Source organism: Ovis aries, chromosome 22 (genome assembly GCF_016772045.2).
Source record: "Ovis aries strain OAR_USU_Benz2616 breed Rambouillet chromosome 22, ARS-UI_Ramb_v3.0, whole genome shotgun sequence".
Taxonomy (NCBI): Eukaryota; Metazoa; Chordata; class Mammalia; order Artiodactyla; family Bovidae; genus Ovis; species Ovis aries.
In genome coordinates this window covers 12,502,967-12,791,324 of record NC_056075.1, presented here as the reverse complement: position 1 = coordinate 12,791,324, position 288,358 = coordinate 12,502,967, and the positions used below count along the sequence as shown (strand labels likewise).

Here is a 288,358-nt window from a genome sequence, read left to right as displayed (position 1 = left end):
CTACTGTTTCTGATAGTGTAAGATGGCTGGAACACTAACTTGGAGATGTGAATTTGGTTGCAGCAAGGGACAGCTGAGTCTGAAACTGTTTCTGAATACAAAGGTTTCAGAGAATTCTGGAATAAACTCCACACCTCATGGAGAGATAATCAAGTGAAAAGATCAAAACACATACCCTAAGGACTGCAGTTTATACCAGAAAAAGTCACAGCACCCAGAGAACTATCTGCTGCTGCTGCTGCTAAGTTGCTTCAGCAGTGTCCGACTCTGTGCGACCCCATAGACGGCAGCCCACCAGGCTCCCCCGTCCCTGGGATTCTCCAGGCAAGAACACTGGAGTGGGTTGTCATTTTCTTCTCCAATGCATGAAAGTGAAAAGTGAAAGTTATGTCGCTCAGTCATGTCTGACTGTTAGCAATCCATAGCCCGCAGCCTACCAGGCTCCTCCGTCCATGGGATTTTCCAGGAGAGACTACTGGAGTGGGGTGCCATTGCCTTCTCCAAGAAAACTGTCTAGGAGGTAGCTTTTTAGCTTGTGAGTGAAGACAAGAATTTTGATGGTAGCTAGAGAAATAATAAAAGGGAACAAAGAGAAATTATACACTCTGTTTATAGACAGATGCTGGGACTCAATAAACTTTCTCTTTGAGTAAACTTGAAATAGAGATTTAAAGTTATAAGTTCAGTTCAGTCACTAAGTCGTGTCTGACTCTTTGCAACCCCATGAACCGCAGCACGCCAGGCCTCCCTGTCCATCACCAACTCCTGGAGTCCACCCAAACCCATATCCATTGAGTCGGTGATGCCATCCAACCATCTCATCCTCTGTCCTCCCCTTCTCCTGCTGCCCTCAATCTTTCCCAGCATCAGGGTCTTTTCAAATGAGTCAGCTCTTCACATCAGATGGCCAAAGTATTGGAGTTTCAGCTTCAACATCAGTCCTTCCAATGAACACCCAGGACTGATCTCCTTTAGGATGGACTGATTGGATCTCCTTGCAGTCCAAGGGACTCTCAAGAGTCTTCTCCAACACCACAGTTCAAAAGCATCAATTCTTCGGCACTCAGCTTTCTTTCTAGTCCAATTCTCACATCCATACATGACCATTGGAAAAATCATAGCCTTGACTAGACGGGCCTTTGTTGGCAAAGTAATGTCTCTGCTTTTGAATATGCTGTCTAGGTTGCTCATAACTTGCCTTCCAAGGAGTAAGTGTGTTTAATTTCATGGCTACAATCACCATCTGCAATGATTTTGGAGCCCAGAAAAATAAAGTCTGACACTGTTTCCACCCTTTCCCCATCTGTTTGCCATGAAGTGATGGGACCAGATGCCATGATCTTCGTTTTCTGAATGTTGAGCTTTAAGCCAACTTTTTCACTCTCCTCTTTCACTTTCATCAAGAGGCTTTTAGTTCTTCTTCACTTTCTGCCATAAGAGTGGTGTCATCTACGTATCTGAGGTTATTGGTATTTCTCCTGGCAATCTTGATTCCAGCTTGCACTTCCTCTGCCCAGCATTTCTCATGATGTACTCTGCATAGAAGTTAAATAAGCAGGGTGACAATATACAGCCTTGACATACTCCTTTTCCTATTTGAAACCAGTCTGTCGTTCCATGTCCAGTTCTAACTGTTGCTTCCTGACCTGCACACAGATTTCTCAAGAGGCAGGTTAGGTGGTCTGGTATTCCCATCTCTTTCAGAATTTTCCACAGTTTATTGTGATTCACACAGTTAAAGGCTTTGGCATAGTCAATAAAGCAGAAATAGATGTTTTTCTGGAACTCTCTTACTTTTTCCATGATCCAGCAGATGTTGGCAATTTGATCTCTGGTTGTCTTCCTTTTATAAAACCAGTTTGAATATCTGGAAGTTCACGGTTCACGTATTGCTGAAGCCTGGCTTGGAGAATTTTGAGTATTACTTTACTAGTGTGTGAGATGAGTGCAATTGTGTGGTAGTTTGAGCATTCTTTGGCATTGCTTTTCTTTGGGATTGGAATGAAAACTGACCTTTTCCAGTCCTGTGGCCACTGCTGAGTTTTCCAAATTTGCTGGCATATTGAGTGCAGCACTTTCACAGCATCATCTTTCAGGATTTGAAATAGCTCCTCTGAAATTCCATCACCTCCACTAGCTTAGTTCATAATGATGCTTTCTAAGGCCCAGTTGACTTCACATTCCAGGATGTCTGGCTCTAGGTGAGTGATCACACCATCGTGATTATCTGGGTCATGAAGATCTTTTTTGTACAGTTCTTCTGTGTATTCTTGCCACCTCTTCTTAATATCCTCTGCTTCTGTTAGGTCCCTACCATTTCTGTCCTTTATTGAGCCCATTTTGCATGAAATGTTCCCTTGGTATCTCTCATTTTCTTGAAGAGATCTCTAGTCTTTCCCATTTTGTTGTTTTCCTCTATTTCTTTGCATTGATTGCTGAGTAAGGCTTTCTTATCTCTCCTTGCTCTTCTTTGGAACTCTGCATTCAAATAGGTATATCTTTCCTTTTCTCCTCTTCTTTTTGCTTTTCATAGCTATTTGTAAGGCCTCCTCAGACAGTCATTCTGCTTTTTTGTATTTCTTTTTCTTGGGGATGGTCTTAAATCCTGTCTCCTATACAATGTCACAAACCTCTGTCCATAGTTCATCAGGCACTCTGTCCATCAGATCTAGTCCCTCAAGTCTATTTTTCACTTCCACTGTATAGTCATATGGGATTTGATTTAGGTCATACCTGAATGGTCTAGTGGTTTTCCCTACTTTCTTCAATTTCAGTCTGAATTTGGCAATAAGGAGTTCATGATCTGAGCTACTGGAGAAGGCAATGGCACCCCACTCCAGTACTTTTTCCTGGAAAATCCCATGGATGGAGGAGCGTGGTCGGCTGCAGTCCATGGGGTCGCTAGAGTTGGACACGACTGAGCGACTTCACTTTCATGCATTGGAGAAGGAAATGGCAACCCACTCCAGTGTTCTTGCCTGGAAAATCCCAGGGACGGGGAAGCCTGGTGGGCTGCTGTCTATGGGGTCACACTGAGTCGAACACGACTGAAGCGACTTAGCAGCAGCAGCAGCAGATCTGAGCTACAGTCAGCTTCTGGTCTTGTTTTAAGTTACAAGTTATACATTTAAAGTTTAACCTTTAAGTATCAGTTTTAAGTTTAAATTTTAAGTTATAAGATCATATTGAAATATTGGAAAGAGTCTATTCAGTTTAGCTCATATCAGTTATTTGTATAATGAAGTTCTTCCATGTTGATACTCCTAATGAGTCAACATACCTCAGTCAAAATGGGTAAAGAAGAGAGTCATTATATAATTCATGTAGAATTCAAGAGAAAGTACAATACATGATAAAAATACTTTTATTGTGATAAAGTATAGTTTCCTCAGTGAAGAGAGTCATGGGTCCTTATGAGCCAAATCTTCATTCAGTGAAGATTTATAATTAAAAAAAAATTGAAGTAATACAAGGAGAAATGTAAAAAATCAGTGTAGAAATAAAGCCTTTAAAATATGATGAGACAACTAACACTTGGCAAGGTGAATTTACTTGCCCAGAATCAGGCAGGGAGAGAATGGCAGAATGAAGCCTAGAACCCAGTTCTGCTGAGCACTGGTCTGTGTTCTTCATCTCCATAAGCTGACTTCCTTCCTTAATGCATGCATGAGTATGCATAAACCTACAAATGAAAACATGTCCCATGCCTAAAGCTGACACTTAGGGAATTTTTGTTGTTTTTATTTGTATTGTTGTTAATTGTATCTGCAGGACTCAAAAAGTTGTGAGAGAAGAAGTTCTGTTGGCTCTGTTTAGAAGCACTAATGTTTCCAAAGGCAAAATAACTTTGGAAGCCTGGAATAACTTAATAAAATTTGACTTTCATAAATCAGTTTTCATTCCTCAAAGCAAGAGCAAATAAATAGCCAAGCAGCAAACACAAAATCATTACAGATGAAAGGGACTGGCATATGGCAACTGCGTTCTCCCTCCCTCCCCTCACTCCTTTCAAACAATTGAGATGATAAAGGAAACTAGGAAGGGAAAACCCTTTAGTTTACTCTCCAAACCCTTGAAATAACACGGTAGTCTGGCAGTCTGTTAGAGACCAGATGCAGAGAGACACACTGTCTCTTCAGCTGTATTCAGAAGGTGCCAAAAGAACAAATAGCTCCGAGTGTGAAACAAAAAAAAATGTTCCTGTCTGAACAAAGTTTTCTCTTCATAGCTGTCTTTGCCCATATAGAATTAACAACTGGAAATCATATAGGTTTCAGTAAAAGAAGGGGAAAGGGAAGGAGGCAGAGGAAGGAGAGGAAAAGAAGAAAAAAGGAAAAGAATCTGGAAAATATTAGAAATGGTCATTGAAAACTTGTGAATGGCATGAAGAAGAATGAAATAGGAATCATTCAATCCCATTATAACCTTGTGGATAACACACAATCATTGAATAAATCGTGGTTCACTGGCATTTCTTTTGAATTTTACTTCCTGGGGAAGAACAAGGAAGAAATGATGATGCTTGTGTTTTAACAGAAAGTAAGAAATCCCAGACATGATGCTCTTTATCCTAGCGTTCACCTTTCTAACCTGTGAGTCCAAGTTTCTCATTATTTCATCAGGATGGGGATAGAGTAGGGGAATTCCCAGGTGGGCCCTAGTGGTAAAGACCTGCCTGCTAATGCAGGAGACCTAAGAGATGTGAGTTCGATCCCTGGGTTGGGAAGATTCCCTGGAGGAGGGCATGGCAACCCATGCTGGTATTCTTGCCTGAAGAATCCCTTGGACAGAGGGGCCTGGCGGGCTTCAGTCCGTAGGATTGCAAAGAGTCAAACATGACTGAAGCGACTTAGGTGCAGGAGCAGAGGATAGAGTAGCAACTGGATTTGCCTAGAGTGGAGAGATCTCAGTGCCACCATCTATCAGATTATGTCAACACATGGTTCTTGTAACTGTTCATGATTTAGGTTGGTAGTTAGAAGTGAATAATCTCATAGACCAAGAGTATATCCTTGTCACTCATAGACCTGAAAATTCCTTGCCTATAGACCTGTTTCAATTCAATTCAATCACTTTAACTGAACAGTTCTTATAAGTAGTCTACTTTTCTTGTTACACTCAGTTCAGTTCAGTTCAGACGCTCAGTCGTGTCCGACTCTTTGCGACCCCATGAATCGCAGCACACCAGGCCTCCCTGTCCATCACTCCTGGAGTTCACTCAGACTCACGTCCATCGAGTCAGTGATCCTATCCAGCCATCTCATCCTCTGTCGTCCCCTTTTCCTCCTGCCCTCAATCCCTCCCAGCATCAGAGTCTCTTCCAATGAGTCAACCCTTCGCATGAGGTGGCCAAAGTACTGGAGTTTCAGCTTTAGCATCATTCCTTCCAAAGAAATCCCAGGGCTGATCTCCTTCAGAATGGACTGGTTGGATCTCCTTGCAGTCCAAGGGACTCTCAAGAGTCTTCTCCAACACCACAGTTCAAAAGCATCTATTCTTCGGTGCTCAGCCTTCTTCACTGTCCAACTCTCACATCCGTACATGACCACAGGAAAAACCATAGCCTTGACTAGATGGACCTTAGTCGGTAAAGTAATGTCTCTGCTTTTGAATATGCTGTCTAGGTTGCTCATAACTTGCCTTCCAAGGAGTAAGTGTGTTTAATTTCATGGCTGCAGTCACCATCTGCAGTGATTTTGGAGCCCAGAAAAATAAAGTCTGACACTGTTTCCACCCTTTCCCCATCTATTTGCCATGAAGTGATGGGACCAGATGCCATGATCTTCGTTTTCTAAATGTTGAGCTTTAAGCCAACTTTTTCACTCTCCTCTTTTAGTTTCATCAAGAGGCTTTTTAGTTCCTCTTCACTTTCTGCCATAAGGGTGGTGTCATCTGCATATATGAGGTTATTGATATTTCTCCTGGCAATCTTGATTCCAGCTTGTGTTTCTTCAGTTCAGCATTTCTCATGATGTACTCTGCATATAAGTTAAATAAGCAGAATGACAATATACAGCCTTGACGTATTCCTTTTCCTATTTGAAACCAGTCTGTTGTTCCATGTCCAGTTCTAACTGTTGCTTCCTGACCTGCACACAGATTTCTCAAGAGGCAGGTTAGGTGGTCTGGTATTCCCATCTCTTTCAGAATTTTCCACAGTTTATTGTGATCCACACAGTCAAAGGCTTTGGCATAGTCAATAAAGCAGAAATAGATGTTTTTCTGGAACTCTCTTGGTTTTTCCATGATCCAGCAGATGTTGGCAATTTGATCTCTGGTTCCTCTGCCTCTTTTAAAACCAGCTTGTACATCTGGAAGTTCACGGTTCACGTATTGCTGAAGCCTAGCTTGGAGAATTTGGAGCATTACTTTACTAGCGTGTGAGATGAGTGCAATTGTGTGGTAGTTTGAGCATTCTTTGGCATTGCCTTTCTTTGGGATTGGAATGAAAACTGACCTTTTCCAGTCCTGTGGCCACTGCTGAGTTTTCCAAATTTGTTGGCATATTGAGTGCAGCACTTTCACCATCATCTTTCAGGATTTGAAACAGCTCCACTGGAATTCCATCACCTCCACTAGCTTTGTTTGTAGTGATGCTTCTAAGGCCCAGTTGACTTCACATTCCAGGATGTCTGGCTCTAGCTGAGTGATCACACCATTGTGATTATCTGGGTCATGAAGATCTTTTTTGTACAGTTCTTCTGTGTATTCTTGCCACCTCTTTTTAATATCTTCTACTTCTGTTAGGTCCATACCATTTCTGTCCTTTATCAAGCCCATCTTTGCATGAAATGTTCCCTTGGTATCTCTAATTTTCTTGGAGAGATCTCTAGTCTCTCCCATTCTGTTGTTTTCCTCTATTTCTTTGCATTGATCACTGAAGAAGGCTTTCTTATGTCTTCTTGCTGTTCTTCGGAACTCTGCATTCAGATGCTTATATCTTTCCTTTTCTCCTTTGCTTTTCGCTTCTCTTCTTTTTACAGCTATTGGTAAGGCCTCCCCAGACAGCCATTTTGCTTTTTTGCATTTCTTTTCCATGGGGATGGTCTTGATCCCTGTCTCCTGTACAATGTCATGAACCTCATTCCATAGCTAATCAGGCACTCTATCAGATCTAGTCCCTTAAATCTATTTCTTACTTCCACTGTATAATCATAAGGGATTTGACTTAGGTCATACCTGAACGGTCTAGTGGTTTTCCCTGCTTTCTTCAATTTGATTCTGAATTTGGCAATAAGGATTTCATGATCTGAGCCACAGTCAGCTCCTGGTCTCGTTTTTGTTGACTGTATAGAGCTTCTCCATCTTTGACTGCAAAGAATATAATCAGTCTGACTTCGATGTTGACCATCTGGTGATGTCCTTGTGTAGAGTCTTCTCTTGTGTTGTTGGAAGAGGGTGTTTGCTATGACCAGTGCATTTTCTTGGCAAAACTCTGTTAGTCTTTGCCCTGCTTCATTCTGCATTCCAAGGCCAAATTTGCCTGTTACTCCAGGAGTTTCTTGACTTCCTACTTTTGCATTCCAGTCCCCTTTAATGAAAAGGACATCTTTTTTTGGGTGTTAGTTCTAAAAGGTTTTGTAGGTCTTCATAGAACCGTTCAACTTCAGCTTCTTCAGCATTACTGGTTGGGGCATAGACTTGGATTACTGTGATATTGAATGGTTTGCCTTGGTTCAAACAGAGATCATTCTGTCACTTTTGAGATTGCATCCAAGTACTGCATTTCAGACTCTTTTGTTGACCATGATGCTACTCCATTTCTTCTAAGGGATTCCTGCCCACAGTAGTAGATATAATGGTCATCTGAGTTAAATTCACCCATTCCAGTCCATTTTAGTTCGCTGATTCCTAGAATGTTGACGTTCACTCTTGCCATCTCTTGTTCGACCACTTCCTATTTGCCTAGATTCATGGACCTGACATTCCAGGTTCCTATGCAATATTGCTCTTTACAGCATAGGACCTTGCTTCTATCACAGTCACATCCACAGCTGGGTACTGTTTTTGCTTTGGCTCCATCCCTTCATTCCTTCTGGAGTTATTTCTCCACTGATCTCCAGTAGCGAGCGTGTTGGGCACCTACTGGCCTGGGGAGTTCCTCTTTCAGTATCCTATCATTTTGCCTTTTCATACGGTTCATGGGGTTCTCAAGGCAAGAATACTGAAGTGGTTTGCCATTCCCTTCTCCAGTCGGCCACATTCTGTCAGACCTCTCCACCATGACCCGCCCGTCTTGGGTTGCCCTGTGGGCATGGCTTGGTTTCATTGAGTTAGACAAGGCTATGGTCCTAGTGTGATTAGATTGACTAGTTTTCTGTGAGTATGGTTTCAGTGTGTCTGCCCTCTGATGCCCTCTTGCAACAAGTACCGTCTTACTTGGGTTTCTCTTACCTTGGGCGTGGGGTATCTCTTCACGGCTGCTCCAGCAAAGTGCAGCCACTGCTCCTTACCTTAGACAAAGGGTATCTCTTCACCACCACCCTTCCTGACCTTCAACATGGGATGGCTCCTCTAGGCCCTCCTGCACCCACGCAGCCACCACTCCTTGGATGTGGCGTTGCTCCTCCCAGCCGCCGCCCCTGGCCTTGGGCATGGGGTGGCTCCTCCTGGCTGCTGCCCCTGACCTCAGATGCAGGGTGGCTCCTCCCGGCCACCCCTGACCTCGGACGTGGGGCAGCTCCTTTCGGCCACTGCCCCTGGCCTCGGATGCAGGGCAGCTACCATATATATTGCTATATGCTAAGTAGTTGAACTCCAACTGTTCACTACTCAGCTACATGGCTGAGTGATCAATCATTGAGTGTCCTATGGAATAATACTAGCAATGAAGTAAAAAAAAAAAAAAAAAGAAATCTATTTTAAGCACAGGTAGATTACCAAGTTAAGAATTAGGAGGGACTAAAAATGCATCCAAATGTGTAAGTTAAACTTGTCCCTATCTACCTACCTACCTACCTATTGTTACCAATGAGCTAAATAGATTTAGAGTATAGTTAGAAATTCATGAGAACAGAGCATTGAGCCCCAGGTGTTTTCAATATGTATGATTCAAGATGCACGAATGGTATGCTGCCTTATTGGTGGTCATTAGATAAGCAGGTTTGTCTAGAGATACGATATGGTGGTTTTGATTCCCATTGAAAGGACTAACATTAGCAGCTTGTTCCTAAAAAAAAAATCCTGTACTTTAGTTGTGTGAATCTGCCTCACGTTATCTTACAGAGAGCAAATGTGGGGAGAGGGGTGACTCAGGCATACAGGAATAGGAGAGAACAGTGACTTCTTAGAAATGAAAAGTTGAAATAAAATCTTTTGAGTCAACAGGGAAGATGCCACAATTGTGTGCATGCACACACACGCAAATCTATATTTAGAGGTATGATTCACAGCCAGGAAGAATAGAGATTTCATATTCATACCTTACAAAAATTCCCCTTTGCCAGTTCCTCGTGGATCAATAAGAGGGAATAGGTGCTTTTTCGTGCTTTGTGATGTTGTAAGTTATACACACATTATTCCTACCAGTCTCTAATAAGTACCAGAATCACAAGATTTTGTCTAAAGTTTGTTTGAAAAGTAACACTGGATTTGCCAGCTCATCACATATTGAATGCAATGGTGAGATTTTACACAGTTCATTGCTATGTCAGAAGTTTCTGATCTTATTGTTTCTAAGATAACTTGGGATAATAATTATAGAAGAACCTTTGTGGCCTGTTTTTCTTGAGTCCACTTGGAATCCCTAGGAAGTAAATTTAAACCTTAAGAGGTCATAGCATGGTCACTTAAGTTGGTCAGGTCACAACCAGAGAGTGCAGTAGGTTCAAGGCCAGTGGAGGCCAGTTGAAGCACTGATTAAGGGGAAATATAAATAAGCTTTCCCAGACTTTTTGCTTCCAGGCCACAGATCAATCACCAATGATGTGCATATTTTCATGGAATGTCTGGATCAGTATATCTCTTAGGGTCGCCCTGTGGTTTCCCCACATTGTCTTAGTCCCCAGCATGCACCACTATGAAACTTATAGGATTATTTTGGGGAGGAAAAAATAATATAAATTACAGGCAGGAAAGAAAAGGTAGGAATATAAGTACTTAATAGAGGTCTAAATAATGGAATCCAGAGGGATGCAAGCAGATCTAGTTTCTCATGATTAGGAACATACTGGCAAAGGACATCTGTAGTGAAGCTTCTAAGTTTGCAGGAGGTAGTAAATTGTTTGAAGGAGTGAAATGTCAACCAACAAAAATAATCATAGCTCACCAGAAAATTATCAGCTGAATGTCAGTGAGAGTGAATGAAAAGTCGTATGTGAGAAAACAGAAGAGTTCATGTTTTGCTTTTGGGGATGGACTCTGAGATATCACATATGCTCAGAGAGGTCCTAAAGTCACTCTGTCCAATGCTTGATGAATGAAATGGATCGCCTTTTTTGGTTGTTGTCTAAAGGAGTACGTCAAGGCTGTATGTTGCCACCCTGCTTGCTTAACTTCTATGCAGAGTACATTATGAGAAGCGCTGGGCTGGAAGAAACACAAGCTGGAATCAAGATTGCCAGGAGAAATATCAATAACCTCAGATACGCAGATGACACCACCCTTATGGCAGAAAGTGAAGAGGAACTAAAAAGCCTCTTGATGAAAGTAAAAGAGGAGAGTGAAAAAGTTGGCTTAAAGCTCAACATTCAGGAAACAAAGATCATGGCATCTGGTCCCATCACTTCATGGGAAATAGATGGGAAACAGTCAAAACAGTGTCAGACTTTATTTTGGGGGCTCCAAAATCACTGCAGATGGTGACTGCAGCCATGAAATTAAAAGATGCTTACTCCTTGGAAGGAAAGTTATGACCAACCTAGATAGCATATTCAAAAGCAGAGACATTACTTTGCCGACTAAGGTCCATTTAGTCAAGGCTATGGTTTTTCCTGTGGTCATGTACGGATGTGAGAGTTGGACTGTGAAGAAGGCTGAGCACCGAAGAACTGATGCTTTTGAACTGTGGTGTTGGAGAAGACTCTTGAGAGTCCCTTGGACTGCAAGGAGATCCAACCAGTCCATTCTGAAGGAGATCAGCCCTGGGATTTCTTTGGAAGGAATGATGCTAAAGCTGAAACTCCAGTACTTTGGCTACCTCATGTGAAGAGTTGACTCATTGGAAAAGACTCTGATGCTGGGAGGGATTGGGACAGGAGGAAAAGGGGACGACAGAGGATGAGATGGCTGGATGGGATCACGGACTCAATGGACATGAGTCTGAGTGAACTCCGGGAGTTGGTGATGGACAGGGAGGCCTGGCGTGCTGTGATTCATGGGGTCGCAAAGAGTCGGACATGACTGAGCAACTGAACTGAACTGAATGTTTGAGAAGCTAGGTTTCCAGGATCTCCCTCAAAGGAAAAAGGAAAACTGGACCTGTTTGGACTTCTTATATTATTGAGCCAGATTTCCCAGTTCCAGCCTAAATTGTCCAATAGGCAGCCTCATGTGGCACACCAAGGCATCCTAGTCTTTTCATTCATTTAACCGTGTAGGATGTGGTTTGCTTGATTATCGCAGTTTGGTGTCTCCAAGAAGTAAACCCTCAGATGGATATTGGCCTCAAGACTTTTTAGGGCATGCCTTTGAACTTATCCCTTGCAGAAGGGAAGGGAAGGAGAGGAAGCCAGATTCGGAAGAGGGAAAAGCTGAGCTGTGATGCAGTCTTAACAGATGTCTCTGCCCACTGTATGGGGAATTATAAAGAGGGAATGAAACTGCAGAGGTGTCATGGGCTGGGCCTTTCTCCCACTGTGTTAATCAGTCATTATATGTGGGGCCTCTTGTGGGGGAGGGTTTCCTTTAGCTGAGCTGTTCCCCCAAGGGGACTGATGGCTGAGGGTGGAATGCCAGAAGCAGTTCCAGTAGCTTGAGTAATTTGTCCTTTATTCCTGAAGAGGGATCTTGGCAGCGCATCCCAGCGTCCCCACTCCTGCCTCCATCCTGACCTCCAGTTCCCATTCCTGATTTATATGGTTGGACAACATGGTTGCTCTGTTTAGTGAGAGACCAGGGCTTAACTGCCAAGTACAAGACAGCTCTTAGGGAAACTGAGATCTGTCATCAGTGATCCTGGCTTCCCTTCCTGGACTCCTTGTTCCCTTGGCCAACACCTCTTCCCCTGCTTGCTCCCCACCTCCTTGCCAGGTGCTCTTCTGTTTACCTGCCCCCCCCCCCCCATGCCTCTACCACACCCACCTTTCCAGTGCAAATAGTTTGATAAATTCATTCACCCAAGCCTGTCAGTGACAGGAACTGGCTTTGCATTTCAATGTAAGGTAGAGTCTTTGGGCGCAGAGTGAAGCCCTGTGGAACTTCAGGCTCTCTTGGATGTCATTGTCTGGGGAGAGGGAAACACATTCCTGAATCATAGGAACAAAGGGGTATTGTGTATGTTTGCGTGTACTCAATCATGTCTGACACTTTGCAACCCCGTGGACTGTGGCCCGCCAGGCTCCTCTGTCCATGGAATTTTCCAGACAAGAATACTGAAGCAGTTTGCCATTTCCTTCTCTGAGTTGGGAATCCTCAATCCCTGAAGTTTAAGCATGGTTCCGGCGAGATCCCACAAGATTTTGAGGCTGGGGCCAGCAAAAGAGAAAAGAAAAATAAGCTTTCCATGGAGGTTCCCACTGCTGGGCATGATTGACAACTGCTGATAAAAGCAAGAGTTGGTTCCCTCAGCGTGGGAACAGCTGCTGCCTAGCAACTTGGGCTCAAGAATCAAAGCAGAGGTTTTCCTACCCTGAACCAAGAATTCATCCCTTGTCAATTCTGATGAGGTTGTTAAAGTGAGTCCAAATGAAGACTGGAGAAGCTAGACCTCTGTTAAAGTGATGGCGGTGAAGGTAGTTTGCATAGAACTAGGGTTAGTGGGTAGCCTTCCTTCCCCTCAGTGGTCCCCACCTCTTCTAGATGCGAGCCTTCCACCTTTTAGTAGCAAGAACCTTTGATAACCTAAAGGAAGATTTAAAATGGAAGAATTTTAGAATATTTTATTGATGCAGTATGACCCTCTGCTGTTTAAGGCATGGAAAATTTCTCAAAGATTTTATGTGTTCTAATAAGCTGTGAACCTGTGTCCAGCTCCATCTGATCCCATCTTATTATTTGAGGGAACTTAATCTCTTCCTGTAATAGTCTGAAGTTTACACCATCAACAATAAGTTTGATATTGTACTCTTAAAAAATCTCAAATTACCTACATTTGACACATCAGTGGGCTATTTCCTAGAAGAAGTATATGGAAAATAAGTGAACTGTTACAGGAGTAGATTTGAAAAAAATGTCTAGCTGAATTCACTTTCATATTGTACCTGTTTATTTTCAACAGACTTCTTCCGTATCAACAGTAATATTTTCTTATGTCCTTCTAGAATGTGAATCCTAAGGAAGCAGAGATTTTTGCTTGTTTTGTTCATAGATATATTCTTGTCCTAGGAACTTCAGGAATCAATAAATGGTTGCAGAATGAAATTAATATTTCTTGTCACTAGTTAGAAGCTCAGAATTCTCAAGCTGCTCTTTGGCTTCTCAGAATATCTTACTTTTGCTCTCATGAAAATATTACTGTCTTTGCTCCAGTCTGTGTTTTTGCTAATGATGACTTAACTAGTAATCCTTTTGGCTTAGTAATGAGAAAGAGTTGACTCAGAGTCATGATTCCCAGAATTAATCCAGTCATTGTTTGGAGAACCTTGAACAAGTCACTTAAATTTTCTAGATCTCTATCAGTTCATCCATAAAAGATGATTTAATAATTCCTTTATCTTGCAAGACATTGAATTGGGGTAATAGCATAACAAATAGTTTATGGTTAAAAGCAAGAACTTCTGGATCTAGACTCAAATCCTAACTTCTTACTTGCTAATTGTATGACCTTAGGCCAGATATTTTTCTTGCCTGGAGAATCCCATGGGCAGAGGAGACTGGTGGGCTACAGTCCATAGGGTCACAAAGAGTTGGATATGACTGAGCAACTAATACACAGGCCAGATATTTAATCATTTTGTGTTTCAGTTTCTTCACATGTACGATAGAAATATTTATAGTACCCCTCTGTTAGAATTATTGTGTACAGATAAAAGTAGTCGATATATACACAAACACTTGAAATAGTGCCTACCACATAGAAGTACTCATAATAAATATTAGGTATTGTTTATTATGCGATGTAAAACAGTTTGGAAAATGTGAATTACTGTACAAATATAAGGTAATTAGATTTCCATTTAAAAGTTACTGATGGCTCATGCTAAAATGAATGACTAATGTTGAAATTTTAGGCCCTCTAATAAGTTAGGATGTGAATGATTTGGCATCTCTCAAATTGCACCTCATAGTTGGTCATGTATTCTGTCTGTTCCCAGGGCTGGCCCGAGTTGTCCATGTAGTAAGGAATTTTCGGTAAATTTAGTCACAACAACTCTGCCTTTTGAGTTCTATCACCTTCTACCTGTGTGATGTTGGATAAATCAAGTAGCTTGTTTGATTCTGAGTTTCTGCATTGTAAAATGGGAATGATAATGCTTTTTCTGAGGGTTAATGAAGGTCCCAGTGAAGAAACTCACTATTCAAATATGAGGCAGTCTTGTCCTTTTGTTTATTCTCCCTGACATTTTGATAGATCATTAGCTCTCCTGCCCTGCAGGAGAATTAGGCTGCTTGATGGTGTGCATCCCTAGCTGTAGCCTCTTACAGACTCAAATGTTTTCATTTTTCTATCCATATTCCTCTATTATGCAAAGTTGAAAACAGACCCTGTAAAACAGGCTCAGTAAGCCACCCAATCTGCAGGTCCCCAGTTCTGATGGACTGTATGGGCCGTGGTGGTAGAGGAGGCCTTATTGGCTAATCATTCAGCCTCAATGGCCCATCTCAGAGCAGTACAGTGCTTGAAAGTGGCCAGGTTCCTCTGATTGGCTTAGTTTTACAAGTTTGATACGTTAAACTCCTTCATGAAATAAAGCATTTACATTCTTCTTATGTTTCATAATTATGAATATTTAAGAATTAGAAAATTGGATGTAGAATATGCAAGAGCTTCCAAGAATGTTTTCATTTTGGGTTTTTTCGTTCAAAGGCTGGCTAGATTCTGCTTTAGGACTATGATAGAATGGCTGGTATTGGATTATTCCTCCTGTGACAGACAGTCACAAAAACTGGAAAAACATGTGAAACAGCCATTGTCAGACATTGGAAACTAGACAATGCAAAGGATGATCCCTGAGAGAAAGTCAATAGGTAAGCCCCACATGGTTGCAGCTTTCTGCCTGGGGTGTTTTTCTAACCATTGTGTGGAGACCTGGAATCTGAGCAGGGAGCAGTAGTCCTGATGGGCTGAAAGCGCAGATCAGAGTTTGGGATTTCTAAAGTGGCTGGAATCTGCAAAATAGGACAGTTGAGAGGAGGAGCTGCACAGAGGAGGAGAGAGTTTGTCCTGAAGCCTTGGCTGAGGACTAGGTCACATATGAGCAATGAAATGATAAATAAGAGATTGCATTTAAATGACAGTGATCTTTTTCTTTTCATAATTTTCTTAGAAGTGAACAGACTTTTTAAAGCAAAATTAATAAGGTTATAAGGGGATTTTACATTTTTAGAAGCAAAAGACATGACAACGTAGCACAAAGGACAAGGGTGAGTAATTAAGTGTAAGCTTATTACACTTATAAAATGGAAAGTGAAAAGTATCAGATGTAAAGTAGGAGGGACAAGGTAGAAGTGCAAAGGTTAGATATGAAGTGTGAAGTTTGGAGAAGTACAATATGACTCTAAACAGAATTTGTTAAGGATGCATGCATATCATTAGCCTGAGGGCAACAACTAAAAATTTAAAATAAAAGGAATATAACTAAGAAGGCAATGGGAAAATAAAATAGATACATAAAAGTAGTCAGTATTTTTTCCTTCCCCAAAGAAGGCGGGAAACAGCAACAGAGGCAAAATGCAGAATGCAGGCGTGTACGCTTAGCTGCTCAGTCGCGTCTGACTCTTTGCGACCCCATGGATTGCAGGCTGCCAAGCTCCTCTGCCCTTGGGATTCTCCGGGCAAGCGTAGCAGAGTGAGTTGCCATTTACTTCTCCAGGTGGTCTTCCCAACCGAGAGACTGAACCCACATCTCCCCGGTCTCCTGCGTTGCAGGCTGACTTTTTACTTGCTGAGCCATCGGCAGATGGAAAACAAATAGCAAGCAGCTGAATTTAAATCCAACTTTATGGATTATTTCAATAAATGTAAATGGACTAAACTCCAATTAAAAGGCAGTAATTTTATATTTGGATAAAAAAGCAAGGCCAGTAGGTGATATCTGTAAGAAACACACTCTGAAAATATGTAGGACAGAAAGAAATATACAACAACAGTGGACGTAGCAAAACTGGCATTACTATGTCACTATCAGATAAATTAGACTTCAAGACAAGTATTAGAAGAGATAAAGAGACATCAAAAAGACACAACAACCTTAATATATACGCGCCTAAATAAAAGAAAAAAAATTATGAGTTAAAAACTGAAAAATGAAAAGGAAAACTCCACAGTCACAGTTGGTGAGTATAGCATCCCTCTTTCAGTAATTGGATGGAGTAAGTGGAAAAAGTCAGTAAAGATACAAAAATCTTAATGACACTATTAATCAAATGTACCTAATTGTCATTTACCAAACACTACACTCCAAAACTACAGAATATTCATTCTACTCAAGTGCACATGGAACATTTACTATAATAGCCATCTGCTCAGCCATAAAGTAAATCTCAAATTTAAAAGGATTGAAATCATATGTATTCTCTGACAACAGTGAGATTAAGTTGGAAATCAATTGTAATATGTTACCTAGAAAATCCCCCAAATATTTGGATCCTGGAATAATGCATCAAAATCACAAGGAAAATTAGAAAATATTTTGAACTTGAAAACATAATTTATCAAAATTTTTGAAACTCAGCCAATGAAAGACTTAAAAGGAAATTCAGAGATTTAGATATCCATATCAGAAAATTAAAATGTTAAAATCAAGATTTGTTTTTAAATTAAGAAGCTAATAACATCAAGTGGGAAGAAGGAAATAATAAAGATAAAAATAGAAATTGATGAAATAGAATACAAGTAATAAAGAAAATTATCAGAGCTAACAGTTGGTTTTGAAAAGCTCACATCCGGACTAAAGCACAGATGAATCTATCAATTGCTACACTCATATAACACATTCCATACAAGCTTTCTAGGAGACCTCAGCAAAACTATTCTCTCATGATCTGCACTCATGCCGATAACATGAGACAAATGAGCAATGTAACAAATAGAAAAAAATCATTCAATAAAGTATACATAACCAGATGAGTCCTGGAAAAGTCAATTTATTTGCATACAACCTTCAGAAATCATCCTAAAAATTACTTAGCTTTTCAACAAAAATACATGCTAAAGGTTTTTGTTTTATGTTTATTTTATCTTTTACCAATTTTTTATTGATGTATAGTTGAGTTACAATGTTGTATTAATTACTGTTGTACAACAAAATGATATATATATTCTTTTCCATTATGGCTTATTATATGATATTGAATATAGTGTTCTATGCTATACAGTAGAACCTTGTTGTTTGCCCATCCTGTATATAAAAGCTTACATCTGCTAACCCCAACCTCCTGCTCCATTTCTCCCCCAGCTCCATCTCCCTGGCAACCACCAAGGATTGCCTATTCTCTGTGTCGCTGTTTCTGTTTCATAGACTGATTTGTGTCATAATTTAGATTCCACATATAAGTGATACGGTGTGTCTTTCTGACTCCACTTAGTACGATAATCTCTAGTTGCATCCATGTTGTGGCAAATGGGATGATTTCGTTCTTTTTTACAGCTGAGTAGTATTCCATTGTACATGTGAACCACTCCTTAACCCATTCATGATGGACATTGAGGTTACTTCTGTGTCTCGACTATTGTGAATAGTGCTTCGATGAACATAGGGAAGCACGTTTATTCTCAGATTATAGTTTTGTCCAGATATATGCCGCAGAGTGGGATTGCTGGATCATACAATAATTTTATTTTTAGTTTCCAGAGGAACCTTGATACTGTTTCCCATAGCAGCTGCACCAACTTCACATTCCCACCAACAGTGTGAATGGGTCTCCTTTTCTCTACACCCTCTCTAACATTTGTTATTTGTAGACTTTTAATGATGGCCGCTCTGACTGACGTGAGGTGGTACCTCATTGTAGTTTTGATTTGCATTTCTCTAATAATGAGCAATGTTGAGCACTTTTTCATGTGATTATTGGCTATCTTTATTTCTTCTTTGGAGAAATATCTATCAAGGTCTTTGCCCATTTTTTGATTGAGTTGTTTGTTTCTGTTGTCGAGTTTTTGTATATTGTGGAAATGATGCCCTTGTCAGTAGCATTATTTACAAATATTTTCTCCCAGTCTGTAGGTTATCTTTTCATTTTGTTTATGCTTTTCTTTGCTATGCAAAAGTTTGTAAGTTTGATTAGGTCACATTTGTTTATCTTTGTTTTTACTTCTCTTGCCTTGGGAGACTGATCTAAGATTTATGTCAGAGAATGTTTTGCCTATGATCTCTTGTAGGAGTTTTATGGTGTCATGTCTCCCCTTCCCCACACCCTGTGTGGCATGTGGGATTTTAGTTCCCCAACCAGAGCTGGAACCTGTGCCCCCTGCATTGGAAGCATGGAGTCATAACCACTTGATCACCAGGGAAGTCACTTTGTGTTATGTCCTATGCTTACATCTTGAAGCCATTTTGAATTTATTTTTATGTATGGTGATCTAACGTCATTGATTCTCATGTGCTGTCTAGCTTTCCCAATGCTTGCTAAAAAGACTATCTTTTTCCTATTGTAGAATCTTGCCTCCTTTGTTGAAGATTGTGTGGGTTTATTTCTGGGTTCTCTATTCTGTTCCATTGACCCATATGTCTGTTTTTGGGCCAATACCAAACTGTTTTGATTACTGTGGTTTTGTAGTATTGAGTCTAGGAGGGTCATGCCTCCTGCTTTGTTTTTCTTCAGGGTGGCTTTGTCCATGCTTGTTGCTGTTCAGTCGCTCACTCGTGTCTGACTCTCTGTGACCCCAGTGGATTTCAGCACACCAGGCTTCCCTGTCCTTCACTATATCCCAGAGTTTGGTCAAACTCACATCCACTGAGGTGATGATGACATCCAACCATCTCATCCTCTGTCATCCCCTTCTCCTCCTGCCCTCAATCTTTCCCAGCATCAGGGTCTTTTCCAATGAGTCTGTTCTTCACATCAGGTGGCCAAAGTGTTGGAGCTTCAGCTTCAACATCAGTCCTTCCAATGAATATTCAGGGTTGATTTCCCTGAGGATTAATTGGTTTGATTTCCTTGCAGTCCAAGGGACTCTCAAGAGTCTTCTCCAACACCACAGTTCAAAAGCACCAATTCTTCAGTGCTCAGCTTTCTTTATAGTCCAACTCTCACATCCATACATGACCACTGGAAAAACCATAGCCTTGACTATACAGAACTTTCTTTGCATCAAGAGATTCTCTAGTTTCTCTGTGCTTACTGCCATTAAGGTGGTGTCATCTGCATATCTGAGATTGTTGATGTTTCTCCCAGCAGTCTTGATTCCAGCTTGTGCTTCATCCAGCCCAGCATTTGTCATGAGATACTGTGCATATAAGTTAAATAATCAGGATGACAATATACAGGCTTGATGTACTCCTTTCCCAATTTTGAACCAGTCCATTGCTCCATGTCTGGTTCTAACTATTGCTTCTTGACCTGCATACAGATTTCTCAGGAAGCAGGTGAGGTAGTTTGGTATTCCCATCTGTTTAAGAATTTTTCATGGTTTGTTGTGATCCACACAAAGGCTTTAGCACAGTCAATGAAGCAGAAGTAGATGTTTTTTTGGAATTCTCTTGCTTTTTTCTAAAAACAGACCCAATGGATCCAACAGATGTTGCCAATTTCATCTCTGGTTCCTCTGCCTTTTCTCAATCCAGCTTGTACACCTGGAATTTCTCAGTTCACATACTGCTGAAGCCTAGATTGAAGGATTTTGAGCATTATCCTGCTAACATGTGAAATGAGTGCAGTTGTGTGGTAGTTGAGAGTTGGGCTATAAAGAAAGCTGAGCACTGAAGAATTGATGCTTTTAAACTGTGGTGTTGGAGAAGACTCTAGAGAGTCCCTTGGACAACAAGGAGATCTGACCAGTCCATCCTAAAGGAAATCAGTCCTGAATATTCATTGGAAGGACTTATGCTGAAGCTGAAACTCCAATACTTTGACCACCTGATGTGAAGAACAGACTCATTGGAAAAGACCCTGATGCTGGGAAAGATTGAGGGCAGGAGGAGAAGGGGATGACAGAGGATGAGATGGTTGGATGGCACCACCAATTCAATGGACATGAGTTTGAGTAAGCTCCAGGAATTGGTGATGGACAGGGAGGCCTGGAGTGCTACAATCTATGGGGTCTGAAAGAGTCGGACACAACCGAGCGACTGAACTGAACTGAACTAAACATTCTTGGGCATTGCCCTTCTTTGGAATTGGAATGAAAATTGACCTTTTCCAGTCCCGTGGCCACTGCTGAGTTTTCCAAATTTGCTGGCATACTGAGTGCAGCACTTTCACAGCATCGTCTGTTAGAATTTGAAATAGCTCAGCCTGAATTCCGTCACCTACTCTAGATTTGTTTGTAGAAATGCTTCCTATGGCCTACTTGTCTTCACACTCCAGGATGTCTGGGTCATTAAGACTTTTTTGTATAGTTCTTCTGTGTATTCTTGCCACCTCTTTTTATCTCTTCTGCTTCTTCTAGGTCCTTGCCATTTCTGTCCTTTATTGAGCCCATCTTTGCATAAAATGTTCCCTTGGTATCTCTCATTTTCTTGAAGGGATCGCTAGTCTTTCCCATTCTGTTGTTTTCCTCTATTTCTTTGCACTGATCACTTAAGGTTTTCTTATCTCTTCTTGCTATTCTTTGGAACTCTGCATTCAGATGGGTATATCTTTCCTTTTCTTCTTTGCCTTTCATGTCTCTTCTTTTCTCAGTTTTGTAAGGCCTCCTCAGACAGCCATTTTGCCTTTTTGCATTTCTTTTTCTTGGGGATTGTTTTGGTCACTGCCTCCTGTACAGTGTTACAAACCTTCATCCATTGTTCTTCCGGTACTCTATATCAGGTTTAATCCCTGAATCTATTCATCACCTCCACTGTATAATCATAAGGGATTTGATTTAGGTCGTACTTGAATAGTGGTTTTCCCTATTTTCTTCAATTTAAGCCAGAATTTTGCAATAAGGAGCTCATGATCTGAGCCACAGTCAGCTCCCAGTTTTGTTTTTGCTGACTGTATAGAGCTTCTCCATCTTCAACTTCGAAGAATAAAATCAACCTGACTTCAGTATTGACCATGTGGTGATGTCCATGTATAGTCTCTTGTGTTGTTGGAAGAGGGTGTTTGCTATGACCAGGGTCTTCTATTGGCAAAACTCTGTTAACCTTTGCTCTGTTTCATTTTGTAATCCAAGGCCAAAATCGCCTGTTACTCCACTTATCTCTTGATTTCCAATCCCCTATGATGAGAAGGACATCTTTTTTTTGGTGTTAGTTCTAGAAGTTCTTTAGGTCTTTGTAGAATGTGTGTGTGTGTGTTAAGTTGCTTCAGTCATGTCCGACTCTTTGTGATGCTGTGGACTGTAGCCCACCAGTCGCCTCTGTCCAGCGGGTTCTCCAGGCAAGATACTGCAGTGGGTTGCCATGCCCTCCTCCAGGGGATCTCCCCAACCTAGGGATTGAACGCATATCTCTTATGTTTCCTGCATTGGCAGGCGTGTTCTTTACCACTAGCGATACCTGGGAAGCCCCCTTCATAGTATACAATGGTTATATTTCCTTTCTTTTACAACTTCTGGTTATCTCTGGCGTTAATTACCCGATTCTTAACTGCTTGTGCTGTGCTGAGTTGTTCCTTTGTGTCTGCCTCTTGTGACCCCGTGGACTGTAGCCCACCAGGCTCTTCTGTCCATGAGGATTCTCCAGGCAAGAATACTGGAGTGGGTTGCCATGCCCTCCATCAGGTCTTAACTGCTTAATTCTCTCTATCAATTGTTAGTGTTTCCCACTTGCTCCGACAGCTTCTTCGTACAATCTCACACATCATAAGACATGAGGTAGTCTCATGCTGGTTTTGTTCTTGTTGTTTTAAAAGGAACCTCTCTTCTGGAGCATCTGTGGTTTGTAGCTCTCACTCTTTAGAGTGTTTCACTCACTGCTGCCATTTTGGGGTTTTCCTTTACCATCAACCAGAGTATTTCTCTGGAGAAGGCAATGGCACCCCCACTCCAGTACTCTTGGCTGGAAAATCCCATGGATGGAGAAGCCTGGTAGGCTGCAGTCCATGGGGTCGCTAAGAGTCAGATATGACTGAGCGACTTCACTTTCACTTTTCACTTCCATGCATTGGAGAAGGAAATGGCAACCCACTCCAGTGTTCTTGCCCGGAGAATCCCAGGGATGGGGGAGCCTGGTGGGCTGCCATCGCACATAGTCGGACACGACTGAAGTGGCTTAGCTGCAGCAGCAGAGGATTTCTCTCACCTCTCCTGTGTGTTTGGTCCTAGGAAATTTCAAATCTTGTATAATCCTCTTCCTTCATTTATTTTGTTGTTTTGACTTTGTAGCTGCTTCCTGAGAAAGAATGTATCATAAGTAAATTAATTTTGTTTATATTTCACCTATCTAAAGTTTTTATTTCATCTTCTTGCTTAGTTGCTTAGCAGGATATAGAATTTTAGGTTGGAAATGATTTTCATTTAAGACTTTTGGATGTATTTCTCTATTGTATTTCAGTCTCCAGTGTTGATGGTGAGAAGCCCCAAACCATTCTAATTCTATATTCTTTGGACACTTTCTTTAGCTCTGTATTGTGAGAATGTCTGTTTTTAAAAAACAATTTTATTGAAGTATGATTGTGCAATGAGCTGCAAAACTGTGAAACTTGAGTTACTACTTCTTACACTCATGACACTATCACAATAAAGAATATAGCTATTTGGGTATATCAGTTTGCAATATGCAGTTTCCTCATGCCCTTGAATAATTTCTTATTTCTGTCTCTCTTTGAAACCCCTCTCCCATGACCCATCCCCAGAAAACCACTTTTCTGCTTCCTATCAGTATAGATTATTTTGCATTTTCTAGAATTTTCTACAAATGGATTAAAATAGTATGTATTAATATTTTTTTTGCTTGGTTTCTTTCACTCAGCATAATTACTTACAGCTACTTATATTCTTATATGTATCAATATTTCATTTTTTATTACTGGTAAGCAATTTATTGTGTACAGCTAATTTATATGGAAATGCAAATGAGCTAGAAATAGTTTTTTTCTCACAGGTTAATAATAAGAAATAACTCTGTAAAAATAAGCAAAAGATTTGGCTACTTCACAAAAGAAGATATATAAATAAGCCAATAAGCACATGAGAAAATGCTTGGCATCTTCCATGATGAGGGAAAAGGAAGTTATAACTATAGTAAGATCCTCTTACAAATGCACGAGGATGACTATTATTAATAAAACTGACAATAGCAAATGGTGAGAACCAAGAGAAACTGGAATTTCATATATTACTGGTGGGAGGGTAAAATGACACAAGCTCTTTGGGAAACACTTTGGCAGTCTTTTATTAAGTTATTCATACACTTACTAGCAATGTTTCTCCTAAGTATTTATCCAAGATAATTGAAAGCATATATCTACCCAGACTTGTATACGTTCATTTGAGCAGCTTTATTCAAACTAGCCAAAATCAGGAAGTAATCCAAATGTTTATAAAAAATGAATGGAGAAACAAATTATGATATATTCATATCACAGAATTCTTTTCAGCAATAAAAAAAGAACAAGCATTGATACATACGAAAACACAGATGAATCTCAAAAACTTAAGCTGATCTAAAGAAGCCAGGAACAAGAGTCTATCCTGTATATTCCATTTATATGAAATTCTAGAGCAAACGTAATTAAGCTCTATTGATAGAAAACAGGTCCTTGGTTGCCTGGGGTAGGATAAAGGGTAAATGATTGCAAAAAGGCATACAGGAAACGTTGGGAGACAATGAAAATGTTCAGTATCTGTCTTGACTGGGATGGAAGTTATAAAAATATATACATTTATCAGATCATGTTGACTTGCATCGTATAATATGGGTGCAGTTTTATGTTATAGAAATATCTTAGTGACTTGACTTAAATGACTTAAAATTGGCGTGTCACCGTATTCTGGGTTGCTGCCATTTGGCATGTCTACTCTTAGACCCACATCACCCAGACATCCAGGCAGAGGGAAAGGGATAGCAATGCGGCAAAGGAAAAGAGAAAAGAAAAGAAAAAACTAAAGTTTATGGCTTCTAAGTGCTTGCCTGTTACCTTAAAAATATGTTTTATAATTTCTGAAAGTTAGAAAATAAATGCTGGATGGTGAAGGGAAAATTTATTCAGGTGAATGTATGAAAACTCAGTCTGGAAATAGAAACTTAGCATTTCATTCTGGCATGTGCCATCACATACAAAGTAATAAATATGTGGATTTTCTAAGAATTAGAAGACATCTAAATGCATTCAACACTAAAACTCTGCTGAATAGAGTTGACTCTTTGATGACTCACCAAGCCTGTCATCCCCAGGCCCAACATTTATAAACATTGTGCTGGCAAAGAGCTCAGAAATTGGTATCAGAGATTAATGTTTCCTGTTTATAGAGTATGAAATACATGGGAATTTAATGCAGTAGGGTTTAAAAGAAGGCTTTTCGAAGTATAAAGGAATGAGTCTAATGTAGGAGACCTCAGGAATGACCGGGGAGAGTGGGGTCAGCAAGGTTTTCATCATCTTTGGTTACTGCTTTTTCCTTCCTAATTTCCTACAGAAGTGGCCTAAAGCTGTTTACCTTAGCTGACAAGTTGAAATAAACAATTTATATTTCCTTGGAAAGACCCAATTTTTTTCTTTCATGATTTTACTTTTTAAAATTTTTATTGGAGAATAGTTGCTTTACAGTGCTGTTACTTTCTGCTGTACAGCAAAGTGAATCAGCTCTATGTATAGGTAATATCCCCTCTTTTTTGGATTTCCTTCCAGTTTAGGTCACCACAGAGCACTAAGTAGAGTTCCCTGTCTTACACAGTAGGTTCTCACTAGTTATCTATTGTATAAGTTTCTTTGCTCAGTCGTGTCCGACTCTTTGCGACCCCATGGACTGTAGCCTATCAGGCTCCTCCGTCCATGGGATTTTCCAGGCAAGAGTGCTGGAGTGGGTTGCCATTACCTTCTCCAGGGGATCTTCCCAACCCAGGAATCGAACCCGGGTCTCCTGCATTTCAGGCAGACGCTTTACCCTCTGAGCCACCAGGGAAGCCCACATCTATTGTATACAAAGTAGTATATACATATGCCAGTCTCAATCTCCCAGTTCATCCCTCTCCCCCATTTCCCCCTTGGTATCCAAATGTTTGTCCTCTCTGTGTCTCTATTTCTGCTTTGCAAACAAGCTCATGTACAGCATTTTTCTAGATTCTGTATGTATGCATTAATATACAATATTTGATTTTCTCTTCTTGACCGACTTCAGTCTGTATGACAATCTCTAGGACCATCCATATCTCTGCAAATGGCACAATTTCATTCCTTTTTATGACTGAATAATATTCCATTGTATACATGTACTAAATCTTCTTTTTTCAGTTCTTGGTTGGTGGATATTTAGGTTGCTTTCTTGTCCTGGCTATTATAAATACTGCTACAGTGAACAATGGGGTGCATGGATCTCTTGCAGTTATTGTTTTTTCCCGGTATATGCCCAGGAGTGGGATCGCTGGGTCATATGACAATTCTATTTTAACTTTTTAAGGACTGTCCATACTGTTCTCCATAGTGACTGTATCTATTTACATTCTCAGCAACTGTGCAGGAGGGTTGTTTTTTCCCACACCCTCTCCAGCATTTATTGTTTCTAGATTTTTTGATGATGGGGATTTGGACCAGTATGAGGTCATATCTCATGGTAGTTTTGATTTGCATTTCTCTAATAATTAGTGATGTTAAGCATCTTTTCATGTGTTTGTTGACCATCTGTACACCTTCTTTGAAGAAATGTCTATTTAACTCTTCAAAAACCCATTTTTTGATTGAGTTGCTTTGTGTGTGTGTATGTGTTGAGCTTCATGAGCTGCTTGTTTATTTTGACAAAGGAGATTAATCTTTTGTCAATTGCTTTATTTGTAAAGATTTTCTCCCATTCTGAGGGTTGTCTTTTCATCCCATTTATGGTTTCCTTTGCCCTGCAAAAGCTTTTAACTTTAATTAGGTCCTATATGTTTATTTTTGTTTTTATTTTCATTACTCTAGGAGGTGGATCAAAACAGATCTTACTGTGATATAGGGTAGTCTGCCTATGTTTTCCTCTAAGAGTTTTGTCTGACCTTACATTTAGGTCTTTAATCCATTTTGAGTTTATTTTTGTATATGGTGTTAGGTGGTCTTCTAATTTCATTCTTTTACATATAGTTGTCCAGTTGTTCCAGCAGTCTTTTCTCCATTATATATTCTTGAATATTGAAGAGACTGTCTTGAATTGAAGACACTTATTGAAGAGACTCTCTTTTCTCCATTGTATATTCTTGCCTCCTTTGTCATAGGTACATGGATTTATTTCTAGGTGGAAAGAACCAATTATTTAAAGAGGTCTCGGATTTTATCTTGTTACCGCTAAATAAAGGAGGAAATCTTACAAATGAAAAAGAGTTGAGACAAATCAATCAATTGAAATGTATAGACCCTAATTATTTGGACCCTGGTTAGAAAAAGCAAATTGTAAAAGCAAGCAAGGCAATGCCAAAGAATGCTCAAACTACCGCACAATTGCACTCACCTTACATGCTTGTAAAGTAATGCTCAAAATTCTCCAAGTCAGGCTTCAGCAATATGCAAACCATGAATTTCTAGATGTTCAAGCTGGTTTTTAGAAAAGGCAGAGGAACCAGAGATCAAATTGCCAACATCCGCTGGATCATGGAAAAAGCAAGAGAGTTCCAGAAAAACATCTATTTCTGCTTTATTGACTATGCCAAAGTCTTTGACTGTGTGGATCACAATCAACTGTGGAAAATTCTGAAAAAGATAGGAATACCAGACCACCTGACTTGCCTCTTGAGGAACCAGAGATCAAATTGCCAACATCCGCTGGATCATGGAAAAAGCAAGAGAGTTCCAGAAAAACATCTATTTCTGCTTTATTGACTATGCCAAAGTCTTTGACTGTGTGGATCACAATCAACTGTGGAAAATTCTGAAAAAGATAGGAATACCAGACCACCTGACTTGCCTCTTGAGAAACCTATATGCAGGTCAGGAAGCAACAGTTCGAACTGGACATGGAACAACAGACTGGTTCCAAATAGGAAAAGGAGTACGTCAAGGCTGTATATTGCCACCCTGCTTATTTAACTTATATGCAGAGTGCATCATGAGAAACGCTGGGCTGGAAGAAGCACAAGCTGGAATCAAGATTGCCGGGAGAAATATCAATAACCTCAGATATGCAGATGATACCACCCTTATGGCAGAAAGTGAAGAAGAACTAAAGAGCCTCTTGATGAGAGGGAAAGAGGAGAGTGAAAAGGTGGGCTTAAAGCTCAACATTCAGAAAACGAAGATCATGGCATCCGGTCCCATCACTTCATGGCAAACAGATGGGGAAACAGTGGAAACAGTGTCAGACTTTATTTTTGGGGGCTCCAAAATCATCGCAGATGGTGACTGCAGCCATGAAATTAAAAGACACTTGCTCTTTGGAAGGATAGTTATGACCTACCTAGACATATTAAAAAGCAGAGACATTACTTTGCCAACAAAGGTCCATCTATTCAAGGCTATGGTTTTTCCAGTGGTCATGTATGGATATGAGAGTTGGACTGTGAAGAAAGCTGAGTGCCAAAGAATTGATGCTTTTGAACTGTGGTGTTGGAAAAGACTCTTGAGAGTCCCCTGGACTGCAAGGAGATCCAACCAGTCTATCCTAAAGGAAATCAGTCCTGAGTGTTCACTGGAAGGACTGATGTTGAAGCTGAAACTCCAATACTTTAGTCACCTGATGTGAAGAACTGACTCATTTGAAAAGACTCTGATGCTGGGAAGGATTGGGGGCAGAAGGAGAAGGGGATGACAAAGGATGAGATGGTTGGATGGCATCACCGACTCAGTGGACATGAGTTTGAGTAAAGTCTGGGAGTTGGTGATGGACAGGGAGGCCTGGCGTGCTGCAGTCCATGGGCTCGCAATGAGTTGGACATGACTGAGTGAATGAACTGAACTCAAAAGCAAGCAAAAGCTGTGAGACAGTTGGGGAAATGTGGATGCTAACTGGGTATTGAGTGGTATAAAGAAATCATTGTTAACATTTTTTAAGTGTGATGATTTAATTTTGGTTCTGTTTTTAGAGACAGCTTTTATATACATACTGACTTACTTTGGATTAAATGATAAAATTTCTGGCATTTGCCACTAGATAACATAGGTGAAGAGACCTAGACAACTTTGACTTAGTATCAGATTCTTAAAGGGAAATTGCTCATGGAGTTAATTAATATGAGTGAATCTGAAAGTTTACTTTAATGTGATTCTCTGGGTAACAGCTTTGAAGTTTGCTCTTCCAGTGTTTGAAGCATCCTTTTAAAGAAGTCCACAAGAATAGGATCAGGAGACCACATGGTTTTTTGCATTTTAGTTTGGGAATCGTCCTATACCAGCTCCCTTGCCCTCTGTCCGTGACTTTTACAGCTTTCATCTGCCTTGGCTCTCACTGGTTCCCCCCCTTTCTCTGATTCTGACTCTAGACGCAGGGTCTGGTTAAGCCCTGGCACTTCCTTGGCATGCCATTTTCAGTGTGGCCTCTTCATGTTTACATAAACCATGGCCGCAGCCAAGTGGCACCGTGTCCCTTACCTTTGCCAGATTTACGGGTGAAACACTTTGCAAGGGGCTCCCAAAGACCTGTCTGTCTGAGGATGTAGAAGAGTCTTATATAATTAAACAGTTTTCACAACTGATCATCAGACTTGGAAGAGAAAAGTGTTAAATTATGGGTACATTACACTTCCACCAAAGAACTGGATGAGCAATATTACTGATCTCACAGGAAAAAATATCTTGGAAAATGCTAATTAATTTCACTTTCCTCTTACACTTTATATTTCATCAGAAGGCTCTAAATTGTCGTTCTTTAAACCATAGTTTAAGCAATGTGGTATTTTCCAAATTGTGGGTCATTTCCCTTTCATGGGTTATGAAATTAATTTCATGGGCAGCAAAAAGCAGTTTGAATAGTCTAGACTAGTTTAGAATGAAGTGGAATAGAATAAATATGTTAAAGTGAATCACATATAGTACATACATGCTAAGTGACACATAGTAAGTTGCTTCAGTGGTGTCTGACTCTCTCGTGATCCTATGGAACGCAGCCTGCCAGGCTCCTTTGTCCATGGGATTCTCCAGGCAAGAATACTGGAGTGGCTGCCATGCCTTCCTCCAGGGGATCTTCCCAACCCAGGAATCGAACCCACATCCTTTATGTCTCCTGCACTGGCAGGCAGGTTCTTTACCACTAGCGTCATCTGGGAAGCACACATAGCAAGAGAGAATATATTTCTTACCGAATTTTTAGTTTTGCGTGTTTGTATGTGTGTGCTCTGTCACAATGTTGAAAACGATTTCTCAACTGTGGTCATTGTCCCCAAAGCTTGAAAACCCCTACATAATGCATTTGAGCATATGATACATAAATAACAAAAAGACTCAAGGGCAGAAACTAAGAACTCAATGAAAATTTCTTTCCAACCAAAATCCCCATTACTAGTCACTTGACTCAGAGAACTAAAACTTGTCTATGCCAACCAGTCAGAAACTAGGAGTAACCTGGCAGAAGGAACAGAAGTTATTCTTCTTGGGTGGGTGGTTTAGCTTGCTGTTTTTCTGTTGATTTTTTTTAAGGCCCTGTGCATTTGTGTCACCTGGTAACTGCCATTTCTAGACTCAAGCTTGTCTGTCTCTGGCTGCAGCTGGTATGTCAGCTGACAGTAAGAGGAATAGCAAGGTGTGGAGCTTTGCTTGATCTGCTGCAGCCCAAATGAACATCCCTGCGCCACCCCCACTCCTCCCAACGCATGCATCGCCCCTGCCATTTAGGTCATGGTAAGAACAAGGTAAAGAGACATTAGTCCCTAAACCATAGATTCAGCCTGCAGCATCCAAGGCACCGACAAGTCTGGCTATACGCCAAGGCCATATTCGGCCAAGAATGCCCGCCCTTTGAGATCCCAGCAGGCATACTCATACAAATTCTTGTCTATTCTTGCAGCCCTGGGGCAGAGGAAACAGCATCTCACTTGCCAATTTTTTTTATATAAAACTTTCAAGAGGAACTTCATAATGACTATACACCTGAACATTTAAATTCGAATCCTCTACAAGTTTGTGGCACTAACAGCCTGTCATTGTTCTTTGAGAGCCATCATGGAATGAATTTGCATGTTTTTATTCCATGATAGAATACATCCTAATGAGAAACACAACTAATGAAGGGGTGATTCTCCAGACAAAAAGGCACTTGGAAGAGATACTATTCAGTCAAAATATCTCTCTCAGATGATGTGATCCTTTGGAGAATGAAATGTTCAAATTCTGACTGAGGGGTTCAGGAAGAAATGAGTCCTCCGGTCTGAAAAGGGGAGTAGGAAGGGGAGCACAGAGGGGCAGCAATGACAGGGAATGTGGAAATGTCTCTATTGGCTGGTTTCACGGTGTGATCTCGTCCATGTGAAAGAAGCCAGGCCTACCATACTGAAAGCACAAAGGCAGGGCCCTTGGCTTGGCTCCCTGAGCAGCCATCAGTGATTCATCTGGAGGAATAGCTGGGGCTCCCAGCAGAAGGGAGCGGGTGCAGTCACCAGGTTTGCAGGACCACAGAGATCCACAGCTCTAACAGCTCTGACGCAGACCAGGGCCAGGCCAAGCTGGCCTTTCCCAGAGAACAGAGTCTGCTCACGTTCCTGTTCTTGCCTCATTGCAGATTTCAAATAAGGTAACAAAAGTGGCATCTGGAACATTTCCTGGCAAGTAGGCATGTCTCCCTCCCCTCTCCCAGACCTCATTCTCCATTTCTTCTCTCTCAGCTCCTTTCCCACAGTTAGGAGGAGCCTGGCATTGGTGTGAAACTGGCCTGCATTCAAATCCAGCCTCCCCAGTTGTTTGCTATGTGGCTTGAAGAAAATTATTAAACTTGCCTAAGCCTCAGTGTCCTCAGCAAAAAAATGCAGAGAACTCTTGCCTTACAGGGTTGCATGGAGATTGAGAAAATGTGAAATGCTTGGCAAACATTAGTACTCTAAGTCAGGGTTTCTTAACCTCAGCATTTCTGATATTTTGGCCAAAAAATTTGTTGTGGGGATTGTCCTGTGCATTTTAGGATGTTTATGAGCATCCTTGATCTCTGCAAACCAGATGCCAGCGGTACTCCCTCTCTGCTTGACCGGGACTTGCAGTTTACCTGTCTCCACCTCTGTCTCCCTCTCTCTCTGTCTCTCTCAGGAAAATAAAACTGCCTTGTGCTGAGTAGCCCAGGTGGCAAGGAACTAAGGCCTCCCATAAATAACCAGCAACTGAGGCCAGCCTGCAGCCAAGTTAGTGAACTTGGAAGACACTCCCCCCCAGTTGAGTTGCCTGCAGCCCTGGACAGTACCTTGATTGTAACCTTGTGAGTCACACTGAGCTAGATGCACCCAGCTGAGCCACGCCCAGATTCCCACCCTACAGAGATGGTACTAAATACTGTTCTTCGAAGCTGCTAAGATTTTTGACAATTTATCATTCTCACAAACTAAGACAAAGACCAATAATGTATTAAATAATGTATCATATGCTGAACTGGGCAGCAAATGAGTGAGATGGAGTCTCTGCTCACAAAGGGTTTATAATGCAGAGGTGGCCCACAGAGGCAGATCCTAAGGTTTCTATGGCTTTCCTTTTCTTTCCTTCTCTTTTTCTTTTCCTTTTCCTGTCCACATTTGCATCCATGACATTAGTCTATCCCACAGGTATCACATGGTTGACCTTAATGTTTAGTTCTTGAACTTATTCAAACATCTTAGAATTAATTCTCTCTTTACCTCTTTGGAGGGTTGGCATTTACCCTTTAAAACTGTATTAAAACCACAATGAGATATCAAATGGCAATTATCAAAAAGACAGGAAGTAAAAAATACTGGCAAGGATGTAAAAGAAAGGGAACTGTTGTGTGCTGTTGGTGAAAATGTAACTTGGTACAACCACTATGGAAAACAGTATGGAGGTTCCTAAAAAATAGAACTACCCCGTGATCCAGTATTTCACTTCTGAGTATTACACTGAAGAAGAGAAAACACTAAATAAAAAAGATAACTCATATACCTCCACATTTTGGAAGGGCAAGAGCAGAACTCACCTTAGAGATGGCTGAAACCAGGACTAGAGCATCATCAGTCATCACTCTGGTTGTCTCTCATCTCAGCCTCTGCAAGTGGGCTCCATCCTTCCATGCTGAGTCCACTGTGAGTCAGGAGCTGTGACCACCAGGAGCTCCCAGCTCTGAGCCTTGCAGCTTTGTGACCAGAGAGGAAAGGGGCATCATTCTTCTGGCTTGAAAATTCCCAGAGAATGTTTCTGACTGGTTTAATCTGCTGATCAATCACTCTAGCCAGGGGCATGAGGTATTTGAATAAACTCATCTGGACTCATATGCTCAAACTGTTGCTAGAAAAAAGTGTGTGTTACTAGAAAAAGCAGAGAAAAGGGGCAGATGGGCAGCCAAGAACAAAAGGCATCTATCAGTTTAAAAAAAAATCCAGGAATGATCATAAGATGCATATTATTCTCCAATTTGTTTTAATCAGTAAACTATATATTGTGGACTTCTTTCCATATCAATATATATTATGATCAGTTTACTAGACCATACATACTCAATTGAACAGAAATGTGAAACTGTTTTCATTTTCTCTCCTATGATTTATTTTAATCATACTCCACAGAATCTCCCTTTCTGACCCTTCAGTTCAGTTCAGTCACTCAGTCGTGTCCAACTCTTTGTGACCCTATGGACTGCAGCACGCCAGATGTCCCTGTCCATCACCAACTCCTGGAGCTTACTCAAACTCGTGTTCATTGTGTCGGTGATTCCATCCAACCATCCTCTGTTGTCCCCTTCTCCTCCCACCTTCAGTCTTTCCCAGCATCAGGGTCTTTTCCAATAAGTCTGTTCTTCACATCAGGTGGCCAAAGTATTGCAGCTTCAGCTTCAGCATCAGTCCTTCCAATGAATATTCAGGGTTGATTTCCCTTAGGATTGACTGGTTGGATCTCCTTGCAGTCCAAGGGACTCTCAAGAGTCTTCTCCAACACCACAGTTTGAAAAAATCAGTTTCTCAGCATTCAGCCTTCCTTATGGTCCAACTCTCACATCCAAACATGACTACTGGAAAAACCATAGCTTTGATTAGATGGACCTTTGTCAGCAAAGTAGTGTCTCTGCTTTTTAATTTGCTGTCTAGGTTGGTCATAGCTTTCCTTCTAAGGAGCAAGCCTCTTTTAATTTCATGGCTGTAGTCACTGTCTGCAGAGATTTTGGAGCCCAAGAAAATAAAGTCTGTCACTGTTTCCATTGCTTCCCATCTATTTGCCACGAAGTGATGGGACTGGATGCCATGAACCCAGTTTTTTGAATGTTGAGTTTAAGCCAGCTTTTCCACTCTCCTCTTTCACTTTCATCAAGAAGCTCTTTAGTTCGTCTTCACTTTCTGCCATAATGGTGGTGTCATCTGCATATCTGAGGTTATTGATATTTCTCCCAGCTTGTGCTTCATCCAGCCCAGCATTTCACATGATGGACTCTGCATATAAGTTAAATAAGTCGGGTGACAACATATAGCCCTGTCTTACTCCTTCCCCAATTTGGAACCAGTCTGTTGTTCCATGTCCAGTTCTAATTGTTGCTTCTTGATCTGCATACAAGCTTCTCAGGAGGCAGATAAGGTGGTCTGGCATTCCCATCTCCTTAAGAATTTCCCACAGTCTGCTGAAATCCACACAGTCAAAGTCTTTGGCACAGTCAGTAAAGCAGAGGTAAATGGTTTTCTGGACTGCTCTTGCTTTTTTTGTGATCCAACAAATGTTGGCAATTTGGTCTCTGGTTGTGCCTTTTCTAAATCTAGCTTGAATTCTGGAACTTCTCAGTTCACCTACTGTTGAAGCCTCACTTGGAGAATTTTGAGCATTGCTTTGCTAGCATGTGAGATGAGTGCAATTGTGTGGTAGTTTGAACATTCTTTGGCATTGCCTTTCTTTGGAATTGGAATGAAAGCTGACCTTTCCCAGTCCTGTGGCCACTGCTGAGTTTTCCAAGTTTGCTGGCATATTGAGTGCAGCACTTTCACAGCATCATCTTTTAGGATTTGAAATAGCTCAACTGGAATTCCATCACCTCCACTAGCTTTGTTCGAGGTGATGCTTCTTAAGGCCCGCTTGACTTCACACCCCAGGATATCTGGGTCTAGGTGAGTGATCACACCATAGTGGTTATCTGGGTTAGTGGTTATTCTGACCCTTAGTCTTAGCAAAACTCATAGCTTTCTGGTCACTTCTTAAATTATTAAAATGGCTTGTCCTGTCAAGAGTTGTTTAAACCTAAATCTCATATCCAGTTTAATATTCATTCTGTCCCTCAAACCTGCCAGTGTGGCGCGGGCTTCCATCAAGCAATTTGGAGCGAAGAAGGGAGTGGGTTGCTGTTTCACTTTTCTGTTCTCTTTTATGGTTGCAATGTGAAGTGAATTCTATGCATCTTAGTTTTTGATTGAATAACAGAGACAAGTGTGTCCTATTCACGTTAGTTTTTGATTGAATTTGAATCCCCCCCAATTCATATGCTGAAGCTCTAACCCCTGATACATCAGAATGTGACTGTATTTGGAGATAAGGCCTTAAAAAAGAGGTGATTAAGCTGAATGAGGCCATTAGGTTGGCCCATATCCAATCTGACTGGTGTCCTTATAAGAAGAAAAAATTTGAATATACCGACACCAAGAGCTCCCATGCACAGAGGGACAGCCTTGTAAAATCAGGAAAACCAACCTTGTGGTTGAGGTGTTGTGATGGTGCTTATTGTACTCTAAAGGCTGCCTTTCGTGGGACGCATGTTCATGGGCACACATGTGTGGCTTCTTAAGGGGTGATCACAGAAAGTTCTCAGGACGCAGTTCTTTGGCATGGTAAATATGCTTTTTCCAATTCCCTTTGATGCCCACCCAGGACAGTTTACTCTACAGCCTCTTGTTTGCAAGGAGTCTCCCTCCTGGTGACCAGTTCACTCAGGGAGGGACCAGCAGGGTGTCCGGAGCCTGGCTATGTTCTAGGGCCATTCAGTCTCAGGAAGCCGGCATAGCCTTGTCACACCCAAGCGTGGGTGGGCAGACTGCTCCATCCCTACATCATCTTTGCCCAGATGTCTGTTTCCTTTTATTCCCTGCTCAAGCAGACATCTCAGAGGACATCTGAACAGTTCCACCGTATAAGCAGGTATCTGAGCAGGAAGACCTCCTTTCTTACTGAACTTCTAATCTTTGCATGTTTCCTCTTACTTAATTCTTTTGAGAGAGTCTCCCTCCTGAGGAAAGAAAGGGAAACCATAACCCACCCCACTAAGTTAACATCTCAAGACTAAAAATTCTCCTTGAACTTTGTTTCCTAAATCTGTACATGTATAGTTTGGAGGGAATTATACACTAATAGCTGGGTAGCTGAGCCAATTCAGCTGTTTCTTACCTGTCCTGTAGAGGCACCTGGCCCCCAGCTGCTGTAGGCTCCCTTTAGAATATGGGTTATTTATCTCCGCAATCTCTAGTCAATTCTGAGACAATCTTGGTAGAAGTCAGTTTACTTGAAACCTATTTTAATGACTTACAGAATATGAAAACAATGTCATTTAACTATTCCTCTTCAGGTAAACATTTGGATAAGATCCAGGTTCTTGCTATTGCTTCGATGAACACACTATTTGGGAGAACATCTGAGTGTTTGTATGTATGTGCATATGCCTGGGTGTTTCACAGGCTAAATTCCCCGCTTTATAACTGCTGAGTCAAAATAGATGGAAATAACTAAAAAAGTTATTCTGTGCATTATCATAAACTTTTTCAGTTCAGTATAATCACTCAGTCCTGTCAGACTCTTTGCAACCCCATGGACTGCAGGCTTCCCTGTCCATCACCAACTCCCAGAGCTTACTCAGACTCATGCCCATTGAGTCAGTGATGCCATCCAACCATCTCATCTTCTGTCATCCCCTTCTCCTCCTGCCCTCAATCTTTCCCAGCATCAGGGTATTTTCTAATGAGTCAGTTCTTTGCATCATGTGGCCAATGTATTCGAATTTCAGCTTCAGCATCAGTCCTTCCAATGAGTATGAAATATCATAAACTTTTTGCATTATCACAAAGTAAAGACTTCTTAATGTTGGTGTAGAGTCCTATGAATTTTAATACATATCTAGGTTCTTGAAGTCACCACTACAATCAGGATACAGATCTGTCCATCACCCCAAACACTTTGTCATGCTGTCTCTCTCTTTTGCAATCTTCCTCCCACCCCTGACCCCTGATAACAACTCATTTGTTCCAGAATAATTTTAAATGGTAATAATCTTCTACTTGTTCAGTTTGATTGGTTGGCAAAGTAATGAGTGCTCTGTCATCAACAGGTTCAAGACATTAGTAGCTAGGTCTGCTAGCTAAGATCATGTTTCCATGTAATTAATTCTAATGAGGAGAGAAACTATTTAACTTTTTTCAAACACATTTAAATAGAATCATTTTTAAAATACTCTGGGCCTCAAGAAAGGTAAGCCTTATTAGCATAGAATGTTCTATCATTATATGTAATTCCATGTGTTTTTAGAAATGTTTATGAACTAAATCATAGATTATAAGATAAGTACAATTTAAATAAGAATAATATATATATTTCCCAACTGAAGACCTAGAATATTACAGTACCTTTAAGCATCACTACGAACAAAGTTAGTGGAGGTGATGGCATTCCAGTTGAGCTATTTCAAATCCTGAAAGATGATGCTGTGAAAGTGCTGCACTCAATATGCCAGCAAATTTGGAAAACTCAGCAGTGGCCACAGGACTAGAAAAGGTCAGTTTTCATTCTAATTCCAAAGAAAGGCAATGCCAAGGAATGCTCAAACTACCGCACAATTGCACTCATCTCACACACTAGTAAACTAATGCTCAAAATTCTCCAAGTCAGGCTTCAGCAATACGTGAACCGTGAACTCCCTGATGTTCAAGCTGGTTTTAGAAAAGGCAGAGGAACCAGAGATCAAATTGCCAACATCTGCTGGATTATGGAAAAAGTAAGAGTTCTAGAAAAACATCTATTTCTGCTTTATTGACTATGCCAAAGCCTTTGACTGTGTGGATCACAATAAACTGTGGAAAATTCTGAAAGAGATGGGAATACCAGACCATCTGACCTGCCTCTTGAGAAATCTGTATGCAGGCCAGGAAGCAACAGTTAGAACTGGACATGGAACAACAGACTGGTTCCACATAGGAAAAGCAGTACGTCAAGGCTGTATATTGTCACCCTGCTTATTTAACTTCTATGCAGAGTACATCATGAGAAACACTGGGCTGGAGGAAGCACAAGCTGGAATCAAGATTGCCAGGAGAAATCTCAATAACCTCAGATATGCAGATGACACCACCCTTATGGCAGAAAGTGAAGAGGAACTAAAAAGCCTCTTGATGAAAGTGAAAGAGGAGAGTGAAAAAGTTGGCTTAAAGCTCAGCATTCAGAAAAGTAAGATCATGGCATCCGGTCCCATCACTTCATGGGAAATAGATGGGAAACAGTGGAAACAGTGTCAGACCTTATGTTTTTGGGCTCCAAAATCACTGCAGATGGTGACTGCAGCCATGAAATTAAAAGACGCTTACTCCTTGCAAGAAAAGTTATAACCAACCTAGATAACATATTCAAAAGCAGAGACTTTACTCTGCCGACTAAGGTCCGTTTAGTCAAGGCTATGGTTTTTTCAGTAGTCATGTGTGGATGTGAGAGTTGGACTGTGAAGAAGGCTGAGTGCCGAAGAATTGATGCTTTTGAACTGTGGTGTTGGAGAAGACTCTTGAGAGTCCCTTGGACTGCAAGGAGATCCAACCAGTCCATTCTTAAGGAGCTCAACCCTGGGATTTCTTTGGAGGAAATGATGCTAAAGCTGAAACTCCAGTACTTTGGATACCTCATGGGAAGAGTTGACTCATTGGAAAAGACTTTGATGCTGGGAGGGATTGGGGGCAGGAGGAGAAGGGGACGACAGAGGATGAGATGGCTGGATGGGATCACTGACTCGATGGACGTGAGTCTGAGTGAACTCCACGAGTTGGTGATGGACAGGGAGGCCTGGCGTGCTGCAGTCCATGGGGTTGTAAAGAGTTGGACACAACTGAGAGACTGAACTGAACTGAACTGAACTTTAAACACAATGCCTTGTGTTTCTACCCATTAAGGCATTCTTCTTTTCTAGGGCTGAGGGTGGCCCTTCAAACCAAAATTGTTTGAATATTGTTTAAGTATTATTTTGGAAGGGGGATAGAATTTTTCTCTTTATATTGACAACTGAAATTACATTGCGGTAAATAGAATGATGGCTTCCCAAAGATGTTTACAACCTAACCTCTGGGACATGTGACAAAAGGGTCTTTGCAGGTGTGATTAACGTAAGACCAGAGATGGGGAGATGATCCTGGTCTATTCAAGGAAGGGTCCAATGTAATCACAAAAGGTCCTGGTAAGAAGTCAGGAGGGTCAATGTCAGGAAAGGAAATGTCATGATGGAAACAGAGGTTGGAGTGATAGAAGGAGGGGCTCATGAGCTAAGAAATGCAGGAGCCTATAGAAACTAGAAAAGTCATGAAGATAAGTTGTTGTTAAGTCAGTAAATTTGTGGTAATTTGTTACAGCAGTTATAGGAAAGTAATACACTATGTTTTTAAAAATTTTTATCAAATGCTCTAAATATAATATGATACCTAAATGTTTTTATTTAATACAATTTCAAACTTTCCCCAAAATCCAAAGAATAGTCTAAGAAACATCTGTATTCCCTTTATCTGGACTCAGCAATTGTTAATATTTTGTTCCATTTGTTTTATTATTTGCTCTGACTTTCTATATTTTAACCATTTGAAAGCACCTTGCAGATATTATGACCCTGTCCCCAAACATTCTATAACATGTGTTTCCTAAAAGCAGGGACTTCTCTTACGTAATCATGCAACAATGATCAAAATCACAAGCTGTAACTTTGATGTAATCAAAGTTGGGCTTCCCTGGTGGCTCAGATGGTAAAGCATCTGCCTACAATGTGGGAGACCAGGGTTCGATCCCTGGGTCAGGAAGATCCCCTGGCGAAGGAAATGGCAACCCACTCCAGTACTCATGCCTGGAAAATCCCACGGACGGAGGAGCCTGGTCGGCTATAGTCCACTGGGTCGTGAAGAGTCGGGCACGACTGAGCGACTTCACTTTTGATGCAATACTTTAACCTAAAATTCGTATTTAAATTTCCCCAGTGGTCCCAGTAATGCTTTTTGTCGTCACTTCCCCCAGTCTAGGATCCAATCTAGGGGCATACATTGCATTTAGTTGCCAGGTCTCTTTAGCTTCTTGGAACCTGGAACAGTTGGTTCATCTTCCCTTGTGTTTCTTGTTTTGACAATCGTGGAGTCAGGCTTCCCAGGTGGCTCGGTTGAAAGAATCCAGCTGTCAGTGCAGGAGACACAGGAGATGTGGGTTCAATGCCTGAGTCAGGAAGATCCCCTGGAGTAGGAAATGGCAACCCACTCCAGTATCCTTGCCTAAAATACTCCATAGACAGAGGAGCCTGACGGGCTACAGTCCATGGGGTCGCAAAGAGGTGGACACAACTGAGCAACTAAGCACAAATGCACAGGCTAGGTATCTTTTAGGATTTCTTCTTTCTTTTACTTTTTCTCACATTTCCTCATGATTTATTTCAGATTATGCATTTTCAGCAGGAATACCAGAGGTGTGATGTGGTTGTCCTTCTCTGTGTCTCACATCAGGCACATAAAAGTCACCTTGTTCCGTGGTCAGCAGTGTTAATCATCTGGGCAGTTTCTATGTCCCTGCTATGTAATTAATAAGTAATTTGTGGGCAAGTACTTTGAGATTACCATCTCAACCAAAAAAAAAAAACTGTAGCATTGACTCTAGCCTTCCCTGTTTCTAATTTTTAACTCCCTTCTCCAGACATTGAGAAACCTGACTTCCATGTCTAATATGATATTCCATGATCTAATATGATATTCAAATAGGCTCAGCTATTTAAATGGTCTTTAGTGTCACTATTTTTCATTGCTTACAATTCATAGCCATTCACTATCTCTAAAAATAGAGAAAATTTATGTGCTTACAATTGCAAAATCTTATTCAAATTATGTTTAAAGTTTTCTTTTCTTTTCTTTTTTTTTTTGGACTTTCATGTTACCAAAACATTTCCCACTTTTCTATGTTATTTTCATTTTTATCTTGTGATCATTCCAGTGGAGGAAGAGATGTCTTATTGGAATATATATAAATAATTTATAATTTAGATGATAAACCATTCTTTAGTGTCAGACTTTCAGCTGACCTATAGGTATAGGTATGAAAGATCTTGGCATCGTTGGCATAGCTATGGTTATTCAAGTTCCAGAGAATACCATGAAACAGCCAACATAGGTGGGCCTCTTGGGTGGTAAATGTTTCTCTTTTTTCCGCATGAGGGCACTTATGACTCTCGTGGGAAACCTGAGTTACTGATACAGACTTCAGGTGGGTTCTAGGGATGTCTAAATGACTCAGTGATCACTGCCTCAGGAAGATAACTGACCTGTACTTCCTTCTAATACAAGGTCAGGTTGGGCCAGCCTTAGGAAGACTTTTTTCTAAAGGATTATCTAAACTTGTGGGTAGTTTTCCATTTCTTGGAAATGAGAAATTTAAAATCAGAACCCATATTTGGTAAACTAGCTTGACTTACTCAAAGCCAGAAGAGTCAGGGAAGAGATGGTCATGATAAAAATCAGACTGACGAAGAGTCCCACGGTCCCTCTACCGTGGGAAGAATGGTAACGCTTCGAGCATACTGTGGAGGAGAGGAGAGCCAGGGGGCACTATCAGTGCACCGCGAACCCAAGCGACCTTAGACAAGATTCATAAAGGCATCTGACATGCATTCCCAGGAAAGAGCACATGGGCTTGGCACCAAACACAACTTTGATCTGACTCTCGGTTTATGGAATGACTTTCAGTAATTTGTTTATTGAGTGGCTCTAAGTTCTTCAAGCTTTTTAAGGTTTAGTTTCCTTCTATTCAATAGGGATTGTAAAGCTGCTTATATTACATGGTTGTTGCACAGATTTATTAATGTATGCTAAGCTCAGTTAACGTCAGCTAGTAGTAAGTTTACAAAGTCTATCCACTATAGAGTTTAATTTGTCAATTCTTAGTGTTGTGAGTATCCAGGGGAAGGGTCAAAATGATCACTTTTTAATTGGCAAGCTAGTCTCTAATAAAACAACAGGATCTCGTCTTGCAACCACCTGGGTGGGGTGGATGTGTGAACTCCGGAGCAGTGATGATGGTACAGATGAAGGAAACTCATCACCCCTATGTAGTACCATGTACTTACGGTGATGTTATATACTGCGTGGACATAGACCAGAACACAGTGAGCAGCCTACAATGGCATGACCATGTGTGTATAAACCACAGGTCTTTCTCTGGCAATAGTTGGTAGAACTACCACATCTCCAATATGTCATGGCATGGGGAAATGTTTAGGAGATAATGCTAAGAGAAGAAAAGCAGGCTGACTGGCTGAGTCCCATAATCACTATCAGTAATTAGGAGGCACATAAGTTTGAGTCAGAAACCCTGTCTACCCCCCCGTACACTGGAGCCTGTGGGCATGGGCCTGTGGTCTTCGTGTGTGTCCAGCACGCAAGATCTGGGCATGTTTCTTGCTTTTGACTGTGGTGGTCAAGTGTGCTCCCAGCTTGGTTTCTGCCATATGCTCTCAACACGGACTTCCTTAGTGTCTATTAGTAGCCACTGTAGGCTCCAGAAGCCCCATGCTCCAGGTGCTGACTCTAGGATATCAGATGTGTTCTCAGGTCATCTGGGATTTGCCCTTCCTCCAGGGGACATCCAGGGACAGTAAGTTTTATTCTCCCTGTGGAAGGAAACTTCTCAATCAATAGGATCACCTTGGGTCTCATCCAGCATGGGTCCCCATCACCAGACCAAGGAATGGACACATTCTAGAACTTTATTGGCATCTAGAGCCCAGGAACTGATCTCAGCATGCCTCCCTTGGCTTCGTGCTACCTGCATTTTGACTTCTCAGCCAAATCGGTTACATAAAGAGGATTCAGCTCTAGCCCACTTCTGAGTAACAGACATTATCATCCACGCTTGGCAAAAATGAGAGCGTGAAATGTGAGTCAGTTGTTTTATTCTACTTCCTAGTGGAGAGAGACAGTTTCTAATCCCATGTGAATCGAGTCATTCAGGAAGAAACCCTGTCCCAGAGAATTATTCAGATGTGATGGCGGTGGCTCTTAATCAGCCACAGGTTGACTCGGAGTGGGGGACCTGACACAGCAAGATTGCTGCAGCATGCCTGCTCGTGGCCATCACCCCAGACTGGCCTCTTGCTCATCTCCAACACGGGTACTTCTCCCTTTAGCAAATGATCACCATTATCATCACCACCTATTTAAGTGTGGCATGATCAGGTTTTGATGTTACATCCATCCCACCCCAACACACAGGCTGTCTTCTGAGGAAGTGGGTTCCAACCACCAGGAAGGCATGTTCTTTGCTGGACGCTGAGATGCAGCCAGTGAGCAAGACTGGAGGGAGACTCAGAAGCGGAGCTAAGTTGCTCACCATGATGGGGTTCTGGGGTAGAGGAGGGGGAAATTAAAAGCTCCAGGGGGACATCCAGGAAGAACAGACATAAGACAGCCAGGTCTAGAACTGCTTCAGCAAAGGGTGAGGAAAAATCCAGGTTGGAGATCAGATACCTGCTAAGACAATTTAGAGTATTTCACTGAGGTGTGTAATAATGGAAACCAAACTCCTTCCTCTATCCCCCATGCAGAATGTTAGTCAGCACCTATGTTCATTGGTGATTTTGGTGTAAGGCAGAGTGTCTATTTATTGGAGAGAAGAGAGATGCTATGTCTTGCATCAGGGTTAGCAGGAGATCAACAGAAAGGTAGCTCACAGGATCAGCCACATTGAAGTTACTAGTGTAATCACAGTATTTATTTAATACCTATACCTACCCCCCATCTCCCCACCTAATCCACAAACTGCATGAGGATAGGAATTGTGCCTCTTATTAGCATGTCCCCGGTCCCTGGCACAATGTTGGCACATAATGTTATTGTTATTCCATCACTCAGGTGTGTCCAACTCTTTGCAGTCCCATGGACTGTAGCACACCAGGCTTTTCTGTCCTTTATTGTCTCCCAGATTTTGCTCAAATTCACGTCCATTGATTCCGTGATGCTATCTAATCATTTCATCCTCTGCCCCCGCCCCCTTCTCCTCCTGCCTTCAATCTCTGCCAGCATCAGGGTTTTTTCCAAAGAGTTGACTGTTCCCATCAGGTGGCCAAAGTATTGGACCTTTAGCAACAGTCCTTCCCATGAATTTTCAGGGTTGATTTCCTTTAGGATTGACTGGCTTGATCTTGCTATCCAAGGGATTGTCAAGCGTCTTCTCCAGCACCACAATTGGAAAGCATCAATTCTTTGGTGCTCAATCTTTGTGGTCCAACTCTCACATCTGCACACGACTACTGGAAAAACCATAGCTTTCACTATATGGAACTTTGTTGGCAAAGTGATGTCTCTGCTTTTTAGTACGCTGTCTAGATTTGTCATAGCTTTCCTTCCAAGGAGTAAACATTTTCTAATTTCATGGTTGCAGTCACCATCTGCAGTGATTTTGGAGCCCGAGAAAATAAAATTTGTGAGTGTCCAAATATATGTTGGATGGATACACAAATAAATGACTTGACTTGGTGGCTCCATACAACTTCTGGTTCCCAGATGAACAGCAATCTAAAAGACAGTATTTGTTTGTCCCTTTGCCAAGAGTCTGAAGGACACAAGAGAAGGCTGATGATCTGGAGGGTGATGGGTCCAGCAGCAGTAGCAGCAGCTTTTAGGGTATTCTTTTTAAAAAGACATTCTTTGGCTCTAACAACATTGTACTATTGGCTGACAACAGAGCTGGAAACAATGATACTCCATATGCATGAAATAATACAGGACATGAAGTTCCCCCACTTTATTTGCAGTGGAGAAAGCCAGTCTGATTTCACTACGCATTAAAGTCACAACAGTGCTATGGGATTTTACATGCTGATTTATAAGGAAAAAGAAAGAAAAGCTCTGTGTGAAGAATTACAAACGTTCTTTCCCTGTTTACCCTCTGGGTACCTTGATTGCAAAAAGGAATTGAACTCTCCATTGTACTCAAACATGATACTTAGAAATATGAAGTATATGTAGTTGAAATAACCTTCAATGTTTTCCCTTAGGCTAAAATGAAACTTCGGAGAAGGCAATGGCAACCCACTCCAGTACTCTTGCCTGGAAAATACCATGGACGGAGGAGCCTGGTGGGCTGCCGTCTATGGGGTCACACAGAGTCGGACATGACTGAAGTGATTTAGCAGCAGCAGCAAAATGAAACTTATTAAATTGAGAAGGAAAGTGTCCCAGGCCTGCAGTGTGTTACTAGAAGAGGGTGGTATTCTGAATTAGAAGATGTAGGTTGAAGGCCCAGCTCAACCCTTCACCAGCTCTGTGAGCTTGGAGCAGTGAAATGAATGAAAGCTCAGGGTTTCAGTTTACTCATCTGTAAAATAAGAATATTACTATGATGTGTGTGCATGTATGTGACATTTTGGTGAAATTGTTTTAATGTAGCTGCCTTGGCTTAGCCATTCTCATGTGACCTAAAAAATAACAAATCCTTCACCCTTTCAGTTCTGTTCAGTCACTCTGCCATGTCCGACTCTTTGCCACCCCATGGAATGCAGCACGCCAGGCCTCCCTGGCCATCACCAACTCCTGGAGTTTACTCAAACTCATGTCCATTGAGTCGGTGATGCCATCCAACCATCTCATCCTCTGTCGTCCCCTTCTCCTCCTGCCTTCAATCTTTCCCAGCATCGGGGTCTTTTCAAATGAGTCAGTTCTTGGCCTCAGGTGGCCAGAGTATTGGAGTTTCAACCTCAACATCAGTCCTTCCAATGAATATTCAGGACTGATTTCCTTTAGGATGGACTGGTTGGACCTTTACCAGTCTTTAAAAAAATTTAAAGCAACATATAAGAATCGTTATTCCATTCCTCTGTCCCACTCTAAGCCTGGCCTTAAAAAAATTTAAAGCAACATATACATGAGAATCCTTATTCCATTCCTGTGTCCCACTCTAAGCCTGGCCCAGAGTGGAAAGTTAGGTGGCAAAGACGAATTAATAGCCAGTGACAGTTACTATATGTAGAACTTGATAATTAAGGAGGGAAAAAGATAACCATTGCTGGAAAAAAAAATGCTATTTATTACAAAAAACAACCAGAGTGGTGGCATAATTTGTGTTGGGATAGGTATTTTGTTTAGGGAAATATATAGCAGGTCACTTTGGGAGTGGGCTTGGTCTGAAAGGTGGGAGAAACAGATACACAGAGAGAGAAGGCTGAATTTCTCAGCAAAATAAATGAAGGAAAGTGTGGGGTTTCTCAGGGGCAAACTAGCAGAGTGAAGGCAAACGGCTCAGGTCAGTGAAAGAAGGCAGAAGTGAGGGGAGAGACCCAAGGTGATGGCGAGGTCAGTCCTGAGAAGGCGCGCCTGTGACAGGGAGGGACAGTGCGGTCTCGGGTTGTTCCAGCGCTTCTTAGGCCTCTCGCCTAAGTTCTCAGTTTCAGAGAGCAATTAATAAAAGGTACAATTTTAACTCAATAAAACCAGCCACACCTGACATGTGGGAAGATGAAAACAAAGAGCTATAAATGCATCCCTAATTAACAATGTTTCTTCCCATTTGCAGTTTTGCTACTGTGTGTCTAGGTATGACTTCATTTATCCTTATTTGGGACACTGTACTTCATAATTCTGAGGTCTTACGTCTTTAACTCTGAAAAACCTTCTCACATTTGATCTTTTTCATATTCCCTCTCGTATCTCGATTCTTCCGCTTGGTCTTTCTGGAACTCCTCTTCGGCACTGTTGAGCTTTAGCTGAGATTGTGTGTTTCCAGAAAGCAGGAATGGTTGAGAAACCCCCTCAATTCTTTTGTGTTCTGGAAAAGCTGACGTCAAAGGACCAATCTGCCCTTGTATCCTCTGCTATAAAACCCATTTCTTTCCTTCCTTATGGGCTCCCAAAAGACTCTCCATGATTCTCTTCTTGACTTGACTCGGTAGGATCCCAAGTCCCCTTCTTTTTCACAGAGACAGGCCTCATCAATGAACACTCATCTATTGTGATAGCCTGTTTAACATTGTCTCCTTAATATTTTGGTTCACTTTTTCTTTGATACATTAAAACATATAGGATTAACCTTCTTATTCATTTCTCCATATTTCTATTCCTATTTCCTACCTTCGCCCTCTTTATCCCTCTGTGCTGCATTGCATATAATTGGCTAACATCTATACACCAGTTCACTAATTCTCTTCTCAGTGCCTATCTAATAAACAGGTTTCCATTTCTAAAAGTTCTAATTTCTCTCTCTCCCTCTCTGCCTGTTTCCGCCCCCCCACCCCACATCCTATCATGTTCTTTCATTATTATGTAATTATTTTCAACATACTTTTTTATTGGTCACATTGTGCTCCATGTGGGATCTTAGTTCCCTGACCAGAAATCAAACCCATGCCCTCTGCTTTGGAAGACAGAGTCTTAAGCACTGGACCACTAGGGAAGTCCCAGCATACTTCTGTTGTAGTCTTATGAATGGCTCTTCTTTCTTCAGTCCTTAAAAATGCTGCTTCTCCTGATGGTTGCCTCTGCCAGTTCGCCCTCACAGCAGATCACTTCCTTGTATAGTGTATGATGTTCTCATTGTGACATTATCTCAGTGTCTTTTCTTCCCCCAGAGTGGTGATTGCTGTGGGCTCTGAATTGTAGAAGTATTCTTACAAAACTATTTTGAGTTTGCTTCTGCTTCAGTCCTAGTGGAAGAAAGTGAAAGTGTTAGTCGTTGAGTCATGCCTAACTCTTTGTGACTCCATGGACTGTAGCCTGCCAGGCTCCTATGTTCATTGAATTCTTCAGGCAAGAATACTGGAGTGGGTGGCCATTCCAAGGGATCTTCTCTCCCCAGGGATCAAACCCAGATCTCCTGCACTGCAGGCAGACTCTTTAGTGTCTGAGCCACCAGGGAAGCCCTCAATTGTAGCAGTTTCACTAATGTTAGCATTAGTTTATCACGTTGGTTTCTTGTAGTATAAGGATAGCTAAATGTTGAGCCTTATATCCTTATGTTGTACAGCTTTGATTTTTCGTGAGTTATGTACAGTTTTTCCACCCAGACCTCTGATTACTTTCAGGATCTGTTGGAAGACTACTGGGTGGGGACTTTTCTACCCCATATTCATGGATGGGGAAGCTTTTCAAAATTCTCAGCCTTTTTGGCTAGAGGCCTCTTCATGTGATCTTCGTATATACATAGGTTTTTTAAATGATCTCTCAATAAAAACAAACAAAACTCAATCTGTTACTATCAGGCTTAATTTGTCAATAGTCTGTGGATCTCTATACAATTTCCACATTTCTCCTGTTACCATAATATGGGAATGTGTCATGCAGATAAACCTTAATTTCCAGTACTGATCGCCAGTATAATCACTGTTCTGTTAACTGAGTTTTGGGAGATGTTGACCCAGTTAGAGATATCGGCGCTGACACCAAACTCAAATTTTCTAAGGGTAAACAGTGGAGGAAGAACCTCCATAGGGGGAAGAAATTTTGAACTTTATAATTAAAGTCCCAAGTAGTTCCCCTTCCGTTTGTTAATTTCTACTGCTACTACCATGTTGGCTGTGCAGACACACACCCTTCACTTAAGGCAGGGAAGAAAAACAATCGGGGACAAAAAGAGGCAAGGAATGAAGTTATTACAAGAAGACATGGGACTTCCCTGGTGGTCCAGTGGCTAAGACTCTATGCTCCCAGTGCAGGGGGCCTGGGTTCAATCCCTAGTCAGGGAACTAGATCCCACTTTAAGTAAAGTACATCTCAAATACTGAATGGGTTATAATTATAGTAAATGATTATTACTCATTTATCTGTAATTCAAATATAGCTGAGAATTCTGGGTTTTTGTTTTGCAAATCTTGCAAAACTACCCAATAAACAATGCAAGTTCTGGCACTGCAAGAAACAGGAAAGCCTTCCCCGCTGTGGTATTGCGGGCCTTTGGTAAGGTTCTTAGAGCAGGCCTCAGTTACTAGTTGAAGTCATGATGAAAGTAAGAGAGTCACTGATTGCAAACTGGAGTGCAGGTGAGTTTCTGGTGATGAGGAAGAGGAGGAATACTGTGAACCAGAGAGAAGGAGAGAGAGAATTATGTGGGAAGTTTCAGTTCTATTTTTAAATTTTCTGTGCTACTCAGTTATCTTACAAGTATGTATTCCTTTGAAAAAGAATTAAAATTAAAACTAATTTTTTTTAAAAATTGAAAGTTTGTATTAAAGTAATATATGCAAAAAGTACACTAGTTATTGGTTTGTAGCTCAGTTCAGTTCAGTCGCTCAGTCAAGTCCAACTCTTTGCGACTGCATGTATTGCAGCCCGCCAGGCCTCCCTGTCCATCACCAACTACCGGAGTTCACTCAGACTCACGTCCGCCAAGTCGGTGATGCCATCCAGCCATCTTATCCTCTGTCGTCCCCTTCTCCTCCTGCCCCCAATCCCTCCCAGCATCACAGTCTTTTCCAGTGAGTCAACTCTTCACATGAGGTGTCCAAAGTATTGGAGTCTCAAAAAAAAAAAAAGAGTATTGGAGTCTCAGGTTCAGCATCAGTCCTTCCAAAGAACACTCAGGACTGATCTCCTTTAGAATGGACTGATTGGATCTCCTTGCAGTCCAAGGGACTCTCAAGAGTCTTCTTCAACACCACAGTTCAAAAGCATCAATTCTTCGGCGCTCAGTCTTCTTCACAGTCCAACTCTTACATCCATATATGACCACTGGAAAACCATAGCCTTGACTAGACGGACTTTTGTTGGCAAAGTAATGTCTCTGCTTTTTAATAGACTATCTAGGTTGGTCATTACTTTCTATATTCTCACAAATGAATTTTTGAGTTTATGTGAATTAAAACTATGTTAATGTTTTTACCAGGTTCAAAATGGAGCAGCTAGACTTTGAAAGCCTCTTATTTCTCCCACCTTTCCAAGAATCCTTACTTCCTCCTAGAGACCTAGGTGCCTCCCCAGTTCCCAGGATTTTGCTCATCTAACTCACTGAAGTATTTGCTTTTGGGCCATTTTATGTCAATTCTCAAATGCTAGTTTGAATCGTGATCTATTTTGATACAGAGGTGTGCCCCGTCTTTTCAGTTTTACCACAGGCTCCTTGCTGTAAAAGCCATTTGTGTTCATCTTTACACCTCCACTCCCTAGCATTGTGCTCAATAGTTCAATGAGTTTTAAATGATAATGGTGATGACTGGCATTGATGGATAGTATATAGAATTATCTCCTCAGGTAGCTCTTGAATAGCCCAAGTTTGATTTGAGCTGAGTCAGAGAGAATTTTCCCTTAGTTTCTTTGAGCCCTAGGATTGTTTCTGTCCTAATAGGACATGGGGGCAAAGCCATGGGTTTGGCTGTCTGTATAATAATTCCTCCATGTGTTTCCAATGCCAGTCTCCTATATTCCCCAGCCTCTTGTGGGAAAATTGTTTCTGATGGAGTAATAAGGCAATTTCAAAACACTTGAGGCTCATTTAGAAAGCATTGTATCCAGAGAACCAAAAGCTGTCGACCAGTTGAACCTTAGGATAATGCTGGTTACAGACCTGTTGTTTGATTGTCAAAGATGTTATTGTTGCCTTTAAGACTTAAGCAGAAAATGAATACAGTTGGAAACAATTCTAGTTGGCTTTCTCACCACAGCATCTTGTTCCTTTGAAAGATAAACAGCCCTAGGAAAAATGCATTAAAAATTTTCATCTTAAAATTTTCAAGAGGATTCTTCAGTTCTATTTTCATACAAACTCACTCAAAGTTTTATTCTACATTTAACATTTCAGATCCTATATGTGAATTGGCATAAAGACTATCAGGAATTGGGTTATCTCCATACTCCTTAGTTACTTTGGATTATTAATTGAGATCAGGGGTTTACCCTAACCCTGATTATATATTAATAAAGTATCTTCACAGCATAGAATTTGGAAGAAACTCAGGGATAGGCCATTTTCAGCACAGCAGCACGGAGACTATTTTGCTGTCGTTCATAACCCATTTGATGATTCCTGGACGGGAGCAATTTTCTTTCACAGAGCTACTTGTCTTGGCATACGTCTCTAATCAGATTTATTTTATAAATCTAGGAGATCTTTACTTCTAGTGATAAAAAAGAACGTTTTCCATAGAGTTCTACTGTTGGTTAAACTCTTCAACTCCTGTTGAAACCAAATAGATTTTCTGTAGAAAAATTGACAGAAGTTTTATTTGTTTGAATCTTTTCAAGAGCAGCAATTCTTCCTACATATTCTCACAACCTCAGGAGTCAGGCTGCTTGGATCCAAGTACACCTCTGAAACTTAGCAGGTCCATGTCCTTCTGGTGAGCTACTTAATATCTTTTGTTTCCTCCTCTATTAAACAGGGATTATAACAGAACCAACTTCATAGAGATGTGATGAGGATTAAAGGAAATAATGAAAGTAAAGTACTTAGCACTTTGCATGGCACTTAACCCAGTAAAGGCCCAATAGATGGAGCTGTTGCTTTCACCGTATTTGGCTTCTTGTTCAAATCCATGGAGTTTTTAAAAATTTCAGAGAAATTCTACAGTTACAGAGAACTGTTATCAAATCCATTAAACCTCTGCCCTCAGAAACACTCATATTCCTGTTAAAGCCTTACTCTTTCACCAAGTAATTTGCAGTTGTTTCTTCTCACTGGTATCCCACAAATCAGATCATCCCCTTCTGCATTTCTGACAACCAAATATGGCAAAACTCAGACAGAAAACTGGAAAGAGGACGTAAAAGGGAATGATACCAAAATAAACTAAATACCCTTTGTCCCATTTCCAAGTATTTCTGGCAACTCAAGACTAGTGTTAATACCGTTGAACTGAGTGTGTTCAGAGGTACTGGGAAATGCTTATTTTCACAATGAGTTGAAATTTTCATACACATTAAACACTATGACTTTAGGGTGAGCTGTTGGTACTCTCCCAAGATTAGCCTTTGTGTTAAAAGAGGCTAAGAAGTTATTATAAAAGCTTTTTTATCTAGGTCGATTCCAGGCAACAACCTGGGGGTGTATAAAAGTGTTCTGAGTCAGAGAGCAGAGAGCAAGTCTTTGTATGGCCACAGAAGTTAAATGTGCCAACTGATCATCGTTAATAATAACTGATAAGCACCCCTGGGAAATTATCCCAAACAAATAGGTGACAGGGCTTATGTCGTGTGGCCCAGCAGGCACGTGAGGCCTGTCAAGTCCTAGGGCAATTGTCCTAGATGAGGGAACCGGCGGTTCAACTGCAGCTCTTGATAGTCATGTTTCTCAAGCACTGAGCAGCGTTGTCCATGTTGTCCTATCATATAAAATGTTGAGAATTCAGTGGATTTGGTGGCTGTGACCACTGAAAACTTCTGGATTTATTGTTAGGAGGCAAATCAAAATGTGCAACAAATGGTATCCACAAATGGGCGGTGAGCAGCATGCGCCACTGGCCTTGCTGGCCCTGGGTGATTTAGCTCTCAGTGAGTTTGAGAGACCTGAGTATCACCCAGGGCCAGCAAGGCCTTTTTCTTGATTCCAGCTTGAGCTTCATCCAGCCTGGCATTTGGCATGATGTGCTCTGCATATAAATTAGATAAACAGGGTGACAATATACAGCCTTGACATACTCCTTTCCCAATTGTGAACCAGTCAATGTCCCATGTCCAATATTAACCTCTGCTTCTTGACCTGCATACAGGTTTCCCAGGAAACAGGAAAAGTAGTCTGGCATTCGCATCTCTTTAAGAATTTTCCACAGTTTGTTGTGATCCACACAGTCAAAGGCTTTAGCATAAGGCAGTGAAGCAGAAGTAGATGTTTTTCTGGAATTCCCTTGCATTTTCTATGATCGAGTGGATGTTGGCAATTTGATCTCTGATTGCTCTACCTTTCCTAAATCCAGCTTGAACATCTAGGAGTTCTCAGTTCATGTACTGTTGAAGCCTGGCTTGGAGAATTTTGAGTATGACCTTGCTAGGGGGTGAGATGAGTGCAACAGAGACATTTCATGAGTACCAGTAAGGCGTAGCAGAGCTGGATTTTAAGCCCACAGCCTTCTGATTGTCTTCTCATTCTCTTTCTACTCTGGAGTGGTTTCTAAACAATTTTTAGGGGCAACACTTTTTTTTTTGTATGAAATGTTTGAGGTCAAATATGTGAAACAGAAAAAAGAGGAGACATTCTGGTTGTGATGTGTGGGTGTGGGGGGTGGCTCTGAGAGCTACACTCATGTCACCCCCTGCCCCACACAGCTCCATTCTCTGTGGTAACCTCTTGGGGTGACTTTTCAGAGCACAGTTTGCACAGCATGGCCTCTCTGGATGGCTCAGAGAGCTCTGTGACAAGGTTGCTCAAGCCGGGGTGCTGCCAAGACGTGGGTTACCATTCTCAGTTGTCAGTCCCAGGGGCAGACCCCGGGAGCTGCCCCCGAGCAGGAGTCATTCCTGGGAACTGGATCCCTGTCTCATGCGCTCTTTGCCTTGGGTTGCCCTGGTCCTGGCCTGCCAGGCTGGCAGACAGATCTGTGATGACAGCTCAGCTCTATTTGGACTGTCCCTCAGGCCAGGCTGGGCCAGTCCTTCCCAAACAAGGGGAGTGCTGAGGAGATGGACAGAAAAGGACAGGAAGGAAGGGCATGGACTCAGGAAGCCTCCTCCTCAGCTGCACGTGGACGGGACAGGTTTCTGTCAGGAAGGGAAACAAAACAAGGAAAAACAAAGGGTCACGTGCACTGCTTTCCTTTTGTGCAACTGAAAGGTCTAATTTACAAATCCTGCAAGCCCTCCTGATTGGGGAAATTTGGCCATATGGAAAGGTTTCCTACCGTTGCCTTGGCTGGAGAGAATATTTGTAAGTTTGGACCAATTGTTGGAGATTAGTCATGGGGATGTTATATGGGGTGAAGTCAGCATGGTGGCCCTATATGGGGGCATCACAAGATTTTCTGTGGATGTTTTTTCCCTTCATTTCCTTTTAGAGGAGAATGATTTCTGAGCCTTTCTAGTAACAGAGTCTTCATTTAGTAACTAAGAAACATCACTTTCTAGAAGCCTCTAGTCGTTATCCTTCTGACTCTCCTTTTAGAGAGGTTTTGCATCTCTTACCTTAATTAATTAGAGACCACTTCCTTTTCAGAAGTTGTTTGTGATTTTTAATATTCATTTTGTTGGATTCTCCATGCATGAACTCTGGATGTTTTTATTTATGTACTGACACACTCACTGAGAAGTGATCCATTTATATGTCCTTGTGTATGCTTGGTCTGAAAATGGGCAGGGGTCTCAACTGGCCCCTTCAGGAATACAGAATAAAAATTCAAGGATTTTCTATAGTATTAATCCACAGAGGCAATTGAACTAGTTCTTATTAATGTGTAATAAGTCATACCCCAAATTTAGGAGTTTAAAATAGCTTTTCATTTTGCTCATGAGTTTGTGAGTCATTTAGAAACAGTTCCAGCAGATCCTCACTGAGGTTTTTCACGTGATGTTTTCAAATGTCCACTGGGGCTGAGATTGTCCAAAGCACAACTGGGCTGGATGTCCAGGGTGACTAACACGCCTGGCTGGAAGCTGATGCTGCCTGTTGACTGAAAACCCAGCTGGGACCGACCAGAAGCCTTTGTGTGTCCCAGGTAGTCAGACTTATGTGTAGGCAGGTGCAGACTTCCCACAGCGAGCCTCCTAAGAGAACCAGGTGGAGGCAGCATGGCTTTCTCTGATTTAGCCTCTGAAGGTACACTATGTCATTTCTGCTGCGTTCTGTTGGTTATAGTTAAGACACTCAGATAGACCCAGGTTCAAGGGAAAGGGACACAGACCACATGCCTTAATGAGAAGAGTGTCAAGGAATTTTCATTTGCTGTACACACTCTCCAGAATGACCAAGCCCAAAGAGAATTAGACTACTGTTCTCCTTCACTGATTTTCAAATCTGAAAAGATGATGCTGTTAAAGTGCTGCACTCAATATGCCAGCAAATTTGGAAAACTCAGCAGTGGCCACAGGACTGGGAAAGGTCAGTTTTTATCCCAATTCCAAAGAAAGGCAATGCCAAAGAATGTTCAAACTACCATACAGTTGCACTCATTTCACATGCTAGTTAGATTATGCTCAAGATCCTTCAACCTAGGCTCTAGCAGTATGTGAACCAAAAACTTTCAAATGTACAAAGAGATTTAGAAAAGGCAGAGGAACCAGAGATGAAATTGCCAACATATGCTGGATCATAGAAAAAGCAAGGGAATTCCAGAAAATAATCTACTTCTGCTTCATGGACTACATTAAAGCCTTTGACTGTGTGGATCACAACAAACTGTGGAAAATTCTTAAAGAGATGGGAATACCAGACTACTTTACCTGTTTCCTGAGAAATCTGTATGCAGGACAAGAAGCAACAGTTGGAACTAGGCATGGAACACTGGACTGATTAAAAACTGGGAAAGGAGTATGTCAAGGCTGTATATTCTCATCCTGCTTATTTAACTTACATGCAGAGTAAATCATACAAAGTGCTGGACTGGATGACTCACAAGCTGGAATTAAGATTTCTGGGAGAAATATCAACAACCTCAGGCAGATGATACCACTTTAATGGCAGAAAATGAAGAGGAACTAAAGAGTCTTTTGATGAAGGTGAAAAAGAGCCTTTTGATGAAGGTGAAAGAGGAGAGTGAAAAAGCTGGCTTAAAACTCAACATTCAAGACACTACAGTCATGCATCTGGCCCCATCGCTTCATGGCAAATAGATGGGGAAACAATGAAAACAGTGTCAGATTTCATTTTCTTGGGCTCCAAAATCAACGGGGATCGCAGCCATGAAATTAAAAGACGCTTGCTCCTTGGAAGAAAAGCTACGACAAACCCAGACAGTGTATTAAAAAGGAGAGACATCACTTTGCTGACAAAGGTCTGTATAGTCACAGTTATGGTTTTTCTAGCAGTCATGTAAGGATGCGAGACTTGTACCATAAAGAAGGCTGAGTGCCAATGAATTAATGCTTTCAAACTGTGGTGCTGGAGAAGGCTCTTGAGAGTTCCTTGTACTGCATGGAGATCAAACCAGTGAATCCTAAAGGAAATCAACCCTGAATATTCACTGGCAGGTCTGATGCTGAAGTTGAAGGTCCAATGCTTTGACTACCTGATGTGAAGAGCCGACTCATTGGAAACGATCCTAATGCTGGGAAATATTGAAGGCGGGAGGAGAAGGGGATGACAGAGGATGAGATGCTTGGATGGCATCACTGACTCAATGGACATGAGTTTGAGCAAACTCGGGAGATGGCGAAGGACAGGGAAGCCTGGCATGCTGCGTCCATGGGGTCACCAAGAGTCAGACACGGCTTAGTGACTGATCAACAAATACTGAATTTTCTCTATTTTCCTTTCTCTGTCTTACGCGAAGGAAAGAAATTTTATATAGTTTTTCCTTTTTACCTTTAAATTGTCAGTTTGCAGAGATCTCTGTGGTTTATTCATTTATTCTTCCTTCACTTAATACACGTTTCTTATGCGCTTGGTGCTACACTGGAAGCTAGGACTGCAGAGGGGGCCCTGCCCTCATGGAACTCATGACACGGCAAAACAGGAAAGAGATTTTTAGTGATTCTGCAGCTGTGTGCAACTTGCGATAGTAATGACTATACTAGTGGTAAGAACAGTGTTATGGGAATTAAGAGGCAGCTGTTACTTCTGAGGCCAGAGGAAGAATGAAGGAGAGGCAGAGTTTAAGGAGCCTCATTGGGGCCAATCATTCCCGCAGATTCAGGGCTGGACCTTACAGGCATCTGGCTCAGAATCAGGTATTTGGGGTGGAGGAAGAAAAATGTAGATAAGAGATTCATTCTGGAATTTTAAACTTTCGGCTCTCTGCCAGAGCTCTACCTGGGAGGCAGCAGATGTTGAGAGGCACTATTTGACAAGAAAAGTAAGATTCAAAGTCTAGTCATTGAGACCCTGTGGACTGTAGCCCTGAAGAGAAACAGGCTCCTCTGCTTATGGGATGCTCCAGGCAAGAATACTGGAGCTGGTTGCCATGCCCCTCTTCAGGGTATCTTCCCAAGCCAGGGATCGAACTTGTGTCTCTTCTGCCTCCTGCATTGGCAGGGAATTTCTTGACCACTAGCACCACCTTGGAAGCCTGAATGAAATGACAAATGATGTCATACAAAGAAAAATCTGGCTTCTCCATGTCTGTTTCCACTCCATGTAACCAGTGAGATGTCCTAAGGCAATGCTGTCCAAGCTCCTGAGTGAGCATGTCGCCTTTCATTCATCCATTTTCAGCATTTACTGAGCACCTATCATGTGCCAGAAGCATGCTAACCACAGGGCTGAATTGGTGAACGTAGCACACGGCATCAACCTTGTTTTTGGAACCATGGTTCTATTTTGGTCAAATGTGCTAAATTTGTGTAAAGGGAGTTGATCAGCATTCAACTCAAAACCAAATAGGAGTATTTATTTTTAAAAAGGAATTCAACTGAGTTTAAATAACATCATAACATGTCACACCCAGGCATGGTGAGAATTAGACCACCAGAACCGCATGGTGAGTCCTGGGATGCTTGTGATGATGCTGGGATCACCACGACTTCCCAGTCCCTTGGGATCCGGTGTGTCTTGCCTGTTGGTGTGGCAGGTTGGCAGGTTGGAATGTTGGCTTTGAATAAACAGTATAAAGTTCAGAAGGCTCAGTGGTGCACCAGCACGAATCTTTCTTCCAGGGGTCATGGAGGAAACTCAATTAGCATTAGTGGAACACTGAAGAAGACAAGATCATTTTTAAAACAAAAATTAGCTGGGACTGTTCATAATGAACAGAACTTCCTGTCATGTTTTATAAATGTGGGAAATCTCAGTGAACAAAGAAACCCTCAATGTTACACTCCCCTTTGTACCTCAGAGGTGACCTTGGGGGCCAGGAGGCAAGGGAGGTCCTCCCAGGAAGCAAACCCAGGGACCTAGATTGGCTGGGTTGTGTGAACGGCTCAGGCAGTTCCTGTCCTGTGGGAAATACTGTGTACTGGGGGCCAGTGGTGACAGTCACCTTCCTGGGCGGGAATTTTGTGGGATTCATCTTGCTTCTTTGTGATGAGACTTTGGGTTGTTTTCACTTGCGGAGGGGCTGTGTGTGCATTTTGTGGAAGTATGAGCATGTTTTGAACAATGAGTGGAACATTGGGGCATGCTTGGATGTGGGAAAGCAAAAGAGGAAGCCTTGGATGGTGACAGCTGGGCAGCTGTGAGCCCCACGATCCTTCTCTTCCTCTCCAGAAGAGTCGTTGTTTTGTTTTAAGGTGACTCAGGCAAGGGGCTTCTGCTTCTAATTTTAGGAATAAACACTGTTGTTATGTGCGAAGTATGGTAATCCCATTCCTTTCACTCTGGGTTGGCTTCACCAATGGGTCTGAGTTTAATTCTGGCTGATGAGGAGTGTGAGGTTCTGAGGAAGGGAGAGGAGTTGAGAGCATGAAAGAGCTTCTTTTGCAGCCGTGAATATGAATGTGAGAATGTGAAAGTCACTCGGTCAAATCTGACTCTTTGAGACCCCACGGGGTATAGCCTGCCAAGCTCCTCAGTCCATGGGATTTTTCCAGCAAGAATACTGGAGTGGATTGCCATTCCCTTCTCCAGGGGAACTTGGGTCTCCTGCATTGCAGGCAGATTCTTCACTGTCTGCGCCACCAGACAGTGGCGCAGCTTCCTCTTTTGCAGCTGGAAGCTGTTATTTCTTCATTCGTCTCTTGGAATGACCTCAGTCACGTAGTATCTGTAGGGTGCCCTCCTGTGGACAGTCTGATACAGAAAGAACCTAGGTCCATGTTGTTGTCATTGGACCAGTTTAACAGAGCTCCATACTTCTTGTGATGGAAAATAAGAAATTCTTATTTGTTAAACCAGTTGGTAACTGGAGTTAGTAATGATTTGCATTCTAATTCCCATGGAGCTTAAAGAAGGAAACCTACAGGTGTTGATGGAAATTATATTCAGAATCTGTATCTCAGCCTGGGCAGAAAAGGTCTGACAGAAGAGCCCTGTGGATAAATCACTGTTTGCCTGCTTGGTAAAAATTAAAAGGATGGTGTTGTTTTCCAGAAATTATGATACAAATTGAAGTACAGGGTTATTTGTCTTTTGAGTCAAGACTATCTGCTGAAATAAACAATATGCTGTCTGATTAGGATTTTTGGAAGGGTCACTTTTGAGAAGAGCTGTGCCCTGATTTTCTTTCAAAAGCTCTCAGTTCTGAACAAGGAACTATTGTTTTTTCTCCCTTGTAAGAGGGAAGCAGCCTGGGTGTCCTCCCTCGAGCTGAACAGTATAATAATCTCAGCGAAACTCCCAGCATCAGAAGAGGAATTTCTCTCTTCTGCAAAGGTCCAGGCAGTTTGCCTGAATTATATCTTTCGGCATCAGGATCTATAGATGATCAGGAAACCAGACAGCCCCTTCTGCTGGGTCCTTAGTATTGAGTTCCAGCCTAACTTTACTTCAGTGAAAGTAAGATTTAAAATACAAAGCTGTGGATACAATGAGAAGGAACCACAGCCATATGCAGTAGTGTGGACATGTCTCACAAATGAGGAAAAAAGCCAGACACAAGAGAGTGCTGTAGGATGCCTTCAAGTATAAAACGAAGCAAAACTAATCTCTGATGTCAGAAGTCAAAAGAGTGCCTGCCCTGAGGCAGGGGATATGCCCCTGGCAGAGGGGGCATGAAGCGGCTGCGGGAGATGTTTTCATTCTATTTTTCAAATTTTAAATTTTATTGAAATACAGCTGATTTACAATGTCGTGTTAATTTTTCATAGTTATATACATATATATTCTCTTTCATATGATTTCCTGTTATGGTTTATCACAGGATATTGAAAGATATCTCCTTCTTGATCTGGGTGTTGGTTACACCCATGTATGTATTTTCTGAAAAGTCATGATTTACATGGGCTTCCCTTGTAGCTCAGTCGGTAAAGAATCTGCCTGCAGTGCAGGAGACCTGGGTTCAATTCCTGGGTTGGGAAGATCCCCTGGAGAAGGAAATGGCAACCCACTCCAGTATCCTTGGCCTGGAAAATCTCATGGACAGAGGAGCCTGGTGGGCTGCAGTCCATGGGGTCCCAGAGTTGGGGGTGACTGAGTGACTAACACACATATAACACACATGATTTATTAGTGTTTGGATTTGTATGTGTGTTACAATTCAATCCAAGTTTTGCTAAAATAAAATTAAAAAATTACAAAACTGACCCTTGGAGGATATCTACTGAAATTCACATGTTTAAGCAAGGCGCAAGGCACCAGAAAATGAGAAGTTAGAGCAATTGCTTTATTTCTCTTGTGTATTTATTTTAACCACCTGAAAGCTGTTCAAACACCTGTTCTGGTCAGGGCTCTGGTTACAAGTGACAGACCAGAATTCCAAGTAGTTCATCTCAATCGGGAATGGGGTTGAGTGACAAAATTTAAGGAAATATCTTTTAGAAAAACCAAGCCTGGGAAAGAGCAGGGAGGCACACGTGTCTCACGTGTGGGTGAATGCTCAAGGCACTTAGCTGTGTCTGACTCTTTGCGACACCATGGAATGTAGCTCGCCAGGCTCCTCTGTCCCTGGGATTTCCCAGGCAAGAATACTGGAGTGGGTTGCCATTTCCCTCTCCCGGGGATCTTCTCCACCCAGGGATCTAACCCGCATCGTCTACACAGGCAGGCAGTCTTCACCATGGAGTCACCCGGGAAGCCCCACAGGGGTCTCAGGAATAACCTGGTTCTCAAAGAGCATGAGGACCCTCTGTCTGTCCTCTGCCGCCCTGTTGACGTGTTGTCGGCTCTCTTCTCTTTCCTTACAGGAAAGGAAGGCCAGAAACATGCCTTCACTTTGTTCTGTGTCCGTTCAGCTTTAGTCACCAGGGGGAGACTCTCAGTGTGAAATTTTAAAACTCTCAAGCAGCAAAGTCCATAAGACCCCCTTGGGACAAGTTAACTATGGTTAGGCTCATGGGTCATGTAAGAAACAAAGTTATATGTATATATCCAATTCCATGAGAAACACAGGTAAGATGGGTGACAGTTTCTAGAAAAACAAGTGTAGTTGAGTGTTGGGCAGACAATCCTATACGTCTTCACAGTAACCACTAGGCTATTGTTTTCATAGGAAAGCGGAGTTTCTATCAAGAAGAACTAAGAAATATAGAATTAGTTATTGAATATTCAAATAGCATTGTATGTTTGCAAATGTTTTCCTTTCTTTCCTGCAACTTTGCTGGAGAGGCTAGCACAGGCTGGATGTGGTTGTGATTTTCTTGCTGGTATTGCTGGATTTTTAGGATTACCAGGCATCAGAGTCTCTCCTATGTGTCAAAAGTGGAGACAGAGTGGACGTGACGCATGATCCCTGAAGAATGGCTGCAAACAGTGTCCTGGGAGATCATTCAGCCAGCATTTCTGAGGCATTGTCTGTGCAGGTGGTGAAGGAATGAATATTCAAGACCCAGATTTTTCCTCCGGTTTCTTCCTCATCTAACTAGAAGCTGTTTGAAGTCTGCCACCATCTCAACCTACTTATACAAACCCTAACATTTAAGAACAGTTGCTTGTCTCAGAATTAGCTAGGAAATGTTTCCCCAGCTCTCCAGTACACCCTCTGCATGTTAAAATATCCCATGCAGGCATGTCATTCCAAAGATCGGGGGTCACACAGACGTGGCTATAAGTCCTGGCTCCGCGCCGGCTGTCACTAGCAATGAATTCACTGCTGCTAAACCTGTTTCCTTGTATTCAAAATGGGAATAATAGTAGGACCTGCATCAGAAGTTGTTTTGAGGATTACGTATGAGAACCAAGTAAGATTAAGAGGATTGAGACTGCCTGCACTTGGCCAGGCACATAGAAAGTGCTCAATTGATATTCGCTATTTAGGATCTAGGGTTTGTGTATAGCTAGCACTTTGTTTGGAATTGAAGAAGAGAAACTGAGGGAGAGAAAGCAAAATCAAGACAATCCCTTTCAGCTTTTGGAAAGCATTGGCAGAATACATTTTCTATAATCTATTATCTAGGATAGACAATATAATGAGTATAGAGGGTTGGGTATAAAGAGTATCATTTTCTCAGGATAAATTACAGTAGATTACTTCCAAGGATTTTTTAAATCATTGTAATTTATATGAGGTCTTATATATTTGTCCCTAGAGATGACATTCTTTCTAAGACTGCCTCCTATATATATATAAAACTAAAAAAACTAATTAAATGTTGAAATATTTATATCTAGAGCCCACTTGCAGAGAAGGCAATGGCACCCCACTCCAGTACTCTTGCCTGGAAAATCCATGGACAGAGGAGCCTGGTGGGCTGCAGTCCATGGGGTTGCTAAGAGTTGGACACGACTGAGCGACTTCACTTTCACCTTTCACTTTCAAGCACTGGAGAAGGAAATGGCAACCCACTCCAGTGTTCTTGCCTGGAGAATCCCAGGGACTGGGGAGCCTGGTGGGCTGCCGTCTATGGGGTCGCACAGATCAGACACGACTGAAGCGACTTAGCAGCAGCAGCAGCATCAAGCAATCTTAGTTTTACTATAAACCTGTGTTTCTCTGAAGCCCGGGATCCTGCCAGCTTGTTTGTGTATGTGCTGTGTCTGTTAGATCACACACTCCTTAGGGCAGGGCTGAGGCTTATCTGCCCTTCCAATGGGCTCAGCAATAGCCTGATGCCTCAGTAAACACTTGTGCAATAAATGTTTGCTGAACTGAATGTGTGTGTGTGTGTGTGACGTTTAATGATCCTTGGTTCATTGGTTCCCTCAAGAACCCAGCAGCTCTGCAGAAAGACGTGGTGGGCAAACAAAGGCAGCATCACCCAAGCTCTTCCACCTCAAGCCACACAGATGTCTACACCTTCAACCCACCACAGGAACCTGGCACTTCTTTTTATGGGCTCACCTGGTGGATGGAGGTGATGGTAATGGTGGAAGGGGGACTCGTGGAGATGAGCCCACCAAGAGTTCTGGGTGTCCTTAACTTGAGCCTCGATCATGCATTCGAATCCCCTCGAGGGTCTGGTAAAACACAGATTCCTGGGCCCAACTCAGTAGGCCTGGGCCTGGGAATGTGCACTTCTAGCAAGTTTCCAGGTGGTGCTGTTGTTGCTGGACCAGGACCACATTTCGAGCACTACGGGGTTCCTAGAGCTCTGCTTCTCAGGCCTGGCTTCACGTGGAACCCCCTGGAAGCACTAGCAGAGGCAGTTAAATCTGAATCTCTGGGCAGTAGGTCCCAGACTACATTTCAGCCCTCTGGGTGATTCCAGTGTATGTCCAACGTTCATTGCCATCAACCAAAGCAAATGGAAAAGTCAGGGGTTGAAACTGGGACTTGGAAAAGACTTAGACCTATGGTGTATAAACCAAAATTCCACATAATCAGCGCGCGTGTTTGTGCACGCTCAGTTGTGTCCGACTTTTGCCATTCCACGGACTGTAGCCCCTCAGGCTCCTCTGTCCATGGATTTTCCAGGCAAGAATGCTGGAATGGGTTGCCATTTCCTCCTGCAGGGGATCTTCCCTGACCCAGGGCTCGAACCCACATCTCCTGTGGCTCCTGCACTGGCAGGTGGGTTCCTCACCACTGAGCCTCCTGGGAAGCCCCTTGTGATCAGTACTGACTCTCAGATAGCAGAAGAAGCCCCACAGCTCTGTGGGGACTCGGGTTTGAAAGCCAGGGAATTGTTCAGCTAGGCAGCTTCCAAAATATGCTGGGCATGTTCAGCTGTGGAGGAAGCTACAGATGAAGACGCTTGGGCATAATTGGGGAACTCCTGTGTCGGCTGCGGTTACCACTGACCAGCAGTGGAGACGGAGCTCTGGCTGGGCCCTGGGTGTGTCCTCCAGACTCTTCTGAAGCAGGGATAGCCTGAACGCAGAGACCTGAAAGTATTGGCCTGGCGTCCTGTGAAATCCCTGCAGAAAATGGTTTTCTAGATGCAGTCTGAAAATGTAGCAATGCTGTTTTTGTTAAGTTTTTTTTTTTTCCTCTTTTCCTGTTGTTAATTTTCCAAACATACGTTTTTGATGAAAATGTGTCTCCTGTTGATTAATAGCCTGCATTTAGGGAGTACTTACATTTGTTGAGGTACTTTTCATGCATTAATTAGCTCTTCTAACAGCCTGAGAATTAGGTACTCTTATTATTCCAGTTTTACAGGAAATCAAAGCACCGACCAGTTAAGGCATGTGCCCAAGATCACCTGTTTAGCAAGTAGCAAAACCCAGATTCCAATGCAGATTCTGGCTCCAGAAGCTTTTAGCATTCCAGTAGTTCTCACAGTGGCATGGCCTGGGGATCCCTGGGGTCTTAGAGACCCCTTCAGGGAGTCTATGAGACCAAAACTATTTCATAATAAGACTAAGATGATAGTACACTTCAGTCTCTCTTTTTTTTCCACAGAGGAATTTTCTGGAGAATATCCAATGGGTGATGAGATCATGGGTACTTCTATATTCTCGTGTTCTAAATTTTCCTGTATTTAAGTTTCTAATATGATAAATATTGATAGGTACAACCCACATAAACAAAAGACCTTGGCGTTCTCAATACTTTTAAGTGTTGTCATCGGGTCCTGAGGGTAAGAAGTTTGAGAACTGGTACTACCTCTGCGATGAATGACATTGTAGGCAGGAAGTGCTTACCTGGAGGGGCTTTGGATACCTTCCAGCCCAGCTCCATCATTTTACAGATTTCATGTGGCTTGCCAAGAGGTCACACAAGAGGCAACAAGAACTAGCACTGGGCCAGTTTCTATACTTTCTGAATCTGTTAAAAGAGAAACTGAGGCATATTAAAAAATTAAGGGTTTCTTTGAGCAAATGCTTTGAATCAGGCAACATCCAATCTAGCAGACAGAAAGGAGCTCCATGGAGCTGTTAAAAAATGAAAGAATTCCATATGAAGAAGGGAGCAGGAAGAAGGAAATTACAGTAGGCAAAAAAAGTGGGTCGTTATCTCAAGGTTACTTTCTTTTAGTGGGTGGCAGGGGTCTGTTAGACAGGTTACCTAACTAGTGCTGATCTGGTGAAGTCCCGATTGACTGGTCTAAGAATCCATTTCTGGGAGAGCCAGAACTATAGTGAAGTCTCAGTTTGATGTGGAGCTTAGCACAAGTGACTCCATTTTGTGAACAGTGCCAACCGATGGGCTTGCCACAAGGAGCCTATGCTGGTCCTTTCCCACAGATGTTCCCAGAGAGTGCTTGGCACCCCGCTTCTGCTTTCCGAGCACATTCTCACATTGAAGCTGACCCCCTGGCAGTTTTGGAATCATCGCCCTCATGTTCACTGTGCTCACACGGAGCTCTTCTTTAACTGTTCTTTTCTCAGAACATTTCAAGTGGAATAAACACACATCAGTCAGCGTGGAGTAGCGATCAGCAATCAGCTCCCTATTCATTCCAGCTGGTGACCCAGGGGCGCCTGGTGCCCTGAGAAGGCAGCCGTGGGACAGGGACACTGAGTGGGAGGCCTGGCTGCATGATTACCTGCAGCAAACAGCCTGCCAGAGTTCTTCCTTCTGAGGATGCAGATCCCTGAGAGATCACTGGGATGAGGGTTCTCCTTTCCAAAGCAGAGAAGGCTGGCAGTTAAAGCGGGAAGGAGAAGGTGGAGGTGCTTACTTATCTTGGGTGCGGTTAATAAGAAGAATTTTGGAATGCTCCTGTAAGCTGTAAACACCTCATTCTTGCACGCCCCACCGCTAAAGGTGGGGAGTGGCATCATCTTCACTCTGAAGGTCCATCTACTTCCTCCCAACCTACCCCGCCTCCCCCAAAGGCAACAGAACTATTGCGGGATGATGGCACCCCCTGGAGGCCAGTATGGGGAACTGTGGTCTTGACAACCACCTCTTACCCTCATCTTCCGGGGACTAGTGCCCAGATCAGATCCCTTGCCTGGTCTGTGTCTTCCTGAATACATCACACACGTACACATGCTTGTTCATATATGGGTGCACATCAATCACTAAGCACCCAGAGGCATGCATACCTCTTCTTAATCCCTTAAATCATCTCAACTCTCAACCAGTTATCTCAGGGGAAAACATAATTTCTTTTCCCTCTATGCATTCCATTTGTGTTGCCCAAATTTAAGTCTAATCACATCTGACAAGACTCTCAGAGATGTTAGTGAAGTCGCTCTACCGAGAAAAAGAAATGCCACTGGCTTTGAAGTGAAACTGAGTGCAGATGAGAAGATCCTACGGGTCTTGATCTGGGTGCCAGACTCCACCTCAGCAGAGAGGACTGAGGATTTCCCCGGCCGTGGGACCTGACGTGCTGGAGTGGGGACAATATGGCAAAAGCTAGGACAATTGACTTCCCTACTCTCAGCACTGAGGGGGGTCCAGGGCAGGTGTTCTCCTGGTGGCTTTCTCCTTCGCGTGATCAGGAGGATTAGAAGAGCTCTGAGAGGCGAAAGGGCAGATAAGTAGCTCTTACTGGCATTTGGGAGGCACTGATCCTCTCACAGACAGTTCAGTTCATTTCAGTTCAGTTGCTCAGTCGTGTCCGACTCTTTGCGACCCCATGAATTGCAGCATGCCAGGCCTCCCTGTCCATCACCAGCTCCCAGAGTTCACTCAAACTCATGTCCATCGAGTCAGTGATGCCATCCAGCCATCTCATTCTCGGTCGTCCCCTTCTCCTCCTGCTCCAAATCCCTCTGAGCATCAGAGTCTTTTCCAATGAGTCAGCTCTTTCATGAGGTGGCCAAGTACTGGAGTTTCAGCTTTAGCATCATTCCTTCCAGAGAACACCCAGGACTCATCTCCTTTAGGATGGACTGGTTGGATCTCCTTGCAGTCCAAGGGACTCTCAAGAGTCTTCTCCAACACCACAGTTCAAAAGCATCAGTTCTTCAGTGCTCAGCTTTCTTCACAGTCCAACTCTCACATCCATACATGACTACTGGAAAAACCATAGTTTTGACTAGACAGACCTTTGTCGGCAAAGTGATGTCTCTGCTTTTTAATATGCTGTCTAGGCTTGTCATAGCTTTTCTTCCAAGGAGCAAGCGTCTTTGAATTTCTGCAGTCACCATCAGGAGGGATTTTGGAGCCCAAGAAAATAAAGTCTCTCACTCTTTCCATGGCTTCCTCATCTATTTGCCATGAAGTGATGAAACCGGATGACAGCTTTTTCACTCTCCTCTCTCACCGTTATCAAGAGGCTCTTTAGTTCCTTTTCCTTTCTGCCATAATGGTGGTGTTATCTGCATATCTGAGGTTGTTGATATTTCTCCCAGCAATCTTGATTCCAACTTGTGCTTCACCCAGCCTGGCATTTCACCTGATGTACTCTGCCTATAAGTTAAATAAGCAGGCTGACAATATACAGCCTTGAAGTACGTTTCCAATTTGCACCAGTGCATTGTTCCATATCCGGTTCTAACTGTTGCTTCTTGACCTGCAGTAGTAGATGTTTTCTGGAATTCTCTTGCCTTTTCTATGATCCAATGGATGTTGACAATTTGATCTCTGGTTCCTCTGCCTTTTCTAAATCCAGCTTGTGCATGTGGACGTTCTCAGTTCACATACTGTTGAAGTTTAGCTTGAAGGATTTTGAGAATTACCTTGCTAACATGTGAAATGAATGCAATTGTCTGGTAGTTTGAACCTTGTTTGGCACTGCCCTTCTTGGGATTGGAATGAAAACTGACCTTTGTGGCTACAGCTGAGTTTTCCAAATTTGCTGGCATATTGAGCACAGCACTTTCACAGCATCATCTTTTAGGATTTGACACAGCTCAGCCGGAATTCCATCACCTCCACTAACTTTGTTCATAATAATGCTTCCTAAGGCCCAGTTGACTTCACACTCCAGGATGTCTGGCTCTAGGTGAGTTACCACACCATCATGGTTATTGGGTTATTGGGTTATTAAAACCTTTTTTGTATAGTTCTGTGTATTTTTGCCACCACTTCTTAATATCTTCTGCTTCTGTTAGGTCCTTGTCTTATTTCTGTCCTTTATTGAGCCCATCTTTGCATAAAATGTTCTCTTGGTATCTCTCATTTTCTTGAAGAGATCTCTGATCTTTCCCATTCTGTTTTTTTCCTGTTTCTTTGCATTGTTCTCTTTGCTTCTTACCTCTCCTTGCTATTCTTTGGAGCTCTGCTTTCAGATGAGTGTATTTTTTCCTTCTTCCTTTGCCTTTCACTTCTCTTCTTTTCTCAGCCATCTGTAAGGCCTCCCCAGACAGCCGGTTTGCCCTGTTATGTTTCTTTTTCTTGGTGATGGTTTTGGTCACCATCAATGTACTGAGTTAGATTTCACGCTTGTTTAGCACTGATTCCACGTTTTAAAATTCCTTAAATAACATAACAGCAATCTAGAATTTTTGCCACAGAAACATCAGTTTTCATTTATATATGTTTTATGTAATTTATTATTACCTGAAACAGCTGGTGCTTCTCATAAGAGCTAAAAAGTAATGAAAAGTAATGGCTATCTTTTTTAAAAGAGTGAGATATAGTTGACACAGAACATAATAGTTTCAAGTGTACAAGATAATGACTCCATATCTGTGTGTATTCTGAAATGATCACTATAATAAGTCTGATTAACACGCATCATTACATGTTGTTATAAATTTTTTGCATAACAAAAAATTGTGAAATTTGATGGGATGAGAAAAGTAATGAGAACTTTTAAGATCTACACTCTCAGCAATTTTCAAATTGCTAAGATTTGAAATTTTCCAATACAGCAAGTTTACGAATTTTCAAATACAGCACAGTGTTAGTAGTCATCATGCTGTGCATTACTTCCCCAGGAATTTTAACTTTTGTAACTGGAAGTTTGTACCTTGTGGCCACTTTCACATATTTTTCCCATTCCCAACTCCCCGTGTCTGGCAACAGCCAATCTCTTCTCTGCATCTATGAGCTCCAGGTGTTATTGGTTTTGTTCGTTTTTATAGTTTCCGCATATAAGTTAAAGCGTGCAGTATTTCTTTTTTCTGTCTGGTGTATTTCATTAGCATAATGTCCTCAAGATCAATGTATGCTGTTGCAAGTAGCAAGCTTTCCTTCATTTTATAAGTGAGTAATATTTCATTGTGTGGGCTTCCAAGGTGGCATTAGTGGTAAAGAGTCCGCCTGACAGTGTAGGAGCAGAGAAGGCGATGGGACCCCACTCCAGTGCTCTTGCCTGGAAAGTCCCATGGATGGAAGAGCCTGGGGGGCTGCAGTCCATGGGGTCACGAAGCGTCGGACACGACTGAGCGATTTCACTTTCACTTTTCACTTTCATGCATTGGAGACGGAAATGGCAACCCACTCCAGTGTTCTTGCCTGGAGAATCCCAGGGATGGGGGAGCCTGGTGGGCTGCCGTCTATGGGGTCGCACAGAGTCAGACACGACTGAAGCGACTTAGCAGCAGCAGCAGCAGCCAATTCAGGAGATGTAAGAGATGGGGGTTTGATCCGTGGCTTGGGAAGATCCCCTGGGGGAGTGGCACCCCACTCTGATCTTCTTGCCTGGAAAATTCAAGTGTTTTTTTGTGGTTCCTTATAAATTTTATGATTATTTGTTCTAGTTCTCTGGGAAAAATGGGGGTATTTTTATAGGAATTGTATAAAATCTATAGATTGCTTTGGGTACTATGGATATTTTATTTTATTTTATTTTTTATTTTTATTTTTACTTTATTTTACTTTACAATGCTGTATTGGTTTTGCCATACATTGACATGAATCCACCACGGGTGTACATGCGTTCCCAAACATGAACCCCCCTCCCACCTCCTTCCCCATAACATCCCTCTGGGTCATCCCCGTGCACCAGCCCCAAGCATGCTGTATCCTGCATTGGACATAGACTGGCGATTCGATTCTTACATGATAGTATACATGTTTCAATGCCATTCTCCCAAATCATTTTTAAAAGTAATGATTCTTCAGTCCAAGAACACAAAATATTTTCCCATTTCTTTGTATGATTTACAGATTCCTTCATCAGTGTTTTATAGATTATGGAGGATAAGTCTTTCACCTCCTTGATTAAGTTTATTCATAGGTATTTTATTCTTTTTGATGCAATTGTAAATGGGATTGTTTCCATAATTTCTCTTTCTGATAGTTCGTTGTCAGTGTATAGAAAGGCAACAGATTTCTCTATATTAATCTTTTATCCTGCAAATTTATAGGATTAATTTATTAACTCAGATAGGTGTGTTCTTTTTTTTTGATGGAGACTTTAGGATTTTCTACGTATAGTATCATATTATCTGCAAATAGTGACGATTTTACTTCTTCCCTTTCAATTTGGATGCCTTTTACTTCTTGTCTGATTGGCTAGGACTTCCAATACTATTTTTAAAAGAAGTGGCAAGAGTGGGCATTCTTGTCTTGTTTCTGATCTTATGGGAAAAGCCTTCACCATTTCCCTTTATGTTAGCTCTGAGTTTGTCATAAATGGCCTTTGTTATGTTGAGATATGTTCCCTTTATACCCACTCTGATGAAAGTTTTTATTATGAATGAGTGTTGGATTTTGTCTAATGCTTTTCCCGTATCTGTTAAGACGATCTTTTGATTTTTTTTTTTAATGGCTTCCCTGTGGCTCTGATGGTTGAGAGTCTGCCGCAATGCTAGAGACCCGGGTTCGATCCCTGGGTTGGGATATCCCCTGGAGAAGGAAATGGCAACCCACTCCAGTATTCTTGCCTGGAGACTCCCAACGATGGAAGAGCCTGGTGGGTTACAGCCCATGGGGCTGCAAAGATTCGGACATGACTGGGTGACTAATACATTGATTTTTATCCTTCCTCTTGTTAATGTGGTGTACTACATTGATTTGCAAAAATCAAGCCGTCCTTGTGTCCCTGGAATAAATCCCACTTGATCATTGTGTCTAATCCTTTTTATATATTATTGAATTTGGTTTGCTAATATTTTATTGAGAATTTTTACACCTATCAGATATTTTTTACACCTATCAGAGATATTGGCTTATAGTTTTCTCTTTTTTGTAGTGTCTTTGGCTCTGGTATTAAGGTAATGGCGGCCTTGTAGAATGAATTTGGGAGTGTTTCAACCTCTTCAATTCTGGAATAGTTTGAGAAGGATAGGTATTAGCTCTTTACATGTTTGGTAGAATTTCTCTGTAAAACTGGTTTTGGATTTTTTTTTTGCTGAAACCTTTTTTTTTTAACTACAAATTAAATTTCACTACTAGTGCTCAATAGTTTCAGATTGTCTGTTTGCTCCTGATTCTGTTTTGGAAGGTTGTATTTTTTGAATCACTTGGTAGTTCTGTTTTTAATCTTTTTAGAAGCCTCCATATTATTTTCCGTAGTGGCTACACCAATTTGTATTCTCACCAACATTGTACAAGGGTTCCCTTTTTTCCACATCCTAGTCAACACTTGATATTTCTTGTCATTTTGATAATAGCCATTCTAATAGGTGTGAGGTGATATCTCACTGTGGTTTTGATTTGCATTTTCCTGATAATCAATGATGGTGCTGCTGCTGCTAAGTCGCTTCGGTCGTTCCCGACTCTGTGCGACCCCATAGACGGCAGCCCACCAGGCTCCCCCATCCCTGGGGCTCTCCAGGCAAGAACACTGGAGTGGGTTGCCATTTCCTTCGCCAATGCATGAGAGTGAAAAGTGAAAGGGAAGTTGCTCAGTCATGTCTGACTCTTTGCAACCCCATGGACTGTAGTCTACCAGGCTCCTCCATCCATGGGATTTTCCAGGTAAGAGTACTGGAGTGGGGTGCCATTGCCTTCTCCAATCAGTGATGCTAAGTACTTTTTATATACGCATTTCCTATTTGCCATCTCTACGTCTTCTTTGGAAAACAGCTATTAAGATCCTCTGCCTTTTTTTTTTTTTAAGTTTTTAAATTGGATTATTACTCTTATTGCTATTTTTTTTGCTCTTGAGTTACATGAGCTATTCGTATGCTTTAGATATTAACCGCTTACCAGGCACTGGTTTGCAGGTACTTTCTCCCATTTCGTAGTCTGCCTTTGTATTCTGGGAATGATTTTCCTTGCTATGCAGAAGCTTTCAGTTTGCTGTAGTCCCATCTGTCTGTTTTTCCTTTCATTGCCTTTGTTCTTGCTCTCAAATCCAAAAAATCATCACCAAGATTGATGTCAAGTTGCTTACTATCTGTGTTTTCTTCTATGAGTTTTATGGTTTCAGGTCTTACATTCAAGTCTTTTATCCATTTCAAGATTTTCATCCATTTTGAGCTAATTTTTGTGTATGGTGTAAGGTATTTTCATTCTTTTGCATGTAGCTGTCTAATTTTCCCACCACCATTTATTGAAGAGACTGTCTCTTCACCATCCTTGGCTTATAATTGTCTATTCTTGAATACACAATCCACATTGTATATTCATTGTATATTCTTTATCTTAAATTAACTGACATGTAAGCATGGGTTTATTTCTGTGCTTTCTATTCTGTTCAATTGATCTATGCATCTGTTTTGATGACTATATCTTTGTAATATAGTCTGAAGTCAGAAAGTGTGGTGCCTCCAACCGTCTTCTTAAAATTATTTTGACTATTTGGGAACTTTCATTTTTCCATGAACATTTCAGGATTGTCTATTTCTGTAAAAGAAAAAAAAATGTCAGTGGAATTTTGATAGAAATTGCATCGAATATGTAGATTGGGTTAATTACTACCTTTAACTGAGCACTTTTATGTACTCCTCTGAGTAACATTGCCTTTTCATTATATCCACCTGATTTAAAAAAAACAAAAAGAAAGGAAAGTGAGACTTAGAGAGGCAGGTGAGTTGCCCAAATGGCATGTGGCAGAGAAAGATTTGTACCCAGGTCTCTGTGACCACAAAGCCTGTGTTCTTAACCACAAATACTGGATTTGTTTTGCATATGATCTTCTACCTTATCAAAATACATCACTCAACATTTTTATGAACATCTCCCTCCATTTCAATAATTTTCCACAGTCTGTGATTTATCCCTCTCCAGTTTCTTTCCTGTGACTTTGAATTTTGTTCTCTGATAAAGTTCAAATGCTCCCTTTAAATTTCCCAATCTGCCAGGAGAGATCAGATTCAATCTGCCATCACATCTTGAGCTGATTTTCATGGAGAACCATTGGAGAGAAGCCACAAATGCCCGTCAGCACTCATGGGGAAGGAAATGACTTCCCAAGAAAGATCTCAAGAGACCTGCGGGGTAATGTTAGCCACAGCACTTGGAGAAAACTAGTGATTGTATCTCTTCTGAATTCACTTTTTAGCCCTTTTTGTATTTCCTGATTCTTAAAAGAAATTCAAACAATACAGAAGAGAATGAAGAAAAAAGTGAAAATTTCTCTCTCCACACCTAAAATCATAGGCCTTATTTTATTATCCTGTAAATATTCCAATTAAATTTAATCACACCTTTTTGTACTTCTAAGATGTATTCTTATAAACTTATTTTCTTCTAAAGACTATTTTACTTTCATCTACATTGGATGAGATCACATTCAATGCCACAGAAAAAGACACTGGAAAGAGCAGATTTCTACTTCCTGAGTAAAGACCACAGGTATCAAACAATCAGATATTAAGCTGCAAGTTCTTTAGGCAGTTAGCACTTTATTTCCATTCAGTTCAGTTCAGTTCAGTCGCTCAGTCGTGTCCGACTCTTTGGGACCCCATGAATCGCAGCACGCCAGGCCTCCCTGTCCATCACCAACTCCTAGAGTTCACCCAAACTCATGTCCATCGAGTCGGTGATGCCATCCAGCCATCTCATCCTCTAGCTTCCAGTAATTAAATTAGCAAATTATTCCCTCCCCCTACCTCTTAGTAGGCATCAAACGTGTCTACATTCTTCCGCTAAGAACTGATTGAATATCTTTCTGGTTGACCATGGCCAGACTATGCACCTCTTCAACAGCCTATTTCATTTTTTAATTTTATTTATTGATCTCTTAGTTTTGGCTGTGCTGGGGCCTTGTTGCTGCACATGCTTGGGCTTCTCACTGTGGCAGCTTCTCTTGTTGTGGAGCACGGACTCTAGAGCACACAGTTTTCAGAAATTGTGGTACACGGGCTTAGCTGCCCTGCTACATGTGGAATCTTTCTGGACCAAAGATCAAACCTATGTCTCCTGCATCGACAGATTCTTTTTTTTTTTTTATTAAATTTTTATTTTTACTTTATTTTACTTTACAATACTGTATTGGTTTTGCCATACATTGACATGGATCCACCACGGGTGTACATGCGTTCCCAAATATGAACCCTCCTCCCACCTCCCTCCCCAAAACATCTCTCTGGGTCTGACAGATTCTTAATCGCTAGAGGAGTCCTAACCTGTTGATATGAGAAGGAAAAAATCAAACCCCCAAACTTATAGATTATATAAGGGTAATGTGCAAGAAATAAGCATTCCCAGAACCATTAAGTTTATGTGATAATGGACAAACATACTCCCTTCTTCCCTTCCTCCATTGCCCAAAGGCAGAAAGCCCTAAGTTTGGGGTTCTTTGACTTTGGCTTGACTAGTTTCTCTCTCTGCACCATGGCTTCTCGATTTTAGGACCATGGATATGAAAAGCATATCAATCTTTTTTCATATCAAGCATTGATGTGAAAAGCCCACGTTTCCTTGAGATCATGGATCTCCTTTTCACTGGTATGTGTTGGTTCTGCAGTAATTCAAGAGGGAAGTTAAAAAGAAACCGGGATCACAAAATGTATTTCAGTGTGTATTTTTGCAAATCTTTTCCTAAGCTATAATCTCTTTTACTTTTGTGGTGTTAATTTTCCTAACCAGTTTAAACTATTTGGTGGTTAAACAGCTGTGACCTTTCCACTACTCAGCATGTGACATGACAGCACATTCTTCATTGTTACTCACTGTGTTCCTTTTCAGCTCTGATTTTTTGAATGAATGAACTTCATTTCATTTTCAACGTTTCTCTGAAAATCACCAAGTTTTTGTCATCTGAAGCTTTATCACTTGAACACAGGGCTTCCTATGTGGTGCTAGTGATAAAGAACCTGGACGTGACTGGAGTGACTTAGCACAGCACAGCACTTGAACACTGAGCCTGCCAGGCTTTTCTACCCTCATTAGTAGGGGGTTTTGTGGGTTTTCAACTTATTTGCTATGAGAACCAATGATGTGGGGGGTGTGTGCTCAGCTGCTAAGTCATGTCTGACTCTTTGCGACCCCATGGACTGTGTAGCCAGCCAGGCTCCTCTGTCCATGGGATTTTCAGGCAAGAATACTGGAGTGGGTTGCCATTTCCTCCTCCAGGGGATCTTCCCAACCCAGGGATCAAACCCGGGTCTCCTGCATTGGCAGGTGTGTTCTTTAGCACTGCGCCACCTGGGAAGTCCCACGTGGAGAAGGGGCCAACTTTAATTCAGGGCCTGTGTGCTCAGCCACGTCAGTCGTGTCCAACTCTTTGTGGCCCCTTGGTCTGTGGCTCATCTGGCTCCTCTGTCCATGGGATTCTCCAGGCAAGAATGACATGGATACAGAAAATTTCACATTCCTCAGTACCCAACCTGTTGCCAAGATAAGGACACACAGCAGCAGGAGATGTGGAATACTTCTTTTGTTAATTTTGTTAAAATATCAATTTAAAAATTCATTAAAATATTAAATATTTTTATTATTAAAATATTAAAAATATACATTTAGTACTTACTGTATCAGGCCCTATTCTAGGCACAGGGGATCTGTCAACAAGAAAATATGGACTTACCATGTAAAATTCACATCCTAATGAGGGGGACAGATAGTAACCAAACAAGTAAATATGTTACCTATGTTGTTAGAGTTTTAAAGTTAGAAATATAACATGCTTTTTTTCACAAGTTTAGATAATGTAGAATAGTATAAAGCAAGAAAAGAGATTGCCTTCTCAAGGTCCCGCCAACTCTTTGCTCACAAGTTACCAGTATTACAATTTAATGTGTATTCTTTCAGGGTTTTTTTTTTTTTTTTTAACCATGGTTATACAAACATACGGGCTCCCCAGGTGGCACTAGTGTGAAAGAACCCACCTGCCAATGCAGGAGACATAAGAGACGTGGTATGATCCCGGGGCTGGGAAGATCCCCTAAAGGAGGGCATGGCAACCCACTCCAGTATTCTTGCCTGGAGAATCCCATGGACAGAGGAGCCTGGACGGCTACAGTTCATAGGGTCACAAAGAGGCGGACACGACTGAAGCGACTTAGCATGCATACACCCGTGAAAAAGGATCATACTGTACATACTGTGCTTCAACTTTCCCCTTTTAAATTAAGATATGCAAATCTTCCCATCACAAGATGTAGCTCTATTACACTCTTTTCAGTGTCACGCCTATGGGTTTATTAATCCATTTCTCATTTATATTGTTTCTATGTTCTCACCATTATAAAAATGCTGCAGCAAATCTTCTTTTGTATTATATCACTTGCAGTGATAATATTTCTGTGTGTCATAATTCCTTCAGCTGGGCTGTCTGGAGCAAAGCACTTGCATATTATTAGACCGATTTTTCCGACAGTGAAGTCATTTGGAAGTCACATAGTGAAAAAGGAAGGATTGGTGAAGAGTCATAAAAACAAAATAGCAGAAAAGTAACTCTTGGTGAAGAGTGCGAACTGAGCAAGATGGGAGTATCAGTGACCACAGAATGTAACTAACTATCCAATCTCTTTGTCAGCCCTCTCATGAATTCCCCATGAATCCCACAGTTGGCCAGGTTATCTGATCTGAGCACCAGGAAGTGAGTATCAGGTGGTTCTCATTTGGTGCTTTGTTCTCATCAGACTGTTTTATGGACACCCAATAAGCACTGTCAAATTCAAACCACCCAACGTGTATTGAGTTCTTCCATACATTACATGGGGTTTGTTGCATCCAATCATTCAGTAAATGTTCCTGGAGTACCTGCAATGTGTCAAGCACTGTGCTGGGCCTCTCGTGGGAGGGCTAACCCAGTCATGGAGGTCAGGAAAGATTTCCCTCAAGGGTCTCCTGAGTGGGCAGGGTTAGTCCATTAGGTAATGATGACTAAGTTGAGTAAAGGGTTTCTTGGAGTTACTTACCAGGAGACATAAGCAAAGGCTCAGTAATGGAGAGAAACCAGCAAGGATGAGGGGCAGAAGAAAGCCAAGTGGGTCTGGATGGAATTTGCATATCATGACTGTGATATAGTGATTTGTAATAAGAAACATGTATTTGGCCCTTATCCCCACAAAGCTCCTAAAACTCTTGGAATTTCCTAAGTGATAAATATGATAAAGTTGGTTTGTTGTTTATAACAACCCCCCTTGAATCACACTTGAGTTTATGTTAATGAGGTGACTTGGAAAGCATCTAAGGATGGGAATGGGTCGCCAGGGGAAGCAACCATGTGATTAGGGGGTTGGAACTTTCAGTTTGGTCTGACCTCCAGGGAGAACAGAAGGGCTAGAGGTTGAATTGATCACCAGTGGGCAACAGTTTAATCAACAATGCCTCTACGATGAAACCGCCATAAAAACTATAAAGTGTGAGGTTCAGAGAGCTTCATGTTGGTGCCCTTCTCCTATACTTTGCCCTATACATCTCTTCTATCTGGTTGTTCCTGAGTTTTATCTTTTTATAATAAACTGGCAATCTAGTAAGTAAAATATTTCTCTGAGTCTTGTGTGTTACTCTGGCAAGTTAATCAAACCCAGAAAGGGGGACTGTGGAACCTCCAGTCTATAGCCAGTCAGTCAGAAGCACAGGTGACAACTATCCCCAAATAGATAGTATCAGAGTTTAGCTGAATGGTGGACACCCAGCTGGTGCCACAGAGAACACCACCCACATTGCAAATGGGTGCAGAATTATTAATAACCAAGCATCAGGCAAGATGAGGCTGGAGAGCCCACAGAGCCTAGAACATGAAACTCCTCATAGATCATGTTAAGGATTTTTATTTATCCTAAGAACAATAGGAAGCCTTTAAAAGGCTCTGAGCAAGGGAGGGAAGCAGTGGAAGGCAAGAGGATGTGGTGACATAGTCAGATTTGCAATTTGAAAATACTGTTCTGAAAACAGCATGGAGTGTAGACACAGAGGTGGGAGTGTGGTGAAAGCCTTTGCTGGGGACCAGATAAAAAGGTTTTATAGGCTTCCTGTTAAGAGAACACAGTCGATTAGACTAGGGTGGTGGTACATTAAATGCAGGGCTCATGAAAAGATATTAGGAGGGAGGGAGACAAAGATTAGGAAGAGGATTGTGTCCAGAATGAACCCTAGTTTTTAGATATGATGCATAGATGGTGAACCACTCACTGAGGCTGGGAACACTGGGAAAGACTGTTTGGGGAGGGAGTATCTTAAATTCTGCTTCCAGAATGTTTAGTTTGAGATGTCTTTGAAACAGCTAAGGAGGGCTTCCAAGTGTGTAAGTGGCTATTTGGCTCAGGAGCTCAAGGAAGTGGTGTGGTGTGGAGAGATCAATCTGAATAGATGTGGTCTTTGAAGATCCTCAGAACAGACGTGGTCTTTAAAGCCCAGGTGAGATCTCCCAGGAAAGAGCATGAAGAGGAGAGAGGAGAGATCCCAGGGCCAGATCTGGAGGGCTGTCCACAGTAAAAGAGGCAGCAGAAGAGGGAGGCATTTGCTTGACCTTGACAGTAAATGCCTCCTTAAATCTGCACCCTAAACATTTCACTTGCCTCCATCTAGTCCCTTCCCTGCTGCCCAGAGAGGAAGTCACTCTGGAGTCACATCATGAAAGCCAGGGAATTTTTTTTTCTTAAGAAGTGATGGTCATCGTTGGTGAATTCTGCTAAGGGGACAGACAAGTCGGGCATGGAATAAGCTGTTTGGATTGATCTATCTCCTGTGGGAGAGAGAGTGATGGATGTGCTGAAGTTCACCTCCTGGTCCGTCACTGTTTTGTAGATCCACGCCTCATGCTCTGCTCGCTCTTCACTCTTCCAGACTGAGCAGTCCGGATGGCCTGCACCCCTCTCTCTCGAGCAGTCTCCAGCCAATCTCTCACCTTGGTATTCTACATTTCCTTTTGTGAGAAGGGCTCTTCACTTAATTTGTCACAAAAACACCCCTGCTGCTGTTGAATTTGCTCAGCATTTCTCAGTAGCTGAGAAGTCTGCACTGTGTGTGGTGCTCTCCTTTTCAGAATAACAAATGCCAGGAAGATCACTTTGCATGCACGACCCAGAACAGTGCTAAGCACATAGAAGATGCACAATTATTGCCTATTAGAAGTTATGGTGGCTAAAGGCATAGGTTCTGGAATCTAACAGACTTGGGTTCAAATCCCAGCTCTGATAGTCACTAGCTGTGTGACTTCAAGCAAATTACTTAACCTCTCTGAGCCCCATCTATGAAATGAGGACTGTAGCCAGACCTCATAAGTTTATTATAAGGGAGATAACACATTATGAGAATTAATGAAATAAATGAGGTCCAGGATCCCAGATCATCTGAACCCACTTGGAACACACCTGAGCCCAGAATGGAGACTGACTGGTCAGGATTCTTAGGGAGACAGGGCCTCCCGCAAATCACTGCCCCTGAGCAGAGGCAAAGGAAAGGGTATAGCTGTCTCCTTGCCTGGGCACTCACTTGGGGATGATCTGGGGTGTGTGACTTTAACCAGGTAGCACCCCCTTGTCTAGTGTTCCAGGACAGAGACCATGACCCTCCATGGCCCCTCCCTCCAGCATCCCGTGGCCTGAGAGCCTCAATTCGATGGTGTGTTCCTCTTTCCTAATTCTTGTTCACTCAACTGGGTATTGAATTTTTCAAAAAGTTTCTTATAAAAAACAAAAAAGGGGGAAACATGTCTTGCGTTTTGAGCTTGGTCTCTTAAGTCAGGTCTAGGGCAGGGGTCCCTCTTGCACAAGTCTAGGGGTAGCGGTGGTCCTGCAAGCATTTCTCCACTTAGGTCTGTACCTGAAGGTTCATAGGACAGAAGGCTCACTGCCCATATTATTCACTGAGGTTTCCCTTTTCTCCTTGAGCACCACCACGAGCCAGACCACATAGGGCTGAGCCGCGCAGACTGGCTTGTGTGCTCAGGGAGCTTGCCGCCTGGCTGGGAAGACAGATACTACACACGTAATCACAGTGGAGATGAGGGTCGCAAGAAGCAGGAGGTACAGGGTGAAGTAGGCAAGGCAGGACCAGAGAGAGGAAGCAACTTGCCCAAGGTCGCACAGCTGGGGAGTAGCTGAACTGGGAGTGAGGTGCTCCACGGGTGGACTTCTGGATCTCTGCTCTTTTTCCCGTCATCCTCCACGTAACCGGGAGGCAGTTCTGGGGCTGCCTCAGATGGAAACCTCCGAGATGCTCTTCTATGAGCACATGTTGAACAACCAGACACACTGTCCTTGGGCCATTTCCCTCTTCCTTCTTGATCAGCCCCAATGGGAAAACTTCCCAGGACAATCCCCCCACTTGCCTCCCCGTTCCAGCAGCTGGTCACCCAACTGCTTCCTGGCGGGGAATATGAGGAGCCAAGGCAATAGGTTGCTGGGAGGTTGAACTGACCAGCCCAGAACAGCTGGGCACCTAGTGCATAGGTGGGCAGCTGAGCCCCAGGCATTGTAGGAGCTACAGCGTCTGATGCTTGTTTCACTTACTCTTTCCCCGGCCCTGGCCGGGTCACTCTGCCCTTACTCAGAGAATCAGTGGTGGAATTGGACTCTGGTGGTTCAGACAGGACTTTGCTTGCCTTCTCTTCAGCCTAGTTCCCAAGGGCAGCTGTCTTGGAAGCCTGGGCTGGTGCCAGGGCCTCAGTCCCTCCATCTGGGTTGGATGCTGCAAGGCAGGGTGCAGGCAGGTCTCCATTTCCTGGCAATGTCAGGAGCTGTGTTGTGGCTGGGGGCTGAGTGCCATCTTGCCTCTGGTGACCTGCGAGAGAGCCAAGGAGAGGGAAGGCAGAGAGAGGAGTCCACACAGACTCAGTGATAATAAACTGCCCAGGCTTCTGGTCACCTGGTGAGCTCTCCTTTCATATTTTCCAAGAGAGACTACAGGAGTTAAGGCGGGAGCATTTATGGCATGAGCTGAGCTGTGTGCACCCTTCCTCAAGACGGACAGGTGCAGGGTATTGATCCTTCCACCCAAGTCTAATGGGGATGGGGCCCCAACAGCCTTCAGCAGGAAGGCTTGACATGAGAGAGACTGTGGCTATGACGACACTTAACTGTAGCTGACACAACCAGAAGAATCTAGAGGGCCAAGGTTATGCCTCTCAGCCTGGAGGCATCAGGGCAGGCAGAGGGAGAGAGGAGCTTCTGCGCTGACAAGAATCACAGATGTGTCTTTGACTGTGGGTCACTGTTGCATGGCCTGCAGGGACCCTGTGACGGATCTGCAGTAGGAACATCAGCTGGGAGTGGAAGAGAAATCTCCTGTAGTGAGAGGCTGTGGGCTGTAGCACTGGCATAGAAGGTCAGGGGTACCAGGAACAGCCCACTGAGACAGGCAGGCTCCTGGGGAGGTGAGTGATGGTTGAAGGATTCAGAGGGGACCCTCTGAAGAACCCAGAAAGAGTTCTGGGAAAGGGGGATTTAAACATCCGTCAGGTCCAGACTGCTTGGAGCCAGTGTGCAAGCCGCTCTGCTGCTCTCTGATCTCTCCTTCCCCACTGTGTACCCAAACCAGGGAGAACACATCAGGACAGGAGGACCATTAGCCTCCATTTTTGGAAAGGATGTAACCCTCTACTGGGCCCTGGCTAGGAGAAGGGAAGAAGTATAATCTTGCAATAAGTAGTTATTGATCAATATACTGAACTGGACTTTCTGAGTTCTGAATGGAGATTGTGCCTTGTGATTTAGAGTGTGCTGAGAAAATCCTGGGGTTGCTGATGTTCTCATCCAGGTGTGTTAATTACATCTCATCAGTTCTGTTGGTTTAATGTCACATTCGTTGTTTCCCTGATAGCTCAGTTGGTAGAGAATCCACCTGTAATGTGGGAGGCCTGGGTTCGATCCCTGGGTTGGGAAGATTCCCAGGAGAAGGGGAAGGCTACCCACTCCAGTGTTCTGACCTGGAGAGTCGGACACGACTGAGCGACTTTCACTTTCTGGCTTCCCAAGCGGCGCCGTGGCAGAGTGTACCTGCCAATGCAGGAGACGCAAAGGACGCTGGTTTGATCCCTGGAATGGGAAGATCCCCTGGGGTAGGAAATGGCAACCTGTTCCAGTATTCTTTCCTGGATAATCCATGGACAGAGGAGCCTGGCTGACTACAGCCTATGGGGCTGCAAAGATTCGGACACAACTGAGGGACTCACACTTTCAGTTAATCAGTGGGAGGGCCCTCCCTGGAATCCAAGGCAATATTGCCACGCCCGTGCCAGGACAAGGCTGTGTGAAGGGTAATGGGGAAGGAGCAAGCAAGGACCACCTCTGGGCAGGGGGAGAAGAGCATTTCCAAAGGATAATATCCCTCGTCCTGAGCAGGTGCTGGGGCTGGGCCTCTGGTGGGGAGCGTGGGCCTGGCCAGGCAAGATGTGTGCTCAGCAGAGCAGCCCCTGGCTCCGTGGGAGCCCTGCTTAAAGGTTTTCAGGATACTTTCTCCCATCCAAACACCCTCTCCCTGCTCCTGCTCTCCTCCTGTTTTCATTTTGGGTTTTCTAAGGTAGTGCTGGGAGTTTAGGTGTGGCTGCTCCTCTTAGTTTTGTCTTCCCACCCTCTTGGTCTGAGTTCCCCACCCCCATCTAGAAGTTCACCCATCCTAAAAACTTAGGTTTCGTTAAAGGTAGTCTCACTGTAGCTGGGGTCGGGGTGATGTATGCGAAGAAACCCACTTCTCTCCATCTTGAGGTCTGGCTCCTTGGTCTGGGACCCTGCCGCCTTTTTCACCTGGGCTACTGTGCTAGGATTTTAGCCTGTTCCCTTGTCTATTCTAGCCCCTACCTCTTTACCAGCTATTCTCCACAGAGCTTCCACGGTGGTCATTTAAACGTGTAAACAAGATGATGTCAAGCAATTGTGTAAAACCCTCCCATCATGCTCGGAATTAAAACAGAAGCTTTTAAATAAGACTTGAAAGGATCTATGTGACCTTATCCCTTACTGCTTTCTCCAGAATTCTCTCCTGCCACTTGCCACCTTGTCAGGGGGCCGCAGGGGGCCGGGCAGCACGGGCTCTCCCTTTTTAGTGCTCTCAGGAATACTGTTTCCTTGCCACCCCAGCTCCTCTCTCATCTCCACTTAATGCCATTTTCTTAGAAAGGTCTGGACCTTCCATGCTCTGTCACAGAAGTTATTTTCTTCAGCCCACTTACAGCTTTTATTATCATGTATCTCTCGTCTTTGTTTAATGTGAGTCTCTTTCCCATACTGGCGGCTCAGTTAGCTGTTTGGCTCACCACTTGGATCCCCAGAGGCTCGGGCAGTGCCTGCTATACAGTGGGTCCAGATTTGTCTCATGTTACTAGATTCCACATACAAGATGGCTGTCATTTTGATTTACATTTTGCAAATAATTAGCAATGTTGAGCATCTTTCAGTTCAGTCGCTCAGTCGTGTCTGACTCTTTGCAACCACATGAATCACAGCACGCAAGGCTCCCTGTCCATCACCAACTCCTGGAGTTCATTCAAACTCATGCCCATCGAGTCAGTGATGCCATCCAGCCATCTCACCCTCTGTCATCCCCTTCTCCTCCTGCCCCCAATCCCTCCCAGCATCAGGGTCTTTTCCAATGAGTCAACTCTTTGCATGAGGTGGCCAAAGATTTGGAGTTTCAGCTTCAGCATCAGTCCTTCCAATGAACACACAGGACTGGTCTCCTTTAGGATGGGACTGGTTGGATCTCCTTGCTGTCCAAGGGACTCTCAAGAGTCTTATCCAGCACCATAGTTCAAAAGCGTCAATTTTTCGGTGCTCAGCTTTCTTCACAGTCCAACTCTCACATCCATACATGACCACAGGAAAAACCATAGCCTTGACTAGATGGACGTTTGTTGCCAAAGTAATGTCTCCGCTTTTCAATATACTGTTTAGGTTGGTCATAACTTTCCTTCCAAAGAGTAAGCGTCTTTTAATTACATGGCTGCAGTCACCATCTGCAGTCATTTTGGAGCCCCCAAAAGTAAAATCTGACACTGCTTTGACTATTTCCCCATCCATTTCCCATGAAGTGATGGGACCAGATGCCATGATTTTCGTTTTCTGAATGTTGAGCTTTAAGCCAACTTTTTCACTCTCCTCTTTCACTTTCATCAAGAGGCTTTTTAGCTCCTCTTCACTTTCTGCCATAAGGGTGGTGTCATCTGCAAATCTGAGGTTATTGAGATTTCTCCTGGCAATCTTGATTCCAGTTTGTGCTTCTTCCAGCCCAGTGTTTCTCATGATGTACTCTGCATAGAAGTTAAATAAGCAGGGTGACAATATACAGCCTTGATGTACTCCTTTTCCTATTTGGAACCAGTCTGTTGTTCCATGTCCAGTTCCATCTGTTGCTTCCTGACCTGCATACAGATTTCTCAAGAGGCAGGTTAGGTGGTCTGGTATTCCCATCTCTTTCAGAATTTTCCACAGTTTATTGTGATCCACACAGTCAAAGGCTTTGGCATAGTCAATAAAGCAGAAATAGATGTTTTCTGGAACTCTCTTGCTTTTTCGATGATCCAGCGGATGTTGGCAATTTGATCTCTGGTTCCTCTGCCTTTTCTAAAACCAGCTTGAATATCTGGAAGTTCATGGTTCACATATTGCTGAAGCCTAGCTTGGAGAATTTTGAGCATTACTTTACTGGTGTGTGAGATGAGTGCAATTGTGCAGTAGTTTGAGCATTCTTTGGCATTGCCTTTCTTTGGGATTGGAATGAAAACTGACCTTTTCCAGTCCTGTGACCACTGCTGAGTTTTCCAAATTTGCTGGCATATTGAGTGCAGCACTTTCACAGCATCATCTTTCAGGATTTGAAATAGCTCAACTGGAATTCCATCACCTCCACTAGCTTTGTTCGTAGTGATGCTTTCTAAGGCCCACTTGACTTCACATTCCAGGATGTCTGGCTCTAGACATTCTGTGAGTGATCACACCATCGTGATTATCTGGGTCATGAAGTTCTTCTGTGTATTCTTGCCACCGCTTCTTAATATCTTCTGCTCTGTTAGGTCCATACCATTTCTGTCCTTTATTGAGCCCATCTTTGCATGAAATGTTCCCTTGGTATTTCTCATTTTCTTGAAGAGATCTCTAGTCTTTCCCATTCTGTTGTTTTCCTCTATTTCTTTGCATTGATCACTGAGGAAGGCTTTCTTATCTCTGCTTGCTATTCTTTGGAACTCTGCATTCAGATGCTTATATCTTTCCTTTTCTCCTTTGCTTTTCACAGCTATTTGTAAGGCCTCCCCTGACAGCCATTTTGGTTTTTTGCATTTTTTTTCCATGGGGATGGTCTTGATCCCTGTCTCCTGTACTGTGTCATGAACCTCAGTCCATAGTTCATCAGGCACTCTATCTATCAGATCTAGGCCCTTAAATCTATTTCTGACTTCTACTGTATAATCATAAGGGATTTGATTTAGGTCATACCTGAATGGTCTAGTGGTTTTCTCCACTTTCTTTAATTTAAGTCTGAATTTGGCAATAAGGAGTTCATGATCTGAGCTACAATCAGCTCCTGGTCTTGTTCTTGCTGAGTGTATAGAGCTTCTCCATCTTTGGCTGTAAAGAATATAATCAATCTGATTTCGGTGTTGACCATCTGGTGATGTCCATGTGTAGAGTCTTCTCTTGTGTTGTTGGAAGAGGGTGTTTGCTATGACCAGTGCATTTTCTTGGCAAAACTCTATTAGCATTTGCCCTGCTTCATTCCGCATCCAAGGCCAAATTTGCCTGTTACCCCAGGTGTTTCTTGACTTCGTACTTTTGCATTCCAGTCCCCTATAATGAAAAGGACATCTTTTTGGGTATTAGTTCTAAAAGGTCTTGTAGGTCTTCATAGAACCGTTCAACTTCAGCTTCTTCAGCGTTACTGGTTGGGGCATAGGCTTGGATTACCATAATATTGAATGGTTTGCCTTGGAAACGAACAGAGATCATTCTGTCGTTTTTGAGATTGCATCCAAGTACTGCATTTCGGACTCTTTTGTTGACCACGATGGCTACTCCATTTCTTCTGAGGGATTCCTGCCTGCAGTAGTAGATGTAATGGTCATCTGAGTTAAATTCACCCTTTCCAGTCCATTTTAGTTCTCTGATTCCTAGAATGTTGACGTTCACTCTTGCCATCTCCTGTTTGACCACTTCCAATTTGCCTTGATTCATGGACCTGACATTCCAGGTTCCTATGCAATATTGCTCTTTACAGCATCGGACCTTGCTTCTATCACTAGTCACATTCACAACTGGGTATTGTTTTTGCTTTGGCTCCATCCCTTCATTCTTTCTGGAGTTATTTCTCCATTGATCTCTAGTAGCATATTGGGCACCTACCTACTCGGGGAGTTCCCTTTTCAGTATCCTGTCATTTTGCCTTTTCATACTGTTCATGGGGTTCTCAAGGCAAGAATACTGAAGTGGTTTGCCATTCCCTTCTCCAGAGGACCACATTCTGTCAGACCTCTCCACCATGACCCTCCCCTCTTGGGTGGCCCCACATGGCACGGCTTAGTTTCATTGAGTTAGGTTGAGCATCTTTGCATGTGCCTAAGTGAGCGCCAAAGAATTGATGCTTTTGAACTGTGGTGTTGGAGAACACTCTTGTGAGTCCCTTGGACTGCAAGGAGATCCAACCAGTCCATCGTAAAGAAGATCAGTCCTGGATGTTCATTGGAAGGACTGATGCTGAAGCCGAAACTCCAATACTTTGGCCACCTCATGCAAAGAGTTGACTCATTGGAAAAGACCCTGATGCTGGGAGGGACTGGGGGCAGGAGAAGAAGGGGATGACAGAGGATGAGATGGCTGGATGGCATCACCGACTCGATGGACATGAGTTTGAGTGAACTCCGGGAGTTGGTGATGGACAGGGAGGCCTGATGTGCTGCGATTCATGGGGTCGCAAAGAGTCGGACACGACTGAGCGACTGAACTGAACTGAATGGCCATCTATGTATCTTCTTTGGAGAAATGTCTGTTTAGGTCTTCTGCCCACTTTTCCACTGGGTTGGTATTTTTTTGTTGTTATTTTATGAGCTGTTTGCATATTTTGAAAATTAAGACCTCATCCGTGGCATCATTTGCAACTATTTTCTCCCCACCTGTAGGTTGTCTTTTCATTTTGTTTTTGGTTTCCTTTGCGGTGAAAAAGCTTGTAAGTTTGACCAGGTCCCATGTGTTTGATTGTTCTGATGGTTAAATGGGTGAGAGTCAGAGAAGGGAGATCTTTGTAAAGTACCTGCCACGTGGCAGACCCTCTGCTGCATGGTTTACGTATTCGTACATTCGGTGGGAGTAAGTTTTATGAGTGACCACGTGATTGGACTGGCTCTAGCCAAGCCAGATTTGAGTTACTTGTTGGCATTTTAGCTCCCAGCAAGTCAGGGAGAACACTGGGTAACCTGGGCTGCGATCCGCGGATGATCAGAGGGAGACGACAGGTGGCTACGCTTTGTTCTTTGTTGCTTCTGTTGGCATTGTGGTGACACTTCCTGTGGCCTCTTGTTCCTCCACAAATCTGTGGGGTAGGGACCTTAGAACGCAGTGCCTTCAAAGAGGTGATTAAAGTTGATGAGGTCCTAAGAGTGGGGTCCTAACCCAATATGACTGTTCTCTTTATAAGAAGAAAAATGATACCAGGAGACCTTTGGGGAGTGGCTGGAGACTTATCAGCTTTGCTTCTGCCTTCTGAAACCCAAACTGTTTCACTTCATTGGTTTTATGGGTGGCAGTTACTATGCAAATGTGTTGTGAGGGTTAGGATATACCACAATGACTGTCAACATCCTTCTTGACACTCGTAATGTAATGGAGGACAATAAAACATAATTTCTGTGGCTACAATGAAAGTGCTAAGTGGTACAGAAGTAGGAGAAAGTTCAGCTCAGCCTGCTGGAATTGAGATCTGAGTTGGGTTTGGTAAGAGCAGGGCTTTGGTGGTGGAAGGTGTGGGGTGATCATTCACTGCTTCTTCTTTTGGGGCATGCTTCTCCATTTGATGGTAATCCTGGCACCCAAGTTGCACAGCAGGGGCTTCAGTGTCAAGCAGAATTATTCATGGCTTCCAGCAAAATATTGTCTGCAAATTCCTCAGTTTCCAGACAGACAGGTCTGGCTCCCTACCTTCTGAGGCCCAGCGAGGGTGCAGACTCCTCCATACCTTTTTAAACTGGTGAAAAGATCAGAGCTGAGCCTGTGTTGACAAAGCACTAAAAATGGGGTAAAGTGACCCTTTTCCCAAGTGGAGGCGTGGCAGACTGGTTAGCAGGTCACAGCATGGTTTCCTCTTTCCTTCGGACACGTCTTTTGGCCTTCCCTTCCCTGAGACCTTCCCCTGTTCCGGCCCCTGACCTGGGATAAAAGTGCTAGGGGCTACACTTTGAGCACTTCCTACGCACAGTCCTCACAAATGCTTTCCTATTCTGCACCAGCTCCGAGGAGGGTGACGCTGAACGTAGCGGAAGGAGCTGTGCTCAGAAGCTGCTGCTCTCCTACCCCACTGAATGCCTGGGGCCTCCTGACACCGCTGTGGCATCACCAACCTAAGACAAAGCTTCAGGCACTTTTGTCTTAGGGCAGACATATGGGGCAGAGATATGAATCATTGCAACCTTCTAACTAATGTCTTACTTTGGCCCATCTAGAATTCCCCAGGCAAGGTATTTTAATAATAAAACAAGGCTTTATCTAATGAGCCGAAGAGAGCAGTCTGTTGTTCAAATCACTTGGACTTTTCTTTGGTACTCAATTACTTCTTATCTGGAATTTTTTGAAAAATACGAACTCCCAGGTACTGTTTTTTCTTCCAAAGCTCCAGATGTGTCTGGTGAGCAGCTTTGTTTAAAGACAACTGGACTATGTGACGATCTTTTATCCGGTTGGTTTCACTATTTTTCTATTTCATATTTAGAGCTCTCATTTATTTGTTTTCCAATTTCTTCATCTCTTTTTTGTTGTTCCTTCTCAGGCCTTTATCAAGTATAGTAGAAAAGCTTTTGTTTACATAAATAATAATAGGTGGCTCAGATGGTTAAGAATCTGCCTGCAGTGAGGGAGACCGGGTTTGATCCCTGGGTCGGGAAATCCCCTGGAGAAGGAAATGGCTACCCACTCCAGGTTTCTTGTTTGGATAATTCCTTGGACAGCGCGGAGCATGGTGGGCTACGAAGACTGGGACACGACTGAGTGACTAACATTTTTTAATATAAATAGTATGTACATTACATGTTTTAGAAAATTTATGAATTTTTTGCCTAACTAAAAAACTTAGACATTTTGATTACACTTGACTATGCAGAGAATGCTAGATTTCTAATTTATACTCACTCAAAACTTTAATATAGTTCCATTTATTTTAGTATTATTGCTAAACAGTAGTAATCTAACCTAGTATTACTGCTAAAGTCTAGAAAACTTACCTTTGTGATTAAAAAAATATTGAATGAGGCTTGAAACTTCTAATCCAATTCTGAGTATATAAAGAAACATGTTGTTAAAAAAAAAGACAAGAAATTAACATGTGATAACTGCAAATTTTGTTCAAAGTTCACAAAACTTTATGCTAGCGTCCATTATTTGTTTTCATACCTTATTCAAGATTCCACATTGTATTTAGTTGCATTGAGCAGCTTTAACTGCAACAAATTCTGATGAATTCTCTTTTCATTTTTATTGTTTACAAATATTTTCTAATATACCTCGTATGGCCCCTATAGTGGACACTTAATTTCCAAATACACGGGGTTTTTTAAGTATCTTTGATATTAACTTCTCATTTAAATGTTTTCTTCTCTGTAGTGACCCTGTTTTTTTTTTTTCAGTCTTTTAACTTTACTAAGGCTTTCAATGGCTAAGTCAAAGACCTCTTGGTAAATGTCACACTGCACTTGAAAATATGTGGGTTGTTTTCAAATATCTTTTGGTATTGATTTCTAACATAATTCCACAGTGATGAGAACAGACTCTGTATGATTTCAATACCTTCAGACCATGAAAGTTCTGCACCTTATTTTATGTCCTTGGATATGTTCCAGTGTCTCCTGGTCTGTAGTTTATGGGAACTTGAATAGAATTTGCATACTACTGTTGTGTGAAAATTGTAGTATTATTCGAGGGCCAGTCTGCCATCTCTAAAGTAAACATTTCCCAAAGATTTTTTATCTCAAATATTCAACAAATGTTCATAAAATTTGCTACAGTAATACTTGCTGCTGCTACTGCTGCTAAGTCGCTTCAGTCGTGGCCGACTCTATGGGACCCCATAGACGGCAGCCCACCAGGCTCCCCATTCCCTGGGATTCTCCAGGCAAGAACACTGGAGTGGGTTGCCCTTTCCTTCTCCAATGCATGAAAGTGAAAAGTGAAAGTGAAGTCGCTCAGTCGTGTCCAACTCTTAGCGACTCCATGGACTGCAGCCCACCAGGCTCCTCTGTCCATGGGATTTTCCAGGCAAGGGCACTGGAGTGGGGTGCCATTGCCTTCTCCGACAATAATACTTCATGGAAACTTTTACATGAAGGTTATGATCTGCAACTACTGATATCAAGGATGACAGACAACAAATTATGCAATCAAGTTTTTAATAACAAAGATACTATTTTTAACATGGTCAAATATACTTGGCTAAGTCCAGATTTTAAAAAACAAAAGTATCTAGCCCAACAGTACAACCATACAGCTTTGTACAGAACATTCCATAGATCAACAGAAAATACATTTGAGCACAAAAATAAAAAATATTTAAAGAGAATCTCTAAGCAGCATTTTATTTCTGCAAAACAGACATATAGTACTGATTAAATATCTACAAGTGCTTTCCCTTTACAAAAATACATATATTCTTAATAGACTAAGTCATTAACAATGACCTGGTAATCTTTCACTTCAATTTGAATGATTCATAAGCTAAATCTTACAACCACAAAAAGGTTTTTATTTGTATTAAGATGTTACCACTTTTGACAAAAAGAAAGCTTAAAATATCTCATATTTCAAAGGAAAATTAGCAACAGAACTGTACAATATAGTCTATGATGGTTTAATTTAATGTGAGGGCTACTCTGTTAAGAACTGGTGCTTGCTGCTGTGCTGCCAGAAGCAGGAAGTGCAGAACACTGGTGCTCCCCCCACAAGCTCTTGTCGCCGACCACAGCTTCATAAGGACACTTGGGCCCCTATCCCCATTCAAAAAAATACAGCAAAAGAAAACTGCCCCCGAACAACGTTAGGCTGACCCCATTCCATTTCTAATGTGCAGAGCGCCTGCTGTGCTGGACTGATGTGGAGCCCACATACACATCATCTATCCACCATCTCTGCACTGCCCAGAAACACTTAATCTTCAGTTTACACTAGATTCGTTTCTTATTCCATGAAGCTCTGAAAAATGGAAGAAGACTGGACCCAGTATTTAATGTTTCACTTGATTCTAAAGACAATTAAAATTAAAACACATTTCTGAATAATGTCTCAAGTTCTGAATCCTAGAAAAAGGGGCATAGCAAGTATACAGACACATTTTAAATTATTTTTGTTTACTTTCATAACTTTCTAAAAAGGAAGTGCTCAAGCATTTTAATTGTATTTGAAAAGAGAGTCAGGATAGCAAATAAACACACTACTTGTGAAAACTGTATTACAGTAGGAAGAGAATCACTTTTAAGTTATTGGGAAAATGCTACTGCTTTAAGAAAAAACTATGAAAACCCTGTGATGTATAAGTATTTTTAAAGAACTTTCAATCTGAACTTTTTTCAACAAAATACTACTGAACTAAGTGTATCAAGTAAATCCAGAATTAGTTGGTTATTTTGTGCTTTCAGAGGGTTTGAGTTTTAGCATGTTTTTCAATTTTTATAAACCAGATCTGTCAGACAGGTTATATTCCTTATTGTAGGGACAGGGGTGTATCTTAAAATGACAGCATTTCATATTTTTATGTTTCCAACCCATAAAATTAAAGCTATGGCAAACTCTTTTTTTGTAATGCCCACAACAGTATCTACATCTCACTGGTATAAAGTAGAGGCTGCTGGAAAAGTCCTGTGGTACACCAGAGTATGTAATGAGTACATCCATCTTTACCCTGGCCCAGGAGGTTTACCTAGTGGCCTGTCAGGAAGACATCATTAGTGTGGGCCCACAGCACGGGCTCCCCAGAACATCGGCGTGAGGTCAGGCCTTAACCTGATGTACATGCTCTTCATCTGGGGCCCGAATTTGGCTGTATGGTTAAATTCTAAAAACAAAATAACTGCTGAGAAACAAGACAAAGAGTTACTTAAAACAAAAAAAAGAAAACACCCCACAGGCCTTTGGGAAACTTTTTGTTTTTGGATACAGAAAAAGAGAATGTACTGTTTTCTACACAAGCAAGCATGTCAGCACTTTTAGCAAAGTCTGTCTTTAATAAAATTTCTCATACTACTAAGAACCCAGGAACTAAATAAGCATAATTTTAGTCCATATCGCCTCCATGGGATAAAAATCTTCTCAAATTAGAATTTAAAATCTCAATTTCAATTTTCTCTCCAAACTATGTATTTCTCCCATTTTTCATCCAGAGGGAGGCTACTGGTTGTGTTAATCTAATTTTCACCTTTGAGAATTTCCTCAGATCTGTCAGATGGTGCTAGAAAAACAAGAAACATGGCTGAAAGGAAGTATGTTCTGATTATTGCAAGAAAAACCTGCATTTGATTGATCTTACCATGAAAATTAAGTTTAAAGTCTTTCTTTGGTGATATTTTAGCAACTACTCAAGGTTATTGCCTAATTATATAAAAGTAAATTGCAGTCTAAAAATTTCCAACCTCCAAACAGTTAAAACTGTCTCTCTAACATGGTTATTAACACTAAAATGTCTTTGGTGATATCTATTTTCTTATGAAAATCTTTCAAAAAGAGATTACTCTAACTTACAAGAGCCTATTTAGATATAAAACCATTGATAAGAGACAGGGACAGAAAACTCAAAACTTAAGCAGTAACTCTAAAACAGAAATGCACTTCAGCAATGAGGCACTTTCTCTTAAATAGTTCAATAAAGCTAAACAGTTCACAATATTATAAACATACTTTTTTCCCCCTTAAAGAATCATTTTAATTTAGGTTACATATAGTTGAGCAAACTCATTACATTTATAAAATGTAGCATATTAATATGGGACAGACTTTTAATGAATAGAGAAATAATATATTTTTCTAAAAGCATCACCCAAGGTACCTGGACCCCAGACTGAATGACCTAATATCACCTCATCAGTGAACCTTTTTTTTTTTTTTTAGAAATACTTATAAGCATTTTGTTAACCTGGAGTAAGGGCCATATTTGGATTTTTCTATTAACTAATGTGATTACTTCAGTTAAACTGATGTCTTGTAACGCACAGGACTTCTTTAGATCCAAGGTCCCTTGACCCTTGGACATCTATGATATCTAAAGCAGAAATAACTGATTACAAACTCTTTTGTGGAAATAAAGTTCTTTCAGTTTGCTGCTTAAGAAATAAGAGACTAAAGAAAAACTTAGTTTTATTCTCCAATTTTGAAGATTCAGATGATTATTCATATAGGCTATTTGTATAAAGAATAAATTTTATTAGCACCCCAAGTTTGTAAAACTGACCACCTGTGTATTTTTGCCTGTGTATTTTTTCTATATCTGGTTTCTTACAAATTTCACAACCTGACTCGGGATAATTAACTAGGGATTAGTGTATTACTAGACATGAAAGTAGTCCCATACTTAAAAACCATAGTTGAATATATGAAGAAGTCTGTGGCTCAAACAGTAACACCACATTATTCAGGACCATCATAAAGTGTGTACCTTTCCCCATATAACAGATGCGCTTCTTTATGCAAGGGTTTTCACATGTTTTGGCACATATTCCACTGCATTTCAATAAAAACGTTAATACAGTAACATTAAATAAAGGAATTCTATATAAAACTATTCTCAATTCCATAATTACTTCCTATATATTTCCTTGGAAAATAGAGACATTACATAAGATGAGGCAACAGGCCAAATTGAAAGAGATCATGTATATAAAACTCATTTAAGGCTGTAAGTTTTGGCTGGGGACCCAAAAACATCCAGGTCTCATTTGTGGTTTTTAAAATGCACTCTCAATTCATTTTGAGTTAATTAAAAATTAACTTCCATAAGTCATCACTGACCTAGATGTGACTAATTTATAAGAAATCTACAAATGCCTTAGAGATGTCAGGGAACTGGATTTCACAGCACAGCAAAATAATTTCTGTAGCTGGAGAATAAATTCAGTTTTTGGTTTAGTGTAATGGTCTGTTCCAACCATTTTTTAAGAGTTAACAAAAATCTGCCTTTTAAATTCTGTTTGTGAGCCCTTCCAAGCACAAACACAATTTAACAAAATGAAATTTTAAAAAATATTGCCATGACCTTTTCCACACAAGTCAGGCCAAAAACAACAGAAAACTTTAGACTTTTTGACTTGAAACAAAGATATACGGAAAAGATAATTATGATGTTTCAGCCTTTTATATTGTCAAATGCATGAAGATTTAGCTGTATTTTGTGTTTCTTAGAGTCATACACTTTTATTTCTAAGAAGCATTCTGAGATTTAGAAGGCATCAGCTTCTGACACATTTTACTGGAAAATGCAGTATAAAAGCTATGTGTGTAACACACAGATTGTGCTCATGTCGGATTTCTAAAACCAGTATTTTTCCTAACTGTTAAGATTATTTCCTAAGTTTCAGAGGTTAACCTTGTTTCAAAGCAATTAGTCAAACTTAATTTCCAAAGTTTATATGAAACAGTGTAGCTTTTAAGAGGTTTAAAATGAAGTTCTTCATATAATTTAAGGTAACAAGACTTTTGTTGACTTGCAGACTCATCTCAAAAGGAATGGAAGACTTAACAAAACTGCAAAACCAAGGACATTATATAGCTCTGACCTTAAAGAACTTATTTATAAAACAATAATCCCAGTCCCCCCTAATTACTACAGGATCTAAAGTGAAATATCGTCAAACCATTAATTCTGGTTAGCATATTTATCTATGACACAGTATTTGTTCTAGTTTATGCATATGGTTTGGAAATGTGACAGGTTATTAACAGTTTTAACCTACAATTGCTTTGAGATTTTTGAAATCCATAAAATAGCTAATGTTATCTGCTCTAAAAACCCTAGTATTTAAAATCATCATAACTTTCTGCATGCCACACTGACACACACCTAAGGCCAACTGAAAAAGGGAAACGATGTACTTGTTAGATTAAGAACCACAATATCATGATGCACGCAGTAACGTGGGCTACACAGCGGCAATGACGTCTCATGAAGCAGCACCCACTCATCATAAGGCATTATGAAAGAGTAACCTCACTGAAACATGGGTTTTGTTAGAAGTGAATGTGATCAGCTGCCAACATTTCAAATGGTTATGAATTTCACTTCACTCTCCAAGGAGTCACGTACATTTTCTGGAAGGCGAACAGGTCCTCCTTGTGCGACTGGTAGGCTACACAGACAGATGACCCCAAATGCCTACAGTCATAATGTGCTCTAATGTACAGAACAATTGGAATTCTTCCCAAAAGGACTTGCACACTCAAGAGTGAACTATTTTGCACACAAAAAGCTTACCGCAAACAGGACAGTGGGTCAAGGCCATTTCTCTAAATATATTTCCCCATACAAAATAATTTCAAGAGATAATAATTATGAGTTCCTTGTATAGTACTCTAAACAAGAATGAATCAAATAGTAAGTATGTGAAAACTGCAACACCACAAAGATTGAGCCATATTACTAGTGTAATCAAACATTAGAACAGTCTTGGAACAGGCAAGCAAAATATTCAGAAGGCTAGGTCACGGCCGCACACCTACTGATTCCAACCATGACTTGTATTGTACACTGGGAGACGGCACAGATACCTTATGCAGATGGTTCAGTAGCAGAATGGCACTTGGTTTGCTCTTAATAGAAACAACATAAATGCAACTGACAAGTTAGAGACAGACAGTGGCCTTATTCGCATGCTGACGATCTGGCTGAGTCCCTCTAGTCCACACACCTTTCGCTGTGCAGTCTGTCGATGAGTAACACATAGTGCGGGGTTCATCAGTGGGGTCTGGGCCCCTTGGTCTAACCGAAATCAATTCTTGGTCGATACTGCAACACCATGGGGTATGACTATAAAATAAAAACAGATGATGAATAAGACTGTGTTGATACAAAAACAATACAGATTATACATAAAAGACTTTAAAAAATGTGCAGTTATAGTTTACAACAGTTCTTGGGAATAGTGATTATGACAGTTAAGACTAATTATCATTATATTTTTAAACTATTATGTTCTACAGACAGTCAACTTTTCCATAATTTGCAACAAAGGTCAAGTTCGAAAGATTGTGGATGTCATAGTGGTTGTATGTGTGAAGAGTACTACTGTTAGTACTTAGGGCAAGCCAGGGTTAGTGAGGACAGAACGCTCTCGCTGCTGGGGGGCATTCACTCATTTTCCTGTGGCGCTGTACAAGACCAGCCTGCAGGCTGGACTCCATCAGAGCTGTTCTCTGTGTGAGTCCACTGAATCACAAATTAACAGACCTTCTGCTGTGACGGTAAAGAATATGCCAGCAATGCGGGAGACCTGGGTTTGATCCCTGGGTTGGGAAGATCCTCTGGAGAAGAGAACGGCTACCCACTCCAGTATTCTTGCCTGGAGAATCCCATGGACAGAGGAGCCTGGTGGGCTGTAGTCCACGGGGTCACGAAGAGTTGGACATGACTGAGCGACGGACACACACACACGCTATGAATCTAGGAAGCTGGGTACTGCTTACAAATCACACATTTTAAGTAAGTTTGACACTTTTTCATTTTTAGCATTTAAAATTTAATGGTCCTTTAAAAAATGCTGAAAAACAAGTCACTAACTGTAAGAGGAAACATTTAGGTTACTGCCTCCTTTCAACAATCGATCCTACTAAATATTTGGACTTGACTATCATGAAACTGAGTGGCTCAGACTATCCTTCAGCTTGCTCCACACAGGGAAGGTATCAACATGTGCCCCAGAGAGGAGACAGCTTTCTGTGGGAAAAGCCACAACACCACTTTCGTGTCTTTTTTGCCCTCTGTTTTGCAAAATGTAGAATTCAAACATCACAAAGTCAGAAAGGGTCTGAAGAACCGATGGTTTTTCCTTTTCTGAAAGCTATGGACTTCCCTTTTTAAAATGAAATTTCCAGGAGCTACTTTTATGGAACCAAGAAAGGCTGAGATGGACACTGGCTTTTTTCCCCCTTGTCTCCTTGTAGGTGAATGCAAACATCCTGTGAGAAAACAGTTTCCTTTCCTATAGATGAAAGGGGTGGACTGAGATTCTATGGTCTAAATCTATTTTGGTTAAACTCTGCTTACTTGCTTTTATGTTACACTTTATTCTGTCCCCTCTGAATCAGAATATCTGTGAGTGGACACTGAAATCTATTTTAGAAAACTCCCTGGGTTTTCTGAAATTCAGCCAGATGTAGAGACTGCTACCTAGAATCTTACTACCCTAACCTGACTTCTTCCCATTCTACCCAACTCTTCCCACAGCTTGTCTCTCACTACAATAACCTTTCTAGCTTTGCTTTCCATTCCTGACTGTTAAACCTGTACACTTTCTGCAAATAAGTCACTCATTCAAAAATCCATTATTATGTGTAAAAGAATTCATTGCCAATCCTACTAGGATGAAGGAAAAGAGGGAAGTAAAATGGCTTGGTCATCAGTGGTTGGAATTTTTTTGGTTTTTGTTTGTATTTATGCAAATATTCCTTATTTATGGTATTTTTACATGTACTTTTTAAAATGTGTGTGACATCTGCCATGTATTTTTCAGCATTAGCAGTCAACTTGATTTGTCTTTTTTTTTTTTCCTTTTACATGTAAACACATTGAGAAAGTTCATCTTTACTCTGAGACTGGTTATTTAGCTATGTTTTCTTCTTGATCTTTGATGGTCTCATTTTTAGTGTGCACCATTTTAACCATGAGAAACACATATAATGTGAGGTATGGGCTGAACTCCCCACCATCCCCCCACCATTAACAGTCTCAGAACAGTTATCGGAAAACAAACCCTACAAGATCACATCCCTCCCCAACATCCACGCTCCAGGTTTCCCAATTCCCCGGCCAACTGCTGTCTCTGCTCCAGGCCCCTTGGCCACCTTGCAGCCCTTAAACCACCAGACATGACCTTGCCTCTATATCTCTGTCCATCCTCAGCCTGAAAGGCTCTACCCCAGAGAGACACACAGCTATTACTCCCACTTCTTTTTGGTCAAAAATCACCACCTCAAAGTGGTCTTCTCTTAGCTATCTCATCTAAAATATTCTATTTATCTACTTCAATCTGTTACCATCATTAGAGTATAGGCTCCATGAAGGAAACATTTTTTTCACTTTTACTTCTGTGTTCCCAGGGCCTACAAGATTACCCAATGCATAACTAAGTGCTCAGTAAACATTTGCTAATGACACTTGGTACCTGCCATTAATCTGAAATACTCTTTATAGATTCGTACACACTAGAGAGAGTTCCTGAGCTCTGCTTTTTATCCATGTGTCTATGTTTAAGTCAGTACCCGATTTTAATTATTTCAGCTTTAAAATACATTTCAGTGTGTGGCCGTGCATACGCCCTGTGATTACTCACTTAAAAATGTGACTGACCAGAAGTGCCAAATTATATTTCCTGATGAACTAGAGAATGACTGACTTTGTCAAGCTAAACAAGAATCTGGTAACAAAAAAAAAATGTTTGAAATTATATTAAACTTCATAATTATAGGAAGAACTGACCACTATATTCAAATTTGTTGTGTACGATGTACTGTGACTATATATGAGAACGTCTTTAATCTTCGGGAACATATATGCTCAAGTACTTTGTGGTCAGTTGTCATGATATGGGCAAGTTAATTTCAAATGGCTCCATAAAGAAACAAGAGATATATTTATAAAAAGATTAATAAGATAAGGAGAGGAAAAGAGGAAGAAAGGGAAAGAAGGGGCAAAAAAGGTAGCAAAACGTTAACTGATAAATGTAAAAGTTAAGGATATTTCTTTGTGTTATGTCAACTTCTTTGTCTTGAAAAATTTTCAAAATAAGTTTGTAGGAAAAATGTGAATCTTACCCAATGCCCTTTTAGTATCTACTGACATTTATTTTACTTAATATATATAATTCCTCCCCCCAGCATTAAGCTATTCTTTGATTTCTGATAAAAATACTGTCTGGTCTTGGTTTATTCTTCTTCTAGCATATTATTTTAGTACATTTATATATTATTTATCATCTTTGTTATGTTCAAAATGAGACTTGATATTGTGTTCTAATTGGAGGTTCTCTATCAGTTTTTGCCTTCATGATTATGTTACATCTGAAAAATGAATTTGGTAAAATTCCATCTTTTTCAATTACTTAAAATTAACAACTTAGGATGGGAAAGATCTATTTCCTGAAAATTTGAGAGAATGTGTCCATTCAAAGTAGTTTTATATTTAGGTATCCTTTGAAGAAGTAACTCTTTAATACTGTTCTAAGTCTTTCATTACTTGTGATTTACATTTTCTTGGGTGAATGTTGGTTCACTAGAATTTTTCCTACAGGACGATTCCACCAAATTTTCACAAAATTAAAGATTTAATCATATAAAGCTACACATATAATATTTTCTTATAATAAAACAGTGATAATTTTTTCCTTGAAATTTTCTAGTTGATTTTTGGCTAAAGATGCTTCCTATTAATTACAAGTTCAACTTGCAGACCAGACTATACTCCATAATAAAGTGCTGCAGAAAAAAAGGTAAATGTGTGTGGATTTTTGAAAACTTGGTCTTACTCTAGTTTCCTAAAACGTTAGATCAGAGTTTAATAATACCTTTATTTCTCAGGAAACAAACGGACATCAGTGCCGAGAATAAAAGCAAAAAGCCATATATGTACGAGTTATAACTGAAGGCCAGGAACACCACAATTCATCCCCAAATCAGCTGTGAAGTTAAAATCAGCTACAGCATCTACACACATTTCAACAGTTCAGTTAAATTATTCACTCACCCCTCACCCTCAGTTACATAAGGATAAGGATTGCTTTTTTTTCCTCTAAATGATTTTCTCTTGGCCTTTATAATTGCTAAATCTGCTTACTCCATTACTAAACACACATACACCCAGGACTTAACCAGTGTGTATTAAGAAACACACATTTTAATGAGTGTGGGGATTTGCACTATCACAGAACTGACAACGAGACTGAGGGAAATTCTAGATAAATTGCTAATTTAACACTTTTGATTTGAAATGGTTCTTTCAATAGTTAACATATATTTATCTGTCCTAACCCTAAAATAGCAGCATCAGAGGTGAATTTGCTAGTTAGAGTTGTATATAATTATAATTCTCCCTTCTTGGCGCCAAGAAAATAATGAAGACTAATTAAAAATCTATATTTTTAAATAAATACTATGACTAAAACATGGATTAAGGCTGAGCCTAGCTCATCTCTGTACTCAACAGTAATCCTTACTATATCACACACTTCGTCTTTTCTGTTTTCCAAATTTTTAAGATGCAGTTTTATTAGATAAACTTTCCTCAGAGGCATGTTCACTTTCTCAGTGCATTATTATATCCGCTCAGTATCACTCTGTGCTAAGAGGTAGCTCACTACAGTCCTTAGGGCAGGTTCAGTAAGCAAGCTCACATCTGCGTTTAGCTATTGCTGTTATTTAGCCTTACCTAATCTGGCATTTTTTTCTTTCACTTGTGGGGGAATAAACAATGAAATTAAAAAAAAACCCACACACAAATAAGTGCTAAGTACAGAGCAGAGATTCAATATGGAGCAGAGATTTCTTGCAGGCTGAAGCTGGTAGTTATTAAAACTGACAGATGCATAAATAATGGCTTTAACATTTATAACTTAATTTTTAGTTTGATAAAATTAAATAGATAATTCAAGAGAACTAAAATAAGTGGAAACTTTGGGGACATAAGTTGAAAAGATGAAGTTTTGTAGCTCAAATAGGGCTGAGTTTCGCCAAGTGACGTGTCTGGGACCTTGCGTCTGGGGTGAAAGCAGTCACCTCTGTGGTGGGCAGGCATCGTTAGGGTCATATGTACAGTCGTGAGTGCCTCTTACCTGATACAAAGGGCCATCCTGAGGGCAGACTTGCGAAGCTGAGCAGTTCAGACACCGAAACTGCGGAGGAGATGAACTCATCAGATAAGAGGCATCCACAACTGGATACATATTTAAAATATTCTAATGTCAAACATGAGGCAACATGATTAATTTTAAGTAAACACTTTCCAAAAGATGGCAGTTGTTTTTGGAAAAAGACTTTAATAACTTAAGTGACTGGTAAATTTTAACATGAAATAATTTTAGTCTCTAAATATGAATTTTGTTAACATTCTGTAAATATTTACCAAAATGGTGACCTATCTTATCCATCTCTTCTTCAAATACTAAATTCATGAGAAAACCCTTGCCTTCTCAATCCAGGAGAGGCGCCTTCTTTCTTCCATCTTTGCCTGTGATTAATGTCTCTTAGATCTCTTCTTCAACCACTGCTTAAGAGCCTCAGAGCTCTGCAAGGGGGCAGGGAACTTGCCTCAGCCTGTAGGGGATCCATTTTCTGCTTAAGATTAGGTTCTTTATGTTCCTCACATTAGACTCTTGGTCTCCATAACTATTTTAATAGCATTTGACTGTGAGCTCCCTGAGTCTGATCTCATTCATAGCTGCAATCTTAACAGCTAAGGGGCAGAACTGGCACACAGCAGCCACTCAATAAAAGCTTTATGAGTAAACCAAAGAATGAATATGTTTTTAAACTAGTGAATAGATTCAATTCTAAATCCACTGTCTTTTAACAGTTTGTGTGTGTGTTAGTCGGTCAGTTGTGTCTGACTCTTTGCGACTGCCCATCAGGCTCCTCTGTCCATGGGATTTTCCAGGCAAGGATACTGGAATGTGGGTTGCCCTTTCCTCCTCCAGGGGATCTTTCCCACCCAGGGATTGAACCTGGGTCTCCTGCATGCAGGCAGATGCTTTAACCATCTGAGCAACTAGCCATTCATATTTTAAAAGTCATTGCCAAATCTTGATTTTTCAATATTATGTTGAATACTTAATAAGCATAAATATTTGAACTATAATGGAATTATGAAATATAAAACATACACTTTAAAATTTTACATATATGAATTCAACATTGCAGACTCTTCAAAATGAAAATATAGATAACAATATTTCCTCTAGAAGTTAGTGTCTGAATTTCTGGACAGGGCTCATCCACACTATTAAGACACGCCCTGCACTGCTCTCCTTGACAACCTTCCTCCCCTCTTCTGGCCCGTCAGGCTTTGCCTAACTATGCAAACAAGTCCCAGACAGGATTTAACAAGGAAGGAGTTGGGTGGAAAGAGGTAAGAATCACTAAGTGGTGTTTTTTTCTCATTAATCTATTTGGTATCAGTTGTGGTGTTGGAGAAGACTCTTGAGAGTCCCTTGGACTGCAGGGAGGTCCAACCAGTCCATTCTGAAGGAGATCAGTCCTGGGATTTCTTTGGAAGGAATGATGCTGAACTGAAGCTCCAGTACTTTGGCCACCTCATGCAAAGAGTTGACTCATTGGAAAAGACTCTGATGCTGGGAGGGACTGGGGGCAGGAGGAGAAGGGGACGACAGAGGATGAGGTGGCTGGATGGCATCACTGACTCGATGGACGTGAGTCTGAGTGAACTCCGGGAATTGGTGATGGACAGGGAGGCCTGGCATGCTGCAGATTCATGGGGTCGCAAAGAGTCGGACACGACTGAGCGACTGAACTGAACTGAATGCAAAGAAAGCACAGCAAGACAAACATGGTGGAATAACTTTAGGCAGGGACTGGCAGCGGCTGCTCGAAGCCATAAACGCAACCGGGGTTATCTGGGAAAGGGGGAGTCCTGAGAGTAGGTACTCAACCTACCCAAGGACAGGGAGGCAGGAAGAACGTGAGTTCACGGGGAAAGCTGAGGCTGAAGAGACAGATATGGAGAGTAAGCTTGCAGGCATGAGATCAACGTAGGAGTATAGAATTATAATAATAATGAAAGCAAACATACGTGAGTTAATAATACAGCATTTATTATGTCAGGCACCCCTGCTAAGTACCTTATTAAACAATATTTCATCAGTTCTTACTAAAACTTTGTTAAGATCGGTATTATTACTCCAAGTTTAAGGATCAAAAGACTGAGGCAAACTATGCAGCGCGATGCAACTGGGAGGAAACAGCTGCAACAAACATGACGAAGAGGGATATCCGATACGAAGGAACTCCTAGAGGTCAGCAGGAAACACACAAACCTCATGGCGGAGAAAGAGGGGGCAGTGGATTTGGAAAGAAACTTCACACCAGAAACACGAAAGTGAAAATATGCAGTGCTCGCGAGGGTGTCAGAAAGTGGGCACTCACACGTTACTGGTGTTATTATAAACTGCGAAAACCTTTTTAGAGAACAACTTATCAGTATCTATCAAAATTTAAAACATGCACATTCTGCTGTAAATCCACACCTGGAATTTAGCCAACGAATATGCTTCCACATGTGCAAAAAGATGTATGTACTGGAATACAGCATGTCTGTAATGGCAATCTGAAAAATGTCTACCAAATGAGTACTAGTCAAATTATGCTATAGCTGCACAAATGGAATACCAAAAACTTGTTACAAAGAATTACTTTGAAATTTACTGATTCTCCACAAGGCGTATCAGCACATGAGAGAAAGAAGCTGCAAAGCAATACACATGATCCCATTTGTTTTAGAAAATGTGATGAAAACACTGCATGGACATGTTAAGCAGAATACATGTATTAGTACAGATGTGGAAACCACAGAGGAAACCAACGGTCATCCATCACGTCTCCTAAAATCTTATTACTCAAGTGTTAGTCGCTCTCAGTTGTGTCTGACTCTGTATGACCCTATGGACTGTAGCCCACCAGGCTCCTCCGTCCATGGAATTTTCCAGGCAAGAATACTGGAGTGGGTAGCCAGTCCCTTCTCCAGGGGAATCTTCCCAACCCAGGGATCGAACCCGGATCTCCCACATCGCAGGTAGATTCTTTACTCTCTGAGCCACCAGGGAAGCCTGAAAGATGTGTCAGAAGTGGGACACACTTCCGAAAGGACGGTCCAAAGATGAGATGCACAGGCATCCCCTGGGAGCTTTTAGAAATGCAGAAGTTTTGTCTTCACTCTGGAACTACTGAATCAGAATCTGTATTTTACCAAGATCCCCAGGTGTTTTGTGATTTGCATCCAAGTTTGAGAAGCAACAGTTTTAAAAAAGTCCATGTTCTCCCACTAATAAGCAAAAGAGGAACACTGATCTTGAGGCACAAATATTGTTATGAACTGAAAAATTTCTAGGACTTAGCTAAGTCTGACCAGATATGCAATTCCTAAAGATAAAAGTCTTTCAAAAATGCAACATGATGAAGACAAGGATCCAGAAAGAGCAGAGAAGACAGCAAACAGGCTGAGCCTGAAGTGGACTGGCCCCAGGACAAAGGTGGTGAGTGGCCCAGACGCCATGTGGCACAAGCAGAAACGTCCTGCTCTTGAGGAGTGGAGGCAAATCGGCTGCCAGAGATTCCGCCAGGAGTCTAGCAAGAGAACATGGGGAAGAGGTGATGTGAATATGGGGTCACCTTGCCAAAGGTCCAGAAGGTCAGAGGTGGTGTCCAGCATGCAAAGGGAAGAAACTACAGGCTTTACTCAAAAGAGGACTACAGAACTTTAGAGAGCACCCCACAGCACCAAACTGAATAAAGGACCGCAAGTGCCAGCCCAATCAGCCTAGTTTAATCCACTGCCAGTCACAATCCCATTCGCAAGCTTGCCCAAATAAATGGGGAAAACTAGCCAATACAATGAATAAGAATAAAGAGCTTGACCTAACAAATACTGATAGACATCATAAAGTAACATACAAGGCCCAACTAGTTTCCTTAATTTGAACTTTATTTAAATATATCCCAAAGAAAATGGACAACTGAAGAGTTTTAGGTAGAGATGTCATGTGATCAGATTTTTATAAATAAAGCTATAATGTGAAATGCTAGGGTAGGATAAGTCCTGCTCAGAAGGACAAATCAATGTCCAGAAACATAAATGGATATCACATCTGCATGTGTACACGTGTGTCTAGACACACATGCAGAGACAATGGTGAGATCTCAAAACAATGAGGCGCAAATTGTGAATCATTCAATAAATCGTATTTCTGTCAAAAAAATTTCTTAGAATAAATCGAGAGTCTTAGCCTCACTGTAGATGTGTGTGTAAATGAACAAATCCTGGGTAGATTAAATGTTTAATAGAAAAAAGTACAAGAAGTGAAAGAACCATAAATTGGTCAATAGTTTAGGAAATAACACCAATCCCAGCCCAAGACAGAGCCAGTTAGCAATGCCAGTAGGTAATGCGAGCTTTTCAGACAATCTGGTGTCTTGCTGGCAGTGAAGGGCAGAGATGGGAAGCGATAAATATGCTGGAAGGGGCTTAATCAAGCAAAAAATTGTTTTATTGCTAATTTGTACATTTACCCCAACTGCCAGAATTTATCAATAATTAACTGGAACATGAGCAAAATTTAAAAATTAACAGAAAACGAATGGGGAACAGAACAAAATGACCTTTAGGCTGTATCTGCATAACTATTGCCTTATAAAACGCACAACTTTCATTCAATTTACTCTTTAAGCAAATACTGAGTATCTATACGAGGCACTGCTTTAGGTGCTGGAGACTCAGAGTGAACAAATCATCACCCTGCCCTCAGATTACAGCTGCCTTGGGAACAAACAATAAACATACCAAGAGGCATACTATGGAAAACGGTGAGGCAAGGAAGGGGATTAAGAGTGTCAGACTGGGCCCACTGAAAAGGTGACGCAGAGGCACAGTTCTCTGAAGGGGTAAAGGGAACAAAGTAGGCAGGTACGTGGGGAAGCACGGGCAAGCCTGGCATGTTAGAGAAACGAAACACAGAGGCCGCTGAAGCCAGAGGGTAGGAGCAAAGGGAGAAGTGGAAGACGGAGGGAAACCTGGGTGGGGCCCGCCCTGGTGCAGGTCCTCAGAAGGGCTGCAGCTGGCACCCAAATGCCATTAGATGCTCCTGGAGAATTTCGAGCATGGAAACATGTTGTTCTTTGCTGCTGTGCTAGGTGAAGATGGAAGGAGGCGTGGGTGGAAGCCAGAGGAGAAGCCTGGAGCCCGGCAAGAGACTTTTACAGAAATTCCGGAGGAGAGTGGTGGTGGCTCGGACCAGAATGAGGACCTGCTAAGATGCAACTGGATTTGTATTTTGATGGCAGAGTTCAAAGAGTTTGCTAAGGATGGAGAAACTAATCAGGACAGACTTCAGGAATTTTGGTCTGAAACCAGAAAAATGAACTACTAATCTTAGAGCTGCTGAGACTGAAGCTGAGGGAGAAACAGGTTTAAAGGAGAGCAAACAAAAACCAGAGTTGTCATGCTAAAACAAATGGAACGGGCTACTTACTGCTGTACCAAATATCAAGTGTGGTATTTTTTTTTCCTATTTGTTGATTTAGTTTTTACCTGAAAAGAAATCTTAGGATACTAAAACCATTTTTTGGAACCAATTTTTAATAAAATATGCCTTACACAAGCAGGGGATTTAAACTAGTCAGAAATGTGTAATCAGATGCATACTTGTAGTGAAGACTGAATAGACTTTATTAATGACAATTTCTATGAATTAGCTCTTTCGGGCTCTGCCATCTGAATAACTGGCAGTGTGGGTGACCTTTGGGAAGGGACCTCGAGAAGGATGACTGAGTGCCAGGAGAGGTCCTGCCATGGATAACTAGTTACATCTCTCTAACCTGAAGGCAAACCTATTCATAACGATGACTTCAAGCACTGACACACACTGAAGTGTCCCATGATCAAAGAGAGCTAAAATTACACCAATATGGTACTGCTGTTGTGTGTAATATCACAATATACAGGCCCCAGGAGGGCTGGGCAGGAGAGGACCGACTACTCTTGCAATCTGCACTGGGTCCCTGGAACATTTCGGTTGGAAAGAATTAATGAGGGTGATGTATGCACAACCATTTGAAAATATATAAAATGTCATAGAAAGGCAAGCATTAATTTACCAAATGCAAAGACAATTAGGAAAAAAATAAAAAGGAGCCCTAGGGAGGTTTCGTGAGTTCCTCAAGGCGCACAACCAGTTGGTGGCGGGACTAGAACGTGATTTATTCCTCCTGGTCACGAGAACTTAGCCTCACAAAGAAGGCGTCAGCATCCCAGTGGGATGCAAACTGAAAAAAGTTCTGCTTAAGAAGTTACATGCTTCATTTATTATTGTGTCATACCAAGACAGTTCTTCTGGAGAAAACACAGCTCCACAAATGTTTACAGTCAATATATTTTTGAACCACTGTAATTGTGTGAGGCTACAGTTCTTAATTTTGTGTTTTTATAATTACTACTGTATTTCTTACTGCTACAAATTAGCCTTGCAATTCCTACCCCTTCAGATTTCCCTCCTATCGACATAACATATAACTCAGGTAAGACACACTAGAACGTTCACATTAACCCTAATCAAAGATATATTTCAAAATACCAACTCCTTTGGGGTTAAAAAAAAATGTTCTTAGGTTTCCTCTTTTAATCATTTCTCTCATATTTCCTGGGGCCTCAGGCACAATAATCTAAATCTGGTATCAGAAACCACTGCAAACTCACTTACCCTTCAGTCCAATCTTATATTTTCAGTGTAAAGAAGGTACCTGAAAAAAAAGAGTATCTCGATTCTACCCTACTTGTCCTCTCTACCACAAACAAAAATATCTGCACCATTAAACATACTAGTCAGGGCAGAACTTAGAAGTTTCCATATTTTATTGGGGTTCAAAAAAAAATTTAAGTGCCATCTCCTCCACTCTAAGAGTTCTGCACATATTCAGATCAGTGTTTTAAACTCACCTTAAACATAACAAAACCACATTTAACACAGACCTTAGTCTTGGGATCAGCTATCATGCAGTCACTGAGGAACCAGTTTCTTCTCTTTCCCTAGTGTTTTTTTTTTAAAGTGTCTCAGTAACTATTAAATTTGATTAACACAATGATAAAAAACTAATTATAGACATAGGAAATATAAAAGCAGGTTACGTTTTCGCCTCTTAGTCGCCATCTGGTCATGTAGATGAACTCCATAGTATGATCCTTCCCCATAATTTCACCATTGCACAGCACATCCAACTTTAAAAAGAATAGTTACAGATCCATTAACGTAAGTAACTCTCAATTCATAAGAGTTTTACACATTTTTTTCAAAGTTCAAATAAGATTCAAATAGTCATATCAAAATAGAAGTAGTATCCATTGTTTGAAAAGAACACTGGATCTTTCTATTAAAAACAAAGGCTCACCTTGTAAGTAGTAACAATTCATACATAAGTAGCACAAGCCACTGTCTGTCTTGCCCCATACCTCCACCTCCAGTTCAGCACACAGTTCTGAAATGCACTGTGAGCTTTCTTAGCCTCTGCAGCCTCTGAGGTTTTAGACTTACTCCTGTGATTGCCTCTTACTGACTGAGAAGAAACTGGGAACCTCACAGTTCCTCCTGTCACGTTTACCTTATGAATCACTCTCTCATGTGCAGGAGCTGCTTTCACCAGTTTGCATCTGCAGAGGGAAAGTGAATGGCTGTGGACACGTGGTCTGGGGGGCCTTCGAGGCACTCAAGCGGACAGAACAGTAAGGACCAGACCACAAGCCTGAATCTCCCAGGGCTCTCCCTTCCCGCTTTGCTTGGTTGGCGACCTGCATAATTTTGGGTTGGCTAAAAAGTTCAAGTTTTTCAACTTTTTAAGGGTTTTAAAGAATTATTTAAACAGAAACTGGAGTTTTGAACTTTATGTATCAAATGAGTGTAATCCCAGCTGCACTAGGTAGGTGCTAAATTATATCAATTTTTTGATGACTTACGGTGACATAAATGGGTCCGCATTAATGTTTTCCAGAAACCACGTTATTTTTAAAAGAGCAGGCAGGTAATTCTGTTTTCTTTGTCTTGACTATAAGATCCATAAGCAAAGAGGTAAAGGGGTTTACTTCGGCTGCAGTTACAATCAGGTACACAGTTTCTGTTATTGTCATTTGAAAACCAAACAAACCATCCTGCCCGAATTACCAATGCTGTTATAGAAGCTTCAGCTGTTAGGTACTTCATTAAATTACTGGCCTGCTTGTAGGGCAGCGAAATAACAGGGGGAAGAGTAACTACTACTAAAATCATGCATAATGTTCTTAGCGTTGGGATAGAAAAAAAGCTGTCTGTGGAGTCAGTCTCTTCCCCTTCCATCTTTTTCTATAAAGAAGTGTAGTAAGGGCCAGCAGTAGGACTGCAGGAGAGTAACAGTTCTCTCAGCCCTAATAACTTCCTGAAAGCTAGAAAATAACTCGGTGAGTCACACCTGAAAGTAAGGAAATAAAACTGCAAGTGGTATTCTGTAAGAAGAGAATAAAGAGCAAAACCAAATTATAAAGTTTCATTTTCCATTTCACTGTGGTTATATCTATAAGTTGTTTTTATCTTTTACTTTTTATCAAGCACATATGGCTTTGGTTAATGTTCACAATTTTTTCCCCAATGTAAAAGTTGCTATCTCTGGAAATTTGTTTTACATTTGTAGGACCAAACATATAAGAATTAAACCTTAACCCATAAATTAATTAGTTACTTGTAAGACATTTTAAAATAAATTCAGGTTCAGAGGTTTCCTCAAGATTACAGACTTAATACCTGGCAATGCCTGTGTTTAAATCTTATTTTGTTTCTGCTATGATTGTTCATATGAATACTATTGTATATAAGCTTGAAAAAACTATGTTGCCTTTGATGCCTTTGTTTATACAGGAATCTAGCCTTGGTCTTAAAGGTCTTTTAGGTGCTACCCCACTCCAGTACTCTCGCCTGGAGAATCCCATGGACAGAGGAGCCTGGTGGGCTGCAGTCCATGTGGTGGCTGAGGGTCAGACATGACTGAGCAACTTCCCTTTCACTTTTCACTTTCATGCATTGGAGAAGGAAATGGCAACCCACTCCAGTGTTCTTGCCTGGAGAATCCCAGGGACTGGGGAACCTGGTGGGCTGCCGTCTATGGGGTCGCACAGAGTTGGACACGACTGAAGCGACTTAGCAGCAGTGGAACTCAGAAGGGAGGAAGAGGAAATTAATACAAGTTGCAAGACTGCCATTTGCGTGCGTGAGAAATGGTAGCCATGTTCCCTCATCATGTCACAGCCACAGCTTTAGGATGGAAAACATCCTTGAAACACTGCACACATTACAAACTGTGCTGTGCTCAACATTAGGGCAACTGACCTCTCTTGTACAGAAACTAGGATGTTACATTTATGTAGACAAAGTATGCTGGCGTTACCTAGGGCTAAACAATGTATCACTTTTGCATAGGACAGAACTAAATGAATACCAATTACAAAATCCCTTTTCATAAAACAACAATGCTTTACATTCTGAAAAAGAAGTCTTTAAAGAATGCTAAAATGCACTGAAAAGGTCTCAGACTGAAAAAAAGAACATACCATAAAGCATGCAGGCATTAAAAAAAAAAACATCCATTTTAGCTGGGGTATTTATTTCAAGAATACTTAATGGTAAATATCTCCTCTAATTATAAAATGTTAAATTTATAAGTATCATGTTCTAGTCAGGACATTAAATTCAAAAATACAGATTACACAAATAGACTATTACATCCAAACACTAAAATTTTAACATGAAAATAACCAAAGTTTCCACAAAATTAAATGTATTCTTTTTACTTTCTTTTGTTAGAATTCTCCTTCAGATTAGAATTATCAAAATAATCAAGATTAGATTATTAACTTACCTCATAAGAACTTGGAAGTTTTAGTTTTAAACTTAGAAATTTTTTAATAGTTCCCACAGTTACACGTGTAGAACACCGAATGAATTTCTTCATTAAACCCTAAAGGAAATAAAGATTATTAACGAAAATATTTCACTATGCTTTGGTTTCCTCATTTCCTTAGCAGCACGAATCCACTCATTAAACTTAAACATCAATAAAATATAAGTACCACTCTAGAATGAACACCACAAATGAGGTGGTAGACATGATGCACCTGACCCAATTTGTGAAAGAAAATTATATCCCCTAATCTTAAAAGTTATCAATATTAAAACAAAAACAAAACCAAGCAATTGGATCTTTAAAAGATATAAAGTGTTACTGCTACTTATGCTTAGGAAATTAGGTCAACAATTTGGAAATGTTCCTTAATTCATGAAGTCAGAAAGTGGACCTATCCAGTCAAAATATATTTCCCAGCAAAGACCAACAGAAACGAATCTATTTACAAATAACACCTGATCACAATTCAGATGGTAAAGTATCCATTTCGAAGAAAGCAGAAGCTAAAAGCCACATCTAAAGCAAGAGGCACCTGACTCATTTCGAATGAGAAGACTGATGTTCCAGACAGCGCGAGAACAGTGACAGACGCACGCGGACGTTCTGATGTCTGCTCACACCAGCGCAGCCTCACCAAGGTTTCCAGACAGCTTGGGCAGACTTGTTAGCATGTTTCATAGGCCCCAGTTGAGTCAGAGAATACTGTGAGGGCACTAGAAGACCCTTTAAGTGTATTGTCATCTGCAGGGAAGTCTAATGATAAAAGAACCTGTAGAAATGACCTGGTGTCATCATGCATAATCTTTTCAAAATTACTAGTGAGTATAGAGACCTCAGAAGAGTAAAGGTTTTAAAACTAGGCAGGCAATGGCACCCCACTCCAGCACTCTTGCCTGGAAAATCCCATGGACGGCGGAGCCTGGTGGGCTGCCATCTATGGGGTCGCGCGAGTCGGACACGACTGAAGCGACTTAGCAGAAGTAGTAGTAGTAAAAGCTTGTTTTGGGAATTTTTAATCCAATAAGGTCTGACATCAATTGCTAACGAAATTCCAGCCTGGATTATTTAATAGTCGATGTGTAAGCACTTTGGAAATAAAAATATAACAACTATGCATTCTCTCCATAGAAATGTTATATTTACACCACATTTGCTGCTTTTCCTATATATGGGCTATACTTTGTTTCCATCTCACAATTTTTTGTTGAAAACTGAACATTTTAATGTGGTAACACTGGAAATCAAATTCCTGCCTGCTCCTCAGGGATTCCTGTCATTATTTAATGACTTTTTAAAACTAATTCTGCAAAGTCTGTATTCTTTACAGCATGTATGGTCAGCTAACAACTGAACAGAGGTTTCCCTGGAAGCAGTCAGTTTCCCAGTCTTTGCTGAAGGACTCTGTGTGAGTTTGGGGGCACACCTCTAACACTTAACCAAGCTGTTGACAACTCTACCTTGGTCTTCACTTCTGGCTTAACGTCTGCGGAAGGTGAGAGTTTAGGGCCTCTGAAGGTCTTTTCTGAGCATCTACACAATCCTGTGTATATATGTGTCCTTCTAGATTCCCATGAATATTTTTGAGCTTCTCAAAACTGCTATACATCTTGACATCTGTAGACATCTCACTCTCTAGTTTTTCCTTTTAGGCTTTTTGGTTAAGTCTACTTTTTGCCCCAAATGTTATTTATAATTCAGGCAGTCATGCAGTCACAACAACGTTTGTCTTTAGTTTCCTCCTCCTGCTCCTCCCTAGTCCATGGAGAAGGTTTTATCCGTTAGGCAAGCTTCAAGTCAGGTCTAATATAGACAACCTCTTAAGTACAGTATTCTAGGATCCATCAGACAAATTATAATTATTTGGAAATTAGGCTTTGAAAGAGATCCACCTCCCTTCTGTCCTTTGGTGCTTGAGAAGCTGCAGTAGGATGGTGGGCTGTGATTTTTACCAGGCTGTTTCAGAGCTGAGAGTAGAGGATGGGACTAAGGCAAGTTAAAATTATTCTTACCAAGAGTCAGACATTTTTTTGCTCCATTGGTTTCTGCAAGGGTTTTAGCCTTTGGTTAACTATCAGATTTCTGAAAAAGTTGATTATGAAAACTTTCGCCAGCTTTTTCACTGATTTTACGCAGGAGCAACTTTTTGAAGGTCCTTATTCTAACAGTTTCACTGAGTTCTTGCTCCTGACTTTGACGTTTGAACTGCAGTAGGTATACTATATAAACAATACATACTGAGAACCTCATCCTATTACAGAGGAATGAGACAGTTGAGAAGGCTATAAAGGAACCTAGGAGTAATTTTTCTGCCTTTATGCAATATATAATCCAGTTTCAAGGATAAGACACATGCCAAAAAAGATAAAAGGCAGTATTAGTGCCTGGTACCTTTAGAACACAAATACTGATTTCATCAATAGCAAAGTAAGCCCTAATTGAGTAATACATGCAAGCCAATTTCAGAAGGGATTCACCAAGGTGGGGGAAAAAAATCACAAAAATAGAAGTCTCTTGAATCTTGACAGAAGTCTTGGACAGTGGTGAGAAGAGAGAAGAACATGCCAAAATGGAAGGATTGTTCAAAGTCTTAGGGGTTTTAAATATTCTTAATATAACCCTTTATATACTCTGGATGCAAATTCTTTGTCAGATACATGGGTGCCAAAATTTATGCTGGTGCTCAGAGATAAATGACAAGAATCATATTTTGATGATTCACTGCCAGGAATTATGGAAAATAAACTTACAAACACAGGGGTTTTAATGAAAGACCTTGAATGCTAACACAAGGAGTCAAGACTTGATTCTAGAAGGTGGCACACTACGGCCACGGCCCTCAAGCCAAACTCGGCTGTCCGTCTGTTCTCACAAGTGACGTCTAGTGGGACACAGCCAGGGCGGTTTGTCCACTGTCATCTGTGGCTGCTTTAGTGCTAAAATAAGTCAGTTGAGCAGTTGCAACAAAGCCCATATAGCCCACAGAACCTAAAATACTTACTACTTGACCCTGATAGTGGCTATAACTGCTTGCACACACTAAGGCTGCAGCCTCAGCCCTGGATAACAAAAGAAATCAAGAATACAGGAAACACTTCAGACTACTTTTAAAAATCTAGATATAATGTCAGCAGCACTTCTTAGACTGAGGGAAATTTTGCAGGACTTATGACTTGTTGAAGGCAAGGGAGAGAAGGTCAGAAATGTAAGAATTTGAATTTCTACGACTGGTTAAAAGATGGTAGTGACAAGGGAAACTGCATGTTTGGAGAAAAGTTAGGTGAAAGTACAGTATAGTGAATTTGTCTTTTAATATGTGAAGTTTTATGTATTAGTGAAACTCCTAGTTAGGATACTAAAAGTAGTTGGAGATATAATACTTCAACTTGGGAGTGATGACAGGTTTGGAAAGGGGGATTTAAAAATTTCTTTGCAGAGTTGGAAGTCACAAAAAGTAGAAGTGACCTCCTAGGATGACTACAGAGAAAGAATAACTGAGTGGGGCCGAGATATTAGCCTACACTCACACATACCAAGCAGAAGACAGGAAGAAGTCAAGTCACTAGAGACAGTATAGGAGTGGCCGGAGGGAAAGGGTGAGACTCAGGAAAGCACAGCGCAAGTCAGCACAAGCCAAGTCAAGTCAGTACCCAGTACAAGCCAAGCTGTAAAAGTTGTTTTAAGGAAGGCACAAGAATGAAGAAAAATCTATAAAGGAAAGAGGGAAAAGATAAAAGCTCAACTGGAATGGTGAGGTGTCGAAGATGCCAAACAGTATCAAGGCAGGGGATCGTTAATTTTTCAGATGAATCTGAAATTCAATGACTTATAACTTTCATACTAGAAATCCTGCAGAGAAGTAGACTTCTCATTTATTTATGAAGAGATACTCCACCTTTTGATTGACTCAATTTTCACTACAAGGTAATAACTGTATATATTAGAGAGCTAAAGGATGAGCATAATCTCCATTAAGAAGAACCTCCCCCAAAGGGGATTACAGAAATGACTGAGAATAAGAGAGAAATGTAAGGTCATTAAAAATTCTTATGCAAAGAAGGCTGACAAACAGGGAAGGGTGCTGCAGCAGAGCACGAGATGCCAACAGACAGGCCTTGAAGGGTGGAACGGGGGCCACTGCTCTAACCCCTGCTGTGCTCTTTTACATGTCTTGTCCAACCAATCTCTCTATCATCTTATTTTACTATACCTGTTTGCATTAGTAAGACCTAACCAAAAATCCCTGAGTGAAAAAACTTACTATTTACATCTTTGCTCATGTCCATGCTGCTGCTGCTGCTGCTAAGTCGCTTCGGTCGTGTCCGACTCTGTGTGACCCCACAGACGGCAGCCCACCAGGCTCCCCCGTCCCTGGGATTCTCCAGGCAAGAACACTGGAGTGGGTTGCCATTTCCATCTCCAATGCATGAAAGTGAAAAGTGAAAGTGAAGTCGACTCTTAGCGACCCCATGGACTGCAGCCCACCAGGCTCCTCCGTCCATGGGATAGTCGATAATATTCACTGAATCACTATGCTAATACGTATTTCTTTTTGCAAGATGCTGGGAAAACTTAATCAGCATTGAGGAATTCAACTTACTGGCTTACAGATCACACAGAGGAAGTTAAGGAAAAGTTCACAGGTACTTTATGACATCCATCTAAACCAACTACACTGTTCTTAAAATGTATTAGCCATGACGTGGATATCTTTTGAGTTGCAAATAAAAATAGAGAAACAAAAGAGAAAACGAAAAGAGAATGAATAAAAGGGTTGAAGGTGCTGTGTGTCATGAAATGACTCGAGTCTGAGTTGGTGACTACACTTAAAAAGGGAAAAACAGTGTATGTATATAAACTCCCAACAAAGGTATAAAAGGAGATGGAAGGAGAAATAGAGGTGTGATTCTCCATATTGGCCACTAGGTGGTGGCATTGACCCAGGACGGTTCAGTTTTGAGGGTTAGACATCAGGAAGGCGCCTGAAGTAAGTAAGCAACTGCTTGGCAATTTGCAGGCAAGGAAGTATCAGAAAGGGACGTTCTATTTATGTTAATGAAAACTTTGAAAGCAAACATTCTGAGACACTAGGAAAATTTATTAACAAGTTATAGAAGATTTACTATAAAATGATTATTAAAAAAATAACAAGTTGTCCACTCACCTTTACTACGTTGTCCCCTGATTGTCCATTATTTCGTAAACAATCTAGACATATAGCAATTTGTGGGTCACTTCTGTGATAGTCTTTATCATCTTGGTTTTCATCACCTTCTTCATCTGCTTTAGGTTTGTCAGCTTTTGACATATCATCTGTATAATTTAAACAAACCCAGGTTAGATATAACTCAGTTGATTTTATAGTTAAGCAACAATACACCAACCATGAGAACAAAGATCAAATTTAAAAAACATTTCTTAACAGTTCTTGATGAAGAAGAACCGAAAATTTTAGTACCTTTAAAATGTTCCAAGCAACTCAATAATGGAAATATTTAAAAAAAAAAACCATTAAGTGACTCATTAGCATAGCTTACAAATTCTGGACTCAACGGGATATCCAAATGAAAGATTTAGGACTAACTATATTTGGTCACAAAATGACTGCCATTAGTGATTAGACCACTTAGAAATTGACAGGATATAAAAATACTTCCACCCTCAAGAAGAAAATGGCAACCCACTCCAGTAATCCTGCCTGTAAATTCCATGGACAGAGGAGCCTGGCGGACTATAGTCCAGGGGGTCACAAAGAGTCAGACACAACTTAGTCACTAAACAACACAACAATATATATTTGATAAATTAATAATTTTGAACATACATTGTTTAAAGAAATGTATAAAATGTTTTTTTTTAACTACATCGTTTAAACAGTTCAGTCAACGTATGTAATTAGAATTTCAAGTCTGTATAAACATAATAAAGTGTTTTTGATCAAAGAAAAAAATGCTTCCAAATTCTACATTTATTCAAAGTTTAAAACTAAGTAAACTAAATATTTAGTAAAACTGAAATATTTAAGTTCAGAATTAATTAGCTAGTGAAATACTGAGTAGAATGAATCAGCTTTGTTAACATGCATGTAACTAACATATTAAAACACCATCAAAGAAACCTGAGAACATTTCACATTATAATCAGATGTATTTAACCTATGAAATGCCAGCAGGCTACATATAATGCACATATATTTAATGATCTGTTTGTTTATTGAGAGCCTTTAATTCTGTTAGATGAAGCCTGAGGGAACAACACTGAAACTATGAGGTCATCCTCACTCTTACAGTGTCAGGGTATAGAAGGTGGTACAGGCAAGTAAAGAAAACAGACGGAGAAGCTGATAGACTGTGATGTAAGAGGTAAGACGGGCCAAGTGGGCACATATAACAGAGGGGGTAAGAAACCCAAATTCTGTGGTGAAGCGAAGATTCAGGGGCGATTTCCAGATAAAATGTAAGCTGAAACTTGAAAGAGCGAGCCAGTCAAGCATTACAGTATAGAAAAGCCCAGGAAAAAAACACAGACCAGTTAGATTAAAAAAAAGAGATGAGTTAGCTCCTCTGTACCGACTGTGGAAAAGCATCCCAGATGTGCTGCACAGGGGAGGTGGGTGATCTCTCCTGCCTTTTTATATGGAAATTACCTAGAAAGGAACTGCCTTCTATGGACCAAGCTCCAGCTCCAAGAAAAGGTCCAAATCCTCTACCCAATTTCAGACCAAATATGATAAAACTATTTTTAAAAGACAAAAATATGGGGGAAAGGAGAGAAACACAACTCAGGCTGTGGTCCTTCACTAGTCCCTCTGTGAGCCGCAGTCATGGGCTAACCTGACCAAACAGCTTCTGATGACAAGCCCTGGCTCCTACTGTCTTGAAAACATAGTTAAAAACTGGAGCATTCAGTCAATTTTACCTATATTTTCTACTATGGCACTACTGTATAAATTGCAGTTTACATCTGGGTAAAATAAGCCTTTAATTAAGTCTTTTTTTGCCAGGCTTGGCTTCTTTGCCCATTTCAGTGTTTTAATTATAGATTAAAAATAATCCCTTGCTACTTTATTCCATTCAAAATTATTCTCAAACTTTCCCTGCTTTAGGAAGCCAGTCCTGCACAGTTCAGATGAACTAAAAAAAAAAAAACCTCTGATCCCCATTTTTTATATGAAGAGAGAAAGCCATTTCAAATATACGTATGTAATTGACAATCCTATGAATCTTATGGGAAAACCAAAGGTGGAAAACTGAGCGCTATAGAAGAATGGGCCTACAAAAACACATGCAATCCTTGAAAAATTTCAGTGGTATTCAGGCCATCCTGAAACAAATCTCATATTAAATGACAAAATGAAAGGACACTTCTTCCTTATAATTTCATATATGTTGTACTTTTTTTCCTTTTATGTGAATTATATACATACTAAAAGCCTTTTCTTCTCTACCCAGTAATGTCTGCCAGTTTCCTTAATTATTAAAAATTACTCACTGCTGAATCTCCTGGGACCTAAAAGGCAAATCTGAACACTTAACATACGTGAGGGGGAAAGTTCCCAGAAACACCTAGAAATATTTTTCAAATCTCAGAATATATAAATTTGTATTATTGGAACTTTACCTATGAAAAGTTCATTCCAGATTATCAGAGCATAGCAAGATCCTCTGATCTATATGGCTTTCAGCTACATTCAAGTCCCTTCTCCTATTAAATATACAAAATAAAATAAATACAACCATAACCCCCTCACTGTTCAGCTGCAGGCTATGGCTATTTCTTCAGTTTCCTGTACCTCTTTAGCTAATTCTGCTATAATCAGTGGTCACTTTTCTGTCTTATCTCCTTTTTCTCTTCCCAGTTTCCTCCATTTCCAATTACCTTCAATTGGACTGATCCAGATTTTACATGCATTTACACAAAATCTCATGATTCTATATTAAAAGTTCAGAATCACAGAAAAGTTCATAATATAAAGGGGTACACAATATTATTATACAGGAGAAATTTGAGCTTGGAGAGAGAGATGAGTTCACCACAGCTACAAAAAGCTAAGAAATTCCAACAGATAGAAGTAAAAAAAATAAGTCACCTTGTCCATTTTCTTGAGGCTTATTTTTCTTCCAAAATTCAGACTCACGCTCAAGTTCTTCTAATTTAAAAGAAAAAAAGTATAAAAATAATAGAAACAATCACGAAATCATTAACAAAAATGGTGATTTTACAAAACAAAAAATCTGCAAGAATTCAAAGAGTAACTTACGTTCTCGTAGTCCAGGAACCAACTTAAATATAATTTCCTCTAGTGTGTTATCCAACCTTCCAAAGAGGGAAAAAGAGAATATACTAACAATAAATACATTAAAATCCAGTATGTAAATGTTTAAGATTTGCATCTCACATATATTACAACATATAGAACATATGGTTTTAGCACAAGCACCATACCCAACTACTCTGTAGGTGGAACACATTTATTTCCAGCCTGTCCCAGTAGTAGACAGATTATAAAAATGGTCCCGTCTCCCGTTCTCTCTATAATCTACCCACTCTGAACAGGACTGTGATTAAGCGAGGGGGTCTTTTCCCCCACCCTGAGAATATGGGCCAGCCTTGAAACATACTTGGGCCAAAGAATGTGGCGCAAGTGACACCGCTGAGCTCTGAGCCCAAGCCTGAGGCATTTCATGTGCTTTGGCGCACTTTCTTGGAACCCTGCCACCATACGAACAAGTCTGGAGGATGAGACACCACGTCCCACAGAGCCAAGCTGCCCTGGTAAGGCCATCTCAGACCAGTCCATGGGCAGCCCAACCCAACAGGACAGAACCCAGCCAGGATCAGCAGAGCAGTGACCCACCAGCCTCTAACTGCAGCCACCTAAGTGAGCCCAGCCAAGACCAGCAGGCCCACCTGGATCTGCGAACCACACAGAACCGCAAGGAATCAAAACTGCTTTTAGTGTTGTTTTCAGCATGGAATTTAGGTGTGGTCTGTTATACCCCAATAGCTGATCCAGCCACTTTCAAAATCTCTACGACAACTCTGGTAGAGAAAGAAAATCCCCATTCTGAGAAAGTGAGACCATTTTCCCTAATAAAAACCCTAATACTGGGGACTTCCCTTGTGGTCCAGGGGTTAGGACTCCACCCTTCCACTGCAGGGGTGCACGTTCAATCCCTGGTTGGGGAAGTAAGATCCCGCAAGCCAAACATCAGCGTGGCCAGAATAAAAGCCCACTGTCTTGCCATTGCTCCTGTCTCCTTTCCCTCCTGGATCTGAGCAACCCCTCCTTTCCGAGGCTTCACTTCTCATCCCGCCCTCCTGCTTCTGCAGCATCCTTCCCTCTCGTCTCCTTCTGCTCAACTGCAGTACTCTTCCTTAAAGCACACACGAACACTTTCCTCACATCTAAACCCCCCCTCCCAACCCTGGCTTAACCTATCATCTTCTCAAGCCGTTGCTGCTGCTGCTAAGTCGCTTCAGTTGTGTCTGACTTTGTGCGACCCCACAGACGGCAGCCCACCAGGCTCCACTAAGTCGCTTCAGTTGTGTCCTACTCTCTGCGACCCCACAGACGGCAGCCCACCAGGCTCCGCCGTCCCTGGGATTCTCCAGGCAAGAACACTGGCGTGGGTTGCCATTTCCTTCTCCAGTGCATGAAAGTGAAGCTGCTCAGCTGTGTCCAACTCTTAGCGACCCTAAGGGCTACAGCCCACCAGGCTCCTCCGTCCATGGGATTTTCCAGGCAAGAGTACTGGAGTGGGGTGCCACTGCCTTCTCAAGCCGTTAGCAGATTCTCAACCTCTTCTTCCAACTGGAAAACTTTGAAAGCATAACCAACATTATTTCTGTCGTATATTTTTTGCTTCTCTTACTTGACAGACTTTCCCAAATCATCAATAACTTCCATTATTGAATAGATTTTAAAAGAAATTTTAGAGTTAAAATTTAAAAAATTTTAATTACTTTTAAAGCCATTTTTCTCCTCATGCTCTGCAGCAGTTTGTCAATGCTGCCTGGAGATGCCTCTTTGAAAATTTCCTTTCTCGATGTTTCTTTTTTCTTATCGACTTTCTTTGTTCCCTAGATATTTTTCTTTTTCCAACTACTTCCACCTCCGAGGATTCTCCTTTGCTCTGCTCTCTGACCTCTTCTACATACTTCCTTTCCTGAGGATCTCATCCACTTTTGTGACTTCAAAACTAACATACGGGCAGAGCACACACACACACACGCACGCACGCACGCACGCACGCACGCACGCACGCACGCACGCACACTCTCTCTCTCTCTCTTTCTCTCTCTGTGAAGCTCAAGTTCCATATTTCCAACAGACGCCGAATATCTCAAGCTCCTCCTTTCTGTTCATCTATGTCAAGATTATGTCTTCTCCTTCAACAAAATATCTCTGAAAACCTGCCTTACTTTCTTAAAGTTAAATGCAGAAATGATACCGTATCACTCCCAAATAGGCTCAAAATGCAAGCATTATCTTCACCTAGCTGTCTCTCTTGCTTCACATGTTTACTCATCCAGCCCCCTTCTCGGTATTTCTCCCACCCAGTCTTTTCACACTTCCCATCCTTCTGTTCCCTCAGTTAGCACCCTACTTAGAGGACAGCCCAGAGACATTCTCTTTATCCTTGACATGTTCATAACGAATTTTCCTTAGGCACTAATCTGATCATTACTTGCCTGCCCAAGAACTAATTTCTTCCCAACACCCGGCTTAAGGTGTTCTTATAACTTGAGTCCAACCTACAAATTGCAGGTGGTGCTGCTGTCTGGTCACTCTTCTCTAGCCAGCTGGCCTGGTCAGTCATCCCTAGGGATGCCTGGCCTTTTCCAACCTGTTTTTCTGCCTCACGCTCTTCATCCTGGCTCAAATACTCTTTTCCCAGTGCTACTCTCCAGCCGAACCAATGTCACCTTATTCTTCAGGACACACATACTAACTCATTCAGTTTTCCCAGTCTATTTAACAGCTGCAGTATTTAAAAGAAGTATTATTTCTCTAAATATTTGTTCTATCAACAAAATACATATATTAACACAAAAGTAACAAATCAAACTTCCCTCAACCTTAAATGCTATATTAAAATATCACATTCTCTTGCCCCACCCTTTCTATTCCTGATTCCTACAACCTCAGGTACAACCACTTTCAAATCCAAGCTGTTTCTATTAGTATTTACTTTCATATTTCTATATATATTATAGATAGATAGAGAAAAAACAAAGCCATTCCTATTTTGCTGTGTAGATTTCTCTCACCTCCTTCTGTGGGAGATAAGGCTTTAGCTCTCTTGACATCATCCCGCCATGCCCCTGTCCTCCCAACGTGCACTCTCTCCTAACTCTCCTCTTCCTGATAGTCTTACTGCCATTTTTGTGTTTAACAGTGAACGTTTACACGATTATGACTATATACATATTCACAGTGTACTCTGATTAAAGACATCCCCTCGTTCAGCTTTTTTCTTTCCCTGGAGTATAGTAACTATTTACTTTTCTTCAATTTCTACATTCCCATTCGCCAATTCTCTAACATAATCTCTTCTTACTATGTACAAACAAGGGCTTCCCTGATAGCTCAGCTGGTAAAGAATCTGCCTGCAATGCAGGAGCCCCTGGTTCGATTCCTGGGTCGGGAAGATACTCTGGAGAAGGGATAGGCTCAGTTCAATCACTCAGTTGTGTCCGACTCTTTGCAACCCCATGGACTGCAGCACGCCAGGCCTCCCTGTCCTCTTCCATCACTGGAATTTACGCAAACTCATGTCCATTGAGTCTGTGCTGCCATCCAACCGTCTCATCCTCTGTCATCTCCTTCTCCTCCTGCCTTTAATCTTTCCCAGCATCAGAGTCTTTTCAAATGAGCCAGCTCTTCACAGCAGGTGGCCAAAGTATTGGAGTTTCAACTTCAACATCAGTCCTTCCAATGAACATTCAGGACTGATTTCCTTTAGGATGGACTGGTTGAATCTTACCCACTTCAGTATTCCTGGACTTCCCCTGTGGCTCAGCTGGTAAAGAATCAGCCTGTAATGCGGGAGGACCTGGGTTCGATGCCTGGGTTGGAAAGATTCTCTGGAGAAAGGAATGGCTACCCACTCCAGTATTCTGGCCTGGAGAGCTCCATGGGCTGTATAGTCCATGGAGTCTCAAAGAGTCAGAAAGGACTGAGTGACTTTCACTCACTCACTCACTCACTCACTCATGTACAAACAGATCAGGAATCAACCAGTTTCATTTCTGTCCCTGTAATATGCGTCATTCCTCACCAATTTCATGTGCTCTCTGCCCTGCTCATCCGGTTTAGAATTTACTTCTCAGTCAAGTCATCATTAAAGCCACACCTTCCATGTTCCTTTGATTCCCTTGTCCCCACCTCACCTGCTCAAATTATTTGGTACAACTACAACGCTAGTTAAACCCAACTCTCTGTTAACTTGTGCTGGTAGCCATTGGGCTGGAAAAAAAACCACAACCACACCCCTTCAAATTCATAACTACAACCCAGATGTGCCTTTAAGATTTCCAGGACTCACAGTACACTTCCCCAGTTCACGTAGTCTCTTACTTTCCTGCACAACACATTTTTCCCTCTCCAACATTTTCTGCTCAGTGAGACACGAACGTCTACAGAATCTGAGCACCGCATCGCCCTGTGGCAACTGCACGCACGTGCATGCTGCCCCCCACCTGCTGCTGCAGAGGGTCTGCCGATGCTTCCACATGAAGCCAGTCTCTTCAGCTGACGCTGCCCCCCACCTGCTGCTGCAGAGGGTCTGCCGATGCTTCCACATGAAGCCAGTCTCTTCAGCTGACGCTGCCCCCCCACCTGCTGCTGCAGAGGGTCTGCTGATGCTTCCACATGAAGCCAGTCTCTTCGGCTGCTACACTCCACACCCTCGGCCCTCCCAAGAACACTGCTTCAGCAATGTCCCCTCTCCCCCACTCTCCTATTATTGTCTCTTTGCTTTCTTGGATTATTCCTTTCAAACATGTCAGTATTGCTCCCACATTACAAAATAAAAGCCTTCTTGACTGTACTTCTTTGAGCAGTGACCACCCCATATCTTTGCCCCCATTAGTGGCAAAACCTGAAAGAAAGCTGTTGATGCTCACTGTTTCTAACTCTTGTGCCTCCCCTTCTCTCCTGAAACAGTCCAGTTAGGTTTCGCCTCACGGTTCCACTGAAAGTGCTTCTGTCAAGGCTGCTGACCTCCAGTTGTTAAATCCAACTGCCAACTCTCGGTCTTCACCTTACAACATCACAGTCCAGCACGCCCGCATCTTTGCTTGGCTTCTGGGCCACACACTCTGGAAGCTTCCCTCTCCTATACTGACTGTGCCTTTTCAGTATCCTTTGCTGGTTACGCCCCCTCTTCCTGATCTGTCAACTTCAGAATGTTCCAGGGACCCAGCCTCGGTCCTCCATACTTCTCTCTGCACTCACGCCCTTACGTACTCCTGTCTTGTCCCACGGTTTTAAATACTGTCTGCACACTGAAGACCACCAGATTTTTAACCCCAGCGAGACCTCTCTCAAGTCAAGAATTGTATATTCACCAGCCAACTTCCCTCTTCTCTGAAATGATTAACAGACTCAACATGTCCAAATCCAAACTCCCCATCTGTGAAGTGAAAGTTGCTCAGTCCTATACAGTCCATGGAATTCTCCAGGCCAGAATGCTGGAATGGGTAGCCTTTCCCTTCTCCAGGGGATCTTCCCAACCCAGGGATTGAACCCAGGTCTCCCCCACTGCAAGGGGATTCTTTACCAACTGAGCCACCAGGGAGCCTAAATCCCAGATCTGCCAGCCCCAAACCTGCTCTCTCCTTACTTAGCCTTCCTTATCTCACCCTCTAGCTGCTTAGGTCAGAGACAGGCCCCATCTCCGAGCTCCTGGCCCCTGCCATGCGGCTCCTCAGACGAGCCGCAGGTGCCCCCCTGACCTGGAACAGGCCCACTTCCCCCAGATCTGCGCGCGGCTGTTCCCTCAGAGACAGCGATCCTGGGCTCCGACCCCACCTTCTCACTGAGGCCTATCCCCACCAGTGTATTTAGAACTAGCATCTGCCCGCCCTTCACCGCCTCCCTTCCTCCCGCCATGTCCCTCACTTGCAGCACTTCTCAGAGTTGCTGATTCAGAGGGTCTGAGGGGGGCCCCAAAACCGTCATTTCTATTAAGATAGTAACGGTGTGGGGACCAAACTTTGAAAGCCAATGGAGCAGACATTTACTTATAGACAAATTACTCCGACTATAGACACTAAAATAGAAAAAAAGTCAAAGATATAAGACCTGAAAATCCAGATTTACAGAATGATGGCAAACACTACACAGAGATGGGTTCACGAGGGCTCTTTACTATGGTAGGAACCGTGGGGAGAAACATGGGTTCAGTGGTTTGTGGCGGGAAGTGGCATTTTGAGTTACTCAGGCAATGTAGTGCCACTCCTATAAACTTCCATTTACAATCTTGAAAAGGGTTTGGTTTGGATTAGGACCTTATAGAGCACTTCTAACTTTAAAAATATATGACCATACTTCTTTATATTATTACTATTTATTTGGTATAATGATTATACCATTAAGAAAAGGGTACTCATTTTAAAAATTCTTTTTGGTTTTACATAAATGTACACTTGTAGAATCGGAGAAGGCAATGGCACCCCACTCCAGTACTCTTGCCTGGAAAATCCCATGGGCAGAGGAGCCTGGTCGGCTGCAGTCCATGGGGTCGTTGAGAGTCAGACACGACTGAACGACTTCACCTTCACTTTTCACTTTCATGCATTGGAGACGGAAATGGCAACCCACTCCAGTGTTCTTGCCTGGAGAATCCCAGGGACGGGGGAGCCTGGTGGGCTGCCGTCTATGGGGTTGCACAGAGTCAGACACGACTGAAGCGACTTAGCAGCAGCACACTTGTAGAATATACGATAGATCTTTAAAAATTAAGAGTCCCACGACTAGCATCCCTATTAGTCCTGCCCTCTTTCCACTACCATGAAGCTCAACAAATACAGAGTACTGTGTAGAGTAATAGAATGCTAAAAATAACTGCGACTAAAGCCTCCCTGAGATCCTGAGATAACGTTGTAATTTCTAATTTGGAAATATATTTCTTAGATATTCAATATGTACAGCCTTATTTTTCATTTCTTCTTAATAAAATAAATTGAAATAAAATGCTTTAAAACAAAAATCAAAGCCTACATTAACTGAGTCAAGGCACCAGCAAGTATTATGATGCATAATAAGAATTATTAAGAGCTTATATAATGATTTAAGTTAGAGGAACTAAAAATATATTGACATACCTCAACATTTCTAATGGGTTTGTCTCATGAACCTGGTTGCCACACCTTGGACAATCATTGCTATCTTCAAAGTGCTGGACAATACAAGTCTTGCAGACTGAGAAGAAACAAGATGTTAGATTAAAATACATCACTTGAACTTAGTATAACTAGACAGTCCCTATAAATCATCTACTACACATAAAATGCTATTAATCAAACTTTATAAAACCTTAAAATGATAACACTATTTTAAAAAACACCTGAAATAAAGCCTACTGCCACAATATAAAAATTAACTATTTTGATTATTGTTATTCTTAAATATATTCACAAGCCAAACAATTTATTCATAGTATGTAAAAAAGTTGATGCATTTACATACAACAATAGATTTTCTCATTTAAAGAAGTAGAACAAGGAACAGTAAAGGCTGGTAAATCTGAATTTATTTCTTTTGCTAAAAGTTTACTTGAATACAATATAAATAGTACTTAATAATATTTGAGAGTTCTCAACATGCCTGGATTAGTTTTTATGGGCAGGGTGCTCCTGGGACAAACCAGGAGTTTCAATAGAACTTCTGGCCCGTGCAGAGTATGATACGTCCGTGCTCACAGGACCATAATCCCAAGGGCCATGAAGTATAGCCAGTGACATCCAGCTGGTGCAAATGCACAAGAGGTAAGCCAAAAGAACCACCGAGGATTAATTAATTAAGATGTTAAATAAAGCTTATTATAAATAAAGACAACAGACGTACCATTTGTGGCTTTTGGGGCACGAGTCTATATAGCCAACCCCTCCTCCAAACAATACTAATCTTTCTGGTTATGACTGTCTCCCACCTTTTCCCTAAGCTTCTTATTTACCAACTTTCTTGCCCAAAAACCTCAGACATAAACAGCAGCTGAACTGTAAAAAATTTTCAGCCCAATTCCCTATCCCAATGCCCCCTCTTCCATTTTATTACCCTATGTAATCTGAAATTTTCACCTGTACAGATCAGCTCCCCCTTTTACGACTTCATTACACACTATTTTTCTCCCCTCTGCAAGCCCTGGACTATCTAAAAGCAGTGAAAATTTATCTATACGATTGACCTAGAATAAACACCAGGATTCCTACCACTGAGATTAGGTCTGAAAATTCAAACTTATCACAGACACTGGTCAGAGAAACAATGGTCAGGGTAGACTTCTCCTAGGAAACTAATTTTAAAATTATCAGTACATACAGTATTTCCTTTCACTTATTTATTCATTGATTCAATAGCCAGCTTCCCTGGTGGCTGAGAAGGTAGAATCTGCCTGTAATGCAGGAGACCTGGGTTCGATCCCTGAGTCAGGAAGATCCCCTGGAGAAGGAAATGGCAACCCAGTGCAGTATTCTTGCCAGAAAACGCCATGGATGGAGAAGCCTGGTGGGCTACAGTCCATGGGGTCGCAAAGAGTTGGACAGGACTGAGAGACTAACACTTTTTCACTTTTCACTTGCAACAGCCAAGCATGATACTAGGAGCTGGGGGACGCAGGGATAAACAAAGTTCATACTCTTATGGACCTTATATTCTATTTGGGAAGTCAAAGAATTTTAGTTAGTAATAAGTGATATCTACAAAACAGACAAAAAACTGTAGCGAGAGAGAGTGCTGGAGGCTGGGGGCTATTTTAGTTAAGAGTGATCAGGGTAGGACTTCTTCCTGAGAAGATGACATCTGAGCAGATATTTTTGCTGGATGAGTACACCTGGGCGCCCTACTCTCTACATCTTTTTACCGTTACATACAGCTATTGGGGTAACACTCCTCTACTACATTTCTCCCCAAATCTGGGTGAAAAACAGCAGTACAAAACCCTAAAAAAAAAAAAAGCTTAGATGTGAGTATTTCTTTTCTCCAAACTTCCTGGCCTCCAAAACATTCTGAATGTCTTTTTAAAAAGTTAATGTTTGGGAAGGAAGGGCTACCTTGCTAATCAATACTGAGCAGAGGCGGGAAAAGCTGAATTCTTTAGCAGACTGCTGGTATTTGCTGTTTTCCCAGGGACACCAGATAAATCTCTAAAATGTGGGAAAGAAGGCAAATAGGACAGATAAGAGGCAAGAATGAAGGGTATTGGGAAGCCTGATCCTGTCCTGAACTTCAGCTCCCGCCCTGGAACTCTGATGGTTATGGTTCAAAAGGTTTATCATTCTCAGGAATTCCTGGTTGTCTCTCGCCCTTGGCCAACAGAGAGACACGTGACATACCCAGAGCAAGTGCTCGTGTGGGTCAGCTAGAAGGCTAAGGGCAGCAGCCTGTCTTCCCAGGGACAAAGATACTAATCCAGGTTGATGCAGAAAGAAATGTCAGGCTCATTTGTCCAGAGGTGCACACAGTTTCAAGAATAAGGCTGCTTGAGGCCAAGGCAGCCTCAAGGTGCTCAGGGATGGGACCAGTAATCTGTATTCCAGATCTGGACTGATAGCCACTAACAGAATGTGGCTCCTGAGCACTTGAAATGTTGCTAGTTCAAGTTGAGATGTGCTCTAAGTATAAATTACACACCAGATCTCAAAGACTGACAATGAAAAGAATAATCCTATTAATAATTTTCATATTAACATGTCGGAGTGATAATATTTTAGACACACCAGGTTAAATAAAATATATTAAAACTAATTTCATTTCTTTATTTAATGTGGCTACTAGAAAACTTAAAATTACATCGGTAGCTCACATTTTATTTCTACTGTGCAGAACAGAGGGAGTAGAAAGCCCCATTAGGAGGCAACTTTATTTCTCACACAAATGTGTGAGATACAGTATCTTATTCTACTTTTGCAGATAAAGGAGAAGAGGTTCTCACAGCCAGGTGACCTGCCTTCCCTGATGAATGGCAGCTCAGAGACTTGAATCCAGTTTTTCTGATACAGGATCACAAATTTTGTCAGATTAAAAACATTTTTTTTTAACAAAGGAAAAGAATGTAATGTAGAAATACAACTCCAAAAACATCTTCAGCTTCTCTGCTAAATCCGACTACCAACTAAACATGACGATAAGCCATCCCATCAGTGCAGTTCAGTTGCGTCTGACTCTTTGTGACCTCATGAATGGCAGCACGCCAGGCCTCCCTGTCCATCACCAACTCCCGGAGTTCACCCAAACTCATGTCTATCGAGTTGGTGATGCCATCCAGCCATCTCATCCTCTGTCGTCCCCTTCTCCTCCTGCCCCCAATCCCTCCCAGCATCAGAGTCTTTTTCCAATGAGTCAACCCTTCGCATGAGGTGGCCAAAGTACTGGAGTTTCAGTTTTAGCATCAGTCCTTCCAAAGAACACCCAGGACTGATCTCCTTTAGGATGGACTGGTTGGATCTCCTTGCAGTCAAAGGGACTCTTAAGAGTCCTCTTCAACACCACAGTTCAAAAGCATCAATTCTTCGGAACTCAGCTTTCTTCACAGTCCAACTCTCAGATCCATACATGACCATTGGATAAACCATAGGCTTGACTAGATGGACCTTTGTTGGCAAAATAACATCTCTGCTTTTTAATATGCTGTCTAGGTTGGTCATAACTTTCCTTCCAAGGAGTAAGCATCTTTTAATTTCATGGCTGTAATCACCATCTTCAGTCATTTTGGAGCCCCCCAAAACAAAGTCTGATACTGTTTCCCCATCTATTTCCCAAGAAGTGATGGGACCAGATGCCATGATCTTAGTTTTCTGAATGTTGATCTTTAAGCCAACTTTCTCACTCTCCTCTTTCACTTTCATCAAGAGGCTTTTAATTCCTCTTCACTTTCTGCCGTAAGGGTGGTATCATCTGCATATCTGAGGTTATTGATATTTCTCCCGGCAATCTTGATTCCAGCTTGTGCTATGAAATTAAGCCATCCCATAGGATGTAGGAATTAACCTTACTACATAAAGTATTACATTAAAAGAATTAAATATTTTTTCATAGGCTAAGGCCCATAATTATTTTTAATTAAAAATTTTTCCCAAACAGTTTACGAGAAAAATGTAAGATGCTAAAATATTTTTATTCTAGTTTTCTTTTTTGTTCAGATGTTTTGGGTGGATGTCATCATTTTCATCAAAATCATCAATGCTTAAAAGGTTTATGCAACAGGCACCTTCTTATGCTTTTGAATTGTGCTGGAGAAGACTTGAGAATCCCCTGGACTGCAAGAAGAAAACCAGTCAATCCTAAAGGAAATCAGCCCTGAATATTCCTTGGAAGGACTGTTGCTGAAGCTCCAACACTTTGGCCACCTGATGCGAAGAGCTGAGTCACTGGAAAAGGCTCTAAGGCTGGGAAAGATTGAAGGTGAAAGGAGAAGGGAGTGGCAGAGGATGAGATGGTCAGATAGCATCACTGACTCAATGGACATGAATTTGAGCAAACTCCAGGAGACAAAGCAGGACAGAGGAGCCTCGCCCGCTACACAGTCTCTGGGGTAGCAAAGAGATAGACACGACTTAGGGATTGAACAATAACAAGCTATACTCTCAAGTGCCTCAACATATAGTTGACATAATTTAATATTCATTACAACCCTATTAATTAGGTAATACTATCAGGCCTCTTACAGATGAAGAAATTGAATAGAGAACTTCAGAAATTTGCCAAAAATCATGGAGTCCATAAGTGGTGAAAGCCAGGACTTGAATCAAGAGCCCATTTTCTTACTCAATGCATGCCTATATGCTACATTTTCTTCTAATTTTATATCTACAGGTCTAAAGAATACAGAAAAAGAAAGCCTGATCCCTTAATTTGGGAGTCTTAAATATGTCCAAAAGGAGAATTCAAACTCCTTCAGTATCTTATATAGTCCTTAAAAGAAAATCCCAAGAAACTCTAGAAATACATCTTCCATACTCTTTTAAAAGCTGTTAATAAAGCACAACCTTACACAAATTAGAACCTGAGAAAATCCAGGCCAGAAGTTCAGTGAAACTGAAAAAAGTAAAATGAGAATTTGTTTTCGCTCAGATGCTTTAAAAAAATCACTATAAAACTGACCTTTGATTCCTAGTTTATACTAGCTGAAAAACATTTTTGAAATATCTTTAACATTTAATACTAAGCTAATTGCTCAACTGCTATACTGGTTAACTCAGGTGGTTCAAGAATAATGTTTATAAAGGTCCCAGTCTGCTGTTAAGGCTGTGTGTGGAGACCAAATAAAGTCTTCACCCTCAGCAGCCACTCTAAAGAGACATGCTGGAGCAAGCAGAAACACCTGGTCAGAAAGGGAATTAGGCTCACCAAAGATATCCCCAGTTGGAAAAACACTTAAATGGCAACAAGTGCTAGCGTTTACTGAACACTAACCAAATAGAAGGTTCTGAGCTCGGGACTTTGTATGGATTACAGTATGGAGCTACCATCCCCCTCCGGCAAAGGAGAAATGCAGTACTGGAGAGCCTGAGCAGGCTGCCCACATGTGCCCAGCTGTGCAACAGACAGGGCATCTATCCCCAGCCTGGATGTCCAGCTCAAGGCCTAAAATCCAAACCACTCCGCTACACATCTTAAAGCCAATACCATTTGGTCCCAGGCATCAAGATTTCATATTTTTAACTGATCTTTATATTTAGCTCATCAGAACCATCATTAAACTTCTGCCAAAGCTTACTAAGTGAAATTGTTCCTTTTGCCGTGCCTTAGATTTAAACTAGGTTGTTAAACAAATTGACAAAGAGTCATGTGTCATCTGAAGCAGTAGTTTTCAAATTTTGATGGGCACCACAATCACCAGTGAATTTTTTTTTTTTTTTTAAAGAACAGATTCATAGGCCTCATCCCAGAGCAATTAAATCAAAATCTCTGGGATTGGCACCAGGACTCCAACTCTGCAAAGCTCTCTTACTGAGGCAGCCAGAAGACAACTGGGAAATCCTGGCCACCAAATACTTACTGGTGAATGCCTCAGTGAGGCTGCCCAGTCCAGGAGCTGGCCGTCTGCCAAGTCATAACCAGAAGGCACTGTGTTATTCACCATCAGGAAATCATTTTGACAGAAGACAAAACATAACCACAAGAATATGGGATTACTGTGTTGTTCCCCTGGAGGGCAGGTTTACATGAGAAGCCCAGATAGTACAGCACGTGGTTCTAGCAGGTAAAAGACAGTCTTGAGGCAGACAGCTCAATCTGAATCCCAGTTCTGCCATTAGGCAAATTACTCTGTGTGTCTCTGTACAGGGGGATAACAAGGATATCTATCTCACGTGGCTCTTATGAGGATTAAATGAGCTAATATACATAAAATGTGTAAACGAGTAACTGGTAACTTCTATTTACTAAATGTGAGCTATCACTATAAATCAGCTTGCCCGATGAGCATAAAAGTCCTAACAAAAAGGTATCAGCAATCGAATATTGAACGGCATCAGACCATGATTAGTTTGACACATCTATCTTAAGTAACAGATGATCTTGCTAATGGAACTTGAAATGTCGATCATGTACTGGTATTAACCGTCTGCAGCCATATTTACCCTAGAGATAGTCTCGCAACTCAAGTATCAAATTGATGACACACCGCGTCACCTACATGGGAACTGCCTATCTTTGCACATATGACACTTCTTTTTCTGGGGCTGAGGATACAAGACTGATCAACACTTTGATACTCCTTCCTTAATACGTTTAACACAACTCCAGCACAGCCTCCTGGGTGCAGGAGAAACCTTGTTGTGTCTCTTCCTGATCGCTTTCCATATACTTGCTCAGAAGCACGATTTCTAAGTTGACTCCAATAGTTCAACTATTAAAAGGCTCTTCCACATTTTAATTTTCAAATTCTTGAGGGGGGCAGGTTCGTCACAACAGGTACAAGGCCCACTAGCTGTTGCTATCTCACATGTATGCCCCACCCACATCTCTCACAGAAAACTAGCTTCCTAGCTTTGATGACAGCGAAAGGGAAAGCGGCTCAGTAGTGTCTGACTCTTTGCGACCCCATGGGCTAGACAGTCCATGGAATTCTCCAGGCCAGAATACTGGAGTGGGTAGCCTTTCCCTTCTCCAGGGGATCTTCCCAACCCAGGGATCGAACCCAGGTCTCTCGCTTTGTGGGCAGATTCTTTACCAGCTGAGCCGCAAGGGAAGCCCCGATGACACGGTGATCTACAGCAATTTCTCTTTTTGAGCACCACTTCTGATACCATGGATAACAAAACAGTAACAGTCTTTTCTCTCATGTCCTTGGTCATGTCATTCATTAGTAATCCTGTTTATCAAAAGTGATCAAATGCTGACTTTGTTAAAATCATCTGAATGTGTTGGTTTTAACTCTCAACAAAGGAGTAGACTTTTTCTTACTTCCTGAAGCACATCACTATCTTTATATGCCCTTCTTGATAACACTCATTTGACACAGTTTGCCTTTGAAAAATTTGTATTTTATCTGCTAACAGTTTGTAAGTAAACTGTGATCATCGGCAAAGAGAAGAGGCATCAGCTTGCTGCTTGATACATATTTACACATAAAACTGATATTATTTTTAAAGATTTCCAGAACAGTTGTAATTTGCTTCCATGAGACAGGATCTCCTAGTTTTACTCATAAAAGGACCTAATGAACATCTTTATTTCTCTTACACAGCACAGTTCTTTCAAAGGCCTACATGAGTTACAATTTCACAGAGAACACGAAGGACAGCATTACTACCGAGGAGACTGCTTTATTCTTGCTTTGCCAGGACAGAAGGACAGACAGCAAGGCCTGCTGAGCCAGGTTAGGAGAGTCTTGGGGCTTCAGCACAGTAGGTGAATCCAAGACCAAGCAGGCCAGGAGACCACAAACTCCAGGAAGGCTTTCTACAGACAGACTTAAGGAGTCAAGTGGGACTCCAGGGTGAGGCCCACCATGCCCTCATTGCCCTCCTCATCGGTATGAATTCCACGGCCGACCAGAATAATCACTTTCACACGCAGACTCTGGACAGCTCCGCTCTCCTACAACTCTTCTTTTGTCATACTTAATCAGGTAAACTGTCAACCTGGGCTATATCCAACTCTACACACCGCTCTACAGGATTACCGCTGAACACTGCGGGAGAAAAACATGCACCACGCTGACTGGTCCTCACCTTAAATTCTTGATCATGACCCTCAAAAGCGGGTCCTTCATCTGCCAGGTGGTCACACTCAACACCCTAATTCCATATGCTCTTCACCAATATTTATAGCTCAGTTGGTAAAGAATCTGCCTGCAGTACAGGAGATCCCAGTTCAATTCCTGGGTTGGGAAGATGTGCTGGAGAAGGGATAGGCTACCCACTTCAGTATTCTTGGGCTTCCCTGGTGGCTCAGCTGGTAAAGAATCCTCCTGCAATGCAGGAGCCCTAGGTTCGATCCCTGGGTTGGGAAGATTCCCTGGAGAAGGGAAAGCCTACCCACTCCAGTATTCTGGCCTGGAAAATTCCATGGACTATACAGTCCATGGGGTCACAAAGAGTCAGACACGACTGAGTGACTTTCACTTTTCTCCTCCTTGAACCCCCACTTTTACTCCCCCATCACCACTCTACACTGATGACCTCACTTTCTGTTCAACTGAAAACAAAAGGAAAGAAGAAAAAAAAAAAAAGGAAGTAGAATTTATATCACTACACCTACTCACTCACTAACATCTAACCTTTGTGGTTTTGCCTGTTTTCAGAACTTTAATGTGCCAACCTCTGCTCTGCTCACTAGACCCTATTCCAATGGTCTGGGAAGATTATTCCACTGCTTCTCCCTCTCACCTGAGTCAGTCTTTTTCTATCCACTGAAGATTCCCACCAACATTCATACACATTATTTCCCCATCTATTAAAAAAAAAATCAAACTTCTATCGACCTTACTTTTTTCTTCCCTGGTGGCTCAGAGGTTAAAGCATCTGCCTCCAATGCGGAAGACCCGGGTTCGATCCCTGGGTCGGGAAGATCCCCTGGAGAAGGAAAAGGCAACCCACTCCAGTATTCTTGCCTGGAGAATCCCATGGACTGAGGAGCCAGGTGGGCTGCAGTCCACAGGGTCACAAAGAGTCCGACACGACTGAGTGACTTGACTTTACTTACTTTCTGAGTCAACCAGCACCCCATTTCACAGCTACCTATACTCTAATTCCTCTTTTCCCATTCTTTCTCCACCTCTTCCTTACCTTCATTAAGGTGAAAGACTTACATAATCTTTGAACAATTACCCAAACATCTCCGTCCTCTCACACCCAGCCAGCCTTCTGCTCCTGAGGACTGAACGGAAGCTGCTCAGAGAGCTCGTCCGCGTGCCTGCCGCCTCTCCTTGGCTCACTGCGCCCACGCGGCTAGCCTGGCCGCCCTCTGCTCCTGGTGCTGTCTGTGCTCTGCCTCCCAGGGCCCACACTCCGCTCTCCTCCTGCCTCGCTGTCTCCTCTTTTTTGGTTCCAGGGCTTAGCCTTTGGTCATCTTCCCTTCTCTACACTCACTCTCTTGGCACTCTCGCTGATGAGATAGGATCTGAGTTCTGATCCTCTCCAGATTCATCATCCAGCCCCCAGTGGGCTTCGGTCAACTATCTGATGGGCTAACTCCTTTACCTCCTTAAATCTGTTCAACTACCACCTTCTTAATGAGGCCTCCCCTCACAGACTTAAGCGGTCACACCGTCTCACTGCCCACGCAGTTAGCTGCCTGTACCCAGCCTGCACTCCCGTTTCTGCACCACCCATCAGCTGCTAATGTACACTCTGGCTTACTGCCTGCTATGCTGCCTGATGTGTCTCAGGTGCCCAGGCTAGTACTGTGCCTGGAGGAGGAGGTACTCAGTAAATATCTGTGGAACAACTGAGGACGCAAAAGTTAGGACTAGCAAAAGGAGTCATGATTTTAGTACCTGCAAGTGTGCTACAGAGTCAAGTCAGAAATAAACCTATGGTTTCAACTAAAGCAAGGGAAGAGATTCTGAGTTCACTAGTTAATTTTTTTGACAATGAAAATGAGGTAAAGGCTTCCCTAGTGGCTCAGTGGCAAAGAATCTGCCTGCCAATGCAGGAGACACGGGTTTGATCCCTGGTCCGGGAAGATTCTACGTACTGCAGAGCAACTAAGCCAGTGTGCTACAACTACCGAGTCTGTGCCCTGGAGACCACAGGCCGCAGCCGATGATGCCCAAGTGCCTGGAGCCCATGCTCCACAGCAAGAGGAGCCGCTGCAATGAGAAGCTCACGTGTTTCAACCAGAGAGTAGCTCTTGCCCACCACAAGGAGAGAAAAGCCTGTGCAGCAACAGAGACCCAATACTGCCAACAACAAATAAGTTAGAAACACTGAAATAAATGTGCGGACTCAGCACAAACAGTTCTCTAGAATAAAATGATTTTCTATTAACTGAGTAAACATATGCCAGTGGTTGAGCATTCTTAGAGAGTGTAGCTTTGCTCACTGGTTCTGGAATTTCTGATATATAGTAATACACTAGTCTGGTAAAAACTAACATGCTGTAAACACCAGCAGTTACGATCCACCTTCAGGGCACCCGGACGGAAGCGACCCTTGGCCTCGTCTACACCGGCTGCACTCCTGCTCAGAATCTTTACGTCCAACTTTCGTGCCGCGTGCTTCTACACAGCTGCACACTGACCGCAATTTCTAAGTCTGAATGCTTTGTATCTTTTTCCTCAATCCATCACTGGTACCAATTCCAACTCATCCTGACCTGTATATAACTTATTCTTCCAAACCAGCACAGAAGGCAGGTTCATTTGTTAACCCCTAGTTTTGTCTTTCAGTGTCCACTATGAATCTCTGCTCTACTGTTCATTCTTTACTATCTAACACACAGTTTCAACAGCAAAAAGAGCCATTCATCGGATATGATTCTTAACATTGCTACTAATGATAGATGACACCTAGACGGTTTAAGGCCTATAATTATTGTTTCCTATTTAAAAAGAATCATCAAAATGAACACTGCAATCACCTTCATGAATGACTAGTTGCTGCCAAAATACTGTTTGAAACATGTAACATCAATGTTACTGGTGACTTCATCTCTACTACAACCCTAGACCACTGTATTTGCACTTACTGAAACTTTTAAGTACAACTTCTATTTAGGCCTTTGATTATTACTCTAAAAACAAGTCTTGACGCAAAATCCAATTGTACACAGACCATAGTATTGGGGAGTTCAATTTATATCTCTACATTTTAAAGACTATCATTCAGAATTATTAATAAATTCAGATCCTGATTGGGTACATAATGACAGGTATGCTGCTGCTGCTAAGTCGCTTCAGCAGTGTCCGACTCTGTGCGACCCCAGAGACGACAGCCCACCAGGCTCCCCCATTCCTGGGATTCTCCAGCAAGAACACTGGAGTGGGTTGCCATTTCTCTGTATACAGTCATGCAAATACAGTTAGAAGAGACTTTCTATATACACTTTAAAAATTCACATGCTGCTTAAAGAAACTATAGAAAATGTAAACTACCAGAAAGAAGAAGAAAATTAGCAAATATCCTAATTTATTATAAAGATGTACCTGGAGTCAGATATTTGGGTCTCAGAACCTAGCTCCAGTACTTATTAGCTGTGTACTTAACCTTTCTGAGTCCTGTTTCTGTGAAAAACACTGGCATAAGAATCTGAAATACTCTTCCCTCAAACCTCTTCATAGCTCACTCCTTCCTATTATTTACAATCTCTGCTCAAACGGTAACTTCCAAGCAAGCCTTTACTCTGTCTTACTTTCTTCACAGCAGGTGTCATACATGGGATCTAAAACTGTATCATTCGCTTGCTTTCTGTCAGTCTCTTCTATTGAGACATAAATTCTAAGAGGACAGACTGCATCTGCCTTGCTTACTGCTGTCTTTCCACCGTCCAGAGTAATGAATGGCACAATGTAGGTGCTAATGAACATTTGCTGACTGATTTAATACCACCTGAACAGAAGGGTCCTTGGGAAGATTACATAAGGTAATGCGTGTAAAAGCCCACGGCACTCAATATGACGTTCAACAAATAACAGCCCCTGTTTCAATTTTATTAGCATTCACTCCAATTACTAAACAATTAAAAGTACAAAGTGCCTACTTCTAGAGATGCTTGTATTCTTAACGTCTGGTCCAAAGTATGCTTTTCAGACTTTAGTGCACCACAGAAGCACCTGAAGGGCTTGTTATCCAGCCCTCTCCCCCAGAGACTCAGATCCAGCAGCTCTATGGGTGGGCCCGAGGACGTTGCACTCCTAACAAATTCCCCAGTGATCATGCTGCTGGTTGGAGACTGCATTTTGAACAGCAAGTGTACGTGGCATAAGGTTTTTAAACATGGAGTATGAACATATCAAGAGTTCTCGGTACTTTAATACTTGCATATTTATGATCCTTGTTCAGAAAACAATAAATGATGGTTGCATTTCAAGTTTACCATCTTATAATTAAATTATTTCTTCACTTTACACATTACTATATAAAATTACCAAGTCCCTTAACAGTCACATCTATATTTAATTATCAATTAACCCTTCTTTACTTAAGTTACAAACTAAGTACAACAACGTTTTTCCAAAGAATTCACCTTAGTTAAGGGATTACTGCCATAATCTCTGAAAGGGCAGAAAGAAGAAAGCTTTCTTTTCCTGTACCACAGAATTCTATGTCTAAAACCTTCCCTTTTTTCGGAGGAAAGAATCGTCAGATGCTTAAAGAGGCCTCGAACCACAAAGGAGTTAAGAACCAATGCACTGTGTTATGCACATTTTAGCTGCTGGAACAAAGCTCCTTTGTTCTTAGTTTAAGTGAAAAGTCTTTCATTTTAAGTCAACAACCTATACAACCAGCAGCAAATACACTGTCAGCAACCTCAAAAAATTTCTCAGGACCCTGGAGCAAGAGACAGAGCGTCTCTTAATTTAGAACCACCAGTCTTGACTCCCCAGTCCTGCTTCTCTCCCTCTTCCATGCCCTAGCCCTACCCACGACCCACAAATCTCCCACCTATATTGTAGAAGACAGCTTTTCAAAATCCAGAATTCCTAACCCCCACTCTCTACATGCCTTTCAAGCTACCGACCACTGCATTTGAATCTTCGAAAGGAAAAGCAGACAATAAAATAATCAACTGACTGACCATTTATTTACTCATGTAAGCTTCTCTTGAGCACTCAAGTGCCAGGTACTAAGGATACACTTAATCTAAACCTACCGTGGGAGAGAGAGACGGCATGTCTGGGAGCAGACGGGCTTTAAAGGATGGGGAACCACCACCCAGGCACACAGGAGATGTTCCAAGCGGAGCAAGCAGTTGGACCACGTGTATGCAAATGTGTGTGTGTTCTGGTGGGGGAGGGCAGAAATCAGCCACAGCTGAAGAGATCTAATTTATCCTGAGGGCAGTAGGGTACCTTAAGGAAATTTTGGGTTGGCTGAAGTGTGAGTGAGGAAGACAGCGAAGCTCTTGTAAATGATCACACTAACACAGGTTAGGAGCAGGCTGCAGGGACTCCGTGAGAAGGAATGATGGCCTGAGCAAAAAGGTCGTGGGGCATCAGACTGAAGGCACAGATCTTTGAGAGATTCCAGAGCGAGACCAGACAGAACTCTGCCCCGTACTGCTGTGCTGTGCTTACTCATTCAGTCGCGTCTGTCTCTTTGCGACCCCATGGACTGCAGCCCACCAGGCTCCTCTGTCCATGGGATTCTCCAGGCAAGAATACTGGATTGGGTTCCCATACCCTCCTCCAGAGGATCTTCCCAACCCAGGGATGGAACCCAGGACTCCTGTATTGCAGGAGGATTCTTTACCATCTGAGCCACCAGGGAAGCCCAAGAATACTGGAGTGGGTAGCCTAGCCCTTCTCCAGCGATGTTCCTGACCCAGGAATTGAACTGGGGTCTCCTGCATTGCTGGCGGATTCTTTACCAGCTGAGCTAGGTGGGGGTAAAGAGAGTTAAGCATGGAGCATATTTCTTGCTTGGACAACTGAATGCTGGCATTCCATCCATTCACTTTCAGGTATGTTAAGTTCTAGGCCACTTCAGGACATCCAAGTAGACATCCAGTGGGATTCTGAAGCTCAGGACTATGCCTGAAATAAAGATTTGGGAGACATCGGCATAGGTAGTTGAGTCTCAGAGGAGTTTCTGTGAGTTTCCACAGAAAAGGAGTAGATAGATCGAAACACACCTGAAGAAATCTCTTCTTAGCTTACGAGCTTGCTTAACAGAGTTTAAGCTCCAAGTTTATTTCATTCATCACTCTACCAGTTAGCAAGTGCCTGACATCTGATTATTTAAAGAACTCAATAATTATTTGAGTGAACAAGTTTATCTCCTTGGATTTCTTGGGTTGTTAAAATCACCTCATGCGTGCATGCTCAGTTGCTCAGATGTGGCCGACTCGTTGTGACCCCATGGACCGTAGCCTGCCAGGCTCCTCTGTCCATGGGATTCTCCAAGCAAGAATACTGGAGTGGGTTGCCATGCCCTCCTCTAGGGGATCTTCCTGACCCAGGGATAGAACCCATGCATCTCCTGCATTGCAGGCAGATTCTTTACCCACTGAACCACCTGGGAAGCCCCAAAATTACCCTATAAACTCACAGAATGTGGACTTAGTTCACTAGCATTAAGTGATCACATTGAAGGGGAAAGTGCATCTGTATTTAAATTTTTTACCTCATTGTAAAATTTGATACCTTTTTATCACATGCCCCTGACCTGCCAAAGAGAGCTGGGTGTTAGCAAGTGAGGTAGGAGTCCACTTAAAGATGAGGCTTTCATAAGCCTCTTCCCCCCCCACCCCCGCACCTCCTTGTCAGGAGCTGGGGACATTCTGTGCTGCCATCTGTCCCCCTTCTCCCCCTTCCTTCCGACGGGCTCACCCCGTTCCTCTGTCCTCCACAGAGCCGAGTGCTAAGGACACCACGGGGTGCCTCAGTCACTCTGCTGTCATCTCGATCCTTGTTTCTACACCCACAGGGCAGCCAGGCACTGTTAGCTCTAGAACTGCTCACTGGGAGAATGGGGGGCGAGGCAGAGAGTGGGGGGGCAATAACCTGATTTGAGCAGGAGAGAGAGTCGAGATGCATGTGTAGAGTAATCTGAAAGAGTAAAGTAACTGCACTTATCTGTATCAAGGGTTTTCAAAAAATGCTCTCTTTAGCTCTCCCTCTGGCTCTCCATCCCGCTGCAGCACCCTGACACACGTCTGCTATCGCATCATTCCGCGTCACTACTGCCGCTGCACTTCCCAGCATCCACACTCGTTTGACACCTTCCTCAATTCGACTCCTGTTCCTTCACTTGACTAGAGAGTTCTGAAGGGACCAGGCCCAAAGTGCGACTTCGCTCACCAATAATAAAGCTTCATTTTCATATTTTAAACTTGAAGATTAAGAACAAAATCCTTCCATTTTATTATGAGTTTTCACAATAAGAATTACTGTTTACCCATTCTTAACTTACAGTATCATAAAACTGTAGACTATGTATAAAGTTAACTTAGTAAGATTTTTTTTTAAGCACCGTAGTCAAGATGGAAACTGTTATGGGGTACTTCAATGTCACACTGGACTTCTCATTTTCCTGCTGTCCCACTGGCCACCTTACTTCTCTATTGTATACTGATTCCAAATTACAATACCACTACACCTGTTCCACCTCAGACCTAAGAAAACCAGGTAACATCAAGACCCAACCAATGATTAAGAAACACTGCTTTGCGGTACTATTGATTTTTATCAGTACAAAGAGGGAGATATTTTGCAAGTGAGAAAGGTTTTGCCTAAAAGCCCCAGTATAAATACAAACCAAAAAATACACAGAAATCCAAGGATCAGAAAGTGCACAAAGTTTAGCACTCTGTAGAATCCTCAGGTCTCCTAAGACACTAAGTTGAGTGCCTGACTCCTCCATCATTTACTGTTCTGTGCTTCTGCGGATGAGAAAGACCACACTTGAGTCTTTAATCACAATTCTGCCATGTTCGTTCTCTCTCAGTAAAGGGATTCACTGACTGCCAAGCAACTTCAGGCTAGAAGGACATAAGCAGTTAAATGGCCATGTATCCCTTTAAACCTTAAATTGCTACTGTAAACATGAACATAACCCTTGCTTATGAACTTACTGTTTAAACTTCTACAATCTTTTGTTTTCCCTTCAAAAAAGGAACATTTAAACCCGGATTTCATTATGTCTCAAAGAAAATGTTCTTTCAGAAGAACAGATATAAAATCTGTAGGTAGAGACGGGAGAATCTGCGCTTTCTCCTCTAAACACTAAACACTCCCAACATCCAATCCACTAAATCTCTTCCTAGAACTGGAGGGTTTTGCTGGAGACACGCAAATAAAAAAAACAATATACTCATAATGTCTAATAGCATCAGAAGAAGTAAAACAAAACAGACTGTGGACCGTGTCTAGGCACCATACTTGGCATAGCGGGAAACTCTGAGACAAAGCCCCTTTCTAGAGCAGCCACACCCAGTAGGTTCTTCCTCCAAAATGCATTCACAGTCGATCCCTCTTCACCGTCTGCATCTCACATCTCATTACCCTAGCTGACGGCCTTATAATCTTTCAGTGGACCTGCAGTGATAGCCTCCTTACTGATTCGTTGCCCCTTGAACTGCCAAGGGCATTCCCACTCCAAGGCTATATACTTGCTTTTCCCTCTGCCTGGAATGTTCTTCCCCTATACCCACAGAGCTCAATCCCTTCAGGTATTCTGTGCAAATGTCATCATATCAAAGAGAGAAATCAACACTAAATAAAACAACCCCAACTCTGCTATCTACAGTCCTACAGTTCTTTGTTCTTGTTCACGGCATACATTTATTACTGGTTTTCCCCTGTCTTGAGAGCAGATATTTTTGATTACCTTGTTCACTGCTCTATCCTCTGTGCTCAGAATGGTGCCTAGCACACAGTAGGTATTCAATAAGTATGTTTGATGATGTTTAACTCATAACTAACTGTTCAAGTGAAATAATGATAAGGGCAACAGTAAGCAAACATTTTAAGACAGTTTATAGTTAACTGGTAATTGAATAGCATGGGCCAGTAATACCAACCGAAAGTATATACATGCCCAGACCCTAGTGAAAGAGTAGAGTGGGAAAAGCTAGCTTAAAACTCAACATTCAGAAATCTAAGATCATGGCATCTGGTCCCATCACTTCATGGCAAATAGATGGGGAAACAGTGGAAACAGGGACAGACTTTATTTTCTTGGGCTTCAAATCACTGCAGATGGTGACTGCAGCCATGAAATTAAAAGATGCTTGCTCCTTGGAAGAAAAGCTATGACCAACCTAGACAACATATTAAAAGGCAGAGACATTTCTTTGCCAACAAAGGTTCATCTAGTCAAGGCTATGTTTTCCAGTCGTCATGTATGGATGTGAGAGTTGGACCATAAACAAAGCTGAGTGCCGAAGAATTGATGCTTTTGAACTGTGATGTTGAAGAAGGCTCTTGAGAGTCCCGTGGACTGCAAGGAGGTCAAACTAGTCAATCCTAAAGGAAATCAGTTCTGAATATTCACTGGAAGGACTGATGCTGAAGCTGAAGCTCCAATACTTTGGCCACCTGATGCAAAGAACTAACTCACTGGAAAAGACCCTGATGCCGGGAAAGATCGAAGGCAGGAGAAGGGAATGACAGAAGATGAGATGGTTGGATGGCATCACTGACTCGATGGACATGAATTTGAGCAGGCTCTGGGAGTTGGTGATGGACAGGGAAACCTGGTGTGCTGCAGTCCATGGGGTTGCAAAGAGTTGGACTAAGCAAATGAACTGACGTGAACGGAGACCTTATCACAGCCCCCACTAAATCTCTTCAGGTGGCATTCTGAAAAAGTCTATGTTAAAACAGCTTCCTAGGTGATTTTATGGTTTTTTAACTGTGGTAAAATATTTATAACATAAAATTTGCCATTTTAACAATTAACAGGTGATTCTATTCTGTAACTCTGTTGAAAACTACTGGCACAATAGTACAAAATTTAAGCAGAGGAAAGAACAGCTGAAGATGGGGATTAAAGAAATGTCCCAGGTTATCTCAGTAGGAGGATGGCCCTTGGAGCTGAATACAGGTCTACTACTTACTAGCTGTGAGACTGGGCAGGTGACTTAGCTCTTAAGCTTCCACACCCACAAATGAAGATAATTTCTATACCCCCGCTCTCCCCATGTCCCCTGCAAACTGCTTCAAGGTTACTGTAAGGTGAACAATGAAATCATGCACCTACAGTATCTACTTCAGTGTATGTAACAGGCACCAAAGAACTTACTGGAATTAATAGAACCAGAACTTACTGGAATTACTTTCGTTGCAATAGGGAAACAAACTTGTATTGGCAAAAACACAAAAAGCAGGTGAAACCCAGACCTATGTGGCTATTAAAATGCCTCTTCTTCTACTGACAGGACTGGTGAAAAATTTGGTAGGGGTTCCAAAGATATGATCATATTAGAACAGTGGGTCTCAAACTTGTGCATGGTTCAAAATTACCTGGAAGTGTGTTAAACACAGATAACTCTGTTTTGGTGATTCTGGGGTGAGGCCTGATAATCTGTATTTCTAACAAGTTCCCAGGTAGTATTGAGGCGGTTGATTATTAGTCAAAGGGTATGAAGTTTAAATCATGTAAGATGAGTAAGTCCTAGAGATCTACTGGACAGGATCATGCCTGCAGTTAACAATACTATGTTGCACACTTTAAAATGTGCTAGGAGCACAGATTTTATGTTGTGTTCTTATCACAATAATAGTAATAATAAACAAGAAGGTGAGAGAAAACTTCTGGAGATAATGGATAAGGTGTGTGGCAGTGATGCAGTAATGGTTTCATGGGTGCATACTTGTCTAACCCCATCAAAGTTATAGACATTAAATATGTGCAGCTTTTTTATTTTTAGATTTCCCTGGTGGTCTTCCTGGGCTTCCGTGATAGCTCAGTTGGTAAAGAACCCACCTGCAATGCAGGAGACCCTGGTCCAATTACTGGGTCAGGAAAATCTGCTGGAGAAGGGATAGGCTACCCCTTCCAGTATTCTTGGGCTTCCCTTGTGGCTCAGCTGGTAAAGAATCCAACTGCAATACAGGAGACCTGGGTTCGATCCCTGGGTTGAGAAGATGCCCTGGAGAAGGGAAAGGCTACCCACTCCAGCATTCTGGCCTAGGGAATTCCATGGACTGTACAGTTCATGTGACTGCAAAGTTGGACATGACTGAGTGACTTTCACTTCACAACTTTTTTATGTCAACCATACCTCAATAAAGTGATTAAAAGAAATGCACAATGAATTAGAGTATGCATATCCTAAAAAAAACTCAGAACATATAAATTCAGTAAAATTTAAAAAAAAAAAACCTAAAATAGTTCATTAAAAAGAAAAACTATAACCAGTAATTTCTTATGATTTTCAGGACATTTTAAAATCAGAAAAAGTCAACTATTACAATTTTTAAAACAAACAAGAAAAAATTTATACCACTAGTATCCCAATGAGAAGTTATGAAAATGAATTCAAAGTTAATTCTTAGACTATTCACTGTTTTAAAAGAAAAATTCTAGAGAAAACAAAAAACCCCAAAATGTGGTGGTTTTAAAAGAACAAATGTAACCGAAAATTTCCAATAGGTAGATAACAAAAAAAAAATACTTACAGGTATGAAGGCATTCCGTCACTGTAGTTGGCTTGATGAGATACCCTTTACAGATATAGCAGGTGATGTAAGGATTGAAATCTTTCACCAAATGTTTCCTTTGGGTAGCCATTCGTGGTTAGCTAGGACTGGCTCTAGTAGTTTAGGCAAAAAAGGGTATTAAGTGGATGGAAGTCGGATCCCAGGAGCTGGTGTGGCGTTCCCAACTGGGTGTCCCGAGGCATGAGAACTAACATCCAGACTTCTCATGAGATCGCTGGTCATCACTCCTTTTGGTGGTTCTGCTTTCCCATATCTTCTTCCACAATAATTTTAAAAAGATGAGAGAAACAGGTGTCAAATTCTTCGTACTGGATTAATACCAGTATATTAGCAGCAAGCATTACATGTTCCAAATTGGGTGAAGAGGTGAACAGAACATTTCCCTCTGTGTGATATTAATTTGTAAACCTGCTATGATTAATTCAGAATAATGACGAATTCATCTGATACTGAGGCCTCAACTATCACTTCTAAACAAATGACACCTGAGACTATTAACTCGGGTTTTGATATCTTTACCTCTCCAGTAATGCATTTTAACTGTCTGCTTGACTGCTCTATTAGGAGTTCCTGCCAACACAAGCTGAAGATTCAAAATTCAAGTCATTATCCTCCCTATCAAAATGCTCCCTATTTCCATTCTGTACTCCACATCAAGCCGTAATCAAATCAAATGGATGCCCTTTTCCATTCCACCCGCAGCAATGCTACTCAAATATTATCTCTCCACCCGCAGTCCAACTTAGATTCTACCAAGTTTTATTCTATTACGTTTGGAGCCCCTTATCAAAGAATGTCAGGGTCTTCTCTTTGCTCTGCAACAGAGAAATGTTTAAATTTCTCAGCTTGTCATAAAAGACCCTCCACAGGCTGATTTTAACACACTGTTCAACAGTCAGGCAAACTGAAAGGATGACTCTCTTCACAGTCCATTCTGCAGGTTCCACGCCCTCTACCCAATGAGTCCTTTTGCTCCTCTGTTGCTGTTTAGTTACTAAGTCATGTCTGACTCTTCTGTGATTTACAATTATCTTCATTCTTAATCTCCTCTATTAGACTGCAAAACCTTAAATACATACCAGTCATATTTAGTAAATGTACAACCTGGGCAATGTTACTTACCTAAGCCTTAGGGTTTTTTAAACTGTAAAATGAAAACAAGAACGCCAGCCTCCTATGGGACTTCCCTAATTGTCCAGTGGCCAAGACTCTGCACTCCCAATGCAGGGGGGCCCAGGTTTCCATCCTCGGTCCCAGAATAAAATCCCATAAGCCACAAGTAAGAGTTCACATCCTGCAACTGACGGTCATGCATGACGCAACTAAGACCTGGCGCAGTCAAATACATAAGTAAAGAAAGAATGCCAGCCTCCTACAGTAGGGACGATGAAATGAGACAACATACACACAGCTAGCACACTATAAAAACTGAACGTCATTAACATTTTTAAAAACTTTTTCCCCCCCAGAAATGTCTAGCATGGCTCGTCCACATGGTTGCTTTAAAAAGTTTTAAATGTTTCTTACAACAAACGTGTCCTCAGAGAACATGAAACATAATATGAGAAAAAGGTGGGGACTTCCTAAGTTAATTCTGTAAACAAAAACCTTCTACTTCAGCTGTTAACACATAGGTTAAGTATAAAGCAACCGAAGAGGTAAAAGGCATCACTCCATCCTTCCATCGGCAGACACTGTACCACTGAGTATGTGCACAGAATAGGTTCTGCAAGTAATCATCGTATCTGCGCAAGGGGTCTGGGTTCTGGTCCTTAGCCCTGTACGATCTTCAGTAAGGCCGTGCCTGGGTCTCGGCTTCCTCCTCTACACACCGGGATTAACGGCCCTGCCTTTCTCACAGGTTTGCCACGAAGCTCCAAAGTCTGAGAAAGTCCTCTGAAAGAGGACATGCACAGTCCCGACCGAGCGAGGCTTTTAGGATTGTAAGCCACAGAGCCCTGTCACCACGGCGGTTAAAGGAAGCCAGCGCGGGCAGGGACTCGGCAGGGGCAGGAGGGAACTTTTCCGCGTCCTGGGCAGAACCCGGTAGCCACTGCCCTGGGCGGTCCGAGCACGAGTCGCCCCGCCCGCCCGGCAGGTGCGCGGGCCCGGGCTCGGCCGACGCGCTGCTCGGGCCGGGCCGGAGCTGCGCCGAGGAGGACGCGCCGCCTCTGTCCGGGTCTGGCGCTCGCCGCCCTCTCCGCCCCCCGAGCGCAGCGCGCGACCTCGAAGCTCCCGGACTCCGGCTGGCCACCCCCACCTCCGCCCCCGAGGGGCTCCCCTGGCTCCCGCGGGGTCGGCCGCGGCAGGTGCCTGGGGGTGCCGCTCCAGCTCTCTGCGCAAACTTGGGCGTGCAGCGCGGGGGCGGCCGGAGTTCCGGCCCCTCTACCGCTCTCCAGCCCCCCGGGTACCTACCCCGCGGCCGCCGCCGCCGCTCCTTGCCTCCAGCGCGCCGGCCTCAGAGGGAAGGAAAGTGAAAGAGAAACAGCGCCCGCCGCGGCCTGGCCGGTCCCCGCGCCCCGTCCGCCCTCCCCCTGCAGGCGGGAGCGCGCCCGCTCCGCGGGGCCACTCGGCTCGGGCCCGATAGGGCGCGGCGGGCCTCCAGGCCCAGGGCCGGTGCCGCCTCCAAGGGCAACTCCACCCCCTTCCAACCGCCGGCGCCGCCGGCCGGCCCCGCCCCCGCCACGCCCCCGCAGGCCACGCCCGCAGGCCCGCGCTCCTCGCAGGTGCCACGGCCGCCCCGCCCGCCCAGGCTCCCGGTAGCTTTGAGCAAATTCCGTCTGTTCTTCCGCCTCACCAACAGCCCCTCCCAGTTGTTTTCATCATAACAATGTCTGGCATATTTTCCCTGGCGGGTTTACAAGCAATGGTCAGTGCTGAGAATGAGTCACCCTGTGAGAAATTGTCTACTCAGCTGCGTCTTTCCCAAACCAGCCCCACGCAGGCCACGATGGGGACCAAGACCTATTGATTTGCACCTTATTTAAGAACCACTAAGGAACCTGGTGGACTTCTCAGGTGGCGCTAGTGGTAAAGAACCCGCCTGCCAATGCAGGAGACAGGGGAGACGTGGATTTGATCCCTGGGTCAGGGACGATCCCCTGGAGGAGGGCAGAGCGACCCATTTCAGCATTTAGAGGAGCCTGGTGGGCTGCAGTCCATGGGGTCGCCAAGAGTGGGACCTTGCTGAAGCGACTTAGCACGCAAGGAACTTGGTACTTGGGGTGGAGTGGGTGTATATCAGGACCACCGACAACTGTAAGCAAGCGGGAGAACCCTAGGGGTGGGGATATAACTGGAAAGGTAGAGTTTTGTTTGCAAGGTTCCAAACAAAAAGATCCAGTTCTCTTTCTAGTGGACCTGAGAACTACAAGAGGCCATTCATTGCAAAAAAAATTTATTCAAAAGCATACTCTAAAGGATTTCTCAAAATCATTCAGCCCTAATATTTTGCATTCCACAAACATAAATTTCTACTAAAACCAGTACTTTGCTAAACATAAATTAGACTTGGTTCTTCCTTGCTTAGAAGACTGGAATCCAGTAATCCTAAAATAGCAGGCAAATCAGTGTTGTCTCCACCAGTAAAACAAAAGTTCAAAAGAACATCCCAAAGGGTATCTGTCAAAGGCAACTTCCAATCTTGCGTGTTAGAAAGAGGAAAATGTACTGCCATAACATACATCATCTTTGCTTCTGAGAAGTGAAAGCACTGATGGCTAAGGAGTTGACAGTACTGGGAGCGGAGAACTAATGCAGAGTATTTCTTTCACCTTAGTAGTAGTAGTAAGTAGTAGTAGTAGTAGTCACCTTACTTACTACCTACCAGAGTGGAGATGGCTCTAGCGGCAAACCAACGAACCCAATGGCTGTTCATCTGGCGGCAGACAGACGTTCAAAGATACATTTCAAGTCAAAAATGCACCGAGTGACAAGACAGCTTTCACAAAATAGCCAATTTATAGTTAAACTAAAGTAGCATGAATGCAACCTTTAAAAATTACCATTTTAATATCATAGCAAGAGCAACAGATTTTCTGAAACAGTTTCCAGTGACCACATTTTCATATTCCTCAGAAGAACCACTTTAGAAAAGTATACACGCCAATTTCCAAGCTGGGATCAACTTCAGTAAGTCCTGGCAATCACAATGAGCAACGAATATACGTCCTGTAAGATGACTTTACAGCTGCTGGACTACTCTGCAGATAGTTCATCCTGAAAACTCATTAAACATATGGATATGTGAAAAGTCACCCTATTTCTAGTGTATTTTTAAAATAGAAGATACTATTGTATACATTGAATACTACAACATATACACTATGACTTGCTATCTTCCTAATTTGCATCTGAATTTATTTTAAATGTATTTTTAAAGACTAGCACTTAATGAAGTCCCGGGAATGTAAGTGTGATTGGTGATCAAGTGTGTTGTTGTTCACAGTAAGTCATGTCCAGCTCTTTGCAACCCCATGGGCAGCACACCAGGTTCTCATGTCCTCCACTCTCTCCCAGAGTTTGTCAAATTCATATCCATTGAGTCGGTGATGCTATCAACACTAAGTGGGGTTAACTGGCATTCGCTGAGGAAATGAATGTGTGGCTGGATAGTAGGATTTATGCTAACAATGGAGACAGGGGTCACAAATGTGCTGTAGAGCAGTACCTGAAGACAGACGTGGAGGTGGGGTTTTCATAATGAAGCTGCAAATGGTGGTCTCGGAAGCAGGAAGAGAATGCCAGCCTTGCAAGGAAATCTGCGCTTTGTGTCTTGAGGCAGTATGGTTTCTAGTGAAGTGTTCAGTAGTTTCTCCTTTCCTCTCTTCAGCTACCACCTCACCTTGCTCATTCAAAGGAAAAAAGAAATGCACACACACACAAAAAGCAAAAACAAAAACTCAAACATTTGTTGGGTAAAAAAAAAAAATAACAAAAAATGGCGAGAGGGAATGTTAAGAAGTGGCCAGTGTCCTGATTCATGTGTAAGTTCTAAGCATTTAAACATAGACTTCTAGCTGCTGTGTTGCTTCTCCTCCCGTCGGACTGCCTTCTAGTAACTCATCTCTTGGTCCTTTGGTTCTGACTGTGGGGACCGCAACAATACAGTCTTCTATACATAGAAGCCTCAGGATAGCTCTGATAACAAACATCAAAAATTAGAGGGACGTTCAAGTAGACAAAGGCCTGGGGACAACTAAATATACAGAACCAAGAAAGAGAAAAGGCAGATAGCTGAGGTCCCCTTATCACTGATCTGCTTGAGCTTTCTCACTTTACAGGTGCAGAAGCCGAGATCCTGAGAAGTGGCAAATTCATCATCACATAGCTGATTTTGGTCACAATCAAAACGAAGGCACATATTATTTACACATCCTAAGAGAACTTCTTAAACCCAAGAATTTAAGAGGGGTTAGGTTAAAAAACCCATTCCAGTACTCCTGCCTGGGAAATCCCATGGACAGAGGAGCCTGGTGGGCTACAGACCATGGGGTCGATAAGAGTCGGACACGACTGAGCGACTTCACTTTCACTTTTCATTTTCATGCACTGGAGAAGGAAATGGCAACCCACTCCAGTGTTCTTGTCCAGAGAATCCCAGGGATGGGGGAGCCTGGTGGGCCGCCGTCTATGGGGTAACACAGAGTCGAACACAACTGAAGCAACTTAGCAGCAGCAGCAGCAGCAGCAGCAGGTTAAAAAAAAAATTAACTTTTAAAAAAAGAAAGAAACTTTATAAATGAAAGGAGGAAGGGAAATAATGAATACAGTGTACTTAGGAGTGAACTGGTCACTGGTGATTTCCCATCAAAGGAGAAAAATCACACAGCAATAACTTGTTTCACTTGATCGCTGATCCAGATTCTTCCGGAAAACCACAAATAACAACTTGGCTCCTGACAACCCTTGGAACTACTTGGGGCTATCTGTATACCTAAGAAATGTTTCCATTACTTTATACTTTTAGGTATAGATTTTTATTTCAGTTCAGGCTGGGCTATGGATGGGCAATTCTGTACTGAAAAGTTCACATTCCTTTCTTGTCTAATAAATATATCATCAGTGAACAGATGTTTAACAGCATAACATTTTAAAAATAAAGTTAGATCTTTGTTTCCCTGAAATATTAAACAAGATGACTTTTCCATTATTACAAATTATTTTATATACCTAAGTATGCTATTTAAGCTTTGAACATAGAATATCTCTGACATAAAACTACCCTCTGTAATCTAACAGTCATCCCACAGAGATTTCAGAAAACATTAAAATTTAAAGTGTCCTATTGGGCCTCAATGTATTTATTTTATGGCCATGGAGATTACAGCTCAAAATCTATGACTGCCTAAAATCAATGATGGAGGAATGGGAACGAACAAAGAAATGAAGGACTTCTCACCACCCTTCACCATCTTTTTCCCTTAATGTACCCCTCCCTTGTAATCAATAACTCTCAAGGACTCTCTCTGCTAGATGTCTCCTGAATCCTTCCACTTAACCTACCCTGGTCCAGATCACCATCATGTCCACCCATCATTACTTCAGTGAACTCTTAAGCGGTCTTCCTACAGCTCTTCTCTGCCAAACCATTCTCCGGAGCACAGCAGAGGACCCTTTCCAACTAAAAATTTGATCATGCTGCTTCCTGACTTAAAAAAATCCCTTGTCCCTAAGATAAAGCCCAAACACCTAATAAGCCCATCCCATAACCTTGTAACTTCTGCAGCCTCTACACTGAACTCCATGCTGCAGCCATAATGAACCTTTTTACCCTCTAGCTAGCTGCTGCTACTGCTGCTAAGTCGCTTCAGTCGTGTCTGACTCTGTGCGACCCCACAGACGGCAGCCCACCAGGCTCCCCCGTCCCTGGGATTCTCCAGGCAAGAACACTGGAGTGGGTGGCCATTTCCTTCTCCAATGCATGAAAGTGAAAAGTGAAAGAGAAGTCGCTCAGTCGTGTCTGACTCTTCGCGACCCCATGGACTGCAGCCCACCAGGCGCCTCTGTCCATGGGATTTTCCAGGCAGGAGTACTGGAGTGGGGTGCCATTGCCTTCTCCGACACTCTAGCTAGGGATGAGCTTTATTCTTTCAAATAAGAATCCTGTCCCAATCCCATCTCAGTCCCCTCCTGATCCTTGCTAAATCTGCCCAACTCTTTACCAGTTGAGCCACAAGAGAAGCATATATATATATATATACTTCATATATATATATATGCTTCATATATATATATATGCTTCACATATATATATATATATATGAGAGAGGGAGAACACACAGCTCGTGCTTATTCTCTCAAGCCCCACGCTACACTGAACTGTACTACCTGGCTGACTTGTCTGAGCCTCCTGCTAGTGCGCAGGCCCTGTGGATCTGTCACTTGACTGTGCATCCCTAGCACAGGGGATGACAAACAGTAATCATTCAAATAAATATTGACTGAAAAACTGGGTAAGTGCACACAAAGACATTCTGTATATTTGTGGGGAGGGAGATTTCTTCTTGAAGGGATCCTTATAAAGGATATGTTTATCACCGCCCTCCAGAACTACTAATTAAAGTCACACCAAGGAGTAGAGAGAGACATACGCACAAGAAACAATTATAGAGTAATACACCTGATTTACTAATAAAGTGTTAAATGAAAGAATCAAATGACAAAATCTCCAGTTGAAAGAGGAAATACCATGGGTGGTCAAAAACTAGCCCTAAATGCTTAAGATTTTGCCAGTTACAAAGACAGTGATAGTAAAGCAAAATACCCAAAACTATGGATATTAACAATAAATGAGAAAGCCAGAGACAAAAAGAGAATAAAGTCAAAATACTAAAAGTGAGTACAGATAAATAGCATTAGGAATAGAGATAAGATCAGTCTGCTAAAGACTGTGCAACTAGCTAAATAAATATTTTAAAGTGCTTTAGATACACTATGCTAAAGAGACAAACCAACCACATTTTTCCCCTTGAGAGGCAGATAAAACTGGCTGTATTTTCTTTACTGTGACGTCAACAGTTGGCTGGAGCAAGTTCTACTTCAACTGGAAGAACAGAGGTTGGAACTATAATAGGTACAGACTGTATGTGAAAACTAGATTTACTCCAATCATCAGGGCTACCATATTTTAAAACATCAGTATAGAATCACAACTGTTACTTTGAAAGGTCAGATTAAATCCCCAAAGATCATAAATGGACAAAGGACCTAAATACAGAAGCATAGAGTATGTCATCAAATTTGAATGTAGATGATTCTAAGTTAGGAGTGATTATGGAAAAGTTAGGGGAAAAATATTCTATCAAGAAAAAAAAAGCATACGAAACTCAACTGGGGCAAATGCAATGTTTAAACTTAGTGACAGAACATGCATACCAGAGAAAAGTAGGCACATGAATCGAAAAACTCCTAACTTTATAGGTAGCTGTGGTTTAGAAAAGGAGACTGCACCCAGAGAGCCTAGCTTTTCGGTAAGGGCAAATCTCGTAACTTCCCTTGGCTTTATTTGCTTCTTACGAAAATTGGGACTAATAGTATCTTAACCACTGGCGCATAGGGAAGATTTTTTTTATACTTGTGCATTGTTATAATGAGCATATATAAGATGAAATAAGTGAGAACATTTTTAATAAATTGTAACCTGTAAAGGACTACAAAAACGTAAAGATTAAGTAGGAACTGTGTGGACCACCAGCAGATGAAGAGTACCTAGTAATTCTGTCCCACTCAACAAAGTCCTGACAGTAAGTGTACCCAAGAATGTTGGTAGAATGAATGAGACACTCCTGGCGGGGCAATGGAACCAGCACACGGAATAAACTCAGGCATGCGGTGGTCAGAAAGCACTCCCTCCTCTGAACTCAATACTCAACACACTCAATATTTCAAAACAAGATGGGGAAACTTGAATATTTCACTGAGCAATTCAAAGTAGTACAAAGAAAACTAGTTCGACAAAAATGGTTAGCAATTTGGGTTAGTTCAACATTGTAGAATGGGTATGTTAAATCTTTATTCACTCCTCTGGAATGAAGGCGTAGCAAAAAATGTTTTCCATTAAAGAGCAAATATTCCAGGCCAGGGTCATAATTAGGCCGTTATGAACCATCTCCAGCTATCGGTTCTCAGCTAACGAGGATTAGTAGGACTCTCAGTCTGCAGGCAGGGAGAACACACAGGAAGGACATGAATCTTTGGTTAAGAGCTAACACTTTAGCAGGGTAACTGTGGTGTTGAAGACTCTTGAGAGTCTCTCGCACTGCAAGGAGATCAAACCATTCAATCCAAACGGAAATCAACCCTGAATATTCATTGGAAGGACTGATGCTGAAGCTGAAGCTCGAATCCTTTGGCCACCTGATGTGAACTGATTCACTGAAAAAGACCCTGATGCTGGGAAAGATTGAAGGTAGAAGGGGGCGACAAAGGATGAGATGGTTGGATGGCATCACCGACTCAGTGGACATGGTTTGAGCAAGCTCTGTGAGATGGTGATGGACAGGGAAGCCTGGTGTGCTGCAGTCCATGAGGTCGCAAAGAGTCGGACACGACTGAGCAACTGACCTGCACTATAACACTGTGACACTCTGCTGGCTGGGAGGCCGGCGAGGCAGCAGGAGTAGGAAAGTGAATCTGAAAGAGGAGGATGTCAAAAAACCAAAGACAACCCTCTTGCCTGAGCTTCACAATTCCATCTTGGACGAAATACAAAAAAACCCCCTTTGAAAACAAAAGGCAAATTAGTCTTCATACTGTATTCAACTACTCAAAGACTTAATGGCTAAGATACTGATTAATTTTTGGACAAGTTTGTGGAAATGTTAAAAGAAAACTGGCCTAAATTAAAGTGGGACAATCGAGGAGTGGATTAGCTATAGTATTAGACAGACATCCTTAACTCATGACCTTCAGGGTGATAAACCCTAGAACAGTCTCAGAGGCTATGATAAGTTGTTCTTGATAGTTCAGCAAGAGAGAGACACTACTTGTCTTCAATGGTTCCTTAGTTTGTCTGTTGAAAGGAGTTCTCCCAGATGACCGGAAAAACTCCTGCCAGTTATCAAACCTTCCCTTGATACCTCCTAAATAAAGAAGCTGAAAAAGGCACCAGTATCAAAGCATCTTTGATCAGACGATGAATGAGAAGAAAAGATGGCTGCAGAGAAAACAGTTAACAGAGCATAACCCCACTTAGGAGCAGGCAATGGCACCCCACTCCAGCACTCTTGCCTGGAAAATCCCATGGACAGAGGGGCCTGGTAGGCTGCAGTCCATGGGGTCGCTAAGAGTCAGACATGACTGAGCGACTTCACTTTCCCTTTTCACTTTCATGCACTGGAGAAGGAAATGGCAACCCACTCCAGTGTTCTTGCCTGGAGAATCCCAGGGACAGAGGAGCCTGGTGGGCTGCCATCTGTGGGGTTGCACAGAGTCGGACACGACTGAAGCGACTTAGCAGCAGCAGCAGCAGCAGCAACCCCACTTAACCAGGACTTTATCATTACTGCTGTATCCCTTGAATCAAATCTAGAACATGATATGGGGCTTCCCTGGCAGTTCAGTGCTTAGACCAGGTTGGTTAAGATTCTTTACTTCCACTGCCAGGGGCATGATTCAATCCCTGATCAAAGTTAAGATCCTGCATGCCATGCTGGGCGGCCAAAAAAAAAAAAAAGTCTAAAACATAACAGACTCTCATTAAGTATTTGTTGAACATGTTGAATGGAGGGAAAGGATGAAGGAATATACAAACAGATAAATGAATTCTGACTTTGCAACCAAACTGCCTGTGTTGAAATTCTGGCACAATCTCATACTAGCTCTATGTTTTAGGAAAAAGAACTGTTTTCGGACTCAATTTCCTCACCACTTAAATGGATATCATAGAAGTATGCAACTCTGAGGAGTTTTTATGAGGATTAATGAGATGATATAAGTAATGCACACTTATGCATTATATATGAGACGATATATATGAGATTATATATGAGATGATGTAAGTAAAGCTAACAAACACTTACTGAATTAACTTTAAGAATTTCCTATCTGGATGAAACAATGAACCATGGGATGTAATTTAAGGCCTGATGACAAACAAATACTTCAAACAAATGCCTTCACACAATTTATTTTCTTTTAGGATGCACACGGAGGCAACAGTTAGTCACCTAAGTTTGCTGCCCAGTGCCCCTCCTCCTCCTGCAAGAATTTTAAAGTAAGATTACTCTCTAAGTGGCAAATGTGTAAAATATGGAAATCAGGGCTTAATTTACTCACCAAGATGAAATTAAGAAACAGGATGTACACAGCAGTATAGAGTTTTATGTAAAACTTCAACAGAGCGACCTGGGCATACTCTCGGATATTAAGTTGATCAGGTTACCCTAAGACAAGCGGTAGTGAATCAGTCAGGAGAAAGGCTAGGATCTTCCAGTTTCTGTAAAGCATAGTTCTTTCAATTAAAAAGTTATGGATAAGCTAGTCACAAAGGACTTCATGGCAATACACCCTTTAACAGTCTCAGAGGCTGTGATAAGTTGCTCTTGATAGTTCAAGAAGAGAAGTAGTCAAATGTAAAGAGACAAAGTACAATAGGGGTTGCCTAAGGCTTGGGGCTGGGTGGATGGGGAGCAATAGGAACAAAAGGTTATTTAATGGGTACAGAATTTCAGTTGGGGATCCCAAGATGGAAAAAGTTTCAGAGATGGACGGTAGTAACGGCAGTACAATAATATGAATGTTTTTAATGCCATGGAACTGTACACTTAAAAAAAGACTGAATGGTAAAATTTGCATTATGTTTATTTTATCATAATGTTTTAAAAGTTCTGGGAAGAAAAATCTTCCTTTTTTAAAAAAGGAAAAAGAAGTCACCAGCAAACAGTAAGACCCTTGACAACTCACTTCATGAGCCATAATCAACGGCTTGCTTCATGACCCATCTATAAAACCACTTTAGACTTGGGATACATCATCTCTAATGGGCCTTGAAGATCTTTAATAATGGTTGTACAATTTGGGAGCATTACCCAGAGCGAACTGCATCTGTAATGGGTCAGGAGGGAACATTTTAGGCCTTGTGGGCCATGTGATTTCTGTCACAACCACATAACTCTGCCCATACAGGGCAAAGGCTGCCAAAGACAGTATGTAAACAAATGGATGTAGCTATCTTCCAATAAAACTTTTCAATAAAGAAAATAAATAGAAACAGGCAGTTAGCCAGATGTAGCCCTTGGGCTACAGTTTGCCAGCTCCTTACCCAAAGAATATCTCTGTGAACATGCATTTTACTGTTGTTGTTTAGACACTAAGTTCTGTCCAACTCTTTTGCAACGCTATGGACTGTAGCCTGCACGGCTCCACGAACAGATAATAGCAATTAAAAAGTCCCCTATATCCCAAGGTTGAAAACTTCTACAGTTTCAATAAGCTTTTGATGACAGTCTCAAACCAAAATGGTTTTAGTGCAACATCTTAAATCAAACTTCCCGCTTTCTATTTTCCAGGAATGCGTAGGATACAGTGGCTACACTACCAGAAGGGAGTCGTCCTCATCACTATTATCATCATTAAACAGCCAGGAGAGTTAGAAACAATCTTTTAATCTTCTTTGTAAAGATTTGCATAATCAGATATTTCTCCTTAGTTACAATGGAGAAAGTTTACCAACAAAGAGAAGAAGGATATTAAACAAAAACATTCTCTCCTGTTTGCCAAAGAGCAGGGCTTAGTCCCTCAACTCTGACTTCAAAGCACCGAATAGTCATGGTGGCATTTAAAGAGAAAGGATTTCCCCATTCTGCCTGGGATTCTAGGGTGCTGACCTAAGAGAAAATATAGGACTTCGAGGGGTAAGCTTTCTGCTTGCATACTGATGGACAGTGCTGCGAGCTGGCCTGACCTGGGGAAGCCATGCTGGAGAGTGTGTGTGCATGTCACCTCCAGCCTCAGTAGCCTGGACCCTGGTCACAGAAGCAGCCCTGAATGGCAGGATGGTGAGCATTCACCTTCCCACCTCCACAGACCTTTGAAAGACAACAGCTGCAAGGAGAGACAGCACGTTTGAAATCAGGATACTGTGTCTATGGGAACTAGATCTGGCCTCACAGCCTAAGGAGAGGAGAGATGCTTCCACTTCTACAGATGCTAAACAGAGAAATTTACACAGCCTGAGTACTGATGATACTCGGCCCCCTGAAGCTTTTCGGACGAGTGTTGCATGTAAATCAAGAAGGATCTGTGAGGGGGGGGAAAGAGTTGCAAAGTACTTTTCACGTAAGTCATTAAGACTGAGCACCATTCACTGCCTACATTGTAGAATTACAAAAGGGGAGGTTTTGACGTTAGATCGTGTGAATGCTGGCATTTTAATTTACCAAATTAAGAACACTGCAAAGTCCAAGGAAGAGATGTAATTACATGTATTTGCTTACGTTTTTAAAAGGTAAATTTTGTCAAGAATTGTTCTTGATTTGAACAACTTACAATGGTGTTTCACTTCTTAAAATTTCAGAGGCTGATACTTATCATGAACACTGACAAGGAAGTTAATTGGAATATGATGATTATAAATTAGCAGATCACCATTTCCTTTACAGTGGAGTTCCTGAACAATTTGTTCTTTAACCCTCTTTACCTGTGAAGTCTGAAGTTTTAAGTGAAGTACTCACTTCTACCAGCAAAAGAAAGAATTTCTGTAATCAGAAACTGAATTTATTAGCACAGGCATGAATACTTGTATGAAGTCTTTATACAAGTTAGTTCACTTCGGAAGTATCCAACAATAAACACTAGTCATTAATAAAACTGGATACATAGAATTTAACTTTTAAAAGTTGATATTTATAATATCCATACTCAACAACAATATGACTATTTCTCACTTTTATACTTTATTCATTAACCTCATTATTTAAATATTCCACATTAAGGGTTAAATATTACATGTTATATATCTGCACAGATTTCTTCTAAATGCCTGCTAAGGGTTGAATTGTATGCCCCAAAAGATACACATAAAAAATACAAATATAAAACTCTCAACTTTTATTTTTTTCTGTGACTGTGACTTAATTTGGAGAAAAGGTCTTTGAAAGTATCACCAAGTACAATGAGGTCATACTAGAGTAGCAGGGCTCTTAATTTAATATGACTCAGTTCAGTTCAATTGCCCAGTTGTGTCCAACTCATTGCGACCCCATGGACTGCAGCACACCAAGCTTCCTTGTCCATCATCAACTCCCGGAGCTTGCTCAAACTCATGCCCATAGAGTCAGTGATGCCATCCAACCATCTCATCCTCTTTCGTCCCCTTTTCCTCCTGCCTTCAATCCTTCCCAGCATCAGGGTCTCTTCAAATGAGTCAGTTCTTCGCATGAGGTGGCCAAAGTACTGGAGTCTCAGCTTCAGCATCAGTTTTTCTAATGAATATTCAGGACTGATTTCCTTTAGGATGGACTGCTTGCACCTCCTTGCAGTCCAAGGGACTCTCAAGAGTCTCCTTCAACACCACAGTTCAAAAGCATCAATTCTTCGGCGCTCAGCTTTCTTTATAGTTCAGCTCTCACATCCACACATGACTACTGGGAAAACCACAGCTTTGACTAGACAAACCTCTGTCAGCAAAGTAATGTCTCTGCTTTTTAATATGCTGTCTAGGTTGGTCATAACTTTTCTTCCAAGGAGCAAGCATCTTAATTTCAAGGCTGCAGTCACCATCTGCAGTGACTGTGGAGCCCAAGGAAATAAAGTCTGTCACTGTTTTCTGTTGTTTCCCCATCGATTTAACATGAAGTCATGGGACCGGATGCTATGGCCTTAGTTTTCTGTATGTTGAATTTTAAGCCAATGTTTTCACTCTCCTTTTATTTTCATCAAGAGGCTTTTTAGTTCTTCTTTGCTTTCTGCCATAAGGGTGGTGTTATCTGCATATCTGAGGTTATTGATATTTCTCCCAGGAATCTTGATTCCAGCTTGTGCTTCATCCAACCGGGCATTTTACATGATGTATTCTGAATATGATAAATTAGCAGATTGACAATATACAACCCTGACGTACTCCTTTCCCAGTTTGGAACCAGTATGTTGCTCCATGTCCAGTTCTAACTGTTGTTTCTTGACCTGCATACAGATTTCTCAGGAGGCAGGTCAGGTGGTCTGGTATGCCCATCTCTTTCAGAATTTTCCACAGTTTATTGTGATCCACACAGTCAGAGGCTCTGGCATAGTCAATAAAGCAGAAGTAGAAATTTTTCTGGAACTCTCTTGCTTTTTCTATGATCCATTGGATGTTGGCAATTTGATCTCTGGTTCCTCTGCCTTTTCTAAATGCAGCTTGAGCATCTGGAAGTTCACAGTTCACATACTATTTAAGCCTGGCTTGGAGAAACGAGCATTACTTTGCTAGCATGTGAGATGAATGCAATTGTGCAGTAGTTTGAACATTCTTTGGCATTGCCTTTCTTTGGGATTGGAATGAAAACTGACATTTTCCAGTCAGAAAAGGTCTTTGAAGGTATCACCAAGTACAATGAGGTCATACTAGAGTAGTGGGGCTTTTAATTTACTAGGACTAGTGTGTCCTTATAAGAAAAGGAGACAGACAGACAGGGAGAGCATCACATGAAGACACAGGTGCACAGAGGGAAGATGGTCATGTGACGAGAGGTGCAGAGACTGGAGCAGTGGCCCCTGAATGGCACGTTTCAGGGGAGGGGAAATTCTCTCCAGGGATGTTTCCACCAGAGGGGACTACAACTCAGCTACCACCGGGTTAAAGAAGTTAAGGACAGTGATCACATTTAAGAGGATGGCTACAGGAAATGAGAGAGAATTTGTTCAGGCACAGACAGAAGGATTTTTAAAGAACCCAGCACTGAGAATCCAGTTGAACTGGATACTGTATTTCTAGTAGCACTGATTTGCAGACAGCCGTGATGGAAAACCAGATGAATGGACTCACCAGAAGGCTAACACGTGTGGAGAAACATGTGGTATATGAATGGAGCTGAGAGAAAGCTAAGGGAAGGCTAGTGAATCCCCATTCATATTATTATTAATGTAATTTCCCAAGTGTATAAGCCAAAATGGTTATTTTAAAACTGGGTTATATTGTACTTAACTCGAGATATTCTTTCTGATCAGTTCAAAGGAATCTGACATAGATTAATACTTACAATATCTGGCATAGAACTAATCTGTACTACATATAGCCACATAGTTACAGAGGTTACTTGATACACATATACATTAACATACATGTATACAGGTGGCTCAGACAGTAAAGAATTTGCCTGCAGTGTGGGAGACCTGGGTTGGATCCCTGGGTTGGGAAGATCCCTTGGAGGAGGTCATGGCAACGCACTCCAGTGTTCTTGCCTGGATGATCCCACAGACAGAGGAGCCTGGCGGGCTACAGTCCACAGGGTTGCAAAGAGGTGGACACGACTGAGCGACTAAGCACAATCACCTACAAATATGCACTCACGCATATGCATGGTATATTTTAAGGACTGCATGAGCTCAGAACTAAGGAGATGTATTTCTTCAAACATTAGAGTCATATTCACTTTTAACTGATTATTGCATGTTTTATTAGACACAAATATCATCAAGACTGATTTGCAACTGGTGGTGTCAGTTAATGTCTTGCATTATATTTGGAGCACTACACCACAGCTACTAGCATTTGTAAACCCTGATCCTGGAAACCCTTTGAATTGCACATAAGAACACTCTCTACCACATATGCTAGTATCTATAATATTTAGAATAAAATATCGTGCTAAACAAGAATGTGTTTTGTAGCGTTCTGCTCTGAAGATGCTGTTTCTTCATGAAGCGTAATGTTCATGCTGTAGGTTTCTTCATACAGTTTCTACCACAAAGACAGGACTCAAGTGCAACTTTTTTTTTTTCATATTTTTACAAAGACAGACCACATCAAGCTTAGGAAAAAAAAAAAAAGCAAACTTCCTACTACATCAATGAATTCATCTTACTTTCAGCTAAATTTTTTATAGTTAAAAGGAAAGCTTCAAGAAAAGGTATGAAACAGAATTGTTGTCATTATATAGGGAGCTGCCTCCCATGATCTTACCCACCCAAAGCATAAAAGCAAACAGAAGTAGCATGCATGAGTTGCTGCAGTTAGACACTACAATTCTTTTTGGGATATTCATAACTATGAATATCCATTTTGATTATTCAGTTCTCTATCTCATCCCTGTCAGTACAGCAGCCTCTAGGTACACAGTATAAAATATTAACCAAGTAGGGAAAAAAAAAAAAAAAGCAAATAAACTTCCAGTTACTTCTGGTCCAATAATTCATTTCCTCTGACCAGCATAAGAGTGTTCTGTGCTGTTATAGGACACTGCCACTTACTCTGACCCAGCCATTCCTGAGTGACTGCCAAGCATGTTCCTTCCTAAAAATCTGTGGAATGGAGATGGGGGTGAAAACAGAATGGCCTCACTTAACACATCATCCTCCATACATTCATATGCCTTCTTGTACGCAAAGGCTAGAATTTGAGTAACACCTTTAAAATCCTATCTCAGGCTCTAGCTAGGCAAAAGGCAACTCCATGAACCCTCCTCAAGTGTCACTCAACCCAAGTCAGCTTTCTAAACCCCTTACTTATCTCCTTGCTCAACAACGAATGATGTAATGAGCGCTCCCAAGTACTCAGCACTGTGCTAACTGCTTTACGATTCTCTTATTTCTCAACAGCAACCCTGTGAGATAAATAAACTCGTGGTCCTCGTTTAACAGATGAAGCCATGGCACACACAGCTTGCATGGCAATCAGGGCCATACAGCACACGATGGACAGAAGCAGGTGCGGAACCCAGCAGGGCTACTGGACAGCCTTCCAGACCACTTGGCTCTGTATAAGCACAGTGCTTCTGGGGCCCAGAACCCAGAGAAGCCTCATCACCCTCATTCCGCTCTCTAACACAGCACCTCTCCTCCACAGCTGGAGCGGACTTCTCACCATCCCGCAAACAAAATGTGAAAACCAGCCCCTAACCCTGGCTTATTTATAGCACTGCCCACCACATGGAAGGCTCTATCTCCTCCTTCTCACCCTCCGGGAAGGCCAACTGCAATTCTACACCTTCTCAAACTATTCCTTTTTCCGGCCTTCTCCCCTCTTTTGAGTGTCTCTGTTCTGAGACCTGCTGGAGCTCAGTGCACCTGAATACTTAAGAGTTCAGGATGAGTACTGATGTTTGGTGTTTATCCGGTCTACCAGGTCAGGCAACAAATATCCTGGAGGCAGCGACACATAGGACCCAGCACATGTCTGTGAGCTGAGCAGATGCTCAATACATGCTGGCGGAATGTATGACAATCTCACAGAATACAGTCGGTGAAACGAACGCGGCACGCTGTCATGAACACTTGGGACATCATCTCAAGATTTCTGGGGTAAAAATAAAGGCGCACATAAAATCCAGAGTATTCCTCAACTGGACAACCTATTTCCCCAGCTGATCACACCAACTAAGCCGGCATTTCTGTGTTTGGATATCACCAGTCTATGCATATGTGAGTGTAAACAGCCAGGGACTGACACTCGAGCAGTGTTCAAACACGGCCCTGGAAACAGAATGAAGCATCCCAATTTGTTGGAACCAAAACGATGTTCTGAAAAGGCTGATAAGACGGCAAATGAAAATAAAATGCAGTCAGCTGCCATTCTTTTCGGCTCTGGTTCATTTATGTAACAAATACTTCCTAGGACCTGCTCTTTAAACACTCTTCAGGGGCACTCTGAAGGATGCCGCCATGGTCTGGCAGAGGTTTTTGTGAAGCACCTCGTCTGTCTGAGAAGTTTTCAGTGTCGGGATGAGCTATTTATTCTTTTACATTTGAATGAGGTGAAACCTGCTCCCTGACTCCCATCGGAATTCAAACACAGTTTTGAGAAGTCAAAAAGATACACAGAGATCTGGGTTAGAATCTGAAGTATTTCTGACTTTCAGTGAATTTTTTTTTTTTTTTTTTTTTTTTTTTACAAGCACAACTCACAGGAGAGAGAAAGGGAGGGACCAAATAGCAGAGAGCAGGTGTGGTCTAATCAGTACCAGGTGTCTAGCACGAGGCAGCGCGGCAGCCTCTCTGCTTTCCACAGGGCCCTGGCACCCAGCCACAGTCATGTCCCTGAGCTCCCTCACAGTGGCCCGCACAGACCGCAGGTTCCGCTGGCCCTGTGCTTCCATGGCAACGAGGAACCTCTGTGGGACCATCCTCTCTTACTGGGCTAAGCCAATTAAACAGCTTGATAGTAGAAATCTTCAGGTGGCATCCTCTAAAAAAGAACACTCTTTAAAGCGTATCTACTTGTTGATGTGGCTCAGCAGTAAAGAATCTGCCTGCCAACGCAAGGGACGAGGGTTCAATCCCTCCATCAGGAAGATCCCCTGAGAAGGTATTGGCAACCCACTCCAGTACTCTTGCCTGGAAAACTCTATGGACAGAGGAGCCTGGTGGGCTACAGTCCACCAGGTCGCAAAAGTCAGACATAACTTAGTGACTAAACAACAAGTTGCCGATGTATCTTTCTAGGAGACTGCCAGATTAGCTTTTAGATACAGTGTGGCTATATTAAACACCCTTCTGTAATACATACATTACTCAGAGGGGGAGAAGGAAATCCCTAGGAACTTCCCACAGTTCAAGGAGCACATGAGTAAGTGCTGTGACCGTGGGGTGAATCATAAGAAAAGGGCACTTTCTGGCTCTTACCTGCTGGAGCAGCAGGCGGATACTGTACAGTAAGGGGAAGAGGACCAAGCACCTCTCAGCAGGGAGGCGAGGGCCAGCCTTCTGGGATAAGGAGGGAAGCTAAGGGAGAGCCCCGGGACAGAGGAAGTCGTAAATCATTCACAGGTCAGAAGGTGCCCAAGCGTTTCTGAAGTCTACTACTATTATCACCTGTGAGATGACTTGTGAGAAACAGCAAAAGGTACAAATGGTAGCGATTCAAATGAACAAAAACAAACACTCATTTTGGAGATCTTCTGAGCTCCCTTAAATGAGCTGGCATGTGCACACTGATTCCACACTCACTCACTACCCCAAGGCTGACTGCTGCTGCTGCTAAGTCGCTTCAGTCGCTTAAGTCTGTGCGACCCCATGGACTACAGCCCACCAGGCTCCTCCGCCCATGGGATTTTCCAGGCAAGAACGCTGGAGCGGGTTGCCATTGCCTTCTCTGAAGGCTGACTGGGACCCGGCTAAACTAGGATGACTGTAACTTGACATCAGCAGGCATCTTAGTTCAGGCTGCTAGAACAAAAGAGTATAAAAGGGGGATGGCTTATAAATGACAGAAACTTATTTCTCACAGCTGTGGAGGTTGGCAGTCCAAGGTCAGGGTGGCACCACACCTGGGTGCTGGTGAGAGCAGAGCCCTCTCTAGTTTGTGGGTGGCCCACCACCACTGTAACCTCACATATGCCAAGAGCCGAACAGAGGCAACAAGCTCACATGAGTCTTTTAAAGGCATAATCATAAGGGACCCAGGGTTCCCTGGTGGCTCAGATGGTAAGTCTGCCTGCAACATGGGAAACCCGGGTCTGATCCCTGAGTTGGGAAGATCCCCTGGAGAAGGCAATGGCACCCCACTCCAGTACTCTTGCCTGGAAAATCCCATGGACGGGGGAGCCTGGTAGGCTGCAGTCCATAGGGTCGCGATCCAGGCTTCCCTGGTGGCTCAGATGGTAAGTCTTCCTGCAACATGGGAAACCCGGGTTTGATCCCTGAGTTGGAAAGATCCCCTGGAGAAGGAAATGGCAGCCCACTCCAGTGTTCTTGCCTGGAGAATCCCAGGGACAGGGGAGCCTGGTGGGCTGCCTTCCATGGGGTTGCACAGAGTCGGACACGACCGAAGCGACTTAGCTGCTGCCGTGTGTGTCAGTCGCTCAGTCATGTCTGACTCTATGCGACCCCATGGACTACAGCCCGCCAGGCTCCTCTGTCCATGGAATTCTCCAGGCAAGAATACTGGAGTGGGTAGCCATTCCCTTCTCCAGGGATCAACCCAGGTCTCCTACGTTACAGGCAGATTCTTGACTGTAGGAGCCGCCAGGGAAGTCCCAGATGGCCACCTTTTAACACCATCATATTGGCAACTGGAGATATGACTTCACCACAGAAATGCTGGAGGACACAAACCTCCAGTGGATAAGATTACACATCCTTTGGTGTGTTATGTGTCCTTTAAGACCACCATACAGGGATTCCCACGCTTGTGAAGTCCACTTCTTCCGCAGGGAAGATCCCATCAATTCTTTTTTTTTTCCCACCCCCGCCGACAACAGTTCTTAATAGGATGAAGAAAGGGAAATACAAAAGCCAGAGGACAGACGGGTAAATGAAATTACATTAGGAAAAAAACTTGCTGATAAAAATGTAAATAGAGTAAACAGGATGATTAAACAGTACAAAATACCACAAACATTTGGAATTTTTATGAATGTAGTGGTCACAGACTGCAGATGGCCAAGGTGCCGACAACCATCTGTCAAGAAACAGCTTTTAATGGGGAAAAGGAAATGATTTGACTTAGAGCTACTAAAGTCTACCAATGACAAGAAGCTCGTAACTCCAACAGAGGGAAAAAGAAAAGAAAAGAAAAAAAAGAACATTTACTTTTGGATGAGGGCAGTTTAAACTAGCTATCTAAGTTCCACCTGACTAATAGAGAACACCAGCGGGGACACCCTCCGCTAGGGCCGACACTACTGCCACGGTCCCAAGAATCAGCTGCAGCCAGCACCCTACAGTGGCAGGGTTTCTAGGGAAATGCACAAATAAGATGAGTGAGTGGAACAGCGCTTTCCTTATCATCCTGACTTCTGGGAGTCAAGTAACAGGGCTGTAGCTCTCCTCTCCTCTCGCTCTGCCTCGCAGAGCTCATGCACTCTTCAGAAGACCGATCTCTTTCATGTTAACAAGGGGAATTTTTCATGGAAATACAGGAAGAGCAAGACAGTTTTAAGTCTTCCAGATCTGCCTACAGATTCCTACGCTTTTGCTCCTGCAGCTTACAGTCCCAGAAGCCATCCAGAAGCCATCAGCATCAGTGCCATGAGGGAGCTTGTGAGGAATGCAGAGTCTGGGGCCTCAGGTGATTTGGACACAATTAAAACTTCAGAAGCACTGTGACTGGACGAAAACTATTTCTGACTCCTGGGATTAGGCATTTCTCCCCACATGCCAGGGATCAGTGTAGTTAAGGCCAAGTCTAGGACGATCTGAGCATCAAAATGAATGATGGTGGGGATTATAATACACTGAATTTAAAGAAAAGCAGCCATGACTCTAAATTTATAACAAACAGATGAATGGGTAAGAGGAAGTTCTTTAAAAAGAAGGCCATTTTACTATTTTTTATTTTTTAATATAATTTTATTTATTTTCTTGGCTGTGCTGGGCCTTTGCTTCGTGGACTTTAGCTGCGGAGAGCAGGGGTGGCTCTTCCTTGCAATGTGTGGCTTCCCATCGTGGTGGCTTCTCTAGGTGCAGAGCACAGACTCTACAGTGTGGCCCACAGGCTTTGCTACTCTGCGGCACGTGGAGCCTTCCTGGGGATCGAACCCTTGTCTCCTGCATGGCAGGCAGATATATATATATTTTTTACTATTGAGCCAGCAGGGAAGCCCAAAAGAAGGCCATAACTATCTAAAGAGCTATTTTATAACTATCTAAAGAATGAAAGAGTTAGAAAATTACCATTTTGCAACCACCAAAATTATAGTGTATTCAGGCAAGAATATCCAGGAATCCTAAAGCCATGAAGTAAATGTTTGTCGGGGTGCTAAGATATTTACACACTGATGCAGTATCCCTCCACATATTACTTATGAATTACAAGAGGAAAATGGCACCTTTACAGAGGAGAACTCTATTGGACACTTCATTAATCGAGTGATCAAACTTATCATCACCAGGAACAGGACCACCTGCCATACGTATCTGCTGCGGTGATGCACGCAGAAGGACATACTAGCACTCACGTGATATTCCTGCCCTTAAATGTACAACCTGACCCTAATTATAAAGATACAAAAATAAGCCCACATTGAGGGACATTTTATAAATCAAATGGCCTGTACTTTTGAAAAATGTTAGTATTAGGAAAGACAAAGAACTGAGAAAGATGAAAGGGGCTTGATAAATGGAATGTGTGATCCCAGACTTTTTCCTGGATTGAGACTTCCTTTTTGCTCTTTTATGGATATTACTGTTGAAAAGGACATTATTGAGATAGGTCTGCATATTAGCTAATGATACTGTAGCAATGTTACTTTTCCTGAATATGGTAACTCTATCTCCTTTTTAGGGAATACAAACTGAAGGACTGAGAGGTGATGGGTCATATCTGCGATTTATTCCTAAATAATTTTTTAGTACTCTTTAAAAGAGGTCTCCAGTACAGACCTCTTAAACAGTGAGGTCTGTAATAGTGTGTGTGTGTGTGTGTGTGTGTGTGTGTGTGTGTGTGTGTGTGTGTGTGTGTGTGTAAATCAAAACAAACAAAAAAAGATGTTCTTTTCTTTATACGGGACTGGAATGCAAAAGTAGGAAGTCAAGAGATACCTCGAGTAAAAGGGAAGTTTGGCCTTGGGTACAGCAGGGCTAACCGATTTTTGCCAAGAGAATGTGTTTGCTGGTCATAGCAAACACCCTCTTCCAACAACACAAGAGAAGACTCTACACATGGACATCACCAGATGGTCAATATCGAAATCAGACTGATTGTATTCTTTGCAGCCAAAGATGGAGAAGCTCTATATGATCAGCAAAAACAATACCAGGAGCTGACTGTGGCTCAGATTATGAACTACTTATTACAAAATTCAGACTTAAATTGAAGACCATTAGACCACTCAGGTATGACCTAAATCAAATCCCTTACAATTATACAGTGGAAGTGACAAATAGATTCAAGGGATTAGATCTGACAGAGTTTCTAAAGAAATATGGACAGAGATTCATAGCACCGTACAGGAGGCAGTGATCAAAACCATCCCCAAGAGAAAGAAATGCAAAAAGCCAAAATGAGTATCCAAGGAGGCGTTACAAATAGCTGAGAAAAGAAGACAAGCTAAAGGCAAAGGAAAAAAGGAAAGATATACCTATTTAAATGCAGAGTTCCAAACAACAGCAAAGAAAGATAAGAAAGCCTTCCTAGGTGATCAATGCAAAGAGGTAGAGAAAAACAATAGAATGGGAAAGACTAGAGATCTCTTCAAGAAAATTAGAGATACTGAGGGAATATTTCACGCAAAGATGGGCACAATAAAGGAAAGGTATGGACCTAAGAAAAGCAGAAGATATTAAGAAAAGGTGGCAAAAATATACAGAAGAACAATACAAAAGATATCTTAATAACCCAGATAACTACTATGGTGTGATCACTCACCTAGAGCCAAACATCCTGGAGTGTGAATTCAAGTGGACCTTAGGAAACATCACTACAGACAAAGCTAGTGGAGGTGACGGAATTCCAGTCGAGCTATTTCAAATCCTGAAATATAATGCTGTGAAAGTGCTACACTCAATATGCCAGCAAATCTGGAAAAATCAGCAGTGGCCACAGGACTGGAAAAGGTCAATTATCATTCCATCCCAAAGAAAGGCAACGCCAAAGAATGCTCAAACTACTGCACAACTGTACTCATCTCACATGCTAGCAAAGTAATGCTCAAAATTCTCCAAGCTAGGCAAGAGCAAGAGAATTCCAGAAAAACATCTACTTCCACTTCACTGATTACACTAAGCCTTTAACTGTGTGGATCACAATAAACTGAAAAATTTTTAGAGATGGGAATACCAGATCACTTTACCTGCCTCCTGAGAAATCTGTATGCAGGTCAGGAAGCAACAGTTAGAATCAGACATAGAATGGACTGGTTCAAAATTGAGAAAGTAGTATGTCAAGGCTGTATATTGTCACCCTGCTTATTTAAATTACATGCAGAGTACATCATACAAAATGCCTGACTGGATAAATAACAAGTTGGAATCAAGACTGCCAGGAAAAATATCAATAACCTCAGATATGCAGATGACACCACCCTTATGGTAGAAAGTGAAGAGGAACTAAAGAGCCTCTTGATGAAGTGAAAGAGGAGAGTGAAAAAGCTGGCTTAAAACTCAACATTCAAAAAACTAAGACTATTGCATCTGGTCCCATCACTTCACAGCAAATAGATGGGGAAACAGTGGAAAGTAACAGACTTATTTTCTTGGGCTCCAAAATCAGTGCAGATGGTGACTGCAGCCATGAAATTAAAAGATGCTTGTTCCTTTGGAGAAAAGCTATGACCGACCTAGACAGCATATTAAAAAGCAGAGACATTCCTTTACCGACAAATGTCCGTATAGTCAAAGCTACACTGAACTGACTGATATATATACCGAGAGAGAGAAAGCAAGTGTGGCCAAATGGTAGCAAGTGGAACATCTAAGTGAAAGTTATATGGGTGTTCACGGAACTATTCTGAAAACTTTTCTGCAGCTTTTGAATCTGTAAAAACAAAAAGTTGGAAATGGAAAAACAGAGCAGATGATCTGAAAGTAATGCAATTAAAAATGACCCTCAACCCACAACTTTCTAGAAAAATTAGAATACCACTACCAGCTGTAGTGGTACCAGCTGTACCTCTTCCACCTAGAGTGGTCTTGAAAGTGAATACAAGCAAGTGACAGGCTGAAAATACTCCTCCTTAAGAGAGTTCTAGGAAAAAGCATTTTCTAGGCTGAAAGCCTCTTCTTTGGAAGTGAATCTCCTAGTTCCATCTACTATGTGCAGGGGCTGTTCTGGACACAGGAAATAGGGGCTGTGGAGCAAGCAAAGAGCTGCTCTCATGGAACATACATTCTCATTGAAGGAGACGGAGAATAAATGTTAGGTAATAGTTAGATGCTGTAAAGCTCAGACGGACAGAGAGGGAGCGCTATTTAAGACAGGTGGTTGTTATATTTCTGATATTTGCTTTATGTGACTTTGTTTCTTTGTTGTCTAACAGTTTATGATGTCTATCTTTGTGAGTTGTACCTTTTATCTTTAAAAATGTTCACCTTTGTTTCATTTAACATAATTTAAAAAAACAGGTGGTTGGATAAATGTCCATTGACAGAGGAATGGATAAAGAAGCTATGGCACATATATACAATGAAATATTACCCAGCCATTAAAAAGAATGAAGTAATGCCATTATTATGGCATCTATAGATGTAGAGATCGTCATACTGAATGAAGTTAAGTCAGACAGAGAAGCAGAAACATTGTATATCATCCTTTAAATGCAGAATCTAAAAAGATACAAATGAACTTATGTACAGAACAGAAACACTCACAGACTGAAAAAACTAGGGTGGGGGCGGGAATGGGGAGAAGGATGGGGAAAGGGATAGTTAAGGAGTTTGGGAGTTGGACACGACTCAGTGACTTCACTTTCAGTTTTCACTTTCATGCATTGGAGAAGGAAATGGCAACCCACTCCAGCATTCTTGCCTGGAGAATCCCAGGGATGGGGGAGCCTGGTGGGCTGCCATCTATGGGGTTGCACAGAGTCGGACACGACTGAAGCGACTGAGCAGCAGCAGCAGCAAGGAGTTTGGGATGGGATATATACACACACTGCTATATTTAGAATGGATAATCAACCTACCATATAGCATAAGAAACTCTGCTCAGTGTTATGTGGCAGCATGGATGGGAGGGGAGTTTGGGGGAGAATGGAACATGCATATGTATGGTGAGTCACTTTGCTGTCCACTTGAAACTATCAGCTACACCCCAATATAAAATAAAAAGCTTAAGATCACCTCAGAAAAAAAAAGCGGGGGCGGGGGGGGGGGCGGTTTCCCTGGTGGTCCAGTGGTTAAGAATCTGCCTTGCAATGCAGGGGACACTGGTTTGATTTCTGGTCCAGGAAGATCCCACATGTTGTGGAGCAACAAAGTCTATTAACCACAGCTACTAAGCCTGAACTATACAGCCTGAGAGCTACAACTACTGAGCCCACGTGCCAGAACCACAGAAGCCTGCATGCCCAGAGCCCATGCTCTGGAGAGAGAAGCCACTGCAACCAGAGAGCAGCCTCAGCTCCCCAAAACTAGAGAAGGCCTGCACAAAGCAATGAAGACCAGCACAGCAGTAAATGGTTAAGAGGATAAACTTAAAAATAACAATAATAAAGCCTGCACAAAGCAATGAAGACCCAGCACAGCAGTAAACAGTTAAGACGATAAATTTTAAAATGACAATAATAAAGTAAAAAATAAAACAGGTGGTTGGAGGGACTTCCCTGGTGGTCCCATGGTTAAGACTCTGTGCTTCCAGTGCAGGGGGCCTGGGTTCAATCCCTGGTTGGGAAACTGAGATCCTACATATTGTAGGATACCGCCACTAAAATAAAATAATAAAAAATAAAACATGTGTTGGAGAAGGACTCTAGTGAGGTGACAGTGAACAGAGGCCTGAATGAGATGATGGAATAAACTGTGCAAATAACTGGGGAGAGCACATACCAGGCAGAGGGCACAGTATGCGCAAAGGTCCTGAGGCAGGATGGCGCCCAAGCTGGCGCCGAGAGAGCAAAAGGGAGACTGGAGGTGGTAAGGTCACGGAGCCCCTCCTAGGCCATCATCCAGACTTTCCTGTTTACTCTGTTAAGCCAACTGCAGCCTCACACCTGTCCATCTTGCACTGGACAGCCAACCACCCAGCCCCTGTAATGAAGGGGCTACCATGAGGAAGCAGCCAAGTGTGCTTGCTCAGTGCCAGGCTTGAGCATGCTTCCCCTTTCTGCCAGCTTTCCATCTAGGTCTTTTCTTCCTCAGATGCCATACTTAGAAACACACTCTGCCGAATTCCTTTCTCTTTCCACTCCCATTTAAATCTCATGCAAAGGTCTCCAGAAAGTTTTCTTTGGGTTGAGAGGTTGCAAAAAGAAAAAAAAAGCCACATCATAGCTGATAAGTTGAAGAGCCATATTTATAACATCCAGTGCTGGTTCTCCCAGAAGCCATAATTCCTTTCCGGAGGTTAAGTTCTGAAGGGGCTGAGTCACCATAAAGCATTAGCATAAAAAGTCTTCAAAAATGCCCAGAAAGTACTTCAGAAAATATTGGCACCTGCCTCTCCATTCTCCTTTAATCAAACCTGTTTTCCTTCAAGTTCTGCCCCAGGGGATCTTCCCAACTGAGGGACTGAACTCAGGTCTCCTGCACTACAGGCAGAGTCTGTACCATCTGAGCCACCAGGGAAGTCGTAAGTTCAGTCTGTTATCCAATTCCGGGGTCCTGTCTAAGACATCCCATCCCTAACAAATAGCTCACTTCTCTAATGCAAGATTTGTCAGAATATTTTATGAGGAGTAAAGAATGAAGAGAAATATACTTCTAAAAATTTCTGTATAAAACCCAGTAACTATTAAAAACACGTTCTCTAAATTTTATCATAACCTAATTTGTAGTTCTAGTTACACTAAATGGAACATTTCTACAATTTTTAATGTCATGTTCCATAAACTCAAACAACTTCAAAAACAGCAAGTTGCACCATCATATTATGAAAACTGTTATGAAAGTGTTACATTAGCTTATACTGACATAACACATTTCAGAAATGTGGGTCTTACTGAAATCATTAGGTTCACAACTAAACAGCCTAAAAAAATCAGGTTTAAAGCATTTGACTACCTACACTTGGTTTTGCTCTTCACAGAATGTCAACATCAAAAGAATAAAAGAGCTGTAAAACATGTATCAATTTTGAAATTATAACAAACAAAGCTGTTAGAGAAAGCAAGAAAACAGTAAGAAAGGAAATTCCCATTAACAGCTAGTTTTTTAGGATATACTGTCAAGGAGTTAAAACATCACTCATAACAATATAAATGGAGCATGTGTCAAAAATTTATTTAAATCATTAATTTAAAACAGCAGGATGATACATCCAGTTCAGTGGAGTATAGGAAAGCCTGAAGTATATATAGTCAATGAAAGAGAATACTGAAAGAAGATTGTTTTTATGTGTGTGTGTGTGTGTGTGTGTGTGTGTGTGTGTAACTGGTTAATATACTGCTGCTGCTGCTAAGTCGCTTCAGTGTGTCTGACTCTGTGCGACCCCATAGACAGCAGCCCACCAGGCTCCGCCATCCCTGGGATTCTCCAGGCAAGAACACTGGAGTGAGTTGCCATTTCCTTCTCCAATGCAGGAAAGTGGAAAGTGAAAGTGAAGTCGCTCCATCGTGTCCGACTCTTAGCGACCCCATGGACTGCAGCCTACCAGGCTCCTCCATCCATGGGATTTTCCAGGCAAGAGTACTGGAGTGGGGTGCCATTGCCTTCTCCAGATTAATATGCTATAGGTCAATAAAACTACAAAATTTCAGGTTTATCTTCATTATCAGACAAAAACTGTTTGCAAGTTATCAATCTACAGTGAACATCTAACTTCACAGAATCTGAGTCCTGATCAATAGTAAATTAATAAGTTCAACAAAGACACAGTTTGCTAGAGACTCCTGTGAGCTGTGACTGGGTATGTCCGCCAGTGCTTCAGCAGAGCACTGAAGAAGGGACATGCAATCTTCACCCTTGTGCCTCACTCCCATGCGTTGGGTATTTTTTTCTTAACACTTTATTATGCAATAGAACCTTGGCTATACAAAATCCTCATGCATGGGTTAGTCTTGATAGCAGCATGGCGCGAGATCTAAGTGTTAATTGCTCAGTCGTGTCTGACTCTTTGCGACCCCATGGATGATAGCCCACCAGGCTCCTCTGTCCATGGGATTCTCCAGGCAAGAATACTGGAGTGGGAGGCCTTTCCCTTCTCTAGGGGATCTTCCTGACCCAGGGATCAAACCTGGGTCTCCTTCACTACAAGCAGACTCGTTATTGTCTAAGCCACCAGGGAAGTGCAGAAACCTAAGTTAGCCCTTAAAATGCTTAGTACCAAGGCGTATGCTGGTGTGTGGTTGGTGAACATCTCACAATCACCAGGGCTTCAAAATCACTCTTTGTTTGTTTGCCTGCTTTTCATATCACTTCGCCTCGCTTCTGTATCAGAAAATTTGATGTCTAATGTTGAGTTGCTTCTAGTCATTTCCACCAACACATTTCTTTACTGTTTATCTTCCTTTAAAAATATCCCCCTTTATGAGTACTAATCACGTCAACCTTTTAACTAAACCAAACACAAACTCTTTCATCATAAATACATCTAAAAGTAGTGAGTCAGAGGCTTATTCATTAATAAGCATCATATTCTATAGCACAAACAGTTAATTCTTCCACCCATCCACCCCTTGTTCCAATATTAAGAAACACATTGAATGTTTATTACTTAAGATCATTGTTACTTAATGTAACAATTCTACTAACTGAAAAACAATTAAGTAACAAGAAGGAACTTTCTAAAGACTTCTTTCTAAGGGGTCAACCTAGTAAAAACTTCTGGCTCTAGATTCCATGACAGTTACAATGTCCCTCATTTAGAGTCTTAATAATTCATAGTAATGACAACTGCGCAACAATATGCCATATACTGTGCTGAAGGCTTCCCCAATTTCATCCTGTTTAACCTTCACAAAAATTCTGTGAACTCGTTTGTATTATTAGCCCCATTTTTCAGATGAATAAACTGAGTCATGAGAATTAAATTATTCCACTTCCGAGCCCTAGGTTAAACCACTCAGCTACATCAATAGAGAAGACAGAAGAATTATAAAAACAGATATATTAACAATAATGACATTTGTATGGTCATTTTTATATGCAGGCATTATTCTAAGCCATGAACATACAGAACTTGTGTATTTCTCACAATAACCCTCTGGAGTATGATTATTATTCCCAATTTACAGAAGAAGAAATTGAGGCAAACAGAGGTTAAGTACTTGTCCAAGGTCACAAGGCTAAGAAGATGCAAGGCTGGAACGCAAACTTGGACAGCCTAGCTTCCAAGTCCAGGACCTTCCCCTGATGCCATACTGCTTCTTTTAACAATTTGAAAAGCACAGCACAAGTAAACAATCCTAACTCTTTAGAACCTCTGAGGTTGGAAATCACCACATTAAAGCACAGACCCGTAACTAAATGTTCATTACTATAATCAGAAGTCATTAAGAACAGATTAAAAGGTTTTCATCCAGCCTTGTTAAGAAGGCAAAAAAGTAACACACTTAAGCAAAATTTCATCCAAGATGAATTTCTAAAAAAATATTTTTCTGGAAAACAAACTCAATACAGAACAAATGAGGTGTTACAGTAGCTTTTAAAATTCTTTCTGTAGAAGCTGTTTTTGTTCTTGCAGCTTTGGGGTTTCTCAGAATTCCCTCAGGGGCTGTGGGTAGAGGGAGAAGGGGAAGAGATAGGACCCCAGTTCCCCACTCCACCTTCAAACAAGCAGCTCTGTTTATATTTTTTACATATTGGGTTTCCCCTTAAACTTTTGCTTTGAGGGGACCGAGGCTCCCATGAGAACCCGGTCTGAGTGGGCGGCCCTTCTCGACTTCAGAAAGCTTTCCCCATCACTTCCCCAGCATCCCAGAAGGTTCATTCACAGCACTTCTCCTCTTGCTTCTAGAATCTCACGCCCTAATCATACTCCCACACGACCTTGCCTCCCCACCCTCCTGTGTCAACTATCATTGAGACCACAGCTCACGTTCACCAAATTCTATATGGCCGGCTCTCAGTTAGATGTTTTCACATCAACTCCTTCACTGACTGTGCTCAACACCTGCGTGACTCAGACTCTACTCTGGCCCTACTGTAGAGAGGAGCCCACTGTCCAGTGCCACAGAGTGACAGAAGTAGGATGGCCCACCTCAAGGGCCCCCCAACTCTCAGCCAGTGTGCTATTCAACCTCTCAGTTCACATTAATTCCTGTTTAAACCTTCCCCGAGACACTGTTCCCGACTCAACCTCCCCCAAACAGAATGCAAAGCCCCCTTCAGAGCAGCTCTGTGCTTGGCACGGGCACACACAGGGCATAGCTCTCAGTGCCCTGTCATCTTCCCATTCTGGGTAGTCTGTGAGGACGGTGAGGCTGTCAAAAGCACAAGGGAGACGGTCCCTCTTGTAGACACATATGTGTGTTTAGCCCTTCTCACAAAGAGGAACTATCTCCCTTGCACTTTGCACAGCCTCACCCTCCTCACCAGACTGCCCAGAATGGGTGTGGGCACAGTGTAGGAAGATGTTCACTACTCATTGTCAAGGGACTGGCTGGTAGGTAGGACCCCTGAGTTCTGGTCACACCTGGGGTGATGCCCTGTGGAAGACAGCATCGTTGTCCCCATCCTTCCTGGTCTGCGAGGCTCCCCTCTCCACTCTGCAGGCTGCCTTGTGGGAGCCTGTGCTTGGACCAGGGTTCTGGGTGCAGGCTGGGCCAGCTCAGGGAGTGAGCTGTGTATGCAGGGCAGCTAATGCCTCCAGGAAACAGCCTTTAGTCAAGGGCAAATCTCCCTGCTTCCTTGGTCTTTGGGGAGGACAATTCCCCAAATTCCCTCAAGGGACTGAGCTCCAGATACCCACAGCAGTTATTCTCTCAAAACTCACCTTTATTGAAGGCTGCTTCTCTGCCCTGTCCCGCTTGCCCACTTCCCTGCTGACATTCCTGGGAGAACCTCTCAGATAAACCGCTTACTCTCAAGTCCTTGTCTTGGGGTCTGTTTCTAGGGAAGCCAGACTGGGATTTCTTCTCCTTTGTGACTCCATTTCTCTACCAGTTAAAACACCAGGACTAGAGAGAGGATCTTGACTGCCTCTTCAGGCTCTAGCATCCTTTGCTTTCAATGATGAAAACATCCAGCTGAAACTGATGATGAGGTTCCCTCTTCACTGAGCCACTGTATCCTATCTTGGAGCCTAGCTCCATAAATGAGGAGGAAGAAGGCAGCACTGCCTGGATGCCATCAGTGAGGTCCCCGTGGCCGCCGTGGGGATGGCCTCAGCTACAGAGATCCTCCTACCCAAGGTGATGCACTTTCCCAAGTGCATCAGGGAAGGTTTAAACAGGAATTAATGTAAACTGAGAGGTCGAATAGCACACTGGCTAAGAGTTGGGGGGCCCTTGAGGTGGGCCATTCAGATTTTCATCATTACGCACTGACTGAGGGGTGCTCGAGCAGAAAAGGCCTGTTCATCTCAGCCCAAGTCAAGCCAACTCTGAAGGCCTACTTTAGCCCCAGCGCTCCTCGGGGGGCTGCTGAGGCTGCCACTGGGCCTGCCTTCTTGTTTCTTTCCCATCCTTCAAAGGGCTGATAAACATCCTGAGTGTTCAGCTCTACTCTGTGGTTGGCTTCCCAGAGGACCCCACCTGTGATGACTTCATTTTACATTTTATTTATTATGTCATGAAAGTCACAGACTCTGGAACTCTGCCTGTGGAAGCAGGCATGTTCCTTTTAATGCTCTAAGGCCAGGAAGTGGTGGAGACAGGAGGAAATATAGCAAAGTTTTTAATAAGATGGGAATGAGGCAGATACAGACCAGCTACGTATGAGATGCAGTTTCGGTTTCTGAAAAAAAGCAAGAAATACATGAAAGGTCAGCGTAGTCAGTGAAACTGAAAGTTGAGAGAACTCAGATGAGGTAGTCTCAGAGGGCAATGAAAGAGAGAAATCTCTCACAGAGAAAGAAAACAAGAACGGCTTTGCCAAGGAGAAGCAGCAGACTAAACACACCAGGCACACCAAGTCAAAAATCATGGGGCAGAAACAATCCATCTGAAAGAGGGCCCTGGACCACACCCAACCCATCAGACATACCATCCCCCGGTGTGACGAAGGCAAACGCCATCCTGGCAACTCCCACCAAGGAAGCTCAGGTAAGATCATGCTCCTGCAGGGGCTGGCGAGATTCCCATGATGCTACCACAGGCAGGGCCTCTGCCGAGACTCTCCCAGTGACACTGAAGGACTGAGACGGCTCTCCAGTGTGAAAGCTGGTGATGCTGCTCTGCCAAAGGTTGTGCCCAACTGGTGGCAGCCGGTCACCTCCTCTGCTTGGCTATGACCTCCTGGAGAGGAAAGGCTAGCAGTGGATAACGACTGTAACTTAAAAGAAGATGGTAAGTAGCAAAGGCACCACTGAGAAGGTGACACCTGGGCAAAGAGATAAGGACTTAGGCTCATGGTCACCAGGAGGAAGGTGGTGACACAGAGAGAAATGAATGAGCAAGAATAAAGCCGATGCCCAAGGAAGAGCAAGGAGGTGAGTGTGGCTGAGAACTGAGGGGGTCTAAGGTCAGGGAGGTGAGGGGCAGATCTGGCAGAGCCTTCTGGGCCTCTGTAAGGATGCTGGCGTCTACCTGGAGAAGGTGGCAAGTCCTGGGAACACAGCTGTGCTGAGTGACATAATCTAACGCTTGCATTTCCCTTCTCTGGACTGACTTCCCTCTGCAGCATTCCCTACCATCTGACAAATTATACATATTCTGTATTTACTGTTTCCACCCATTAGAAAGTAAGCCCCGTGAGGGCAGATGATTTTTGTCTGTTTTTCTCACTGCTGCAGGGTCCCCCAGTGTCTGGCACTTAGTAGATAATATTTTTTGAATGAATGAATGAGTCATCTTGAGAAGAACCTGAAGAACCTTTCTAAATGGCAATGTGAATTCAACAAAGCGTATGTTTCTACTCCCTCCAAAGATATTTAGATTGGCACTGTGAGGCCAAAACAACAAATCATCTTCTCTTTCTTCTAGGCACCTAGGTGCCCAAAGATAGAAATATGTTTCTATTAATAACTTCTAAAAACTGGATGTTTAGATGCAGAAGAAAACCACAGACTCATCGAATCAGCAGTTGGGAGGTTTTATATGTATGGAATTCATTCATGAAACATCCACCAAGACACAATGTCTATGAGATGCTCACTAATGAGGTTTCAAATGAACAGGATTCAGAGCCACTGCCTTTCTGCGACAGGCCTGCCATTCTCAGGGGCAGACAAGAGCAGGGGAAGGGAGGAGGGCATTTACAAAGGACATTAGTGCCTCGCTAGCAGGACAGGGAATCCCCTTTGAAAATCACTGACCCTAGTGCAAAAAAAGCTTGAGATTCCACAGTATTAGGAAATGTGTCCTTTTTATATACAAAAGTTTCCAACATACCAATAGTTTATGGTCTGTAAAGTTTTCTAAAATAAATTCAGGTGTCTTTTTGTAATACTTGTGTTTCCTGATCAATCCACAGACTCAAGGCATAACTGAAATGATCTCTGTGCACAATAGTGAAAAATGGTATAGGACAACATCACTGAAATTTAATTGAATAAAATAGAAATATACTGGAGGGAAGAAGAGGGAGGGAAAGAGGGTGGGGAAACTGCCAGGAGCTGCTGAAGGAGGAGTCAGAAAGGGACCTGTGGTTCTGTTTCCCTCTGGAAGTAAGGCCCCCACCTCCTCCTCACCACCATCAGCCCTTTCATCACAGAATTTAGAACTCCTCTGTGAGCTTACACCAGTCATGTAACCTCACTGAGTCTCCCTATTTCCTTGTAAAAAGGGGGCAAAGGAACTTCCCTGGTGGTCCAGCGGTTAAGACTCTGCCTGCCAACGCGGGGGACACGGGCTCGGGAAGAATCCATGTGCTGCGGAGCAACCAAGTCTGGGCGCCACAGGTCCTGAGCCTGTGCTCTAGAGCCCATGAGCTGCGGCTGCCGGAGCCTGCCCGCCTAGAGCCTGCACTCTGAGACAAGAGAAGCCTCTGCAAGAAGAAGCCCACGCTCCATAATTAGGGGGCAGCCCCTGCTATCCACCGTCAGAGAACGCCTGTGCATAGCAATGAAGACCAAAAATACAATTATAAAAAGGCGGGGGTCACCTTACAAACTCCACCTGCTAGAAGGTAAATAATGTAACACACTCAGCACTTAACACATGCCTGGAGCACGGTGAGCCCTCAACGACCATCAGCAGTCACTGCAATAACACTGCCCTTGAGATTTCATCTTCCAAACATGGCTACACTGACACATACCTTCCACCCGACAGGGCTCCTTGCAGTGTGGTGCGGACATGCCTCCATCAAGCGTTATGACTGTGAACCCTCCTCTTGAATCTGGGCAGGCCTGTGACCAGGTACAAGTGATTCTATGTGACTTCCAAGACTGGTTATAAAAGGTGACACACTTTCCTCTGGCCCCTCCTCTCTTGAGCCATGCTCCTTGGGAGCCCCGGGGGGCCACGTAACAAGTCTGGGACCTTTGATGCCTCCACGCTGGAGAATCCACATGGAGAGGTCACACAGAGAGAAGGATGCATCTGAGGAGCCCAGGTGTCTCAGACCAGGCACCAGTAAGCGAGCAAGCCTTAAGACGATGCCACCCCAGCCTCTAAGCCTTCTGTCCTGATCCTGAATGGAATGGAGACAGGCCACACAGCCAACCAGAATCAAAATTCCTGACCCACAGAAACCACGAGAGGCAACAGATGATTGTTTCATATCAAGTTTGGGGTGGGTCTGTCTGTCTATCAGATGACCAGAGCACTGCCAGTAATGACTCCCCGTTTGCTTCTAACAGAGAAACCACAACATGCTACTCTTTTGTTTAAGAAGGATTCCAGCGGACCACAACGTCATGCCAAGAATAAAACGAATTGGGGAAGCTCCTCGGGGAACTGGGAGACTTGAGGGAAGGGCCGTGTCTCCTCCATCAGTGAACCCCCAAGGCCTCAGCAGCTCCTCACTTAGCAAGTAGCTTAACTGCGTGAGATGAGCCACATGGCACGGAAAAAGTGAACAAGAAGAGGAATTATGAAAACCGTGTATTCAACAAGTACAGACTCCTTCCACCTGGTGCTGGGTATCCTATTGTCAAGCTACCCCCCGTCACCTGCAGGAACCCACACAGAGTCCTGTGATGGACTTCAGACTCCATGAAGCAATCCATGATCAACGGGGGATGGGAGCAAGCGGATGAAAAAAATGAATGAATTACCCCTGCCCCCAGTATGTCCTCCATCAGACAATTCTAGGGCATGTCCCTGGAGGGTCACCTGTGGGATCAAGCCCCAGCTATTCACAGTGGTCACCAAGTTGCTGAACAAATCTTGCCTCCAGTTTCCTTTCTCTCCTATTAATTCTTTCCAGGGGCCAATCCTTTTCTTTGCTATTACTACTCAATATAAACTAATTGTCCCATAAAGCCTTGTCCAGGTTTTGTTACTTAGAGGAACCCAGCTTAAGACTCACTTAAATTTGATTTAGTAAAATATGATTTATGTTCAACAATTTAATAACCCTATATGGCAAGTTATCTTCTAGGAAGTGATAGAAATGATAAGAAAATAATATTGGGCTTTTCTTGCATAATTGTACTTTATGTTGTCCTTTAATTTTTGGCTTTTTTTTTTTTTTTTAAAGAGAGGCGGTATCTAGTATTAGGTGGCACTTTTCTCAAAGGTGTATGGAGTCATTTACTCCTTTCAATTCATGATCATAAATTTCTTATGGGCTTTTAATGCTTCCAAGTAATCCTACTACATATCCCTGGCTTGTTAAACCCCCCAAACCACCTTCTGCATCCTCATTCTCATCTGCTTTCCTATTCCACTAAGAAGATGGGAGCATCAGAAGAGAAGGCCCACACACTCCCACCGCATTCACCCACCCTCCACTTGCAACTCACCGATCTGCTACCAAAGTAGACATCAACTCATGCCCTACAAACACACCATCCTTACTGCCCACCCAAGGACATTTCCTCAGCAATTCTTAGCTCCCATCACCATACAAACATGCCCTTAACGCTACCTCTAAAAAAATAAAAGCAAAGAAAGTTCTCTTGATGCCACTTTCCCTGACAGCTGCCACCCCTTTCCTCTGCTCCCCTTTTCAGGAAGTCTTCATTAGCATCAGCTCGCTCTTCATCTTACCTAGTCCATCAGCTGCATCTCTCACAAACAATCGCTCCCTCTTCCTTGACTTGCTTTCTTCACTTGCCCTCCGGACACCACCCTGTCTTTGCCCCCATCTCCTTGGCTGATCATTCTCAGTACGCTCTGCTGTTTCCTTCTTCCTCACTGATGGGGAATGCCAAGGGTTCAATGCTTTGAGCAGAGACAAAGAGAAGAGAAGAGGACATTCTATTGGTGATCTCCTTCATCCCCGGGCCTTTAAATACCATCTGCACACTTCCAGGCCTCCCTCCCCTCCTCTCCAGATTCAGGTCCAACTGCATTCTCTGTGTATTAGTTTTCTACGGCTGTTGGAACTAACTGTCACAAATCTAGCCTTAGGGCAACACAAGTGTTTTCTGATGGGCCTGCAGGTCAGATATGAGTTTCACTGGGGTAAAATCAGATATTGGCAGGGCTGTGTTCCTTTCTCAAGACTCTTAGGGAAGATCCGTTTGCTTCTTCCAGTTTCTAGAGGCCACCTCCATTCCCTGGCCCACTGCCCCCTTCCTGTCTTCAAAGCCAGCCACACTGAATCTCTCTGATGATCTGATCCTTCCAGAGTCACATCTCCCTCTGGCCATCAAAGGAAAGGTTCTCCACTTTTAAGGACTCATGTGATTAGGCTGGGCCCACTGGATAATCCAGGATAATCTCTCCACCGCTAGGTCCTTAATTTAATCACATTTGCAAAGTCCCTCTTGCTACCCAAGGTGGCATGTTCACAGGATCTGGAGATTAGGATTTGGGCCTATATGGATGCCACTGCTCTGCCTCTCCAAATGGCTATCTAACAGACACAGTCGCTATGTTCAAACTGACTTCCAATTCTCCCCCATCACAAATCTCCTCCACCCACAGCTTTCTACATCTTGGTTGACTGCAACTGCCTCTTTCCAGTTGTTCAGGTCCCAAACGAGAGAATCATCTCTGACTCTTCTCTCTCTCATATCCCACATCTAAATCACGGAAGAGTAGACTTTATCTTCAAAATATATCTAGAATCTGGCCACCTCTCATCACCTCCACTACCACCGGCTGAGGCCACCACCACCTTGCATCAGAATTGCTGTCACTTCCTATTTGGTCTCCAGCTTCTCCCCTATAGTTCATTTTCAGAGCAGTCAACATGATCCTTTTAAAAATTAAGTTGACACATTACTTTCTGATCAAAATGCTCCAAGGACTCCCTAGGTCACTGGGTATAAAAGCCAAAGCCCCTGATAGTCTCCACCGTCCATCCCAGTTGCCTTTCTGACCTCCTCCTCGGCGTCCCTTGCTTTCTCCACTCCAGCCACGCTGGCCACTTGCTGTCCCTCTAACCCTCCAGATGGATTTCACTCAGGGACTTGGCTCTCCTTGTTCTCTCTGCTGGAATACTCTTTCCCTGATACCTAGGGCTATCTTCCTCAGTCCTTGTACCAGTTTTCTATTGCTGCTATGAGCAATTACTACAGAATCAGGGACTTAAAACAACATCCATTTATAATCTCCTAGTTCTGTGGGTCTGAAGTCTGGGTACAGCACGGCCCTGCTGGTCCCCTGCTCAGGTCTCACAAGGCCAAAATCAAGGTATCAGCAGGGCTGCGTTCCTTTTTGAAGGCTCTAGGTATTAGTATAAGCTTCCCTGGTAGCTCAGCTGGTAAAGAATCCACCTGCAATGCAGGAGACCCTGGTTCAATTCCTGGGTTAGGAAGAGCCACTGGAGAAGGGATATACTACCCGATCCAGTGTTAGTATGCTTCCAGGCTCGTTCAGGTTGCTGGCCAGACTCAGGTTCTTGCAGCTGTAGGACGGAGGTCCCGCTTCCCCGCTGGTCGCTGCTCCTCAAGGCTGCTCTCCCTCGTGTTCCCTCTCCACATGGCCCCTCTCCAGCACTGGCAGGCTGTATCTCCCTCCCATTTGAATTGCTCCAGACTCAGCCACATCTCTGTGACTCAGACCACTCGGTCTACTTTTAAGGGCCACCCAGATTACCCAGGATGATCTCTGTATTTTAAGGCCTGTAACTATAATTAAAGCTGGAAAGCCCCTTTGCCATGGAACGCAACCTATTTACAGGTTCCAGGGATTAGAGCATGGACATCCTGGGGGGCTTTCTGTCCACCATGCCTCCTTTCCTGACCATGGCATTCATACTGCAACCCAGCTCTCCACTCCCCGTCACAGTTCATCCCCTTTTCTTGCACAATTTTCTCATTTTTCTATAGCTCTGACCATCTTATAACAAATATTATAACAAATATGTACTATGCTTATTGATTATCATATGTATTCCCCTGCTACAAAATAAACTCCTTTGGGTCAAGGATCTTTCTTTCATTCAATGCCAATCTAAAGACTAGCTAGAAGGTATGGAGTAAGCACTTCTTGGATGAATAAATAAACTTATTCTGTCGCTTAACATTCTCTAACCCCATTTCCACAGATTGCTTTTAGTTTCAACAGTTCAAAAACACATATAAGAACAAAGATCTTGACTGGTGATGAGGAATATGGATAAACATCAAAGGACTGATCTCTTAACATTGCCCCACAGCTGAGGTGAATAGTATCTAACTAACTCAGTTCTCACTAATAAAGACATCAATGTTTGCTGGATAAAAATGTTTGTTATTGCTACAAAAATAACAATGCTTTATTTTTTATGCTTTTATCCAAGTACACGGGCAAACCAAACTGAGTTGTTGAGTTCATCTGGTCTCAATATGCACAGAAAAATAAATGACTAAAATTGTCATAAGTGATTTGTAAAAACCTCCATAAATGCCTTGTGTAGTGGGCAAAAGAAACATACTGGTTTGAGGAAGTACCATGAGAAAGCACTGACACCTACTGATGTTTAGACTACCGACTGCCAGTCAGTCAGTTCAGGGTCAGAAGGATTATGACAAAGCAAGAAAGAAAAAGTATTTCTTTTGAAGACCACGTCATTTTAGAGATCAAATCCAAACTTCACAGAGAAGGCAACTGAGGCTCAGAGAGGGCAAGTGACTTGTCTGATCTCACACAGCTAGTCAGTGATCTGATACTTTGGACATACAGTCTTACAGAATAGGGAAAGTCAAAGTGAAATTTCTGCAGCCTCTCTAGGCATTTAAGATGTTCATTTAAGATGTTCATTTAATGAGCTGATTCTCTGCTTCAAAGGGCTGGATCCAGCACAGATGCTGACAGACGGGGAGACTCTCCCTACCAGCACTATACTCGGCCTGACCAGGTCAAAATGCTACAGAGGGGACAGGCCTAAGGGTATGGCGTGGCCACAGGCCTTGCGACCTCAGAGCAACTGGAGGAGGACCCCTTAGGGCATCACCACACACGGACAGGCTGACGGTGCGAGAAATCAAGGGGCTGCGGAATAAAATGGAACGATACCTCACTAGGTTAACTGCATGCTAATAGAGGAAAATAATTGTTACCTAAGGATCTTGACAAAATCTGGAAGTATTTATATGTATTTTATGCGGACTTGTTGCCAGCAGAAAGGCAAAAAATGAAGCAAAGTATATTTTCAGAGAAGAAGAAATAAGACATGTTTTGAATGGGGTTCTCACACAAACACAAAAGAAGCAAGAACTGATGCAAAATAGCTTCCAAATTTACCAAATCACCACCTTCTGCCTTCTGAATACCTACAACAGAAATGCAAAAGAGCACAATAATTCAGTTCTATATTTAAAACAAGAGGCAAGAGCTATTTGTTTGGTGTTTCTTAAGACAGTCTCTCATTCATTTTTGAGCTTCTGGCAATAAGAACAGAAAAGTCAAGAAATTGGTTGATTAAGGCAATATACACAGAGTGATTTCCTCAATGAGAGCGCATCAATGTTATGAAGGAGAAAATAAGTCTATTTTTGGAGTCACCAATCAACTTTCCTCTCCATGGATACAGGATGTGTTTTATAACTTTCCAGAATCACAGATGATTCAAAATGACCTTGGTAATAATTGAGACTAAATCTCATATTTTATACATGAGGAAACTAAAGCTTAGAGACTTGGGTAGACTCTGACGCCACAGCCCTTTAATGACACATCACAACAGAACTAAGTCCCCTCACTCCTAAGGAAAAATGTAAAACTGTAACCTCCAAAAGAAAGTATCCCTTAATATCTCTCTGGGTTTTATTCATTTGTAAATGACATGAAATTGTTTTGGCAGTTAAGATCTCCATATGTTTCTATATGATTGGGAAAACTTTTTCAAAATTAGAGTCATATAACTCCAACACAACTTGAAAATGTCTCTGTGCTTAATACCGGCCCTTAAGGTTTCAACCTATTTCCTACCAGTCGAGGAGGCCCACCCAAAAGAGAACAGATAAACCCCGTGCACCGTGTGCAGGAGTCTATGACGTCCATTAGCCTGGATATTTAATATTTATACTCTTTGATTTTTCTTTAACTTCCCTCCGTTTTCATGTGGATAAGTATGTATCTATGTAGCGGTTTAGTCATGAAGTTGTGTTCAACTCTTGTGACCCCATGGACTGTAGCCCACCAGGCTCCTCTATCCATGCGACTTTCCAGGCAAGAATACTGGAGTGGGTTGCCATTGCCTTCTCTAGGGGATCTTCCCAACCCAGGGATCAGACTTCAGTCTCCTGCACTGCAGACGGATTCTTTACTGACTAAGCTACCAGGGAAGCCCAAAACATACATATACACACATGCACATATATGTGTATATTTGGAAAGATCTGTCAACTTGGATATGTGGTAGGGGTACGTCAGACTAAAACTTAAAGCAATACAATCGTTCATGTCATGAGCTACTAAGTGGAATTTACTTTCAAACCTCCAATCCAGCAAGAACAGAGTCTCGACACTCTACAGAGAAATCTCGTCAGGATTCATCCAGCATTTATTATATGTGTCCACTATGTGCCAGGTCCTGTGGTATGGAGTGGACATTCAAAGATCACGTCCTTGCCCTCACTAAGTCCACAGTAGAGACGTGTGTGAACAGATGCTTGCTGTGGTGTGGTGGTGCAGTATAGCGGCTGGATGATGGAACAGGGGTGACAGGATGGAGGGAGATGACCAAATATCACAGGGGTAAAGGGATAATGCCTGGAAAGGGGACAAAATTACCAGGACTTTTTAAGGGAAGAGACGTTTTTTCCCAGGCAAAGACAAGGAACTATTTTAGATGGAGGCCTTACCATATGCAGAAGCAAGAGACAAGAGGTGGAATGGCCCGTCAGGATGCAAACTGAAAGGTTCCACCTGCCCCACACCTGTGCCCTCTGTAGCCGATGCCAGCTGGGCTCACTTTACATCTGCCATCACCCACCTCGGGGGCTGTCACGCTGCCCAGAGATCACAGCTTCTGTCCTGGAGCCATCTACTCTTCCCCATCCTAGACCTCTCTTCCATACCTGTATCTTCCTCCAAACCTCTGATATCTTCTCCCCTGTCCTTGAGCTCAGCTAAGGAATGAGAAAAACTACTGTCCAGGGAAGTGACAGGTAACGAGGGTGGAGAAAAGATAGGGCCAAGTCAGAGAGCTCTCAAGACACCCTGGAGATTCGGACTCCATCCTCAGACTCTATCCTCAGCCATAGATTTACTTCCACAAATGAGGACTCTGGCAGAATGGCCGTGAGGAATAAGAGTGCAGGCAGTCCCAGTAAAGAAATTAACACGAATGAGAAGTAAGGAGGGTCTGACCCAAGTCAGGGTCTATGAAGCAGACAAGTTTATGTTAAGGAAATAAAATCAAAACCCTATTTTTGACTGAATGGTCTCAGCCACACAATTATATTTAATGTTAATCCACTGGTTTTAATGCTTGTTGTTTCCCAAGAAATTGTAATTTACATACTTTTACTATAAAGAAGAGTGTCATCTGCTTCTAGGATCATCCTTGTAAGAATAACAAAACAAGTAACATCGGAGCTGAACTAAAGCCTATGATTTTTGAGCAAATCAAGTCATCCATTGCCATTAGCATTGGAAAATCCTGAGAATAACAACTGTTTATTCACCAGGATGGTTACGTCACTCAAGTTTTAGGACAAGTTAAGACAAAGTATAGGAAATTCTCTAAATTTTCCTAAGTATTTGGCAAACGATAAGGACTAGAATTCTGGCTATGTGGAAACTTTGCAAATACATATATTTATAGGTAAATATAAACTTGGGCTTCCCAGGTGGTTTTGTAGTAAAGAATCCACCTGCTAATGTAAGAGATGTGGCTTCAATCCCTAAGTCGGGAAGATCCCCTGGAATCAGAAACGGCAACCCACTCCAGTACTCTTACCTGGGAAATCATGTGGACAGAGAAGCTCGGCAGACTACAGGCCATGGAACTGCAAAGAGTTGGAATGATTTAATGCCTAAGTAACAACAAAACATATGCATAGGAAGTAAATGTACAGCCTTCCCTAGAGAAAACACAGCATCAAAAAGTTTCTAATATAATTTTCCCATGATCTCTTAGTGAAAGGATGTAGAAGACAGAAGGATCCTTTGGGAAGAAAAAAAAAAAAAAGAGAGAGAGAGAGAGACACTAACTTTGTATCTGTTCATCACTTTAAATATTTTTCCTGTTAGGTGACATACGGGTTTTAATGAAAAGGCTATTTTTTTCTTCTTAGGCATGTCCCCTCTGATAGCCACCTTTAGTCATCTGTGTGTGCGTTGTGTGCACACGTGCGCCTAGTCATGTCTGACTCATTGCAACCCCATGGACTGCAGCCCACCAGGCTCCTCTGTCCATAGGGTGTTCCAGGCAAGAATACTGGGGTAGGTCGCCATTTCCTTCTCCAGGGGATCTTCCTGATCCAGGGATCAAACCCACATCTCTTGCATCTTGGATATTGGCAGGTGAATTCTTTAACCCTAGCGCCACCTGGGAAGCCCACAAAGTAGGTGTATTCATGCATAAAGGCTATGGATACTTCCTAAATTGCTATAGAGTCTACACTTGAAGATCTTTACCTGTGAGTCACAGCAAGTGTGCAGAGCTTGAAACCGTGGTTCTTAATCCTATCTGCATGTTAGCGTTACTCAGGAAGTTTAAAATATACGTACACACACATATATACATATATATATCATATCTGGGCCCCACCCTAGACCAATGGTATCAGAAAGCGATATCTATATCTCTGGTATCTATAGAGATAAGCCCTAGAAGCCCCTAGGTGATTCCACAAAGCAATCAGAATTGAGAACCGGTAACCAGAACCTTGTTTCTTTAAGTGCCGTCTGAGAACCGACAGCATCCCCTGGGAGCTTAATGGAAATGCAGAATCTCTGGTCCCACCTGAAAGCAACTGAACTGGAATCTGCAATGAAATGCCATCCAGAGTCATGTGTGTGTGCGCGGTGAAGTGTGAGATGCACTGACCTAGAACAGACTTGCGCTACGTGGGCAAGCTCTGAATAAGGCTGACTGATGGGCTGAATCAATCCCTCACCTTAAAGGTCACACTCTGACCCCAGCGTACAAATGTATTAAATGTAAAGTACTTGCTCAGAAACCAGTCAGGACAGCTCCTTATACCCTGGACATGCTGCGCAAGGCAAGTCCTTCCCTGCATGGTACGGGGCACCAAGTGAAACGGCCACAAGCAGCTCTCTGACATCTGACAAGAGCAGCTGAATCTACAGAGGCAGGGAATGGGGCTGGGGAAAGGTACAAAGGAAAGCAACTATGCCTGTAATTGTTGATAATAAAAAAAAAATTGACAGATTAAAAAGAAGTTCTTCCCTGAGGTCTACACTTTCTCATCCACACAACAAACATTTCTCCTTGAAGGTATACAAAATCTCTTGTGATCAAAGTCTAGTTCAACGAGACCTCTAACCTTGGGAAATTGCATCGTTCTGAAATTCCTTCATCTCTTGCTTGCTAATCTCCTTCTAAGAATTCCCTCACAGAAAACTACAGCATTCTAGGAACTGTTGGTGATCCCAGGTGCTAGTGGTGAACATCTGGTCAACCACAGCTGGGCCCATCAGGGGCCAAACCTAGGGGAGATAAAGAACTTGAAGGCAACCTGAGGATGCTGTGAATTTAGCCACCGGAGGCAATACCAAATGTAAAGAAATAACAAAATGTCATTAAGTTCAATTTACTTGAGCTCTAAAATTACTCCACCAGAAATGCAAGATAAGACCATCAATGTAATTAGTTTCTGTAAAACAAAAGGACACGACACTGGCTTTCTGCACAGCCATTCTCACTACTCAGTCATCCAGATGACCTCTCCCATGTCTCTTCTTTCTGTTCTCCTACTCTTCTGACCCCAAACAGATCCACACTGGTTCAGAACTAAGAGTCAGAGATCAGACTGAAGCAGAAGCAGAGAGAGGAGAGGAAGAAAAGAGAAATATTTAAGCAGCAGATGCAAGGGTATTTAAACTACCTGGCTGGGAGTCAGCCCTCCCTATACATCAGAAGCATCTGGGGCTCTTTGAAAAGTTACGAATCCCCTGGGGCCCACCCAGAGCCAAAGAAGCCAGAATCTCAGGCAGGCGGGAGTCGTCTGAACTTTTTTAAAGCTCCCTCAAATGATTGTGAGACACAGTGATTCCAGAGGACTGGAGTAGGTCCTGAGGGAGGAGTCTAACTTTGAAACAATGTTTCTTAACTTTTAATGCATATTTTTAAAAGCTCGGGATTATGTAAATCATTCTCTAATGTACTTATTAGCACTGGATTACTGTTTTTTCTTACGAGTTTTATGTTTGTCAATATAACTCATGCAAATTACTACCAGGCTTAAAATGAAAACACAGCAGTAACCTCTCTTACATCTCCACGCAACCCCAAACTAACTTGCCAAAGGCAATCTACTCTAAAAATATTCAACTATTTCTTTTGATATTTAATTTTATATTCCTAAACAATATGCTTATACTGATATTTCTCAATTTACTTTTGACTTTCATTCAGTAATTAATAAAATTACCAATGTCTTATTAGACACTAACTTATCCTCTCCCAGACTTCTATGATAGAGTGAAGTCAATATTCTTCCCCAACCTCTTTGGTAGTATGTATCAGTTCAGTTGCTCAGTCATGTCCGACTCTTTGCAACCCCACGAATAGCAGCACACCAGGCCTCCCTGTCCATCATCAATTCCCAGAGTTCACTCAAACTCATGTCCATCGAGTTGGTGATGCCATCCAGCCATCTCATCCTCTGTCGTCCCCTTCTCCTCCTGCCCCCAATCCCTCCCAGCATCAGAGTCTTTTCCAATGAGTCAACTCTTCACATTAAGTGGCCAAAGTTTCAGCTTTAGCATCAGTCCTTCCAATGGTCAGGGTTAATAAGGTATGTGTCTCAGCACATTGCACCAGTCACTATTAAAATACTTCCACACCAGCTGGTAAATGACTTCTCTTAGGCCCTTCCAGGGACCCTCTCCTGGCCCCATTATCCAGCAAACAAAATGCTAACGTCTGATACAGGAGGGAGCTTTTAGAGCAGTTCTCACTCCATATTAGAACCTATGTTCTGATGGGCTACCGGTTACAAAATATTTTGAATGTTTTCCCTAGATGTGGCCATGTGATTAAATTTTTGCCACTGGAATACGAGGGAAAGTGATCTTTGCCACTGGCAGGCTTGAACTTTAAACCTTTGCCCGTCATTGCTCTTTCCCATTCCTGTGAGCTGGAGTGCACACAGGCTGCAATCAAGCACTAACCACTCACACAGGTGAGGACAATGCCTTAGATTCTAAGGCTTAGAGGATAGCAGAGTCACAAGGTGGAAGGAACCTGGGTTCCTGAAGAGCTGCATGGAGCAGAGCCATCAACCATGTGAAATGCTCACCCATGAACTAGCACCCGAAGTAAATATATATCTCACTCTACGTGCTTTTCCTTGTAAGACCGTTGAATTTTTCTGAAGTTTATAATCGCCCTTTACTTCCCCCACTTAATAGGTCTTATGAATCAATAATTTATACCAAATACTCCATAGGAAATGGAAAGTCCCACTGAGGAATATCCCACGCTTGGTCAGATGTACCAGAGCATCTGTTGGTTTTGATTCTGTTTTCGTTTGGACACTGCCTCCTGCTCTGAGTGGGACTGGCTTCTCTCCAGGCCTGCTGCACTACTGCCACCTTGAAATCTCACTGTCATCCTAGAATTCTCCTGTGTTTGACTGTTTCCAGAAGACTGTAGATTATTCTTTCTTCATTGATACCCACATTTTTATATCGATCCATAACTTCCTATAAAAAGATGCACAGAAAATAAACTTTGGAGACATTTCACATGCACAAAATGTCCATATTGTATCTTCCACTTGATAGTTTCTTTGAAATTCTAGACTGAAAATAATTTTCCTCAGAATTCTGAAAGAATGAATCCATTGTTTCTTAGCTGCCATTCCAATTCCCAATTTTTTTGTATGTTATCTGTTCCCCCCACCCCAGACAGGATTTAGCTTATTCCCATTTTCATCAGTATCCTAAAAATCTTCAATGTTATGTCTTATACACACTCACTGTGTGGATCTTTTTTCATTCATTCACTTGGCTATCTTGTGGACTCTTTAAATCTACAAATGTATGTCTTCCAGGTCTGGGAAAATAGCTTGTAATATGTTTTTGGTAATTTCTTCTCTTTTACTTTTCCTTGTAATCTCTCTTTTTAAAAAATTTTTTGCTTATTTTAAATTTTTTATTTTTGTAGTCTCTCTGGAACTCTTATTAATATAACATGTGATCAACTAACTCTATTTTTTACTCCTTTTTATATTCTGCTTTTATTTCTACTTTTTCTTCTGGTTCTTCAAATGATTTTTGCCATCCTATTTTTCATTAAGACCTATCTCTTATTGTCTAATTATTACCTTATAGCCCTGTTCCTATTTCATTAGTTACGGGTGGATTGGTTTTATTTCCATTTTCTTATTTTTTGCATTTCTGTTTCCTCCAGGATTTTTTTTTTTTCTCATTTGTTCTGGTTCCTTCCTTTTCATTGCTGAATGGTTTCTTCAAATGTCTCATATTCACTGACTTTAAATGGCAACCCAATCCAGTATTCTTGCCTGGAAAATTCCATTGACAGAGGAGCCTGGGGGGCTATAGTCCATGTGGTCGCAAAGAACCAGATACAGTTGAGTGTGCACACACACTTTAAAAAAACTACTTCTAAGTTCCATGTTCACAGAAGGAGTGGGGTGGCTGACTAGTAGTGGGCTCACCATAGGAAGATTGGGTAGTAAGTTTTTTTTTTTAAGTTTTCTCATTGTGGGAGAAAATATCAGTATGTGTAGCTTCTTTTTATTTTCGGGTCGTTCATTTTGCCCAGAGAAGAGTCCTTCAATATCCTGCCCAGGTTGGTGATTACCTGATTACCCTAGGATTGGGAATGAGTTAAAAGGTCATACCAGGTCTCACCATTTGGTATGCACAATTTTATTAAATTACTCCATTTTCAGTTGAGCATTTCACCCTTACCTGTTATCCTTAAATCCAGAGCTGCTAATTTTCTCCTTGATTTCTCCAGACAAAATATTCAGGACTTTCTCTTGCTATATGGGGTGGGAGAAGTGAACTGAGAGTCTCGTTCCTTTTAGATTTTCAATCAAGCCCTTATTTCCAGTCCCCTGCCCTGCATCAGAGCCTCTAATTCCAGAGCACTTCTGGAATTCTGGGGAATAAATTGGCCATTTCCTCCTAGTTTCTATTCCCAACCTCCTGAGAATCCCAGGGACGGGGGAGCCTGGTGGGCTGCCGTCTATGGGGTGGCACAGAGTCGGACACAACTGACCCAGCTTAGCAGCAGCACCTTTCTCCACTACACTAAGTCAGCTGCCACAGGTCTGTCTGATTCTCATCCTCCAAAAGTGTGCTGGTGTGTCCCATCTCTCGTTCACCATCACTGCAACTGTGCTTCAAGAGGGGCACATTAACGTATGTTCAATCCACCAAACTGCTGAATCCCAACAACTCAATCCTACAGCCACAGAAACTGCCCCCAAAGATGAGCTTTTCTTTATCAATTTTTGAAACACTCATGGCTTTTCTGTTTTTATAGACACATCTGATTAGCTAAGACACTTTCTCAATTACTGTCATGTTTACCATCATTTTCTGTCTTAATCATAAAAACATAAAAAACAAAACATAATCCTATTCTGGATACCAAAAAATCTTCTGATTTATTGACTCGTTAATTAAGCCTTAAGAGATGGCAGTATTTAGAACACTAGATTATAATGAAAGAAAATACAGGTTGTTTTCATGCAATAAAGCTGTTTTCACTGACTCTTGCCACTTCAGATCTAGCCTACGGTGCCTGAACTGAAAGGTATTTGCCTTGATAATGTTCAAGTATTTCCAAGAAGACCTTTGACTACTGTACAAGTCATCATAATACTGGAGTCTTAGTTATTTCATTTCTAAAAACAGTCAAAGGAGGAATGATCAGAATACTTAAAAAGTAACTGGGCACGTTAAGTTTTCTCACATCCAACGGATTACAACTTTTTGCGTTCCATTCCAAGGACAAAAATCTGACAGCTCTAAACCTGAAGATTATGATCCTTAAGGCTGAAAACTCAGGACTTATCCAAAACACTAAGTTCATAGTTATAATAAATAGCTACCAAGTAAAACACTAACATTACACTTTTGATCTAATTCCACTCAAAGAAGCACATATTTTGGACCTGTCAATGTTTATAACTTCCCTGAAAAGAAAAAGCAAGCACCTAACAAAGAAAAAAGACTCCTGTGCAGGGGTGGGTGGGGAATGAAACTGTCCTATTTCTTGAGCTGGGAGGTAGTTCCATGGATGTTCACTTTTTAAATAATTCATTGAACTAGACATTTGCATTTCAAAATGTTATATATATGTTATCTTTTACAGTAAAAAAAAAAATACCTTTTTAGCAGTTAAAAGAGAAACAGATAAAAAGGCGATTTTTTCGTTTGTCGTAAATGCACTGCTTTAATCACACTTGGCCAGAACTGTTATACACACTGACGTGGCTAAAGGTAGAAAAGTCACCGTGATTCATCTTCAGTGCCTAAACCAGTGCCCCACCAAAATTCAACAGTCATCTCAGTTGTTTTATGTGAAACACTTAACTTTTTAAAAAGTTTTAAACTTCAGAATGTACCTTTTATCCCACACAGTAACATTGATATCTTACATGTGTATGACACTATTTATTTGCAAAGCACTTTCACATCAAATACCTGGGAGACAGAACAGGCATTGTGCTCTCCCATGCTGCAGATGAGGAAGCTGAGGCATGTAATAGCTAATTAGTAGAAGGCAATGGCAACCCACTCCAGTACTCTTGCCTGGAAAATCCCATGTATGGAGGAGCCTGGTAGGCTGCAGTCCATGGAGTCACTAAGAATCAGACACGACTGAGCGACTTCACTTTCACTTTTCACTTTTATGCACTGGAGAAGGAAATGGCAACCCACTCCAGTGTTCTTGCCTGGAGAATCCCAGGGATGGGGTCACACAGAGTCGGACACAACTGAAGTGACTTAGCAGCAAGGTCACTAACAGTGACAGAATCAGGACAAACTCCAAGTGCCATACATCCAATCAAAGGCTCCTTCAACATTTTATGAGGACAAAGAACTTTCCACTTTGAATTCAAAAGCAGGTTATCAAAGGTGGTCTCTGTGATGGTACCAGTGAGTTTCTGGAGATTCCTGAGACAGCAAGGAGAGAACCACTTGGCATGGCTGTGAAATCAACTAACTAAGGACTATGCTCACACCTTCTGAGTCATTTCACTCACTTCTGGTTAACACAAAATGCACCTGCTTCCTCAGAAGCTAGTTTAACTCTAACATAAACACGAAAGTTATGAGTGGTCTATAACCTGGGGTTTCGAGGGGAACAAATGCCTGTCTGATACCCACAGGGTTTCCCAAGGGGGAGGGGCGGGGATAATCCCCATCCACACCTGCCTTCTTCCCGCACCATGCTTTCTCCACGGAGGTGGAGCCGCTTATTTGGTTGGCTTGTGATATTGCGGCTCTGTTTCTCAGTCTACAAATGGATGGCGTTTTCCTATCAGAGAGATCGGGCATGAGAGATTCGGCCTTGTCTCTTTGCCTGAACAGTGAGAGGCAGAAACGGGTGTTTCTGCTCTGCAGCCTCAAACTTTCCATCTAGTAGGCTGTTCCAAAGTCTAGCCTAGTCTAGGGTATACGCAGTTTATAAGACCATTTTGGGCTTCCCACTGAGCTGTGTCCTCCAGCCTAGTTTTCATCAATAATGAAGCAAATTTTTTGGCGATCTGCTGCTTCTCATCTATTTTTTACTTGGTAGGAAAGACGGGGTGCTTTCCACGGGTCCTCCTCAGAGATGCCATCACCTGCCTTTTGGTTAGAAGTGCAGAGACTGTGGACATGACTCCACAGCCCTCCTCTGGGTTTCTGTGCTCACAAACACAGCTGCTCTAGAAGCAATAAGCAAGCAATAAGCAAGCTTCCTTCCTTAGGAGGAAGCATCCTAAGACTTTGTTCAGTGGATACTTTTTTGCTCCTTCTGCCCTGGAGGGCAACACTAATCTGAAATTCAGGGATTCTGATTCTTTGCAGAGAAACTCTGCCACACATATGCTTGTGACCTGGGGTGGGTCTTAGTTTTCCTAGAAAGCCTTTAAAAGATTTTAGCTTCCTCACCTTCTAAATGAAGGAATGACTTCCCACTTTCAAGATGCTTCCAACTTTATGAACTAAAAGCTCCGAAAGGCTTTAATAAATGGATTCCAGAATTTTAAAAACATGTGTGTGTGTGTGTGTGAGTGTGATCTGACACCCTGGCCTCATAGTTCCTGAAGATCAGTGCAATTCTACCTCACGCTTGTGTCATTTCACCATCCTCGGGTTCAGCCACACTCTGAATTCACATCATTGCTCACTGCTGACCTCTCCATCACCAGGAGCTACTGCAAAAGTCCCCCAGGCCCCTCACCACCCAGCCCCGGGCACCCTCCCCCGACACTCCAATCCTCCCTTTCCTTCGCTCTTGCTGAACCAGCCACTACACACTCCACTCTCGCGTCTCCAGCTCCTTCTCCCAGTCCATCAACACTAGCTTCACTCGCCTTCCTCCTCAACCCAGGACCCACATGGAGCCGGCAGTTTCAAGGATACTCACACCATCTCCACTTCCAATTTTCTGAGTATTGCTGGAGAGAAAGCATAAAGACAGGGAAGACTTGTCACATCACAAGGCTAAGGTGGAGGCTTCTTAGCACCTTGTCAGGTCCTCCTCACCACCGCTGGCTCTTGTCTTGCTCAGATCCATTCCAAATCTTTTCCCCTCTCCTCCACCTCCCAGCTTTACCTCTCACTCTCAATATACTCTCAGCCAAGAAACTGGCCTCCTCTGTTTTTTTTTTGCTTTTTTAAAAAAAGAGGAACCAACCCATTTCAGATGCAATCACACTCCCTCCAAGCTTCCAACTTTCTTCTTTCAATGGCAGTTTCTTCTTGCCTTCATTTAATCTTTCCCCCTCCATGTCACGTGTTTTTCCATGAATAACCACCTCTGTCATGGTCAAATGATTTATTATTCAAAAGGGGACTTTGTTTTAGAATAAAAACAGGCATTACTTGTCCAACTCATTGTAATATTTGTCCAAATACTATCCTACCACTGAACCGGGATGACAGATGTCACCTGAGACTGTCTTGGGTAATCTGACACGTGGTCCCCTTCTCCAGCTCCTTTCCCTCCTGCTCCAGGAGCACTAACCACCTTCCTGCTCCCTCTCTTGAGCTTCAGTCTCTTCCTCTCTACTGACAGCCACTCAACGCATGGCACTCTTGGGCTTTTCGTACAGTTTTAAGAGCGTCCACTGGCCCCCTCATCACCTCGAGTCCCTAACCTCTGATGTTCATAGTCCAATTCCAGTTTACACTCAGGTGCCTCTCAGGGCCCTGGCTGGCTCCCGTTTCCACTGCCCAAATGACCCTGACCCTCAAAGGCCACTGACAACAGTCTCACTGACAATCCTAACAACCTTTCCCAAGTATTATCTCAGGGTCTCTACCCTATTGGCCCCTCCAATTTCTCCTTCCTCACCTTTCTTTACCCTAGTTTTCCCTTCTTCTCTTCCAGCTTATCCTCTTGGCATCCTGTTAGCCTCTTTTATCTCCTTTCAAGCCCACAAACATGGTTTTTCTGAGCTCCGTCCTGGCCTTTTATCCTTCTCACTCACACTTGGAAACATTCTCACAGCTTCAGCATCCCCTTTCATAAGGATGGTTGCAATTCCATCTCTGTTTTTAAGAGCCGCCATCCATTTGGACAGTTCCATAGGCACATGGAAATCAACATATCCAAATCCAAACTTCCATTAATTAGGCACATCTTCACTGACTGCTCACACTTACAGATGCTTCACTAGTGGCCTTCTTGATAATTTCATTTCCTGCCATCACCATCCAAAGTCATTTAGCTTCAGCCTGACTCCTCCCTCAAGTCCCTCATCCAACCAGACAACAAATCCCAATGCATTTCCTATTTCTAGAGTTTCTCAGCCACCCACCTGCCCCTATTCTAACTTAGGTTCTCACTGCTTCTCTTCTGTGAACTATTTTACTAGCTTTCAAACTGGGACTAACCATGACGCCTCCAATACAAACTGATGTCATAGAACACAGTTTCATCACATCATTCCCCCACTCAAGCTACTGTTGATAGTTATGCACAGCCTACTAACCAGACTCCTTAGCCCAGCATTCCAAATGCTCACAACACGGTCCTACCTCTGCCACGCAGCCTGCTGTCCCATTCTCCTGCCTCAAGGCTCCTCACCCACCAGCTTGACCACATTCCTCTCCATTCCTGGGTATGCTCATGTAGCCTGTCCTTCAAATCTTAGCATAGGCTGAGCCCTACTTCTCTGCCAGTTGAAACTCTACCAATTCTTTAAAGCCTTGCTCAAGACTCCTTAATTCAAGTTTGCCTTATACAGAGTAAGATGAATGAGAGGCTGAAATATTCAAGTTAACTTTGTATCTAGCATATAGCACATAAAATAATGAAAACGTAGCAAAGATCATCAAAGCTAATTATACCAAATTCTTAGGAAGGCCTAGAAATTAACCATTTTTGCAGTTGCTCTTATTAGAAGGATATATAGATAATTTCAATAAAAACTGTAGGAAGATTATACATTATTTTTCTTTTTTAAATTATGACAGTATGATAACACATTTACAAGATAGTTCCACTATATATTACATTTTTAAAGTAGATAAACTAAGACTTGTAACTGGAGTTTCATTATCAAACTCTCAAAAATAGAATGAATATGCAAAAAAGCAGTAGGATACAGTAGATCTGAAAAGCACTGTGAACCAATTCAACATAATTAAGATTTATACAATTTTGACACATAGGAGGATACAAATTCTGTTCAAGTCCCCATAGACTATAAACTAGGAGACACTAGAACATATCCAGGAACTGTATCTTTTATCAGTTCCTTAAACTATACAGTTAGAGAAGACATTAAGGATCATTTAATTCCCCTCCTCCCAGGCCAATCACCAGTTCTACAGTTGAGAAAACTGAAGCTTTAAGAAGTTAAGTTGTTCTCTTGGTCATATAAATCAGAAGTCAAAATAGAACTTCCCATTTATTAAGGGCCTAGTGTACACAAGGTAATTTACATACATTATCCAGCGGTATTATCCCCATTCAGAAATGAGAACATTCAAAAAGGTTAAGTAACTTGCTACAGAGAGCCCTGCCTGTCAAGGACACAGCTGAGCTTCGGCCTCAACTGTCTGGCTGAGAAGTCCAGGCTTTTCCAATTTTTTTAAATTGGAGGATAATTGTTTTACAATACTGTGTTAGTTTCTTTCGTACATCAACATGGACATATGAGGCATACATATGACCCCTCCCTCTTGAACCTCCCTCACTGTGGCAAAGGCAAGACCTTTACCAGGTGTCCTGAAACAGCCTTCTACTGTTCCTTCAGTGAATAATTATGCCAACTAAGCAAGTGCATACACTTACAAGTTGTAAGCCATCTTACTTGAAATTTTGGAGGCATGAAAATTAAAGAACAGCTTCATTACCATAAAAGCTCTAAGGTTAATTACTGCCAACATTCTGACTTTCTTGTCAAAAACATCTTTAATCTGGAAAAGATACATGTTTTCCTGCTTTCTCAATTCTTAAATCAATTTTTTAACTTAAAATGCATTTGTCCAACCACATTCAACAAGTACGTGTTGATCCCTTGGATCCCAAGGCACAGGGGAGGGTACAAGGTTGAATACGCATCATTTCACTCTAAAAGTTCACCAGTAAGAGGCAGAGAATCCGCTACCACAGGGACCACTCACCCCCAACTATGGGAGCGCTGGCTGACTCGAGGACTTCCAAACAAGAAGTCAAGGTGCTTGATTCTAACCCCAGTCCTGCTCCCTAGGCACATCATCCCACTGTGCTTTAGTTTCCGAAGGCATAAAGGAACTGATAAAAAGGAATAAATTATGCCAACCAACTTTAAGGTCCTTTTAGCTTTAAAATTCTATTATGTCTGAGCTCACTCTTGAGATTACACTACTACGGAAAGGGAACTTCTGGAAGCCCACTCGTCTCTGGCAGTAAATTAGGAAGAACTGGGTTCTGAGAAGATTCCTACAACGTAAAGCTATGCCTGCAAAGTTTGTTATTTATAATCAAAAAGTTTGCTAAAGCTTTTCCTGAAGGGAGGTAGTATGAAGCACGACATTCGACTCCTTCCATTATATCTGACATATTATAGTTTTAATTCTTTACAATCCATTGAAAGTATCCAAATTAAAATATACTTTAACTCCTTCTATCTACTCTCCTATGGAGTTAAGCTATGGACACTGACAACAACAGAGCTGAGGCCCCCGCAGAGAGGGAAATCTTGTATTCAGTTAAATTAAGACACAGTATTAGTGCTACCTCCTAGGGACCATTCCAAAGTATGCTACATTTGAGGTTGGTGTGCAGGCAGTGGGGAGGGAGGAATATAGAAATATCAGTATTTCAAATACCACTGGAAACATATAGTACTGTGGGAACTGACTTTGCCAATCTCCTTTCAATATCCTCTACTTCTCAACCAGCACAAGTAATATTTTTAATCACCCATTAACCTCTACAGTTACACTTTCTCTTGACAAGGCTCCACATGCCTTATCTTTCTTCATACTCGGCATCTTAGGATATACAGCTCAAATCCACCTGTGCTGTAATTTAACACCACAGAGGAGGAAATGAATCAACCAAAAGAAAATTGGAAGAAAAGTTAGAACTGTCCCATCTTAGTGCCTGGCCCACAAAAAGGTTACAGTTAAGTTCAACAGTCAAAGACAGACTCACCAAGAAATCAGGGAAAAGGAATTTATTCATTCGCTAGTCAACAAATCCTGAGTGCCTACTATGCCAGGCACTAGAGTTACAGCAGTAACAAACCCTGCGAAAACTCCGGCCATAGTGTAGTTTACGTTCTAGCGCAGAGGGACAGGACTTATAGAACACCCAAAGAAAATCCTTTCAGATAGTGATTAAGTTCTAGGAAGAAAATAAAATAGGCCTGGGGGTGGTCCCTGAGGTGAGGGGTGAGAGGCCACTTAAGTTAATCAAGAGGGCCTTGCTGGGTAAATGCCATTTGAGTTGAGTTCTAAATGATGAGAAAACTTTACTCAATCTTAAAAGCGTAGGGCGTGGTAGGAATGAGTCAAGTAGATCTTTAAGGGTGGTCACAGTGGTCAAAAGTTCTGAATTAATGGTAAACTAGGTTCCTTGTAGGATTTGGCTTAAAAAAATAAATAAATAAAAGCCCTAAACCTAAGCCTTTAAGTAGAACCCCTCTATTTAGCAACTACTTATTTTTAAGATCCACTGACTTTTAAACTTTCTGCTAATCACCCTGGCGGTACTTAAGTAGAGGCAATTACTAGAAGGATGCCTTCTAGTGAGTCCAAAACCTCACTTGACAGCTTGCAGATTCTAATGAGAGGACTCACACCTGCAGCGAACCGACTCATCAACTCAGCCAGGTGGAATCTCGCAACTCTTCTAAGAAGGGGAATCAAGCCTCGGGAAATCTGGGCAAACTGACACCCCTCCCGGCTAAAGTTCCCCCAAACTGCGGGAGTTGGGGCGGGGGGAAATAAACCCCACCCTTTTGCACACTCTCCCCCCCTGGCCCTCCAGGCGTCACCGCCGCGGAAGGGCCGCGGTCCCTGGGGCAGGGGCACACGGCGAGTACGCGCGGGGTGTACCGCGCATGAATCATCGGCGCCCGGTCCGCGGGGCGATGATTCATTCACCGTCCCGGAGCCCACGGCCACACGTTCCGGGCGTACGGGTACGGCCGCACACGCAGCTTCCTTAATATTAAACAAATGTTTCAAAGGACACACGCCCGGAGCCAGAAATGTGTCGACCCGGGCCAGGCGGCGAGGAGGAAACGGCACGTTTCGGCCGCTGCCCGAGTGTCCCCGGGGTCGGCAGGGGAGCGCCGAGCACGTCCGTCCCCGCGGCCGCCGACCCCCTTCCAGTCCCCGTTCGCCGCCGGCGCGCGGGCAGCACCCGCAGGGGGCGCGGCGGGCGCACAGGTGGGTCCCCGCCGCCCGGCCTCCCGCCCCTCCCCGCCACTCGCGGAAGGCCGGCGCGCCCTCGCCGACGCGCCGCCCGCTCGCCCCTTTCCTCTCCGTGACATCTTATATAATAACCCGAGCGAATCGAAACGGAAGCGGCGCGCGCGGCCGGGGCCCGGTTCCCGGCCGCCGCTGGGTGCCCGCGCCCCGAGCCCCCGGCCCCCGAGCTAGGCGCCGGAGCGCGCGGCTCCGCGGGGAGGGCCAGAGCGCCGCCTCGGCTCGTCCCTCCTCGCAGAAGGCGCTGCCGCTGCCCGGTCCCCGTCAGGAAGCCGCGAGCGTCACAAACTGCGTCAGCTTCTTCAAACACGTCTCACGGGCCCCTCCGGCCGGGGAGCCGCCGCTGGGGCAGCCGGGCCGCGGCCCGGGCTGGCTGGAGCCCCCGCGGGGAGGAGAAAGTTGCTCGGGGCCCGGCCGCGCCGCGCCTCCGGGCCCTCGCCGCGCAGCCCGCCCCGATGGCAGGTTGGGCAACTTGGGACCCCCCGGGCGCGCGGCGGCGCCCCCCCCCGGCCGGCCCGGCCCCCCGGCGCTCGGGCGCCTCCGCCCCCGCCCGGCGGGGCGCGGCGACGCCGGAAACTTCCCCGGGCCGCGCCGCGCGGGGCGGCCGCCCGGGTCCCGGCGCATCGCCCTTACCTCGCTCTCGGGAGGCCACGAGCCGGGCGGGCCGCGCGGGGCGCGTGGAGCGCGAGCGCGCGCGCGTGGGGAGGCAGCCGAGGGCGCCCGCGCCGGCGGGGGCGGGGCGGGGCCGCAGGGCGCGGGCGGGGCGGCGGGGGGGCGGCCGGCGGGCGGGCGCGCGGAGAGCCGAGCCGGCGGCGGCGGCGGCGGGCGCGGGGCGAGCGCGCCGAGGGGGCGGAGGAGTTGCCGTGGGTTTGTTTACGCATTGCTGCCCGGCTCGGGGCACAGCCCGCACTCCCTGATTGGACACAAACTGGGGCACAGCCTCTCGCCGCCGCCCGCCAGGCCTCCTCGAGCAGCCGCCGCGCAGCTCCCGGAGCGCCCGGCCCGGCCCGGCCCGCGGCGGCGTCCGGGCCTGGAGGGGACGAGCCGCGGCCGCGGCCGGGCGTGGGGCCCACACGTGCGGCCGGGGCTCGCAGGCGCCCACCTGTAGGGGCCCGACCTTGGCAAGGAGAAACTCGAAACTTCTGAGGCTGGAGTCATCGTATCATCCAGCCATAGAAGCGTAGAAGGGGGCACTCCCCCCCGCCCCCACCGCCCTCACCCTCATACACAGATGGAAGGCGGAGGACGCTTGCCCTTGATGGAGAGAAGAGCGGCTCAAAGGTTGATATGCCCCTTTGGCGACGGTCAAGCTGAGACTTCCTGTCTGAGCTGTCCCTGGGAGATCGCAGTTCCTTCGCCTGTCCTCAGCTTCTCTGTCGTAAATCTGTCCTCCAGGCAGCATTCAAGTAGCCATCCCAGAATTGACCTTGCCAAAAGACGCTCAAGATCCTCAGATGGCACTTGGAGCCTCAAGTCCCATTTCCTTAGTTTCCGAAGCCTCTATAGCTGGGCCTCCACCTTTCAGCCTCTTTTCCAGTGCCCAACCCTCACCCCCCCCAAACCCTTGTTACAAACCCTCAGATGCCCCTGGCCTTTCACAATTGATTTTGATCTACTCTATGTTCTGCTAGAAAATTCATGGCCCCCTCGACCTGTCCAGCTAGCATCCGCTCAGCTTGTCCACCGTCTATCCCTGTGCAGCCTCCTGACCTCTCTGCAGCCTCCTGACCCCTGTGCAGAATCCTCCTGTGTGGCTGCCATCAGCCTGACTTGAGGGTCAGTCATGTGCCCACTCTGTGCCCCCACTAGGCTGTGGATTCTGAAGAACAGGAACCTGGTTTTATTAATAGCAGAACTCTGGGGATGGGAGAGATGATGCCTGGAGAAAAAAATTAAGCATCTGCAACTCTGCGGGACAACAAAAACTCAGAAGAGTCTGTCAGGAGGGTCTCTTGATAGACCATCCACAAATCTTATCTTGCACAAAGCAAACACTTCCAAAAACCCAGAATGTGCTCCCAATTTGTCTCTGTGTCTCCACCTCACCACACCTTGGCTAGGTGCCCTCTGTACTCATCAGGGCACATAATAACCCTTGGAGGAATAAAACTGAGGTGTTCCTTAAGCTGAGGCTCAAGGTGATCAAAGTGAGTACAGTAAATCATGGAGGAATAGATGTGAATGGCCACAAACCCAGTCGTTTCACAGATAATTCCCTCAGCTCTGGCAGCTGCTGTGGATTTGTCCTTCTCCAGTCAAGCACTGGAGAAGTGGGCCCGGACTCTTCCTAACTCTTGGGATGGCTGGATTTCTTTCTCTCACTAGATGTGCTCTTTTCCCCGAGAAAGCTGTCTTTGAGCTCCAAGGGCGAGTCCAAGTGAAAGTAAAGTCTTTGCCAGGTACTTCAGTCATGTTGGCCTCTTTTCGACTGTATGGGCTGTAGCCCACCAGGCTCCTCTGTCCATGGGATTTTCCAGGCAAGAATACCAAAGTGGGGTGCCATTTCTTCCTCCAGGGGAATGTTCCCGACCCAGGGATCAAACCCGGGTCTCTTACAGTCTCCTGCATTGGCAGGCAGGTTCTTTACCACTAACCCCACCTGGGAACCCCAGGTACTTCAATAGTGATCTTTTAAAGCAGTGCATTAGTTACAAAGGGGCTTCCCAGGTGGCGCTAGTGGTAAAGAACCCATCTGCCAGTGCAGGAGAAGTACAGGACATGGGTTTGATCCCTGGGTGTGGAAGAGCCCCTGGAGGAGGGTGTGGCGACCCACTCCAATATTCTTGCCTGGAGAATCCCATGGACAGAAGGGCCTGGTGAGTTATAGGCCCACAGGGTCGCAAAGAGTTGGACACGACTGAAGCGACTTTGCTAGCAAGCATGCATGCACATTAGTTGCAACGTTGTTGCAAGAACTAGAATTACAAGCAGGAGAAGATGAGGCAACCCCCATATCAGCAATTGCGGAGTGCATCTCCTCCCCTGGGGCTGGAGAGACTAAGGGAGGAAGCTGCCAGGACCATGAAAGGCTTGTCCAGTGGGAGCTGGAGCCATGAAGGAAGTGTAACTACTGCTGGAGATGATTCCCAAGCAGACAGAGGGGAAGAAATCCCTTGAAGGCGGGACAGGACAGGGTCAGAACCTCTCCAATAACAGATCATAACAGTGAAGAGAGAATGGCTCTGAGAGTGCTCCGGACTTGGGTGCCTCAGTTGGTTACCTCTAGCACCCTTCCTGTGGGCACTGGGTTCTGACCCAGGCAGCACAGGCTGTCTTTCCAAGCCCCAGAATTCTTTCTTTCTTTTTCTCTTTGCCCTTTGGCTTCCACGTCTCCTTCTGTCCTCTTCTCTACCGTGACTCCTGTATGCTTCCTTTATTTCACTTACTTCTCTATCTCTGGCTCATAATTTTCTCCTTGTGTCCCCATAAACCTCCTCCTGACCTCTCTATTTCCCACTGAGCCTCTTCCCACCTCTGCCTGCCCTACTCCTTCCTGGGCAGGAGGGTAGCCTTCTTCTGCTTGAAGGAGATGAGCAGGTTCCTCTGTAGGTAATGCAATTGAAAACTATCATATTGTTGCCTCTCTAGACACTATGCTGGATACTTCATCTATGTTATCTCATTTAATCCTTACCTCACACCTACCTGCTGGGCACCACTTAATAGAACTTTGGTGGCATCATAACTGCCCGTCTGAGGAAAGGGTTTTGTGGTGCAAGTCACCAGTGAAACTACTAACGGTCCTCTTACCCTTTCTCATCTTCAAGTGTCTCCCTCCACCCTTTTTTCTCCTTATCCTACATCTTTCCCTTTCAATAACACAGATATTTTTCCTAGATCTCAACCCTCAACAGTTTCATACATCTCCGCTGTAAATCTTCAAAGATTGCAAATGGATATTTGAAGAAGATTGCATTTCAGTTGGCTTTTGAAAGCTGGACAGGATTTCAATAGATGAAGATCGAGGAAGGACATTCTTGGTGGAACAGTGAATGATATGGTCCAACTTGACTTAAACACAAGAGATGGCCATGAAATAAGGTCAGATTTCAGAAACTTGTCTTTAGAGCTCAGTACTCTAAGACCACTCAGATATATCATATAATTCATGTAAGTAGGATCATAACATTCTAAAGCCAGAAAGCAATCTAGACATTGTCTGACCCAACATGTCCATTTTTAAGTGAACTGAACCTTCAAAGACTTAGGTAACTGAAGTAGTTAAACATGGGCATTAGAGTCGACTACCTGTATTCAAATCCCTGCTTTGACAAATGTTAGGTAATATGATCTTGAACTTATCTGTGTTCCTCCTGTTATAAAATAGGAAACTTGACAGAACCTACCTCAGTGGATTGTTGTAAGAATTAAATGTTTTTACAAGTAAAACACATAGTACAGGATCTGTCATATAGTCTGTCTTAAGTAAATATAGGTGAGTATTATAATGTTTTCCTATAGTTATTCACTAGCAAATACCAGAGCCAGAACTGATCCGCCAAGTCTTTTAAGCCGTGGTTGAGGATCCTCTCCGTTGCTAGATGTTACGTCTCAGGGTGCTTGCTGAATGCCATCTGTGGGGCTGTGGTGTTGCCCTAGTCTGCTGTCTGCAGAAGTTCTCAGTTATCTTTCTAGCTCACATTTCTCTACATTTCTACCAGCCTCGGCAATCTCACTGTGCAGTCAGTCCTGTATATGTGAAGTTCCTGGAGAGGAGAGGGACATGAAAATTAGCAAGGGACATATATTTCATAGTCAACAATACAGTTGACAAGTTTTGATATCATCAGATTTTACTAATTTAGGCTTCAAAGGGCCAAAGAGTCATTGAATTAAAGGAGTTGGAGTGATCTTTCTTCAGCCTAGAGACTGTCAAACCTACCAGTTTAAATTTTGGTAGTTCCTTAGGAGAACCCACTGGGATCAAGGAAAAGCCTTCCTTGAATTTGAGTGTCCAATCCTTCAACAAAATTGTAGTAGTAGACAATCTCTTTTGTCCCTCCACCTTTGCTTTCTGAGCCCCTGGTCCCGCTTTTCAAAACTCCCCAGCTCTATGAACTGCATGCTGTCCACTCTCTGGACTGTAAGCATCCTGAAGTGACGCACCACAATTTACTCACCTTTTCATCTCCGGAATGTAGCTTGAGACAACAGGTGTCCACGCATTGTTGAACGGACTGATGTGAGCAATGCCGCACACACCAAGAGGATCCCTTCCGCCGCCGCCTCCAAAACTTTGTCTCCTCAGTTGGTTTGCCTTAGCTGGTTGTCAGCCTGCTACACTAATTCACCAGAGAAAGCATGACAGCAGCTAAATGTGGAATAAATGCTCACTTTATAATACAAACTGCATCCAAAGGGTTTTAATAGTAGAAACCCAGGCAGTATTTATGAGAGTCAGAACAATTTCTGGGGGGCAGCTGGACTTCCCTAACACCTTCATATCACACCACACAAACCGAACCTTATCTCTCCTATAAATAAAGGCTACTTGACTTTGATTGTTACACATTTTAGTTTAGATTTATTAGGTTAATTTGGAGATAGCCTCCATTCTACATATTAATTATCCCACCTAAATCATTTCTTAAAAGGTGCAGCCTTCTTTAATCTTAAGAATGTCAATCATTGTCTCATTTTTCTCTTTTATATCCCAAAGCCAGGCTGATGACCCAATACCTTGAGCACTCACTGACTCTTTAAGCCCTCATATCTTTCTCCACTTCCTAGACTTCATTTACATGCTTCCTCTGGGAAGCTGGAAAGAATCCAAAGGGTTAACTCTAGATCAACTCCTCGTTTTGTAGGAGAGGAACCTGCGGCAGGGAGATGTCAGTGACAGAAGCTTGAATTCCCAGTCATCATTCCACGCTCTGTCCGTCTAAAGGTAGACCACGCATTGCCAGCTGCCTTCCTGACTTCCACCTGTCACCACCATCCTTTGAGCCCCTGAGGATTAAAATGGGTGTGTTTTGACTCTTCTTTTTCTTCAGGCCTCCCCTTCCACATCAGGATATCTCTGACTTGTCTTTCTCGTCTGAGCTGTCCCATGACTCAGGGCTATTACTACAATAGGTTGTTAAATGGTTTCATTGTCTCTCTCCAATTTCCTTCTCTTTTACAGAGTCAACCTAGCAGAACCATCTTAATATAACTCAAGTTTTTTTTTTTAATTAATTTAATTTGAGGATAATTGCTTTACAATATGGGGCTTCCCAGGTGGGGCTGGTGGTAGAGAACCCACCTGCCAGTGCGGGAGGTGTAAGAGAGGCAGGTTCGATCCCTGGGTTGGGAAGATCCCCTGGAGAAGGGCACAGCAACTCACTCCAGTATTCTTGTCAGGAGAATCACGTGGAAAGAGGAGCCTGGTGGGCTATCATCTGTGGGTCACACAGAGTCAGACACGACTGAAGTGATTAAGCATGCATTCACTTTGCTGTATTGCGACGGTTTGGCCATACATCGACATGGATCAGCCACAGGTATACATATGCCCCTGCATCCTGAACCTTCCTCCCACTTTCCTGCCCAGCCTATCCCTCTGGGTTGTCCCAGAGAACCAACTTTGGGTGCCCTGCTTCATGCATCGAGCTTGCACTGGTCATCTATTTCACATGTGGTAATGTACGCATTTCAATGCTCTTCTCTCAAATCATCCCACCCTCGCCTTCTCCTACTGAATCCAAAAGTCTCCTCTTTACATCTGTGTCTTCTTTGCTGCCTGCACGTATGATCATCAGTACTGTCTTTCTAAATTCCATATATATGCATTTTTTAATAGTTATAATAAAATGGTGACATTTTGCCATGTAAAGTCAAATGCAACATGCATTTAGACTATCCATGAAAGACAAGTTTATTACTGTCAAGACTTTCCAGTTCTGAAACCTATACTAGTAACTAGCTGAGCAACCTTAGGTAACTCCTATGAACTCTCATGTCCTCAGTGTGTTAAGTGGTGATATTATCAATACATGTGCCTAACGCATAGGTTTGCTTGAAAATTAGGTGAGATAATAAATGCAGAATGATTAGTAACAATAGTTACTAATGATTAGTAACAATTAGTTGTCATAGGTAATATTTGCTGAGTTCATAATGCCTATGGACCAGGCATTATCCTAAGCTCTTTAAATGAATTGTATCATATTGACCCTTTAACATAGATCCATTATTATTTCTAGATGAGAAAACTAAGGTCCAACAGATTTCAGAAATTTTCCAAAGACTAAAACGCCAAGAAGTGACTGAACCAAGATTCAGAACTGGGCAGTCAAACCTGGACAAACCTGTATACCACAGACTGGTACACAGAAAGCACTTAGTCAATGGTAGTTACTGTTGCTTTTATTACGAGTATTATTACATTAAAGACAGGAGAAATCCTTTCTTCTGCCTTCCTTCCCAGTTTCTTTCAGAAGTTGAGCCTCAGCATCACAGCGGGAATACAGTTTGCTGAGTACCACGTATTTCTGCTTCCCAAAGAGAGGATGGAAGGATGATCAGGGATTCTTGCACTGTTGGGGCCCTGTAATCACCGTGGCCCTCCCCGTCCCTGTAATATTCTTGATAAAATAGGACTCACGCAGGCAATCTCTAGTCCAGGAAGAGTTCCCAGAGACAGGTCAAAGATTTGTTCTCTGATGGTGCTAGAGTTCCTTTAGGGCTTTCTCATGGTTGGGACCAGAACATTCTCTCTGTCTAGCGCTGCTTGTTTTTCCACCTCAGAAGATAATTTAGGGAAGAGAATCTCCCCAGTGGCTTCCCAGCAAATAATTCCTTTGGTCTATATTGTAGTATTTCATTTCCTTCCCTTAGGGTACCGTTTGCATCAAATGGTCCGATTTAAGTCTTCTTCCCTTTGATGACTCTAAAAACAAAACAAGCCCCCTCATTACTGGTTTGGATGTTCCTCCCCAGGCGCTCCCTGCACTCTTCTTTTGCCTACTCAGTTTCTGCTTTGGGTTGACACACCAGGCCTTCCCTGCTCCCTCGCTTTCCTCAAGTGCCACTGCCCCCTGAGCATCTGGCTGTTTATATTTGAACATCTGGTCTTTCTGATTCATAGCATTTGACCTTGGCCTTCCAATAATGGGATTTTCATAGATCCTGGAATCATACAATGTTAAAGCCAGAAGGACTTTTGTAGATACCAGAGGCCATGTGATTCCTTTTACAGTGAAGAATCAAGACTCAGGGAAGCCAAGTGTCGGATGCACAACTACACAGCCTATGATGGGGGAAGCTAGAACCAGACCCAAGACTTGCACTTCGTTTATTTTTTGTGAGTTAGATTATGATGCCTGGAAATAATAATATAAGGAATTTACAAGTGTCTTCTCCCAAAACGTTTAGTTTTTCATATCAGTGGTTTTCCTAATACATTTCCAGGAGCCTCAAAGACTAGGAATTACACGACTGAAAAGAACGCAGCCATAAGGAGACATGAAGGACTTCCCTAGCGGCACAGTGGATACGAATCCACCTGCCAACGCAGAGGACACGGGTTGCATCCCTCGTCTGGGAAGATTCCACGTGCCGCAGAGCAACGAAGGCCCATGCACTGCGGCGATTGGATCCTGCACACTCTTTTAAGGGCCCACAAGCCGTAAGTACTGAGACCACATACCACAACTACCGAGTCCACGTGCTCCAGCTACCGGAGCCTGTGTGCCTAGAGCCTGTGCCCCCCAGCAAGAGAAGCCACTGCAGTGAGAAGCCTGGGCATCGCAGCAAAGAGCAGCCCCCGTTCACTACAACTGGAGAGAGCCCTCATCCAGCAACAAAGACCCAGCCTAGCCCAAAATAAGTAAATATGTAATTTTTAAGAATAACGAAGACATGAGTTACAGAGTTGGGAACCTGTCCCAAAATGATCGTCTTTCTTTTCTAGTGTACTTTGTACAGTGTACACAGCAAATCCTCGACAATGATGATGATGAATGAGGACCAGGTCTCATGTTTCTCTGCTTTCAATGCTTTTTTTTTTTTTTTTTACCATTTTGATCTCTATGTGTGTGTATGTGCTCAATTGCTCAGTTGTGTCTGACCCTTTGCGACCCCCTGGTCTGTAGCCCACAAGGCTCCTCTGTCCAAGGAATTGTCCAGGCAAGAATATTGGAGTGGGTTGCCATTTCCGACTTCAGGGGATCTTCCAGACCCAGGAATTGAACCTGGGTCTCCTGCATTGCAGGCAGATTCTTTACCATCTAGGGAGTATATAGCCCAGCTATTTCTGGGTTTCCAGACTTTTGGAAACCTGACTCATTCAGTTTAGAGTTCTTACGATGAGTGGGTATTCAGTAGCTGCCTTTCAATAGTGATGGTAATAACTTCAAAGGGTTAGAGATCTACCCCCAAGCACACATAGGTATTTTGAAACTTTTCTAAATTTAAGGAAGTGTGTTCTCAAAATAATACCAACTATTGCATAAAAGAAGCATTCTCTGGTCAGGTAGTTTGGAAAATACCGGATGAAACAGAATTAAACTGTTGGGTTGACTTGTTTTGTTTTTACTGGATCTTTAAAGCACGCTGTGAATCCTAAATTCCTAAAGGAGGACGGTAAAATATGTAGAATTTCCCAGACATATTTGACTGTCAAATCGTTTATTCCTTGAACATCTTTTTCATGGGGGGTGATCTAACATGGAACAAACGTTGGGAAATGTTAAATATCCTTTGGGCTTCAGTTAGAGTATACAGTGCTCCATTTGTTCTAAAATTGTTTCAGACATTTGGATACCTTTCCTTCGGGTTTGTTATCTTAGATACAATGACTTAGCCTGTGCTGCTGCTTCTCATATCATTTCAGGACCTGCTGCTGCTAAGTCGCTTCAGTTGTGTCCGACTCTGTACGACCCCAGAGACGGCAGCCCACCAGGCTCCCCCGTCCCTGAGATTCTCCAGGCAAGAACACTGGAGTGGGCTGCCATTTCCTTCTCCAATACATGAAAGTGAAAAGTGAAAGTGAAGTCGCTCAGTTGTGTCCGACTCTTAGCGACCCCATGGACTGCAGCCCACCAGGCTCCTCCATCCATGGGATTTTCCAGGCAGGAGCACTGGAGTGGGGTGCCATTGCCTTCTCCATTTCAGGACCTAGACACTGTTATTTTTCAGCCTGAATTTCTCTAGACAGAGAATCGTAGCTAATTTAACTCTAAATTCATATGTGAGCCTCTCAATTTTCAAGATCGTTTCAACTGTCCTGTTGTAATCTACAGTTTTCAAGGTGCAGGGTCAAAAAGTCAATGATACCTACAGTAATGACAGCCAGCATTTCTGAGTATGCATGATGGGCCACTTACTGTGCTAACAGCTTTACATGTAACAGCCTACCTAACTGTCACCAAAATGCTCTGAGGCAGATTCTTTTTCCATCTTACACTAGAGGAAGCTGAAGTCAGCTTCTGTAACTTAAGTTACTTTTCCCGAGAAGATCCCAGGTAAGGAGGGAACGCTGAGGTTTGAACCTGATTGTGTTCAACTCTTAAGGATTACTGTGCACTGCCCTTCCCATGTTACTTTCTTTTTTTATTGAAGGATAAATGCTTTACAGAATTTTGTTGTTTTCTGTCAAACCTCAACATGAATCAGCCATAGGTATACATATATCCCCTCCCTTTCAAACCTCCCTCCCATCTCCCTCCCCATTCCACCCCTCTATGTTGAGACAGAGCCCCTGTTTGGGTTTCCTGTTACTTCTATTTTTAAATATATATGCTGCCTTTTCAACCAGAATCCTTTAAGAGCAGATACCACATGGTCCAGACCTCAGTACAGTCTTCTGTCTGACAGCTCCTGGCATGCTATAGCCGTTCATCCTTTGGACATAAAGCTTATGCAACTGGCCTAAGCCATTCAACTAGTGAGGTGGGCCTGAGATTTGGAACCTTCCTCCCCCACCCCCAACCCCCTCCCCCACTGCCCCCACATTGCAGGCATTGCATCTCATGAATTTCTCACCAGACCACGCAGGGTGCATCAAGAGAGCTTTCTCCTTCCAGGGCACTCTTGCCAGGCTTTCCAGCATCCCATACAAGTTTGTGCCCCACAGCCTCCAACACATTCATTCTGGTTTTTCCCAAATAGACTCTGGTCCTACACTTGGTGAACTTTTAAATAAATGTACCCTTAAGCCAATTTACCAAGCGAAGCAAGTTATTCTGTGCTGATTTTGTTGGTGGTGTTTGACCCCGGTTGAATTCCTTGGTTGGGAAGATGCCCTGGAGAAGGGATAGGCTACCCACTCCAGTATTGGTGGACTTCCCCTGTGGTTCAGCCGGTAAAGGATCCGCCTGCAATGAGGAAGACCTGGGTTGATCCCTGGGTTGGGAAGCTCCCCTGGAGAAGGGAAAGGCTGCCCACTCTAGTATTCTGGCCTGGAGAATTCCATGGACTCGACTGAGCGACTTTCACTTTCTTTCTCAACCGTTTGGAATCCTTTCCAGACACTGAAATCTTTCAATGTAAAATGCAAACGCCATGCTCCCCAGGGAGCGCGGGGCGTGGTTTGCGGTGAGCCTCCTCCAGGGCCCCCATCCCCCAGGGCCCCCATGCCCCATCCCCACGGCTCCCGTCCCCAGTGGCTCTGTTCCGCGGGAGAGCCGCCCCCCTCTCCTACGCTCGCCATCGAGGATTTCTGACGCCCCACCTTAGAGCAACCGAAATCCCCGCAGCCTGCCGGGCGGTGGATGGCTGGACACTGCCAGGCAAAGGCTTTGGCCCCAGCGTTTCTCTCTGTGGCCTTGGCCTCTGCGGCAGTCAGACCCAGCAGCTGCCCCATCTCAGCCGGCTGGAGCCCATTTTCCTCACACGGGTTTCCTCCGAATTTCATCATGTCAGTTTCAAACAGCGCTGCTGAGAAGCCCGGACGTCACCATACCCGGGCTCTCAAGTGGAGCGAAGCCAGGTTTCCAATGAGAAGGTGAGCTGGCTGGTTGAGCGGCCAGAGTGCAAGCCTGTCGAGTCCACTTCTGGATCAGTCTTGGCGGGACCAAGGTGGGCACACCCTCTCTTGGGTGAAACTTCTCTCCCAAATTTAACGAAAAGGATGGGCCTGTTGAGAGAGGGAGCCAGAACAGTTGGTATGAGGTTGAACATGGTAGACCTAGAAACCCTGCAGGTGGGACAGGCCTGGTTGGTAGAGGGCTTTGGGGGCGCTGAGGCCCCAATCATGTTGCAGATGCCATCTTAGCCAGGTGGAAAAAGGGCAGCAAGGGGAATAAAGTAGCCCATCCTGTCTCTGGGAGAAACGTCCTGCAGTTTGTAGCTATGGAAAGGAAGGACGGTGGGGAATGGGCCATCCCAGGGGGAGTGGTGGGTCCAGGAGAGATTAGTGCTGCACTGAAGAGAGAATTTGCTGAGGAAGCCGTGAACTCCTCCCAGAAGCCCAGAGCAGACACACAGGAGCTGGAGAAACAGTTGCACAAACTATGCAGCCAGGAACACTTTGTGGTCTACAAAGGCTACGTGGGTGATCCCCGGCACACAGATAATGTATGGATGGATACAGAGGCTGTGAACTATCACGATGAAACAGGGGAGGTCATGGATCTTCTGTCCCTGGAAGCTGGCGATGATGCCGAGAAAGTGAGATGGGTGGATATCAATGATAAACTCAAGCTTTATGCCAGCCACTCCCAATTTCTTCAACTTGTGGCTGAGAAACGAGGTGCCCACTGGAGTGAACACTACCCTGAGTAGTGGCATGGAGTCTCCTGTAAGCTAGAAGCCTTCAGATGAATACAGGTAGATAAGAAGCAAACAGCCCAGAACTCACATTGAACAGGACAGGGAAGATCATTGATTTTGGTGATGATTTCCCAAACTGTTCACAGGCTGGAGGCTCTGTATCAGGTAATAATACTAGACTCATATGGAGAAGTGGAATCACAAGTGTATGCTTTCCAATGGGAAGAAGAAGAACGTAGTCATTTATTGTGTATGTTACATACATGGCTTTAACCAAATTATACAGCTAATGCTCTTTGAAGAATTACAGGTAAAAGAAAGATAAGTTTTAATCCACCATATCCTCTACTTTTCATCCTGCTTACATTTGTCAATTCTTTCTCTTGATGTGTTAGACTGTGGTTTAAGTTTAATGTATAATCTGAGTTTTAGAATAACATTTATTTTTCAAATTTAGCTTTATGTGATCTTATATTGACTGCTTTCAAGTACAGAAGTGCTCTGGTTTTTCTTGTTTTTAGAACCTTCAGTTTTATGAGAAAATTCCATCCCTATTTTAGTCCATAAGGATCAAGTACTTATGAACCAGAAAAAAAAAATGCAGTGACAAAATGAGTTTAATATCCAGCCTTCTCTCTGGTTATCACAGCTGTTTGTTCTGAACAGAGTGGACTAAGCTAAAGACATTTGTTTCATCTCAGAAGACCCTACAAATGCCAATTCCTGTCAGGAAGGAGTCTATCAGGAGATGTATATAATCACAGCCTGATAAAAAATATAATTCACATCTACCTTTCTCCATTAAAAAAAAAAAACAAACCCAATATATAAATAGAGAAAGTGTCTATAGTTAGTTTGCAAACAGAGATACCCCCTGATAATCACCAGTGAAGGGATCCCAGCAGCAACAAATAGGACAGAAATACATTTCTTCCCTCTCTTATCACCTAAAAAAAGCCAGTTTTAACTTTATTTGTATGTAATACAATATATGGAAAATTAACTCAAACTACTGTGGTGAGACTTTTATAGCTAAAGGAGAAAACTATTTGTAGTTTTATAGGTATTGATAATCTCATAAGAAAATGCTATTGTAGGCATTGATAATCTCATAAGAAAATATTTCCATAATCATAGCTAACACTGATATTCCACTTACCGTGTGCACACACTGTTGTAAGTGCCTTATTATAGTTATTTATTTATTCCTAAGGATTCCCCTAAGAGGAGGAAGGTACTCTTTTTTTTTTCTATAATATCTTTTATTATTTTTAAAATGAATTTATTTTAATTGGAGGGTAATTATTTCACAATATTGTATTGGTTTTGCCATACACTGACTTGAATCCACCATGGGTGTACACGTGTTCCCCATCCTGAACCCCCCTCCCTCCTCCCTCCCCATCCCACCCCTCTGGGTCATCCTAGTGCACCAGCCCTGAGCACCCTGTCTCATGCATCGAACCTGGACTGCTGATCTGTTTCACATATGATAATATAAATGTTTCAATGCTATTCTCTCAAATCATCCCCCCCTCGCCTTCTCCCACAGAGTCCAGAAGACTGTTTACATCTGTGTCTCTTTTGCTGTCTCGCATATTGGGTCATCATTACCATCTTTCTAAATTCCATATATATGCATTAATATACTGTATTGGTGGTTTTCTTTCTGATTTACTTCACTCTGTATAATAGGCTCCAGTTTCATCCACCTCATCAGAACTGATTCAAATGTATTCTTTTTAATGGCTGAGTAATACTCCATTGTGTATATGTACCACAGCTTTCTTATCCATTCATCTGCTGATGGACATCTAGGTTGCTTCCATGTCCTAGCGATTATAAACAGTGCTGCGATGAACAATGGGGTATATATGTCTCTTTCAATTCTGGTTGGAGGAAGGTACTCTTACCTCACAGGCTTGGCTCTCTAGGGAGCAGACTCAGAGAGGGTCATTGACATTGTAAGAATGTTTCTCAGGGAGAGGTCTTGGGATCCACTCCTGAGGAAGGGAAGAGAAAAAGCAGGGTTGGGTAGGATGAGATGTGAGGTGGAAGCCTAGTGAAGCCCTCAGTTCACCCCATAGGGAGCTCTGGAGCTGGGAAGGCTCTACCAGCTGCCCTGAATTAGGGCGAAGGTTCAGGCCTTGATAATCTTTGTTGATCAGTCACTGGATGTGGGCTGCCCAGGGAAGGGGGTGTGACCTAAGGAGAGACCATTGCCTCAGCCAGGGCCATGCCCAGAGAGGGCTCCCAGATGAATATCATCTTCTGGTAACAGTCCCCAGCCACTGAGACGGGGGTCTGCAGAAGGCAAGGGTTAGGCCCCGCAGGGCCCACTGCATTTCGTCCCCCTGGTTCACAGATGGTGACTGAGGCGCAGAGAAGTCACGGAACTTGCCAGTTATACCACCAGTGAGTGATGGAGGTGGGATTAAAGCACAGATCTGAGGGCTCAGCAGCCCATCCCCTTGACCACAATACCACAGTCCCTCCAATCTGGAGGGTAAAAAATTCGCCTGCAATGCAGGAGAACCCTGTTTGGTTCCTGGGATGGTAAGATCCCGTGGAGAAAGATATGGCAACCCGCTCCAGTATTCTTGCCCAGAGAATCCCATGGACAGAGGAGCCTGGTGGGCTACAGCCCATGGGGTCTCAAGGTTGGACATGACTGTGTGACTAACACTTGGTGTCCCCAGGTGCCCTGTGTTTCTTTAAAACAGAGAAGAAAAAGAAATTACCACGACATCTCTTTCTACAAGCACATTTGGTCAGAAATCCTTTTTCTAACCCTGAAGGACATGTGCGTGGCTTCATTTATTTTCCTCTTGAAGGATGTTGCATTTATACGGTGATGACAACTGTAAAAACATTCACCCCTGGATGCCACCACTGTTCATGCTCAGGAAAAAATTTAATACTTGCTTTTCTTTGTAAATTCTATAACTGCTTGTTTTAAGGATGGAATCATCTGTCCTATATATTAGTCTCAACTCAGTAACTTTTCCAAGTGAGATATGCTCCTAGTCTTTATTTGAATAATTGGGGTACCTGGTTGGTCTAACATTATTTTGAACATTCCTAAACCTACATCATTATTTTTTTTCAAAATGTAATAAGCTTCTAAATAAATATACTTACACATATACACACACACACCCCATAATCATTGCCAAGACATGAAATGATGAAGGTCTAATGTCTTAAACTTAATGTATCCAGGACAGTATTTTTGATTTTTTTTTTCCCCAAGAAAACTATTCTTCCATTACTCTTCCAAGGTAATTGGCACTAAAATCCACCCAAGTTGCACAAGAAAACAAGGAATTATCCTAGATTTCTTGCTTCCTTTCACTTCCCATATTAATCCATCTGCAAAATTTAGCTCGACCTTCAACACAATGTATCTGGAATCATTCACTGCTTTCCACCTTCAGCGACCACCCTAATCAAGCCACCACCCTCCTTCTCTGCTGCTGCTGCTGCTGCTGCCAAGTCGCTTCAGTCGTGTCCGACTCTGTGCGACCCCACAGACGGCAGCCCACCAGGCTCCCTGGTCCCTGGGATTCTCCAGGCAAGAGCACTGGAGTGGGTTGTCATTTCCTTCTCCAATGCATGAAAGTGAAAAGTGAAAGTAAAGTCGCTCAGTTGTGTCTGACTCTTTGCGACCGCATGGACTGCAGCCCACCAGGTTCTTCGGTCCATGGGATTTTCCAGGCAAGAGCACTGGAGTGGGGTGCCATTGCCTTCTCCGCCCTCCTCCTCTAAGACTAGCCTATTTGCCTCCTAACAGGCTCTCCTCCTCCCATGCTTGTCCTCCTACAGTTCGTTCTTCACAAAAGATGAAATGACCTTTTTAGAATGTCAGTCGCGTGTCCCACCTATCTTGAAACGATCCAGTTGTTTCCTTTTTTACATAAAACCCAAACTGTTCACCCAGGCCTACCTCTCCCGGGTGATGCCTACACTCTGGTCTGACTGAGGCACGTTCCACCCTGCCTCGTCAAGCCTCTCTCTCCTGCCATTCGTCATATTTGCCCTGGTTCTTCCCTGCCTAGAATATCCTCCCATATCTTCACAGAGCTGGTTCCTTGGGTCAGTCAGATCTCATTCAAATAACACTTCCCAGAAGAGTTTTCCCAGTCACGTAATCTGAAGTAGCTTGTCCAATCCATTTTACTCCTTTACCCTGTTTTATTTTCTGCATAGTATTTAGCACCAGCTGAAATTATCCCATATATTTCTGTCAATTTACATGAGAGTCTAGAGATTTTTCTGTCTTGTTGACTAGTATACCACCAATGTCTAGAATAGTGCCTGGCATGTCAACACATTATTTGCTGGTATTAACAGTTTTTTATAAAAACATGTATGTGTGTGTCTATGTATGTGTGTGTGTGTGTGTGTGTCTGCACCGGTCTCTGTTGCTGCACACAGGCTTTCTCTAGTTGCAGGGAGCGGGGACTGGTCTTTGTTGCAGTGTGCAGGCTTCTCATTGCCATGGCCTCTCTTGTTGCAGAGCATAGGCTCCAGGTGCCTGGGCCTCAGTAGTTGCAGCCCACAGGCTCAGTAGCCGCGGCTCTCGAGTTTCAGGGCACATGGAATCCTCCAGGACCAGGGATCAAACTCATGTCCTGTGTGTCGGCAGGCAGATTCTTATCCACTACACCACCGGGGAAGTCCCAACAGTTTGTACATACGCTTCTCTCTTTAAATAAAAATTATAAATGTGATCACAGTACCCTTGGCCTTTTTTATTTAAAAAGATTTTTATCAAATTTTAGACTTAGAAAAACATTGCAAAAATATTACGTAGAGTTCCCATATAACCCTTCACCTAGCTTCTACAAATATTAAGAACTTATATAGTACAATTATTGAAACCTAAAATTAGCATTTATTTAATATTTTTACTACTAACTAATCTATGATCTTATTCAAACTTTGCTAACTGTTCTACTAACGTACCTTTTCTGTTCTAGAATCCAAATTCCATTTAAATGTCATGTCTCTTTTACTTCTTCCAATTTTATAAAGCAAAGTGAAGTCGCTCAATCGTGTCTGACTCTTTGTGACCCTGTGGGCTGTAGCCTACCAGCCTCTTCCGTCCATGGGATTTTCCAGGCAAGAGTACTGGAGTGGGTTGCCATTTCCTTCTCCAGGGGCTCTTCCTGACCTAGGGATTGAGCCCCAGTCTCCCGCATTCAGGCAGATGCTTTGCCATCTAAGCCAATCTTGTAAAGTACCTCAAATTTTTTTGTCTTTCATGACCTTGACACTTGCCTAGGTATTGGCTGGTTTTTCTGTTCTCTTTTGCTTTTTAACTAGAATGTTCCGCAATTTGGATTACTCTGACATTTTATTACGCATTGATCAAGGTAATGCATTTTTGTATGAATACCATATTTGTGATGTTGTTTGGCTCAAATTTTATATTAAAAAATTAAGGTAAAATTCTCAGTGTAATCACTACCAGATAGTAATCAGTATATGCTCTATGTTAAAACATCACTGTGAAATTTCCAACCACCCTGTATTACTTTTGGCCTGTATTTTTATATTTTTATGTGTTTGTGCACATGCACACACAATCAAATATACGTATGCTAACCCTCCCACCCCTCCTCTGAAAAGAAGTAACTAGGAAGCTCTGAATTTCATTCATTATCTTCTCTATCATCTTCCGTCAAGTTCCAGGGGTGACAATCAAATCCTGTGTATCCCACTGTTACCTATTAAAAAAAAATTTTATATATATATATATATATATATATGTCCCTGCAAACCATCCCAAAACACAGTGGTTTAAAACAAAAATATCAAGTTTGTAAGTTTGAAGGTGGACCGCAAGGGCAGGACTTGACAGTGTGGTTTTTCTGGTCTTGACTGGGCTCATGTCTGAGAGTTGGCTGTCCTTTGGCTAATCTAGGATGAACTTGGGATGATGAAAGCGACTCTGCTCTGCACCACAGGTCTTTCCTCTCTTGTTAGGCTAGTCCAAGCTTGTCCATATGGCAATGGCCGTGGAGCAAATGTCAAATGGAAACATGCAAGGGTTCCTGAGTCCCAGACTCAGGACTGGCACCAAATCATTTCCCTGCATTCTATTAGAAACAGCAAGTCATAAGGGGAACCCAGATTTGATGGGTAGGAAAATGACTCTATCTCTTCAGTGAGGGGAAGTGAAAGGCCAAGTGGCAAAGGGCATGGACACAGGTGTGAAGTATTGAGGCCATGGGCGCACTCAGGAGTCCAACATCTACTGTGCCTTTTAGCAGTTGCATTGAAATAAAATTCACACACCATACAGCTCACTCATTTAAAATGTACCATTCAGTGGTTTTAACTGTATTCGCAGGGTTGTGCAACCACCACAGTCACCTTTAGAACATTTTCATCATCCCGATAAGAAGCTCCAGGGCCACAGAACGCCTTTACGATTTCTTCTTCTTTACTTTGGAGCCAAAGACTGTATCTTAATCATTTCTGCATCCCCAGTGTCTAGTACAGGGCTTCTTCCACTATGCTAGCGCTGAGTCGAGTCAGCCATATCCGACTCTGTGACCCTACGGGCTGTAGCCCGCCAGGCTCCTCTGTCCAGGGGATTCTCCAGGTAAGAATACTGGAGTGGGTTGCCATGCCCTTCTCCAGGGTGGTCCACAGTAGGCGCTCAATAAATGTCTGCCAAAAAAGAACTGAAGAACCAGCGGGTTTTGCCTGCTCAACCCCGAAGTTTACCTACTAACGTTTCTCAGGATTCTAGGGTCAATCCCAAAGTGTTTGTTTTGGTGCACCCTTCTGCCTCTTCCTCCCCCTGGCAAGGGTTGGGCAATTGTTCCCTCTGATGAATCATTTCCAGTTACTGTCAGCATGCTGCTGAACGTTCTTTTTTCTTTTTGTCAGGGTTTTTATCAAACAGGATGACAAATGGTGAAAGTAAAACTATAAGTAATTACGAAGTCATTGGGTGGTGAGGTTTGCTTCATCCCTTGCTTCAAGTTTGGTACATACTGTCTCTGGGCACCTCCCTTGTCCTTTCTGTATGGTAATAGCAGGTAACAGATACATTTACTCTGTGCCAGGCACTTTGCATGTATTATCATTGATGCGTTCTTATCAGAGCCAAATGAAACATTTTCAGACAGCCTTCTATTAAGCCAATACGAATTTATCTGTGCCACTTCAAACTAGCAGCTTTTTGAGAGCAGAGGCTGTGCTTTCCTTCTTTTTCCGTCATCGCCTATGGCCGCATGTGTATTTAATAAGCTCCTGAGTATAAGAGCTAAACACCATTTTCTCCTTTCTTATTTAAAAAATTTGGAGTGAAGGAAGGAGTCAAATACAATAAAAGCCATTTGATTCAGCTCTGATGAGTTTCATAATGCTGAAGTTCACATATGGCAGGTCACTTTCTAGGTGAGAATATTTTTCCCTTTTGGGAGTTCTTGAAAGGTTTCGATAGTATACACTTTAAAAGTGGAAGAGCGTCAAGACTTTCCTATATGTTATATGAGTGTGAAAATCACATTTCGGTGTGGGAAGTTTTGTTCTTGAATTTGTCACAAACTAGCTGTAGGAACTTGGACAAATCACATCACCTATCCAAGTTTCCTTGTAGCTTATAATTCTTTAAGTGTTAAATTGACAGATACTTGCAATACGTTTTACATGTACACTTTTGGAAAGAGTATGTAGGCTTACACATTTATAAATATTATATATTTGTAAAAAGTAAAATTATTAGAACAGGAATGGGAATTGATATACAGGAGAAATCTGAATCCTGTTATGACTATATTTTCTTTTAAGAAAATAGTTTAAGAAAATTGATGTATTAATTATCTAGTTCTACTTAGCAATATAACCTCAGGTATACTTAAAGTGACATATCACAGTTTCTGTGGGTCAGGAGTCTGAGCTCAGCTTAGCTGCCTTAGAATATCAAATGGCAACAGTCAGGTGTTGATCAGGGCTACTGCCTTATTGGAGGCTTGACTGGGGAAGGATCTGCTTCCAAACTCATGTAGTCACTGGCACGATTTAATTCATTTCAGGTTGTTGCATTGAGGGCCTCTTTCTTGCTGGCTCTTTTCTTTTAAATTCCCATTTTTATTGTTTTTAATTGGAGGGTAATTGCTTTACAATATTGTATGAGTTTTTGCCATACATCAATATGAATCAGCTGTAAGTATATATATGTCTTCTCCCTCTTTAACCTCCCTCCTACCACCCACCCCATCCCACCCCTTCAGGTTGTCACAGAGCCCTGGTTTGAGTTCCCTGCATCATACATCAGAGACTGCCCTTAGTTGCTGGCCCTCTTCATGGGCTGCTGCTGCTGCTAAGTCGCTTCAGTCGTGTCCGACTCTGTGCGACCCCATAGACGGCAGCCCACCAGGCTCCCCTGTCCCTGGGATTCTCCAGGCAAGAACACTGGAGTGGGTTGCCATTTCCTTTCCAATGTATGAAAGTGAAAAGGGAAAGAGAAGTCACACTTATAATAAATAGCTTACTTCTCCAAAGCCAATGAGAGAGAGAGAGTTTCCTAGCAAAGAAAAATAGGTTACAATGTTACATAATAGAATCATGAATGTGTGTTCATGTGCATTCTGTTGCATTTGCTGCTTTCCACTGGTTAGAAGTACATCCCAGATCCCAGGTATCAGTACATGGGGGGAAAGGATGACACAAAGCGTGAGCACCAGGAAGTCAGGATCGTGGGGACCACCCTAGAGTCTACTGGCCACAACTGGAAAATTACAAAATGTAAGTAAGCAGTAGAGTAGGATTAAATTCTAGGAGTGACTCCCTCACCAAAACATGCACACAAATAAACCCTATAACAAGGGAAGCCTCCTGCTTCTCTCTTATTCTCCATTTCAGAAAATGCTGCCAGCCATAGCTCAGTCCTCAAACCTAGGTGTCTTTGACACCTTGCTCTCTCTAGCCAGCCCAACCCTCAGTTCAACCCACCATAAGATACCAAACATGACCCTTCATTTCCACTGCTTTGCCGCCACTCCGGGTTACCACTGTCTTTTCCCCAGCGTGACTGCACCTCTCCTGGCCTAGATCCCACTCTTGCTCTCCTTTGTGATCCACTCTTCAAATGTTAACCAGAGTGTTTTTCTTAAAACATAAATCAGATTGTGTTATTCTCCTGCTTAAATCCTTCCATCGACTTCCTACCGAATGTGTCAAGTCCAAACTCCTTTATCTGATTCATGAGACCGACATAAACTGACCTCTACCTGTTTCTTTAATTCCGTCTTTTCTATAACATCTCTTTTGTGCATATCTGCATACTTAATTTGTGATAATAACATAAACTGTTTATTTCATAACCTAAAAATAATTTATAGTAAATAAAATTAGTACTTTTAAATAATTTAACAAAGAATATAATATCACTTAAATAAAGTAAGTTTTAATAAAGCTAATCATTTCAAGCTAAACTTTTTTTCTGAATAACAAAAACATTATTTAGCAATGGTGGCTTTTTATGGGTGATCAAATGTATCATCCATTTGTGGGTGATCCATTGTATCATGTATCAGATAATTTGATTTAAAATGAGATATCCTAAATAGATGAGCTTCTGAAGCAACATGAAATTCAAACTTAAACTACTAAGATACACTGAGGCTAAAATAAGAGAGCAGGTTTATCCACAAAGTGATGTTTTATTATTTGCGGAGAGGGGCAAGCAAAATTTATTATATAGGCAGCTTATTATTTGAGCTTAATCAAAATATGAAGTTACAAAATCATGTCTATAATAAAATCTAAAAGTAGGATTACACATTTATACAAGGCAATTTTCTTACATTTCTTATCAGTTAAAACCAGGAAAATTCACTTTCTAATTATCTGGGCCCAAATTATTCATTTATCATAGACTGCAAAGCCACCTCGGTATGTTCACTCAGATAACATACAGCAGGAGAGCAGCCTTTAGAGATAGACTGACTGGAATTGAATCCCACAGCTCAGTAGCTAAATGACCGCATTCAGTATACTCAAACCTTCCTGAGCCTCAGTTTCCTCATAAGTGAACAGGGATAACAATGCCCACCTCTCAGAGTTATTTGAAGGATTGTGGTGGTGATTTCACTAAGTTGTGTTGGGCTCTTGTGATCCCATGGACTGCAGCCCGCCAGACTCCCCTGTCCATGGGATTTCCCAGGCAAGGATATTGCAGTGAGTTGCCATTTTCTTCTCCAGGGGATCTTCTTGACCCAGAAATTGAACCTATGTCCCCTGCGTTGCAGGCAGATTCTTTACCCATTCAGTATACAGCTTTTTTTTTTTTCTTTCTTTTTCCATCACTGATTGGCTAACAAACCCAAAAGTACTGTAAACTGATCCACTTTCTATTTCTATTTCCATTGTGTTAGACCTAGGATCAACTTGAGCAGAAGAATTAGGAAAGTATCATAAAGACAGACTCTTCAAGACTTGTCTGACATAAGGGAGAATGAGACAGAAGCCACATGTGAGACTAAGATTTCAGCTGAAATGATAAGTTACATAGGAATGCTGAGGGAATTTGTGTTTGTTTTTGGCTGGGCAAATCATGGAAATCTTCAGGACACTTTTTGGTTAATGATATTATTTACTTACTGAATAAGCTACGCTGCTATTCCCCACACCCACACACATTTTGAATATAACGAATATTAGTATGAAACAGAAAACCTGTGTGGCTGTATTTTAGAAAAACTGTTGACTCAAACGTAAATTCATTACTTATATTTCTCACCAGAAGTAGTTGTTTTATTAGATGAGTATTCTTTCACTATTATTTCATTTCCAGAGCAACAGGACCCTTGATTTTTTTCAGATTACTTTTAGGAGAAAAGACATTGTGAGGACTTGCAATTTAATGAAGAAGATTCTCTGATGACTTCTCACTTTGGGATGCTGTTAGATTGTGTTGACATGGTGTAGGGAGAATCTCACATTTATAAGTTCTGCAAGCTCTTGGTGGTTTTAATGTTGTTATAGATTCTATAATATCCCTGTATAATTTGTGTCATGGAGAGGCACTGTTTCATTAAGTTAGCTTGATTTGGTTAATAACCTACCAAAGCAAACTCAATGAAAAATTTCACTCTTTTAAAATCCTGAATGTAACAGCTTATTCCTTGGTTAACCATGGTGGGATATAATAGAAAATATGTATCGATTTCTGCCCTCAGTTCCTGGCACAGAGTTCCTAAAACCTTTGTAATTCCCTTAGTAATTAGAGGACTAGAAGCACCTTTTTTTCTAATGGGTGATTCTAGGTGGGCTGCTGGATGGCTCTTGGATGGAGACTGGTCACCAGAAAACCAAGCTATAATTTGGGATTTTCAGATCCGCTCCTCATTCTACAGAGAATGAAGATGGACTGCAAATGGGATTAATAATCAATTATACCCTCTTGAGGGAGACTCCATAAAATTCCAATAGCACGGGGTTTGGGAAGTTTCTGGGTGGATGAACATATCCACATTGGGAGAAAGAGGTACCCTACCTCCATGAAGACAAAAGCTCCTATGATCAGGACCCTCTCAGATGTCACCCTATGTATCTCTTCATCTGGCTGTTCATCTGTATCCCTTATCATATTCTATCATATGATATTGGGCGGTAGTTTGAGCATTCTTTGGCATTGCCTTTCTTTGGGATTGGAATGAAAACTGTCCTTGTCCAGTCCTGTGTCCACTGCTGAGTTTTCCAAATTTGCTGGCATATTGAGTGCAGCACTTTCACAGCATCATCTTTCAGGATTTGAAACAGCTCAACTGGAATTCCATCACCTCCACTAGCTTTGTTCGTAGTGATGCTTTCCAAGGCCCACTTAACTTCACATTCCAGGATGTCTGGCTCTAGATGAGTGATCACACTGTCATGATTACCTGGGTCGTGAAGATCTCTTTTGTACAGTTCTTCTGTGTAGTCTTGCCACCTCTTCTAAATATCTTCTGCTTCTGCTAGCTCCATATCATTTCTGTCCTTTATTGTGCCCATCTTCGCATGAAATGTTCTCTTGGTATCTCTAATTTTCTTGAAGAGATCTCTAGTCTTTCCCATTCTGTTGTTTTCCTCTATTTCTTTGCATTGATCGCTGAAGAAGGCTTTCTTATCTCTTCTTGCTATTTTCTTATATCTTTCCTTTTCTCCTTTGCTTTTCGCCTCTCTTCTTTTCACAGCTATTTGTAAGGCCTCCCCAGACAGCCATTTTGCTTTTTTGCATTTCTTTTCCATGGGGATGGTCTTGATCCCTGTCTCCTGTACAATGTCACGAACCTCATTCCAGAGTTCATCAGGCACTCTATCTATCAGATCTAGGCCCTCAAATCTATTTCTCACTTCCACTGTATAATCATAAGGGATTTGATTTAGGTCATACCTGAATGGTCTAGTGGTTTTCCCTACTTTCTTCAATTTGAGTCTGAATTTGGCAATAAGGAGTTCATGATCTGAGCCACAGTCAGCTCCTGGTCTTGTTTTTGTTGACTGTATAGAGCTTCTCCATCTTTGGCTGCAAAGAATATAATCAATCTGATATCGGTGTTGACCATCTGGTGATGCCCATGTGTAGAGTCTTCTCTTGTGTTGTTGGAAGAGGGTGTTTGCTATGACCAGTGCGTTTTCTTGGCAAAACTCTATTAGTCTTTGCCCTGCTTCATTCCGCATTCCAAGGCCAAATGTGCCTGTTACTCCAAGTGTCTCTTGACTTCCTACTTTTGCATTCCAGTCCCCTATAATGAAAAGGACACCTTTTTTGGGTGTTAGTTCTAAAAGGTCTTGTAGGTCTTCATAAAACCATTCAACTTCAGCATTACTGGTTAGGGCCTAGACTTGGATAACTGTGATATTGAATGGTTTGTGTTGGAGACAAACAGAGATCATTCTGTCGTTTTTGAAATTGCATCCAAGTACTGCATTTTGGACTGTTTTGTTGACCGTGATGGCTACTCCATTTCTTCTGAGGGATTCCTGCCCGCAGTAGTAGATATAATGGTCATCTGAGTTAAATTCACCCATGCCAGTCTATTTTAGTGTTACAACAGTGAGCAAAACATGCAACAGTCCCTGCCCTCACGGATCATAAAAACATACAACTAGTCCACCCACATCACATGGTCAAGATTCCTATTTGCATGGAGGCTTGATTCCTGGGGTAAATGTTGAAGGATATTGAAGCTAATAGTGAGATTCTAGGATTCCTTGGGTCATATAGCTCAACAGAGAGGAGATAGAGTTTCCCAACCTCTGGGGTCACTCTGCCTCCAGAAAGGCAGCACATTTACTACATAGGGAAAAAATACATTTATGAGTGCTCAATGCATATGATGATGACTCTCAGGTCATCTTTCCCACCTCCATCCCCACTCTGCAGAACTTGATCCAAGTCTCTCTCCTGGGGGTTTTAAGCAAGAGACAGGCCACTGTAAGTGCTTGGAAAGAAATGTAATTGACTACTTTTTCAGACCTCAAAGACTAGATAAAAATATTATCCCAGATTCTAGAACTTCATCAATGGTCACAATTAGGGCAGTAAAGCCCAACACCAAATGCACTGGAAAGCCTGGTCCCACCATTAGGGTGCAGTGGGGCTCTGGGTGTGTGTGAGAAGAAGCAGTACAGAATGACAATAGCTGAAGAGCTCATCAGAAGGGTGTACTTGGGGAGCAATAGGGTGTCAAGTATGGCCTTTAGGTTTGGGTGGACACAAATGCCCTTGCACTTATCACCGGAGCCTTCTAAATGCCAAGATGGATATAACTCAGGGAAGCAAAGTCTATACAAAGAGGTTAATAGAGAGCCTCAGGACTTCCGTGGTAGTCCAGTGGCTAAGACTCTGTGCTCCTAATGCAGAGGGCCTGAGTTCCATTCCTGGTCAGGGAACTAGATCCCACATATCACAAACGAGTTTAAATGCTCCAACTAACAGTTTGCATGCTGCAGCTAAAGATCCAGCATGCTACAACAAAGATAAAAAAATCTCATGTGACACAACCAAGATAAATATTTTTTAAAAGACCCTGAAGGCACAGTCACCTTCTGCAAGCCAGCAATGGTTCCTGCCGCCCTGCTTTGTGCCCCCAAAGCAGTATGCTGGTGCCCAGGGGAGTTGCTCATGTCAGCCTTGGTCTCCCCACTCCGAACGGACTCCTGGAAGACCAGACTCCACAGTGCACCTAGGCTTTCACATCATCTTCCGTATTTGTGTCCCCCTAGTATTCATACTTATTCCAGTGTGTGTCCAGCACACGTTTGTTGGACTGAATGATGACTGTGAGCTGTTATTTGGAGTAAGAAGGGAAGCTACAAAATTCAACCAGCTGATAATAACCAGGGATCTACCATCAAAAAGGCGTTTACTCACATTGTAGCAATTCTTCCTGAATCAGAACCAGATATAGAAATAAAGTTCAGAATAATACAAATTCTTTCTTTAAGTTAGTCTTGAAATCCACAGGAAAGGAATATATTGTGTTTTGTCCTGAGTAGTGATCAGGAATAGCTACAGAAAGCAGCTGTGGGTGAACTGTTACAGAACTGTGACAACATGATTGAATTCAGGATCTTTAGGGAGAGGAAAAGGAAGGGAAAAAATCCATTAAGATGTTTAATTTTAAAAAGGAAATAAGACCAAATTGCTAGATTGAAATAAATACTTGTAGTTCATTTTTTAAATATTACAAAGAATTTAAAAATACCTTCTTAAGAAAGGGATATCACCAATTTTACAAGTTAGATGCTGCAGGAAAAATCCTATGTTGTTCACTAGAGCAGTAAAGGAACTCTTTAGAGGTAAAGGGTTTCATGGGAGAAGTGAAACATTCCACCAATGACCAGAAACAGAAAAGCATCTTACTCCTGTCAGATCAAATTCACATCAAAAATCAGTCAGAAATTCAAGGACCACATTGAACAAGGAACGCTGTTTTCACATGAACCATCTCTGAGTGACTAGGACTGTGAAATCACTCAAGCTGCAAGACCAAGGACTCCTGAATCAAGCATCAGCTATTTGGGGAAACTGTTCTGTAAGGGGAAATCATGCCTTAGGTATTTTCTATACCCTAGGAATCCCCCTGGGGTCACATGTATCTATTTTAGAATGGGGTCTCCATAGATGTGGTCAATATTGACCATGATAAGCTTTTCTCTAGATTGCATACCACAGGCAATCCTGATGTTAAGATTTGATGAAACTGAGGGGAATGTTTGGTCAAGGGCAGATATCTTTGAGACATTTCCTTTCAAAGGTAATAAGTACAGAGGGATATTCTTCTCAATATTTTTATGAATGACCTGGAAGGGCAAAACCTCCAGATTTTCAAGAAACACTAAGCTGCTCTGAGAGGTGGATTGAAGATAGTCTTCAGTCTTGCCTGTGAGCTGTCATAAATGCCACCGTAAACACCACTGGAAGCCTTAGTGTAAGTAAGGGCCAGATCAGCCACACAGACTAAAACTAATCTGGTTTATACTTTAAAGAAGTTGGGTTTCTATGTTAAAGACGTTATGCTCTGCTGGTAAGCTATGGTCAAAGAGGACGTGCAGGTTGAGTTATCCTCGACTCGAACCTGTGGGTCCCAAGACCAAAAAAATTAAAATTTATTGTGCACTCCAAAGAGCTATCTATTAGTTTATTTTAAAATTACAATAAACCCATCACAAGTTAATGTAAATAAAAACTTTTAACTATTTTTCCAAATTAAAAATTAGTGAGAAGAAAGGTGTTTTTATATATTTAGAAATCTTTTTAGTATATGACCTAGGAGAACAGAGTGGATGATTATATTTGCTTCTGTTTTCAACCGTTGCAATGCAGTTTTGATTGAAGTAGATGATGCAAATATGACCTCAGAGAGATATATATTTGGAAGGGGAGTATATTTGCATAGCCTTTTTAAGGTAATTGTGGATATTCTTTGATACTACACTAAAACTCACTAAGTGATGATATTTTAGAGGGTAGTTGCAATGTGGAATCTGAAACCATATTAACTATCTTAGGATTCTGGGAGGGATTAGGGGCAGGAGGAGAAGGGGACAACAGAGGATGAGATGGCTAGATGGCATCACCGACTCGATGCACGTGAGTTTGGGTGAACTCTGGGAGATAAGTGGTGATAAGGAGTGACGTGGATGGACCTAGAGACTGTCATACTGAATGGAGTAAGCCAAATGAAGAAAGACAAATATCATATGATATCACTTACAGCGGAATCTAAAAAAATGGTACGAATGAACCTATTTACAAAACAGAAATGGAGCCACAGATGTAGAAAACATACTTGTGGTTAGCAAGGGGGAGAGTGGGGGAGGAGGGACACCCTGGAAGACTGGAACTGATATACACACACTGCTGTGTACAGAATAGTTAATAGGAACCCACTGTAGAGCGCAGGGAACTCTGCTCAGTACTCTGTAATGACCTATACGGGAAAAGACTAAAAAAGAATGGATTTATGGCATGGCAGGGAGGCTTCTGGAGCGCTTAACCAGTGTCTGCTCCTTGGTGTTTCTGGCCTCTAGGGCGTTTGTAGGACTGCACTGCAGAAGCTGCTTGAGGAGACACTCTTCCTTTCTTTTGTGAAAACCTGAACATTTAAACAGGATTATGCTGAGTAGCCTGGGTAGTGCTCTCGATCGAATTCTTACGTCTCCCTAAATGTTGTAAGTGGAGCCCTAACCGCAATGTGATGGCACTTGGAGGCGAGGCTTTGGGCGATTAGGCTGTGAGGGTGGGGCCTGCGTGACAGGGATTAGTGTTCTTATAAAAGCTATTGCCAAAGAGCTCCCTTGGCAGAGCTCTGTTCTACAGTGTGAGGACACAGAGAAAAGATGAGACTCTTGCCAGACACTGAATATGTTGGTGCCTTTATATGGGCATCTTAGCCCCCAGAACTATCAGGAATATGTGTTTTTTAAGTCACCCAGCTTATGATATCCATTGCTGCTGCTGCTGCTGCTAAGTTGCTTCAGTCGTGTCCAACTCCGTGTGACCCCATAGATGCAGCCCATCAGGCTCCCCGTCCCTGGGATTCTCCAGGCAAGAACACTGGAGTGGGTTACCATTTCCTTCTCCAATGCATGAAAGTGAAAAGTGAAAGTGAAGTCGCTCAGTCATGTCTGACTCTTCGCGACCCCATGGACTGCAGCCCACCAGGCTCCTCCATCCATGAGATTTTCCAGGCAAGAGTACTGGAGTGGGGTGCCATTGCCTTCTCCGATGATATCCATTAAAGAAGCACAAATGGACTAATATGTGCAGGAAGCAAGAAGCCAAAGCAGGTGAAAGAATTGATTTCTGAAGATGGGGCTGAAGTTGATGAGGAAGAGCCAGAGACATGTTAATACATGGTGGGACCCCCAGGGGGGTGGTTGTGGGGCACCTCAGGAGGTGTCTTTGGACTTTTAGCTAACATTTATATAGCTGCCACAGCATGCCAGGTACTGTGTAGAGAGAATCTTAACAAGAGTGTTACTCCAGTGAAGAACAGTTCATTTCATGAACTGGGTCTGAGATCTGTTGTTTAAGTTCCTCACCTCACTACACACGTCTTGTCTTAAAACTTACACCTTGCTAGAGAGCACTTCGTTAGCAATCCACATCCTCCACAATGCTTATATCACATTCTTTTCCTAGATGGCAATCCCCATGTTGCTTTCCAAAATAGCCTAGTTTGGGGACTTCCCTAGTGGTCCAGCGGCTAAGACTGAATTCTTAATGCAGTGGGCCCACACCAGTCTCTGGTCTTGGAACCAGAGCCCACATTCTACAACAAAGAGTTCATATGCAGCAACTAAAGCTCCTGTATGCTGAACGAAGACTGAAAATCTCACGTGCTGCAAACAAGACCAGGTACAGCTAAATAAATCAATAAATAAACATTTAAAAAAATAAAATAAAGTTAACTTAAGTTCACAGAGTTGATGTGCATTTAGAGTTATAAGGAAAGAACCTAAGATTCCTCTGAGGTGAACCTGGAGGTCAACCAGGAAGGTTTGCAGGAGATACAGTCTAATGGTCCTAATGTTGAACACGAAGGAGAGAGGAAACAGAACGTGTTTGCACATAGGTACTTTCCCAAGTGGAATGCTCTGATAAGGTCCAAGTCATGGCAGGTCTAGAGGCTGTGGAACAGCAAGCGCATGAAAGCTCGGTTAAAAATTCCCATCACAGTTTCAGTTGAACACTTGGTTTGTGTATCAATGTGATCAGAAAATGTCTTAGGCCAGGGTGCCCTGGGTTTGCTGTGGTCTGTAAATAGTGCCACGCTGATGAGAAGAAAGGTCATGAGAACGAAGGAGAGAGGAGGAGAAGGAAAGAGGAAGGAAAGCAACTGAAACTGAAAGGTCAAGGGGAGAGGTGGTTTCCTGGTATGTATGTGGAAGTGAAACTGAGCCCTACTTCTTACTCCATTCTCCCAGCATCCTGCAGGTCCTGTGTCTGCTAATCAGCCCCGCTGAGGAGCTGGAAGCTCACTCTATAAGCTAACTCCGTTCTCTAACCCTGTTCCTGGCTCCTTTGGGCTCTTCATGGTGATGCAATTTGAAGAACTGAGGGCCTTGCCTAAGAAACTAGGATTCGTCTCTTTCTGGGCATGTTTGGAAATAGCTGAGCCTACTGGGGGTCTGTTTATGTGAGTGTCTCTAGGCTGATAGAAAGGAATTTTTCCCAAGAAAGAGGTGAGGTATACAAGCTTGGTTCAAGGATGAGGGGTGGAGGTCAAATTTATATTCATTTTGAATATAATGAAGGGTATATCAAGGTGACTTTTTAGGAAAACTTAAGGTGGCAAGTGTAAAAAAAAAAAATGAGTCACTAACTGGGAGAAGACATTTTTTCCCCCTTTGACTGCACTGCACAGCATGTGGGATCTTAGTTCCCTGACCAGGAACCCACATCCTCTCCACTGGAAATGCAGAGTTTTAACCACTGGACTGCCAGGACATTTGCAATACATTCAAGTAATAAATGATAGTATTCTGAGTGAATAAATACTTCTCTCTCTTTTTCTTTTCAGTTTTACAAATACCCGAATACGATATACAAAGCCTGTGTGTGCCCAGCAAGGGGGTAAGGTAAAGGCTGTATTCAAGGATTAAAAATAAAAGTGGATAATATACCATAAAATGAAAAGGAGAAAAGGGCAGTGGTGGACACCTGGGTGTCCCAGTCATCTGGGCAATGAGCCTTCTTTGGGGCAGCACTAAGGTACAGAGATGGTCCAGGGGGATTTCTTCCGTGAACCTGTGAGGGGTCTCATCCTCTGACTTCCTGACCTCAGTGGAACAGAGCTGAGAGGGAAGTGACAGATGAGGCCTGAGGATGACTGCCAGGACCCAGCTGTGAATGTGGTGAGGACCTCAGCATGAGAGAACCTTGGAGAGGCAGGAGGGTGGATGTAAACAAGAGATGAGTATTAGTGGCCAGATGCATAGAGCAATGTGAGAATGTATCAGTCAGCAACCCAACAGGGGCCAGAGGGCACACCCAAGTGGGGTCGTTAAGAAGAGTCTAAGAATACAAAGAAACTTAACTTTGAAACAGAAACAGACTCACAGACAGAGAACAGACTTGTGGTTGCCAAGGGAGAGGGGCAGTGGGGGAGGGGTTGACTGGGAGTTTGGCTTTAGTAAATGCAAACTGTTACATTAGTTCAGTTCAGTTGCTCAGTTGTGTCCAACTCTTTGCAGCCCCATGGAGAGCATGCCAGACTTCCATGTCCATCACCAACTCCCAGAGCTTGCTCAAACTAATGTCCATCGAGTCAATGATGCCATCCAACCATCTCATCTACGGTCCCCTTCTCCTCCTGCCTTCAATCTTTCCCAGCATCAGGGTCTTTTCCAAGAAGTCAGTTCTTCGCATCAGGTGGCCAAAGGATTAGAGTTTCAGCTTTAGCAACAGTCCTTCCGATGAATATTCAGGACTGATTTCCTTTAGGATGGACTGGTTGGATCTCCTTGCAGTCCAAGGGACTCTCAAGAGTCTTCTACAACACTACAGTTCAAAAGCATCAATTCTTCGGCGCTCAGCTTTCCTTATAGTCCAAATCTCACATCCACACATGACTACTGGAAAAACCATAGCTTCGACTAGATGGACCTTTGTTGGCAAAGTAATATCTCTGCTTTTTAATATGCTGTCTAGGTTGGTCATAGCTTTTCTTCTGAGGAGCAAGCGTCTTTTAATTTCATGGCTGCAATCACCATCTGCAGTGATTGTGGAACCCAAGAAAATAAAGTCTGTCACTATTTTCACTGTTTCCCCATCTATTTCCTGTGCAGTGATGGGACTGGATGCCATGATCTTCATTTTCTGAATGTTGAGTTTGAAGCCAGCCAACTGACAAGAATACACAGAAGAACTGTACAAAAAAGATCTTCACGACAAGATAATCATGATGGTGTGATCACTCACCTAGAGCCAGACATCCTGGAATGTGAAGTCAGTGGGCCTTAGAAAGCATCACTAAGAACAAAGCTAGTGGAGGTAATGGCATTCCAGTTGAACTATTTCAAATCCTGAAAGATGATGGTGAAAGTGCTGCACTCAGTATGCCAGCAAATTTGGAAAACTCAGCATTGGCCACAGGACTGGAAAATATCAGTTTTTATTCCAATCCCAAAGAAAGGCAATGCCAAAGAATGCTCAAACTACTGCACAATTGCACTCATCTCACATGCTAGTAAAGTAGTGCTCAAAATTCTCCAAGCCAAGCTTCAGTAATACGTGAACTGTGAACTTCCAAATGTTCAAGCTGGTTTTAGAAAAGGCAGAGGAACCAGAGATCAAATTGCCAACATCCGCTGGATCATGGAAAAAGCAAGAGAGTTCCAGAAAAACATCTATTTCTGCTTTATTGACTATGCCAAAGCCTTTGACTGTGTGGATCACAATAAACTGTGGAAAATTCTGAAAGAGATGGGGATACCAGACCACCTGACCTGCTTCTTGAGAAATCTGTATGCAGGTTAGGAAGCAGCAGTTAAAACTGGACATGGAACAGACTGGTTCCAAATAGGAAAAGGAGTACGTTAAGGCTGTATATTGTCACCCTGCTTATTTAACTTATATGCAGAGTACACATGAGAAATGCTGGGCTGGAAGAAGCACAAGCTGGAATCAAGATTGCTGGGAGAAATCTCAATAACCTCAGATATTCAGATGACACTACTCTTATGGTAGAAAGTGAAGAGGAGCTAAAAGCTTCTTGATGAAAGTGAAAGAGGAGAGTGAAAAAGTTGGCTTAAAGCTCAACATTCAGAAAACGAAGATCACAGCATCTGATCCCATCACTTCATGGGAAATAGATGGGGAAACAGTGGAAATAGTGTCAGACTTTATTTTGGGGGGCTCCAAAATCACTGCAGATGGTGATTGTAGCCATGAAATTAAAAGATGCTTACTCCTTGGAAGAAAAGTTATGACCAACCTAGATAGCATATTCAAAAGCAGAGACATTACTTTGCCAACAAAGGTCTGTCTAGTCAAGGCTATGGTTTTTCCAGTAGTCATGTATGGATATGAGAGTTGGACTGTGATGAAAGCTGAGCACCGATGAATTGATGCTTTTGAATTGTGGTGTTGGAGAAGACTCTTGAGAGTCCCCTGGACTGCAAGGAGATCCAACCAGTCCATTCTAAAGGAGATCAGCCCTGGGATTTCTTTGGAAGGAATGATGCTAAGGCCGAAACTCCAGTACTTTGGTCACCTGATGTGAAGAGTTGACTCATTGGAAAAGACTCTGATGCTGGGAGGGATTGGGGGCAGGAGGAGAAGGGGATGACAGAGGATGAAATGGCTGGACAGCATCACTGAGTCGATGGGCGTGAGTCTGAGTGAACTCTGGGAGTTGGTGATGGACAGGAGGCCTGGCGTGCTGCGGTTCATGGGGTCGCAAAGAGTCGGACATGACTAAGCGACTGAACTGAACTGAACTTTTTACATACAGAATGGATAAAGAACAAGGTCCTGCAGTATAGTTAAAGGAATTATATTCAATATTCTATAATACAGTATAACAGAAAAAAATTTAAAAAAGAGGAGTCTAAGAAAAGGTTGATTTCAACCTTTCAAGAAATTTGACAAGGAATGGCGCAGAACTCAGGAGCAGTCATAGTGGGGAGCCTTTTTCACTCCCAGGCCCACAGGGACAAGGGAAGAAACCTATCCCCAGGACGCTAGTGGTGAAATCCACCTGCCAATGTAGGAGAGGTAAGAGAAGTGTGATCAATCCCTGGGTCAAGAAGATCCCCTGGAGGAGGAAACGGCAACTCACTCCAGTATTCTTGCCTGGAGACTCCCATGGACAGAGGAGCCTGGCGGGCAACAGTCCACAAGGTCGCAAAGAGTCAGACATGACGGAGCCACTGAGCACGCACTCCCAGGACAAAAGGAGAGAAGTTCACAGAACTGCTTGGTGGAAGCTGCGGAGCTGTTGTTTTTGGCAGACCCTGCTGCACTCAATTTCCCTGACTTGGGGTTGGCCAAATCCAGCTGATGCCAGAGGGCAAAGGAGCCTGCTAAATGCAAATCTATACAGATTAGTCTACAGAGCAGTGTGGAAAGAGAGTGGATCTGGAGAAATGAATGGGAGATCTCAGCACAGAGCATAATCCTAAGCTGCTCCATACGGCTGGCTTTGCATCCTCCTCCCACAATGAGGCTCAAAGACAGGATGAGGGGCTGGGGCTCAGAGATAGTGCCTGGCGTGGTCACTATTTTTTTGGTAAAAGAATGCCACTGGGGAGAAAAAATATTTTTCCTTCTAACCTTTTTAGTTCTTAGCCAAGATCCGTGTCATAAGACAGATTAACAAGAGAAAGACAAACAGAAATTTATTAACATGTACACCTCATTTATACACAGGTGGTATTCAAATAAAACTGAGTAACTCCCTGAGGTGGCTTAGCATTAAGGCTTAAATGTCCATCTTCAGAGGGAAAGAGGAGTGTAGGCCTCTTGGTGCAGAATAAATGATTTCTAGGAAAGATGAATGGGTCTTTAGAGGGATAGATGGGAGCTGTGACAGTTTGTGACAAATCTGCTTCTGGACTCCTCTCCTGTGATAACTCCCTGAGTGGCTCAGTGGTAAAGAATCCACCTGCAATGCGGGAGATGAGAGTTCAATCCCTGGGTCGGGAAGATCCCCTGGACAAGGAAATGGCAATCCACTCCAGCATTCTTGCCTGGGAAATCCCATGGATAGAGTCTGGCAGGCTACATTCCATGGAGTTGCAAAAGAGTTGGATAAGACTTAGTGACTAAACAACAGCAACTCTGGGATGAGTCAACCTTCCCTGGTTGATGGCTCTGTCAGGGAAAGGACTTAGTAACTGAGTTCTTTTTGCAGGATCTGCCTTTAGGCAGAAAAGGGGACTTTAGAGAAAGCCTTTCCCTGCATTTGCTATTTCTCGAGTACCTAAACTCAAAACAATCAACATACCAAAGCAGTTTATTTTGGAGTGTGTATCCTGAACACCTACAGTCATATTTGGGGGTTGAAGATTATGTTCCCCACCAATGTTTTTTTTCTAATCTTAGAGAAAATTTTTACTGTTTATTATTAAAAGAGAAATATATACGCATTGCAGAAAATCTAGAAAATCCTGAAGATATAAAGAAGGACACAAACCATGCTGGTCAGTCTATCACCTAGAGATAATAACCATTTGCATTTTGGTGTATATATTTCTAGTTTTTTTTTCTGTGTATGTGTATGTGGGCGCATGCACAAAGTGTGTGGGTGTGTGTTATATATCTTGCAGGTTGATTAAAAAGCAATTGAATGAATTACAACATTCAGTACACCATGCAACTTCCACCTGTAGACATATATCAACAAGTTTTATGTTTGTACTACTTTAATTCATAGCCTGAAGGAAATGAAGTGATAAATCTCAATGGTCACTTTAACTGCGGTTGGTGATGCTGGGATGAGTTACACTGCGGAACTGATGGGTGCAGTGTGGCCAGAGGGGCACATGCTAATCATTTGGAAGGGTAGAGAAATGGATTTTGATTATATGCTGATGTACGACTTGATTATTACATAATTCCTTTTTGTAAGTATTCATCTCTTTTCAAATAATTTCATATTTTTAAAATTGCTGTTTATTCACTCCGTCATGTCCGACTCTTTCGTGACTCCATGGACCGTAGCCCACTGGGTTCCTCTGTCCATGGGATTTCCCAGGCAAGAATACTGGAGCAGGTTGCCATTTCCTTCTCCAGGGGATCTTCCCAACTCAGGGGTTGAACCCATGTCTCCTGCTTGGCAGGCGCTTACCACTGAGGCACCTGGGAAGCTTAAGATCTGTCATCTGTAGTTTATATCCTGCTCTTTTCACTTGCCGTGAGATCCTGACTGTCTTCCTGTTTCATGAAACAGTGTATGAAAAATATTGTTTCCCTCTCCACAAGCCCTGGCAGCGACAGCTCTGATTACCACGCAGCCCTGCCCACCTTTCAACCTCTTTATTCATTGCTGATTGGACCAGAGGTAGGCATCTGACACAAGCAGGAAAATCATACATCCAGCTACAGAAATTAGTTAATCTCACTTAAGAATTTAGTCTGAGGGACACAGGCTGTGATGAACATCTTGTCCATAAACGTGTGCGTGTGTGTGTGTGTGTGAATGATGACTTCCTTAGGGCACTTTCCTAGAAGGTCAATTACCTAGATAGAAAGATCTGCAACATTAAGCATCTCAACAGATATGACCAAGCCCCTCTCTAGGGAAGTTGTGTGTACACCTATATGCATTGTAAAATACCTGCTGCCAGCTCCTTTCAATCTGCATTATGATAGAAATGATAATTTATTTGAAAGCTCTTCCATTAACAGGGTTCTGATAAAAAGGCGAAAGCCCACAAAAGGAGCTTAATCAGGCTATGTGTTTCCCTATATTGATCTGTGTACATTAAAAAAATATATTAATGGAGCCCAAGTTGCTTGAAAGGTTAGTTTCAAGTAGTTGCCATGGGATCTAGGGTGGGGAAGGAAGAAAGAAATGAATGGCTTGTGAAGATGCCCTAGTGAGGAAGAGGAAAGCTGAGGTTTTAAGAAGTTAAAATTTCCATTCCTCATAAAAGGGTGAAAGCCAGGTATCTGAGCAGAGAATCTGAAAGTTCGGCTGTGGACTCTGAGGAGCGGTCAATGGGCATTTCCCTACAACGTGCTCTAGGCTCTCCTATCATCTCTGCCGCTGCACCGTGCTGAGCCTGGCACTGGTGTGGCGCAGGAAGGACATGGGAAATGCCTGGTGCAGCCCATCCGAAGCAAGCATCCAGTAAATGCTAGCTAACAGGAGGATTAAGGGCTAATAACTAAAATGAAGTGTCCAAATGACTTAATTTTGTCCCATACCTGACCAACTATAATTAGCTAATTTATCCTTAGGTCAAATTCTCATTGCCTGTTACACACACACACACTCTCAAACCAGAATGTATACATGTATGTATGCCTATGCCTTCAAGGGTATGACCGTGGGTGCGCAGCTCAACTTCTCTGTGCCATCGTCTCCATCCGGGAAACGGCAGCATCCTTGGAAGTTTAAGGGGGTGGCACACGTTGGTGGACGTGCCCCATTCTTGTTATCTCAGTCTGTTTTTGTGGGTCATAAGGTAGAGGAGTGGCACCAGTGGTAAAGAAAGTGCCTGCCAGGGCAGGTAAACATAAAGACCTGGGTTCGATCCCTGGGTGGGAAGATTTGCTGGAGGAGGCATGGCAGCCCACTCCAGTATTCTTGCCTGGAGAATCCCATGGACAGAGGGGCCTGGTGGACTGCAGTCTATAGGGTCGCAAAGAGTCGGACACGACTGAAGTGACTTAGCACGCATGCCTTCAAGGGTTTTATCTTGTGATAAAGCCTTTTCCACCATTCCCCCAGCCACTCCCAAACTGCACAGTGGTACTATTTTTTTTTTTTCCTCTCCTTTCAGGGTATCTGTTCCTTTTAATTTCTATCACGGCTCTAATTTCTTCCAGCTGTTGCTGCCACGCCTCCCCTCCCTCCTTCCTCCACCGCCTCCCCTGATCCATCTCATTTCTAATCTCTCTGTAAAACTCAGAATGCTTTCTGTCCCAGGAAAGAGAAAGGCTTTCCGCATCAGGAGGTTTGACATGCCGGTGCTGCAGTTAGTGGGGCAATATAATGACACCATTACGTTTCTGACATTTAGATGCCTTTTATGAGCCATCTAGCTTTGTGAACCCTTGTTTTCTGCAATCAGAGATTCTTAAAGGTGGAAGAGAGTTTATAAAGCATTGATGTTAACCTCGTGACTGTTGTTAGAACCTCTTCTAGTACATCCTTAACAGATGGGTACCCAGGCTTACCTGGGTACTTTCAGTGACTAAGGGCTAACTATCTCCTAGGGTAATCTCTTCCTCTGTGAGAAACTCAATCTTGAGAAACATCTTCCCTTTGCCGAATCGAATCTGCTACTCTGTCACCTCTATCCAGTGGTGTCAGGAATCAAATAAGTCTAGCCTTCTTTCATGGGATAGCCAATCACACCTTTGTAGAAAGTCATTATGTCTCCTTAAACCCTCGATTTCACCCTTCTGCACGAATGTCCACGTTGCAGTCCAGATGGCTCTCTTTGGAGCACATTCACTGCACTGTCACACGGAAATCACCTGGAGCAGCATTGGACAGAAGAAAATCGAAATGGCCTGCCCAGCACCAAATGTGGTTTTGGACCATCTAGTGTGCCCTTGTAGGCTGGGGTGAAAGGTAAGGAAAAACCTAGAGAGATAAGAATCTAACTATATATATGTGTGTGTGAGCATGCTCAGTCATGTCTGACGCTTTGCGACCCCATGCCAGGCTCCTCTGTTCATGGAATTACTGAGGCAAGAATACTGGAGTGGGTTGCCATTTCCTTCTTCAGGGGATCTTCCCAATCCAGGGATCAAACCTGAGTCTTCTGCATTGCAGATGGATTCTTTACTGCTCAGCCACTGGGGAAGTCCCCAACTATATATATATATATATATATTATTACTAATTAATTGCAAGAGTTGTGTGATCCTACGGCAATCACAAGTACATGAAAAACACTGGAATATTCCATTAAATATAAGAGCTTTTTGAGGTAGAAGCAAAACGCATTTCTCTTAAGAAACAAACAAGGCAAAATTGGGCCAAATGGTCACTTTGCATAGGAATTGCAGACATCTGTGAGAAGAATGAAAACTAGGTAATATATAAATGAGTTCAGGAAAATGGGTTGCTTGTCCTCTCTTCTTCTCCCTCTTCTACCTTATAAACACTTTGGCGTTATAGAGTCATTTCCATTCAGACTAATTGGGTTCAAAGCATTCCATCAAGTTTTCCAAAGAAGAAAATGCAGACAGCTCCCCCAGCTGAAATCTCAGATCATTTTGTAATCTCATGCAGAAGCCCTCCAAACTGTATAACATAGTTAACTTAGGGGTTAACCTCATTCCATCCTTAGAAAGGTTTAGAATTGTGTAACATGTTTTAAGAAAATCAAACCAAGGATATTAATGTTTTTACATCAAGGAATGGGAACATATTTAGTATTTGGTATATTTGCAGTAGTTAGAAAAAGTTTTTGAGGGGCAACTTTACTACTCCAATTTAAAACATGTAACTTCACTCAACAATTTTAAGTGAAAATCTTACCAAGTTTATATACAGTATTGGAATATTGGAGAGAATTTGGGTCATCACATTTATAAATATAATTTATCTTTTTAAATATACATATTTAAAAATATAACAGACTGCATTACATTTATAAGCATAGTTTAAAAATATTGAAGGTCTTTAAGTTAATAATTAGGGCCAAATATTATTCAAAGCCCATTTAAAAATGATTGTTAAATTTACTAGAATTGAATGATAGATTTTATAAGTTTAATTTAAAAGCTTAAGAGCTAGATTTTTAAAATAGGTATTGTAAAACATCGTATGTCAAAATTTAAAACCAAAATTAATCCCAAAATAGTCTTTTCAAAAAACCACTTCAAGGGCAACAACAACAACAACAATCCTGTCATTGAACAATCATCTTCCTGATCTTGTAATAGCCCCCTAGGCTGGGTTGGGAATTTCAGCAGAGGCTGGAAAATTCTTATTCATACTGAATTTACAACCCAATCAACTGGCCCCTAATTTTCTTCTTCCTGAATTTTTCACATGGACCCATCTGTTTAGGGTTACTTACCCTTGAATTTCTGCAGTGGACAGACACCCAGGACTTCTCACTTACCGCTAACAGCTGGGTCCCTTTCTGTTTCTCAGTAGGATTCACTGTTGGCTGGCTGAGCTCCTGTCCTCTCTCTCCAACCTAGTCCTCTATACTAACTCTTCTTCCTTTGATGTTCTGGCTATGGGTGAAATGCTGAGCTCTTTTCACATTTATCCAAATCAAATCCTCCTGAGGTCATTGCCAATTTCTTCACCTCAACTCTTACTGTTCTTCCCTTTCCTGATTTCCTGTAGCAAGTATGGTCTACCAACCTTTTTGCCCATTAATTACATGATACATGCATTGACTTAACTTTCCCTTTCAAGTCTTAGCTCCAGAAGGGCAAGGGCTTTGACTTATCTGTTCTTCAGCAGCTAGCACAGAACTAGTAGATGATTAACAGACATTTGTTGATTGAAATGATTTTCTTAGAAGCATCATTGCACCTAATTTTCATTACTACCTGAGTGCAGATACCTTCTCAACCATATAGATATGACTCCTCAAACTCTTGCTAGGCTATCTCTCTCATTATAGTAGTAAGAGCAGTTAATATTTATTAAATTAACTTAATGTATGTGCTAGACACTATTTTAAGTGTTTTACTGGCACTAACTCATTTATTTATTTTTTACAGCATCTCTATGAAAGAGGTACTATTATTATTTCTGTTTAGTCAAGGAACAGATGAGTAACAGGTGCGAGGTCACTAGGTGGTCAGGGATAAAACACATTGCGATCTGAATGTCAATCAGCTGGCTTCAGGATGTGCGGTTCAACAAGATACCTAGATAGATGCTTAAACGCAGATTATGTATATGGAACCTCATCATGCGAAAGGACTTCTGATATCCTTTAGTCCCAGTGATCTTTAATCTGGAGCGTTTGTATTTCTAGGGCAATGAGAAGATTTTTCACTGGATATTTGAAGAGAATCTATTTTCACATCCTTAGTTTCTACATCATCATTATTAAATTTGATCTTTTTATTAAGTATGATCTTCCTGAGAAGTGACATTTTCCTACTTTACAAAAGACATGGTCCTTGTTTACATAAAGTCTTCCTTTGATGTCTTGCTCCAAGGTGTAAACCCTCCTGTGCACCAAGTCAAAGGGAAACCTACATCAACCAGGGCACTGTGAAGCCCAGGACAGTCAATCTTTGGTGGAACATTTTCTATGTAAGCATTTCTGGCTAATTGCCGGAAAAGATAACATCCGCAAGGCTTATCCTGATCCTAAACTAGTTAATGACAGAGTTGAGAGAAAAGTTAGGTCTCTAGTCATGGAAGTACATTTCAAACCAAGAATTTACAGGGAAAGGATAGGTTTTGACAAAAAGGAGTAGCGTGAACATTTCGGTCAAAAGATTGATGAAGGGGGAGTTTAGAGGTTGTAACGAGCAAGCCCTATATTAGAGATCTATGGATTTGCCAGTCTAGGTCTGATCTAGGGAAGAATGAGAAAATGGGTTAGTTGAAAGATGGTGAAGGGATTTGGAACCTATCCTTGAAGAGACATGCTGCTGCTGTTGCTGCTGCTAAGTTGCTTCAGTCATGTCCGACTCTGTGTGACCCCATAGACGGCAGCCCACCAGGCTCCCCGTCCCTGGGATTCTCCAGGCAAGAACACTGGAGTGGGTTGCCATTTCCTTCTCCAATGCATGAAAGTGAAAAGTGAAAGTGAAGTCGCTCAGTCATGTCCGACTCTTCGCGACCCCATGGACTGCAGCCTCCTCTGTCCATGGGATTTCCCAGGCAAGAATACTGAAATGGGTGCCATTGCCTTCTCCATGAAGAGACATAAAGCTGCAGTAAGTTACCAAACAGAAGAACCCCAAATGTTTTAGCTGGAGAACTGGGTGGGATAGAGATCTTAAAGGACGACGTGTAAGAGGCTGTCCAAATAATTTAGAGGTGTCTTGTCAAGGCTATGGTTTTTCCTGTGGTCATGTATGGATGTGAGAGTTGGACTGTGAAGAAGGCTGAGCACCGAAGAATTGATGCTTTTGAACTGTGGTGTTGGAGAAGACTCTTGAGAGTCCCTTGGACTGCAAGGAGATCCAGCCAGTCCATTCTGAAGGAGATCAGCCCTGGGATTTCTTTGGAAGGAATGATGCTAAAGCTGAAACTCCAGTACTTTGGCCACCTCATGCGAAGAGCTGACTCACTGGAAAAGACTCTGATGCTGGGAGGGATTGGGGGCAGGAGGAGAAGGGGACGACAGAGGATGAGACGGCTGGATGGCATCACTGAGTTGATGGACGTGAGTCTGAGTGAACTCCAGGAGATGGTGATGGACAGGGAGGCCTGGCGTGCTGCGATTCATGGGGTCCCAAAGAGTCGGACACGACTGAGCGACTGAATTGACTGACTGACTGACTGACTTGATAGAGACTAAAGAACAGAGCAAGAAAGAACAAGTCTGAAGGGGGGTATAGGGAAAGCTCAACAGGACTTTGGGCTTCCCAGGTGGCACTAGTGGTAAAGAATGTGCCTGGCAGTGCAAGGGATGGAAGAGATGTGGGTTCAGCCCCTGGGTCAGGAAGACCCTCTGGAGGAGGAAATAGCAACCCACTTCATTATTCTTGCCTGGAAAATCCCATGGACAGAGGAGCCTGGTGGGCAAGTGTCCATAGAGTCGCACAGAGTTGGATACAACTGAAGTGGCTTAGCACAGCACAGCACAGCAGAACGTTGGAATGGGTCCTAAAGGAGAAGCAAATGTGGCGCCTGAGTTCTGAGGCTGGTGATTTAAGAGCGTGGTGGGGCTGTGCTGCTTTGATAAGGAGCTCGAGAGAGGCAAGAATATGCATCCATTCATTCACTTTCCCATTCAACAAGCATTTGTTGGACAAACAGAATATGCTAGTCACTGTAGTAGGTGGTGAATAAAGCAGATTTTGTTTCCCATCCTCATGGAGCTTTGATCATAAGTTACACAATAGACAAGTTGTAGCTGAGCACTATCAGGAAAAAAAATTGTGGGAAGTAACAGAGAATGACAAGAGGCAGAGTTTCTACCTGGAGTAATTGGTGAGGTGACATGCTTTATTTAGGTAATATATAACATGAGACTGCAGGATGAACCGAATTCCAGATTTTTTTGTCCTAAGAGGAACAAAGAAGGAGGCAACATTTGTTGGGCACTGAATACCAGAAGGTTTATATCACATTACTGATTCCCATTTTACAGAAGTGGAAGACTGAGGCTCATGAGGCTAAAGAACCTGACAAAAGTCACACAGGATTCAACCCCATGAGCTGAAAGCATGTGCTCATGTCAATCAATACCTTGTAAATATTCCTAAGGAGAATGAATCATCAAAGAGAATAATCTTCTGCAAAGAACTTGAAATTGACATCGGAAGGATGATAGCAAACATTATAAAGAAAGGGCATGCAGTTGTTTTCAGATGCCTTCAGGTGTTTGCATTGAACAAATCCTAGATACTAAAGGAGACTGGGGTTGTAAAGTGGAGCTGCTGTCAGAAACCTCTGAGGAAGCATGGGGAAGACATTAGAGACGAATAAATGAACCCCTTTTAAAAAACTGAAGTGGCAGCAGCAGTGCTTAGAATAATAGATCTATAGAATTGACATTGATCTCCCAGCAAAAATCTGAGCAAGTATGCCAGCAGAGAGGTTAAGAACCCAAGCTATAGCATCAGATAGACTTTGAAGGAGCAAATCTCAGTTCCTCCACTTTGTAGCTATGAACACATCACTTACCCTCTCGGAGCTTCAGGTTCTTCATCTGCAAACAGATGATAGTGATCCCTTTGTAGAGCTGTGGCGATGAGATAATAAACTCATCTATGTAAAGCATTCAGTACGGTACATGGTAGGTGGAAAGCATTCACTAAACTATAATAATTAGAGTCAAAATTTCTCCAATACATTATTAATCAGATGACTGGCGAGAGCTTGGAAAAGAAAATAGCCAATCTATTGCTCATCTACACGTATTTACAAATCTTTTCCAGAGAGAAAAGAGAAGACACAAAAAGGAACTGTGATTTATATTCTGTCTGAAAGAGAAAGATTTGGCTTATTCATTAACTATCCCAACTCTCCATTACTGGTTATACTGTGTACAGTTTTTTCTGCATGATCTGACCAGGAGGTTGTAATTCTGCATTTTTTGTGTGTGCTATTGCAATCTATCTGTTGCCATGGAGAGATAAAGTGGAAAGAAGGCAAACCCTGGTTTCAATACAAACAGTGTCAAAGAACAAATATAGAAAAAAGTAATGAAAACAAATGGAAAAAGCAAAATGGCTTTCTGCTTGAATGTGTATATGACAGCATGAAATCTCTTTTGCCATGAGGTAAAATAGGAAATAGAATCAATATCCCATATTTTAAATATTGGTTAATTTAAATTCATATTTTCAAATATACTAAACTAGCCGTGGAGATTTCATAAGCAGAATGGTGAATATATTAATTGTAAATTACTTCTGTACTTTATTTTCCTAGATGGTTAGAGCTAATTTCATAGCCATATTTTACTCTGGGAACTTGACACCTGGGTTGTTTGAATTGCAAAAATGATATAAGGATGTGTGATTCTTTTTCCTTTAGACTTGCAAAAGCAGTTTAAGAAATTTTTGTTATGGCATTTAATTTCACATTCTTTTGCTCCAAACACACACTGTCATGTAAAAAGGCAGAATCCAAGGGATGGCATTAGAGACAATAAGGCAATCAAGGTCTATTAAGCACCTACTACCTTTTATACATTTTTATTACATTATTTCACTTACTGCACACAACACACTCAAAAGTCTCGTACTAGGTAAAGAAACTAGGTTCAGAGAAGCTGTGTGATTTGTCCATGATCTTACTGCTCGTGGATGTACATCAAGGATTTTGTTACTCGAATCTTCAGACTGTAAGCTTGGACTCTGACCACTGCATGACGTTACCTCCTATCAAACAAAGCGGTTTAGAGGCTAGAATGCAAGCTGGGAATGAGACCCAGTTCTCATTCCTGATGTTAAAAGCAATGGGATCTAGAAAAATGGTATAGATGATCTTATTTGCAAAGCAGAAATAGAGATACGGTCATAGAGAGCAAATGTATGAATACCGAGGAGGAAAGATGGGGTTGGAGAAATTGGGAGATTGGGATTGATACATATACATTATTGATACTATGTATAAAATAGATAATGAGAACCTACTGTACCTACTGTGTGCTGCTGTTGCTGCTGGTGCTAAGTTGCTTCAGTCGTGTCCGACTCTGTGCGACCCCAGAGACAGCAGCCCACCAGGCTCCCCCGTCCCTGGGATTCTCCAGGCAAGAATACTGGAGTGGGTTGCCATTTCCTTCTCCAACGCATGAAAGTGAAAAGTGAAAGTGAAGTCACTCAGTCGTGTCTGACTCTTTGCCACTCGGTGGACTGCAGCCTACCAGGTTCCTCCGTCCATGGGATTCTCCAGGCAAGAGTACTGGAGTGGGGTGCCATTGCCTTCTCCGACCTACTGTGTAGCCCAGAGAACTCTACTTAATGCACTGTGGTGACCTGACTGGGAAGGAAATCCAAAAGGGAGGGTAGGGTGTATATATGTATATATGTATATATAAATGTATGGCTGAGTCATTTGCTGTGTGCTGGAAACTAACACAACATCGTAAGGCAACTATACTCCAATAAAAATTAATTTTAAATAAATAAATATTCTTTGACAAGAGTGGGAAAAAAAGTGATGGGATAGTGGGGAAACTACCCCTCTGAGGTCATTTTCTTACTTGGAAAAGAAAAATAAAGCGCTCAAATACTTGGGATCATCCTACAGTCCCTTCCACCAGCTTGTGACCTATGATCAGAGGTGGATTTACTGTGAAACTAATACACCTGGAGCTTCAGAGCCCCGCCCTTGTATGACTCCTGTGAGTGCTGGTGGTTATGGGGCAGTGCAGGGTGGGGGGCATGCTATAGGATATTCTAGGTAGAGAGGAAAGGCCAGGTTGCCGGGAAGCATGTCTTCTTAAGCATCTCTGGAAAATTGTCTGAAGAGGTTTCAGAGGACAGCCCTGGGTTTTTCTGATTCCAGAAATTTGAAGTTCAAATATTCGCTTTCCTACCTAATTTGTGTTCACATTTTTTTACCTCTTTTCCTAAAGAAGATTCACAAATTGTGAAAGTGTCAGGATGTGCCTCCGTGTGATTCTGTGTAGGAAGAAGGGACAGAAGCAGAGAAACTAAGGCAGATGCTTCAGAAGTCTCCCCAAGCCGCCAGGTGCCAACAAGGCTCACTTTGTACACTTATAGTCCTGCCTGGAGGTGGCAGGCACCACGCGCCCCGCCTCCCCCAGCAGACACAGGACAACATGGGACAGCTGCTGTCCCAACTTAGAAGCACCTGAGAAGTACTCATGCCCATGGAGCCTGAGCGCAGATCCTCTGTGAATGGATGCCCTTGATAAAAAAAAGCCTTGTGAAAAAGGCTGGTGACCCCCACACATCAGCTCTGCCTGCGGAAATCCCCTGGAGACAGCGGCAAAGGGGAGCTCTTGGGAAGGAGGTCCTGGAAAGGAAAGCGTGTCATGAGAAGGAGAGTTTCCACAGCCTTTTGGATCTAATCTCCAGAGAAGCAGCTGATAATCAAGACCCCTTTCCACATACTTTGCCACCTGCCTGATCCACGGCTGCCTGCCCATCTTTGTGGCTGTCTTTACCATTCCCACCTCCTCTGGGTCTCACGTCACAGTGAGGGGAAGTCACAGGCAAGGAAGGGCAACACATTTTCAGACTGGGTCCACATAAGAATCAAAGCCATAATCTGGAAAATTCAGGGTAGAAAACTTCCTTTTGCATCAACTTTGCTGATAGCTTAGATATTTTTCTCTTTGAAGTGTTCTGCTGCTGCTGCTGCTGCTGCTGCTGCTGCTGCTGCTGCTGCTGCTGCTGCTGCGTCACTTTAGTCTTGTCCAACTCTGTGCGACCCCATCGACGGCAGCCCACCAGGCTCCCCCATCCCTGGGATTCTCCAGGCAAGAACACTGGAGTGGGTTGCCATTTCCTTCTCCAATGCATGAAAGTGAAAAGTGAAAGTGAAGTCGCTCAGTCATGTCCAACTCTTCGCGACCCCATGGACTGCAGCCTACCAGGCTCCTCCGCCCATGGGATTTTCCAGGCAAGAGTACTGGAGTGGGGTGCCATTGCCTTCTCTGGAAGTGTTCTGATAATTGCTCCCAATTTCCACTTTACTATAAAAGGCAAGAAATGCCCTAAGAGTTCCTTTCCCAAGCAGTTCAGTTGGGGGCTTGTTGCAGAAGTACCTATGGGCTGAGGCCTTTTCAGAGCATGTTGCCTTGTTTCTTGGAAACCTATCTTGATCTTAAAGCAGACAGGAGCCTGCAAAATTTAGATGCAAGGTCCGTGTCTGTCCCCTATCTCCTTCCTACTGTCCTGACCACTGCCTCTGCCACCTGACATCCACTTTCGATGGTCTTAAATCTCTGGGAGCTCAACTTCTTCTACAGCCAAGGCCTCAAGGCTCAGGAAGGCTGGAAGGAGGGTACCAGAGTCATAGACACCGAACTGCCCAGCAGAATTCCCTGCTATGTCAGAAGTGTCCCATGGCTATGCTGTCCAGCGCAGCGGCCACTATTCCTATCTGACATTTGGGTATTTGAAATGTGGATAATGTGGCTGAGCAACTGAATTTTTAAATTTTATTTAATTTCAATTAACTTAAATTGAAATAGGCTTAAGTGGCTGGGCTTCCCATGTGGCGCTAGTGGTAAAGGATCAGCCTGCTAATTCAGGAGATGCAGGAGACTCCGGTTTGATCCCTGGGTTGGGAAGATTGCTGAAGGAGGGCACAACAACCCACTCCAGTCTTCTTGCCTGGAGAATTCCATGGATAGAAGAGCCTGGCGGCCTGAAGTCCATAGGGTTGCAAAGAATCGGACACAGCTGAAGCGACTTAGCATACATGCCTGCAGGCTTGTGTGGCTAGTAGTGATCACATTGGATAACACAACCTGAGACCCTCAGACTGCATATGCCCCAAGCCTGTGGATTCGCTTGGTTCCTAGTTTTCAGAATCAAATGTGATGAGGTAGGTATCTTAACACACTGTGAATGGCAAGAAATTTGTGGTACCAGACTTTCCATGAACATCTGAAATGGGTTGCTTTGCCCTATTGTCCTGTGATGGATATTACAGGGAGAGGGGATGACAAGGTGAGACGCAAGCTCATATTTATTGAGTGCCCAGCTGGTGCCAAGCATCATAGGTATATTATGTGTGTGTGACAAAAAGATCCTGCCACCTCCTGCCTCCCCAGGCCCTGAAAGCACCTGGTAGGCTCATCAGAGTAAAGACAGGGGATACTAGGGAATCATCCAGTGGTCCAGTGTTTAGGCCTCCACGCTTCCACTGTAAAGGCCCAGGTTTGATCCATGGCCAGAGAACCAAGGTCCTAAAAGCTGCATGGCATGACCAAAAAGAAACCACCAGCCCACCCACCCTCCCCTCCCCAAAAAAGACAAAGGGGATGCTAGGTTAAAGAAACAAGAGAAGCAGAGGAAGGAGCATACCACATTGCCTATGAAAGAGCAGACAAGGATCGGATTAAAGATGACTGAGAGGCAAATGGAGGCATTAGCCAGGCAGACACAAGTGTTAAGAAGAGATGAGAGACTGGGGAAGGTGCTACCCAGTGTGGGGCCTTAGGGAATGACTTACTTGGATCAAAGGTTTTAAGGCTGTTTGGCTCTGTGTCACAGGCTGCAATAATAGCAACTATGGCTTTTTATGCTATATACCTTCTAGCCTATTTCTAGGCACTGTTCTTTACATTTCCGTATCTTTATCAGTTCAGTTGCTCAGTCGTGTCCAACTCTTTGCAGCCCCATGGACTGAGCATGCCAGGCCTCCCTGTTTTAATACATTTAATTCTAGACTCTAGGCCTTGGCTGGAGGAGAGGCTGAGCCCCTAGAGGTTCAAGACCATTGGCAGCGGAAGTCAGAGCACAGGTGGAGGTGGTGGGCAGGACGACAGGAGGAGAAAGGGGACAGGCTCAGGGCCTGCATCCAAATGCTGCGAGCTTTGGCTAGCATGCCTACAGTCAAAACAGGTTTCTAAGAAACAAGACGGCAGGCCTAGGGAAAGATTTCTTCTGCTAAGAACTCCGAAAACTTCTTGGAGTTTCTAGTCCTGTGAGGAAAATACTATTATCACCTTCATTTCACAGATGAAGAGAAGATGCAGAGAAATGACCTGACAACTTTCCCAAGGACACATAGCCAAGAAATGAGGGAGTCACCGTTTGAACTGCAGCAGTCTGGCCCTCAAGCCCATGGCTTAGTCACGCATGTCCTGCTAAGTGGAAGTCCTGCTCTCATCTATAAACACACCTCCATACGGATAGACCCTGCTTTTCAAGATTTTTTGAAACTGGTGTTTTTGGTTTTTTTTTTGAGTCTGAGGTTCTGCTCCGCCTAGGCAGAGTGGGAAGAAGAAAGATTTTTTCAGTTTCATTGAGATCAATATAGGACTTCCAAGAGCTCTGAGAGGTACCTATGATTATCCCTATTTTATAGATTCTGAGGGAGTGAATGACTTAGCCAAAGTCACATCACGAGGATTTGGAGAAAAGTCTGTTGACTTTTCATGTTCTTTCAGTTACGTGGATGTGGTTTGCCTCCACACCTATACCTACAAACCTCTCTTAGCTTTTGAAAAAAGTCATTGAACTTTTAGGTTTTTTTTTCCCCACCTAAATGTTGGATGGGTGAGAAGATATTGAGAAGGTTTGATAGGAAGGGAAAAGGCCACAGGTTCTGTCATCCTGTCTCCTGGAGCTGGCGGGCTCTTACAGGGAGACTCCGCGTTAATTATGACGGATGAGTCCCAAAGGGAGCCACGGCGAAATGAAGATGGTTTGCAGAAAATGAGATTTGCGAGCAGAGGCCAGAGGAATTGGATTCGCGTAATTGAAGCAGGTTTCACAACTCTTCCTCCCTAAAGATGGCTTGGAAAGCTTTAAAAATGAAGATGCCCAGCATCTAAGCCAAGGGTCCCATCAGTCAGTCTGGGAAGCGGCCTCTGGGCCTGGGCTAGGTACAGATGGACCAGTAACAGGCGTGAGTTACCTTCCATGGCAGCTCCACGGCACACACCAACGCAGCTGTGGTTTGCTGGGCACTGTGGGCTCAAGACCTGGGTCTAAACTCTGATTCTGGCCCTTAGGATTGTGTGACTTGGACCATGTCAATTGATTTTCCCAAATTTTAGTTTTATCATCTGGAAAATGGGAGTACTTTGTGACCTTTCTACTACCTGTTTCATGGAATTAGCTTTGAAGGTTATTTAAAATAATAATTGCCAAATTAACCTGGCATACAGCAGGTGCTTGCTGGCTTTCAATAAGTATGACTTAAGGATAAACTAAGAAGAAGAATGGAAATAAAAATGTCTGTCAGACACGGGAATACACCACCAGGAGAAGTAATAAATTTTACTCTGAAGATTTTAAATACTTTATGATTTTCCTGGCACTGAGTACTGCCTTATCCTTTAAAGTTTCTTTATAATTAAAGAAATTGGCCAGGCCATTATTTTTTTACTAAGAAAAAAAAATCTATTATAAGACATACCTTTAATTTTTAAAGGAATTTTCATTAACAGTATCCTTTTATCAATGAGTAATTATATTTCTTAATTGCACAAGTGTCTATCAAACATGATTCCTTTCAGATGCTACAAAGCATTGGGCATTTCCTGAGAAGTCTGTTATCTGTTAAATGGCTGCTGTGGAAGTTCTTTTAAACGTTGAGTAAAAAAACCAGACCTGCATTAAAACGCTTTAGAAGTATCAACAGAAGAGCTAATTAATTCTCTTCAAAGACATTAAAACAGTTTAGAGTTATAACTGTAACACTGAAGGAAACGAATGGCTGTTCTAACAAATAATTACTCCTCATATAAGCAGAGTAAATTTATAGAGTGGTAATCCTTCCAACTTTACAGCAGAAATACTAAAATCTGCAAGTGGGCACATGCATTCTTGGGTTTCATCCCCTGAAGAAAAAAGATGTCCCAGTATGGAGTAATTGTCCGGTTTGTCAGAATGTGGTCAGCCAATGTCCAGGGGTGACCGCCAGGAAATTCGCCTGTTTATCCTGAGTTTTTTACAAGAAACAGAAAGGACCTTTTTCCCAAGGAGAAGTTGAATTTCATGGAGCCTGAGTGAGCTCACGGAGGGTTCCATGGAGCCTGTTTTAGGGCTGGCGGAGTAGCCAGTCAGCTCCAGTCAGTCAAGTGCCAATTGATTTAAACATCCGCCTTCTTTTCTACATACCAAGGGGGCGAGGCTGCTTCTGCCTTTTGCTAAGCCTGCTCAGCTGCCCCAGTTTGCCTGCTGTGCTTAAGAGAGCTTCCCTGGTAACTCAGAATCTGCCTGTAATGCAGGGGACCAGGGTTCGATCCCAGGGTTGGGAAGAACACCTGGAGAAGGGAATAGCAACCCACTACAGTATTGCTTGGAAAATCCAGAGGAGCCTGGTGGGCTATAGTCCATGGGGTCACAAACAGTCAGATAGGACTGGGCGTCTGACACTTTCACTTTCACATCCCAGATGGAAGGACAGGTCTTTTAGTTCAAAAAACAGAGTATGAGCCAGTTGGAGCGTATCAAAAATACAGTGACCCCATGCTCACAGCTCAACTCATTGGTTCTTTTTTCCCAAAGGAAAATTTTGTTATATTTTATTCTTATTTTTTGTAATGATAAATGTACTTACTTTAATATATAAATTCTCAAGTAAAATATATTAGAAAACTTAAGTGGTAAGATGTTTATCACTAGGCTTGTGGATCCAGTGCCATATACGTGACACTTTAGGTTTTATTTGGTATGTGTGTGTGTGAAAGCTGCTCAGTCATGTCCGACTCTTTGAGACCCCCATGGACTATACAGTCCATGGAATTCTCTAGGCCAGAATACTGGAGTGCGTAGCCTTTCCCTTCTCCAGGGGATCTTCCCAACCCAGGGATCGAACCCAGGTCTCCCACATTGCAGGCAGATTCTTTACCAGCTGAGCCACAAGGGAAGCCCAAGAATACTCAAGTAGGTAGCCTATCCCTTTTCCAGTGTATCTTCCTGATTCAGGAATCAAACCGGGATCTCATGTGTTGCAGATTCTTTACCAACTGAGCTATCAGGGAAAAATTAATTTTTATTGGAGCATTGTTGCTTTACAATGTTGCGTTAGTTCCTATTGTACTTATTTACACATGGTTCTAGCAAAGTACTTATCATCACTGTGAACGGATTACTTATCAAAGAGCTTTAAACTTAAAAAAAGAGAGAGAGAGAGAAGGCTCATCGTTAGAGACTGAAGCTGACCTTCTGGGTGGGCCTTCATCAGAGACATTCGCATCAAGTACTGGTAACGGGCCCAAGGTAACGGTGGGTGCTTTCTTTTACAGTCTATATAATATGATCCATACTGTTACCCATGCCTCCTAACCATGCCAAATCAAGGTCACTGACATCATTAATTTGGAAACAGCTTGATTTTGACGTCAGAGAGACAGGAGTGGATCTGCTGATTTCCAGCTGTGTGACTTTGGGAGGGTTAATGGACCTCTTTAAGGAGAAGGCAATGGCACCCTACTCCAGTACTCTCGCCTGGAAAATCCCATGGACAGAGGAGCCTGGTGGGCTGCAGTCCATGGGGTCGCTACGAGTCGGACACGACTGAGTGACTTCACTTTCACTTTTCACTTTCATGCACTGGAGAAGGAAATGGCAACCCACTCCAGTGTTCTTGCCTGGAGAGTCCCAGGGTTGGGGGAGCCTGGTGGGCTGGCGTCTGTGGGGTCGCATAGAGTCAAACACAACTGAAGTGAGTTAGCAGCAGCAATGGACCTCTTTAAGCCCATATTTTTTTTCTATCTACACAACGAAGATGATAAATAAATTTAATGGAAGGATTAAGTGAGATGAAGCACACAGCCCACAGAAGATAATAGGCCAACCTTAGGTCAGAAACATGTCAATGTATGGCAAAACCAATACAGTACTGTAAAGTAAAATAAAGTAAAAATTAAAATTAAAAAAAAAATTAATTCTTTTTGTTTTTGGCCCACAGATAGTCACTCTTTTGGTAAATGACACATTAAATTACACAAAGTTAGAGCGTAGTATAGGGAAACCTGTGTCTCTGCAAAATGATTGAACTATATCAAAAGCATAATAATCAATGCCTTAGAAAAGCAGCTTATAAAACTGCTTGTACTTCTCATGATTGTTGTAAAAACACATACCAAATGTACATAACCATATTAATGGGAAAAGTCTTGGAGAATGTGTAAAAACAGATTATCAATGGTTCCTGTATGTGGTGAGATTTTATCTTTTTGCATAAATAGATTTTCTAATTTTTCTTCAATGAATATGCATTACCTATGAAATTAAAATCTACTCCTAAAACCATTTTGTAGTACTTAAAAGGCATTGTTCATTTAAAAACCTTTATTCTTGTTCCTTCTTTCCCGTTAGGACTTTGGGGCTCCTGGTGGCCTCGAGGCTGCTCTCCTTGCAGGGCAGCATGGGGATGGCAGGTGCCCAGGCCTGACTCCTAAGATCCTGGGTCTCGAGACAAGAGGGGAGGACTTAGTGAAGGGCCAAGGAGGAATGCCTCTTTGTTGTCCTGCTGCTGGGGAATGGCACTGCTGGACTGAGCACTGAGAATGCCTTCAGGAAGCAAAACAAAGGAATTGCTCCTGAATAGCATCAGGCAGGAAGAGGCGAGGCCAACCCCAGGAATGGTCTCGCAGGCAGGAAATCTGTGTAGAAGAGATGTTTACAAAGTGTGCAGGGGCAGCCAGGCAGGTCTGTTCCTCCTAGTTTTCACCCAGTATCTCTACCTTTTATTGCCTGCACCCAGGGCAGCCCACCCACACCACTTCAAGTGCGCTTGCTCCTCCCCCCTCCACCCCACTGAAACTCCAAGGCCCTCCCAGAGCCACACAGAACGAGCCTACTAAATCAGACCCCGATAACTCACATCTTATCTGATGGAATCCTTCCAGCAACCTAGGAGAGTTGGTCTCATTGTGAGTGTGTGCTCAGTTGCTTCAGCTGTCTGACTCTGTGATCCTATGGACTGCAGCCCACCAGCTCCTCTGTCCCGCCCCCACCCTTCCCTGCATGACACGCTGGCCTTGAGAATTAGCAGGTAAAAACTGCACCTCTCCCACCACAAGGCCACCCTGCAAGATCCAGGGTTAATTATCGTCTCCCCCAACCCTCCCTCCATCCCCTACCTACTCCCCATCCCCACCCCTGACCCAGTGATTTGTGAACAAGGAAGGGTAATTCAGGAGCAGGCTCGTTCCATTTCTTGGTACATATAACAGTGAGGCAGGTCTAGACTGGGTGCGTGGGTGGGTAGTGTTAATCAGTTAGGGAAGGCAGAGAAGAAAAGGGTACTTGAAATAATCTCCGTTTTGATCAGAGCCTCTCAGCCAAAGTTCTCCCTACAGTTCCCCTGGTATTTCTGTCTGTGGCTTCTTCCCAGAAGTGTGCAGCTCCCCAGGGGCCATCTTCCTAGAGGTCTCTCCAGCAGTGGTTCCTGCAGTGATGCTGGGCCACTGAGATGCAGGCGGGTTCATCCTAGACGGTGGGAGTGGATGCTGCAGGCAGAACAGAGGAACTGGACCAGGAGATGGGATGGCGAGGCAGCGGAGGCAGGCCTTGAAAATATTTAAATCAGGGGCCACAAACTCAGTCCCATGAATTCAATGAATGAAGCTGACTGGTGTCAGAGGAAAAACCCTGTGTAGCCGTTTCTGCTTTCTAGACGTTCAGACTTTCTCACTGTGCTGTTGATTTTCCCGCATTGGGTGGGCACAGGACTAAAATTAAATATTCCTTTGACGTGCATTAGAAAGACAAAACACTTGGCTCTGTGATGAGGAAACAACCAGGAAGGCAAGGATAAAGTAGATAGAGGCTGGCTTGTCCCTTGTGAAGGGGGGTGTCTGCTACACTCTATTCATTGCGGCAATGAGGGTGAATTGAAACCAGGGCTCCTGATTTGACGAGAGAACCCAGAAGTCTGGACCATTCCATGAACTCTGCTAATATTTGAATGTCGATTTCATTGCAAACAACAACGAAGGCACTGAAGTACCAGAGAAAGCACACCCGATGTGGCTCTCAGGCCACTTGTTTTTGATGTCAAAGCTTGTTTTTTGTTCCCCAAGGAAGGTAAGATAACAATTTCCTGTGGAGGCCAGGCCTTCCTGCAGTGGGTGCTGATGTCTTTTCCTCCCTGAGACTGGTCAGATCTTGAAGTCAGATAATGACCCCTGGCAGTCCTCTGGGGAGGATTCCAGGGTAGCAAATGGTGGTGTCCTTTTCTGCATCCCTTTACTCCTCCTTGGGTTGAAAACCCTTCTTGTCAGGAAGGCCACAGCTCCAGAATGTCTATTTAGAAGGGATTTAGTGTTACTCACTCCCTGACAGCTCAGTTGGTAAGGAATCCACCTGCAATGCAGGAGACCCCGGTTTGATTCCTGGGTCAGGAAGATCCTCTGGAGAAGGGATAGGCTACCCACTCCAGTATTCTTGGGCTTCCCTGTGGCTCAGCTGGTAAAGAATCTGCCTGCAATGCAGGAGACCTAGTTCAATTCCTGGGTTGGGAAGATTCCCTGGAGAAGAGAAAGCTACCTACTCCAGTATTCTGGCCTGGAGAATTCCTTGGACTGTATAGTCCATACGGTCACAAAGAGCTGGACACAACTGAGTGACTTTCACTTCAATTCACTTCACCTGACTGGAAGGAAGCGGGGGAGGGGTTCTTGAAACTGCTTTGCATAACACTTCATATTAAGATGGAGAAAAAGCTGTGAATTGTTCTGATCGAATTTTGAAGTAAGGGCTGCCTGAGGCCATCATAATGTCACCATCTCCCTGGTGGAAACAGTCTTAGGCTAAGACTGGATACAGCTGGTTACATAAAGACATTGATTCACGAGGAGGTTTTACTGTGGTATCTTTCCCAGGGATAGCTGTATTCTGAAAGGAATTAAGCCAAAGGAATTAATCTTTATTAGCGAAATGCCGATCATGACACCCTCTGTTTAAAATCCTTTCAGGATTAAGTACAAAGACCCAGGATCACTTACAAAGCCCAGTGTGATCTGGCCTCTGCTTGCCTCACTGCCCTTATCTCCCACAACTCCTCCCCATACTGGATATTTTTTGCTTCCCTGAGTATGTGTCAGTCTCTCTGGCATGTCTTTATTTGGCTGATTCTACTCTTCCTTCAGCCACTTGAGATGTCACTGCCTCTGGAAAGCCCTCCCCGCTCCCCTGCCCTCCCACTCTTCCAAGACTGGCCCACGTACCCTTCCCATGAGCTCTGCCCAGTCGCAAGCGTGTGCACGCTCCCTCTCTTCAGTCATGTCTGACCCTTTATGACCCCGTGGACTGTAGCCCGCCAGGCTCCTGTATCCACGGGATTCCCAGGCAAGAATACTGCAGTGGGTTGCCATGCCCTCCTCCAGGGGATCTTCCCGACCCAGGGATTGAACCGGCACAACTGAGTTGTATTCTATCCTGATGTTGCAGTTTGAGGTCTCCAGGGAGTAGACTCAGAATTGGAGTTAGGAGCAGAGAAGACGGGGAGTGTCTCTTGTGAAAAGAAAAGGGGCGCATATTAGTCCCCTGCGGCTGTCAGGACAAATTACTGCAGATGTGGCGGCCTGACACAACAGGAATGTTTTCTCTCACAGTTCTTGAGGCCAGAAGTCCAAACTCAAGGAGTCAGCTGGGCTAATTCGCTCTGTTACTCTTCCAGCTTCTGGGGGCTCTTGACATCCTTGGCTTGTGGCTGCCTAAGTCCGGCCTCTGCCTCTGTGTTCACACTGCCTTCTCTGCGTCTCTCTCTTCTGTTGCCTCTTATCAGGATGCATGTGGTTACATTTAGGGCCCATCCTGGTAACCCGTGACAATCTCCTCATCTAAAACCCTTGACTTACTCATATGGGCAAAGACTCCTTTTTACAAATAAAGTAATATTCACAGATTCCAGGAATTAGGAAGTGTATACACACACACACACACACACACACACACACACACACCACACACATACACACCCCACACACACAAACATATACATACATACATACATATAGCCACTATTCAGCCCAGAAGAGGGAAGAGACATCCCTATTGCCATCAGTGAGCCCAGTTTTATGGTAGATTCTTCTGTTGTCAGCCCTGGCCCCAGAGAAGGGCCATCACTGACCTCCTTAGTGATGCTGGCATGCCCTTCTCTCTAGCACATTCTCAAAGACCTTGATAGATAGTGTTCCTCTGACGTGTCTTCTGGCCTCACTAATACACCCATCCCTTCAAGCCCATTCCTTCCGCCTTTCATTCTTCCCCTGTGTCTGCATGTCCGCCATTCAGCAAGGGCCACACTTTCTCCAGGCTTCCAGGAGCCACCCTAGCAGCAAGTTTGTGTCGTATCTTAAGAGTGACTAAAAACACTCTCCTTTATCTAGACATCCGTTTCAGTCCCCTTGATTAACCACTTAATCCCATCTTGTAGTTCTTTGGAGCTGTGACCACTTTCTTCCCTTTTCAGACCCAGTATATCTCTGGCTAGGTTATGCTGTGACTTCATCCTGATGATAGGACTCTTCCTATCCTATCCTATGATTATCCCTCTTCCTCTCCTCCTGATGTTGAGGAGAGGAAGAGGGAATGTGCTGCCTTTTCATGGCAAGTCCTCTCTATGGTCACAGGAACACGCTAGTTCTTATCTGAGAGGGGTGAGCCACCAGGCAGGCTCAGAAGGCTCAGACGAGACTGGGGAGCATCCACCCAAATGCTCAGTTCCGTGTGTCATTGAAGAAGGAAATGGTAACCCACTCCAGGACTCTTGCCTGGAAAATCCCATGGACAGAGGAGCCTGGCAGGCTACAGTCTACAGGGTCACAAAGAGTCAGACACGACTGAGCGCGCATGATGTGTCATGGGCCCAGGCTTGGCCAGCCAGGCTCTGCCTTTGCCATAACAGCCCCCCTGTGGTTGAACAGTCAATGTTCTCTGATGTTCAGTAACACTCTTAACCCTTGTGCTCCATCTTCAGCTTTTCTCTTCACCCACAGGGCAAGGGCTTCTTTGCAGAGTCCTTTCACACTTGGTTTTAGTTGTTAATTGTTCTCAGATGTTCATGATCTTCCTGTAGGGCCTCAGGAAATTTAATGATAATCGTCCAATTTCTGGTTATATTTATACACTTAACAAATCCCAATGTTCATATCAAATTCTTGAAACAGTGCATCTCCCCCCACCTACATGCCTTCCCATCTCACCAGTGTTGAAACTTTAGACAACTGTACTGCCATCTAATGCCAGGGGCTGTCTGCACACCACTTACCACCAGGGATGCAGGTCTTCATATGAAGTGATGGTGGGTGGTGGGTGGTGAGTGACCTAGTCCCCAGACCTTTGTCTCATTACTTGCTTTCTCAGGTCATTCTTGATACCAACTATTGAACTTGCATTCTCTGAGAAGCAGATGCTGAAATGGAGTTAGAAAATTTATTGGAGAGTAATACCTGTGAAAGGAAAATAGGACAAATCAGGACTGTGTAAAGAGCCACGAAAGTGAAAATGAAAGTGTTAGTCAAGCTCAGTTGTGTCCAACTCTTTGCGATGTAATGGATCGTAGCCCTCTAGGTTCGTCTGTCATGAGATTCTTGGATAAAGACATGACAAAGTCTTGGCCAACCCAGTAAGAGCTCTGGAGCAAAGGTTGTGTATTAATATTGTCTGAGATTGAATGTACCACTGCCTTGCTCAGTCATAGCCTGGGGAGTAAGGCTGCCAGATAAAACAGAGGGTGCTCAGTTAAATTTGCCTTGTAGATAAATAATTTGTTAAATATATACTTGTCCCATGCAATATTTGGGACATACACATACTAAAAAGATTCATTGTTTATCTGCAAGGCAAATTTAACTGAATGTTCTATGTTTTCTTTTGCTAAATCTGGCAACAATAGCTCAGAATCACCCTAAGAAGTATAGGCACTCAGCTACCACTGCTGTGCTCAGCCATCATCTGAGAGCTGCTGTGGGTAAAGTCTGACCTTGGCTTGCAAGCTGAGGCAGACCTGAAGGTGCTAACTGCTGGAGGCTGTCAGCTAACCAGAAGACCTTTGCATCCACTACATTTCTTTTCCATTTACCTGCTGTCTTCCTAGCTAGATGGAAGACCTGAGAGGGTGAGAACACTGTTCCTCTAGCTTATCATACTCCCAGTGCCTGACATGGCTTCCAAGGCGGCGCTAGTCAAAGAACCCGCCTGTCAATGCAGGAGACGTGAGACTCGGCTTCGATTCCTGGGTCGGAAAGATCCCCTGGAGGAGGGTATGGAAACGCACTCCAGGGTTCTTGCCTGGAGAATCCCATGGACAGATGAGCCTGGCAGGCTACAGACCATAGCATCACAAAGAGTCAGACACGACTGAAGCAACTCAGCACACACGCACGCATAGTGCCCAACACAGGACTTGAACCATGCCAGCTGCTCAACTCTTATTTGTTAAATTGAATTATACTTAAGGCCTCAGGGACCCAGGACAGAAGGCAGTCCTCTGTCTTGTCCCCAGAATCACGCTCTCCATTCAGCTGCCCTCCATGCCATGCGTGCAGGGGGCAGAAGGAACACGTAGAAGGTTGGCTTCCAGTGTGGAGTGTGAGTTCACGGTCACCGAATTCTACATCAGAGCTAATTATGGAATCACATGCTTTCTAAGTAAGTAAAGTTCTAATCGAGGAATTTCAAGAGAGGCCTTGCACATTAATGTTGGTGTTTGGTGCTAACGTGCTGTTTATCTCCACGTCTGTGTCCCACAGAGACTCAACCTCAACAGACCCTGAACAGAACTTAGGATCTTTCCTTCCAGGATTAACTCTTCCACCCTATCTCTTCCAGAGGCCAAAAGTCCTTGCCCCACCCCACTGGAGTGTACAGTTTCCCACCACGGAGGAAGCTCTGCAGATTTCGCCTCACTTCCTCTCTGAAAGCCAGCTCTTCCTCTCCACCCACTCTGTGGCTTTTTGTCATCACTACTGATCAGGATAAGAATTTGTCTCTCTGCCTTGGGAATGAGCCTCTCTCCAATCCGTCTTCCACACGTTGCCAGGCACTGAGCTTCAAGAACTGAAAATAAATCACATCACGTTGTTGCTGTTCAGTCACTCAGTCGTGTCTGACTCTTTGTGACCCCATGGACTATAGCATGCCAGGCTTCTCCGTCCTTCACTATCTCCCAGAGTTTGCTCAAACTCATCTCCATTGAGTCAATGATGCCATCCAGCCATCTCATCCTCTGTCACCCTCTTCTCTTTCTGTCCTCAATCTTTCACAGCATCAGTCTTTTCCAGCGAATTGGCTCTTTGCATTGGGTGGCCAAAGTATCGGAGCTTCAGTTTCGGTGTCAGTCCTTCCAGTGAATATTCAGGGCTGATCTCCTTTAGGATGGACTACTTTGATCTCCTTGCAGTCCAAGGGACTCTCAAGAGTCTTTTCCAACACCACAGTTCAAAAGCATCAATTCTTTGGCACTCAGCCTTCTTTATGGTCCAGCTCTCACATCCATACATGACTATTGGAAAAACCATAGCTCTGACTGTATGGACCTTGGTCAGCAAAGTGATGTCTCTGCTTTTTAATATGCTATCTAGGTTTGTCATAACTGTCCTTTCAAGGAGCAAATGTCTTTTAATTTCATGGCTGCAGTCACCATTCACAGTGATTTTGGAGTCCAAGAAAATGAAATCTCACTGTTTCCACTTTTTACCCTTCGATTTGCCATGAAGTTATGGGACCAGATGCCATGATCTTAGTTTTTTGAATGTTGAGTTTTAAGCCAGTTTTTTCACTCTCTTCTTTTACCTTCATCAAGGGGCTCTTTAGTTCAAGTCACATTCCTCTATCTTTAAACCTCTCTGTGACTCCCCTCCTATTAGGATCATGTCCAAACTTCATCTATTGCGCGGCTTGTCAGAAAGATTTCTTACTCTGCTTTCAAGCATGCAATCTGATGTCATCACACTCTTACTTTACATCCTTTATTGACTCTCGGTGTCCATAGGATAAATCCCATGGGTGGATGGATCTCTGCACGGATCACAAGGCCTTCTGGGGGTTGGACCTGGCTTCATTCCTGCCACGTCCTACCTTGCACCCTCTGCTATGGCTTATAGTCTCACAAACATCACATGCCATCATATCTGCCAATCTTTGTTCAAACTGTTCCCTTTGCCTGAAATTCTTCTTCCTCTGCTCCTCTTGTTGCCTAGATCAGTACTCCCCAAAGGTTCCCATGGCATCACCTTGGGCTCTTGTTAAAATTCAAATTCTGATTCATTAGGCCTCAAGAGGGGCTATGGATTCCGTATTTCTAGACACTGATGCTACCGTCCGTGGACCACACTTTGAATAGCAAAGGCCTAGACCACACTTGGGCTTTCCAGGTAACACTAGTGGTAAAGAACCTGCCCATCAATGCAGGTAGGCTTAAGAGACATGGGTTCAATACCTGGGTTGGGAAGCTCCCGTGCAGGAGGACACAGCAACCCAGGCCAGTATTTTTGCTTGGAGAATCCCATGGACAGAAGAGCCTGGTGGGCTGTATTCCATAGGGTCACACGGATTTGGACATAACTGAAGTGACTTAGCACGCACACATACAGACCACACTTGGCTTTCAAATGTCAGCAAAGGATTATTATCTCTCTGAAGCCTTTCCTGAAACTTGCAGGAAGAATTGATTCCTTTTTTTCTTTCCACACCTATAGCTTCCCACGACCTTTATTAAAACACAGGTGACATTTGATTGCATTTTAACTCAGTGTCCATCTTCCTCTTCTAGACTGTAAGCTCCTTTTAGGCAGGGATCTTGGCTTAGTCATCCTTGGATTGCCAGCCTCAGCACAGTGTCTGGCATGGAGTTGGCAGTCAGTTCAAATATGTTGAGTGTAGAGTCATCCTCAGAAATGTGAAAAGTATATTTACATTTAGAATTTTCTTTCTCCTCAACTTTCTGATAGAAGGCTTAAGCATACTAAAATAGAACTCCTTTAGCTGCAAATACCCAACTCCTATTTGCTTTCTCAAACTGGCTCAAGTAGCTGGGAGGGAGAGACTCTGAGAAGCTCACAAAATTGAAGAAAGAGTCAGACAACTGGGCCTTAGAAGGGCCAGGCCCAGTGACCTCTGACTCAGGGACTCAGTGGCCTTTTCCCAAGGAGGCTGAGTTGGCTTCCATACATCTTTTATTTCTGCTGGTCTCTGCTTCTTTTTGTGTTGGCCTTTGAATCCCCTACTGCAGACAGGCCTCTTCCAAGCAACTAGGCTCTGGGCCTTCAGAAGACTCAATTTAGCATCGCTGCAAGAACGTCTCACGCCCACCTCTCTGGGCATGGAAGGTGTGAGCGTAGAGTGATCCAACAGTGCAGGTAAGGCGTGCGCAGGCACGTGTGTGTGTGTGTGTGTGTGTGGGTGTGTATGCCTGTTTACAAGTATGTATGGTGGGGAGGTGGAATGGGGATGAGGATTGAGCAACCAGGTCTTTTAACAGAAGAAAGGTCATGAAAATCTTGCTACTGTAAAAGGACTAGCTACTCTAGTCAACTAAACAGCCTGAACTTCAGAAAAACTGTCATTAACATAAAGCAGGGAAAGAGGAGGCAGACGGAGGGGCAGAAAGGAGGCCAGATACAGGGTGGTTGCATTCATCTTCTCCCTAGGGGCAAACATTTTGCTTCTGTTTGGAGTATTTGAACCAAATTTCCATCCAGAAGGACGAATCATCACATCTCATGCGCATTCACTAATGGCATGCTAGAAAACTCACAGCAGCAACACATGACTCTTGAACTACTTCCCAGCTTTGGTTTGCTTGTCTGTGAACCATGACTAATACTAGTACCCACCTCACAGAGGTGTTGGGAGGCTTAAACAGCAATACGCATATGAAGCACTGATATTTACGGAGCTGAAAGTAAGTGTGCAAAGCAGGAACCACTGTTCTTATTTAGAGGTTCTCAGAGATTAAGTAACTTGCCTTAGGTCACAAAATTTGTGGATTATAGAGTGGAGTTTCAAACTCTGTCTGTCTGATTTCTGGGCCTTGTCCCCTTTTCGCTAGAGCCATAAAGAGAAGTCACCTCATACTGGGGTTCAAGGAGAGAGGAGAAATGTCTCCCTACTTGTCATGGCCTGTAATCACCCAGGAACACAGTTGGACCGTGGTTCCCCTGAGAGTCCCTGAGAGGGAAGAGAGAGGTGTTTGCCCAAGACCACCTAAGCAAGCCTGTCTTTACCATGGTGTCTTCACCTTTAAAAGAAACTACAGATGAGGGGAAACTCCTGGGAGTACATTTTTGTAATAGTAGAAATAGTTTACCGAAAAGAAATGCTTCTCTATGAAAAGAAAATGATCTAGCAATATTCCACATTTAAATACTGAATTGTTTGCCCAGCAGTTGTGCTGTTGCCAGTTTTAAAACTCCGTACCAACTCCCTCTTCATATCACTTTCTTGTACCAAGTGTCTGGCTGGCTCAGGGAATACTAATAGCTAATATTAGCCTAAGCAAAAACATAGCCAAGACAATTAACTGGTTGCTAAAAAGAGATAACATTATACACACTTAAGCCAATGAAGAAAACTTGGGGGATTGTCCATCAGTTTATATTAGTCCCTTCTGGACTTTCTTCAGATACACGGAATCTGTAGAGAAGTCATATGCTGTTTTTACGTATCTCAGCTATTACCTATGGCTTTCAAGGACCTTTGGAGTAGAGGGGCGCTATAGCTAGACAACTCTAGCCATTACTCTATTCTCGTAACTAACTTTGAGATAAAAACAAACAAAACAAAACCCACCCAGAAACAAGAAGATAAAACAGGGAAAAAAGACAATTCACAAACCTTTCTTTTCTTTCTTGAACCTTGTGTTATGATTATTTTTACATATTTTACATGCTGAGAGCCAGCTCATTGGAAAAGACTCTGATGCCAGGAAAGATGGAGGGTAGGAGGGCAGGAGGAAAAGGGGGTGACAGAGGATGAGATGGTGGAATGTCATCACTGACTCTAAGGACATAAGTCTCAGCAAACTCTGGGAGATAGTGAAGGACAGGGAAGTCTGGTGTGCTGCAGTCCATGAGGTTGCAAAGAGTCAGATACGACCAGTAACTGAACAATAACAACATATTTTAGAACCATTTTATCTTTAGCGTGATCTTAAATCTAAGTAGCCGTCAAGAAAAAATAGTGACGGTAAACACATATACGTCTCCTCTGACTTTCTTTAGTCACTCTGAAACCATTTCTGGAAAAATCTAAGTTGAGTGGTTTGTCAGTATGACTGCCGACTGAAAACTCAGACTCTCGAGTGTCTGAAGACATACCCAGAGCAGCTGCCATATCCTGGGCACACATGGGTCCCAGGCAAAAGCCAGGACTTTTGTATGTTTCAACTCATTCCATCCTAACAGCAATCCTATCAGATAGGGTTTTCCTTATGCCTATTTTATAGATGAGCAAATCAAGGCTTATATCATCTTGCCTAAGTCATCCAGCAAGGAAGTGAGGAGCTGTGATTTCAACCCATAATAATGATAAAATAATAATTAACATTTATTAAGCATTTATCATCTTCCAGGAATTCTTCTAAATGCTTTACCCACCTTAACTCACTTAAATAAAAACTCATTAAGGATGTTGTTTTATTAAAATTGCCTTTGCTGTAGGAGGCCATGCTTAGTGCATGGGGTCAGGCCAAGGGTTCTTCAAGGTCATTTCCAAGTGGAAAATCAACGTCTAGAAGCAGCAAGGGCCTAAGGGCCCAGAAAGCCTGGTCAGTTGTGGGGCAGGACAGGCACTTTGGCTGCTATGGATGTCATCGAGCCGCATCAGATGTTAAAGGCCAGTGCATACCAATGTTGGTTATATTTACACAGTGGGCTAAAATTAGCTGGCATGTCCTCCTGGCAACTGGGAAGATATAAGGCTCTCATTTATCTAGCAATGCTAATTTTGGCAAAACCCAAAATGGTCCTTTTGCTCTTCTCAGCAGATAGGCATTCAATAACAATAACATCCCTTTCCTTCCTCTTCTTCTTCTCTACATTTTAGGAAATTTCAAATATAAATCCTGGCTGACTTTGGTTGAGGACAGATACTTATAGACATGGAAACCTAATGGGGATCCTGTAGGCAGAAGGATTTAGGGAGTCCTCTGGGTTAGAAACAGAACAAAAATAAAATAAAAATATGTTACTTTCTGTTTTCCATCAACACAGGAAGATCAATGAACTTAGAAGGGCACTAGCTGGAATGCCGGCACCATGAGTTCAACAGAAACATCTGGGGGAGGACTGCATGAAGGCCCTTAACTCCGCGGTAAACGCCACCCAGGTGGAAGCTGGCCTAGATCCATTCTGGGTAGGGACTGTGAATGTCACCATCTCTTTGAAGTGTGAAGTCTGTCTTGAAAAGAGTGAAGTTTTATGGGTTCAACAGGAAAGAGTGATGTGATCAATTAGTGGTTTATACCAAGAAGTAATAGCAGGAGATGTGGCAGGTATTTGACAGACCTATTGATTGGAAATGAGAAGAAGCCAGATTGAGGAGTTAAATAGATTTGTGTTCCTGAGTAGCCCGGGAAGGTAGAAGTGAGTCAACTTGAATTTACTGCTCAACTCTAGACTTGTCTTTAAAGGATGCTATGGTATGAATGTTTGTGCTCCCCTCAAATCCATATGTTGAAACACTAGTGCCTGATGTGCTGGGGAGAAGGTGGTACCTTTGAGAGGTGCTTAGGGTGGAGGGTCCTGAGGGTGGAGCCCTCATGAATGGGATTAGTGCCCTTATAGAAGAGGCCTGAGAGAGCTTACTCATATGTTCTACCATGGAGGACACAGGGCCAGGGCCAGATATAGACCCAGCAGAGGGCCCTCACTAGAAGGTTAGCCATGGTGGTGGTACCTTGATCTTGGACTTCCAAGCCTCCAGAAATGCCAGCAATTAATGTCTGTTCTTTAAAAGCCATCCAGTCTGTGGCATTTTGCTACAGCAACCCAAACAGCTTAAGACATAGGTTATAAGGGAAAGCCAGCAATGGTAACATTTGTATTGAGTACTTGGTATCTCAGAATGGCTAAATGAATAAACAGAGAAGATCCAGAAGGAACATCTGGAAAATTAGTGAAGTTTCAATAAAGTGCTAGAATGATCATATTAGGGGGGTTAGAAGGATAGAAGACTGGGAAAGGAGAGCAAATCATCTTGCATCAGGAGAGTGTAACATATATCTGAAAAACAAAACTTTGCATATTTTTCCATTGTTGGCCTCCTTTCGACTCATACTTGCTATTATTATGTTAAACTTTGTGGAAATGGATACTCCTTCCACTTTGCTGTTTATATTTTGGCTTTACAGTGGTGTCTCTTGACTTGGCTTCCCAGGTGGTGCCAGTGGTAAAGTATCCGTCTGCCAGTGCAGGAGACACAAGAGACTGGATTGGGAATGGATTGGGAAGATCCCCTGGAGTAGGAAATGGCAACTCGCTCCAGTATTCTTGCCTGGAAAATTCCATGAGTAGCATGCCTATGGGGTCTCAAAGACTCAGACATGACTGAGCACGCACTCACACTGCCCTGTGCTTGGCACATAAATTTGTATTCTATATGCACGTGAATGTTTTTAAAGAGTTAAATTTATAAACCTACACTTAATGGCCGTGCTTGTGACAAACTTGGAGATATCTCTTTCTCTAGTACTTGTGTGGGTTACTTTCTTATTCAGATCTTTGGAATTCATTTTGGTGTATGGTACAGTCCATAGATTCAGTTTTACTTTTCACCAGCTGGCTTCCCATTTGTCTGAACATTGAATGTCTGTTGCTCAGTTGTATCCAACTCTTTGCGATCCCATGGATCGGAGCCTACCAGGCCCCTCTGTACACAAGCTTCTCCAGGCAAGAACACTGGAGTGGGTTGCCATTTCCTTCTTCAGGTCTGAGCATTATTTGTTGAATAATACTTTTTTCTGACTAACTTGAAGTGTCCCTTCAACAACTTGTGAAATTTCTCAATTTCTTTGGATCTGTATCTGGCTTTCCATTCGGATCCACTATTTACTAATTCACTTACCACACTGCCTAAATTATTGTAGCTTCATAATATGCATTACTACACACTTAAATTTCTTTTCTTTTTTTAGAATACTTTTGACTAATTTTTTCCCATATAAAATTTAGAACTAGGTGTCTAGTTTCAAATAATTTCTATAACCAATTTTATTGGGTAGTTTTTCAGAAGTATAGGCCAACTTTGGGAGAATTGACATTTTTATGCCCTGATGTTTCCTATCTAAGAACAAAGCAGATGTCCTGTTTGCCAAAGTCTTCTTTTGTGTCTTCCAGCATATGTTCTCTATCATATTGTTTCTTATAAGCAATATAGAGTTTGGTTTATTTTTATAAATAAATTTTTATTGTGGTAAAATACATATAATGTAATATTTACAATCTTAATGATTTTCAAGTATATGGTTCAGTGGTATTAAAGACGTTCATAATGTTGTGAAATTATCACCACCATCCATCTTTGTAACTCTTTTAATCTTTCAAAACTCAATGCAGTTTTATCTTAACAGATGGTTTTAGCCCATTTACAATTGTTGATGTGACTGATATGTTAGAAATTAGGTCCTCCATGTTGTTTTATATTATATGTGGTAGGAATTATAATGACCTTATGCTTTCTGTTTGGGGAGCTTAAATAAAGTCCTATACTGTATGATTCGTGTCTTCTTTGCTCTATTTATCTGTCTTTGTGTTAGTGGTATATTATTTTGAACCAGAGTCTCCTGCATTGCAAGTGGATTCTTTACCAGCTGAGCTACCAGACAAGCCACTATTCCGATTACTTTTAGGTTATGAGTAAGTCTTGATGTCTGGTAATAGAAGTCCTCCAATTTGCTGTATTCTTTTCATTTTTTATATCTAGTGAAATACATTTGAGTTCAAGTAATAGATGCAAATTTACGTGCATATACCTGCACAGACATAAATAAATGGTGCTCGAACCCCTTCTTACAAGTTTGCTGTGATGGTTCTGTGAGTTCAGGTAGGTTAGGACATTTTGTAGGAACCATGCCTCGTTTCCTATCCCTGATTCGAATAACCTACGTGTATGCTTAGTTGCTCAGGAGTGTCTGACTGTTTGTGACCCAAGGACTGTAGCCTGCCAGGCTCCTCTATTCATGGGATTCTCCTGGCAAGATTATTGGAGTGGGCAGCCATTTCCTTCTCCAGGGGATACCCAGGGATCGAACTTGGGTCTCCTATATTGCAGGGAGATTCTTTACCATCTGAGTTAGCAGAGAAGCTCAAAATAATCTACAGTTAAAGGCAAATCAGAAATTCCTCTTCTCCAAAGGCTAGGTTTCTGAGAGTTGGAGGGATAGAAGAATAGCAGAGGAAACAGGGGAGTTGTCGTAATTGTTAAAGGGAATCAGCCTCTCAGGAATTTTCCAGATCGGTTACAATCTAAAGAGGGTCAGAATTTCAAAACTCACTCAAGACAATGGCCATTCCAATTAGCCCAAATGCTTATGGCTAATTAAATTATTTGTAATCAGAACACCTGGCTAAAATCCAGCTCTTCCACTTCCTGTGTGACATTGGGTAAATCATTCAACCTCACTAAGTTTTGTTATCCATAGATGGGGATGTTATTGTTGCTTTTGTATATATAATAGAATCGCTTTACCATAATCACATATGACAGGGGACAGGAAGAGGAGCAGGGCTGTGGGGAGAACGTTTATGCTATAGAGAAGACATCACAGAGCTACAGTCAAAATTGCCAGTGTTAAGGGTCAGGAGTGGAGTTTACGGCAGGTAACCAGGGCGCAAGAGTTGCCACCAAACTGGGCCAGCGTAGCAGAAGCTGGGAGAAGGGTTTAGCCCAGCAATTGTGTGGCGGAAAGCAGGGTGCACAGGAAGGGTAGCGCATGTGTGTATACCACAAAAAATGTCCTGGTAGTCAGGCAGAGACAGAGAAGCAAAGAAAAGCTGAAGCCCGGGTAAGATGAGAAGGAGAGGAAGGAGGGTGCATATTTTTTCATTTGAACCAGGAGGCAGGAAGCAGCAGTTAGGGGCAGATGTTTTAAGATGGCAACATTGCTTATGGAAAGAGAGTTCCCACCCAATGTTTTCTATTTTTCCCAATGTAAAAATCAAACAAAGTCATCAGTTGAAAATAGGGATGAAGTATTGAGAAATGAACGAGGGCATGACAATACGCTGCAGTATTGCCTGGAGCATCCCCACAGAAAGAGGAGCCTGGTGGGCTACAGTCCATGGGGTTGCAAAGAATCAAACATGACTGAGCTATTGAGCACAGCACAGCATTGAGAAATGAGGAAAGAGGTGGTGAATAACTTGCTTTTTGTATAATCCAAGGGTAGGGAAAGAGGCTAGGCTTTATTATTTTAAAATGGTAAAGTGTAAAAATCTTAAATAACTCCCTCATGCTTGACTTTCTGTTTCCCCAGTTTCCCTTGCTTTCTTCCTACACAGCTTCTTTACCCTCCCATCCTTTCCAGTATCCACTTCCCCTTCTTGGTTAATTCCTCTCTTTCTCACAGCCCTCTGCCCCCCTTTCACTTATGTCTAGCAAATCACTCCCTCAAACTTCAACAAGATTTATCTTTAATATATTAAGACGATATAGCTTGAGGAGTAATTGAATTTTTATAATTTCATCTTATTTTCCTTGTTGATTTATTAATTTTAACTGTTTTACTGATTGCTTTAGGGTTTATAGAATTCATCATTAATTTATCAGAATCTATATGCAAGTGATATTATGCCACCACATGTATGATATTAGAATCTTACAACAATAAACTTTCATTTCTCCCTTCTCAGGTTTTATGGTATAATTGTCATACATTACACATACACGCCTGGGTGTGTGCATTCACAAACACACACACTATAAATCCCATACTACAATGTTATGTTTTGTTTAAACGATTATCCTTTAGTGTTAGTCAGACTTCCTTGGTGGCTCAGGTGGTAAGGAGTCCACCTGCAATGCAGGAGACCAGGGTTTGATCTCTGGGTTGGGAAGATCCCCTAGGTAAGGGACTGGCTATCCACTCCAGTAATCTTGCCTGGAGAATTCCATGGACAAAGATACCACTACAACATTAACTTTTTGTTTAAACAAGTGTCCTTTAGAAGAGATTTAAATAATAAGGAAAAATATTTATTTATCCATGTCACTACTTCCAAAGCCCTGCTTTACACAATCCATATTCCACCTAGCAAAATTTCTGCTGATTTTTCTTATAGTGTGGATGTGCTGGTGATGAATTCTTTCAGCTTCATTATTTCTGAAAATGGTTTTATTTCATTCTTGTTTCTGAAAGGTATTTTCTCTGGGTATATAATTCTAGGTTGAAGGTTTTTTTCAGGTAATCTAAAGATGTTGCTCCATTGTCTTCTCACTCACATTAATTCTTATGAGAAATCTCTCCCTCTGATTTGTTCTGCATCATTGATATTGAACAATTTGATTACATGATACTTGGTGTACTTTTTTTTTTTAGATTTTACTATGTAAAATTTACTTTTTAAAATAAAAATTGTATAACACCAGCACCTACTCTTCAATCCGTTAATTTATGAAACTATTCTCTCTTGTAGAATATACATTGGCACTTAGCATACTTTTAAAAAATATTTCTTGTGTTTAGGATTTGATGACCTTCTTGGATTTGTAGGTTCATAATTCTCATCAAATTTGGAAATTTTAAGTCATTATTTCTTCAAACATTTTTCTGATCCTCCCCTCCTTTGGGGACTGCAGTTATATTAAGTTATCTAAAGTTACCCACAGCTCATTGATGCTGTACTCAATTAAAAATTCTCTTTTTGTTCTGAGCTTCATTTTGAATAGTTTCTACTCTATTGTCTTCAAATTCACTAATTTTTTTCTTCTTCAATGTCTAATCTGCCATCAATTCCATCCAAAGTATTTTTCATCTCACTTATTGTAGTTTTCATCTCTAGAAGTTGGAGTTTTAAAAATACATATTTCTTACTCTTTGAACATATGGAATCGACTTTAATGTCCTTGTCTGCTAATTCTAACATCTGTGTGAACTCTAGGTTGATTTTAATTGATTTATTTTTCATTAAGAGTTGTATTTCCCCGCTTCTTTTCAGGCATGGTAATATTTCACTGGATGCCAGACACTGAATTTTACTTCATGGGGTTTCAGTATTTTTGCATTACTATAAATATTCTTGACCTTTTTTTCTTGGGACCCAGTTAGGTTATTTAGAAATATTTTGATCCTTTTGAGTCTTGCTTAAAGATTTGGCAGGACTGGAGCAGTGACCAATTGAGGGCTAATTTTTGCCTCCTACAGAAATAAGTCCTTTCTGGGTACTTTACCCGTTGCTCCATGGATAATGAAGTTTTCCAGTCTGGCTTGTGAGAACAAGTACTGTTCCTAGCTATATGTGATTGTCAGGCAGTATTACCTCGAGTCCTTTTGGGTCTTTCTTTCCCTAGCCTCATGCAGTTTTTTCCCCTTGCCTGCACTGATCGATACTTAGCTGAATTCTCAGAGGGGCCTCTCTGAAGACGTTCAGAGTGCTCTCTGCACGCTGCCTCTCCTCCCCAGCATTCAGCCCTGCGAACTCTAGTTGCCTTGATCTCTCAGACGCTTGCCTGCACCCCTCAACTCAAAGAGTCCAGGGAACTTTACCCATGTTTCCTCACCACTGCACTGCAGTCTGTGAAACTGCTCAGCTCAGTAAGCCGAGGCAATCAGTGCTCGTCTTGTTTGCTTCCCAGCTCTCACACATCCCTTACTGCCGGGTATTTAGTGTCTTGAGAACTGTTATTTCACATGTTTTGTCCAGTTTTTATTTAATGTGGGAGAGTAAATCTGGTCCCTGCGACTCCATCTTAGCTAGAATCAAAAATGCCAACCTAGGGACTTCCCTGGTGTTCCAGTTAAGCATGGTTAAGACTCCATGCTTCCAATGCAGGGGTTGCAAGTTTGATCTCTGGCTGGGGAACTAAGATCCCTCATGCTGCATGGCCAAAACAAATAAATAAGAAAAAAAGAAGTGTCAATCTAATCTTAACATATTTTGAAGACGCAACTCTCAGGGCATCTGCGTGGCTATGAGCTGTCCCATGGCTTATGAACTGTCAGGTCTGAAGGAGTCCTTGGCAGTCTTCTTTGGGGGAGACAACTAATGAAGATTCCAAACTAATGAAGATTCCTTCTCCTGGAGGACTCAGTTTCCCCATATAAGTCATCACGCTGCTGTGCCCACTCTGAGCTGGGCTTGAATGACAGTGGCGCCCCAGCTGAACTGCTGCTCTATTTAGAAATAACAAAGTGCTGTAGATTTACAGAGACACTCTACCTTAAGAATTTAAAGGGAATGATGAGATCCCAAACTATCAGGCGACTTCGATCAGCAAAGTTCCCAGTCATCCTGATGTACTGAACTATAAGGGTTGGAAATTCACAGGCTTCTGTGCCAAAATGAGATTCACATTTGATATAAATAAGAATCAGTCTGTAATTCCTGACCTGGTGCCTCCTGCAAAAATAGAAATGTCAGTGCCCGGCGGTGGTGGAGCATGCCAACTGATACTGTGACCCGAAGGTCCAGGAAGGCTCTGGCTGCACAGCCAGCTGGCAGGCTGCCGTTGCCAGTGGGAAAATCATTCCTCTGTGATAAGACAGCGACAAATGCTTTCCCTGTGGATGCGATTAAAGCGGGCTCTGCATTATGACAACAGCGCTTCGAGCTTCGCATAGCAGTCATTTTTGCTAAATATTCATGTGCTTATTTATACTCTCCCAGGCCTTGTCTGAAATCAGGGAGTTTAAAATTGCAGGCACAAACTATTTCCCTTTAGGGGAAGAAAAATTAGTGGACACAGGAATAGAAGAGTACATTTAGGAGTTGAGGAGGGGATGGGGAAAGAGAAGCCTAGGTGATTCCATAACCAGTCTGTAGAAGGACTGTGAATTTCCTCTGCATGTTTGGTTGAAGTAGTTGCTAATTGTGGAGGGCAAGTAGGAGTTTAAGCTCAAGTTCCAAGGGGTCTGTATTTTTCCTAACCCAGGAACTCATAAATGTGTTTTGAATGAATGGATAAATGAGCAAATAATCTACAAAAATGGGGCAATGTCCTCTAGGGCAGAGACTAAAGGTTTTCTTTGTAGCCATAGTATCTAAGCAGGGTTCCCGACTCATAGAAGCAACTCATATACATTTGGATTAGCTCATGCATGATAAAACGAAGGGAGGAAGGGAAGGATGGAGGAGGGAGGGAGGTACAGGGGGAGGCGGGAAGGAAGGGTTTGAGAGCAGACAGCTGGCCTCGCCACCCCACTTCCCAGGACAAGTGCACCGGCTGCCAAGAAGCAGCTTTGTTTGTCTTCTGCAGGTGTTTGTTACACCTGCTTTGGGGCCATAAAATTTCAAGCCCGTATGGTGAGCCTCTCCACAATCTGTTAGCCCTTTATAACTTAAAAAACGTCTCAAAGGTTTCTAGGTGGTACTGGCCCCTAGGAAAACTAGGCATTCTACCTTAGGAGGGATTTCCACCCTCTGAGCTGACCTTCTCATTCTGTCACCCCTAGCTGCTCTTGTATCCTCCCCTAGAGGTAAAGGAAGAGAGGGAGGGAGGGAGGGATGGGAGGAAGAGAGAGAGAGAGAAAGTGTTGCTGGAAGACAGCTTTCCTACGTGTCCTCTGGCGGCTCACTTGTCAGCATCTTTGGCCTCCACATCCCCTTCCACGTTCAGATGGACCTCCGTTCCTGCTTAGGTCAACGCAAGAGCTAATGGGCCAAAGTCTTCATGGGTTGAAATGAACACTGAAAAATTTACATGTGGCATCTTGGTAGGATTATGGAAGAGGAATATGAGCATTTAATCTCCCTTTAAGTGGCTCCCAATAAAATAAGTGAGAAAAAAAAAAATCTCTCTAAGTCCTTCCTGTCTATAGTCGTCTAGGGACTAGTCTGAAAATCAAGAGCTTTGCTCCCCTCTCATGTCCACCTCCAGCTCACTGTGTAGATGTGGGCAGGTCTTTCCTCTCTTGGGCCCGTTGGTCATCTGGGTGATGGGAAGGTTGGGCTATGGGGTCTCTAGAGTTCTTCCTGGCTGTGGCTCTTTCATAATTCTAAGGAAGGCCCTCACCATGTCCACCTGCCGGGTGAGGCCAATACCCTGGAACTCACCGCTCCAAGAGGAGCTTACGATGGAGGACCTGGGTAACCACAGTCCCCAAGCTATGCTTGTTTGCTTTTGTCAAGCTTGGCACTTTAAGGAGGGAAAAGGATAACTTGGCGGATGTCAGAGGCGCAAGAGCTATGGAATAATGTACTCAGCCCTAGAGCCACAGTTCTCTGAGACCACAAGAGTGCCTGCTTCCTGGTGAACCCTGGTCCCTCTCACTGGGGACACTAATAATCTTTACTCTGCTCATCAGCCTTAGCCAGTCCCTCAGCCAAGTTGGGGATAACCTTGCTGTAGATACAAAATCTGGTGTGACTCTTGCATAATAATTCAAAACGATGATGTATCCATTTGAATTCACATGTACAAACTCAGGAGTGCCAGGATATCATATTTCTGTATTTTCTTTAAAATAATATTAAATCTAACTCAAAGTCCTCATCTTACCAAACTAATGGGAAATCTATCTTAAAAAGCAGAAATAACACTTTGCTGACAAAGGTCCATATATTCAAAGCTATGGTTTTTCCAGTAGTCATGTATGGATATGAAAGTTGGACCATAAAGAAGGCTGAGTGCCAAAGAATTGATGCTTTCAAATTATGGTGCTGGAGAAGACTTTTGAGAGTCCCTTGGACATCAAGGAGATCAAATCAGTCAATCTTGAAGAAATCAAACCTGATATTCATTGGAAGGACTGATGCTAGAGCTGAAGCTCTGATACTTTGGCTACATGATGGGAAGAGCCAACTCATTGGAAAAGACCTTGATTCTGGGAAAAATTGAAGGCAAGAGAAGGAGGGGGCAGGAGAGGATGAGATGGTTAGATAGCATCACTGACTCAATGGACATGAGTTTGAGCAAACTCCAGGAGATAGTGAAGGACAGGGGAGCCTGGCACGCTGCAGTCCATGGCTGCAAAGAATCAGACGCGACTTAGTGACAACAACAACAAGAAAATGTTGTTGGGCCTTCCAGTGGCAAAGCATCAGCATGACCTCTCTGCTGACTGATTGATTACTTCTAAGAGCTTCTTTGTCCCAGTTCAAATGATCCACAATGTCTGGCATCTTTGTGGCTGTCCATGATAATCTATGATGAGAGTTGGCGTCAGAGCAATAGGGGCCAGCATCCCTAGGGCACCATGCAATCATTCCCCCTAATATTTGCCACCTCTTGGCACTCTGCCAGAGAGCAGAGTAAGGGTCCACCACTGTTCATGGGTCCTGAAGAAAGCTCTGTCTGGAAGAAAGCTCTCTTTCCTCTTGTCCTCAAGTCATCCCTCATTCTTTCTCCCCATCCCAGGAACATCTATTTAATGAATCAGGTACTTAAAACTAGGAGTCACTTTAAACTATTTCTGCTTTAGATGCAACAACCTAGTAAATATAACAAAAAAAGAAACAGACTCGCAGATATAGAGGACAAACTAGTCATTACTAGTGGAGAGAGGGAAGTGGGGAGGGGCAAGATTGGGGAAGGAGATTAAGATGTACAAAGTATTATGAGTGAAATAAGCTACAAGGATATACAACACACGGAATAGAGACAATATTCTATATAACTATAAATGGAGAATAATCTTAAAAAACTGTGAATCACTGCATTATACACCTATAACTTCTAAAATAATGTACATCAACTGTACTTCAATAAAAGCGTATGTGTATTTATTTTTTAAAATCCTATTTTTGCTTTTAGGCCTTCAGGAAAAAAAAAAGTCTGGATGCTAGGAAATAGCATGTTGTTTTAGTTAGGGTGTGGGTTTAGTTACCGTGACAAGAGGCCTGAATGTATGATGAGTCGAACAGCAGTCTGGAGATGAGCAGCAGGGTGGGCTGGGCTTTTCTCCTCCACATGGTCCGGTCAGGACGGAGGCTCCTTCCACTGGTCCCCAGGGTGTTGTCCTTATCTACATGCCCAAAGCTGGGTCACCTCTATGTCAGTGACCCAGCCTGCAGAAAAAGGAGAGAACAGAAGCCCAGGACTTGTAACTTTAAGGAGATGATCTAGACACTTCCATTCCCAAACCACTGGCTGAACTAATTCATAAGACTATCAGTTCAGGTCCATTCAGTCGCTCAGTCATGTCCAACTCTGTTATGCTATGGACTGTAGCCTGCCAGGCTCCCCGGCTCATGAAATTTTCCAGGCAAGAGTCCTAGAGCGGGTGGTCATGCCCTCCTCCAGGGGATCTTCCCAACCCAGGGACTGAACCTGTGTCTCTTACATCTCCTGCCTTGGCAGGCAGGTTCTTTACCCAGGTTCTTCACCCCCTGGGAAGCCCAAACACAGTAGTGGAGGGAATTTTAACGGCAAGAAGAGAATATATATCAGAGGAAATTAGAGCTATCTGCTTGAAATGTAAAGGAAAATATAAAGAAGCGAAACCATAAATTAACATTTAAACAAATCATTATTATAAATAGCATTATTCCCATCTCATAGGGACCAGTTGTGTGCCTGCCACTCTGTGTGATTTACCTGTGTTCTCTCTCACCCTTTACAACAATTCCGCAAGGAATTGATAGCTCTTGTGCTTTCCAGAGCTCTGCGGTGGCTTTTCACTGTGTACACTGAGAGAAGTGAAATGCCTTCTCTGTCTGATCTGGGATTAGGGCTGGCCACAGGAGAAATGCGCATGGTATTCAGAAGATGAGTGAAGCAGCTGCCGATCCTCCACCAGGCCTGGCGGCATCTCCCTCGTGTTGACACTGGCGTGCTGGTGCTTTGTCTGTGGGGGCAGCACCCAGGCCCCAGCATCTCCACCGCACTTCCTCCTTCAGCTTTTCTGCGGCTGGGGCCTGGGTGGGTGTGCAGCTCCACAGTGGAGGATGCCGACTTTCCCCACAGGTGCCTCGTGTCCTCAGGCTGAGTCAGTCCCTACACTTTTCAATCCGTCCTCATTGGTTCCATTCATCCTCAGGGGGGTTCCAGTGTGTCCTTGTTGTCCGCCATGCCCCGGGCAGCTGGATCTCATGGTCTACTTCCCGAGGAAACTGGTCTGAGACAGCTTCTTCTTCCAAAGCTGCTCCTGCGTCTTCTGCGATTCTGCTTCTTCTTGGCCTTCCTCCCACTTCTCTATCAGTCCCTATCTGCTGCTTCTCAGTCTTCCGCTCTTTTGGTTGCTTTTTCCAAATAGGAGTTTCTCAGTTTGTTTCCAGAGTGAGTTTTCCTCTTCTGTTTTCAGATTCCATCTATATGTTTCAGTTCAGTTCAGTCGCTCAGTCGTGTCCGACTCTTTGCCACCCCATGAATCGCAGCATGCCAGGCCTCCCTGTCCATCACCAACTCCCGGAGTTCACTCAGACTCACGTCCATCGAGTCAGTGATGCCATCCAGCCATCTCATCCTCTGTCGTCCCCTTCTCCTCCTGCCCCTAATCCCTCCCGGCATCAGAGTCTTTTCCAATGAGTCAACTCTTCGCATGAGGTGGCCAAAGTATTGGAGTTTCAGCTTTAACATCAGTCCTTCCAATCAACACCCAGGACTGATCTCCTTTAGAATGGACTGGTTGGATCTCCTTGCAGTCCAAGGGACTCTCAAGAGTCTTCTCCAACACCACAGTTCAAAAGCATCAATTCTTCAGCGCTCAGCTTTCTTCACAGTCCAACTCTCATATCCATACATGACCACTGGAAAAACCATAGCCTTGACTAGACAGACCTTTGTTGGCAAAGTAATATCTCTGCTTTTGAATATGCTATCTAGGTTGGTCATAACTTTCCTTCCAAGGAGTAAGCGTCTTTTAATTTCATGGCTGTAATCACCATCTGCAGTGATTTTGAAGCCCCCCAAAATAAAGTCTGACACTATTTCCACTGTTTCTCCATCTATTTCCCATGAAGTGAATGGACCGGATGCCATGATCTTAGTTTTCTGAATGTTGAGCTTTAAGCCAACATTTTTACTCTCCTCTTTCACCTTCATCAAGAGGCTTTTTAGTTCCTCTTCACTTTCTGCCATAAGGGTGGTGTCATCTGCATATCTGAGGTGATTGATATTTCTCCCGGCAATCTTGATTCCAGCTTGTGCTTATGACCCCCCAGTTTATGTATCAAGCCCAGCCTCCTCTTTAAGTCTCTAGTCTCTGAAGTCCAATCGCCTCCTTTGCTTTCCTTTTCAAATTCCTTTGACTGGAGTATAGCTTCTTTACAGTGTTATTTTTCTTGTACAGCAAAGTGAATCAGCCATGCATATCCATGTATCCCCTGCTATTTGCATTTCCTTCCCATGAGGTTCCCAGAGAGCATTAAGTAGGGTTCCCTGCGCTGTACAGTAGGTTCTCTTAGTCACCCGTTTTATATGTAGTATCAATAGTGTATATGTGTCCATCCCAATCTCCCAATTCACCTCACTCCTCCTTCCCCCCCTAATTTCCTCCTTGACACCTACACTGAGATGAATTATAAGCATCTCGAGCTTTGAGGTTTCCAAAGCTAGACTATATTCTTCCCTCTAAAACCTATTTCTCTGCCAGAGTTTTCTAACCCAGCAGATTGTGTCCTCCCCATGATTCAAGCCAGACACCTGGCTCCATGCATGACTCCCCCATCCATCGCCCTCCGCAGTCGAAGTTCAGGAAGTACACTCTCTACATCTAGCCAGAGCCACATGGCTGGTACATAGGCTCCAGAATTTCTTCAGGCTTCCTACTCCCCGGTTCCACCCTAAGAACTTTATGGCCAGGTCAGTCTCGAGGTGGGCAGGTGCTGATCACCTGGGCACACAAGTCATGCACACATCCTGGGTCAACTTTCAAAGTGCCCTTTGAGGGTACTGAGTTTCTAACAGAGGCGCGTGCATGCATGCCTGCTAAGTCGCTTCAGTCATGTCTGAGTCTGCGCAACCCTATGGACAGCACAGACAAATGAAGAAGGCCTGAGGATCCTTAGTGAGTTGTTATCATTTTGATGATAAAACGATATTCTTTATATCATTTTCATTACCTGAACATATCCATGTATCTATCTGGCCTTTGTATTAAAATAAATAATGTACATGTGTGTTAGGGGAAGGGAAGGAGGAACTTTGTTTTATCCACAAACCTTAGTCTCTGGGAATCAAGAATAAGGAATATTACAGAATTGCAGCACCAAAGCAAGCCAGTGAGTGTGCAGTGCCAACATTTTATATAAACAACGTAGTCAATCAAATATTTACTGAACACCCACCTGATACCACACTCTCCGCTAAGTGTTGCGGAGGCACTCACTGATGAATAAGACATGATTCCTGTGTTTTCACAAAATACTTGAGAAAACAAAGCACCCTACGTGAACAGTTAAGTAATAAGAAGGAATTAAGCACCTAGACTTTGTTTATATAAAGCAATACAGAGAAAATATGTATTAGGATTGCTTCTAAACAATGCTTGGTAAGTAATTATAAGTGGAAGGACTGAGCAATATGAAAAGGTCCTTCAATTAGCTTCTGTTCAGCTGAGTATGTATCTTAGTGAACATTAACGTCTCAGCTATTCATTCCAGTGGGAACTGGAAAGTCTAGGGGAGGAATTACATTAACACTTATCAAAGTAGGGACTTCCCTAGTGGTCCAGGGATTAAGAATCCACCCTCCAATGTGGAGGACGTGGGTTCGATCGCTGCTTGGGGAATTAAGATCCCCTATGCCGCAGGGCAACTAAGCCTGCACGCTGCAACTAGCGAGTCTTCATGCTCTAGGGCGCCGTGCTCCACGAGAAGAGAAACCCTTGCATCTTAACCAGAGAAACCCTAAGGCACCACAAGACCCAGCACAGCCAAAGTAAATAAATAAATAACTTCTAAAAAATAAATAAAAATAAATAATTTCTAAAACTTCTTATCAAGGTAATTCAAACGATAACAGCACATGCTGTGCTATATTTCAGACACAGGCAGTGCTCTTTGGAGGTATAATCTCATTTACATCTCACAACAACCCTAAGAGGTGGCCACTACCCTGAGGCTCTGAGTGGGCTAATGACCTCACATGGTAAGTGCAAAGAGCCAGGACTTGGACACAGGTCTGTAGGGTTACGACTTATGCTTCAGAATCAGGATGGAAATGAGCCTGATGTCTTAGCACCTCCTTGCAAGAGGAAAGAATGAAAAAAGTTTTCATAAAAGAATAGCAAAAATCTATGGGAAGGAGAAATTCACAATTGAAAAGTAAACCACTTAAATAAGCCAGTATACAGTTTTTTAAAAAAAAAATTAGTAAAAAAGAAAAAAAGAAGAAGAAAAAAAGACTTAAACTGAGTCATAGAAAGCAGCAAAAACTCTCTTGGATGCATCCCACCAACAGAAGTAAGGGGAGAAGGAAGAGTCTGGGCATTGCCACACAGATCGCCTGCCAGTCAACTTTTCATCCCCAAATGCTTTTAAATATGAGGCTGCCATGTGTAACATAAAGTAGATACAGAAAGAAACCTGGAGGGTTGTTATTCCTGACCCTTGTTAGGAGAGTGTATATGAGAACAGTCTAAGATTTGAAGATTAATTCACAAATTTAAGAAAGAATTCAGAAAAATTGAACTTCAGTTGCTAAAAAATGAACCAAACTCTTCCCTGGGCGTGCATTATCCTTCTAGCAGAATGTCTTAGGAACCTGGGGGGGCAGTGGTGTGCTGCAGTTGACTCCTATGAGCTAACGAGAGCTGGTTGTTAATTGGAGGAACTCTCCACAGAGGAGTTCATCCATTGGTGGTTGGGAGTATTTTACACTCTGGAAATCCAGAGATGCTACAAATCCCCCAGAGAGCTGGTTGTTAAGTATATTCCAGCACACCATTAGAAGTGCCAAGGGTTTCAATGAATACTCCTTCATCTAGAGTCCTTGGTGGACCTAATACAGTGAAAACTGGGAGTTGACTGGCTTTAGGGAAGGAGGATGGGTAACAAAGAAAAAGACTTAGAACCGATGATGAGCATGCTGCAGGATGGGTAACACAGAAAAAGAACCGATGATGAGCATGCTGCAGGCGGTGCTTATGCCTCTGACTGCATCTGAGAATTACCTGGGGAGCTTTTGAGACAGAGACCTCTAGACCCAGTGATGAATCTAAGCACATCTGACACCTGGGGTAGATAAAACTTTTGTCCTCTATGTGACAAAATTATTTTAATAGCAATTATGTAATAATCAACAATAGCTGATTATATGTTTATAACAATAATAGCTGATTATATGTTATATAACAATAATAGCTGATTATATGTTATATAACATAAAGGCCACATTTTATGTAATATTTGTTATATATAATGTGTACATAATAAAATAATTTAATACCTAAAATAACATTTCTTGACTCAGTTTTATTCATAGTTAATTAGTTAATTAGAAAGGGCAGCTTTCAATTTAAAAATATTATTCAATAGACTATGTATAGAACAAAATTTGCCCATTCCAAAATATCATTACTTCATAATTTATACTCTATTTCACTATTTTACATTTGAAACACAAATGAAAACTCCAGGTGATTACATAGTATGGAAAATTTGAAGTAACAGGTTTCACTTCAGTTCAGTTCAGTTCAGTCGCTCAGTCGTGGCCAATTCTTTGCGACCCCATGAATTGCAGCACACCAGGCCTCCCTGTCCATCACCAACTCCCAGAGTTCACTCAAACTCATGTCCATCGAGTCAGTGATGCCATCCAGCCATCTCATCCTCTGTCGTCCCCTTCTCCTCCTGTCCCCAATCCCTCCCAGCATCAGGGTCTTTTCCAATGAGTCAGCTCTTCACATGAGGTGGCCAAAGTGCTGGAGTTTCAGCTCTAACATCAGTCCTTCCAAAGAACACCCAGGACTGATCTCCTTTAGAGTGGGCTGGTTGGATCTCCTAAGTAACAGGTTTAGTCAATCCTAAAGGAAATCAACCATGAATATTCAATGGAAAGACTGATGCTGAAGCTGAGGCCCCAATACTTCGGCTGCCTGATGAGAAGAGGTGACACATTGCAAAAGACCCTGATGCTGGGAAAGATTGAGGGCAGGAGGAGAAGGCGCGACAGAGGATGAGATGGTTGGATGGCATCACCGACTCAATGGACATGAGTCTGAGCACACTCCAGGAGATGGTGAAGGACAGGGAAGCCTGGCGTGCTGCAGTCCACGGGGTTGCAAAGAGTTGGACACAACTGAGTGACTGAACAACAACAGGTTCTTTGTCTTAATTCAGACTATTAACCATGCATTATTCTCATTTATTTTTGATAAATGCAGGCAAATGTACTACAGGTGTTAGAAACACAAAGTGAACCTAAAGCAAGCCGTGGGCATCAGCTGTTAAAAACTTTCTCTGGAAATGAGTGTGTGCAGGTGAGTCTGTGTGTTGGGGGCTGACTATATCACTGGGAGTTCTGTAAATTAACGGTGTACAGAATACCACATTACTAGTGGTAAATAATAAAAATGTACAGTTTGAAACTTGAGAATATATTACTTAAATTCAACAGCAAGTGCTTAGGACTTAGACCAATATAAAGATTTGGAGAAGTATTTTCTCACTGATGTTTAGAACTGTCAGCACATGGTGGTA

At 42.7% G+C, this 288,358-nt stretch overlaps 2 protein-coding genes, 1 non-coding gene and 1 pseudogene across 19 annotated transcripts; 2 read left to right on the top strand and 2 right to left on the bottom strand.

Moving 5' to 3' along the window:
* Positions 1-25,396: 25,396 nt before the first annotated feature.
* On the bottom strand, positions 25,397-25,468 carry TRNAF-GAA (transfer RNA phenylalanine (anticodon GAA)). Its single transcript has one exon. It is a non-coding gene; the product is annotated as a tRNA-Phe (tRNA).
* Positions 25,469-90,441: 64,973 nt separating this feature from the next.
* Positions 90,442-205,909, bottom strand: PCGF5 (polycomb group ring finger 5). Of its 17 annotated transcripts, none has more exons than XM_060404996.1 (10): positions 205,743-205,909; positions 145,917-146,211; positions 126,289-126,385; positions 119,216-119,271; positions 119,045-119,104; positions 116,120-116,268; positions 110,914-111,012; positions 108,164-108,253; positions 101,088-101,147; positions 90,442-96,073 (listed from the first exon to the last, which is right to left on the bottom strand). In XM_060404996.1, the coding sequence occupies exons 2-10, from the start codon at positions 146,026-146,028 to the stop codon at positions 96,026-96,028; spliced, it is 771 nt and encodes a 256-aa protein (XP_060260979.1). In that variant the 5' UTR covers positions 146,029-146,211; positions 205,743-205,909; the 3' UTR covers positions 90,442-96,025. The 17 variants fall into 17 exon arrangements, with proteins under 17 accessions (XP_060260979.1, XP_042094612.1, XP_027816041.1 ...); XM_042238678.1 differs by lacking the exon at positions 205,743-205,909 and adding an exon at positions 205,157-205,202 and having other exon boundaries at positions 145,917-146,214; XM_027960240.2 differs by lacking the exon at positions 205,743-205,909 and adding an exon at positions 205,157-205,202.
* On the top strand, positions 182,024-205,631 carry LOC121817663 (collagen alpha-1(I) chain-like). The gene is made up of 3 exons (XM_042239079.1): positions 182,024-182,086; positions 204,081-205,207; positions 205,463-205,631. The coding sequence occupies exons 1-3, from the start codon at positions 182,024-182,026 to the stop codon at positions 205,629-205,631; spliced, it is 1,359 nt and encodes a 452-aa protein (XP_042095013.1).
* An 85-nt stretch (positions 205,910-205,994) lies between the features above and the next one.
* LOC105604226 (ADP-ribose pyrophosphatase, mitochondrial-like) lies at positions 205,995-217,672 on the top strand (annotated as a pseudogene).
* Positions 217,673-288,358: the final 70,686 nt, after the last annotated feature.

Excerpts from the sequence above, each read along its gene's own strand:
- PCGF5 (XM_060404994.1), bottom strand. The coding sequence starts at position 146,028 with ATGGCTACCCAAAGGAAACATTTGGTGAAAGATTTCAATCCTTACATC. Across the intron at positions 119,272-126,288 it reads AACCCATTAGAAATGTTGAG|GTTGGATAACACACTAGAGG; the intron begins GTATGTCAATAT and ends CCTCTTTGGAAG. Across the intron at positions 111,013-116,119 it reads CAGGGGACAACGTAGTAAAG|GGTTTAATGAAGAAATTCAT; the intron begins GTGAGTGGACAA and ends TATTTCCTTTAG.
- LOC121817663 (XM_042239079.1), top strand. The coding sequence starts at position 182,024 with ATGCCTCCATCAAGCGTTATGACTGTGAACCCTCCTCTTGAATCTGGG. Across the intron at positions 182,087-204,080 it reads CTGGGCAGGCCTGTGACCAG|GCGTCACCGCCGCGGAAGGG; the intron begins GTACAAGTGATT and ends CTGGCCCTCCAG. Across the intron at positions 205,208-205,462 it reads CCGCGCGGGGCGCGTGGAGC|CCTCTCGCCGCCGCCCGCCA; the intron begins GCGAGCGCGCGC and ends ACTGGGGCACAG.